The sequence below is a fragment of the Lipophrys pholis genome (genome assembly GCF_963383615.2).
Source record: "Lipophrys pholis genome assembly, chromosome: 13".
Classification (NCBI taxonomy): Eukaryota; Metazoa; Chordata; class Actinopteri; order Blenniiformes; family Blenniidae; genus Lipophrys; species Lipophrys pholis.
The window spans coordinates 21,164,753-21,453,110 of NC_137632.1; the positions used below are offsets into that span (position 1 = coordinate 21,164,753).

The window sequence follows — 288,358 nt, forward strand, 5'->3', positions numbered from 1 at the left end:
ACTGACCCACAGGGCAGCCATCTTCATTGGTGTGTGTGTGTGTGTGTGTGTGTGTGTGTGTGTGTGTGTGTGTGTGTGTGTGTGTGTGTGTGTGTGTGTGTGTGTGTGTGCGTGTGTGCGTGTGTGCGTGTGTGCGTGTGTGCGTGTCTGTGTGTGTGTGAGAGAACGTGAGTAACAAATGCTTTTGGGGCTGTTAAATCAGTGGAAAGGTGTCATATAAGTAAAATCCATTTACCATTAAATGAACAATAACACAAAATAGTTGTGGTTTTAATTGTGGTTCAATGTCAGAAAATGGTTGGTGTGCAACAAATAGAAGGAAAAAAGCTGAATATGACGTGGATCACTACTGCTGGTGGGAATAGCTCAAACTAAATAAATCTAACACCTTTACCAGCATCACTTTGGTAATTACAGGCTGGCAAATGATCACCAATGGTGTTTAACTATATTATATAACACAATTGATTAACAATTAAGTCTATATTATAACAACATAAATATTTAATACTATATAATTGCTAATGTGAGTAAGTAGTTTGAGGTAAGGTGTAGGATGAAATAGTTTTGAGGGCTTGTTTCCTTTGTCCATTCCTTTTGTGGAGCTGCTTCTTGTTTTGAAAAGAGATTGTTTTGGCTCATGTAACAGACAGGCTCTTGGTGAACTTTAGCTTTCCTTTTTAAAACTGCATGTTTGCACTTTACCCTAAATCTTTCTCGCAACTTCTCCCCATTGTTATTGCTTCATTAATTAGGTTCTCTCGTGGCCTCTAACGTCAAGCCTCAATTTAACTGATCAGTACGACGCCAATAAAGGAGAATGTCAAAGCAACATTGGACATACTTTTCACTTTTTCCAGTAGGTGAATAGATTTTCCGCGAAATAACTTTTTCAAGAAGTACAGTGATCAAGCAATAATTTTCAGTCATTTGAGCAAAAGTGATGGACATGTTGTTATTTAAATAAATGTTTAATATTGCGTCATTGTTTTCATAGCAAGAAACAAATAATGATCAACAAATTAACTTTTGAAGGATTGAAGCAGATAGCACAGAAAGAGTGCACAAAACCTCTCCTTACATCTTTTGCGACGGATTATCTTGTTCACACACAGTTTTTACTGCTTCCTCCCTGCTGCAAATAGTCTCACTCCACTCGGAGACGGCGTGACTGTGCACCGGGTAAAATAGGGGGGATTGGGGGCGGGGGCCCAATTTGCAAGGTCACCTTCCTATGCTTGGGGGGAAGGGGAAGTGATGATCTCTCTTAATGAGGCTTCTTTAGTTTCCCCCACATTCTTTTCGGCACTTTGTTTCCCGAAAACATCTCATCTGCCGCGCCTGCCAAAAACATGCTGAAGATCCCCCTCTTTCCGCCATGCAACCGGCAGCGGCACCCTCCAGCAGCATGTTGGGGATACGGTTGGGAAAAGGCTGCACGTGGGGCACACAATAGAGAGGGGAGGAGGGGTACCACATCGCCATGGAAACAGACAGCCCTACCCCCGCAGCAGATGGTGGAGGTGGAGGGAACCGGGGGCTGGGTGCTCAGTGATGGCGGGACGGAGAGATGATTATCTGTCCGAGGTTTCCGCCCTGAAACAACAGCTTCTGTGTGCCTTCTTCACTAAAACAGGTGGCATTGCTGCGTTAAGTGTCTGTGAATGTAGGTCCCAGGCTTTAAACCCAGGAGGTAAAACAACCCCAAACCATTGCACTCTAAGCCTCGTTGGAGATTGAACCATTCCAATAATTACATTTTTGATGATTTGCTTGATGCAAACCTCGTTGTTTGGATGTTGTCTTTCATTAGTGGCCTCTAAACAAAGAGCAGTTGGAACTTTAAGGGAGCTGATTACGGTTTAAGTTAATACCTTCCTTGCATATCCATGAATCTGATGGAGATAATAGTTGCTGTGATTGTTTTCTCACCCATCCCAAACATGAATAAACTTGTGCTTTGCATAACTACAGTGCAAATGCAAGAATGTGATTAAGGCTCCACTAAACCGGCAACATTTCAAATGAAAATGCATGATATTTCCTTTTTTGTTTCAGAAAAGTTTTGCACTTACGTGGCAATGTTTTGAAAATAATGTGCTGAAAACAATGTGGTTTTCATGTTGGGCCACTATTGTGTGCTGTGGGCTGCTTTTGTAATGTAAAACCTATTTACTTGTAAATAAGAAAGCAAAATACCTATACTCAGACTTTTTAAAAAAAGCAGAAGTCATTGTTTTGGTTTCCATGGATTTGATTTGAGCTTTTTATTCGGGAAAACATAAAAATGTTCATTCAGTCTTCAACTGTTAAGTGGGTAAAAAGAGGCAAATTTTCACACAATTCTGACTTTTCTAATACATTTCAGTGAACAATATGTGTTTCTGTTATTTCAACACCTAAGAAAGTAGTCACGCAATCATCAGTGGCGCAAGGAAGCGAACATGTTTAAGCCTGCATCAGAAATACACAGTTTATCCTCTGACAGTCTTGTGTAATTTAATGTGATCCAGTATGACAGTTTCCCATAGATTCTACAGAGGTCACGCTGTTCCCTCTTGCTTGAGATTGCTAATGATATTTTATTGTATCTGGCATCATATCATTTATGAGGTTAGTTGTTTACAGCAGTGTGAAGCTGGAACCGCATTCTTCTGACAGGCATTTCTAATGTTTTGGATCCTGCATTAGAACACATCAGTGTCTGATACCTCAGTCTCAATTTATAGCAGAGTTGTTGTGCTGGAGCACTTTAGATTAATCACGTGTTCTTACTGAAGTGGCAAGTAAGGTAAATATATGCATGCATACGTTCCACAGTCATCAGCATAAAAAGGATCAGTCCTTCATAAGGCAAGTGCATTTATTTAATAACTCCTGCAATTGTTCCTGTTTCTTGCAAACAAATTAAAGTAAATTGACAACAGTCATAAAGTGCAAGAGTGTTTAGTCACACTGAAGAATGTCTTTATATTTTTCCGCTTTTGCGATACCAAAGCTTATTTTTTCTGAAGTGAGACTTTTTGATTGATGCCCTTACCTTCAATGTATGAACAAAAACCGTAAATATTCTGAGAAATTGTGCCTGTGCACATATAAGCATGACGGTGAAGGTGTGTAGCCAATCTTTTAAAGTAAACCGTTGACAAATTAGGTCAATTTTGAGACTTTTTAAAGGTAGAATTTTTTTGTTTGGTAAAAACGTTCGTTATCAAGTCATGAAGTCTTGATAAAACCTTTAATCACACACAGAGTTAAACTTGAAGGGATTTTAATGAACTCCCTAACAAGGATTATGCACTCCATACGTGAAAACATGGATACAGTAAATAATGCTGCTGTTCAAAATTTAGACTTATGAATTCAAACAAACGTCTTAAGCTGAGTCAGCATTTTATCGAATTGTGTTGAGAGGCGCTCATAAAAAATAAAAAAAAACACACGGGACGTTTGAATATTGAGAAAGACAAGACTTAAAATCTGTCTGATTAGGTTCTGTAAAATATGTCAACAAGAAAATCGAAGTTGCACTAAGTTAATTTGTAATTGCAAAACTGTCCAATGTTCCCACCTCCTAAATTTTATCATTATGAATTAAAAGTCTCCTTTAACTGAGCATCCTGTTGCGCCAATTTTTTATTTTGATGTTTTTCAGGGCTGCCAGGTTACCTTTTAAGGCCCAGCTCATCTTATTATTTGGACACAGTTAAACTTCATTGACGGAACACCAAGCCTTTTAGTTGAACTGACGAAGGAAAATGAGCTGAGGAGGCTAATCCTTCTTTACAGAGCAGGAGTCTGTACTTCTGGAAGATATCCACTTCATTTGGGTAAAAGCTAAAGCCTCATATCAGTTTCTCCCAACTTGCGGAATGTGTTTTTCAGACTGTTTCCAGACCAAATTTAACCTTTGGCAGCAGAGACGAGAAAGCAACAGAGAGAGTCTGAAAAAGCGAGGTCTTTAAGAAAAAAAAATGTTATAAAGTCAGATTAAAGATCCTATTGCAGCAACAACTGCTTTATTTACCCTCTTTACTTTGTGATTACAGACATTTGTGCAGCGATTTGGCATCGGATAAGCCATACCCTCGTAAGTTTGTTGCTCAAACTGGACTTTTTGTATTGGTTCTTTTGTTTCCTGGCCAGCACCCGCAGCAGTGTACCCACCCACACATACACACACAAAAAAGTCATCTTTGATGCCCCAAGAACAAACATGCAGTTCTTGAACAGGATGAAAAAGAAGCACTTGAAGGCACAGGAAATGTGCTTATTGAGGATGACCTCTGTGCTCTGTTGCCCCTGCCCCTCACAGCACTTCTCTGGTGAGTGGACTTCCTTCCACTGGCAGCCAAAGTTCCCATAAATAACCTTTCTGCAAAAAAAGACTTGAACCTCAGAATGAGAAATTGAATGACTGCCAGTAACAAAACCTGGAAAAGATTTAGGTGTTTTACAACTTTGATCAGTAGTGTATTTTCATTGTCACTTAAAAAAAAAAGAAGTATATTTTGAAAACCACTAACATCCAAATTATTGATATAACAAACTTTGATGTACCAGTGTGCAAAATTCACCATCAAACATAACAAGCTGTTTATTTTCAAGGAATCCTTAAGCAGTCTCATTAGTATTTCCAAAAGCTGTTATCGGCGCCTAACTAATGGCTCTGCTAATGATAGCGATGAAAAAAGCCTATAGGGTGATTAATAGTTATGTGTAAATATTGTTTTACTTTCTGGGGATGTATTTTATCTCTCCTTGACATACTTTACTGGAAAAGGGAACCAAAAAATATACTTTTTGTGTATCGATCGTGACATTCACTTGATTAACTCTAACCTCAAACTCTGCCTCATTTAAAATTGTAATCTTTGGTCAAATGCTGGCTTCCCTGTATTTTCACAGTGATACATATTGTTAACAGCTGTTGAAATCTGTAGAAAAAAAAAAAACATGAAGCTTTTTTCATGTCTCATGTTTAGTCTTGAAACTATTGGACCTGCTGGATACTTAACGTTTTGTACAAGAGCTTCTTTTATAATCATTATGATTAATACATTTGGGAGGTAAATTAGAGCGTATGAGAGGATCACTTATTGTCCTGTACTGTGTGTGCTTGTGCTTAATCCCTCTTAAAAGATGAAAGTTGTTACCCAACTTTCCAGCTGCCCACATCTGGTTTAGAGGTTTCTTTGCGTACACTGCCTCCCTATTTAATCCGGTTCCACTCTGTCCCACTGGGAACTCGATGGTGGACTAAGAATATAACAAAAAAACACAGTGTACCAACACGCGTCGTCGGCTAAGCCTCTAAAACCTCTCTCCCTTTCTGTCTCAGGCACACTGCGCTGATGACGTGAGCGTGACTGTGCCAAAGAGTCATAAATGCGTAAAAGACTTGGCAGCCATATTGCTAAAAAGTCCTCGAGTAAGTTCGGACAGCAAGGAATTATGGGCTGAGTAAAACTGCTGGGATCACCATTGATTCAGCATGTACAGCACCACTCCTCGGGATGACAGGAAAATGAGCCAATCTATCAGAGCAGCAGTAAGAGACTGCAGAGGAGAAGATGATTTGTGTCTTAAAAGCCCCAAGAATGCAAAGCCAAGACCGAGCTTCAGTATCATCCGTGGAGCCCAGTAACCACAACTAAAATCTAAACGTGACTCTTTTGGGAATTGTGTGTTTTGTTTTGTGTGTCAGTGTTTGGTTGCGGTTATATTTTTAGATGTGTCGACCCACACACAGATCATGGAGTTGAGTAAGAGTCTGGGTGAGGAGTCGTGTGTATTCACACTTGTGCGGGTAGCTCGGACACGCTTCTTCCATTGCACATGTGTTTATCCCATCTGGCCCTGCCCTCTCATGTCTGAGTGGTGATGTCATTTAGAGGAGGTTTTCGGGTCTCACAGCCCGTTCTTACACCATCCCACAAAGTTACACTTTTTGGGAGACAAAGTTTATTTTTTGGCTGGATTGGCCATATTGCACCCACTGTCACCATGGTCGAATATATTCCCCTAGAAAAACTACAGAGTTTCTATGTTGAGATACTTTTCCATATACAGTTAATGTTCTGCTGTAGCACACGTAATACCGTCTGACTCTAAATGTGCACGTTAAAACCCGAGGATCAACTTCAAAGGACTGAAGCAATGACACAAAGGAACAGCAAATGGTCTTTTACTTTCTATTGTGATTGAGTACAGCTGTTGAAGTGCTATCTCACCATTATTCTTCCTTTGTTGCTTCGTAAAGGAAACTTTAGGACCAAGGTGTCAGGAAACCTCATTTGCGACCCCGAGGGTGGAGCCAGGCCGACAATGGAGCCACCCTTTAAACAATGCAAAACCAAAATGTGTCAATTGTTTGATTTCAACTCCATCACTTTCATGTGACATGACCTCAAGTGTCCTCCGTCTGACACTGAGTGGGAATCAACGTTACAGACACTTCTAGGTGAGAATGTGGTCGTTTGGTAACTTTCCTCAGCATAAATCCAGATTGGGGTGATTCCATTGGGAGCCAAAAAAAAAAAAAAAAAAAGAAATGCAGCTGAAGGCCAGGCCTGACTTTGTTCTATTGAACTTTCCCAACACTCACATTTTATGCACTCAGTGTAATAAACAGCCTTCTGACAGACGGACAGTGCTGTGAAGGCTAAAAACATCACACAGGATATAAACCACGCTTTTTTACTAGATTGAAAGTTAGGAATAGTTACTCAAAATGGTGAATTGCCCACTTTTGTCTCGCACAATAAGTTTCTCTGAGAGCCAGGCAGCACTGAAAGTGAAATTGTCCTCTATCTATCATGTCAAAATGTAGCAACCTAATAAATACAATTAATCATTAAACTTTTATCATTCAGGGGACCACATTTGATAACCTGCACACTTCTTCCAAACTAATGATAATAATTTGAGTGCTAAAGCTCATATGTGCTGAACATACACTAGGTGTGTCAGATAGATGTATTATTTATAATAAAAAAAAAATTGCCGCACAGCAGGATACAGTTTGGAAAGAATGTAGAAATAGGCTGTTTCAAACTTTTGCAAATATATGACCTATGAAATATGACAAGCATTTTGAAGATCGAAAAGCTGTAAACTGTTCATTTCGGTCAATTTTGCACATTTCAACTCATTAGATCAGAGAAATTATGAAAGCACTCTGACTCTGCATAAAGAGAGAAGAATGCAACTTTTGAAAAATGCTGCTACTGCGCATGCACACCGCGGTCATAGTAAATAGTTTTTCTGCACATGCACAAGTTGCTCGTCGATAACAACAACGTTTGCCTCCAGAGCGTCCTGAATTCCAGCCCTTGTAGTTGTCGACTTGGTAGTTTTATAGTTGAGAGTCACTGTAACAGTAATCCAACTTTGTTGTCTGTCCATAAATATGTCAGCCTACTCACCATCGCTGATGTTCATAGCGTATTGTTATTAGCCCGCGTGTGTGTGGTTTTATTGCAAAAGCAACCAAAAGTAACAAGGCCTGGCATGTCAACGACATTGTTTTCAGCGTTTGTGTCGTTTACGTGTAAACAGACATACTTTTCACAAACCTAGGTATGTAAATGAAAAATGAAAATGCAAAAACTATGTGTTTTCACTTGAAAAGTTGTGTAAATGGAGCCGCAGTGTATGTGCGTATGTGTGTGAGTGCTACTACTATTTTTAACATCTTCTGTAACAAGATGCGGCTGCTGACATGGTTGGAAGGCATCAAGAGTGACCCTTTCTTAACCTCATTACGATAGATAATGAATCTAATTGTTGCAAACAGTTCTAATAATTTTCACCGTCCCTGTGTTTTTACTTGTGTGCTCGAGGAGGGGAGATCTCCGACATGTTGCTGTCAATCAGATGATAGATCCCAGTATCCTAGTGAGTGTTCAGAGTGTGAGCTTTCTTTAACAATCAAACGGTCCACTTGGCTTGATCAGATTGGTGAACAGAAATTTCAATTAAAATAGCTAAGAATTCCCATCCTGCCGGAGATCTAATTAACACTTGGGTCGTCAAATAACCAATAAAACATGCACAAGGTTATACACCTGGCGTATAAGATTATATCACCTCCAAAATTCACACACATAATGGTGCTGGCCATTACAAAGTACATCATTCTCGCAAAATGAAGGATGGCCCTGTAAATGGGCTTCATTTACATAGTGTCCTTTCACCGCTTCAGCGCTCAAAGCTATTTACAGACTCAATCACATTCATCCATTCACACACAAGTGGTGGAGGCCACTATGCAAGGTTGACTGTCCTGACCAAGGAAACTTTGACATGTGCACGACTGGTGGTGGGTGTTGAACAGATATGGTGGACAAAAACAACCTGAACCAAAGTCACAAGTGGAAACTCCAGTCAGAGCAAAAGGTTTTTCACATTGTTTTATTTTTTATTTTTTTAAATACCCTCAAATATATTCAAAAACATGATTTCTTATATTGTCCTTTGTAAGTCTGCTACTTGAATGATGTGCCCTGAGGAAACTAACCACAGATACAACTGTGCATAGAAGAACCTATTCAAACCTCTGGCTTGTAATCTCACATGACACGCTAGAGACAACCAGAGACGTCTGCTATGCATTCTTGCCTCAAAGCAGAATAAAAGCCAGGGTCACGAATGTCATGTGTAGTTTGCATGCCCTCCCTGGGCAAGCATCTATTATCCCTAAGCACGGTAACTTCCTCCTACATTCTTCTGATGTGGTCAAGAAGTGAGAAACTTCTAGAAGTTAAGGAAGGCCCCGTTTACATAACAATGTCATTGTCGATCTGCTCAAGCATGTACTATTTACTACGGTTGTGCAGGACTATCATTTCAAAAAAGTTGCATTTTTCCCATTTTCCTTGGAGATGTAGCAAGTTACAGCCCACAGGCTGTCTGGGCCTCGCCTTCACCTCCGTGTGTATGTGTGTGTGTTTGTTACCCTGTGCTGTGTGACAGGAGGTATCCTCACCGACTCCCTCCTCCTCCTCCTGTCCTGATGTGGAGCACTTTGATTGGAGGATGACTGCTGATTGGCTCAGCTCCGCCCACCAGCTCAGGCCATTTAAACAGCTTCAGCAGACTCCTCATGGCGGCTGATGCAGGAAGTGTCTGCTCAGTCTGCCTCGAAGAACCTTGGTGTTTGTTTGCGACTAGTGTGTGATCTTTTGAACTCGGCTCCACGCCAATCTTTGAATAGTTGCATCTTAGTTCAACTTTGGTCAACAGGACCCATCGTCCAGCAGTTTGGTGAAGGTACCAGCTGCTTTGGTTTGAGTTAATTAGGTGTTTTTGTTTATTTCCATTTTGTCACTTGGGTATAGCCAATTTGTGTTATTTGAACCTTTAGTTAACAGCCTTCTAGTGAAGAAGCTGCCTTATTGTTATATTAAATCAATCATTGTACAGTTAGTATTGGGCAGTAACACTCCTTTGTTGTATTGTTATTGTGTCTTTGGTCTCTGTTTGATTATTGTAAACCTGAGAACTACTAATAAAACCCTCCCTTCACCCAAACTCACCCAGTGCTTGTTACTTCCTACACGTACATCCTTCTTCTAGCAGAGCCGGGTCATAACATAGCATTTTTCAACAAGTTCCACCTTAAAATCCGTTTTCAGGAAACTCTTGTTTTCAATAGCTCAGAGCACCTTTGTCCTGTAATCGGACACCAAAAATGCAACAGAATTTTTCCGTTTTTTTTCCGGAAAAACATTGTCATGTGAACAGGGCCTAAATGTTTGGAAAGTCACATGAAATAATCCACAAAAACAATGAATAATATGAACAAATCTGCTACAATAGGAAACACGTTGAGAATTGAATTGCTTGGACTCCAAAGTGAAGAGTTCGGTACAAGTTGTTCTGACTCATTTCCCTCAGTTCACTGGGTACAAGAAGTTTTTCAACGGAACTTGAAATAGAATCTCGCTCTGGATATCTCTTGAACACAAAAAAAAAAAAAAACCTTCACAACTGTACTGATGGTACAAGGTTTCTTTCATACGTGGGAACTGAACTTCAAGATGAATTTGAGAGAAAACAGTACCAACTCTGAAACTTTTCCCTCCTTACGTCAGATGTGGTCACCAACCAAAAGGGAGGGTCCGGTGGTTTAACACACAGACTGGAACATTGCAGACGGGCAGACTTTCCAGTTAAAACTGACTGAGAATCATGGGCAGACATGGTCTCACAAGCTGACTAAGACTTGGATGGATCAAGTTATTCAAACACTTTATCCCCCTACGTATTCGTGTACAGAGGTTTCATGTATGACAAAGAATTTCAAATGGTTGTTTATAAAGACATGATTTATACCATGATTTCTAATAACAGCTGTTTCCGCTTCGAGGAGAATTTCTAAACTTTTCTTTGCTTTCAAGCCAAACAACAAAACAGCTGTTGGGTTTTAAAGAGTGAAACTGAGGCCAGCTTGGGGGAAAAAAAGTTATAAAACAGCATTCACAGCTTGTTTTCTTCATATTTGTTTTTCAGCAAATGGACTGATCTCCTTTTTGTATGATCTTCACATTCACCTAAACAAATATCCATCACTCGGGCTAGTGTTTTTCTCTCTGCAACATAAACAACTTCACTGTAAAACATCATTCACACAGTGGAGAGGATGTACTGTATAGTATAATCATGTGTTGGACTGGTTGGAAGCCCCTCGTCTTGGGTTTCATATCTGTGATTGTTTGTATGACAATCCATGGAAAGACACAATAACAACATAACTGTTGCTAGCACATTGAGCTGTGACTGTACAAAAAAAAAAGAAGTTCTAATTAAAGCTGCAAGCAGCGTTGAACGGGTCCCCGCAACTTGCAGGAGAATGTCACCTGAATAGTGGACAGATGTGGCAACGTTTTAAATGAAGCCTCCAGTTGAAAACATGGTGAACCTGTGGTGGTTCAACGTTGAAGGAGTTGAGGTTAACTTGAAGGGTTTTCCCATCCACTTAAATAGATGGGGAAATCAAAATAATTAAAGAAAAACTTTTAAATATTTCAAAAGTTGTGAAGTAGTTTAAAGAGGTTTTCGAGGTTTTGCAGTTCGACCTGGAGCATGGAGGCCGCGACTGTTGTGGTTATTAGGTGACATCACGGACTGCTCTGGGTCCCGTGTTGCGGGCTCCTAAAACGCCGCCTCGTGTGAATGATCGTCCAAAAACAGTGTATTTATGTGGAACGGCGTTCTGGTGTGGACGGTCCATCAGAATCACCATTCAGTACAGTTCAATTCAGTTCAGTTTTATTGTGTCCCCATATTTGTGTTGCAGCAAGTGAAGACAGCTGAGAAGACAGGTCTCAACATTTTAAGTAACACTAAAGTCACTTGTTGCTTTTAATTAGCAGTAACTATTAAAGCAATTCCACCTCTTTATTCTTTTTAATAAACATGTTTGAACTGGTGATCAAACTCAATCCTCAAAATGTATCTTCCTGTGATTAAAATGTATTCAGGATTGTTTGGTTTCTTTAATGTTGCTTTAAATTTTGTGGAGCCGCAGGGGTTTATTAGCATCAGTAACGCTGGATTTATTTTGTGAGGCTTGTAAGTACTCACTTATCTGCAAAAGTGTAGAAATGTCAAAGTGTGAAGATTTTAATTTCTTATAGTGCTCCTCAAATCTCTGTCATGGTGATAAAAAAAACAAAAAAAAACAACAGAGAGGCTCATTGTAAGCTTCATGTGTGTTATCTGTCTTTCAGTCTTTTACAGCTGCTGCTAGGAACTGGAAACTTTTCTCGGGGCGAGATTTAAAACTATAGCCCAGAGCTTAAAAATGAAACAACGAAGACACTGTTTGTTGTCCTGTTTGCTTACAAGCACTTTCTGGTGCGGATGTGCTTCAGGATGATGAAAAGATCTGGTGGTACTCTGTACGGCACATCAACTATATAAATCTATTTAATGAGCTACCTATTTGATGGCTAAGAAAACATTGTGGTTTGGATAAAGAGTTGTTTGGTTTAGCAGTGGGCAAAAGCTTTATATGTGTATTAAAGAATCATAAACATACAATAACAGTCTAAACATTTATGGTTGAAAAAGGAAATGTATGGGACAGATGGCCTTTAGGAATTCCAGTGAAACAACTTGTTATATTGGCCTTTTACTATGATATCATGATTGTGTACAAATATCTTTCAATAATGTTTTCACCTGTCGAATGGCTTCAGCAGGAACACAAAAGCAATAAAAGCAAAAAAAAAACAGTCTGGGGACATAAGATCTCCACCAGATGAGAAAGCCTGGTGTGCACCGCCTTGCAGTCGAGCCTTCAATGCAGGAATTTTCAAAAATTTGCATGAGAAAAGGCTGGAAGCTGCAACAAAACCAGCTGTTTTTTTTGTTCCTTTGATTGAAGAATTTGTGTGTGTGTGTGTGTGTGTGTGTGTGTGTGTGTGTGTGTGTGTGTGTGTGTGTGTGTGTGTGTGTGTGTGTGTGTGTGTGTGTGTGTGTGTGTGTGTGTGTGTGTGTGTGTGTGTGTGTGTGTGTGTGTGTGTGTGTGTGTGTGTGTGTGTGTGTGTGTGACCAGGAGTTAAAGACAGGCCTCGTTGTGTCTTGTTTTGCAAGGGTGTGCGCAAGAAACATGGAGGGACAAAGGCATCAGCGTGGGACAGGATTCTGACGGCAGCACACGAACAATGACAGTAACCTGATAAATGTCCAATCACCGGCCGCTTGTTGAGCAGGTATTCAGGGAAAAGTCGTGAAGATCATGGGATCTATAGAGAAACTGTTGACTCACCGGCTGATGACGTGCGTGGTGAAGGAGCGTTTGTGTATTGAAGGCAGTCATTCTGACCTCATGACTTAGCAGTAATCTTTTCACTTGTACTTTTTCTGTCATTATAGAACATTATTTAGTCACTGTATATAGCAGGGATGGGCAACTTTGATCTTTTTTTTTTTCCTCTGTTTTCTTAAACCAGACCAAACTGTGACCAAACACATTTACCATATGGATGACTATATGAGTGTTAGCTCAACAACTGATGCTTGAAAAAATGTACTATAGGTCTCTGTTAGCTCACACACGTGTAGAAGAATTATTTACTCCAGCCTGTGCATGCACAAAAGGAACATTTTCAAAAGGTTGCATTCCCCCCTGTTCCCATGGAGACACAGTCGGAACATTGTCAAAAAGTTCCCCATTGGAAGCTGTTTTCAAAAAGTTGCATTTTCAGTGGCTTGGAGCACTATTGTGTAAACAAACACCCAAAACCCAACAGAAATGTCTGTTTTCACTTGGAAATGTTGTCATGTAACTGGGGCCTTAATGATTACAAAAATTGGGGATAATATGTTATTAGGTAGGGCTGCACGTTATTAGGTGAACATATAACATTTTATTATGTGGAGTATCATGATAATGATAGGATTTCTGATATAGACAAATACTTAAGTAGATGTTTTGACAGTTCTTTTAAAGAACTCTCTGCAAGCACACTTTTTTTTTGCGGTTTACTTGGAAACAGCTTCACGGTTTTCAGTCAGTCTTTTGCAGTGTGTTTGTTGCACTTGCTGATATTGTGATGATGATACATTTGCAATGTATTATCAACCCTATCATAAAGCTATGTGTTGCTGCAATGCTGCATTTATCAGTTTTGATTTGTAACTTGTCTCTTTATAAAATTAGGATCAGAGTTTAATCATCTATGTGAAGTTGATGTTGCAGAGCTGCTGCCTCTCCATGTGATGCCTCCACCTGTTACCTTAACAATTACCTTAAGTTTTGTTCTCCTAAATGCAAAATGGTTTTTTTGGCCCTGAATAAATGTTAATTAAATAAATAAAATAAATAATCTAATAAAATCGCAATCTTCTGCTGTCTGCAAGCATCAGTTTCTAAATCTGCTGCTTTCAAGAATAGATGCTATGCTGATTTATGCATGACTGCTGATAATTGTGCATTAAATAGAGCTTTTGCAGTTGAAAATTAGTGGACTTTATCACAGACTGACTAGCACTAACAACAAAACAACGTATGAGAACCTCTGTTTGACCTCCAACCAAATTATATAACTTCAGCTGAACTACAGAGATCGTTATTTTACAAAAGGTAATTCCATACCCATTGCTATAATTAACCCAGTATGCCTAATTATATCAAAGCACAAGCGCCTACACACAGACGTAACAATACACACTAATGCAAATGTATATAAACAGTGTATTGAAACATATTCTCAATCTTTATACCTTTTTTAAACTGGACATCTCTTCAGTTTCATCGAAACTGCTCTCTTAGCGCTGTTTGTTTTGCACTTGCATACTGAAGTGCAGAATTAATAGGTCAGCATAGTTCTGTAAATAAGGGAGGTTCCGCTGCTTTCAGAAGACAAATGTTTCCAGATCACTGAATAAATCTTGCTCTTTTGTCAGATGGATTTCATCTTTCTCAGCTGCCTCCCACACAACGAACTCGGACCTCATGAGCTATACTGAACTCATTATACATTCAGAATATTTGGAGTATATTATAAGCGGAATATTTTCACTTCTTTGGGAAGACAACAGTGACACGTCACATTTCATGCAGCTTTTGAGCATTGTTTATTGGTTTCCAATCACGGCTCCACCTTTCATGACGACAGTTCGCCGTGGTCCTTTGGGTGAATTACTCATGTCAGTTTGAAGCGTCTCACCAGGGTGTAAACAGTGACACTCCTCCAGACAGACAAAGGACACTCTGCTTATGTTATTGAACTGAGGCACGTGGGAAGTACAGCTGTTTCTCAGACACCTGACACTTCAGGTGTGCCCTTTATGTAAAGCCTGGAAGTGAGAGGAAAAAGAAAACATTACATGTTGTCATTGTTGGGAGAACCTGATATCAGTTACTTCAAAAGGGGGGAAAAAAAAAAAAAAGTACCACAACATTCCAACGGTGAACAGGTTTGTTCTGGACAAAACAGAAAATAATTCAGCAGTAGGTATTTTACCTGCACAATCACTGACAGTAACCCCCCTGCCCCAAAAAATAAAATAAAAGATGAGTCACATATTATAAATGCTGTTACAGTTAAGATACTTAACCACACATTGCTGGTTATTGACAGCCTCTGAGCATGAACCTACCACGTACAACTTTAAATGTGTGTTAAAGTTGCACTAATCAAAAATAATTACAAGCATAATGAGAAAGGGCTTAAGTCATGTAAAGCCTCTGAGCTCCCCAGAGCCTATTTGCCTCTTAAGGTGCAATCCGCTGTGGGTTTTGTGGTCTGCACACTCGACTTTCATCACCCTTGTTTGCAGCTGCTGCGGGCTATTGCTTTTAGTCAGAAAATTTCCATAAACCCACTGTACCCCACAACCTCGAAGGGGGGGAAAAAAAAAAAAAGAGAAGGTGATTAAATGGTCTTTGGACACGTGGATGCATTTAGCAGCTGAAGAAAATGTGAGGATGCCAAAACAATGCAAGAGGACTTCAAACATCTGACAATTTCAAATGTCGATATCAAAGTGTGAGTAATTCACGTCATCTGTCTGAAGTTTTAAATGAAGATTCTGCACAAAGTAAAAAAAATAAAAAATGTTTTAAACACAATGACTACTTGGTCAACACAAACGAAATATGGAAACTTCAGATGTGACAAAAACATTTTTTTTTGTTTTTTTATTATTTTTTGATATCAAAAAGCAGTTTTTTTACAACGTATGGTTGTAAAAGGTCCAGCTGATTTTGTCCATTTTGTCTTTCCAGGATTTTCTTGAGAGAACAAATTATATTAGTCATTGGCAATGAACAAAAAAATAAACAAAAAAACAAATAAGGAAAATTAAAAAATACCAGACATGGCAGCAGACTTATTTGCAGTTTAATTATCCAGTGCAATAATATATAATTTATCATAAACCCAAAGCAATAACTAACACAAATCCAGCACAATAATTTCTCAGTGCAACTCCAGTTTTGTGATGCATCGTTAATACTTCATCCCTGCTTTAAATGTGTGTTTTTATACTTTTAACTGTGTGGTTTTATACTTTTATTGTTTTTGTTTTTTTTAGACACCTTTTAAAAGCCTAAGTTCAGCCTTTGCTGTAAAATTTCGTTCTTGTATACGTCTATGGGGAGAATGTATGAACTGCAACAGAGCTGTCTATCTGTCTGTCTGTCTGTCTGTCTGTCTGTCTGTCGATGGATGGACGGAGTATTTATGCTTCTCAGGAATAGAGGTCCACCAGACAGTGACCTTTCTAGCTATCTAGCTTCATCAGGAGTTGTTATCTTCACAAGACTCGTGTGCGAGGGCTGGGTCACACGAACCTGCTGGAGTTCCAAGTTGTTCAACATTCACTGTTGTCGTGGCGAGTATAAGCTGAGAAAGTCTGTGTGTTGTTGTGAACGCTATGTCTGTATGTCTGGGTTAGGTGTTTGTGTGTGCAAGCAAAAGCTCTCTTAGGTGTCCTTGAAATTTCAGTGTGAACAAACAAAGCTGTTTTAGTAACGGAGCCGTCCTCTGTGGCTTCCTCCCGTCCTGCTTCTCCTTCATCATCACTGCAAAGCTTGCTTCATGTGCACCGCTGATTGATTGACACACTCAACGCTGCATTTGAGGCAGTGAGCCCTAAGTGCATTAGCTCCATTTAGCCAGATGAAACATGCTTCAGGAAAGTTATTGAAACGATATATTGAATGGAATGGTGTTCCAATATGGATCTGAGGATTATCATTTTCATGAAGAAGACACTGTTGTGACAGCGGAGTGAGTAGTACATTAATTGAAAAACTCATGTGTTAAATACAGTGACCCTTCTGTGGACATATGCTGGGGTTTTTTTGTGGGGGGGGGGGGGGGGGGGGATAAGCAAACTGTCAGCCAAAATCTCAGGAGCATTTGACATATTGGCAAAAAATAAGTCCTTAAAGTTGGAGACAACCAGGCACCACTGGCCTTTCTGTGCCACTTATACACACAGATCTTCTACTGTTTCAGGGAAGAAGAAAAAAAAAAAGAAGCAACACACACACACACACACACGCACACACACACACACACACACACACACACACACACACACACACACACACACACACACACACACACACACACACACACACACACACACACACACACAGGGCTAGTGTGTGGGTTGGCGTATCATTTCTCTTCCTTCCTCCTGCTCTGCGAGCGAACAGTCTTTCTATTTTAGACACTTGAAAATGCGCAGTGGTTGACCCTGAATAAGACGTGGCTTTTGGGACGTCTATGGTGCGGTTCAGGTTTTTTTTTTTTGGGGGGGGTGAATTGTGCTCAGTGTAACATTATCCTGCGAAACCAACCCAAAGTCTCTACTGGCTCCTCGTGTGAAGGCCAGCTAACACAGCATCGACTGAGCGAAAAATAAAACTTCAGTTTATTCCTGTTAACTTGGCATGAGAGCAGTACAGATGTGAAGGCTTTTGGTGCAGATAGCAGTTCTGTTTTTCTCTTGTTTTTTTGAGCTGTATTCTTCCCAAGCTTCAACATTCTTCTATCTATGCTCTATTTTCATGGCCTTCCTGAGAACATTCTTGATCCACAACACTGAGTGAACAACATAACAATAACTCCTGGCTTTCCACAAACAGTACAACAAAGTTCACATGTAAATACCACAAACTGCCGAAACACTGTAGAAGCACCCTCACCGTAGCATGTCAAACCCTGCAATATAAGAAGCTTTTTAAGTCAGCCCATACAACTGGTCTCCCTCTCTCACTTCACTGTCTGTACTCAGACTAACCCGCTTACACAAGCAGGAAGCTGGTTATTTTACAGTATTAGGTTGAAAAGACAAACAACAGCTGCACCGGATTCATTCCTGATGCTCCGTGTTTGTGGCTCCCCTTCAGCAAAGAGGACAAGGATGAAGGCTGTGACTTCTTTTTTTACTTTTTTATTTTTTGCAGAGCAGAGGCATTCATAAAAGTGCCGAGTCAGAGTTTCAAAGCGTCCAAGTTGCCTCCGATGATCCGAAAATGAACTGTGCCCATATTACAAAATGTCAAGAGTGCTTTATGAACCATTACACAGAATTGTAAGGACGGCCCCTCAGAGCCACACTGCCAAGTTGGATAAAATATACACAGATCCCACAGTTGTTAGCGCTCTCGCCTCTCAGAAAGAAAATTCCTGGATCCGAATCCGGGCTCTGTGTGTTTCTCTCCCTTCTGCCTGTGAAGGATTGGTGACCTGCTCAGGCTGTCAGCCCACGTCAAGCCCCCCGCAGCAACTCTAAGTTGTATGAAGCTGTAAAGAAGATGGATGGACGGTCGGGGCACACTCTCAACCGGGCCGCACACGCTTCGCTGTGACAAAAAGGAGGAGTATACACTTGCTTCTGTTCCCAAATCTGATTTAACCCCCATTTAAACAGACGGCACCTCTCTGCAGTGTGTGCACAGGCTAAGCTTCAGCCATCTAACAGACAAAAACAAAAGCAAACAGAGCAGAATGGCAGTGATCAAGAGGGCGGTCCCCCATTCACGGTGACCGCTCTTCATGCAAATAGACTCTTATGTGTGCTGGATTTACTCTTGCAACATATGAAAACCAGCACAGCCCAGAATAAAGCCATGCATGGAGACTGGAAGGGAGGCTGAGGGCTCTCCTCTCGGGAGGTAACCTCACAGTGCATAGATCAAATATTTGATGGGTGGAACAACATGATCATGTTTTTCTTATGAATGATCTGCAGATTAGCACAAATTGATGTATTAGTATGAACAAGCTCTTGAATAGTGCTGAATAGTCATTGTTTGTAAAAAAAAAAAAAAAAGCGTCTCGATTTATTAAAGACAGCTGTCAGAAGCAGGCAAAAATTTTATCCTGCTTCCCTTAAAAGCAGACAATATGAGCCCGGCATAAAATGCAATGAGACTGGGATATATTTGAAGAGCACACTGTAAGTTCAGGCTGAAATCTACTGATAAACAGAGCTAAAGTACACAACAGCACATAAAACATTGTAACAGCAATGCTGCTTATCTCTCTTATTAAATAGAACAGACTCTTCACAGGAAAGTTAATGCAAGGTGTGTATTGTCTCAAAATTATAATATAAGGGACTAAACATGTTTAAGTTAGGGGTTTAGTTGGCAACATGGCATAGACAACTGGCATCGGTCTGAGTCAGAAAAAGAGGTGTAGAAGATGGATTGACCAATAAATGAATGGACAATATTACATGTGTGAAAACACTCTGATTTTTTGTTCATAAAAACACATATTGCTATGTCTGCTATGCTGGTACCAGAGCGTCACTTACTGCAGAGTCACGTTATGCTTCACTGCATACTCTCGGTATCATAACATAGGTGGACATAAAATGGAAGCAAAATGTCTGACATACAATTTCTACAAAGCGTGGTCTCTCTCTAAGCATTTCTTTTTTTCCTTCTGAACCAGTACAGGATTGAAATTGGAATTCACGCTAGGAGTTAAGTTCTCATTTGAGGTTCATTCAGAAAACTGGCGAATAAACTTGGGCAGGAGATTGTGGGAATAATGATGCATTGAACTCCCAGTCAACAAGTGAGCCTAACAAATATTTGCAAATAAAGAAAAACATGTAAAAAAAAATTCTGGCTATTAAACTATGCATGCCATTCTAATGAAGAATGTCTTTTTTTACTTCTATAAGTTCATTTCTTGGAGAGAGAGTGAGGTCATCACCAAGGTTAATATTTGTCATATTGATGCACAAATGCCATTGTGCTTTAGTTTCTCGGTTATGTACACCTCCCGATTACAAATAAATGCTCGGTAAGACCCAAACGGGAGTCAGGGCAAAAGATAAAAACAGAGGAAAAGCATCTGGTACATTTGACACAAAACAAACCGGCAAAGACAAACAGGCAGTAAACACAGTACGCTGAGGGATCAGCTGGAAAACACACAGGAAAATGATATGATGCGCTGAAAGGACTCTTAAATATGAAGGAGAGTAAACAAAGGTGGAATGTTAAACAGGCAATGAGTAGTGTTTCTGAAATTTGGTGGTAAGATAAATGAAATGAAATGAAGTTAGTTTCTGGTATCAAAACACAGAGAGAAACAGCTCTTCCAAACTGAATAAAGGGAAAAGTAAATGCAGATAACCAGAAGCAATTTGGATGACTGCTAAAAATGGTGGTATGTGTCAATAAATGTTCACGTTTGACACAGGGGGTGTATTTTTAGTTGCACATACTGTACCTGTCAATCATATTGCAATGAGGTGCAGTTATGTGAACAGGTAATCTGCAACCACAATGAAACTGTGGCTGTCAGCATTTATTTATTTAGTGGAACAACGTGCCTCAGATCGACATAAACAAACCTTCCAAGTACTAAAACTCAAAATATATGGTGTGTATATGACTCAGGAAAAGACTGGCTCCACCTGGGAGCTTGTCGGGCATGTACGTATATCAATTTTCCATCTGTGCAGCCAACAGGACAAACACAGCTCAGCACGCCCCCTAGTGGACATCAACACGTGAGCTTTGTAACTTCTTTCTTCCTGCAGGTGTTTTCTTTACACACAGCAACTTGAATCCGTAACTAACTCGATTACAAAAGTGTTACATAAGAGATCCACCCTTCTATAACACCAAATAATTATCAATGAAGAATAATAGTTAGATAATAAGAAAAATAGTTCCCAGCACTGACATCAACCTTAGGTCAACATACTTTCCATTTTTTTTCCAAGAAATCCTAATTTAAACAGATTATAAAATGAAGATTCCTTACTCGTGTGCGGGGCCTTCTACCTGTGCATGCACCCAAATCAGTTTGTATGATTACAGTGCTTCTTCAAAGACCGTTTTTCAAGCTCCCAACTTTAATTTTGATGGCATCCTGCAACCCTGAAACACCCCATACTGGATGCCTATGGTACCCAGTGTGGAAGATTTCAGTGGTTTAATCTCACAAGTTCTGTATATGTTGGATGTTACTTACATTACACAAGCGCCATTGAAATGAAGTAGTTGGTTTGAGTACAGCAAGTCAAAAGTTTTGTCACGATTCACATTCAGACTCAGGTGCGGACAGAAACACGGTACCAGGAGTTCTCTCAGTGTTCTTTAATAAAAAAAGGTGGCAAGGGACTCAAACCAATAAACAAGATATCGGAACTGTTACAAAGAGGATATTTAAGAGGACCGAGAAGGAAATGAGGGGGAGATGTGACTGAACTACTAGCCCACGCCAACAGACAAAGAAACTGCTGAACTAAGCAAACACTCCAAGACGGGGCACAATCTGAACTGATTCCTAGGATGAGTACAAACACAGAATCTCTACCACTTCTAAGGTAAAGAGCAAAAGTAACTATTAGCACCCAGCGAGAGACTGAAGTGAGCAAATCTAGGAGGGCGTGGTCAGCGGTGAGGAAGCTGGACGGTGGACCTTCCGTTGAGCAGTGCCAATGAATGGAGTCACAAGCAGGGGCTTGGTGCGGCAGGGTTGGTCCAGAACTGCAGCAGGGGCAAGACAGGATTAATGCAGAGCAGAGCTGAGCAAGGTTCAACTATCTAATCGATAGTTTACGGTCCGGGACAGAGTCTTGAGCCTCGTTTGCACAGTGCCCCTTGGTGCCGGTGCCGGTCGGCTATCCGTAACCAGACCCATATCAGTGCCGCGTTTCCATTACACAGGGTACGGTTTGAAATGTAGGCGGGGTTATGAACGGTTAATCACGCAGGATGTGAGGCCATTACGCGTGGACATTTTCAAAAAAGTTACCCGATTGCTGCCAAAGAACTGATTCGAAATGGCGGGCTTGCTGGGGGAATAGCGATTGTCACGGACCAATGAGCAGACGGCAGTGTTGAAGCGCCTCCCCCTCATATCCGGCACGTTGCGCCTGGTACCCCAAGCGGAGGGGTAGCGAGAAATGATTACCAATGGTACCGGCTGGTTACGCGTCTGAGTCAGTGGAAACGCACAGCAACCGGTTCCGACCTGACCCGTCACCGGCACCAAGGGGCACTGTGGAAACAAGGCTTATATCTGAAGCCAGCTTTATGGGGAGAGAGGTGAATTGATTGGTGTTGCCACGCCCTGCCTCAGGTCAGTGCACTCAGGTAATCGGATGACTCGTTCCACACCTCACACAGCATGCAGCACACTCCCACCTAGGAAAAAGGAAAGGAGGGAGGGGGAAGGGAAAAATGCCGCCACTTGGCAGAGCCAGAGGTGGAGGTCATGACAAGTTTTGACTGCTTTCTGTAAACACTATATCCTAAGTAAACGTAAGTAAAAAGACTCATAACTATAACTTCTAAACCCTCCCATCAATCCTCATCAAATTACAGACAGGATCCACAGTAACATTGTAGAGCCTAAACGTTCACTTACTCTATGTTTCTCACGTCAAATCGAAAATAAACTCAATCAATTTGACAGGAAAATGGTTGAACTGTGTCTCCATACTTCTGGTACTTCCCAGCCCTGTATTTCAGAAATCATCAGGTTTTTATAGGTTCTACCAGTTCTTTTTTCTTCAATATTTTAACCTGTTCATACAGTGTGACCACAGACACACACGAGCAATCTAACTGATGTTTTCATTTCTTTCTTTTTTTTGCTACATTGTCACATGTCAAGGTCTTGCAGGACAAATAAATCTCTTTATCTTTTAACCCACAAGCAAGACAATGTACTAATCAGACGAGTAATACCTCTGTTTAATCCGCCATTTTATCACCAATCACTTGTTCTCTCAACAATAAAAAGTTGATTACGTCAGCAGGGGTGACTTAATAAAATGAGTCAATGGCTTCAAATGCTGTGCGTATTAGTGAGTCTGGTCTGGCAGCAGAAAGAAAAAGCCTTTTGCTTTTCTGGCCAGTCTTTCAGTCCAGAGCAGCATGTAGCCCAACGGATGGAAAAGGAGCCCAGTCTTTAAATGGCGGGGTTATATTAGGAAACGTTTTTTCCATTGAGGGGGTGGTTGGAGCAGTTACAGGAAAGGTGTGATGGTCAAAGGCCACCAGGTGTCACATGTGAGTGACATTTATGTTGGGAGACGCTGACAGTGACAATGTTGTACTAATTCTATGTATTGATCCCCAGTAGTTAAAATCTGGATGTTGTTTTGAATGTTTGGAAATACAAATAAATGATTTCCCCAGTGTGGAATCAATAAATGTGATGCTGTCTGTTGATAACTGCTTAGTTGAAATAAATATTAAGCATCGCGTGTATGTGTGCACACACACACACACACACACACACACACACACACACACACACACACACACACACACACACACACACACACACACACACACACACACACCCCTCATCTCTGAGTGAAGAAAACACCATTGGCTTCCTGTTTGCCCTGTGCGCATTGAGAGAGGAGTAATGGGGGACCAGCTTTTCATAGTTAGTGCTCTCTTGTATTTGGTGCCTGTGAATCAAGCCGAAGGTGAAGAGCAGGTAAACTCCCCAAATGATCACGTTTTTATTTGTGTGCAAGGTAAATTCTGATATACAACTTTTTGTGTTTTTGTTTTTTAATCGCACGCCATGAGGTTTGTCAAACTTATTGGAATTTTTTTTTTCTAACTTTAGATGCAAAACTATTTGAAGCGTTTCAATAGTTACATTGATTGCTCTGGATATGACATGTTTGCTTGCTTACACTACAACAACAAATCGATGTCTTTATGTGCTGCAGCCAATAGATCACACGTTAAACTAAAATCAAAAGTGCGTTTCTCATCTAGGGCTATATGTTAAAAGTCAAAATCGACAGTTCAATAAATATAATATTTTCTAAAAAGCTAGCCATTTTAAGTCCTTTCTGTCAACCTGAAGTGCTTATTTTTTTGTTTGTTGCTCAATACTAAGAATAAGGATGATACAGTTAACCCCCCCCCAAAAAAAAAAAAATCTAAATAAAAAAAAAAAGCATAAAAATGAAAAATGATAACAGGAGCAAATAAGGAAATTCATTCATGTATAAATTGACACCAGTGTCTGGCTCCCCGGAGCATCATAATGTGACTGTCCACCGCATCCTAGAGATAGGGTCATTGTGGAAAAATTATATTCCCCATCTGGATTAGTGTTTGAGTTACTGCCTTCCTACAGTCCAAAACTACACATGAAAAGTTAATTGCTGCCTGTATATTATTCTGTACATTGAATTTTGATAGTTGTGCTTTATTTATCATAGCACAGCACAAGTGTAACTTGAGAATTGGAGAATATGCAGGAGTGAGGAAGGAGGATCAAGGAAAATCGAAAAAGCAAGAAGATGGTCTGCTGTGGCCAGCTCCTCATCGGAAAATGTTTACAGAATAAGAAGTGAAATTATCATTGCTGAAAGTTCAGGAAAATTGTAATTGCACAAACTTGAGTAGCTTGCATTGCGTATATGTTCTATGTAATAGGTATCATTTACCCATAGAAATCTATATCACCATCCAAATGCATGGCAATATATCAACAGTCAATAAAGAACAACAACATATGACAAAGTACAACTTTTTAAAGTTTTTTTTTTCCTTTTAATGTCTTTTTCAAATTTCAAATTTTCAAATTTAAATTTTATTTAGTTTTATGGAACAAATCAATTTTGACAAAAGTGTGAATTTGGAAGTTTGTTTGAAATATGTTACCATCTTTGTCTTAGAGACGCGTGAACCCCCCCCAGTTCTGTGTTTCCGGTGCCTACCCCCCAGCCCTGTGGTCAAATAACTACATCCAGTCTCTAGTTTGCCGTGTCCCCTCCCCGAATCTCTAGTTTGCCGTGTCCCCCCTCCCCGAATCTCTAGTTTGCCGTGCCCCCCCCCCCCCCGAGTCTCTAGTTTGCTGTGTCCCCCCCCGAGTCTCTAGTTTGCCGTGTCCCCTCCCCCCGAATCTCTAGTTTGTCATGTTCCCTGACCTATCAGTCCCTGTCCCGAGTTTCCCTTTGGGCACCCGTGCCTTCCGAGTCCCCCCCTCCCCATCTTTGGGCCGTCAGGTGCCGGCCCTTGGAGGGGAGGTACTGTCAGGTCTCTGTCGGCCTCTGTGTGTCTCGCCTCGAGTTTCCAATTAACCAATGGCCTTATCCCTCTGTGTGCACCCATAGTTGTTTTCCACTTGTGTCCACCCCTTTCTTGTGTATTTAAATGATAAATGGACTAACTTATAAAGCGCCTTTTTGCTGACAGCAGCACCAAAGCACTTTACATAGTTCGTCACATTCACCCATTCACACACACATTCACGCACACATTCACACACCATTGGAGGCTGCAGCCGTGCAAGGCGCTGTCACTCCAATGGGGGCAGTTTGGGGTTCAGTGTCTTGCCCAAGGACACTTCGGCATGGAAGCAGGCAGAGATGGGAATCGAACCTGCAACATTCCGATTGGGAAATGACCACTCTACCAACCAAGCTATGCCGCCCATAAAACTCTTCTCCCGCTGTTGTCCTTCGTCTTGTCTACTCGTCAACATGTCTTACCGCTTGTCATCTTGTCGCTCCTGTGTCCCTGCGTTTCCTTCGTGTTCCATGGACTTTGCTTTAACAAACCTGGTTTTACCGGATTTTCCCGTGCGCGCGTGCTTGTGTGTGTGGGCGTGCGTGCGTGCGTGTGTGTGTGTGTGTGTGTCAATTACGCTCATCTGGCCCGCAGAGTCTTTCGCTTCACCTCCTTACAGTATTTGTCAGCGAGTCCTGTCAACCTGTGAATGGAAACAGATGTGTGACACCTGATACATTAATTCACACACAGACAAAAGCCCCAGGAACCTGCCCGTACTTACGCGAGCTCTTTCAGCTTCTTTTCTTTGAGCTCATCAATGCGCAGCTGCTTCAGCCGCGCCTCCTCCTTCTGCTGGTTGGCCTCCAGGAGGACCTCTCTGCGCTTCGCTGTGGTCATGATTTTGCGATCCTGGATCTGCTTCTGGATGGCCTGCATGTTACGATTGACTTTCTGATGCTGCCTCTCCTGCTGCTCCTTGTCTTTGATGATCACTCCCTGCGTTGCTCTGTGTGGATGACACCGAACCAATTAACTTTGCAATTTAACTTTTGGAATCTGAATGGAAAATTTAGCTGGCAACGTTGAAACAGTTCTTACTTCTGCAACCTCTGAAACGTGACTATTTCCCGCCCGATTTCGGTGGCCCGGCAGTGTTCTTTGTCGCGAACCTGCTCCAAGCGTGCCGCCTTCAACATCTTATCCTCCTGTAATTTCTTGGTGGCCTTCTTTATCTCAGTTCTTCTCCATTCTCTTTCTATAACTTCTTGGTCCCTCTGAGCTTGACGCTTATCCTTCATAACCATGCATATATCAAAAAATTATTACATTAACGGGCCAGATTTTTACATCGGTGACATTCTGAAGCCTTCTTTTGGAATTGTTCCTGACCTGCTCTGCTTTGCTTTTTTTCTCTCTGTTTTGCTTGGCCCAGAGTTGAGCAGTTTCCACGTGTTTCTGCTTCTTAATTCGCTGTTTCTCTGCTTCATACTTTGCCTCCCGTTCCTTTAAAGATCAAACGTAAGCACAAAGAAAACGTGAGAAAACATGTGCCGCTTCTGCGTCATAAGGTCAACTTTCTGATTTGCTTTTCATCTGACCATTTTCTTTTGAATATATTTCATATCTCTCAGATCAGCCAGCTTCTCCTGCTCTCTCTTTAGCTTCTTGGCTTCCATGGCCTTAGCATTGATGCGCTGGATCTCCTCCTGCAGACGCTTCTGCTCCTCTCTTTTCTTCTCCCGGGCCTGAGAGTAGACAAAGTCATTGAAGAAGACTTAATCCAAGGCCATTGTACAGTAATTGGCACATTTATCAATTGGCATATTGGTACCGTCTCAGTTTATTTCAACATACCCTTAAATCTTCCAGCTTCTTTTGCTCCTGTTTTTCTCTGAACTGCTGTCTCTCTTGCTTTTTCATTTCTTCTTGCTTTTTCCTCTCCAACTGATGCTGCTCAATCTGGTCTTTAATTTGCTGCTTTCCCCTGTAACAAAACACATGCTCAGAAATCACCTCTGCTCATCGGTTGTCTATCAAATATGACAAAAGGTCATCAGGGGTTTTCCTGAGTTTGTGTCTTGTACCTGATCCTTTGCTGTTTGCGCTGCTCATCAATCTTATCTCTCGCTTCCTCAACCTTGCGGCGCTCCTGCTCCTTCCTTTCATTGAGACGCCTGTCCTCCGCAACCATCTCCTTGCGGGTAATTTTCTTTTCTTGGATCTGGAGGTCACGGCCGGCTTGACATTGAACTCCGAGAATCAACTGAGAGAAAAACAGACGTGCTCAAGAGGCTCACTCTCTTCTCAAAGGTTATAAACTACATTTCAGCAGCTGTTTCTTACCTGGTTCATTTGTTTGATCTCATCCTCTTGCTCCATCCTTACAGCATTGGCCTGGTCCACCAAACGCTTTGCTTTGTCGCGAGCCATACACTCCAGCTCAGTCAGCTCCGGGTTCTGCCTATGGGATTTCTCCATCAACTTCCGCCTATCCTCTGCGTCGTTCTGGATAAAGATGAAGAGAGGGATCAGAAACAATGAAATGCTTCAATTTGAGACTTAATTATCACTATTTTCTTTTAGAGGGACGTGTTTCTTACAAGATCTTTTTCTTTCTTTAACTGGAAGGCCTTCCTTTTGGCTTCTCTCTCTTTGAGGGTGAGGATGTCGGGTGCAGAGGTCATCTTATCAAGCTGAGCTTTTGTTAAAATAATGGACCGTTCTGAAGGCTCCTTCGGCGGGACCCTGGAATAATCAACTCAATTTTACTTACAAAAATAGAAACAATAAAAGACAAAACAAGAAGAAAAAAGAACTCAGATAAAAGCCAACAAGGGGGAAAAATACAATGGATAAAAAAACAGGAAGTGAGTTGGCCTGACTGGCCCTACTTTCACAGTAATTTCGTCTGTGGACCGGTGCTCTTTAAAACACTCAGACGGATTGGTCCTACCTGATATTACGGATCAGATCTTTGGTGATGATCTGAATTTTCTCTCCTCTCTGAGATTCCACATTTGCCTGAGCGCCGGAGTTTCTCCTTGACGTGACCTGGACAAAGTCACCCAGTTAATACTGTTAATACAGTGTCTCTTCCAACACAGTAAACACATATACATACATACGTGCATATATATTATATACATATAAAACTAACCTAAATAACAATGCAAAAGATGCATTTCATGTTTTAGTTGCTTTTGCATTAGTTTCTCTCTTCAATTTGTTAATTTAAATGCAGTGCATTTATAAACGACATTACAACAAGCGCTGGAAGTGTTGTTACCTTGTCCGGCTTCCCGAACAGGGTTTCATCCACTCGAGAGTTTGGCGCAATTGCCCGGTACCGGACCGTATAAGCCTGGGTCTTGGAGGGCTTCTTGGTGGATCTGCGAATCTGTTGGGATCATTAAGAATGAAGTATTTCGACAGCAAGTGGTCCAATGTGAGCAAACCGTTAAAACTCACCATATTTCAGCTCAGCAGTTAACAAGTATGCAAAATTCTTTTCAATAAATTCACAGTTATTCACAGTTATTAGAAACAATGGCGGTCAGTATTTGAGGTTGCTATGACTGGTATCTTGTTGATGCTAGAAACTTTCTGAAGAACTTTGGTATGCCTGCTTCTCTGCTGCCTACTTATCAAAGACAAGTTATGGCATAACATGATGTCATCAACCTTTCATCTCCTTACATCTATTTTCATCCCCTCCATGAGGTGCCTCAAGGTTGATGACATCACATGATGTCATCAACCATACATCTCATAACATCTTCTTTCATCCCCCTCTCCCATCCACTTTGTATAGCAAATTTTTGGCATTCGTTTGCGATTTTTTTCAGAAACTGTTTGTTAGCAAAAAATTGCTCTAAACACTTTGTCTCTGCTCTGCTGCTCTCTGCGCACACTATTCCCAAATTTTCTTTCTTTTTTTGATGTGCTCTTCGTGTATGTGCTTTTAACTATGCCTGGACTCGTGGCACATCAAAGAAAAACAGAAAGAATGTGTTTGGAGCAATTTTTTTTGACAGAATAAAACAAAGTATTGTCACTGAGGCTTTAAGGGTGTTTTTGTTCTTCTTCTTAACTTGTTCCCAAATCTGTTTAGCTTCATGAGGGTTGATCTGAAATAATGAGGTTCATAATAATGGTCACCCCTGATATAACTGCAGAAACATGAATTTATAGAGCGCACATCTACTCATGCCATCAAATCAAGGAATTAATATTCCAACATAAAACACACTCACACAAGGGAAACTCAGCCACAAAACAACTTAATGGAAAATACAAACTAGGAGAGGCGGTGAGGGAGCTCAGCCTGAAACAATTTGGCCGTAATAAAGTGAAACTGAGTGATCACAGTGCCGTGCCTGTCCGTTAATATTATCCAATGAATCAATATCGCTCACAAAGTCAGGAATGAACAAGTCAGGAATTTTCTGGCTTTGTCTGTTTCAACAGTGTTGCTTTCAGCCTGGTTAGCTTTTATACCGGTACACGTGACATTACACACCGTGCTGCTCGGCTCCTCTCGGTGCAGCCTGCATGCAACAGGATTTCTGGTCGCAATTAATATTTTTGTTTATTATGTACGATCTCTCCTTCTAAGACCTTCCGAGTGGATCAGACTGGACAAAGTCACTCTTAGCACACCCCACATCACAGGAAAATCAAACTTGATGTTTTTGTTTGCAAACTTCAGCTAATCAGGCCTTTGCTGACTTTGATCATAAGGGAGAGATGGGGAACAAATATTGACCCGATTATCCTGTAGTGTGTACCAGCTTTTAGGCAGGCACAAAAATTCATATTTTGGTCCTGAGACGTACAGGGAGCCAATGCAGAGACGATAAGTCTTTGCAGTATTCGATGTCTTCTTTTCGATCGTTGAATGTCTTTTTAAATTTGTCTTGAAGTTGAACGTCCAACAGCTAATGTCTTTGAGGCATGACCTCCTGCGTCACTAGCTCGAGGCAAGCGGTATCAACAAGTGTCCATATTATCATTTAAATTCTTCCTGTTCTGTTTTTATTTTAGATGCTGCACACGGAGGAGTATGAGCAACCATGGAATTATACATACCTGTGGAACGAGGAAGACTCATCTTCTCCCTGCGAATTGATCGTGCCTGGATTCAATATGCTGGGCCTGTTGATCGTCTACATCATTGTGTTTGTTGTCAGCCTGGTGGGCAACAGCGTAGTCGTGTATGTGGTGTGTAACACAAAGAAGACTAGCACAGATGTCTACTTGTTACACCTGGCATTGGCAGACCTCCTCTTCAGTCTGACCCTGCCGTTCTGGGCTGTTGATGTTCATTATGGTTGGATCTTTGGCGGCTTCTTGTGCAAGCTTCTCTCAGGCTTTCAGGAGGCCTCGGTGTACAGCAGCGTCTTCCTGCTGGCGTGCATCAGCGTGGACCGTTACTTCGCCATCGTGAGAGCCACTCAGGTCACGTCCTCCCACCAGCTGCTGGTGAAGGTGACATGTGGTGTTGTGTGGCTGATGGCTGCCGGGCTGTCCTTACCGGTGATCATTAAGAGGGAGAGCATGTATGATGAAGACCTGCGTCAGTCCATTTGCTATGCGAGCCTAACAGGCGAGAGCAGCGACCACTGGAGAGTGGCCATGCGTGTCTTGCAGCACTCCATGGGCTTCTTCCTGCCACTGCTGGTGATGGCCGTGTGCTACACCTGGACCGTTGCAACGCTCTTTCAGACGCGTAATCACCAAAAGCACAAGGCCATGTGTGTCATCCTGGCTGTGGTGTTGGCTTTTATCCTGTGCTGGCTGCCCTATAACGTCACCATCCTGATCGACACGCTCATGAGAGGAGAGTGGCTGAAAGTGGAGTCATGTGAGGCTCGCTACACGGTGGAGATGGTTCTGAACGTGACCCAGGTGCTGGCCTTCATGCACTGTGCAGTCAATCCAGTGCTGTATGCCTTCATCGGCCAGAAGTTTCGAAAGCAGCTGGTCTTGGTTCTTTCCAAACATGGCCTCTGCCAGAGGTTCCAGACAGCAAACAGGAAGTGCAGTGTGGGGAGCGTCAGATCCAGAAACACCTCGGCTCAGATGACCTAACAGAGGAGAGCGTCATCGGCTCCAGTGGTGGTTGGTTTTATTAGAAAGAGTATTTTGGTAAAAGAGATGAGATTTACTTTGCTTTTTAATTTCATTTCACTTTAGCAGTTTTTTTTCTGCATGGATTTGTTATGTAAAAAATATTGATACTTGTCAATGTTTCTTTTTGCTAGTGGGGTTTGTTTGGTGGGTTTATATTAGGATATCCTGAGATAAGTGGTAGTAACTTCATTTTTGTGATAAGAACTTTTTATGTATAAATGTCTTTGAACTTTTTTTGTTGTTATCAATTTTGTTTTCAGTTTACCAGAAACGATCCAGGAATGTTTGTAGTTTTGTGATCACTGATGCGCATCTGGATTTTTTCTTCTTTGTTTGTCACATTAAAAAAAAAAAATGAAAAAGACAAAACTTGACAGTAAACATACTTTTAAAAGCTGGACAATAGTAGGTTGGTATTATCAATCTTATGAGGTTGATAATGCAGCCGTGACCATGTTATAGTCTATATCTTGTGCCATTAGGAAGTGCATTTGAATTATTTCAATCTGAATTTGTACAGAACTGAAAAGTAATTTGTCATAAATGTGTAAAGACAAACATCATACCTGTGACTAAACTAGCCTATGATCTATGTACATATTTAGAGCCTGGTAACACTAACAGATATTTTTCTCATTTCACGACTCATCTGGGAAACGTGGAAGTTGCAGGATGCAGGTGGAAAAAACTTTACATGTTTTAAATTCAGTAATAAAGAACTGATGAGCTCTTTGACATTGGACAAGTTTCTCATCAAGCAAATTTTGGAAGAATATAATTGTGCATCTGATGCATGGGTTCTAACTTTGCTGATGAATGAAATACAAACTTTAGAAATACTAAATTCCTTCACGGTTCAGGACCTTAAGGCAGAGTGCAAAAAGTAAACATTTAAGAGCAAGGTCACCGAACCAATAGAATACAAATTATTGCTTAAACCTTGCCAGGTTATTACTATTGTATTGTGCATTGTGTTGTAGTAATTAGGATTTTATTCTTTTACAAATCTTGTCTCTATATTTGCAAAAAAGCTGTTTTTAAAGCTTATTAGTATTGCCTCGTTGTTTTCTGCTAGAAATGGAGAAAATGACTTGCAATTAGATTTCAACAGGTAGAAGTGATGAAACTACTAATGCAATCTTGTTGATAAGTGACTTTCATTTGTTAAACAATTCTGTAGGAGGATGTGGTGCAACGCACATAACACAGTAGTTCATAATCAGCACTATGATCTGTGAACAGTGTGTTTTAAACTGTCCTCGAACTTCTTCATCAAGGCCCGAATAACTGGTACAGAGGAGACGAAGGAAGAATGCGTCTTCAAAAAGAAATTGTGCTACAACAATGTTATGCAAACATAAATTACAAGTGTTGTCTACTGCTTTGTCAAACTGCTGGTGGGCACTGAAGCTGATCCCAGCTCACTGTGGGCGAAGGCAGGGGACATCCTGGGCGGGTCACCGCTTCATCTGCAGTGCAAAATCCACACAGAAAGACTCTACAACCCCCTTGTCATGAACGCTCACCAATATTCCATCGATCCACTAAACTGATCCATTTTAGTCCATTTATTTTTGTCATATTATTTACAGCTGTACATGAAAATGGAAAAATGTTCCCAAACTACAATATTTTCTTGACGTTTTTAGCAATCAACTAGTGTTGTCTTACTAAAAAAAATTGACTCATTTATTCATTCATTCATTGGATATTCATTCTATCTATCTATCTATATTAATATCGTATAATCTCACTAAGTCAGCAGTAACAAGTCAGGAATGTTCTGGCTTTGGCTGCAGCAGCAGTGTTACTTTTAGCTGCTGGATGTGTTTTAATTCTTCATATTCTCAGAGAATAACTGATCCTCCAGTAATCTGTAAACTGCTCTGCAGGATTTCTCCGTGTGTGTGTGATTGGTCAGACGCTGCAAACTCCGCCCCTTTCACGTGAACGCGCACACGTAGGTCTGGGTTGAACCAGCGAGTTGATAACCTGCTTCGTAGTAACGGTGATCAGGATCGAGCACATCTCGATAAGTCAACCCAGGAAACAGAGAGAGAGCCTGGATATGTTGATCACGGTTCGTAGTACAGGCCTTCAGAACTGATTCAACACATAATACAAACTGAAGTGTAAATAGAAGAAGTAATCAAATAATTGCATTGCAGTTAATGTGGTTTGACAGCCCTGATCTAAACAAACTCGCAGAAAAAAATCCCAATGTTTTCACCAGGATTTACTGCTGCTTGATGCTCAGAGCTCTATCCATGTATCTGCCTCTGCATGTCATATCAACATCTCCCTCACACCAATGATCCTGCTCAAAATGTATATATTTTCATGAGGAGTTTATTTTGTGAAATTAAAGTGACTATGCCTGCAAGAAGATTCTTGAGGTATTCCCCAAACTTTTTTTATTTTATTTTTACACTGGACATTGATCATCACAAATGCGTTCTGGGAATCTGTCCAGGTTCATATATATATATATCATCAGTGCACTGTGCCCAATGACTCATTACAAACACCAATGGGAGCGGATGACCAGAACATAACCTCAACAAATTATCCATATATCTGCTTTTAAGCCAAAACAAAAAAAGAGGAAGTAGGGTATTGTGTAATTTATATTTGCTTAGATTAATATTCACTCTCACATAGTTGAGGAAGCAGCAGCAACATGTTGCAATATATAAAATGTTACGGTGGGTATTTACTTTATATTTTTCTATACTATTATTATAGTTATTTTTTATATATTCAAAGCTTTAACATCCTTGTCAGGGAAAAATCTATTTCTTAAATCAGAAAGAGACTTTGTAAAGTAGACATTCATACTTTAAGCCACATCTGGACACTTACCATATGACCTGTACTCTTCAAAACATACTCGGCACTGCAATCATTTCTTCAAACATTGTCTCTCAAGACCGAGACTCTTCTACTGGACTTTAACAATTTGGATTCTTAAGGCCTCGGGACTTTTTAAAACGCGACTCGGTTCTTCAAAAAGTATAATAAATAAATAAAATAATAATAATAAAATATTTAAACAACTTGTTGTAACCTCAACTTACACATGGTTGCACTCTTTGTTTTGTCATCCTTGTTTTTTTTTTCCTCGTGAAATATGTATTTAAGGTACAATTCTGAATTGGTATTTATGCTTATGTTATGAAAAACAGTAAAATTATAATTAATGTGGCCTTTATTCATGGGATCAAATCTAAATTTTCCCACGTTTAAAGCCATTTTCTATGAGGGGCCCTGCAACTCCTTTTGGCCCCTCAGGTCGCGCACTTGGTATTTCCCGCCCTGCACTCACAGAAGTAGGCGGGGACACGGCTGCGCGCAGGCACGAGCTCCTGTTACCATGGTAACAGCGTAGTCACAGCTCGTCTGTCGGCTCGCAGCACAAGCTAACCTAGCTGCGGATAAACTGCATGAAAGTGTCCAGCTGATCGCTTGTGAGCCGCGGAGAAGAACGGATTATCACCGCAGCATTCAGGTAATCCCCGCGAGTCGCGATGGATGACATTCTTACAGCTCAGTACGGTAACGTTAGCGGTTCGAGCTAGTGAGAAAATGATCAATTTCTGATGATGGCTAAGCTATGTCGGCAGATTTCCGGTTACGCTTTCCAAAGTAAAATCCAAGGCTTCAAGAGGCCTTGATTATCCGTGGACTTGGAAGTAGATAGTGTATTCTTGTTGTCATTTTATCAACAATTGTATTTGTAATGCCCCAAAAATCTGAAGAGTGTAGTGTCCCCACTCACTATAAAAACATTAATCAAAATCCAGAGATATAAATTGCATTAATTCAGCCAAAGAACATATTTTTTCATGAAAACTATTTGTTATAATACTCAGTTATCTTAAACACTTCTATTTATTCACAGAAATAACAGTTTTAAATATAATAGATAAAATTATCCTGAGATCATTTTGCCACATGAAGGATAATTGTTGAACAATTGCTGACATTTTTTTATCTATGAAAGGCTACCTCCCTCACCGGAAGTTACAATCTGAAAAAAACACAACTTTTCATGTTATCTTTAGCCACGTTTGTATCAGAAGTTGATTGTTTCACGCGACACTCGTGGGGTTTCCTCGTGGATTTACTGAAACATGCATGTTGAATTACCGTGAGTCTGCGTTTGTTTATCACCTGCTAACTGTTAGCTTAGCCCGTTAGCCTCAGGACGTCCGTACTGCGCCACGAAAGACTCCTGCTTGTTTGTTTACCCTCTTGTTTACGCACTTGTTTGCCTAAGCTCCTGTTTGCGTTTTTATTTACACTCCTGTTTGTTTGATTGTTTATGCCCCTGTTTGTTTGTTTGTTTACGCACTTGTTTTGTTTGTTTCACGCCCTTGTTTGTTTGTTTGTTTACACTCCTGTCTGTTTAGGCTCCTGTTTGATCATGCCCATATTTGTTAATGCTCCTCTTTATTTCCGCTCCTCTTTGCCTGTTTGTTTATGCCCCTGTTTGTTCACGCCCCTGTTTGTTTGTTCACGCTCTGTGTCCAACAGGCTCGGACGGGGTCAGGATGTCCAACGACCTGGCCGGTGTGTGGGAGGTGGCTCTGAGCGACGGCGTCCACCGGATCGAGTTTGAACACGGCACGACCACAGGGAAGAGGGTCATCTATGTGGATGGCAAGGTACGTCATCATGGTGCCCCCCCTCCCCTGCGTTTGCATGCAGGAGTGTGTTTTCATCTGTAATGTCGTGCGTGCAGGAGGTCCTCAGACGAGACTGGATGTTCAAACTGGTGGGGAAGGAGGCGTTCACGGTGGGCGGAGCGGAGACCAAGGCCACCATCAACATCGATGCGGTCAGCGGCTTCGCCTATGAGTACACCCTGGAGATCAACGGCAAGAGCCTGAAGAAGTACATGGAGAACAGGTCAAAGGTCACCAGCACCTGGGTGCTTAACCTGGACGGTACTGACTGCAGAGTGGTCCTGGGTGAGCCGCCCCCCCCCGCCGCCGCCCCCATCCTCATTCACTGATCATGTAGTTACCATGCTCCATGATCATCCATGTTTACTCCTCATTCTAATCAGTCAGGATTTATATTCAATGGTTTGATTCATGCCTCTTCCCAAGGACTCTGATATTACACCAGAGCTGAGGCTAAGCTCTTTAACTGCTTTAAGCACTGCGACAAGGTTAGTTAATCCTTCTTATAGTTGGTCAGGTGGCATGCCGACTCACCAAGGAACATCTGAAGGATCTGTAGAGGCTCATTGGACAGCCACAAATGTAGAGGATGGTCCCAAAGTTTTTGGTGTGTTTTCATCTCCACCATAAAACTAAACTCAACAAAGAAATCCCCATGAAATTATTTTTGCACTTCAGAATCAAGCTCGGGAACTTTTCAGCTCAGAAAACACTTTTAGGTCTTTTCCTCCTCCAAAAAGCTCTGATGTACGTCAAAATGCATGATGTCTCGCTTAGGAATCTTTAGTATTTGGAGTGCTTAACAAAAGTAGAAACAGATCGGTGACGGGGCGTGTGCACTAAAAAGAAGATCTTTAAAGTCATATCTGCCTATTTCCATCATAAAACAAAACACACTGCTCATGACATGCTTACTCAGCAGCGTTGTTTGTCATGTTTTATTGTAGTTCTTAAGTCGAGGTAAAAACGCCAATCTTCTGTTTGCCGGAAGCTATTTTGTCCTTCAGCCAAAAGTCGAAGGACAAGATCCATAAGTAGTGGACAATTGAAAGTGGGCCAAGCGGAATAAGGATGATAGCTGCTGTGTTTCCTTTAAGTTCATTTCAGATCTGTAAGAATTTGGTTTGTATTGAAATGACCTCTATTGGCAAACAATCATACATTTACAGGTTTTGAGAGAACGCTTTGATTTGTGTGCAAGCCAATAAAAATAATCTAAGGCTGTTGTTCGCTGTGAGGAACTCAACTCCAGTGACAAATTGACTCATTCGACCTTTGAGAGCTTCTCATCTCCTGCTGCCTCCATCAGTCACTCCGTTATTGTGTTGGGTGACGTGACACTAAAGTTAGATAACAACACATAACGGCCGAATCATTAAAGTGGCAGTGTATAAATGTTTTTATTAGTGGGGTACGATGGCATTGAGGTATCACAATATTCAACTTGAGAAATGTGCAGCAACTGAGCAGCAGAAGTGAAGCGCAGCACATCTTTCGTAAGGATTTTTTTATGTTTAGGAGCCTGAAGCTCCTCAAAGTAATGCAAGACACTAAATCACATCAGTATCACTTGAATCAAGTCCTGTATTTGTCACAACATCTTACAGTCTGAGAGCCTGGATTAACTGCGTCATGACTGTGTTTCAGAGAAAGACACGATGGACGTGTGGTGTAATGGACAGAAGATTGAGACTGCAGTAAGTTTGTTTGGCATGAAAGGAATGCGTCACCGCTTCCAGGAAGTTGTGCGCGAAGAAAGCCTCCCAAACATTCTGAATGCCACGACTGAAAGGGTCTTTGCCTTCAGGGGGAGTTTGTGGACGACGGCACGGAGACACATTTCACGCTCGGGGATCACAACTGCTGCGTGAAAGCTGTGAGCAGCGGGAAGAGGCGAGACGGGATCATTCACACGCTGCTGGTGGACGGCACCGAGATCGCAGAGTGCACAGAGTGACTGCAGCCCAGCCGGGGGTTTGTATCCGACAGACCAGGTGCCCGCGGCCACACTGTGCAGGGTATATTAGCCATATTAACAGGGTAACGCTGACTGTCTATCCGGGCAACTGTAGAAGAGATGTGGGCAGATAAGGGTTTTCTTAAATTGTCCACACTGGAGAAAAGTAAAACATTTTAATATTTGATCGGTGAGCTGGTACTTTATACTGATCTGAATAGGACCAATCTCCATCATCAACATTTCCGTCACGCATTTAACCTAATTTCCACACTATAAGCCGCTACTATTTTCACACGCTTTGAACCCTGCGGCTTATACAATAATGCGGCTAATTTATGAATTTTTTACGGGTTCACGGGCTTCATGCTGCCAGATTCTACTTCTGCATGTAGGTACATGCTGTTTTGAGCCTCTGCTTCTCCAAAACTTGCCCTACAAGTGATATTTCTGCTCTTTGTGACCTCGTCTTGTGCTGCTTTCCATGGTCCGGAACTGCAGCAGCTGACGGCCGTGAGTGATGCGTTCAGGTGAATCACGTAAAGCCGCCCTGCTGGAGTCTGTGGCTGAGAAATCTTCCTCCTCAGAATCACAATCCGCAAATAACCGAGAGAATACTTTATCAACAGAGATAAAACCCTAGTTGACACACACACACACACACACACACACACACACACACACACACACACACACACACACACACACACACACACACACACACACACACACACACACACACACACACACACACACACACACACACACACACACAGTGCTGTGTGCAACTAATTTCCAGCAGTATGAAAGACAGATTTGCGGGAATTGATGAAAAGATAAGCTATCCCCGTATTCCCGCAGTGAAATTCCGGTCCTGTTACAACGTGGACACCTGCGGCTTATTGTCAAGTGCGGCCTATATATGTACTCTTTTTTTTTTTTTTGAGGGTGCGCTCAATAGTCCGGAAGATACGGTACATGAACGAGTATTGAATCCAATGTGTTCTTGACAAAAAAAAATCACCCTCCTTACAAATAACAGATCACAAATTCACTGTAAAGAGATTGTGCTGGGATACCGCCTCTGACCGATAAAGTTGTTTTCATACCAGATTATCACTTTAACGTCGAGAAAATGCGTCACAACGTGGCATAAAATGTAATATAGTTTCACATTTTACCATGAAACTGCGTCACTTCTTCTAATACTGAGAATGTACTGTCATTACACATGTAGATTTGGTATTTTAATATAGCGTGGTCATATATTTTTTCCCTATAAAACCAGTTTTACATAAAGATATAAAATATATCAAGAAACCTTATCACAATACAACTTGAAACTTGTGTTTTCACATTATAATTTGAAACCTCATGTTTTCCTATGATACGAGTAATCTCTTGGGAGAGAAAATCATGGTATAGAAAATGACCTTTTTGCCAAGAAAACCTTCACATTGTAACTTGACATAAAATGTCATAATTTGATAAGTTTCACATTATGTCAAACTGTCACAACATGGCATTAAATTTTAATATATTATCACATGTTACCCAAAAATATGATCAGTTTTTACTTTGGTATGAAATCGTGTTACAAATATGTGAAGAAAAATATCGGGGTATAATGTGTTTACGTTCAACTTATGTTGAGAAACGGATTGTTGAAGTTTTCCGTACATCAAGGAAGGTTTCCTCACCATATGCCAAGAAATTATATATTTCTTGAGTGAAGTTGTCTCTTCAAAAAATGTATGTAAAATGTCACAATGTGAAAATATTGAGCTACATAACCTGAAATTAGGTAAAATATCTCTTTTTATTTTCTCTCAAAACCTCAGAAACTAATTGTTAGGATACTTTACCGGTATAAAAAAATGTTTTTTGTATCATAATTTAACGCCAACATATATCATTTTACAATAATGTAACAGTTATTATGCCATAATGTGAAATGTGTGACATTAAATCGATGAACTTGATCAGAATATAACGTCACATTTGACCATTAATCCTCATGATATTACAGCGTCACTATTAGAAAAAGTGATAGAAATGAATAATTTCACTTACCGAGAAACTTTATAACAATATAAAATAGACTCTGGTCATATATCATCATATTTCATGATGAATCTTCACCAGTGTACATTTTTCACGTGACTTCTCTCTCAAAATGTTTCCAAAATATGCTTTATTCTGAAATGTAATGTAAAGCTTATCCTCATGCATTCATGCTACCTGTATTGTACTTTTTGACAGGATGTGATGGACTCGGAATACTTCAACTTTATCAGCCTTAATGCTCCAACAGGTACAACCTCAATGAAAGTGAAACAATAGCAAGATTTGGTAAAGAATGACCTCAATACATTTTACGCTAAAATAATCATGCTGAGACGGGAGTAGTTTCATGTAACACATCAAGTTAAACCTCGATTTTGACTATTGTCAACGGACAGGATGTAAAATGTTGCGTCAAAAGAATTTGATCAACTTTATCGAGACAGAACGCGTGGCGTTTTATTATCACACTTCAATGATGAAGTTGCGAAAAAAATCTAACTTTCTCTTATATAACATGGACTATGGTGATATATTATTATGGTTTTTAGAAGTTTTACATTTTAAGTCAGATGTTCTCAACTCGATGTCATATCACATTAAATAATAAAGCATTTTAGGTAATGTTTGAACGTCATGTAAAGCGTTATGCTATAATGCCAGTTGTGCTTTTATCAGAAGAACATGAAATCTGCTCATGAATCGTCACGTAATGTAAAATGTTATCACATGTCACACTACTCTGAACGATCTCTTCGCGTCTTTTCCTAAAATATTAAAATGAGTCACTGTCCCATCAAGGCATCGCTTCACACACGCTTACATAATTTCATTTTAAACACAAGCCTGAATTATTAATTGGGGGGAATAAAAATGTGTAACGTTATAAAACCACTCACGGCATTTTGTAATATGGATGTTTTAGATTTTAAATTTCAATTGCAATAATTTTAGCCTCCAGTTTGGGGGAAAAAAAGCTGTTTTATGAGCGACTGTATTTTTGATTTTTGTAACTTATAAACTAAGAAAAACTGTCATCTCATGTTTAATAAATCCTATTTATACTTTTTCTTGATAGTTTTTTTTTTCTTCTTTCTCGATAACTTTAAATATGTAGATGACACAGCACTGAACAAGACGTGCGCTCAACTCTTCATTTTCATGGACGTTCACATGTAGTCTTTGCCAGCTGTACATTAAACATCCTGTTTTAATGCTGGTTGTTGTCTTCAGAGACCCACTGTGCCGAGTCTCTTGGTCTCAAGGCTGGTGTTACAGAGTTCAGCTTATTTTTGTTACAAAAAAAACCCCCCAAAAAACCAACAAAGTGTTTCAAATGTGTCTCAAATATTTGTTTATATAAAGGCGTTTATGTATGGAGCTCTGGTGATATCTGGTGAAAATGTTTTCCAAAGGCAGCTCAGAGCTTTTTCTCTTCTGTGTCAAAATGTCAATAATCAGTCGTCTAAACCTGCGATTTCCAGCAGTCGAGAAAATGACCTCCTTGTATGTCTTTTGAAACGTCCCGTTCAAGTTGAAAAGCTTCATGGTGTCTTTGAAAAAATTAAATAAAAGGAAATGTCTTTTTAAAGATGTCTTTTAAAAATTCACTGAGTTGTATTAAAGCAGTGCAACTGAACTGGGTTTGTTGCCTTGTTTGTTTGATCTGAGGAAATCACCTGCTTGCTTCTACTTTAATACATCACTGTTTTATAGTAATTTCACCCAAAAGCCTAAATATATATATATATGGCCTCACCTCCCGGTTCATGGACCGTCTGGGAACTACAGCTCAGCAGGGTAATTAAATCTGCATCCAGGATCGTAGGTGCCCCTCGTACCTATTTTTAACCCTTTCGTGCCATTTATATTTAATGCCTTCAAGGCCTGAACCGAAAATATCCTCACAGTAATAACTATTCACGCCGTTTAGTTCTTAGTCTCCATGTCCTCTAAGAGTTTTATTGTTGGATGATGATTAATCCCCAAGTCATCTTACCACTTACTGCGTACCGCTGCTCCACCGTGTCGCCTGGATGTTGAATACTTGTCATCAAATTTAATGGTAGAATTCTTATATTTAGTGGTTTTTACAGCTGTTAAATGTCAAAATACCAAACCAAATAATATGCAAGTCAAAGATTGTTCTTCTTAAAAGGGACAACATGCAAACTGCACACAGAAAGCCCTCGAAGCACCCAGATGGGTTATTAAAATAAATAAGAAATACATGTACTTCTTAATTTTTACATTTATTTCAAAAGCTTGGTTATAGTCACCATCTCAACCATCATTTCTAACAATCCATCCCGGAATCATTGGTTTGAACTCACTGCAAAAGAGAACAGAAATCAAACAAACTTCATGGCGTTGAAATGGTTATTCTTTTCTTCTTGACAAAACCAATCAACTTTTTTCTTTTTCTTTTGAGATCCATGCCCGCGATGTTCCATCATGTGATTGTCCCTTACTGTGACTCAGCACACTTAGTAGTTTCCACATCTCAGTTAACCATTAACACTGGATTTCCATTTGGTTATATCGGCTTTCACAGGCCTGCTAAATACCCACACACAAGGAAAAGTCAAAGATTATTGTTGCAAAGACTTCAGTGACGAGCAAAAGTAATCAGTATCTCGTTTGATTATTCTGAACTACTGCGTCGCTCCAAGCAGCGATTTCTGTCTTGACGGCCGACGTCTGTTCTGGCGTGAAACTATTTCCCACAGGTGATGATGTACCTGGGCAGAGCCTGGTAACCACTGAATATGACAGAGATTTCAGGCCCTCCATGCACACTGTGGTAGAAGCAGGGATCATTGTCCTTCACAGGTGGAAGGATGAGACCTGGTGTACCATGGGTGGAGCGTCCTTCTAGCACCTCAGCCGCAACAAAGTAGAGATGCTCGTCTCTATTCCCCTTCCACACTTCCCTGGCTTTCTCCACTGTGGCAGTGAAGTAGATGCCCTCTCCGAAGTTTGGATCTGTACACAGAGGAACCGATGAGCATCCTTTCTCATCTCACACATCAATAGGCTGTGCTTCTATAGCTCAGGCACAGTCCTTCATATTAACATTAGCGGAAGCATTATATTACTTTCGGGTGGCGCAACCTCTGCGTGGAATCCAACAAGGAAGGCCAAGTCGCAGAACTGAGCCGGGATGCATTGGTACATTGTCCGAGTAGAGGAGCCTTTCAGCTGTTTCTTCTTGAAGCCAAACAGCGTTTCCAGCGCCGCGTTTTCCACTTTCTCCACCTACAAATAAAGAGCATTTCACAGAATGAGGCGCCGACGCACAACAGTGCGAACACAGCTAATTCGACAAGCAGTGCCGTACCTTAATTGGGGACAGAGGCACATTTTTGAAAGGCTGAACGACTTTGAGGAACTCCTGGCTTGAGCGGTCAACTATCTTTCTTTCAAAGGACACGGCGCTTCCCGTCATCCCTTCCATTCCCGCCACTTCGTCTCTGACAAACGTCTCCTGGACTTCCCGGAGCATCGCCTCCACCTGCAAGGCAGCTACCACGGAATCTTCTCGGGAGTTACCGCTCACATTTATGCACGCGTGACCGCTCGACAAAAACTCTTCCACCGAGACCCTATGTCCGGCGAGACGAGCCAGCTGCCGATATTGCCGGTCACTTAAGTGCTGGATGAAGTTGTTGTAGATGTAAACGCCAGAGGACATGAGGAGAAGCCCAGTGAGCCATTTTTTGGCCTCTTTTATCGATTCGATGGACGAGCCCATCAGGGTGATATGTGGAGGACCGGCTTTCTTGCGCGGTGAGATGACGTTGTACTCCAACGCTGGCGGGGAAAAAAAAGAAAACAGTGACAGATATATCACCATTATTACTACCGCCGAATGAACTTTTAACAGTTGGATTTAATATATAGCACTGGATTTACTATGTGATGAAGCGGTGATTAAAGTTACAATGATTGGTTATGAAATTGGGCGTGCGATATTTCAAGGATCCAGGAACCTTTGGGGTTTTATGAAATAATCGGACGACAGTTTCTTAGTGACTGTACCAGAATTGAAGCCAAGTAAAGTATTGCTGTGGACAAGGAGACTATATATATTGGAAAACACATTTATGTTACGTGTATGGTTGGTAGCTTTGAAGAAGTCAGCGAAGTGTCCGGTCAGAATAATTTGCTTTGGAAGCAAAATTTGAAAAATTTCCTTCCTCGGGTCTATTTGATGGATGTTTAATGGAGGAAATTCACTTTTTAGGAAAAAGATTTTTGTTCTAAAAAGTGTCCAGGCTTAACTGCACGCCGTACACGTATACAAGGCGTTAAAACTTTACACTCCGTGCTGGCTGTAGTGACTCCTTGGTGCAGAAACATACGTTTAGGTCACATTGTGTAATGCAGAGAAAAAAAAGACAAAAAAACAACTAAAGTTCAATTTACCGAGAGGAACGTTGACAGGTGGTTCTTTTGACTTGAGGTTACTCAGTTCGTCCTGAAAAGCCTGATGAGAGAAGTTTGGTCGAATTCTTTATTAGAGACACGTAACATAAATCGTTTTTTTCAAATTGTGAAATCATCCTTGGAATTGTACCTCGAATGTGTTACTGTCCGCCGGGAAGATAACAAAATGAACTTCGAATCTGGCTTCACAATTTGGCGCAAATTTAGCCACGGCCTCGCACATGATGGAAGCCACTTCCGCTGCAGAGAATTTCAGAGCGCCAGTCCCGATCGCTGGGAAAGCCACGGATTTGTGATGACGCGTCACTGCCATCCACAAGCATTCGTACACAGAATCAGACAGGATCTATCAAGAACAAGAAAACATGGTAAAATCCTCTTATAACTGAAAAATCTGGTCAAGTTTATAGGCTTGACGTAGTTTTTCATTTGTCTCTACTATCTTTATATATATATATATATCGATTTATTTATTTTTTAAAGAGTCTTAATTGATTACATGATCTGACTATAAACTATGTTTATATCGCTTCTCTTGATCGTGAATGCTGTGAGTCAAGGTTAGCATTTTTACAGAAAGAGTTGTGAGAATCGGTCATAAACGGTACCTTCTTGCCATCCTTTTGATACTTCTCAACACAAAAGGTGTGGAACACCTCCTTACACTTCAGCCGATAGGGCTTCGTGACAACGATGGGGCCCTTTAGAGGTGCATTACGTATTTCTCGCTGCATCCCATACCCGGCCTTTTTAAGCAAAGCCACTGAGATCATACCACTGTTCAGATCTCTATGCGCTGATGTTGTGTTTACGATGACGTCGGTCTGGGAGGGGACAAAAACAGCAAACAAAGATTACAAATCCAAAATGGATACGGCATTGTTGCATACTGGCAAGTTCCAGAAAGGCAATTAGACGATACTGCAGAAAAGAAAAAACTGCGACTCGCAGTAACACTGGAGAAAACAATGAATTTACAGTAACTGTTCTTACTTGCTGCTCCTCAATATTTTCCCGCTTCAGCATCACGAGGACATTTCCAATCTGGACAGTGCCGGGTGAGGTGTTGGCAGCACCTCTGGTATTACTTGATACAGCCTGGCTGTACGATGCGGATGACTGAGTTCCTATTATCCGATCGCAAGCCCTCATCATCTCAGTGACTGTGGGTTCATCGTGGTTCACCAGGAGGATCTCCACTGGGGTGTAGTAGGAAGACCGAAAGTGGAGCTTCACGGTGTTCACTATGGTTTCTGCGCAGTCTGCCAGGGGGTAGTTGAACAATCCAGAGCTTATGGCAGGAATGGCAACACTGGTCAGCTGATGTTTTTCAACGATGTGAAGAATGCTCCTAATGGTCTTCTCCAGCAGACGCTGAGCTTGTCTAACCTGAGAGCTGTTTGGCTTGTATGCCACCTGTGGCCCTACCGCATGAATCAACTTCTTGCAGGGCAGATTCCCTGCACTGCAGATAATTGCTTCTCCTGTGGGCAAGGCACCATGTTTGCGAATGTAAGTGTCGCTCTCACGTTGGATCTGTGAACCACCGGCTTTAGAAATTGCAGCGGCAAGGCCGCCGCCATGGTTCAGTTGACTGTTGGCAGCATTCACGACGGCGTCAACTTTCATGTCTGTGAGGTCGCCCTTCCACACAGACACCCGGGCGCCGGTGGGCAGGGCGACCTCAAGCCTCTTCGTTGGGGGGTCAGGTGCCTTTTTCTTCTTAAAGACGTTGGAATCGCCCTGAAAATCCACACCCTCAACGGTGGCCTCACACTGAAATTTGTGACGAATGGTTTCACACAGTTCAGTTTGACATCTGCTCACTATGTTGACTGAGGATCCATCAAGAATAAAGTTCTGTTGGTTGTCCATGCTTGCTGCAGAGGTCTGCGGAAAGGAGAGATTGTGTCAGTGGCGGCAGCACCAAAACCCGAAGACACCCCGCAGCCAAACAGACGGTACTCTGAGCGAGAATCACTGGTAATCGGGTGAGAAACACTTGTCACTTGAATATCCAACGAGCAAGGGTTTGGGTGGAAGGGAAATTAAGACGAGATCATTCAAGATTTTACCACCCAAGTCTGGATTATTGCTTAAAAGTTCCCCACAACAAAGAGATTTTAATGCCGTGTTTGACACTATACATAAAATTGTGGTCGTGAAAGCCTGGAGCTTACAATTGATCAACAGGTCTTTCAAAAAAACAATGCAAAGACTTCAACTGATATAAAAATATTCTTTCAATGTTTTTCATGTTTGCTTTGATTTGATCTTTTATGGATGATTTGTGATCATTACTCAAGAGCACGCGTGAGCTTGTGACGATTTTAAGTTGCACTGTCGAAAAAATTTAACAAACTAGATTTATGCAGACCGATATCAAAATGAACTGGCCATCTGTCCAGGGTATAATCTGCACTCGCTCATAGTTAGCCGAGATTAGCCCCAGCGCTTTCTGACGCTGTACAGGATAAAAGCAGGATCGAAGATCGATGGATGGATTCAGAAACAATATGCGAGTAAGATCATTTCATACTTTGGTTGCAGTTCTCGTGCTGCTCTGCCAGCAAGGACACTGTAAATAGAGGGTTTTTGTCTGTCCTTCTTTGTACTGGCAGATGATACAACGTCCTCAAACAATTCCAAGGCATGCTCACTGGGTTAATGTGTAACTAAATTTCCAGGTATTGTAGGATTTTTAAAACATTTTCTTCAGGAAAACTGCGTCAAATGTGAACCGTTTCACGATACACCAACACAAAAACTCCTCTTTCACGAGTTCAGCCTGAGCAATCACTACTTGGTTCAGCAGTATTTGAATGCAAAGAATAATTATGGGAGGAACATACACTTGAAGGTCATATTCATACAAAACACAATATTAACAATACTAATGCTTGGTCAGGCCAGGTGTGGATCTCTCGCAGAAAAATAGCCTGATGAATTCTAATAACTGGAGGGTAAAATAATGAATTATTTAATTGAAACATATTTAACAAGCAACTTTTTTGTAGGTGTAATGCAAATCATTTAAAATCAAAAACATGTAGAAATTAGTGAATCCAGCATTGAACTATAGTCAAGGTGAAGTTGGGTGGATTTGTTTTGTCTTTTTTTGTGTGGGTTGTTGTTAAAGTTCTGGGAGGTGGGGAGAACCTCTGTATTGGGTTAGGGTGGCCGAACTTAAAGAAAAAAAAGGGGAAAAAAGGTTTGTGCGTTTTGAATATGCAGAGGTGGAGACGCTGAGATGTGCAGTTCCTCTAATGGCCAACAGGGCGAGCTACTGCACGTTCGGCACCGCTCCTTATGCCTCACTTCAGTGTTATTCTCTTCTGTCCAGTAGAGGGCGCCAGAGACCAACAAATAACTAACTGAATCCCCACACAATCATTAATCTGCCTTAGTAAGACGGAACTGTAAATGATGAATGCAAAAATGCAAACTAAAACATAATATAACTGTCCGAGTGATCTTACATTGCATAGATGTGTAGATTAGGAGAAACGTACACATTAAAACAAGGAATTTTGTCAGTTACCATACAAAACAGTTTACGTTATTTTGGGTTTGTTTCCAAGCATTTGCATGAAGTTAGTTCAGTGTACACGAAACCTAAACCACAGGTTTGAAAACTTTCTGCAACAACAAAGACAAGGTTTGAAGCGTGTGGGATTGTTGTGTAACAAATATATATATAAATATATATATATATATATATAAATAAATAAATACGTATAAACTATTTTCGCGACTTACCGAACGACTGGAGCCGATCATTTCAAACAACGAATTCACAAACGAAGCCATTTACGTTGAGTTGACAGCGAGTCCACAACGTTAACGAGGCGGTAACATGGAGGAAGAATGCGCACAAACAACTCACCTCCTACAACGGCCTGGAAAGTACCGAGGGGGGGTGGGTGGGAAAGAGAAAGTGAAAGCACTTCGAAAAAGAGGGCGCGACCTCTGTAAAGTACGTGTCTGTGTGCTCGTAGGTTGAAATATCGAATATTAAACTCGGTAAACCGGGCCCGGTGCTTCTCGTCAGCTCCTCATTTCACAAGAAACAAAAGTGAAAGCATCGCCGCGCGAAGAGAGGGTCAGTGTTTGGGAGCTGCCGCCATGGCCGACGCGTACTCGTACCCTCTGCTCGTCGAGCTGGAAGAAAACCAGGTGCCGAAGTTAAAAAACAAGCTGGTGAAATACTTCCAGAGTAAGAAGTCTAACGGCGGAGACTGCGAGGTGGTCCATGCGCAGGGCGAGCGGACCGCGGTGCTGCGCTTCCGCCGAGAGGAGGGTGAGTATCCCCCCAGTCAACGAATTCGGCCCGTGCGTAAAAGTCGTTTTATTCACTCTCATGCAAACAGATCTAAGTCACTTGTTAAAACATCTGTCCGTCTCTCAACTCGTCCCCAGACCAGCGCAGTGTGTTGCAGAAAGAGACGCACCAGATCGTCCTGGATCAAATCGTTCTGAAGCTGACGGTTCGTTTAACCACGCAGGAGCCACCCGTGCAGGTAAATTCTCAATAAAGTCTTCAAATAAACAAGTTGTGGTTTGTGCCTTGAAGTCTTTAAATCAACATTTGTAGCGAGTTTGCGTTAATAGATGGCAAGTGAAAGTGAAATTAAACTAATTTCTGAGAAAAAGAAAAATCACAAATTGAGGGTTGATTTTAAGTTTGACTCAAAGGTCTGTCTGTATCTTCACGGAAGTCATGAGACATAAACGGAAGGTGGTGCTGCTTAACTGTGAGATCTGTACATAATGCAGTAGTGTAATCCATTACAGAATTGAAATTTCCTCTGGCTTTCCCTCCGACAGTGTATACTTATATCACACACAATGAAAAAGAGAGAATACAGACGCAATGTGTCACTCAAAATAAAATAAAACTAAGTAAATAGAGACTATAGACAAGAAAGGAGTGCGGCAAGATTTTAAAATAGAAGATAAAAAACTGAAATGTGCGAATACAATACACTATATCCCAAAATGCAATATCAAATACAGTGGAGCTTCAGAACAAGCTGTAATTGTCCATAGATAAGAAAGATCTCGTTGAGGTCAAATATTCAGAGGGAATTGAACATGTCTTACTGCGTTTTGATCTGCATTTTCGTACCCCATAAGTTTATTTATTCAACAGAGAAAAATCCTGATTTACATTTTTATATGTGTACTTTCTTTTAATATTTGTAAACTTGCCCCCAATCTGCATCGATTCCGGATATTTCATAGAGGTAAACTCCACGTCTGTTATCATCAGTGCAATAAAATATGGTGTAAAGGTCACTAATTCTTTGAGTTGTTGTGAGATGGATACTTTTATCTGAATATACTGCAGCGACTGTGCTAATTTCCTTCAATCCCTCTACAATGCTCCTGCTTTCAGCTTCAACCGTATATTTTGTCATCATTTCTATTATTAATTCCTTGAATTAGGACAGCAAACAAGTTGAACTATAAAACTTCAGGAATGTTACATTACTTATCACTGTATATTGTAAATAATCCACTTGTACAACGTTAGTGACCGCTTTGTCCCGAGTCGGCTTGTAGACCTGGAGCGTGCGGCTTCATCCCACCTCTTCATCACAGGGCTCACAGACAGAGAGTCATGAACACACACACATTGAAACTTATGGAATATGTACACAAGGTTATTTATACAGCAAGCATGCCTTCAATGCGTATTTTACTGGATTTCCTTCTGAGATAACTTGATGTTTGTCGCCCTGCAAGGTGTGTCAAACCAAAGAGAAATTATTTCAGTAATGTCTATTTGTGCTCTACAGGAAACTCCAACTAAGAAGAAGAAATGTAAGTAGTAGACAGACACACTGTAATGTAACAAAATGAAAAAAAATGATGGAAAGCTACACACACGCACGCACACACACGCACACACACACACACACACACACACACACACACACACACACACACACACACACACATTCCAAGTAGTAAGTTTTGGTTTAAAGCCACTTTTTTATAAGGTTTTTCCCATTATGTGATGATATACAGTATGTACCGGAACTGCCGGTTAAGTCTGACATATTGTCAGTGTTTATTGTAACTGTTACACTTGTGATTTGGCAAATGTACTTCTGTAGCACCATTCAGACGCAAGGCAATTCACAGTGCTTTACAAGGAAATAAAGGAAGTATATTAAAACAAAGTGATTAAGAATGGCATAAAAAGGAGAATAAACATGTTATGTCTGTCTGTTAAGACAGACATAATAAAATAATTCAATCTACTGTGTGTTTGAAAGCCTGAGCAAGTATTAGTGTTTTAAGGTAATTAAAGGTCATCATTTCTATTAGTTTCTATTTCATTTACAATAAATGAATCAGAAAATAAGTTGTTTCATCCACATTTTCTTTCAGCAGAATTTATTTTTTTGTGTATTAAGGCATCAGTTTTGTCTATGTAATTTACAATTGGTCTTTTCTTTTATGAATAATTTATTTCCTTTTAGTGTTTTGGAAAGCTCATTTCACTCATTTGTATTACCTCAATGTGCTCCCAAATAGAAATATGGCATTAGCAAACAATTATTTTGTTTTCCACCCCCCCTTAAATCCGTAATGTTGTTGTAGAATCTAAGTAGTTTTGATGTTATTTAAAGGGTTATATCTCGAAGCGGTGGTCTTGGGTCTTGATTGCTGAGCTGTATTACATTGCCTTCTGGCCGGTGTGTGAAACGCAGTCTGGATCAACACCACTCACACTGAAAGTAAAAATAGACCGGCCAGTATGGCTTATTTTCAAAAGCAGAATTCGCGACAGAGGACAATATTCGATGTGGATGAATGTATGCGGCCAAGCATTGTGCTTTAGTATTGTGGATCACAATTCAAAGCATGTCAAGTTAAAACGGGAAGCCCATTTTAGGGGCCATATTTTGTGTACAGGTATCACTGTGAGACCTTGCTTGTGATAGGAGTTGCTCACATGCTGATTGAGAAGTAGGTTAGTTCAGTTGCTCTCTGTCGAACAGGAAAAACACCATTACTCACACTGCCCCAATGACTTCTGGCGTCTCTCAGCATATGAAAACAATGTTTTATAATCTCCCTTTCACATGGTTCTGGATTTATTGCTTTTCTACTTAGGTTATTGTCTGTGTTTTAAGATTAGAAAACCAGATTGATTCTCCTACACAATCATAGTCATTTGACAAACATTATTATCACACATTCCTTCACATGTACTTAGTTTCACTTTTGATTTTCCATCTTGTTTTTTTTCCATCTCTCTCTGTCTCTCTTGCGCTCTCTGTCTTTGGAAAAAAAATAGATGGCCACACCTAAAAAAAAAAAAAAAAAGAACATCCATATTTCTGTGAATGTGGAGATGACACACAGACACTTTTAGTTGTCGATAGTAAATCTGCAGTCTTTCAAAGGTTTGAAATAACATTTAATTCAAAATAGCAATGCATTATATAGATACTGATATCAATATTGGGGGGGGGGGGGGGCAAACTTTGAATACAAAGTTTTTAGAATAACGAGACCCACGTGAAACTGTTGAAAAGCTGTTTAGTATGACCCCTTTAATTTGGTGCTTTGAGGGCTCAGCACTCCAAATCCATTCACTCAAGAGTAAATTCAAGCTAACAAACAGATTCTTCTCAGGTAAACCGGACCTAAATCACTCAAAACTCCCTGAAAAGTCATGTTAGTGCATGATTGTATTGAAAATGGAGTGTATTTGTACGAGTGTGAGGTTTTTAGTAAGTCAGGCTAGATTTTCCTCTAACAATAGCGACACCTTGATATTTCACAGCCCTTCCGCCCATATATTATGAAACATTGATGTAAGGTGGAGGAGACATGTAATTATGAATCGAGTTTACTGTTAGATAATGTGAAATATCAAATAACCTGCTTACTTACTTAATGTCCGCATGTCATTGACAGCAGATGCTGCTGTTGCCAACCAACAGCCGACTACTGACGAAGTCGAACCCGCTGCTGAAGGCCAGGCAGAGGCAGCAGGCGACCGCGATGATGTGGAAGATGACGCGTCATGCTGTACGTCCGCTGTCATCGGGAATATTCCAAAAGATGTCAATCTGGAGTTTCTGGAGATGCTGGTGGAAAACATTATCAGGAGTCCGGACTCTCCGTTGAACCCGCAAAGCTTCAATTTGGAACTTATTCCTGATATTTCCTCGGCCGTGGTGACTTTTCAGAGTGAAAAAGGTACGCCATTGACAATATGACGTGTCGCTGATCAGACAAACAATTTGTATACCATTAAAGTAAACTACTGCAGTATGTTTTTCTAGACCGCTACTATCAAACCAGAAGACATTCTCCATGTAATGGTCTCCCAATAGCAAATGATCAGTCGCTAGTGCCTGCGTAATAACCTGTAACCTTTTACCCATTTGCCTCACAGAAAACACAAACTTCCAGACAAGATGCCACCATATCAAAACGTTCCGGAACAGAGGATTTTCAGTCCGACCACTTGAAGCCACAGAGCAAGTTGTTGTGGAGGATATTAAAAATTTAAATAAAGACATGCTCCACCTCTACTTTGAGAGTCTCGGACTGGACGTGGAAACGATTGTGGTTGATGAAGATGGAGAGTCTGCTGTGATCACATTTAAAGACCATAAAGGTACTTGACCTACACGACAAAAGAAATATTCAGCCACTGGCACGCATTTTAAATGTCGCAATCGATTGTTTCATTTTCCATTAGGTGTCAACAAGATCACAGGGAAAAAGCATAGAATCAAGCAAAAAGAAATCCGAGTTTATCCTTTTTATGAATCTTTGGGAGTAGTCATTTATGGCAAAGACAAGCCTTCCCTGGAACTTCCTGCTGACATCTCTGAAACCATCGACAGTACTGTCTGGAAATACCTGACTGACAATCCGTCGGCTGCAGAAACCATTCACAGCGACTTGGCAAAACACTTCTGCCTCGTCAACCTCAGCCAATCCGCCGTGTGCCTGAGTCCCGTATCTTCCCTGCTGCAATGTAAGGACGCCAAAGCTGTGATCAAAAAGTGGACACATACTGTGAAGTCTGCCTTTGCACAAGCTATGTCCCAGTTCAAATCGCTGCAGTTTAACCCAGGATCACATATATTTGAAGAGTGTGAGATGAAGATCGCACAGATGAACGAAAATGTGGTAGTGGTACCTGATAGGGCCAAAGGTGTCTTATCTGTTGTTGGATTTGTAAGAGATGTTGATGGGCTGCAGAAACCTCTTTCTGACCTCATTGCCAAAATTGAAAAGAGGGTGCAGAGGGAGAAATCGAGCGAAACCGAAGTGATCAAAATGTCACCATCGACGTACCACATCCTGTCTCAAGATGGTTTTCAGGAAAGGCTTCTGAAGCTCTTCCCAGAGCTCCTCATGTCTTATGAGAAAGAGAATGCCACATTGAATATAACGGGTGTCAGCGAAGAGATCCTTGTAGGATACAAATCCATAATTGGCATAATGATGTCAATGAAACGACAGCATTTAGAACTCGAGGACCTTTTGCTTGACTTGTTGAAGGGTGAACAAGAAGAGAAGCTCACGGAAGCTCTCCTCACATCTAATGGGTTGAATGTAGCATTCGAGATCGGTGCTCACCGGGTGCAGCTCCTTGGTGTTTCTGAAAAGGACCTGAAAGATGCTCACGATCATGTGGCGCAGGTCCTAAAATGCCATTATATCGATATTGAGGACCCTAAAGTCGTGAAGAAGTCTGAGTGGCAGCTACTGGTCAGTCAGTTAGAGAAGGACAACTGTAAGCCATGCAGAACTGAAATCCGCACCACAGGCACACAGGTAGTGGTGTCTGGCCATAAGGATAGTGTCACTAACGTTAGCAGAAAACTCAATGATTTCATATTACACAACACTCAGGTTGAAGAACCCATTGTCGTTAAGCCCCAGGTCATCCTCGAATACATTAAAAGTCTCGACAGTACTTGGCTAATGCAATTTAAAGACAAAGTGGTGGTGTCCTACAGACCGGAGGCCATCTGCCTGACTGGTTCTCGAGCCGACGTGACAGAATGCAAGGATTTGTTTGATGACATAATCACCTCTGTGTGCTTTGACACCTTGAAAATCTCCAAGCCTGGAGTGAAAAAGTTCTTCCAGGAGAATAAAGATGTGTACATTCCCTTGGCAAAGAGCCAGACTGGTTGTCTGGTCCATCTCGTGGACGACACTCGTGGCAGTCAGGGCAGCACGTCACTTTTCCCACAACCCGCATACCATCTTCAGACAGCTGATGGAGTGGACATAGCCGTTTGCAAGGCAGACATGTGCAGCTTCCCGGTGGATGCAGTGGTCAATTCTTCGAATCAGGACTTGAAACACAGCAGTGGTCTCGGAGAAGCACTTTTAAAAGCTGCTGGCCCTCAGCTGCAAGATGAGTGTGACAGAATCATCAACTCCACAGGACAACTCAAGCCAGGAGACTGTGAGATAACTGCTGCCGGAGGGTCACTGACTTGCAAAAAAATCATCCACACAGTTGCACCAAGGTTTGAGCCAAAGAAACAAGGCAAGTCCTTAGCGCAGCTGAAACGGGCTGTCAAGAGAAGCCTAGAGCTTGCCGAAGCCAATAGCTGCAACTCCGTGGCTCTCCCAGTCATCAGCAGCACTCTCGGCTTTCCTCTCCACCTGTGCGCCGTCACCATTGTGAAAGCAGTGAAGGAACACTGCGATGAAAACTGCGACGACGACACCTTGAGGAAGATCCATTTCGTGGACAATGACGACACCGCTGTGCAGGCCATGGAGGCTGCTGTCAGGCAGGAGTTTGGTAGCCAGAGTGTTGATAGCGCTCCAAAAAAAAGTAGCAAGCATCCGATTGGCAAGAACGTCGCTCCTTATCCATGCCTGTGTTACGCACAAACCAAGGAGGGCCTGGACATCATTCTGAAGAAAGGCTTAATCGAGGCTGCCACAGTAAGTTAGATCTCGGAGCATACCTATTCCTTCCTTTACAAAAGATGCAAATGAAAAACTTGACACATAAAACCCGTCATAACTCCGTTTTTTCAGACGGAAGCGATTGTGAATGTTGTGTTCGAAGATCTGGCCCTGAACAAAGGGGCCGTTTCAAATGCGATCCTGCTTGAGGCTGGTTCCAAACTTCAGCAGAAGATACTGGCTAAAGCGCCCAGTGGAAAGTTTGGCGACGTCATTGTGACAGACGGCTGCAAGCTGAAGAGCAGTCACGTCTTTCACGTGGTTACACCTCAGTGGGACAACGGCCAAGGTGCAGCTGAAAAGGTAAGGAATTACATCGGGGGCGGGCTCAGCTGTAAAGTAAAACCTTTAAATTTTAGTTTTAAAGCTTGTCTTTGTTGTGATGCAGAGTATACGTGTTGAAGATGTTGTTTGGTTCTGTGAAAGCGAGAACAAAATACTAACGAAAATGATTATTATTTTTATTTTTTTTATTGTATTTATGTTTTACCTTGCAGACCTTGAAAGGAATATTCATGGGTTGTTTGAACACGGCGGAACATTTTGGTCTGACCTCCATATCCTTCCCGGCCGTGGGCACGGGGAACCTTGGTTTCCCAAAAGATCAAGTGTTGTCCTGGATGTTAGATGAAGTTGTTGCATTTAGCGGCAATAACCCCAAGCACCTGAAGAAAGTGATGATTGTTCTTTTCCCAGGGGACGTCAAAACCATCCAGGTTAGGGAAAAAATAATCAAAACACATTTCGGTTCATGAAAAATATTTCAAATATAATTTGTCCGAATCTAATTTTTTTTTTACGCCGACAGGTTTTCAGCGATGAATTTGTCAAGAAGTTCCCCAGCGCCTCCAGTACGTCTGTGTCTGCCGGCTCGTCTAAAAGTTCAGGTTGGTTGGTCGCTTTTTCATTTACAAACACAGAAGCTCTTTGGTTAAACTGAATGTGCAACCAATGAATTTGGAATCTGTAACTTTACATACATCCGATGATATCGTCTTGATATCTATTTTTCAGCTGTGTGTCAGTTGATAGATGAATGCACTAATCCTAGTGAGCGTTAAGACTATTTAGTTTTTTTTCTTTCTTCTTTTTTTTTTTTTTACAACAACAGTTTTGTGCTAACAGTTGTTTGATTGTGTACACTGCCAGGAGGGGTCTTTTCCAAAGTTGTGTCACAGTCCGGACTGCATGAGACCACAATGGGAAGTGTGACTATACAGATAGTCGCCGGAGACATTACGAAGGAAACCAGCGACCTCATTGTCAACTCCTCCAATGAAACCTTCACTCTGAAGTCAGGTAAATATTTAAAATATTTAAGGTTTAGCCTGTTTCTTCTAAGATAAATAACCGGGAAGACAAAAATGAAAGGTAAGGCGACACATTTGCCTCAATGGCGCAACCATTGGGACAAACAAGTGTAAAAAAAAAAAAAAAGTAATAAAAAAATATATATATTTACTTTATTGTGATTTTATGTTTCTCTCTTCTAGGAGTATCTAAAGCTATAATGGATGCAGCTGGTCCAGCTGTTGAAACTGAATGCAAAAACCTTGGTAAGGAAGCACACTTTAAGACACGTCTAATACTAACCAGTTTAGTTTTCCTCTTGTTTGCTCCAAACATGGATATTGAACTCTTGTGTCAAGAAATTCAAATTCTCCTCCTACATCTTCAGGCGCCTTGCCCAACCCAGGCATAATCGTCACCCAGCCAGGCAACCTTAAGTGTAACAAAATCCTCCACCTGGTGGGAAACACGGACCCTGCAGTAATCAAACGCCGTATGAAAGATGCTCTGAAGATGTGCATGTCCAAGTCCTATTCCTCTGTGTCGTTTCCTGCTATTGGCACGGGTAAGACGTATAAATGTCTCGTGATGTTTCCTTTTTCAATTGTCATTTGAAAATCAATCGGATTAATGAATGAGATCACAGCAAGAGCAGCTTCTATGAGAGTTCATATTCACTTTAGCCTGCAATGATCATCACACGAGTGTTTAATCATTTCCGTGCATTTATAGGTCAAGGTGGAGTACAAGCAAAGGCCGTGGCAGATGCCATGTTGGACGCGGTGATTGATGAGCTGAGCAAGAATACTTCCAGTCCACTGACGACAGTCCGAATCGTTATTTTCCAGCCACCAATGGTCACTGACTTCCTCAGCAGTATGCAGGAAAGAGTGGCTGGTGACCATGACTCTAAGCATAAAGGATTCTGGGAACATATCGGCCTCAAACTCAAAGGTAAATACAGAGAGGGGGGAAAAAATATTAGTTTTAACTTCTTTCTTCCTATGATGAATTCTAAATGTTGTAACTCTTGCAATGTCTCCTGTTAGCATTATTTACAAGCGATAACACTTCAACGCCACAAAAAGATGAAGATTTCATCATTGAGCCTCTTGAAGTGGACCCCGCTTGTTTCCACATCTGCGGTGATTCGCAAACGAGGATCGATTCGGCCAAGCAGTGGATCACCGACCTGGTTCTAAAGGAGCAATACAGCATCGTCATCACAGACAACATCATTCTGAGCTTCTCAAATGCGGAACACCAGTGCATTCACGATATCCAGGTCAGACTGGGTGTGAGCATAAAGACTGTAGGCAAGAACGCACAAGCCTCCATCACTGTTGAAGGTGTCAGCAGGGATGTGGTTCAAGCAAACGTTGAGATCTACAAGATTCTGAACACCTTGAAACAGAAGGAGGAGCTGGAAAGGAAAATGAGCCTGGCATACACAGTGGCCGACTGGCAGTACAAACATGGCCATGGCTTTAAGCATTTTGATCAAATGAGCAACTACAAGCTGGAGGAAGCGTTTGAAAAGAAGCAAGGTAGTGTAACAATTAAATTCAACGGTCAAGACTACACTGTCGCCATGCCAAGTGGACCTGCCAAAGACAACCAGGGAGGTACCATGGAGATCAGGCGAATTGACAAGCTAAAAGGTATTGTATAGATAACCTGGGATTTGTAATCATTTTACTTGAGTTTCTACACAATAGAGACGTGATTGATAGCTTCACTGTGCCTCTCGTTTTATTGCTATTGCTTCGAGTGTGCGCAGTCAGAAAATGACAAGACAATTGTTAATGCCAAGCACAATAAACTGAATTTGATGGTTGTGCTGCCAGATGAAGAGTTGCCTGACTGCTGGGTTGCGATGCCACCCAACACCTCCAGTCACTCTGTCACCATCCTTGCTGGGAGCGCGGAGTACGACGAAGTCCTGAAGCTCTTCCAGGCCACGTGCCCTCAAACTGTCATCAAGGTACAATTAAACCTGCTCCATTTTTCAGGGTGTCACATGTGTATTTGCTGAGCGTCCTTTCAGATGGATGTCAGATTAGTAGAGTGAAAACATTTATGGAGGAATGACCAACTTTGCTGCATTAAAAAGTAAAAGTGTATTTAGATAAAGTGTGAAACACTTAAACCGTGTATGTCTCTGCTCTTAGATTGAGAGGATTCAGAACCCAGTACTATGGAAAAGTCTCCAGGTCAAGAAGCGTCACATGGAGGAAAGAAAGTCCCTCCAGAACAACGAGAGACGCCTGTTTCACGGCACGTGCGAAGACATCGTGGCCACCATCAACAAATACGGCTTCAACAGGAGCTACGCAGGAAAAAATGGTGAGATATTGTGGGGCTGATTCAGTCATGTGTGAGAACTGATGGCAAGGCAGAAGGTAGGAAGTGAAAAGAAATATGAATGAAATAAAGACACCGGCTCAAGAAAGATAGCCTCTCGACAAACGGCAAGTCTTTTCACGCCAGGTAGATGAAACTTTACGACGATGAATTACATTTGTTTCAGACTGAAACGGAAAATGCAAAAACAAAACATTTTCACTTGAGACGTAAGTGCAAATGAGGCCTTAGTAGTTTTTCCAGCACATTTTACACCATTTCTTATTAACACACTTAAACCTGAGCAATTCTTGCTTCACAAGATTTTTAATATACCTTTATATTTTTTTTTTAAAGACATCTGTTGCCTCTGGTTAATAAACTCACGGAGCTTCTAACAGGCAGAAGCGCTAAGAAATACATGCAGATTTGTCCTCAGCTTGTAGCGTTTTTAAACCAGATTATCTTTATTTTAATTTAATAAATGACGTTTTATTTATTGAGGTATATTTTGAATAGGTTTCTAAATAGTATAACCAACCTTCTGTCGGGATCAGAACCATGTGAAGCTATTAAGCATTGTAGAAAAGAATATCTGGTAGTATAACAAAACTAGAGCCAACAATCGTTGGTACCTCCCAGCTTGTCTGTAGGATCTAATTTATTTTCTCCTCTGTTCTTAAGCTGCATACTTCGGCAATGGCACGTACTTTGCAGTCAATGCCAAATACTCCGCCCAGGACACCTACTCCAAGCCCAATCAAGCCGGCGAGAAGCGTATGTACCTCTGCCGTGTCCTGACGGGAGAATTTACGCTCGGAAAACGAGACATGATCACGCCGCCACCCAAGAGCCCCGGCTCCATCGAGATGTTCGACAGTGTCGTGGACGCTGTCCAGAATCCCTCCATGTTTGTTATCTTCCATGACACCCAAGCTTATCCTGAATATCTCATTACATTCAAATGAACCAACAACTTAAACAAAACAAACAAAAAACAAAACTTCTGATCACTGGATATATATATTTTTTTCTTTTTAGGTTAAACTTGTAATCAGAGCAATGCTCTAATAGGTGATCATCACAAGTGTCAAATGTTGGTAATCGTGCCAATATAGTGCCTTGAAATGGATATGCTTGTTGATTAAAACTGTAAGAATCACTAACCAAGTGTTTGCCTCCATGTTATGCGCTTATGAAGCTGAACTCAACACGGTTCACAGTTATGTTTTCTTTTTTTTTTTCTGAGACTCTTAAGTCTGAAGTGTTTGCTCTTATTCAGAAAACCATGTGATAGGAGAAGCTTGTTTCTCAGTATGTACATGCACGAATCAGGTTAATGATCACTGATCTGTTATAATGTGAAGAACTAAGTTTTTCCCTTTATGGTGGGAGCACGCCTCCAGTAAAAACTCACTCATATCTCAGTAAATTTAACAGGCCTGACTCACGTCTTTCTGTGTCTTGTTTGTGTAAAAGAGTGACACGACTAAAAAAAACTATGATTGTATCCTGCCTTCTTCCATTGTTCGCTGAGGTCGGCTTCAGGCTCTCCACAACCCTGTCCAGTATTAAGCAGGAAAGAAAACGAATGGATGAATAAAGTTGCCTATTTGAGAAGGTGAAGCGTTTCCATGTTTGTTTTTTTACCCCCAGTGCTTATCATGGAAGGTATCTTTATTTTTAAACCAAGGGTGTATAAATCATTGCACCCTTTACACCCGATGCCTCGTCACAGTATTACAGTAGACGTATACAGGGAGTTCTTTGGACTTTGTGCTCAGAATTTGTCTTTACAAGGTGTGTAAAGTTGACTTTTGCACACAAGTAGGTTCTTTTTCCGTGTCATTTTATACAGATTTACAGCAGATGACCAAAGTCAGGTTGTAGGGAAAGTACAGGAGGGGTTATGCAAAACAAAATTAAACGGGCTGACATTTAACAGCCTTTTTAACACAGAAACCTCATTTTTAATTCCCTCTCTTGAATCCCTCAAAACACATTAGTAATGCAAAAACTGTACAAAAGTAGAGATGTCAATAGTTTTTGATGGTACAATTAGGAATCAAATGTGCTGAAAAAAAGATGTCAGACTTTTTGAGTGTCTCTTTGAGCCTTTAAACATAGTACAGTTTTACACTTTCTTATGTTGGTGTGAAGCAGTATTACAGAGAGAAAAAGTACAAGATAAACTGAGTAGGAGATTTATATTAATGTTGCAGTCAGTAAACCATGGACTAATCGTACTGGATAAATAGAAAAAAAATGAAGTGAATTTAATTTCAAGATAAAACACTTTAATGAACATTTTGAGATACTAGAATAAGCTTCAATTGAAAAATATAAGTGTAACAGCTGAACCGTTTCACACATGTAATGTTAAAATCATTATAAATCTCTGGAGTCACTTTCTAGTTGCGCCCTGATGATTTCCCACTATGACATGTAAATAAACATTTGCAGCATATATTTATTTTATTTGGACACTTATCTCCCAGTTCAAGAAAGAAATTAAATTAAAGAACGGTTCAAGAGTCTGTCACATCCAATCTAATGCACCAGACCATGACTAAATCCAAATGAGTCTGGAAACATATTTCATGATGAATGAAAAAAACCAAACTTGAAGTCAGACAAGTGTGCTTTTACCGCTAATTATGGTGACTTATTTGTGTGGGTTATATGGAGAGAAACAACAAAACCACCTTATGCAGAGTAAGACTGTAGTGGAATGGACATTCGTGTTTTAATCTCCATCAAATGCAGTCCTGTTTCATTTTACCTTATGTGCACAAATTTGTATTTATTTGTGTACTTTTTCACACTTTATACTGATCGATGCACAAAATTTGCAACACCTGTAATTCTATTATATGTGATATAATAATAAAGAGTTATTATCTTCAATTCAGGAGAGGTAAGACTAATAAAATGGCTAAAATGAGGAGTAAAAGGGGGAAAACAAATGTGTGTGCGTAGAGAGAGAGCATAGAATAGATTAAATATCAAATAAGACAGTAGAAGAATTAAATATCAATATGCACAAGGCTTAACAGTGACTAATAAAAGCACGTAGAATGGAATTGACACAATAAAACACTATTTACCCCCAAAAATGAGCCACATTAATATGACCAGCATAATCTTCATTTGAAAAGCAAACTGTTTTGGTGTTTCATATGAATTTTGTCGGAAAGTGGGGGGAAAGGCTCTTTTAATAAAATTTAAGTTTAAAATCATATCACATAAGGCATGTTTTTATGAGTAATCCATTTATAAAAAACGACTTTTCAGCTGTTAATGAACTCTTGGTAAATTTGCTGCGCACACACTCACACGCACAGAGGAAACGTTGAAATTCGTCATGACATCTGTTTCCGGACTCATCCAGCAGAGGGAAATCTCATCTCACACGTCTCACCAATATGTGGGCTTTTTCCCGCGCTCCTCGGCGCCCCCTGCAGGACAAAAGGCGCAAACGCACTTTCCAGTTTATTACTATTTAATCTCAATCCTTGAGTTTCACTCTCTCCTCCAAATGAGAACAACTAAAGCTGGGGAACAGAGAAAGCTGTGTTTTATTTTCTCTCCAGTCTTTTTCATGACGGGATCGTGTTTTATTTTTTTTATTTTTTTCCAGCCCTGAACTCGCACTCCACCCACAAGCGCAGGTGTGCCTACCTGTCCGCTCCAAAAAAAAAAAAAAAAAAAAAAAAAAAAGGTTCAAACACGGAAGGAGTTTTGGGACTGGCAGTAGCACTGCGTCCTCAGTGCGTGTAAGCTCTCTCTGTCCGTCTGGGGGAAGCCAGATACGAGTGGCGGGGGTTTTGAGTCAGTGTTTTAGGGGATCGACTAGTCGGACCCCGATGGCGTCCGTCGAGCCGACGCGCGGCGCTCAGCCCGGGGAGACGCGCTCGCTCTCGGCCAGCTCCGAGAAGTTGAACTCCTCCGCCGTCAACCGCCTGCTGATGGAGTTCCTCATGTACTTCGGCCGCGCCGTGCTCCTCTTCTACCCCGTGTACCTGACGGGGTACCTGGGCCTGAGCGTCAGCTGGGTGCTGCTGTGCATGATGATGGTCACCTGGTACCAGAAGAACCGACAGTGGAAAGACGCGCGCATCGGCTCCGCCATCGAGTTCGTGGACAACGAAACCGACACGATCCACTCGGAGCTGAAAGGAGCCTTGCAGATGGCATCGTGGGTATGTATCCGAGCATCTATCTTCGAGATGATCGTGTGATCTTTCCTAAGGATTGAACTCCAGAGGAGCATCCGGCAACTTTCAAGCTGATCGACTCCAGATTAAAAGAAAAGGAAAGGAAAAGAAGCTCCAAGTCATTATGCACACTGTATTTGCATCTGGATCACCTGTGTCCTCTATGGAAGGTGGAACCACCCAAACTTTATTTTGGCCTTCTACACATGTGATTACACCACACCCACTCAGACAGTGAGTCACAGGACTGAAACAGTGCAACTCCTCTTAATGACTGGGAATTGAAATGCATCACGTAGATCAGGGGTGTCAAATCTGGAGTGGACCGGCTAAATAGCCCCCCCCCCCCCCCCCCCCCCCCCATCAAATTTAAACTTTAAAGTTTTTCTTTGTTGTGTTGCAGAGTATATGTGATGTAAATGTCTAAATATTCAGTTACTCAGAAAGTTGCAATACAATCTCAACACAAAGCCTCCAAATTCCAGGTAAAAGTTTTCTCTTTGTTTGTGCTCCTGATAGTTCAAAAACAAAAGCCTTTGACAGGAGACCCCTGTAAGGTAAAGAGGTTTGATTTCTCTTCAAGATTAAGAATCCTGTTCAGCTTCTTTTGCTGGAGGCGAGTCTCTCAGTGTGAAGCGAGCCGCAGCCTCCCCGTTCCCTGTTCTACATCTTGATACAAAATCTAAACGTTGCTCAAGTTTGGCAGTGATGGGGGAGGAACAACATCAAACACACACAATCGCATCCACGCATGTTCTTTTTCCTCATGTTGTCGGATGCAGCGACACAATTTTACCGCACTTCTGAGTTAGGGATTTTTATTTTTTATTTTTTAAACGTTCGTATTGTTCCACAAGACATTGATCACAAACCTGTTATCCCAGATACTTGAGATTTCATGAAACATCTACTAAACAAACTTGTCCCACAGTTGCACAATTGCCGTTAAGTTATTGAAGAATAGAATCCTCGCATCCTGCACACCTGGGCTGATGAATGAAGATACGATAATAAAAAAAAAAAATAAAAAAAAAGGCCAATTAGAAAAGGTGTATTTTTGTACTGGACTGTCCTTTTTTTTGTATTTGTGGGAAAGTTGTGTCTATTGTGGAGGTATTTTTTATTATTCCACTACCTCAGTGTTCACACCCTGGAGTGATGGGACGTTCACTCCAACACCTTCCAGCTTCCCGCCGAGCAGCGAGGACTGTATCCTGTAGAAGTCTCCTTTTTAATTATCGGTTTCTTTTATAATAAGGAAAAGAGTTTTCATGGGGAATGACCAACTCACCATGGGTTTATTAGTGCCTCAATGTATGTTAATGTTAAGACAATGTAGTGCAGATGGTTACAAAGTAGTGGCTTTTATACAACTTTATTATTATTATTATTATGACATCATACATTTTTTTATTATTACTGAGCATACCAGATGAAATCAGTGTTCTTCTAATGTATGAAGCTACTTGAAGATGAGATACTCCTCTCCAGCATCGTGTCCATCTTACCGATGATGCTTGTTTGTATGGAGTGTGTGTGTCAGACTGATGTGTGTATTAGAGGGTGATGGAAGACTTCTGTTACAGTTCACAGTTTTGGTGCCGCGAAGAAGAATTTGGTAAGGCCTAAAACAACATGTCCGTGCTTGTGCTTGCCTTTGTCCATTTTTTTTTAATCCCAGGAACGCTGGCAATTTTAGACGCTGGGTAATTTTAAAGAGTTGCATCCACCAGTCTGGGTCATATCATTTATTTGTATATCAATGATTTCATGCTCACTGCTTTAATTCATGTGATTTTAATTATTTATGTTAAGATTTGCATGAAAGGATAATTTAGATTGAATGACAAACATATCTGTAATCCACGATGCATGCCGTCGGAGTCGTTTGGTCAGTTCTGGTGAGGACTGTAAATATTCGCCCACCTTGTAACGCCACCTTTCGTGTTTCCCTGAAGGTGCATTTCACTGAGGTGGAGAAAGCGAACTGGCTCAACAAGGTAAAGTATTAAAACGTGGTTATATGAGTCAAGGTGGAGGCCGCTCACGCTATTGTCTTTTTCACCAAAACTTTGTGCACCTTACTTGACAAAAACCCAAAACGATAAAAGAACACGAAACTGAAGAAAGATCTAAAGAACTGTAACACTTAATTAGTTTGTATTTTACAGCTTTTTTGACAGTGAGATAATACCGGTACATTTAAGTTGAGAGCGTTCCACAGATTAACCTTACAAAGATAAAACAGTCCCCTATATTTGCCTTTTCTCAACTGGAATACAGAAGAAAGGCTTTTTTTTTTCTTTTTCTGAACCTGACATAATATTTCCAATGTTTTAAAATACACAATATCTGAAAGTTTTAAAGTGCAGGACCGTATAAATGAATGAATTTGTAGACTCAAAATAACTGGAATTATTGATTAATCCAGTAGCTCTTTTCTGTAGTTTGATAATTGAATATATATGTTTCATATACATTAGTAGGACATGTGATTCGGTAAGTGAAAAATAGAGAATATTCAAGCTTTTTCTACTTAACAAATCCAGTTTTCTATAAAACAGCAACAGATTTTTGCTTCGTCACTCTTAAAAAGGCTGTTTCATTTTCTTCCAAATCCTTTAGCTATAGCAAGTAGTCAGAAACTTTGATTGTGTGGAGTTAATACAGTATCGGTATGTCACATTGTCACCTTGTGGTATTCAGACGCTGTATTGATACTTTTACCAACGCTATTTATCAATAATGAGGATTATGAGCGGTACATGGGGGTTTTGCTCGCCCTCATCCACTTCATGTTCTCTGACAACACGTAAATGTCACAAAACATTCCTCATATTAAAATTATATAGGTAGAATTTTTATTTATTTATTCATTTCAGATTTATCCCAATCAATTGATTCAGCACGAGTGAAATAACCCTCCATGGGCTTGTTTGCGCTGCGTTCAGGTGCTGGAGCAGGCGTGGCCTTTCTTCGGGATGTACATGGAGAAAATGCTGAAGGAAAACATCCAGCCGGTCGTCAGGCAGTCCAACGCCGCTCTCAAGATGTTCAGCTTCACTAAAGTCCACTTTGGACACATAGTGAGTTGTCTTTACCCCCCTCCGTTAATAGGTTGTTTGTCTCCCCCATTGCCTTTTCCTTAAAACACGCTTTGTTTTAGTTTGTCCATGTGGTTCGGTTGCTCTCAGGATGAGGGAGTCACGCCTCGGATGGAGTGTGGGGTTTAAAAGAAGTGTGGGGAATTCACCTTCCCCGGGAGCCACATGGGTCGTTGGTTCAAATCACTTCTACGACTTGTATATTATATACTCGTATATTTCTGTTACTGCTTCAGTTACTGCTCTGGATTGTAATGTTAATTTCAATTCTTGCTCACCAATTGAACCGGCTGGCTCACCTTTGGATTCAGTAGTTAAGCGCTGAGAACTCCATGTCGTCATAAAAGCTGAAACAAAGCAAAACTACTGTATTTCATGGATGTACATGTATTTTCATTTGATGTTTAATTTGACATCAGATTGATTCAGGTTTTTGTTTTTTTTCCCCCCCAATATCAGCCTCCGAGGATCACTGGAATCAAAGCATTCACTCACGAAGTGGATCACAAAGAGGTGATTCTGGACCTGGATATCTGGTAGGTCACATGCAGCTGCTTTCTTCAACCTCAGGGTTTTGTTCTCTTCTCCCCTCTTGTCCCCCTTGTAAACGAGATGTTGCATCTCAAGGGGCTTTCCTTACAATAAATTCAAATTCGTTCTATCAACTTGGAGGGCCAAACATGCGAGCTGCACGCCGTCATTGTTTTCAAATGAGAAGGAAGTGGTGAAAGGGAAGACTTGAATCTCTTGCTCCATGACGGTTAATCGTTTCACTGGTGTGGCTCAGATCAAACTGAGCTGAGGTTGAGTTTTGACTCTCCTGGTATCGACTGTGAAGAACTCCTCTTGTCGTGTTCGTGCTTCTCTTCGTCACTTTGCAGTTACGAAGGTGACGTGGACATCGACGCCGACGTGAAGCCACCGATCACAGCTGGTGTAAAAGGACTTAAAGTGAGTGTATTAAAAAAAAAAATCTTTACTCTTTTTTTTTTTTTTTTTTTTTTTTTTTTCTTTCTTCGACGTATCAACAAACACTCTTTTACTTTTCCAGCTCAAGGGGATGATCCGAGTGATTCTCGAGCCTCTGATTGGCCAGGCACCGCTGGTGGGAGGAGTCACCTTCTTTTTCATCCGCCGTCCGGTGAGCGCCTGCGATGTTTTCAGTGTCTGATTGAGAAATGATGCTGCTGCACATTTAAATCTCTCCGTCTTCTTCTTTTTTTTTTTTTTTTTTTTTGCTCAGACGCTGTCGATCAACTGGACGGGCATGACCAACCTTTTGGACAGTCCTGCCTTCAGGTCAGTTCCCACAGAAATCAATCAGACTTCATTGATGTGAATAGTATTTATTTATTTTGGTTTCTGCAATGTAACCTCATTCGTCCTCCTCTAGTTCGCTGTCTGAAGACGCCATTATGGATATAATCGCGTCCCTCATGGTGCTTCCCAACCGCATGTGTATCCCCCTCATTGACCAGGTCAAAGTAGACCAGATGAGGTTTCCACTTCCTCGTGTACGTAACATATCCTCTATTACCTGTACTATTTTACCAACTCAAGCCTGTTTTATTCGGTAAAATATCTCCATATTGATATCTTGCAGATCGGTTCACCCTTATGACGAGCACAAAACCTAGATACACACTATGCAACTTGTGCGTTGAGTGGTTATGCTGTTTCTGCTGATTTTTGAGACTTTGAGGCTTATCTTGTCAACCCCCTCTGCACCTCAGGGTGTTGTGAGAGTCCACCTGCTGGAGGCCAGAGATCTAGTGGCCAAGGACACATACATGCTGGGGATGGTGAAAGGCAAATCGGACCCCTACGCTAGACTCAGAGTCGGCAACCGCAGCGTGAAGAGCAAGACCATTAAGGAGAATCTGCACCCGAGATGGGGAGAAGTGTTCGAGGTAGAGTGACTCGGTCGCACTGCCGCAACGCCACGGCTTTCAGGGATTCGTTATTCTATCAGTTAGACATCGCAGGCTGTTCTGAAGAGCTGCTCGAGGCATGCAAACCCCCCCCCCCCCCCCCGAGTTTTAATAATAATTTATTTATGACGCACTTTCAATCAAAATGCCGAGCATGTGAGACAGTAAAGCAGTTTGGGGGTCGACTTAAGCTTCACAGAACGGATCATTGTGATATCTACACGACTGTTCCACAACAGTCTGTTCACTTTGAAAGTAAGGGAAGAATGAACAACCCAGTTTTAGTTGTTGATGTACGTCTCTAATATGTTGTCAGGACCTTTTCTGAAGGAAAATTCTCATCACAGTCGGACCAACACGTGTTTCCTAGGCCAGATCCCATTTGTTCTCTCGATCTCGCGAGATCTCGATTTGCACTGGAAAAACCATCTACGTTCCGTTTCACAAACATTTACGACTATTCTTGTGGCTTGAATACACGTTCTTTGATAAAGCCTTTTTTTTTTTTTTTTTTTTCTTCCCTTTGGCTGAATCGGTCATAAGTTGAGCTGCCGTGACGCCATCTTCGATATCCCAGAAACCCACACGGCAGGTTTCCGAAGATGACGTCGGTTCGCCAAACGTAAACCTAGATTGATGGCTACAAATTCGGGGTTTTTTTTTGTGAACAAATCCACTTTGACATCTGCGGGTTGGAAATTTGTGGAAATGAGTGGTGATGGTCTCGTTTTTGGTCATTCTCTGTGCAGAAGTGAGAACTTTTATGGGAAGTATATATTTAAAGATGTTTTTCTTGCAGAGTCACTTCAAAGTGACGGCCAGAAAAGACGATGTAAAATCATATAAACAACTTAAAGTCGGCCCGCACCGAGGCCGTGTGCTGATAAGTGATAAAAGCATGGAATGGGGATCTCGGAATCAGCTGCATCTTGGCTGTACTCTTTTAAGATGATAAAAGTGGAGTGGTCAGCTTGGTACGAAGATCGAATGATAAAGCCGCTTTAAAAAGACACAGAAGTTCTATATTTTATCTGTGCAATGAAATAAAGTAATTAGAGAGTACAGAGCAAGAAAAAGTGACCATAATAATCATTAGTGTCTTTGCCAGGCTAAGTAATGGGACATTTCTTGACGTCCAGCTTGAGACAGCTGCCACCCAGCTTTATTATCACCTCACCGGCGTATTGAACTGCAAACTAATGGCATATCAGTGGAAGGCAATTCTGATATGGGCAAGATTCTAAACAAAGCATTCATCTTTTAATATTGTGAATATCTATTGGAAGCCGGTCTGTTGGTGAGCTCACACTCGGGGGTGTAAGCTCTTTTACAACTATCCTCTCCCTGTGTGCAGTTCGTGGTCCACGAGGCCCCGGGGCAGGAGCTGGAGGTGGAGCTGTTCGACGAGGACACAGATAAAGACGACTTCATCGGAAAGTACGTGCCTGTGTGAACGCAGCGTAAATGAGTGGAATTAAAACCTGCCTGGATAATGCGTGGTGTGTTTAGTCCAGCTTAAACTTCTTAGAGCTCGCCTCATGACCAGTGGCAATCACTCCATTTCAACACTTCTGTCCTCCCATACACACGCGATAAGACGTTAAAAGAAAGTCCCCTATTATAATGTAGTATTTGTTTGCCATTTTGAAAGTACGTCTATGTATTTTATTCACTGTTTTTATTCTGCTGCTGGAAAATAAGTTTGCTTAAAACTTTTTTATCATGAATTTATCTGCTATCCTGATGAATGTGACGTTTTATTTGGCGATGATTCTGATGTCACACCGACTTTCTTCCTCAGATATAATCTTGATTTGGGAGAAGTGAAGAGGGAGAAGGAAATGGATCAGGTGAGTTCTTGTATTGACGGGATGTTTACCCTGAATAAATGACTTTGTTTTGGTGTTGTGAGCACTCCTCGGCTCACCGCCAGCCTTTTTCTGTGTGAAGTTTGCATGTTTTCATCTGTGTAGTGCCGCAGTACGTCATTCGACGCATTCCCGTCTGAACGAAGTCCTCTCATTGATTTTCCCATATCAATAATGACTTCTTACTCTCCACCTTGCAGTGGTTTCAACTGGAGGGCGTTCCCTATGGCGAAGTTCATCTCAAGCTGCAGTGGCTTTCCCTCCAGTCCGACTCCAGTCTGCTGAAGGAGGTACGGTAGCCCCAGACTTCCCCCGGCCAAGGCATTTTTCAAGTCGATACCAACCAGGATGATGTTCAGTTTGTGAGCCTCCGGGCTCACGGCTGTGTGATTCATGGTCTTTGCTCTCTTCCAGTCTACCGACGGGCTCGCCTGTGCAATGCTGTCGGTGTATCTGGACAATGCCTCAAACCTGCCAGTAAGTCACTTCCCGTAAGGGGCGTTGTGATCGCTGCTTCTGTGAGCAAAAGAAGAAAAAAAAAAAAAACCCACTTTGCGTTCATTGTGGTTTTTATCTGCAGAAAGATCACAGCGAGATCTCGGACCATGACAGACACAGGAGACACTCGAAGGATACACGGGTGAGATACGAATGTGTGCAGCTTCACGGTTCACGTTGTGTGTCAGCTGTTGGTCTTTTTTTTTTTTTTTTTATGGATTTACTGCTTTGTCCTCAATAGAAAATGTTCCATGGAACTCTTTCTTCCAAACATAGGATTTTAGGATTTACTTGAAATTTGAATTTTGTTATCAGCAGCACACAATGGAAGGAAGATTGCACCTTTAGTAATGTCACATTCATAAAACAATTAGTGACCACTGTTTAGTTCAGTGGCCACATACAGCCCAATTTTATCCTGAGTGGGCCAGATCGGTACAATTGTGCTGTAATGACCTTTTGAATGTTAACTTTAAGGTTTTTCTTTGAAGTGACACAGAGTATATATATATGAGGAAAATGGTTTTTATGAAATTTTTTTACAAACAATTGGTCGCAAAAATTGCTGCAATCTCAACATAAAGTCAATTTTATTGTTGTGAAATGTCAAAATAAACTCCAGCATTATGCATGTTTTTACTAACTCACCCTGACAGCATGGTGTTAAGGCCAATGCCAGTTTGATTGTTTTCACAATTTGCTTGGTGGTTTTTTTGCAGGCCAGTTTTGGCTCACGGGCCTTATGTTTGACATCCTTCATCTACACATTTTTCAAATCCAAAAGCAAACGAGAACACTTTCTGAAAACTTGTAAAGCACACCAAGTCTGCTAAAGTGGTAGGATGCACTGTAATTGATGTCCATTCACCTCATCCAAATATTGTGTAGAGTATATACAATGGCTTTTCAAAGAATGTGTCCTCCTTCACTGTCCAATAGCCCGTCTTCCCTTTGTGCCTGAGACTTCTTTCTCAAGTCGGGTCAGATGCTTTCGGTTGGTGTTGCCAGTGTGCTCATCCCCGTGTGTAGCTGGTATTTCCTGTTTGTCCGGTGCATGTTTGTCATAGTCTGTGGGAGTGCAGCGAACCAGCTGGCATTGTTGTTCCCATATTTTTTTACTTAACCTGTCTGAGGTTTCGTCTGATCAGGTTTCATCTCCCAATGTAAATGAAAGTGCAAGCGAGAGTTGTCACATCAGTAAAACTCGGGGCTGTTCTAGATCACCTTTGTGTGGAGGATGTGTGTGGATCATTCTAAAGGTTGCTCTTTTCACTGAAATAAGTGCAAAGATTTTTGGGGGGGGAGGTCTTTTCTAATTCCATTTGTGTGGTGGTATAGGCAGTAACAAGCAAACTCTTGGTACAGTTTGAAGAAAGTTTTCTTAATGCGTGTTGTGAGAAGTAACTGTCTGTGGCTCCCTCTGCTGGCCTGAGTGTGGAAGAATACACAGAGTGAGTAATGGGACAGGTGAGGAGAAGCACTCAATTTCTCCAGAGTGGCTGTCATGCTAGTGGTATGTCAAAAATTAGTGGTGTCGTCGGCAGCATTCCCATCCTGCCCCAGTGTGAACATGTCTCTTCGCTGCATGTCTCCAGCGTATTTGTGAGGAATGCAGCAAAATCTGCCTGTTGACGAACTCCTTATGTGACCTGTAATCGTGCCACTTATGTGTGTTTATGCCATCTCTGTCTAAAACGCAGGTCTGCAACCTTCACTACCAAATAAGCAATTTTTTGTGATTTTCCACCAAATCAAATTCACCTCGAGCTGCAAAACATGCTTGACCTTTAGAATGACGCCAACACAGCTTGTAAAGTTTCATATATACAGTAGTTTTGAAATGCGTTAAAAAAAAAACAGCATGTCACACTGCATTTATGAAGTTTCAATTACATTTTCAGTTGTTTTTGCACCTGATTTAAGCTTTTTTTCCAAGCATTTTTCAGACAATTTTGACATTATAGAATAACATTACTTTTTTTTGTGACCCCTGAGTTTGACATTTCCATCTCACTGTATTAATCCCAGAGGGGAATTCCTTTAATCATTGCTCCTCGCAGAATAAGAAGGAAGTTAGATATCAGACAGGAAATAAAGTAAATATGTAATTTTGAATAATGTGTACAAGGCTTAACAGTGACTGATATAAGCACATAAAGGATGTAATGAACTAAAACACAACAATCACTCTTTACAGGGAGTAGTTATTCGACACATTCCTTAGGCCTTAGGAAGGAAGGACATTTTAACAATTTTATCTCTTTTCTATGCAGTTTTTCATGTTTGTTTTTTATCATTTTAAATCCCCATAGGAAATACTAGTCATTTTAGTAATTTTCCCAATGTTAGTCATTGTGAAAATGTGACAGAAAGTGATAAAAGTCATTTTGAAAACGACTGTTTTGTAAATGATAATAAAAAAAGATGAAATGCTTAATTAGGTATGATTTAGTGAAGCCTTCAGGGAGCCACTACAAAAGAGATTAAACATGTCGACCAGAGGTCTGGAGCCACATGTGGCTATTTGGCCAACAGTGACTGAGCTTGATGGAAGTAATACGTCACAATGAAAATGGCTTCATTTGCACTGTTTTGTTTTTTTAGCTCACGAGGAAAGTTGCCAATCCCAACTCGTATGTGGAGTTTTCCATTGATGAGGAAGTCCAGAAAAGCCTGGTAACGTTCTCACTTTACTATATATATATATTTTTTTCTTATTTGCGATGGATCACACACAACACGAAGCTATTCATCCTGTCTTAGTCTAATTTTATGTGCTAACCTTTCTGCATAAAGTCAGTAGGATAAAAATATATAGCATTCACCATAATAAAACACAGCGACTGTGCTGCTTTTGTAGATGAAACCACTCTGATGTATTTTTTATTTTACTCAATGGATCGTCCTCTTTCTCTTTTTTTTTTTTCTATCTCGCTCGCTCTCTCTCACTCTCACTCTCTCACTCTCACGCTCACTCTCTCACTCTCACTCTCTACAGGTCAAATATGCATCTAAAGACCCGGTGTGGGAGGAGGGCTTCACCTTCTTTGTTCACAATGTCCGAACACAGCAGCTCAAACTTCAGGTTTGTTATTTTTACGCTGCGCACGTCATTAAAAACAGTTTGTAGGAGTGACACAAGGATGAATTGAAACGCTTTCCGTGATGTCGTCCATTGGAGAGGCACTTTCTGTGGAGCTCTGCTCCCCGTCCTAAGCTTGGATAAACGGTGAGGATCATGTCGGGAAGGACATCCTGTGTGAAAGATGTGCCAAAACAAATAGGCGGATCACAAACATGAAAGGCATACCGGCTCGAGTTAAGAACGACCGCCTCTGGTGATCGTCCACCTTGGCAAACGGTGGAAGGGAGCAGCCGAAAGACAAAAAAAGATTACGATGTTGTCCAACCCCCAAATGTTCCCTTTTGTCTTGAACGCTCTCATGTAAAATAAGGAATTGTTTCAAAACATACAACACGGCCACCCAAAAATCTTGAAAAAAAAAAAGCAACAACTGACTATGTCCTAACCCATTTCAACAGACACAAGGGAAGTTTAAAATGAATAGATAGCTTCTTTTTTTACCTCAACATTGACATTGGTGGCCTGAAGAGGGAGTGCTTTTCCCAATTATTGTATCGTCCTTGTTGAAGAGAGCATCTGTCACTCAGATAAGGCTGTGAAAACTGTTTTCTGCCTAGAATATCAGAAGCATTAAACCTGCTCCTTCAGGCTCTAATAAACCTCCCCTTCTTTAAGATTTGGTTCGTTCCACTACATTGGGGGTTCTCCTTCTCTGAAGTCTGAATTTTTCCACTTCCTTGTTACTCAGAAAGAAACAAAGACAAAAACCCTTCAAAACCTTTATTTATTTTCACACATTAATGCATTTTAACAATTGAAACAATTTAGTGAGGGCCTCGCGATGTGTTTGTACCAAACCTGGTACCAGTGACAATAAGTTGGATTAAATGTTCTTGAAGATGGATAGCTGGAGCTACTTGATTGAAATGACAGCCAACACAGGCAGGGCTGTTATTTTTTTGGTCTTTCCTGAATGAACGCCAACAACAGTCTCGGCAAAGTACCCAATGCGGCCAATTTCAAGTGAGACATGTTTCAGTCCTTAAGGTTAATTCAGAGTGATTTCACACTTGGTCCGTTCCAGAAATCACAACAAACTCTGGCAGCTTGTTCAAGCAATCGTTGTTCAAATCTAATCGGATCACAAATAAAAGAGCAGTAACAGGTTTTTTTTGTATGAAGCTAAATAAATAGTGTTCTCGGTGAGTCTGGGAAAAGTTTTGCTTTTTCAGTGAGCCTGCTTCACAATGTTAAAGTGTCGTACAATCTAGTTCATTGGCCACATACAGTATCATTTCATCTGGATAGTCCAGTAAAATGGTGCCATAATAACCTTTAAACTTTGGATTATGTATATATGTGTGTATATATAGTACAGTGTTTTACAGCTGTTTTAAATGTGTATTTTTTTTCTAGAAATTGAGCCTTTTTCTATTGATCTATCATTTTTCAAGTGAATGTGAAAGTGCTTTTATTTCCAACAGAAGTGTCCTGTTTGTACTTTGTCTGTTTCTTGGCTTAAGTCAAATTCAGTTTTAGTTTGCAATTGTATTTATTTTTCTAAAAACTTCTTAATTTTACCCCTCTTCAGTCAAACCTTCTAATCCTTACTGACGCATGACTTGTTTTACCAGGATGATTCAGCGTTGGCAGGATTGGTGCTTTTATGAAAGAGTGTTTTTGCCAGCTCTGCTTTTCAAGAAGTGTTTTTTTTTTGTTGTTGTTGTGCTTCAGGTGAAGGAGCACGAGAAGAAGACTCAGCTCGGTCTTCTCAACTTGCCGCTCAGTCGCCTCCTGGACACCTCCGACATGACTCTGGACCAGCGCTTCCCGCTGGACCGCTCCGGAGCAAACAGTCATATCAAACTGAAGGCCGCGCTCAGGGTGGGTGCGCGCGTGCACACACACACACACACACACACACACACACACACTATACTTCTGCGTGTCAAAAGCTTCACTTCAAAATTTGACTTCAAAGCTTTGAATGGCCTAAATCCTCACCTGTTTGACAAACTTCCTGCTGACTGACTCACTTCTTTTAAAACAGACCTTGAAGGACTATTTGTTCAGACATCCTATTAAACGTTACATTTTCTCATAGTATTACAATTATCTTAATCAAGCTTTTACTATTTATTCTCCCTTTCATGCGTTTCCTTACCGTTTTGTTTTAAAGGTCCCATATTATGCAAAATCCTCTTTGTTATAGACTTTCTTCACTTCTGGGGCCTCATACGCAGGCTATGGGGACACATATTACTGTTGAAAAACAGTCATCTCCCTCACTTGCTTGCTGTATTTTTATTTAAGTGAATATGTGTTCGTACAGGCGAATCGGAGATTTTCCCTTCATGATGTCATGTGGAGAAATAACCACTGCTTCTAGTAGTGGATGCTCCCGTTGACCCTCCCACGGGTAGATGAGCTCTGCCCTTCAAAATTACAAGCGGGCGACAATTTTTTTCCTCCTCGTAAACGCTACCGGAAAACAGAATGAAGTAGGCGTGGACAGACATGGCTCATTAGAATTTAAAGGGACAGACACAGAAACAACCTATTCTCAGTAGAGCTCACGAGAGGAACCTTAAGACTGGTTGAAATTCAGGACCAAGGCTGGATTTGGAGGAATACACTTTAAATACATTGATGTTGGACCTCTAACAACTATGACAAATTTTTGAAAAACTATGATATGGGACCTTGTTTTAATGTATTTCCTCGTGAAGGACCATGAATTGGCTCATGTTAACGTTGCCTTATTACTGTCATGCGAGGACGTAAAGAATCTTTAGAAGCACTTTGGACAAGCACCAGAGATTATAAGGGGGCCTAAAGCTTTATTTGCTCGGACGCTGTGAAATTTAGACTTGTCCATCGTTTATAACGTTTGGCTCCACCGTGATGGTTTGGCAAATCGAATCAAAACTTGAAGAGGGGACTCTGCAGCCTTTCTGAGAGGCAGTCTGGGAGGGATAATTCCTGTTGTGCACCTGAATGCCAAGGAATTGCTGATGTTGACCTTTTTCTGAACAGATTCTCACTGTGGAAGAGCCGCCGCCCAAAATTACCCTCACTCCTCCTCCAAAAGCCAAAGACCAAGTTCAGAACGTCCCGGGAGGAAACGCTGCGTTCTCCGCTCACTCCGTTGCCGCATCCACCAAAAGTGTCCCCGCTGCTTCCTCCCCAATGCGAGCGGCTTACTCGCAGAACGGTTTGCATGAAAGTTACCCGGCTCACCGCCGCGAGCCTTTCCTGCCTTCTGAATACTCCAAGTCGCCATCGTCCGCGTCGCACAAGGGTCGGTTCGACTCCCGCAGCCTGCTGTCGGACAACTCCATGGCGTCGTCACGTTTTGACCTCTTGGAGGGAGCTTCCTATCCAGCGTGAGTCTGCGGCTTTTATGGCTGACTCGTAACATTCCTGCGTATAGATTTCAGCAGGAGTTGAGTCATATTCACAATTATATATTGAGTTATATTCACAAACATATTTTATGATTATAGTGCTCTTAGGAACCATCAGGGTTCGCTTGGAGAGATCCAGCTGACCGTGCGCTACGCTACGCTGAGGAAGAAACTCATCGTCCTCGTTAACGCTTGCAGGTACGACACAAAAACCCACTCACACCACCGCTGGACTGGACCTCATATATCACACATTTAACATGTATATCGAGCCTGACATGTCTGAAAATGGGGTAGGAAGAAGTAAAACTCACGTAATCCTGCCCCTTCCCCAATATTTAATAATCACATGTTATAATTATCCTGCCTCCTGGGTCTTATGTAAAAAATGTTGTGTGTGTGTGCGCGTGCACCAGAAATTTACAATCATACTTCCATGTACAGTCCTCTTTACAGTGTTAAACACCCATTTAATTTCAGCACTTCATCTGTGTACTCGTTGACAATGATCAAAGTATGACATCTATTGTAAGTTACGGTATGTGTTTTTTCTTGTTTTGAATTTTTATGGTAAGAGTAAAGACAATTTTCATATAATAACTTTTGAGGCAACTAAGAAATAGGAAAACCTCACTTAATTTGCAAAATGAATTAATTTGATGAATCCAGATGTCCAAAACAAAGTCATTCCCTCTTCTGTTGCTAATCGCTCCCCACACAGCTGGTGCGCCATATACTTGATGTAGTGTTGTTCAGCTATCGGAGAGCTGGGGCATTTGTTTTGCACACTAGTGTATAGATAGTCTATTACAAACACTACATTCCCAGGCAACACATTGTGTTTGACATTCTTCTGGACAAAGGTTGTTGTGGCACTCACTCCTCTGAATGTCATTTCATGAGTCTACCAAGGGCTCACCTCAGTCATTTTCAATGCAAATCAGTTCATACGCCATTAAACCTGGGGTGACCTCGCATTTCTGCTGCATCATGAAAGCGCCTCCTGTCTATCAACTTCAGTCCCAGCGGATTTAAGATTCAGACGTGCTCCTGTGTTTTTGTCTTTAGTTTTGTGTTGTGGGATTGTGTTGTGTCTCTTAAACTCTGAAATTACTGGCATTCCCTCAAATTCAAACAACTTATATTTACTGAACTCAATATTTAGAAACATTTTATCAAGATTTCCAAACAAAGACTCTGAGAAAAAGTAATGCAGAGCAACAGTACCTTATAAAACCTAACTGCTTTTCATGAAGGCTGTCAATGGTAGTTTTGATTTTTCATAAGGTCTTTTGGGGAAATTAGTTACTCCCCCCTGATGTAGCATGTAAATGTGACTTGACATGGTAAAAGAGAGAAAAGGGAAAAAAATAAACTTCAGTTGGTCTTTTGATTCCTCAGGAATGGCCACGGTGGATCATCTGCGTCCATCTCAGCCTATAGCTTATCTCCTGTTACACCAGCCATCTCCTTCTTCACTACATACATCAATCTTCTCCTAGTCCTAGTCTCCTCGTCACCAGCACCATCTACAACGTCCTATGAGCAATAAACCCATGACTGCTCCTGAGATCTCAACTTGATCACATCCAACTTCTTGCATTTTCACCTTTTCGCTTGCCTCCCTTTCATTCCGTCTACTGACGTCCACCTATTCAGGTTCCAGCTGATACAGAAGCGGTAGAGAGATTATGTGAAATGTAATTTTCTTCAAATCTCTCGGCTAACATACGTCTGTTCTTTTCAGAAACATCTTTCCCTGCAGTGAGAATGGCACGGATTCCTACGTCCGCATATATTTTCTCCCCGATCAGTCCTGGATACACCGCAAGAGGACGCACGTCAAGAAGAAGACCGTCAACCCGGTTTTCGATGACAAGTAAGAGGAACTGGATTTATCGCACATGATGTCTCGAGTTGGACTTGGGAATAAAAAAAAAAAAAAAGATCCGCTGTGCTCAGAGTTGGAAGTTTTCTCCCTCTTTTGTTTTCTCATTCTGTGAAACTTCTTTCCTGATCAGGTTTGAGTACGACGTGACCCTTGAAGAAGCACAAACCAGGATGTTGGACGTGTCTGTGAAAAATAACAGGTTATTCCACAGGCGGGAGAGAAAGGACATTGGTATGGTAAGTAAAGCTTGCCGGTGATAAACTTGACCATGTTTACTCGACAACTTTTCAAGTGAAAGCACATCGTTTTTGCGTTTTTGTCTCAGAAAAGTTAAAGCTGAAAACTAGGTAGTTGACATGTTGGGCCACTAGTGGGTGCTGTTGTTGGTTTTTTTGTAACGAAACCACACACACGCAAACAATATGCTATTAACGTTAACAATGACGAGTACACGGACAACCGCATGAACAGACGACCGAGTGGGATTGTTGTTCCAGATGACTTTCAAAAATAAAACTGCCAAGTCTCATGAATGTCATGACTCTCAGTCCATATTAGCCTGATTGTTGTTATTGTCCATCTACTCGCGCACATGCAGACGAACTATATACTGCCACCGTGGGGCGCATGCGCAATAGCAGCATTTCAGCAAAGTTGCGTTTTCCCGAATTCCACTAAGTTCGAACATTTTGGAAAAATTCAGACCTTGGGAGCCGTTTCATTTTTAGTGTCTCCAAGCACTGCTGTCATGTAAAGAGACGCCAAAAACGCTACTAAAGTTTTCGGTTTTCACTTGAAAATATGTTGCGTAAACGGGGTCAAAGGAAGTCATTGATGAACCATCTCTAAACTGTCAGTTTTGACTTTGTTTGTTTTTTGTTAGAGGAAAAAGAAATTAACCGGATTTGTCGTTTGCACATTTTCATTGTGCAGCGCAGTCTGTATAACATTCTGTCATTTGGCTTCTGTTCACAGGTGGTAGTTGATCTCTCCCAGCTGGATCTAATCAAAGGCGTCACAGAATGGTACGTGGCCTTGTTTTCTCTTTTTCCTCGAATTTGTTTGACTCTGAGGCAGAAAAACTGTCGGGTCTTTTGTTCTGACTCAAACATCAAGTTGAGTTTGATGTGCTGGGTTGACCTTCTGTCTGTTGCGTTTCCTCTTTTTCCTCCCCACACTATCTTGGCTAAAAAGAGCAGTTTGGCATTTTGAGAACTTCACATATTGGCCTTTTCTGCCTTGAGTTAGATCAGGCTGTGTTCACAGTTGGCAGGTTTGATTTGATTAAAAAAAAAACAAAAAAAACAAGCCCATGTGAATTTTTCTGTTGGCGCCATCCAATTCCTGGTGCACACTGGATGTACTGGTGCGGTTTGATTGAAGCATGATAGGAGCATGAACCAAAAGGCATGAAAGGAAACCAAACACAGGATGAGACGTACAAAAGAGCTGCCCTGTGCTGGGATTATACTGCTGCTGGTGTGTTTGATGGAGGAAGTCCTGCTGTTGTTTTGATGCCTTAACACATTTTTCTAATTCTTGCGCTTTTGACTCGGCGAGTGAAAATACCACAGCAAGAATTCTTCTTGTTTATTTGAATAGATTGAACAAAATGTGGTCATTTTAAAGTACTCCTAGACATTGTTATAGCTGAAAGATCTAGGCCAGGGGTGTCAAACATAAAGCTCGTTGACCGCTATGAGGATGAGTTTGTAAATACCTGTGTAATGCAACAGTTACAAGAGAATTGTTTTTGGATGTTTCACTATATTTTGCACCAGAAGGTATCAATGAAATTAACTTTATGTTGAGATTGAAGTAATTTTTGGTAGTAATTTTGCTAAAATATAGACGTTTTCATCACCTTTACTCTGCTCGACTTTAAGACTTTCAAAATATTACCAGTCCGGCCGATTCAATATGAAATTGGGCTGTATGGGGCCCATGAATTGAAATGTGTTTGACATCCCTGAAGGTTTTCCTGATATTTAAATTCACCTTTTGTGATAAACAACCCTGTAGTTTATGATGACATTTCTTTAGTGTATTTTTAATTCCCCAGTGCGATTACAAGAAAACCCAATGAAAGATGACATAAATATACATAGAAACTGTGGAATTGGTTTTAAAAGATTATTTTCCTGTTTGTAAAATCAACAAATCCTGTTTGTAGTTGAGGTATGCTGTTATCTTTTCCCTTATGTATCTGTTTCCATGCATTTAAACACAAGCCTTTTAAATGTCTATTATCTTTTTTATACTGTAACTTGACCTGCAAATGATTGGACACAAATGGTATTTTCACTTTCTGGTTTAACTTCCAGCAACAAAGATAATTGCCCGAATTTGTCAAATTAACAATGAACCAAACAGTGGTTAGAAGTTGCTCTTTTGTTTCCAGTTTAACTGTATAAATACTTCACATTTCCTCTGTCTTCAGGTATGAGCTCACACTGCCTGGGCTGAAGAAATCTGTGTAGCAGATGGAGTGCTACTGCGAAGCGGAGAACTACACATCCCTTCACTTTCTTTATGAAAGCAGACCAGAGTACGGTTTCCTTCAGGAATCCATCTAAGACATTGGCCATACCTTCTGTCGTTTTACAAATTTTCTATACTGAACTGGCTCCTCTGTTACTGGTACAATAAGCATTATATATAACTTAATTTTCAATTATTTTTTTTTAACATCTCTGAAGAATCAGAAGAGATATTTTTATCTGTGCAAGGTCACATGAGCCAAAGCTTTGTATTTTTATGTAAATATATGTATGTGCAATTTATATGTAATAAATAAATTAAACAAAATGATAATGTGTTGGAGTAAAATTGTTATGAAAGCGTTATTGAATCATGAACAATACACATCTTACTACTCAATAAAACAGTTTCAAAGCAAGGTTTGGGGTGGGTTGCAAACAAAACAAATAGTTTCTTGTCTCCTGTCCCTGCTGTGAATACTTGTGGATACTCATAGAATTTCCCCTGTATTGCAAATTCACTTGACAACTGAAGCAAGTCTGATGTTTTGGCTGACTTCCCTCCTGCATCTAAAAGAGCCCAGGCCTTGAGGTGATGAGTAGATCACCGCATCAGTTTTAGTATCAGCTATGCTGCCTTGCAGCTCATCTTCAGTGTTTTGTAGTTTTACTTTACTTAATTTGTCCCTCATTAGTCATCATTTGCTTCAGTTGCATACGCCTTCAATCAGTGCCGAACCTGTTGTGATTTGTTTAGACTTCTCCTTGTTGTATTCTTTTCATCTGCTCTTCAGTTATTTTGTTCAGCCACCCTCCATGTTACTACAGTTCGTTTTTAAGCAGGCCTTCTTTTATACTGGCTTGGGGGTCATTGTATCAGCACAATATTAAGTTCAGTAAAAATGATCTGGATTGTTTATCTGTTGTACATTAATTATTGAGTTATAGTGTAGTGTATTATTGTGGCGATTTATAATCAGTTTCTATTTTTGTATTTATGCATCTTTAATATATTCTGGCTCTAAAAATAATAAAAGATTTTCTGAGTCTATTCTATTTTTACGTAGTACCATGGCGAGAGGGGACTTCACAATTATCCGAAGTTAAATAACAGATTAATGAAGTCCTTAATGATTCTGGCTCTGCTTGTGTGTTTAATTATACAACCACATTTTAGACTTGTATATGGACATACGCTATTTTGAAAATTCCGCGTTTGTAGTTTATAAAAATCGCTGATTTCACCCCCCAGTCGTAAATTTAGTGGACTCTTCCGTCACTACGGTGGCTCACTGTTGCTAGGGACGCAGAATGTGTCGGCACATAAAACTCCCAGCGGCAACTTCCATTTCACAAATTATTGAAACAGATAGGCGTTATTAGCAGTCTAACAAATATTACAAAAAAAATTACGATGTTGCGACTTACACGGACTTTTTGATTCAGGCGCGAGGGCCCGGAGTTATCAGGAAATGTCACCAAATCTGATGGTTTCCAGATTCCTGCGTAACACCTATTCCCAACAAACTATTATGTACTGCCAATTTCATCACAGCCGCGCAGCTTTAAACCAACGACAGGTGCAGGGTGACGAAGCCTCGTTTCAGTTGAGCAGCTACGGAGTAAGAAGTAAGAAGACGCATATATAACCTGCATACAAGTGTTTCTTACAGTTTGCCCCACTTATTACACGGCTATTTCCTTAGCAACGACCCCAGCAACCGTGCAAGGAGGCAATCGTTAGTACCAGTATGGATTCCAAGAGGACAAATATTACCGAAAGTGCGGCTTTATCGTCAAAAAGACCACCCAAGGTAAGTTTATAAAACATAACTTCGTAACATGTCGTACGTTACACGTTGTGATGTAATTTGATTAGTAATTGCAGATCATTTAATGGTTGGTAAGTAACGACTCCAGTTGACAATAAACCTTTACACTACTGTATAAGGTGCATTCTATTTCTGTAATTGTGAGAAAATGCTACGGTGACTCCAGTTGGAAATTGGCAGAGCTACCTGGGGGCCTGTAGAATAAGAATGTGGTGGAGGTTGCTGAAAACAATTCGATTTTTTTTTTTTTAAGGAATTTTTGGTACAGTACAATGTAATTGAACAAAAATATAAACGCAACTCTTTTGTTTTTGCTCCCATTTTTCATGAGCTGAACACAAAGATGTAAAACATTTTCTATATACACAAAAGACCTATTTCTCTCAAATATTGTTCACAAATCTGTCTAAATCTGTGTTCGTGAGCACTTCTCCTTTGCCAAGATAATCCAGCCCACCTCACAGGTGCGGCATATCAAGATGCTGATTAGACAGTATGAATATTGCACAGGTGTGCGTTAGGGTGGCCACAATAAAAGGCCACTCTGAAATGGGCAGTTTGATCACACAGTGATTCTCGTTTCAAAATTGACACAGAGGTACCTGGGGGCCCGTAGAACAAGAATATGGTGCAGTTAAATGTTTTTTCAACTCTTGTGAAAAGAAAGTTTAAAATAAAACTAATTCAATTTTTGAAACGCCGACTACAACCTCATCCTTTCCTCATCCACTGAACCACAGCCAGGCCAAACACATGCCGAGTTATGGTGACCTCTCGGTCCCTCACAAGTCCATTCCATAACCTCACTCCCAAAACTGACACGCATCTATATTTAGGGTATGAGCATAACTGCATAGGACCGTATTGAAACTATAGGGATTATCATTATTATTATATTATTATTATTATTATTATTATTATTCTTAAATGGTAAATGGACTTCACCTATTGTTAGGTATTAGGGAAGGTTTTTCCTATTTTGTTATTATTCTACTTCCGTTGAGAGGTCAATTTATTTATTTTTTTACATATAAAGTAATATTTTTTGCGGGAGGTAAATTTATCTCTATATTCCCTTATTAGTTTTCCCTTATTAGAGGGATTATTTCACTATTTTTGACATTTATTATTTTGGTAGGCTTCTTTAAAGCCCGCCTCTCCGCCTATAAATAGGCGGTGTCTGAAGCGCTGATGGCTTCCCTCTCTCGCTCACTCCACTTCGGACTCGCAGCCAGACGGCTGCCCTCCTTCATCTTGTTTGGGGTTAGGTTAAATCCTTTTTTCCCTGGTGGGACTGGTACTCCTGTTTTCGATTTTTGTTTCTCCTTCAGAAGTAGGTTGGAGTTTTCGTTTCTGAGATTGGGTGTTGGTACCGGCTCCTACGGCCCTGTACAGGGTTGGCACGGCACGGCACCTGTTTGTTTTGTTTTGCCAGCCCACCAGGTACCTGTTCTTTTGGTATTTTATTAGTTTAGGACACGGGGTGGTTATGGGGTTTTGTCGGGTTCTGGTTTTTACTTAACCCGCTTTCTTTTCAGGCTCAACACTTTTTTTTGAATTAAAAACCAACGAGCAAGTTGAAAGAAAATTAAGTAAATAAAAATGGTAAAAATCCAAACCGTTTCCCTGTGTCCTTCATGATATGTTCCTTCCCTTATCGGGGTGTAACACTTATACAGCGCCTTACAGCTGTGTGAGCAGCTCCAAAGCGCTTTACATAGTTCATCACAATCACCCATTCACACACCATTGGAGGCTGCAGCCATGCAAAACGCTGTCACTCCAATGGGAGCAGTTTGAGGGTTCAGTGTCTTGCCCAAGGACACTTCGGCATTGAGACAGGCAGACTCAGACAGTTATTCTGATCACAATAGGAACTTGCCTACTATATTTTTGAGTTCCAGCTGCATGTGGCCAATTGTTTTATGCCTTTCAAGATGTATATAGTCTAATACAAATCCACTGTGATCAATAAGTTTTAAAGCACATCTTGAACTGAGGCATACTATTGTTGAAATTGCAGTTCTTTTATTCAAATTTCAAGTTTGTCATGTGTTGTAAAAGGATAGCTCATTAAATGTTAACTTCTAGATGATTTATTTTGTTCCAACAAAACAAAGAAATGTTTTGCAGTAATACTTATTTCCATTCAACATTTTTACACTTTACAAGTCATTTCACTGGCCTCATTCAGTGAAATGACTCAGTCATTGAACCCTCACTCTGATCCATGAGTCCTATGTGCTAATTCTTGTAAAACCGACCCAAAACGAATGGTTAACTCCTCTGCACAGGTCCGCAGGAAGCTTCCATGGCTGGAAACAGATTCTTTATTTTCAGCCCCACTGAGTTTGAACCCTCAAGCAAATGAAGCAGCTTCCAGAAGTGGGTTCACTGCTCTTATAGAATCAACAAAATCAAAAGATTTCCAGTATGTCACCTCCTTACACCATGTTGCTGATTGCCCTTCCCATTTTGTAGGTGTTCAGTTGTGTGAAAGCACACAGAGTAGAGCCAGTCATCGGATGGCGGTCTCTTATCCTCGACTCTCGGGGCATAACCGCAGCAGCAGGAGCTTTGCCCTGCGTAAGAAATTCCCCAAAAATCGTCTACAATTTCCGTGGTGAGTTTTAAGCAACCTGTTTGTTTGCATCTTCTTTGTCTTATTTGGTGAATCATCTTATTCTGCTGTATCATCCTCCCGTACACCAGTCTCCTACATGTCCTACCTCGCGGCACCTCCTCACTGGCCTTCCTCTTCTCCAGTGACCTGGCAGTTTATTTCTCATCACCCTTTTTCAGTGCTCAGTTCATTGGTTCAACTGTCCTACAAACATGACCAAAACCTCTCATCACCTCTCCAATGTCAGCACTAAAAAGTCCAACACAAGCTGTGCTTTATCCATTCTATTGCTATCTAACTCATTAAATGACATATTTCAGTGCATGGACAGTCTCCCTCTCGAAATCATTGTCAGTAAGATAGACGCCAAATAAATCAACATCCCATTTGAAATGATTAATTTGGTTTCTCATACAGTCTTTCTGATGCCAATCTTCTACTCTGAACTAAAACCACGATGTTACCTTAAATTGGTTGTGATAGGTAATTTCATTTAGTTCAATTTATTGTAACTCTTTTTTTCTGTTTTTCTTTTGTAGCCAACAGGAAACTGATAATGGCCGTTCACCAGATGGCTCGACCAAATCAAGGCAGGATCGCAAAATGGTAAAATGCAATGCAAACTTAACTTTATCAGTGACACTTTTCTATTGATGCCCACGAGGAGGTAAAAGGAAGACATATAGTAATGACAACAACAACATCAATAAAAAAAAATGTGTCAGCACCTTTCAGGACACCCAAGGTCACTGTACAATACACATTTCCAAAATTCTGTTAAAAACAAGTAAAAATATATTAGTAGCTGTAAAAAAAATTTTTAAATTCGACCTTTGCAACACATCAACATTGTTTCAAATCAGTATGCTTGTTTGTGTTGTTGGTGGAAAGGTAGAGCTGGGTGTCATCTGCATAACAATGGAAACAAATATTATAGCTCCGAAAAATATGACCAAGGGGGAAGAAGTAAATGATGAAGAGGATTGGGCCCAGGGCAGAGCCCTGGAGGACACCGGAGAAACTTTGTAATAAAAGATTGGCCTCGGTGCATCAGTGAAACTTCCTGCTTTTTGTGTTTAAATCTTAGCCTTTGATATACAGTTGTAGACCCAAATATTAAAGCTGGAGCTCATGCACATTGTACAGACAATAAAGTCAGCAAATGTCTACTGACAAAAAGCACTTTTACCCCACGTATCACATGCTTTATACCAGCTGAAGTACACTATGAGGTTTTGGATGTTTCCCAACCCGCAATCACTGATATATTTGTTAGAAATATCTTCACTGTTCCTAAAAAAAACAATAAAAAACCAACAAAAAAGATTATGCTTTCCTGTCAGAGATTTAACCACGCCGTCCAAGCTGGGATCCAAATGGAGCGTGTTTCTCCTATGGCGGATTCTTGGCTGGAACACATCACAAGTTTGGTCCCCTGCCATCTGAAGAGCCTGAGCACACCTTTGAATTTGCTGGTTGACGAGACAAAGGAGGAATATTTAATCAGCGTCAAGAAAGCAGTCTGTATGTATTCTATACCACTTTGGGATTTTAATGGAAGCATGCATATAGCCAAGTTATTTATTTGTGATCTTCCTGACAGTGGTGCTTTCAAATGATGCATAGATAATTTTAATGCTTATTTAAATGCGGGGGGAATATATTCGTGTTAATGTATTTTGTTTATGTTATTCCATTTGCAGTGACATACGAACTCAAGGGTCTGAAGGAAAGTGAAAAGCCTGAAGTCAAAGATGTGCCTCCTCACAGACTTGAGTAAGTTAGCAGGACGTGAAGGAAAATGTATCATGTGACAGCTACACAATGCTTCAACTCCCATAAGCTGTAGAATGGCGGCAATGACAAGGCCACGCTGAAAGTTTCATTTTCTTTTCCATCGCGCAAGAAAAATCTGACAATGTGCAAGCAAAGTGTGAAACCGTTTAATTGTATATTTTGTATTGACTGTTCGAGCAAAACAGATCGTTCTTCATGGCTCCTCTATTGTCATTCCCTTGTTAGAGTGGAAACAGTGCCAAAACCTTGGAACAGATCCTTTGTTGAAGCAAGAGAAAAGATCAGTAAAAAGCTTCACTTGTTCAACCCCACGATGCTGCATGTGTTGACCCACTGGGACGTCACATACAAGTAAGTAAACTTTAGTAGTCAGATTTTACTTTTAAATCATTCGTTATGATCATTAAAAATGGCGTGTTTGAGAGACTTAATGTCAATTTTGAATTGCAGAAAAAACATTATAGTCTGTGGGTCGACCTCAAAATGCAAATAAATGCTTCTTAAGACAAATTTTTTTTTATCTGATTAACGTAAGTGATTTGATCCAGCATTGTCATTATCTTTAATTTATTTTTATTTAAAATTTTTCTTAGAAAACTTGACAACTAAAAATCTGATTTAATCAAATCCACACTGTGGTGTTACAGCCTTTTCTTACACATTGATGATCCACTGTGAAAGAATCTGGGTGTCCTTTACTGCACACACACATCTGCTCTCTATACTTCCATCCCTGCAATATCAAGCCTCACTCTTCAATGCACTTCCATACAGGTCGGTGCTTTCGTTTCATATCAGCTCGATTACTGTGATACAGTGCCACATTGTTTATCACACAAATCCTTCCTTGATTTGGTCCACAGCTCTGAATTGATTTCAAAGTCTTGCTTTCAGATCAATTCATTGTCTTTTTCCTTCGTGCCTCACTGAACTTCCTGAAATGCACATACCAGTACAATACATAGGTCGTGCCCTCAGATCTGTCTCTACTAGGGGTCTGAGATCCTTATGACCAAAAGAGCTGTTTTCAGGATTTTCCACCAAATAGAGCCACAGGTTGCAGACCCCTGATCTATGCAGTGATTCCCAACGTTTTTCATGAGGGAACCACATTTTTAACTCATTTGGTTCACTCTTATTTTCTTAAAATTTTTTGACCGATTCATTTTTCTCTTTAGCCTGACGCTCAGCTTATTTATATGTATATTGGAGACAGGATGTTCACGTTGAACACGCCCATATCCTTATAATACTTTAAAACGTATAAAATAGTATTTAAAAAAAATATATCTTTAGATAAATAATTCACTTAATCAAAGTAGTTTTGTGACCTCACCTGTTTTTATAAGCTAAATGTTGACCCCCTTAAAGTCGAGAGTCCCCCCATTAATCTTTGGCCTTGAGAGCCCCTGAAAGGTGCCTATAAATAAAATGCATTTTATACGTTCAGTGATGAAAAATAGCATTATCCATGTGCCATTTCTATTTTCTAAAGCTTGCAGGGACTGCGGTAATACACTGTCACATGCTGCTGACAGTACTGATGATTGTGTCTTGAGTGATGTAATGGATTCTGGTTTGGCACATGGGCTTACCCTCCTGGATGACCTGCTTGCAGAAATCTCCGTCTGATCGATGTGGAGGAGTTCCTCAACGGGGCGGAGTCCATCGAGCTGTCTGAGTTCCAAAAGATTGTCAAGCATCATCTTGATAATGCCAGAGGGATCCTGCTCCAACAGTGAGCTGACATTGTCACTTCATGCCAATTTTGTGGGAAGCAAAGTGACTTATGCAATTTAAATCAGCAGATGTAATAGCAGAAAGCCGAATGAAGCTAAAAAGCCCACCATATTATCTTCAAGCAGCTCTCACAGTTTCAAAAATGAATAAGTAGTTTTAAAGCTTTTATTGATAGTAGTGCTGGAGCCAGAGTAAAGTCAAATAGCTAATAAGTGAAATGGACTCTGATGAGTCATTTTGTATTCTGCTCCAGCTGGATTCCTGAGGTGCGTGACATTTATTTCCGAGGGTGCCGACGCAAACTGGTGCCTCCCTCCAGCAACATGGTCAAACTGCAGTCGTTCTTCAACTGTGCAGCTGTGCTGATGACGTCTCAGCTGACAAGTTTGGTAATAGACTCAATGAGGGACTACACACGCCTGATTTGCCAAGACCCGGTAAGACCAAATAGAAAATGTCAAAGGAAAGGTTTTAGAGGAGCAGGTGACATATTTAACTTTGCTCCTCACCATCTTAGGATTCAAACCAAACCAGTAAGCCCCCGGGATTCATTGTGCAGCTGATCCTGGAGGACAGACAGATCAAATTTGAGCCTGAATTCCAAATGTATGTGGAGGCCTTTGTTAACGTCTACAAATTGATGGTCACATCAGTCGACATGATCCCTCGTGTGGAAACCAAACTGTTTCCTGAGTTGGTAAGAAGACAAATCCATCTTTCTATAGTGCTTTCTCAACTTAGTGGGAACTGGAATATGTTTGAAGGCAGGGTTCAGCTTGAACAGACACTTGTCAGTAGGTTTCTGTAGTTTGTATACATTTTCTATCTATTTTTGCCTGATTGTGTCCTCTACTTTATGTCTCTTCAGCCAGGCTCAGCCAGCACCCTGAAGCCCACCATCCTTCCGGAGATAATTGAGACGCAGCTGGAGGAGGTTCGTCGGGTGCTTCGGGCTGAGAGCGTCCGACCCACAGAGTACATCCAGAAGTTCGACAGATATGCTGTGCTGATATCCAGGCAGGCAGAAGAAGATGTTGAGAAGTACCTCAGTGAGCAGCACTCCTTAGAGGAACTTACAATTGAGGTGGAACGCTACCAGGAGCTCGCCGATGAGATTGAGTACACATCATTCAAGGTACAACCAGATTATACAGGAAATCCAGGAAAGTCAAATATTTGCCCAGTCCTCCAGCCTAAAACGTGGAACTTTAAACACATTTGTTCTGCTAATGAGTGAAACTGTGCCATTAGGTTGAGCGTCTTGGGATGTTTGAGGTCCATTGCCATAAGCTCATCCAATCTCTGCTGAAGTGTGCTCAGGAGCTACAGCAACAGCTGATCACACGGATGCTGCACGACCATCAGGAAATCAACAACAAGTCAGTTGGTTGATTTATATGTTTCACTCTCTCTAAATGTCATGTCAGATACACACAGCTGAAACGTGCACGAGGAGGATTCCGAGTTCAGGCCTCTGCCAGCTGCTAAAGCCGCAAGAATGAATGTTACGCAGGTCTCAGGAAATTTACATGAAGGCTATCGCTGTTTTTTCACTGTGATAACTTGCTGTTTTCCTCGTCGCGCTTTACATCTCCAAGCTGGGCTGTAATGAGATTGTAAATCTCTGAAATCCTTTTGTACGGTAAACAGATATCCTGGAATTAATGTTTCTCTCCTTTCACAGGCTCTGTAATGAATTTGAAATGATTTCAGAGAAAGCACTGAGCACACCACCTGATACTCAGAAACTGATGGAGCTTAAGGTGACCACCCCCAACATTCTCATCCCACAGTAGTTTGATGCATTTTCTGCTATGCACATGTCTGTAAAGCCAGTATGGTTTTCCAATTCAGCACTCACTCAGCAAACAGTTTGCATGAGCAGGAATTACACGTTCATGTCTAAATATTCCTGTCACATCACTGCAGTATCGTTCCACTGTGCATCATGATCATTATCGTCCTTGTGCCCCGATCCAGGCCTACATTGATAAGGTGAAGACCACAGACATGCCTCTGCTGGAGGAACAACTGACTGAATCCAATGTCCACCTTTGTTTCCTGTTGGGCATTGTGAACATGTCACCGCTGCACACGGTGCTCAACGCACGGACTGTCCAGTGGTTTCAACGCATGCCGTCTGTCTTTAAAGATCACCAACAGATATTCGAGGAGAAGACAGAGTTGTATCAGAGGGAATTGAAGGTTTGTCTTTTATGAGGCACAATCCAATAATGTTTTCAAAGAAGGATTGATGTGTTGGGTGAAAATATACTTGAGGTTGGCTTTAAGTCCCGTTTATACGACAACGAAAACGAGCCTCCGACTGTATCTGTGGCAACTGACGGTTGCAGGGACTTCGAGCCGTTTAAACGGAACCACCAAATGCGACAGATGTTTTACGGTTACGCTCGTTTTCGTAGTCGTGTAAACGGGGCCTATGCATCTGCTTGTATTTGCTCTGAAGTTTGTTCAAGTGTCATCTTAATAAGTGCTCTCTATTCACTAGCTGGTTAAAAGTACAATAATTTTGATCACTAGTAACCTTTTTTCAGTGTAAAAAAGGTAAGATTGGTAACACCTCCAGTGCTTGTTGTAATGTGGTTTATAAACGCACTGTATTTAAGTTAACACACAATAGTAGCTGAAATTTACCACCAACCGCCACTGGTTTTGTGTTATCTACTTTCACAAGAAAGTAGCTTAACCAAACTGTAGACAGGTTAAATTCAGTTATTATGTGCTTATTCCAGTTGCGCCAGGAACACTTTTTGGAAGAACTGGAGAGCTACAGTGCGCAGGTGGATGAGTTTGTTACCTGCGGTGAGCTGCCTGATCTCAAGAAGTACTTGAAGAAAGCTCAGGGCCTCAACTCCAAACTGGAGTCAGCCATGGAAAAGGTATATCACACCAGCTTGAATCTAGAATATGTGAGACAAATACTAGACCGTTGAATTCAAACCCTGAACGGTAAGAGGAGGCCTGTATTGGTGTCAACATATGCAGAAATATAGTTACATTGATGGGCAAACTATTTGTATCAGTGCAACAACACCTGGGCGATATGTAAAATCGTCATTTAGATGCTTAGAAGTTCTCAATTTTTTTTTACAATTGTGTCAAAGCAAATATGTTGTTTGAATTGTGAGTACAGTAATTGCACTGTGGATTAATCAAAGTGTCTGTTCTTGATTATTTCAAACTCTAGAGGGCAGCATTGGATATATAAATAACTAGAGCCATTCATACAATGATCCACATCTACTGTATTTCTGTGGTTTTTTTTGTATGTTTTTATGATTATTTCAGTATTCCTCCCTTCTTACCTGTAATTCAACTGTCTTTTCATACTGAAAAGATTAACGATTTCAGTCTGGAAGAGGAGGCGTTCGGCTGGTCCGTTTCCCAATATCCGCAGCGTAAGCAGATCCAGGATAGACTGACACCATTCCTGCGCCTCTATGAGACGGCCTGTAATTTCATGCAACAATATGAGCTGTGGGTCCATGGACCCCTCTCTGGTGTGAACCCTGACAAGGTAAATCCAGTGGAAAACTACTTTACATTTCATGTGCAGGGCAGGCTGACGACATGATATCAACCGTGTTCCCCTTTGTGAAGTTGGAGTATGTGACACTGACACACAATACACGCATAAACACAATGCAAACTGGTACTGTGCAATATAATATTATATACATTTAATATCTAAATGCTGATTTCACCTCAGATACCTCTTTTTGTTTTGACCTTGTTTAGTGTCTTTTTAAAATGTAAATTGTAAGCAGTGCTGCTTGAATTAACCAATTTAAGGGAATCTTCCTAAAAGAACTGATCATTTAATCTAATCTTATACTTTATTTTAAAAGTCTGCTCTTGCAACATTCCTTTGGTGAGATGCTCTGTGCGAAAACAGTTCTCAACTCGAGTCAATTGTTTAATGGGAATTTATGCATCCATATCTAACATTGTAACTGTCAGTAGTGACAAAGATGTATGTCCAGGTAGTGTCTAACTTACAAGCTTTGCAATTATGAACGCACTCCAATTTTACGAAAACTTGACGTTATGTAGTGATGTACAGGATTCAAAATCTGCCTGCATTGTTTGTTTGTTTGTTTGTGTGTTTGTTTTATGCAGACACACTGCAGAATTAACTTTCTTTCAGCTCAGTTATCATCAATGTGTCAGCAGAAAGTCTCCTCTGAGCAAGAGAGAGCACAATTTTTACTGCATTATCCTGTTCGCCATTGTTTAATTCTGTGTGCCTGCCTTTTTAAGAAGAAAGGCGCAAAGATTGCCATCCTAGGCAGCCCTTTTTTTTGTTTTTTTAATCTTCATCTTTTTCTTCTGACAGATTTGTAAGCATGTACACAACAAGCACATCAAAATGTGTGTAAAATTCAGTAATAGTGTGGTATGACTTTTGTTAACGATTCAACAAACTGTTTCGGCCAAAACTGCAAAAAACTCTCAGAAGATTAGATTTTGTTGAAAATGGGAGAAAGTTAACAAAAGCACAAAACTTTGGGATTAGTGTGCTATGACTTTAGCAAACCGTTTCCACAAAAATTATAAATTTCTTTGGGGAAAAGTAGCCAACCAAAGCAGATGGGATTTTGGCGAAAAACACCAAATGGAGGGGATATTGGTCAGGAGACACACACAATTTCTTCTGAAATTTTCTAGTTGTCAACTAGTCTTTGACATATCAGTGTTATAGGCCTTTCAACAGCAGCTGTTTTATCTTCTCGTACCGTCACAACAGCAACGCGGGAAGTTATGTTTCGTGCCCTTCCTTTTCAGCAACCACCGAGACGTGAATATCTTTTCATTATTCAAGAAACTTAGCCAAGATACTTAAGAAGCATGAAAACAGACATCCGTATAAAGAAATTTCCAAAAGGAGTGAGATCAGATGGAAGAGTGAAATCAGTTTGAAGCGAATAGATCAGATTAAATGGGATAAGTGAAGCATACTTACTGTGGCATGTAAAGCTGTATCTTTCAGGTGAAACTAATAACTTTAATGAAAGTGGGTCTAATGAAGCTTGTGTGTTCTCTTTTTTATAATCAAGTTTCCAAGACAGATATGTGTGAAAGAAAAGCAGACATGATGGAATATCTTAAGTTACACCATCAATATAGACATTTTTCAATTGCTGCAGTCAGAATCCCTCCCGAAACCAGAGCTCCTCATAAACCAATGTTTTCTTATAAAAGTGTCTTATGTATAAATACATACCAAATTACTATTAGTGCTGTTATGGAGACCTCTGTGAGCCATACTTCCATGTGTTTATTACAAGCAGTATCAGCAGTGCTTACTTGTTACTTCATAGTAAAATATCACCGCAGGTGGTCATGCCACAGCAGTCAAATTTAAAACAATTTATCAGCTTCATAGCAACTCTTTGAAGCCAGCAAGCACACATTCTGCAGGCATTTCATCTCTTCTTATTTCTTTTAGAAATACTGTTTTAGAGAGGTTCCAGTCTTTTCTTTTTTTATCTGTATGACTGCACTTTATGTTATATGACTTTCACACATTTGTTTATGGTTTAATCGTTTGTTCCTTTGCAATGCTGTGCAGTGGTTAGCACGCTCGCCCTACAGTAAGATCATCTAAGTTTTGAGCCCTGGTTTGGGGTCCCATCTGTGAGTTCATCATTTCAGGTTAATAAGTAACTCTACTGTCCATATATGTGAATGTGAGTGTGTGTGTGTGTGTGTGTGTGTGTGTGTGTGTGTGTGTGTGTGTGTGTGTGTGTGTGTGTGTGTGTGTGTGTGTGTGTCTGTGTTTGCTCTGTGATGGACTGGCAACCTTCCCACCGGTTGCAATCCTAAATTGAATGACGCAAGATGGAAGATTGATGGATTATTGAGCAGCACTAACAAATAGCAGTTTCCTAAAATAATCTAGATAAGTTTTTGGGGGGGTTCATATTTATCCTAATCACATTCTGAATTCTCTTCATGCAGGTTGAAAGTGATGCTGGTAATTACTGGCGAACACTATATACGCTGGAGAAAAGTTTTGGTGAAGTACCCCAGGCCCTGTCCATAGCCACTACTATAAAAGATAAAGTGGAGGAATTCAAGGGGCACATCCCCATGGTGCAGGTAAAAACCTAAACAACAGAAAGATGTCCATCTTATTAAGAACTCAGACAGAGGACCCAAATACAAACCTGAATTCAAAATAACTAAAATGCCTCATCTATCCCTCAAAGGTACTCTGCAACCCCGGTCTGTGTGATCGTCACTGGGACGCCATGTCAGATGTAGCAGGCCTCTCCCTGCAGCCAGCTGATGAGCACACATGTGTGGCCGACTTCCTTTCCATGCAACTGGAACAGCACCTTAGCAGCTTTGAGAGCATCAGCGAGGCGGCCAGCAAGGAGCACTCTCTGCAGAAGGCAATGGAGAAAATGGCCAGCGAGTGGAGTCTCATGGAGTTCAACCTCCTGGCTTACAGAGAGACGGGCACATACATCCTGTCGTCCGTGGATGAAGTCCAAATGTTACTTGACGATCACATTGTAAAGACACAGACCATGAGGGGCTCGCCCTTTATTAAGCCTTTTGAAGGGGAAATACGGTAAGAGACAAGATCATTGATTTTAGAGTTGGAAAACTACTAGAACCACAAAGGGGAAAAGTCCCATCCGCTTAATGCTATGGCAGTATATTTACCGATGGGCGACGTACAACTTATGTAGCAAACACAGACATCTGTGCCACGACTCACAGTGCCAATTGCTCTTTCATTTGGCTGCTAAAATTGAACTGTTTTTGACAACAGCTGTGCATCCCTCCACCCTAGCTAATAACCTGAGATATGTATACTCATAGACGCAGGCTGGGAGTCAATGTTTTCTATGCAAAAGGACTCGACTGGGGAACAGATGTCACAGTGTATGGATGAAAGTACTCATCAGCAGAGATCTGTGAAGCTTGAATGTTTTTTTTTTTGTTTTGTTTAAGGCTAGAGGTGAATAGTGTTAATTGCACAACTTTTAATTGCATTGATTTTATTGTTACTCTCAACTCTCTGTATTCAGTCACACTCGAGATGCGAGTGAGGCAAAGTGAGAGAAACATCACACACAAACACATGCAGTCAGTATGTCTGTATGAAGTTTTTTGTTTTGTTTTAGAATAGTAGTCTAAAAATCATTACTATTCAGTTTTAATATCCTATCGAGTTCTGCAAATTAAATTGCCCCATCCTGTGTAATTTCTGAGATTATTGAAATATTGTGTTGCTGCCAGGCATAGTTAAAATAAAATGTTTTTTTTTTCTTTTGCTCCAAGAAGAATATTTTGGATCTATCTCTTTTTTGATGGGAAAATATGAAAATCAGAAAGTCAGACATTGTTCTTAGAGTATCTGGTTCAAAAAGCAACAAGCAAACAAATCCACATCATCGTTGTTGTGATTCATTCTAGGGAATGGGAGGGGAAGTTGCTGCTTCTCCAGGAAATCCTGGATGAATGGTTGAAGGTGCAGTCCACTTGGCTTTACCTGGAGCCCATATTCAGCTCGCCAGACATCTTGGTGCAGATGCCTGAAGAGGGACGTAATTTCACATCTGTCGACAAAACATGGAGAAACATCATGAAAGAAGTTGTTGAGGTAAGCTGATTGATTTCATTTGGTTTGTTCAGCACCACCTCAAAGCCATGCTGTCAGGGTGAGTTTGTCAAAACATGCATCATGCAACAGCTATAGAAGCTTTTGTTGTTGTTCTTTTTGACATTTCACTGTATTTTGCACCAGAAGGTATCTCTAAAGTTGAGATTTTAGTAATTTCTTTGTAGTAATGGTTTGGTTTTGTGAAAATATTGACACTGTCATCACATACACTCTGCACCACAACAACGAAAAAACTTTAAAGATTCAATTTAAAGGTTTTTATGGCACTATATTATCGGTCCAGCCCACTCAAGATGAAATTGGGCTGTATATGGCCCCTGAACTAAAATGTGTTTGACACCCCTGGATTAACCTATCTAATGCACTAACAACCTTTAAGTGTGACACAAACATTTATATATCACCAGAACTGCTCGTTGTTTAAATGGGCGGTGACAACAACACATGGATATACTCATAAATGAAAGATGGAGAAAGACAGGAGCATGTCGGACCTGTACAACATGAAATAGCATTTAGAAGAACTGAAAGAAGAAGCAGTGAATCAGAAGAAAAAGGAGAGGGTGAGCAAGACAAAAACAGCACTATGACGATAAAAAGTGAGTGTTGCACCAGCATCCTCAAAGAGTTTCCAAAGGGTAATTGGCGTCCTCAGTAGACCTGAAATGAGACACATCAATTTCAGGCAGTGTCCTCCAGAAAGCCCAGCCTGACTGCACCATCAAATAGAAATTATGGATTTTGTCTGGAAGGGGCAGGGGTGTATGGAGCCACAAAGAAAATGAGGTCACCAAGGGACAGGGAGCGTGCGCGTGTGCACAGTTTGTGTACACCGTGTTAGCGAGCATGTTAGCGCTAATGTGTGTTACAAGTCTTGTTATACATGAATCTGTGTTCACCCAGTTTCAGGAAAATGGGGCTCAGTTTCATGAGGATATCAGTGTTATTTTTAGAAAGGTACAGACAAATTGATCAGTGTGTTTTGATTGTGCAAACAGGAACGATGCATAATTTAACAGATCATTCAATTTTCTTGAGTAAAAAGACTTTTTGAAGTGAGACATGGTGCTTATATGGGGAGTGTTGTAATTTTTTTAATGCAACCAGTCTGCACTCAACGACAGTTCAAAATGTTTGCATCCACAATAGTGCTGTCATGTTTTCCTTGTTTGGACGAGATCTGAGCACAATTTGAAACACAGCATCCGTCATTGATAATTCTTTAACCAACTAAGTACACAGGGGGCTGGAGCTGATCCACGCTGTCTCTGTGCATGTATGAGTCAACCTCGAACGCATGTTTTTAGACAGTGGGAGACAAACTGGGGTACTCAGGGGAAACTGATGGAATATCCATAAAAATGCGTCGATTTGAAAAGAAACCAGCTGGTTGAGTTGCACATTCCCTGAGCACCGTCCAGTCCTCGGGTTCACTGTATCCAGCATGCTCCTCACCTGGCGTATCTCCACCATTGCTGTGGCTGGTGGGTGTAATCAGAGGCGGCGTGAAGAGGCAGTTCAACTGAGTGAGGCACCACCATCATCCACCAACAGGCTGCTGGGTCTTTTGTGCTGGATCCCTCGCCACACCTGCCTGGAGTCATCGCTCTTTAAGGCAGTCCTCTGTCCTCGCTTTTGCCTCTCCAATGTTCCTGTTCACGTTGTCTCTGGTTGTGCTGTACAGGTATCAACAGACGCAGACTGCACCTTGAATGTGGAAAGAGCAGTTTCTTCTGAGGAGGTTGTCCACTAGTGTTAAGAAGAGGGACTTCTAGCTCAGATGTGACATTGGCTTAACCTCCAAGCTCCCATTGTACCTCGAACTTTCAGCTTCAGGGGTCACAAGTGTTGTTCTTTGAGCAAAGTCTTTAACCCCTAGCTTCTCAGGTTCCACTAGGATGGGCATTTGGTAGAAAAACCTGTGCCAAATCAACACGTGGGTCACATCATCTGCAGTCGCAACGCTGGAGGAGAGCAGTCCACACTTTTTCTTTTGTAGTCTACAGTCAGGGTATCAGAGTGCTCTTTTTAACACCTGTTATTGTTCAAAGAAGACTGAAACAAGTTCATTTTCTGAAAATATCTCAGCTAAAGAACTAAAGAGCTGAAATACATTTTATTGATTTGCCCTGTACTCTGTATTCAATCACAGATTTCTTGCATTGTTTAAGGTTAATGACCCACCAGTGAAGACCAGTTGAATAAAATGTACCCCTCCAACATCGGCTTATACCGCATCAAAAGCTGACAACATATTCATCTACTTTGTCCGCAGCACTGATCAACAGCGAATAAAATTACAGCCATCTTAATACATGCTATGACAGAACAGTGCAGGTTACAGTGGAGCTCTCCAACTCACAAAAGGAGTTTTTCTTCCCTGGGCTGTTCACATCAAATCAACCACTGGGAGCTGCTCAAGATCCACTGATCCAGCAGTTTACCTCCTCTACATCGCCGCCTCATTTTAACGTGCTTTAATGTGGCTATTTTTCTTCTTCTTGCTACCTGTTTTGATGTCACTTACTCACTATTACAGAAAAAAAAACAGGGCCAGATCAATTTAGAAGATTTATTTCAATGAACCTGTTTACTTTTAACTTTGCAGCACAACACACCCCTGCCCCTTCTAATGAGCTGAGGAAAGCAAAAACAGGTCACCTCTGAGCTCATTGAAGAGATGACTGGCATATTGTTTACTAACATAATAATGGATATACCAATAATAGCACGATAATATTCAGTAAAGGAGAGGCTCACTTAAAATTACATTCGCACTCATGCAGATATAATTCTCTGCAGGATGTACCTTGAATAGATGAGACATTTCCGTCCCTCATGTGTTGTGTGTGTCACTGGAGAACAAAGAGGAATGTGTCCCTCATGTGATGGGTTTTTTTCTGCTCTCAGATTATAGACCTGCCATATCAGCTGTGGACAGTTCCTGTTCCTCCATTGAAGCCATCTGTTTGGTGCATAAAAACTACATTATCACACATAATGCATGCAATAAAACATTGTTATCCATTCAGCATGCTCATGAATAGCTTGCTGCTGGCACAGTGAATATAAAAATGGACCCATTATTGCATTGTCCTCTTCAAGAATGGGCCAAAATCACAAGTGTGATGAAATCTATAAAATGGTTGAATCGCAGTTCATCAGACACACAGCCAGTGTGATTGTATGCCCGGTGAAATTCATTTAAGAGTGTTGCATCAGCTTCGTCTTTCCTGTTCAGTTTGACAGTTTGGCTTGACCTTTAATTTATATTATCAGTAAAAAAAAACATTGATTAAAAAAAACCACCATTTTCTTAAGTCTAAAAGGCACAACACAAGAGCAAACATGGAGACACACCACAACAGCCACACGCACACGCACACGCATACTGTATTTATACAAACAGGCAATGTGATTGCGAGGTAACACAAGTATCGGAAGGAAAAAAAAAGCATAAAAACTCTGCACTGCAAGGCCCTTAAGCCCAGACTTGAACCAGGGACGGTCTCACTGTGCAGTGAAAGTGCATCACTACAGCACCATACATATCTTACTAATATCCAATTAATAAATTGAAAGAAGAAACAGGTTTTTATGATACTTGTGATTGGAGCAACACTACATTTCAACAGGGTCGATACAAGAAATTAAGAGCAGATATCTCAATTCTTTTTCCTCTTTACAGTTGCCACTGATGAAGGGCAGAAAGGTCGCATTATCATTACACTTAATACATGTTTTTTCAGCATTTCACGCTTATTCAGAAGTTGACAGTCTCAAAACAGATGAAAAGTAAGTGGAGGCACAGTGACGGGTGACAAAGCTCCCCCATCCAGCAATGAAAACCCAGGCATTGTAGTTATATGCTATGTGGCATAACCATAACGTCACATGTCAGCCCATGTTTTTCATGCTGACTATGCACAAGTGTTTTTTTTAATTCCATTTGAAAGATGGTGGTATGTTTTTTAATCCATTTTGTAATCGTTACCACGTTCACGTATGTTAGTTATTCATCACATGGACTTTATATTTAGTCACTTCCTGAACTGAAGGATATTGAATTAGTGTGCAGGTGAGATGCTATCAGAGCTGAAATGATTCACGGGCGCTAGACAACCCTCAGGAGAAATCTCTATTACTGCTCCACTGGATTTTTTGTGTGTCACATGGACCTCACGAAGGACCCTAGAGTGGCTGTCACCACAGGAAGAAATTAGTATATTTGGGTCACCCTGGAAGCAGCAGTGACAAAATATGAACGCACGAAGCTGTCATCTGAGTGAATGATAAAAATAAAAAAATCCCCTAGTTTCATATTTTGAATAGTCTTTATAGCTTTAGCTTTACAATTCAGGCCTAATTGGGGCAGATACCTAAGTGCAACTCATGCTCATCACACTACTGAGCAGTCTGGGAACCCAATGTAAAAAATCCGATGCTTTGTTGTAGCGATAGTTACCTAAAAACCTTCAATGGAAACCTAAAAATATGTTTCATTGTATGTCAAACCCTGGAATGGTTAAGTATGGATAAGCTATTGCTGCCAGTTTTACCAAACAAAAACACAATTGTAATGGTTTCTCATATTACTCAGTCCTGTAGATGAATTCGAGTTAATGGAATTTGTCCACAAAGAAGCTGAAAGTTTGGCTCATAAGTGTTCTTTTGTTATGGACTGTTTTTTAACGATAGGTAAATGCACTAAAACTTTTCCTGCATTTATCCATCGTTAAAAAAGAGTCCATAACATATGTATTAAGAACGACAAAATGAACACAATTCAACTAATACATGTTCTTCATTTTGGTGTAGGACAAGCACGTTCTGGCAGTGATAGCCATCGACGAGATGCTGGACCGGCTCAAAAAGTCCAACGAGCTCCTAGAAAAGATCCTCAAAGGTCTCAATAACTACCTGGAGAAGAAGCGTCTATTTTTCCCACGGTTCTTCTTCCTTTCAAACGAGGAGCTACTGGAAATCCTCTCTGAAACCAAAGACCCAACAAGGTACACTGTCATTTTATTATGTTGCGCTCATTAAAAAAAATTACCAAATCTTCAAGGTAACAACCTTCAAGCACAACTCTAAATGTAATACACAAGCTTCATTCAACCATCAGGTACAACATAACAGATAACCAGCCAAAGGGCACACAATGTTGTGAGTCAAACTGGCAACTGACAAGACCGAGGAAGGCACATAAACACACACAGGCAGTGGAGAAAGGAGTTAAAAAGGAACACCTGACACAGAGGACGACACGAGGATGGAGTCAAAGGAGAATTGAGAGGAGAGTCACTGGGGAGCACAACCAGCCACAACACGAGACATACACATGACAAGGACCTTAAACGTTAACCACAACACTAGAATCGTAAACGAATACTCAGACAGGGGCTCAGCTGAACTATGACACTTCTCGACAAAGGCGAAAAAGAATCCCAACAGGATGCAATGATGTATGACCGAGGAAAGACATCATTAAAACAACACATTCCCTAACTTTTAATGATGAGCTGCTACTATGACAATTCCATTGATACAGCCGTTTAGCTTCTTTTGTATACAACACCTGCTTTACTGCCACACTGGTTTACTGAAGTCCTCAGTGATTGGGCTAATAAGTAAGATTGTAAGCATCCTCCTCTCTGTCCTCCTTGTGCTATTTCTGTTTCTCATTATTTTACTGTTTTGTTATTTCTCCCTCGGACTGCTGCAAGTCCTCGTCACATCAGATTTATTCAGTCCTCGACTTTTCTGTACAGAAGGGATTTGTGCGACAGTGGTGTGGGCTCGGTGTTTGGGTTGTTAACTTCTTGACAAACGTATCGGTCACTGAGTGCCAACGGACTTACTGTAATTTCAGGTACAGCTCGAAAATTATTCTACACCGATAGCTCAGTGTGAAAGAAGAAATACTGAAATACTAAAGATAGAACACAGAAAGAGTTTGTGTTGTAATTATTAAAACTGCTGTAACAATCCTGATATGTAAGTTGGTTACTAGGAGTAAAACCACAGAGCATGATGTAAACATGAAAGACAAATGATGAACAAGACCTATTTGCTTGATGTCTCATGGATGTAACTGTATTGCATCACTATTTCTCAACTGTCTCTCAAATGTTTTGATAAATCTAGCCTTTAGATGTTATAGTAGGTCTTATCATCATAGTGTGAGAAGACAAATTCTGTAATATTTTTAAAATTAACTTGATGGTGAAATATTTTCAATGTCTTTCTTCTGGTAGGTTTCTTTGTGCATTATACACTTTATTTTAATTCCTGTTTATTAAGTGATAATCCTTCACATGTGCAGATTTTCCACCAAGCCTGCTAATCTGTTTTAGTTTAATTTCTAATTAACCAATGGTGCTCTGTACCACTGATTACAGAAAAGATTAACAAGGTCAGCTTGAAAATGATGAAACATTTTTGCTGCACTTATTTCTCGTGCTTCATGTCTGTTGTCTTTTTCCAGAGAAATATCAGAGCCTCAAACTATAACATAATGTTACCTAATTATTTTACCCCTAACAGATTCCGAATCAGTCAATCACACTATCATATGAAGGTTTCTGTGGTTACAAATTTATGCAAGTGTATATTTGATGCCTCAGGTTGAGTCTTGACCTCGGTGGTTGGGGGCCAGGAGTTGCTGCAGGAAGGGAATCTGGTGTAAAAACAAGCCATGACTGTGGTGCAGGTTGTGATGATTTGCTGTAGAGACTCAGTTGAAAATATAATTTTTCATATGTCAAATTATCCTGTAAAAGTTAAAAATGAGGCATACCAGGTAATATTTAGTCTACACGGGAGGAGGACTATAATTTGTCTTAACAAAATAATACCTGAAAATAGCTAAACATTTAAAATACTGGATAGAGACTCAAATTGAACAGTTTGATAATGCCACTTTTTGGCATCAAATGGCAGTTCAGAATTTTTTATCAGTTTCGGCATGTTTTTTGTTAGTAATTACAACGAGCTCCAGTCTGTGTTGTGTTTGCTAATAATCTTTTCTTATTAGACTGTGAACAGACTAGATGCTGAATTCAAGAGATAAATACAAGCTGAAGCTAGTCTTCTGTCTTAGTACATATACCTACCTTTATATTTCATAATAAAAAAAAGCACATAGCACATAATAATTAGTTGCAGTGAACCTGATCCACACTAACACTCGACTTGTGTACCTGGCTGTATTATTAAAGTTTCACTTGAAAAACTCAGTAGGAAAAAGCTATAATCCCTATGTTGTTCTTCATATTGAATTCTTTTATATACAGTTCTGCTGTGCACTCACACACATTTAACAAAGCCCACAGCCTGACACAAAATCTCTTACTTGTGTGCTTAACGTAGAGCTTGAATAATTATATGGCCTGTGTAAATACGTGGCCAGGTTAAGTGAAGTTCAGGTTACATTTCTGTGTCATTGCTCATTTTGGTGTAAGCCCATAAAAAGTGAAGGATCTGTGCTTGATTTATTTGGCTAATTATTTCACATATACCGTACCGCAGGCATTAGACAACAGCCCAGTGATTTCATTTTCTTGCATTCTGTCCGATAAGGGTCCAGCCCCATCTGAAGAAGTGCTTTGAAGGCATTGCGAGTGTGGTGTTCACTGATGTACTGGATATCACCCACATGAAGAGCAGTGAGGGTGAAATGGTGCAGCTCCTGGATGTCATTTCCACCTCCAAAGCCAGGGGCCAGGTGGAGAAATGGCTTCTCAAGCTTGAAAGTGGCATGATTGCCTCCCTGCATAAGGTGTTGTGTGAATTGTTATTGCACCACTTTTTTTTTATATAGCTTTTTGCTCCTGTATAGCCTTCAGAAAGTTTAGTAGCAATGAGCTGTCACAACTGAATTTTTTGAATATGTTTTTAGAAAAACAGTCAAGAGTCTCTTTTTCTGCTGTAGGTGATAGGGGAAGCAATCACAGCGTACCCCAATGAGCCAAGGATCGACTGGGTGCGTGCTTGGCCGGGCCAGGCTGTGCTGTGTGTCTCACAGGTGTACTGGACCAAGGAGATCCACCAAGCATTCAATTCAGGACAAAAGGTGTCAACATTTAATTGTTTGCTTTTCTCACAGAAGGAATTGTAGTTTTCATATCCGACTTCGGGATTCACTTCAGTTCTTTGCACATGCAATATTGTAGTTTGGATTCCCACAGGTAAGCATCTGTTTCTATGAACAACAAAGCCCTGCCAGTCTTATAAAAACAAAAACAATACTCAATTCTGTTTTCAAGGTAATACAAGTAACTTGAAAGATTCTTTGAAATATATGCATAAGTGATGACATTGTGTTTCTCCATTTGCTTATTTATCATAGGCCAACCCATAGAAGTACACACCTTTAAAAGTAAAAGAAAAACCAAAAAAACATTCATGCCAGCATGTTTTTCTATACACAGTTTACTTTGAAGCTCCATGGTGTCTTTATCAAAGCTGTAACCATGGCAATGGGTGGTGCATAATATACAATTTCAGACTCAGCATGAGAAACTGTCTAAACAAAAGATACAAAAGACTCCCGACATAGGAGGTCAACTGAACCCGATCACTGTTGGATAAACTTTACGACACACGTTTACCCTTTATGAAGTCTTTTGCTCTCAGTTACAACTCACATGGCAATACTCTCTTTCCCAACTCTCATCTGATTCAAACTAAGCTTTAAATAAGCACAAATCCTGCATATCATAGAAAGGTAAGGTGAAATGTTTGAAAATTGACATGACCAACAGCAAGTGAGTTGCACCTCATAATTTCTTTCATTATTCTCAGTGTTTGTAACATGCTGAGCGCCAGCATTGGAACTAATGATGAGACTCGACAAAATTCTTCTAGATGATGAAATACAATGGGTTTTGAGATCCGTTGCTTGAACTAAGTAACATTTTTCAACTCAGAGTGATATTGGTAGATGAATGAATCAAGACATTTCTTGTATTTTCTTATAATGTGAAATATTCACTGAGTTCTGCGTTGAAGTGTAAAAGTAAAGCACGATTAAATATGTAAATAGTTTAACATGTTCTTCTCTTTTGTAAATCATTCATCAAGCTTGTTTCTAGTTACTTTTCCATTACCTGAAAAGAATTGGAGAGCTGCAGAGTGTGTCCCATGCTCAGAACAAGCCGCCTGTTATCTTTAGCAGGAGCAGAATAGATTGTCACAGTTACTATTTCACTACACTCTTGTGGAGGAGCTCCTGAACTCATTTGGTTCCCCTGACAGAAACATGAACTGTCATTATCAACTGGCTGTATCTGACTTTTACTTCTGTCGATGCACATTCCCTATCCTATATCTATCTTGATAAACCACAGCATGTTTCTCCTTTATATTTAATACCTTTGTTGCTCAGGCCCTTGATGCTTACTTGGAGAAGAACAACCGACAGATTGATGACATTGTGGCCCTCGTACGTGGAAAGCTGTCCAAGCAGAACCGCATTACCCTCGGAGCCCTCGTCGTGCTGGACGTCCACGCCAGGGATGTTTTAGCCTCACTGGTGAAAAAGGGCATAAGTGACGAGAATGACTTTGAGTGGCTGAGCCAACTTCGCTACTACTGGGTGGTACGTGGACGAGAGTGTGGGCGGATTGCAGTGTTTTGGGATTCATGTCAACTCATGATACATTGTCACTCCCTGTGCAGGACAATCACCTCCAGACCAAGATGATAAATGCCGGCTTGCCATATGGCTACGAATACCTGGGTAACACTCCACGTCTGGTCATCACCCCGCTCACTGACCGCTGTTACCGGTAATGTCACACCACAAGTGCTCCCATTATATATTATTGTTATTGTTGTCTTCATGAAAGTTAATTTTAAACATACATAATATATCTTTTGTACAACAGATCCCTTTTAGTTATTGACATCAAAGAAATGATTTGTTATCAAGAAGGACGCTTATGATATGTAACAATAACAATGTTTTTTAAAGTGAACACACAATATTTCTATCAGATCCACTTTAGGTAAGGTTCCCCTGAAGGGGCAAGGCAACCTGCCAGTCCATGAGGGGGCAAACGCACAGAGACAATTATACCTCACAGACTAGTAATCATGCTTACGGGCAATTTAGAATCACCAATTCCCTCCATTGCATGTTGCTTGTACTATTGGAGAAAACATTTGCACACACAGGGAGAATACGCAATTAATAGTGTTGAGCGAGAGTGCAAACAACTACACAATGGTATAGTCTTGCTTGTTTGTCCATATGTATGTATTATGGTTAAAAGTGCATTTACAAGTAGAGGGGGAGATTCCAATGACGTTTTCAGTACTCGTTTGTGCTTTATGTGTGTTTCACACACCACTAGTTCAAACCGATAACCGTAACTGCTGTCAGTCTAGAGCAAATAAATTCATGAAGCTGCCCATGCATCGCACTGGTAGTGGAGGGGCACTGAAATGTAATCACATATTTCGACGAGATTTAGAATTAGCAGACGGCCTCAAGTGCAGGACAAGTAATGAGAGTATTGTCACAGTTGTACAGGGAGAGAAAAGGAGGGAATTTGTTGTGAAATTCTGTAATAATTATTAGTCTAACATAGTTTTTTTCAGATCAACTGTGTAACCCAGTGGTGTCAACTCTCCACCACAACAAAGATAAACTTTAAGTGTAGATTTAAAGGGTATTATGGCACTATTTTACCGGTCAACTCCAGATGTAATTGTGCTGTATGTGGCCCCTGAACTGAACTGAGTTTGACACTCCTGATTTAACCCATACACACAAGAATAAAACGTATTACGCTTTTCATGGAACCTTTGATAGAGGTATTGCTTCCTGCTGCTTCAAGATGCAATGCCCCAGCAATGGTTTAGGCCATATCTCATTTTAAGATGAGAACGCCCATGGGGGCACGGAGCCAATTATGCTGCTGTCAGTGCCAGTTGCTTGTACTCCAGCGACACCAAAATGTGAAGCAAAGAAGCTTTGCGGCTCTTTGCGTCGCCAAAGGATTCATTACTCACAGCCCTATTAAGAAGTGCTCACTTGTCACGCCCACCGGTATGAATAATTAAACCGAGACAGGGCACAACATTCACTTATAAACCAGTAATGCTTGTCACCCCACTGTGCATGAAGTTGCCCCCTGACCCTCCACCATCATAATTACTCAACTATTTTCACATCTGTTGAGGAGTGCGTCCTGGCTACCAGTTGTACCTGTTCAACAGTGACAAGACAAATAATTCCATGGGGTATTTTTAGTGAACAGCACACTAACCACTCCACCACCGTTTGGTCCCATTCATCTTTTTTGAACAGAAATCACTTGCTATTTTTAATATATATCAAATTTAATGTTTCAAATTGCAGTTTTCGTGCCAACCTGTTTGATGTCTTGAGTCAGAATACTAACAAACACAAGAGAAATCACTGGTTGACTGATCATACATCATCTAGGACAATGAGAAAAATGACAGTTGCTTCTAACTTGCAGAACCTTGACTACAGCAATACAGTTAAAGTTTCAAACACAGGTGGTCAGCGTCCACGGTCATTTCTCGTTAAGCCTTAACTATCAATTCACTTGAGATTCCACTTTGTTCTGTGTGTGTTTGTCCTTCTCCAGCACTTTGTTTGGTGCCCTCCACCTCCATCTGGGAGGGGCCCCTGAGGGCCCGGCTGGCACAGGAAAAACAGAAACTACCAAAGACTTGGCCAAAGCTGTAGCCAAGCAGTGTGTGGTCTTCAACTGCTCTGATGGACTCGACTACATCGCTCTGGGCAAATTTTTCAAAGTGAGTGAATTCTTTGACGAGGACTTAAGCTTCGCTGCGACTCGCCATAAAGCCTGAAACATAAGTGAAACCTGACTACTGGACCCAAAAGAGAAAAACACTTCAGTTAATCAGCATATTCTCACATGCTGTTACCTGCTTCTTTTGAATGGAAGTGTGCCAGAATACAGACTTATACCTGGAAATATCCTGCGAGCAGAACTATTACAACTTCAAAGAGTGAGATACGCTAGGTGATGACATGGGAATAAAATTCTCCTCATTCTTATTCCCTCCTATTCGAGAGAGGCACACAAACATTGACAAGCCTGCCTATACAGCCTGTCCCGACAGATAACGGGAACAGTAATGCTCCTCGTGTTTGCCTGTTGTTCCACAAGTGGTGAAAAGAGGAGACAATCCCACATGAACATATCATTGTGAAGAACTTCGTTTTGTTACAATTGACTGTTGAATATTGACATTTATGCTTTCAAACAGGTCTCCAATAATGCCTCACCCTATTAATCGCCTGCAGACACTACAGTAGTGTTGCTTATCAGTGTCATATGGTTATGGTTAGAACTAGATTTGTAGCCACTTTAAAGGAGACATATCATGCTTTTAAATCCTTCCTTTTTACATATAAATCATACAGTTGTGGTCTATACAACGCGAAACTGCAATGCTTGGGTCTAAATTCCTCATTATTAGAGCTCCACAGGCCCCTTTTCTACCCCTTTTCTGATGTGCTTCTGAGAGCAACTCGTTTTGGGGTGGTCTCTTCAAATGCAAATGAGACACTTCATACCCCTCCTCCTCTCCAGGTTGCAGAGGTGACACTCGGTTCAACGTCACCCTGTTCGGCCATCTTTGTAGTTTGATAGAACAGATACAATTATCTAGCGGCGCAGAAACTTTATATTCACACATTATTTACAAAATGTCAACAACGGAAGATTTGTCCATCCAGCCATACATGTTGGAGCCAGAGTCGGACCCGGCGGAGCGAGATGAAAATGACGATGATGCAGCTGCAGAACAACGTCTTCATATGGATGTAACGCAATGGTGTGTTACTATATTTACACTAACTTCTCCATCCATGCCCACTACTACAATACTGCCTGTATTACAACGACTATTTAACACAGAAGTTACATTCTAATCTAAAACGAGCACACAGCGCTAACATATGAAGACGGTGCAACTGCTAATGCTAACAAAACAATGACAGGGACGTCTTATCATCACACTTTTTAGCGTTATATACAGCTTACCGAAGTGCTCTGTTCGTCGTCTCCATAGATAGAAGGAACTGACCGCTCAATCAGACCAAGTCTTTCGGCAAATCCTTCTTTATACTGGCGGAGGTTGCTGAAGCAGTTGTCCTTAAAGTGATTCGCGCACACAAAAATGACCTTACCCACAGATGTGGGTACATTTCTGTGAAAAATAAAACTCAACCAGGCACTTCGAAAAGGTTCTGATGCTGGGAGACGGTGTAACGAAGCTTGTGGGTTCCTACATCCAACAACCGAACATTTCGACTTATCCTCTCGTAACTTCGGTTGGACTACAAAATCGCAGCGAGAAACAAAAATGGCGGATTGCTCGAAACGTCGATGTCCTAATTTGGCAGTTCCGCTGAGAATAGTGTGACGTCATTGTTCAAAAAACGTAATAGAGAATAGAAAAATCGAAACTGATCGCAAAATATGACCAAAACAGAATATAAAGATATCAACGGAGCACCTGAAGAGACTACTTTGAACTTTTCTGTACTTCTAAACACTCTAAATATACAACAACATGCATTTAAGGGCTAAAAAAGTGGATTTAGCATGATATGTCCCCTTTAAATTACCTCAAAAACCTCAATTAATTCACATGCTGAAAAAGCCCATATGAACAGTCGAGGCCTTTTTCAATGCAAAGTATACATTTGTTTAATGAGTTCTGTTTATGCTGATGAATTTGTGTGTGTGTGTGTGTGTGTGTGTGTGTGTGTGTGTGTGTGTGTGTGTGTGCGTGCGTGCGTGCGTGCGTGCGTGCGTGCGTGCGTGCGTATGTGTGGATCTGTGAGCAGGGTCTCCTCTCCTGCGGAGCCTGGGCCTGCTTTGATGAATTCAACCGCATTGACTTGGAGGTTCTGTCCGTGGTAGCTCAACAGATTCTCACCATACAACGAGGTATGTTATTATCATTATTTTATTTTTTTATTTTTTTTACTTTTTCTCTGTTGTTTCCTTTGATCTTGGAATAAGCTGGCAGTATACCAGAATCAAATTTAGACCCACCAGTCGAAAAAGCAGGTTTCAGACCATAAAGAAACACAACACTGAGTGGAGGCAATTTGTGTAGGCCGGCCAGCAAAACTTCAAGCACAGCTTTGTTCACCGCAGCACAGCAGTGAGTCCAGTATGTTACAGATGTTGTGTGCTGTGCGTGATGTAGTCCTCTGAATTTGTTCTGCTCAGAATTGGAATTTTTAAAAATGCTAATAGATTTTTCTGACGCTTATTATTTTTTAATGGGATGATCACAATTGAATTTGATTTTATTTCAATATGAGAGGTCGTTATGAAGATTTGTCGTGAAAGATTTTAACTTGGACAGCCATATTCATTAAGAATTGGAGTTGCATTTTTATGAGCATCAGCTGGCGATCAGCCACTGGGGGTGAACAAATAAAATGATGAAAAGTCACAACGCAAAGCCAAACCATGTCCAACTGCATCTGTGTTCTCAGGAATCGCTACCCATAGTGAGATGCTGTTATTTGAAGGAACGCATCTCAAACTGAACCCCTCCTGTGCTGTGTTCATCACCATGAATCCTGGTTATGCTGGACGCTCTGAGTTACCAGACAACCTCAAGGTACAACGTTTTGACTGTTTTAAATAGGACACTGTTTATAATAAGTTTGAATTTTATTTAATCTGAAAGTGGTAAGCGTACACCGAGGCTATTGTTTTCTTTTTTGTTGTTGTTTTGAATCATACTTGAGCTGTCACACATTGCCAAATAGATAAAAACTGATTTTTTTTTATTTATTGCAATGAAAAACAAATGGTCAGAAAAAAGAAAAATCGTATTTAAAAAGTCAGTATTTGCCTTCAGTCATCACACCTAAAAATCCACAAATCCTTCTAATTTGGTACAGTTGATTAGTACCTCTGAGTTATACAGAAGATTGAGCTGTTCTCTTCATGCAACAATCCAAAGAGCTGAAGAATAGAAGTTGTGGATTCCTTGCAGCCTGGCTAAAGATGAGAAAATGAAAGGAAATCAGTTATTCTATTGTGAAGGCAATACACTTTTAAAAGATAGTTACTGTATACATATTGTCCCCCAGCTAGCTCAGTTGGTAGAGCATGAGACTCACAATCTCAGGGTAGTGGGTTCGTGTCCCACGCCGGGTGCCACCTTCCCGTGGGCTTACCACCTGCAGGAAGGTTCTTAAATGGTGGATTCAACCTCAGTTACAGTTTTTGGACTGTGGGAGGAAACTGGAGTGTCCGGAGAACTGTGGCAAGTTCAGGTCATTCTTTGATGTATACAGTAACTCATTCATTCATTTTCTTCCACTTATCCATTTCCGGGTCGCGGGGGTGACAGTCTGAGCACTGTCACCCAGATCACAATGCTCTATATAAGTGTGAATGTGAGTGCGTGTTACTGTTTTATCTCTCTGTGTTTGCACTGCGATGAATTTGTGACCTGTCCCGTGTGTTCTCTGTCCTTAACCTGATTCAAGTCAGCTGGGATTGAGTTCAGCCCCAAGTGATGCTCATTTGATAAGAGAGTAATAGAAAGGTTGTGGATCTTTTATCTGCCAATCTTTTCATGCAAAGAAAAGTGTTGGAGGCCCCACATTTCATCAGATGATCAATAGTTGAAATCAGCATGCACCGGGCTCAAATCTTAAGTTTTCTTGTGTAAATAAAAACTGAGATGATGTGGTAGGATATCATGCAAACCCTGCCTGCTCTCCTATAAATGACTGGTTTGAATTTGAAAAGTCCTCCTGAACGAGACGACTGTGAGAATGAATAGTCAATAACTCCATCAGAGGTCGATTGCATTGGGGAGACGTTACTGGTCATAGAGAGAGATCTGGTGGTGGATCTGAAAGAGTGTACAAAACCATGCTCTTAAAAAACAAAGAAACTTTCAAAACAACTGCACTTTAGAGTTTTTACAGCATGCATGGTTTCATTCCCTAAACTGTCTTTATTTACACCAGGCTCTGTTCAGGACTGTCGCCATGATGGTCCCAGACTATGCGCTGATCGCAGAGATTGTCCTCTACTCATGCGGCTTTGTCACTGCGCGGCCTCTCTCTGTGAAAATAGTGGCCACTTATCGTCTGTGTTCGGAGCAGCTGTCCTCACAGCATCACTACGACTACGGGATGAGAGCTGTCAAGTCTGTGCTCACAGCAGCCGGAAACCTCAAGGTATGTCAAAACAGTTTCCCTCTGATTTGATGGGACTCTTTGTTATTTATCACATTTTCTTGTCCCGCACAAAATGACTACTGACAGTTGCGCAATAACCACAGTGCAGCTATTGCTGTGTTCCTTTTTTTCATGTTCTTACATGCGTCACACAGCAGGTTTGTGACAGCTATGAGAGATTTGAATTGTATTTTTAAACACAGTTAAATAGAGCAGAAAAATCTTTAATTATTAAACTGAAAGAGTGAATTATTAGAGGACCCTAACTTAGGCTGCATGCCTCTTTAAACATGTATCCAACAAGTCTAATATCTACTCTACAGCCTTGGCTTGAGTAGATTCAGTTGCATTTTCAATGCAAAAAACCTTGATTTTTAGATGATTTTGTCTGTTTTTGGTATTTTTCTATATTTATCTCCAGGTCATAGACAGATTGATGAATGAGGGTATTTGCCTTTGTGTGTTTTCTATTTGACGGAGTTAAATGAAGTGGAAATAGAGAGCTTTGATTTAGGCGTTCAAAGAAGGTTAGTAGCAGTCTCCTGCTTCCTTTCTATAAGCCTGAGATGAGGCTTGACTTCTCTAACCTTATACTAGATTTCTCTAGATGCCTCACACTCGCTGCTGATGCAAAGGTTTCTTTCTGCTCATTAGTACACAGGTGACATATGGAATATTATAAAATATCATATCATAAAACCAAAAACCTATTCACACATTACAAGTGTACCTCTGTTACGTTTATTTCAGTCGGTTTTGTTTTGTTTTGTTTTGTTTTTACTCATGTTGTTCTCCTTCCTCCTTTGTGAATTTGTTGCACCGCAGCTCTCGTTTCCCGAGGAGAATGAAGACACCCTGTTGCTGAGATCCATTATCGATGTCAATCTGCCCAAGTTTCTGGCCCATGATCTGAAGCTATTCGAGGTGTGTGGGCCTCGTCTTGTTTTGATTAATGGAGCATCTCACGTCAGCTGATGTCTGCCCAGATTCATTTACAATCGCACACAGCACAGAGACAATTTCACCCCATTTGAATGAAACGTTTACTGGGATGTAGGTTTTTCACAAGCGAGTGGGTGTTTGCCAGAAGTTGTTATCGTATTTCTCACCTTGTATACCTTTAAATAACTGTGTAGGTTTGTGGTACACAAGTTCACACATTGCTATTTCTGCTCCATGATTCCTTACATTGATCCTCAGCTTATTTATTTTTTTATGTCAGGGCATCACCTCTGACCTTTTTCCTGGAGTCCAACTTCCGAAACGAGACTACTTCATCCTCCTGGAGGCCATTAAGGAAAACTGCCAGCGCATGAATCTTCAAATGACCGAATTCTTTTCTGAGAAAATCCTGCAAATCTTCGAGATGATGATCGTGAGGCACGGTTTCATGCTGGTGGGGGAACCCTTTGGAGGAAAGACCAGCGCCTACCGAGTGCTCGCAGCAGCTCTCCATGACGTCTTTGAAAAGGTATAATCTTAATTCAAATTTAAACTGTAGATAAAGAGCAATGATATGGTTATAGTCCGTTCATAATTATAATTCAGTCAGAACAAAAACATGAAGTTTAATTCGATGAAGAACTGAGTAAGAGCTGTGATTTGATGGTGGCAACAGAGGAGGTGTAAAGTGGCACGCAGGCCCTGAAGGTAAATGATACAATCATGTTCATGTCAGGTATCGTGCATTTCAATTTGTTAGAGATTTTGTGCACACCAAGCCTTTTTTCAGCTGGCTGACTGAGCATTTTTAAATGTTTTTTTTTCATTACAAATTTTCAAGGGGTCTCTTTAGTCCTTGGGATGCAAACTTACTCAATCTGTTAAAAAAAAACAAAAAAACTCTCGAAGTAAAAAATGTCAAGTGAAATATATGTGTTACACTGAATATCCAAGGCTTATCTGAGCTACATGTTTGTCCTGAGTAAACACATCCATCCAATTTGTCAGAGCTGCAGTCTTTGTTTAGTAGTTATCGATCTCGCGGAGAGGACCAGAGCTGGCTGTTGTATTTACATGGCTGAGAGGGCTGAAAGGCATCCCACCAAGGAGACAGATGAAGGCCTGCTGATGGAGCGCCCAGGAATGCCACATTTATCATCGTCATCCTTGTCGCTGCACATCCACTGATCATGTCCAACCTCGCCTCTCTCTCCTCTCCCCCACCCCCCACCAGTTTGCTTTCTCATTATTTTTAACTCAAACCGACATCTTGTCTAAATCTTTTTTGTTGCAATTTTTAGTTCTTTCCCTCCGCTGGCAAACGTCGTGTCAGTCAGACAGTTATATTTTAAGCAAATGATGAGTCTTGCAGGAGACACGGTCAATTGAGTGGATCACTTTACCCGCTAAGTAACAGGGGTTTTTTGAGGGGCTTTTTTTAATTGTGTCTTGTGCCCGTCTGATTTCACAAGACAGGTCAGGTAATTTCTCTGCCTAATGTTTTTTTGTGTGTGTGATTGTTATATCAGGGCCTGATGGAGGAGAATCAGGTACAGATCACTGTTATCAACCCCAAATCCATCACCATGGGTCAGCTGTATGGCCAGTTTGATCCTGTATCCCACGAGTGGTCGGATGGCATCCTTGCTGTCAGCTACAGAGCCTTTGCCGCCTCCCAGGTAAAATTGCCAGCTTTATCTGCTGAATACTTTTCGGTTCAGGCTCAAACAGTCAAATAAGCACACAAGCAAGTATTTCCCGCAGTGGAAAGTTGAATGATAGTTCAGTCGTGTGCTCTTATCAAGCCTCATTCATTTCAACATGTTCGCACTAGGCAGCAGTTTAGTCACAAGCCGCCTGTTCTGGTAAATCTAACCCAGGGAACACACACTGTAACACATGGTTCAGACGCTTTGTCAGTTTCACTGCATTATATCATGGTTTTAACATTCATAGTTACAGGCACGTGCCTGTCATCCAAGCAGAACTATGATACATTGCATTACGTTATTGATGAATATTTTTGATCCAGGCTTTTAATTTCTTGGTTATTTTGGATTTATTGCAATAGAACAATGTTATTCTGTAAGTGTCATGGTTATTTTCATACCTTTAATGTAATTTATGTCACTTAATACTTCAAGCAGACAGTTCAGAATTGCTGAGCTGATCTGTTAAAGCGGTGATTCTCAAAATTCGGGCACAGCGGGTGAAATCTAATGCCAGGATTTTCTCACATTCTTTCCTGAGGAGAAATCCCAATAAAATAAATACCTAAAATTTGAAACTATAATTAATTACAGCAAAACACATTTCAGTACTGAAATTATTGTAGATGGGATGGAGATGAAGTGGTGGTCAAGACCAAGTCAATTCAATTAAACTGTTTACCAAATACCACACAGTAATTTCAAGGCACTTTTACAGAGAAAACCCAACGATTTGACTTGAGCAAGTATAGGAGATGGTGGAGGAAACACTGCTCTTTATATAGGAAGAAACCTTTGCAGAACCAGGCTCAAATCAGTGGTTCCCGTACTTTTTATTTGGCGGGACCCAAATTCTTACCATTGTAAACTTAGGCGATCAAAACCTGTAAATTTACAAGGAAAAGTTGAAGGAACCTCATAACACACTACAAGTGAAATACAGTGTCTTTGTTGTGTTCTGTCTATTGATATCTTATAAAGTGACCGACTCCAACATTCAACTACCAAACTCTTGGTGCAAGAGTTGGGTAGGCCCTGAAGATGTAATGTGTTTTAAGCTCTGTGATGTGAGGCTCATCCTCCCACGCCTTGAGAACTCCCTTGTTAAAGGTTTGTAATGGTCTCCTGCAGGCCAATCAGATACGAGTGTTTGTCTGTTGATGTGACACCTGCCACAGCTCCGGGTGGATAAGGACACAGCGGAGCTCGGGAAGGTGCATTATCGCTGGTTCCCTTAAACCATCACTGTCAACTCAAGGTTACAGATGGAACAAGAGTTTGATAAACAGCTCCATGTTTTTAAAGGTTGCCAGGACCACACAGAGCATCAGTATATAGCTCAAATACTAAACCTTTTACTTTTCCATCACTTATCATGTAGATTAGGAAAGTTGGGGCTGAATTGAATTAATCTTGAAATCTTTATTTCATTTTATCACTTTAAACCTATATCTTGTTAGATTTCTTGTGTGCTAAAACCTCTTGTTTTCAAGATTTTTTGACACTATAAATTGTGTAGAAATATTCCTAATTTAGTGATCTTTCACATTTCTATTAAGAAGCAAACTTTTTTTAATGGCGCGTGTCTGGGAAAGAGAAGGGAACGCACTGTCAAGATGAGGTTTCTCTGAGGGGCATGCAGTGTTCTGTTTCTATTCCTTTCTGCTCCCTGTGCAATACTAAAATTGCTGTCTGAAAGAGGTGAATGCAACCTCTTGAACTGTCTCGCTAGAACTTTGTGGGTTTGATTTTTCTGGCGAAGGTAGAAGTCTAGGGAGTTGGTTGGCTCAGCCCTGAAAGCTCTATCTTTATCTTGCTTTGTTAAGCACTTTAATTAGGTGGACTGTTGTAGCAGTCGTCTTCGTCTTGTCCTATTCAGATCTCTAGAACTCACACAGGCGGAACAAGACATTTTAACCCTTTATTGGACAGTCATTAAAATACTTGACATTGTGACCTTTTAAAGTAATGGGAAATTAAATAGCATCATACGCAGTTTATGTCATAACATTTGTTGGAAAGTGTTAAACGATCAGTAAGAGAGTACGGTTTATAGCTAGACAATGTAGGAAGGTGAATGTAGTACTTAAATAACTAATCCTGTGCAAGCTGTGTTTCACACTATGTATTCATTTTTAGTTTAATGGTGGGAGCATCCCGAATTTTCAATAAAGAAAGCACAATATCGCAAATATTGTGGTTTTTTTTTATGTATCTCCATGAATATCCTGCTACTTTGGTAACTGTTACACTTATGGATTTACACCTAAAAATATGTGTCCTAATAAAATAAATATTCATTTATATTAGGAGTGTCAAACACATTTTAGTTAATGGGCCACATACAGAGTGTACGTGATGAAATTGTCTATATTTCCATGAAACCAAACAACTGCTACCCAAAATGACGACAATCTCAACAGACAGTTCTAATGAAACCTTCTGGTGCAAAATACAGTGAAATGTCTCAAAAACTTTCTCCTATAGCTGTTGTATTATTCATGTTTTTACAAACTCACCATGATAGCATGGCTTGGAGGCTAACGCTAGTTTGCATTGTCACAATGATTTAGTTAGATTTCATGGCAGCATCACTGATATCTCAGCTCGGGTCTTAGTGTTGTGTTGTGTCTGCTACTCTTAGGAAATTTGTTTGAAAAATTATGTTTTCTTTGAAATTTTTACAATTTGTTTGGTAGTTTGGCCGGATTGGAACCTCTTGCGAGCTGGTTTTGGCGCACTGGCCTTATGTTTGCACCCCGATCTATATACTTTTTATTGAACTATTATATTTTAATTACATCTGACTTGGATTCCGAGATGCTTCCACAAAGCACAGGTGGCAAAACACATGAGTACTGAGGTTACTTAGTGAATTATAAAGTAGAATTGTTGTTCAGTCTGATTATTTACAATAAGTATACTGGGCGTACTAAAGCAACACCTTTCCAAGTGTTCAGCAAATAAATATAGTCACAAACTCCTTATTCACAATGAAGTTTCTCCTGTTGGTGAAAAAGTAAAAGACAGGAAATTCAGAAGTTGCCAAATATATAGACTTGCCCTGTTAAGCATAAAGCAACGTATAATTGAACATCGTATTTATTTCCATTTATGTTTTACAGTTATTTAAATTCATATCGTGTGTATTTCAGCTGTGCTGGGAAGATACATAATGGTTATGGTTTGTCTGGGAATGATTTGCCGAAAATAGATATTCAGGCAACCTTCCTCTCAGCCAGATGACAGAAGAAACACTTCTTCTGAGTTATTCTATTGCAATGCAGCGTATGCTACTTTCATAATGAGCAATTCAGGACCAAATGACTGCTGCTGCACCTCTTCCCACAAATTAAAACTTTATAGCATGTTGCCGTGGTGGGATACCAGATGTGCAACATACAGCCACCTATTATTCCTGCACAACTCCAAGATGAAATGGGGATGCATTATGGTGTACTCAGTCTCACTTCATGAGCTTTGAGATGGATCATCGTGAAACAGACATGACATTCCAATTAATTGAAACGTGGGGGAAGAAAGGCTGCAGTGACAGGTAAACAAAAGCAACATTTGGCTGTCTTGTTAAAATTAGATCCTTAATAACTCTCTTTCGTTCACGCCGCACACGTAGCCACACGAGAGGCACACATAGGCAGGCAATTTACAGGGTGCAGTGCAGCCATGTCCTAATGGAAAATCATTTGTTCGCCCTATTCTCAGATTGTTTCCAAATGAACTTGTTATTAAAAAAACAAAATGCCTCTGTGTATGAAGTTGTCAGTTTATAAATGGTGGGGTTTTTTTTATGGAGTAAAGATTGTAGGGAGTGACACACCAATATAACGAAGATAGAAAACAAGAATTCGCCTGCTCTTGTTTAAATTCATTTTCTAAAAAGTTGTTTTCCACCGGTGCAAAAGTTGTTCTTTGTTTTGCTCTCGTTTCCTAACTAATTCTGTGTGAGCTAATCTGGAGTGCAGGAGTGTTTTGTATTAAATTCTCAGAGGTTTTTTTTTTTCCTTTCGAGTCAGATCATTACATTACTGCATACCCACTTCAGCTCCCGGCTCCAGATGGCCTCAGCCCAGGCATCTCCATTTGTTTATATTATAACAAATCAATTTACAGCTCAGCTTTCGCCAGCCCATTTAACTGGAGAATTGACACTTGTTGTCAACCTCTATTATAAAAGTGTAGGTCTTAATGTCATTCATTTAGGGAACATGCTGCACTTACAGTGTAATGTACATAAGTTTGACCTTGAAAGTGAGCACACTGATTTATTCTAGTGGAGCAAAAAATGAATGCAGAGATACATAAAGTATTCATGCAATGAGTTCAAGAGGAGGTATACTTTCCTACACTTTAAAAGTCTTATAAACATAAAAGCTGCATGAGTGCTTAAAACTTTGGGATGTTTTAGTGCTGAGGGCGTCAACCTCCTGGTATATTTAGCTTAACTACTCCGTGAAGTATAAGGACTCTCTGGGGATTTTAGAGGATTAAGAATTGTATTAATCTGCCTTTTCATTGAGCTGCCCTACTTCGCCACCTGCATCCATCAAACTGGATCTTTACGATTTCATTCATTTAACAGCGATTAGAAAGTTAGGTGCATATTTGTGTGTTTTTTTTTTTTTTTTTCTTTATGTAAGTTAAAATGTTTATGCACTGTGTCTTTCAGAGCCCTGACAGGAAATGGCTCATCTTTGATGGCCCCGTTGACGCCGTGTGGATCGAGAATATGAACACGGTACTGGACGACAACAAGAAGCTGTGTCTGATGAGCGGCGAAATCATCCAGATGTCGCCACAGATGAGCCTCATCTTTGAGCCCATGGACTTGGAGGTGGCGTCGCCCGCCACGGTGAGGTGCACCAGTAGTAATCCACACACTGAGTATTATTCCTTTAGATTTTCTGTAAAGGAAAAAGGAAATGTCACTTCCTTGCAGATTACATGTTATTAACCTTTTTTTTTTTTTCTGTCTGTGTGTAACAGAAAATTACACTTCAATGTAACTTTAACGTGTTTTGCCAATTTTCTCGGCATCGTGTCTTTTCAACAATATAATACAGGTGTGTTGCAATGTAATTATAATAATAATCGTCACACATGAATTGCTGCACAAAGTGCTTTACAATCTGGAAATAAGAACAAAAATGAGGTCAGTTCAATATTAAAAGAGAGGGAAAAAAAACATAATAGGTAACAGATTATGAAATTGAGGTTTAAACCAAAATTGATAAAGTTAAATGAAGCAGCAGCACATTTACAAAGAAGAATCCACCAGTCACCAGTGAAATGTTCAAATAGATCTGCAAGGTCACATCAAACTGTTAAAAGTTGGAGCTGCAGTAGTTCACTGAAAAAAGGTTTCTCTGAAAACTATTTTGTTGAATCGGTTGCAATCTCTAGAAATATGGCGGCGTTTTTATCCAGAAATGTGGTATTCCACTCAGTATCAACTTTCTCTGAAGAAATTCATTGTGATTGCTTGCATGATCCATCCATATATCTTAAATACTCCTTTATTTAACTTGGAGCTGATCCCAGCTTATATAACTTGGGTGAAGGCAGGGTGCACCCTGAACGGGGTGATGAAATTGTATCGAGTGTGTGTGTTTGGACTGTGGGAGTCAGCAATATACTCTTTAAATAGACATCAAAAAGTCTGAAAACAATCGCACTATATAACATTCAGAGTAATTTATGAGAAGTGTCAATTCACACAATGGAAAACAGCTCTTTTTATTCCATGCTGATATTTGCTTCCTTCTGCCCTTCCTCTGTAGAATGTTTCTGTATAATCTCGGTAGTTTTAGTAACATTTTTCATGCCTGCATAATGTCATTAACAACAGAGCATAACACCTGGCAGTAATCATGTTATACCCTCCATTTATCCGAGATAACAACCCTCCCTCCATTTATTCTTCACATGCTTTTACATTATGAAACAAAAGAAATATGCATCACAGTAGAAATCTGATGACTGTCATTCTAAGGGATCCCACGAGAGAAACATTTGTCCCACTTCTTACAGGTTGTTTTCAGTAAACAGGAAGTCTTTTAATTGTTTCTCTCCTTTTAGTCCTTTGTGGTGAGGCAGGAACAAAGGGCTTTGCTTGCGATGCACAGATGCCTTAAGAGAATAGTTTTTGCATATCTCCCAGCTCTATTTTCTTTTACAAGAAGACTTTTATTTATGGCTCTCTGTTGCAGTGCATCTGTTCCTTTCATCATGCTGAATGCAGAAGCATTAAAACTTTTGTGATCACAATGAACCCTGCAACACTTTGTGCACGGTCCCTTTTGTGCACTCTTGATCTCTCTTTCTTTGTCTATGAAAGTTATTTTCCTCCCTTTACAGTTTATTTTCAAACCTTTTTTAACCCTCTTTATCTCTCCTACTGTACCTGCATGTATATTAGGTATCGCTTGTATGACTTCCCCTATATTTTTGCCCACGCCTTTTCTTACCATATCTACCTGTATATTTATCTATATTTGGGATTTTGGTGAAAACCACAAAATGGAGGGGATACGAGTCAGGCACACACCAAATTCCCTCTGAAATTCACTAGTTTCTTCATTTCATTTCAGCAGGTCTGTTTTATCAGTGCAAACAAGGCGACGCAAGTAATTGCATTTTTTTTTATCTAGTAAATCTGGTACTTGACAATCACAAATAATACATTTTACCGAACATAATCACATGCAGTTCCCAGCCATTATTACCTGTGTACTGACCACAGATCTTTGCTTTCAGGTCAGAAAATACACAGTTGGTATGAGTTAGCAAAAGACCTTTGTTTTAGTTTAAAGCCGGGAAGTTTAAACGTGTATTTTGAGATGTGATGTGTATTTTTGCCAGGTTTCTCGCTGTGGTATGATCTACATGGAGCCCCATATGCTGGGCTGGCAGCCTCTCATGCTGTCCTGGCTCAATACCCTGCCAAGTGCAGTCAATGCCAAGCACAAAGACCTCATCACTGCCCTCTTCGACCGCATACTGCCCGCCTGCCTACAGCTCGTTCGAAAGGCCACCAAGGTGCTGAATAAATAAAAACCTTCTTCCACTCGTACTGTACTTGCTGGCTGCAAGTACTGTACTGTAGTTGCAGACACTGTCTGTGTTCCTTTTACTCAAAATAGATTATGGTTTTCAGTTACTTATAACAGTGTTTCTTAGCCAACTTTTAGTGTGTTGTGAGTCCTTTGTTGAATTCAGATTTCACCTATTTGTTGGCTGTTTTCTGTTGCCTTCCAGGAGCTGTCCACGACGTCTGATACCAATCTAGTGAAGTCCCTGATGAATCTGATGGACTGCATGATGGATGAGTTCCACGATGAAGGACAGATGATCAACATAAAAGACACAGACATTTGTTCGTGGCTCGAGGTTTGTTGACACATTTACTGTTACTACTAATGGTACTATTCACAAAAAAAACAAGCAAATTAACAAACCCACTAATTACTTGTTGACCATGAATCATCTTTTTAAAGCATTTTAGTTGAAGAGTTAAACTGTTTTCACTGGGATGTATTTGTTAAGATTGGTTTTGTTTTGTCTTGTGTTGAAGCCGTAACCTACAGATTTGCTGTTAAGGCAAAAATGAATATTGTCCTTGTGGGAAAACTGATCATCAGTACATCAGTTCTGCTGAACAGACAAATTAACAGTTAGTTTTCAAGCCAAGCAATGAATACTGTGGTGCATCATGGATAAACAGTATACCTTCCCTAAATGGCACACTAGAGTACACTCCCGAACACAGAAAATGGGGCAACTGGGCAAATGTCTAAATAATAAAGCCAACTGAAATCATGTTGCACTTTTTATGACAAATTGTGTGATATAAAACGTCATCTTTAGTGGTGAATCGAGACCGGCAACTGCACACACATCAGGGTCTAAAACAGTGATTACCAAACTTTCTGACCTGAATGTCTCAGAAAGACTGTGGATCCCCCTTCCAAACTCTGATTTGCAAAACAATCTTAGTGAAGCTGAATGCTTATGGACACTCTCACCAACATATGAAAGCAAGAGTCTAAAATAAAAGCAATGAGGAGTTTTCCAGGACTGGTCAAGATCAGTGATTCCCAACCAGGAGGGCCCGACCCCCACGAGGGGGCACCCAAGATTAACGAAGGGTCACAAAGCCCTCTTGATTTTAAGGGATAAAATAATAGTTTAATTGTTCCATTAACATATTATTTAAAAAAAGAATGTTAAAAGTTTTAAAATATTGTGAGTACCGGTATATGGATATGAAAAATTGACAAATTTAAAACTGAAGCAGTATCAGTCCACCTAAAAGTTTATGCTAAGAGAAAATTAATTTCATGAAGAAACTGTATTTCACATATAGTGTTTTATGAAGTTGCTTCAGTTAGTTTGTAATTGTACAGGATGTGGCTGAGTTGGGTCATCAAAGGTTTACAATGGTAAAAATGTGCATCGCTCAAGAAAAAGGTTGGGAACCACTGGTCTCGACGTCACAAAATATCGTATTATAGTTTTAGTCGACAAATGCAATTCAAATGTTGACAACATTCAGACAACCAACAAGGAGGGTAGTGAACCACTGGTCTGAAATACAGAACTTCCAAAGACATTTTCTATAGTTTGTTCATCTCAGACTCAAGCTGAGAAAAGAAATAAACTTTATTCACCACACAAACTGCAATGAAAACATCAATTCTAAAACTTTTATCCTATCAAACAATACGAATACAGTGTAAACATTTTCTCTGTTTAATGTACTAATCAGGTCTGCTTCCACACAGGGCGACAGAGGAGAAAAGTTTTAGCAGATGAGCCCTTTCTTCTGCCCCCTGCATGAGTTCCAATTGATTTTTTGCCTGTGAATCATGTCTTTTGAAAGCACTGCTATTATCCCCCTGTGACACACTGCACTGATGAATGCCTTTCAACCACGTCTCCCATGTTTCCCAGCCAGTCATTATCAAAGTGTTGAATTAATCAGCTTTTTAACAGCATGAGCTATCATGAGGCTGCTAAGCCTCATTTCCAATTCCTACAGTAACCCTGCTGTTTTTTTTCCCAACAAAGACATCTCGGTGGAATCTGTTTTTGTCTCTTAAAATAATCTGCCCCCTGCTTGAGGCATTTACATGGTTGCTATATGTTTGAATCTACTGAGTAAGCGCAAATCGTTGTTTTGGGTTTTTTTGTAGCTAGATTTGAGATTAAATTCTGTAATATAGACTGAGATTTTTCACATTCTTCGCTTTTCTTTTGTTGCTCATTAGGACTGAACTTTTTTTCTCCTTGAAACCATTACATGAAATGCAAATGGGTTCTTTTGAAGGTATATTCCTGCCCGCATGCATTATGAGATTTCCTATTCTGTGTACTCGTATAGCCACACAGGAATAGCCACTGCTATGAGCACGATTGTAAAAACTATATTTACTTTGAGATTGAGTTATGTGGAGATACAGTATTCAGGGACTACTAGTCATTGATTCGCAAATTAAGAAGTAAGGCAAGCGAAAACGGCACCATAACACATTTTAGAAGAAAACATAATTATGTAAGGCGGTGTTGTAAAAAAAATAATTTTTTTATGTTGCTTTACATCTTGTGAGCCAAACAAACCACAGTTGTACGCAGTGGTACTTTAAATTGCTGCTTACTATTAGGACTGTAAGACTTTTTCCTATTAATCAGTGGTGTCAAACATAATAAAATTGGCCCACGAGAGGCTCCAATCTGGCCCGCCAAACCACCGAGCAAATGGTAAAAAATAAAACGTGTTTTGGGCATTTTACTGTATTTTGTACGAGAAGGTTTCATTAAAATTGAGCTTTATGTTGAGATTGTCATTTTCCATAGTAATTCGTTGGTTTTGCAAAAATATTAACATTTTCATCACTTAACAAAGGTTAACTTTAAATGTTATTATTGCACTATATTACTGGTCCGGCCCACTCACGATGAAATTTTGCTGTATGTAGCCGCTGAACTAAAAAGTTTTTGACACACCTGCCATAAAGCAACATCAGTGTGACAACAAGTGTTTCTCGTACACAGGGCATATTCGTGTTCAGTCTGGTGTGGTCAGTGGGTGCCAGCTGTGATGATTCAGGCCGCGTCAAATTTGATGAGCTGGTCAGAGAGGTTCTGACCGGGCCCTTGAGTGAGGAGACAATGGGCCGCCATGGCATTCTGGCCACCGTTGATGCTCCATCTAAAGAGCTGACCGTTCCCTTGCCCACAGAGGGATCAGTGTATCAGTACTGCTTCATTAAAGAGGTACGCCTGTTTTTATGCTCATGCAAACAGCAAGGATTTACTTTTTTCCTCCCCATTCTTGACCAACCTTCACGTTTTTCACTGTAGGATTGGGAAAAAAAAAAGATTTTTCTGTCAACTGGTGCATCTTCTTCTTTTAAAGCTTTTCTCAAAATATATATATTTTTTAAGATTATTAAGCGATGGTGCATCTAAGTTGTGACCTTATTGTTTTGTGCTCTATAATAATCCTCTATTTGAAAAATAATGCAATTAAAGATGGTAATGCTAATTTAATCCTACATTTTCTTCAAGCTTCACGCAGGTCACATCTGTTTGCGTCTTTGTTTACAAATTAACTTCCTGAGAGGCGAACTGGTGTGTATTTGACCTTGAAGTCTGAAAGTTACCATGGAGTCTCCTTTAGTACAAAAAGATAACAAATGTTTGATACCACATTTATCCTTAAGGAAACTTCCTACACTTTAACCATTTTTACTGCTGTAGGCATTTAAATGAATCAATTCAGAGCACATGGAAAGGGTTTGATAAAACGAGAGACCTCAAAAGTACAGGTACCTGTAGCTGTTAGCACCTACCAATATGGACAAATCATTACGTGAGCTCCAGTTCATTAAATATTCCTCTCTGCTCAAGATGAGATATGACTGTGTGTCCGAAACACAATGGTCCTGCAAGTCTTCATTATCTTTTTTTCCCCCTCCTCTTCAGGGCCCTGGCAGGTGGGAGCTGTGGACAGATAAGCTAAATTCTGCTCCCCCCATCGGCAAAGGCATGCAGTTCAACGAGATCATTGTGCCCACTGAGAACACAGTACGCTACATGGCACTGATGCAGCTCCTCGTCACTCACCAGAAGCCCACTATTTTTATCGGTCCTACTGGCACTGGCAAGAGTGTCTACATCAATGTGAGTCCTCCCAGACTCTATTGTTCAACTCTGTAATAGTGCGAGTGTGTGAAAGTGTATTTGTCAATAGCTTTTGAGCTATTAGGATACACAGATTCAAAACTACGCTGGAAAGATATAACCACATTTACAACGGAGGTGATAAGCTGTGTGAATATCAAATTATCAGCCGTTCTGGTTTTTATTAAATTCAAAGTTCAGGATACTGGAGCTGATTATCAGTGAAGTACTCTCAGTCCATCTTTAGTCAAAAAAAAAGATAGACAGGCTCACATCTAAGGGCAAAGTAACCATAGTAACCATATAGTTAGTGGCAATCCCTGATGGGATCAACCAAAAGATAAAGAAGAAAAGACTCTTATCTTCCAGAAAAAAACATGAGTTTTGTTAAATTTAGAGAAGCTTTAGAGAATCTTAAGAAATGTATGAGCAAAGAATCAGGTTCATTACCAATACTGGGTAGATGTGATCTCTTAGACCTCAGGGAGTTTTTAATAACAGTTTTGAAAACCATTATGTGTGAGCACTGTCCATTGCAGCGTCTTCATATAATATATAAAAGACTCAACCATGCAAAGAACTCCTTTGTTAAAACATAAAATGGACATGACCCTCTCTTTTCCAGATCTGAACTCATTTAAGATAGACTGAGACCATTTGGAAAAGCTTCCAATGATTTAAAGGTATTGTCTATGCTGTGTCGTCTGAGCTTAAGAAAAGAGGGATTCTTTGCCAACACCAAACAGCTTTTATTACCTGTTGCTATGGACTCTTGTTTTGAGCCTCCAGTGTCCCCAGGTGCTGACAATCAGTGGTTTGAATGGTGTCACTCAATGCAGAGAAATATCAAGATGAGATTCTGAAACTAGAGGTGGTCCCAGATCTTCATAGTCTACGACCACAATAGCCAATGTGTGACTTTGATCATCCAAACCATCAAACAAAATCAACAACTAAGAAAGGTTGTTAATTGTTGGCAGAGAAGATTTGGCAACTTTATGGACACAACCCACAATCCCTCTGCTCATCCAAAATATAAATATTTCATACAAGCATGGCATCATTCAGAAAGGCAATGACCAGGCTTGTGGATGGTATTGCATTTACTGCCCCCAACCATTGTCACAACAAAGAAATAATCTTTCTTTGTTGTGTGTGGTTTATTTTCAATTAAATACAGGGTCGGGATCAAATGACACAATTACATTCTTTTAATTACATTTTGCACATAGTCCCTACAGTTTGTCTACTGGGTTTAAGTGTTATTTGTTACACGTTGCTGCTCGCTATGTTCTGTCCTTTTCTCTCTTTCTATCCTCAGAAAGTCTCCACCTCTGAGGCTGGTTCTGCAGGTTTTCTTCCTGTTAAAAGGGAGTTTTGCTTTTCCACTGTCGCCTATGCGTGCTCATGTAGAATAATTGGGTTTTTCTCTGTAGGACTACGTTGAGATGGCTGTGTTGTAATTGGCGATATATGAAGAAAAATTGGATTTGATTGAGTTTAAGGTGGGAGACAAATTGGAACTTATTCATCACTGTTTTACTACAATATACAATGTTTGGAAAACTAGATAAGGTTAGCTTGTTTCTCCTACTATTAAAGTATGATTTTGTGCAGAAAACACTGCTGATGCTAAAAATAACCAACCTTGTACTGTAAGTGAGCATTTGTTTGTAAGAAGTTTGGTTTTCGCTCTGAGAATGTGCTCTGAACTAAACAGATCTATAGATACCAGGTGTGAAACGACCACCTTGGAGGAATACAGATTCTCTCCCTGCAGAGACTTTGGCTATTTATATCAAGGACTAATCCTCTCTCCTTCCCTTTGCTTCATTAGCTCATCCATTAGTGTGCTCAAACTTGACACTCTGGGGTGAACAGAGATCATCTCATTGGGGTGCCTACCTTGTGTGCCACTTCTTACTTATTTGTGTGATACCCCATGCCACAACTGGCCGACTGTGGCTGAATCCCGAACAGTTCAGACAAGATAAATGACGACCAACACTCAGACCATGTGAATCTGAATGTCATTGTGCCCTCACTGGTACCCTCGTTCAAGTCTAAACACCAGGCTCCTTTGTCTCGCTCACGCAATTCTGGAGTGACACAAAGCCGAGCTGCGCTACTGGTTCATAAATTATACAACAGGATGATGATGCACTTTGGTCTCATCCAGGGATCATTCATGTTGCGAGTCTCCTTTAATTATGCTGCTCATTATTCACATGGGTGTGTGTGTGAGCACTGTGTGCGGCATGTGCATAGGGCAAGTGAGGGCGATGTGCCCCGAACCCAGAGAGTCCGTCCCTGAGATCTCATGTTGCATTACTTAAAAAGCATCCCTTCTCCACTCTGTGTCCTCTCCTCACATAACGCCAAAGAGAATTTTTAAATACAATACTTGTTTAGATATCAGTACATTGTTCGTCTCTTTTCATAATCAAAGTTTTCACATTTCATCATTTTTTCCCGGCGCATAACATCGCTTTAGATCCTGTCCTTTGAGAGCAGATAAGTTCTTGCTTAATTAAAAGTCATTTTAAGGGATTAACTGAGATCCAAGTTTCATCTAATGGAATACACACTGAGTGCCACGTTTAATTAGATCATGAAGCTTATCGTGGCCATTTTGTCAGATTTAAAGTGAATATGAAGATTATTTGTCTGCTCGACTTGTATCCTTTGCAGACTCAACCACCTGAGCACTGCAGTGACTGATGTCCTGCTTTTACTTCAGATATTTCTTTGCTTTATAACTATTTGTAAGTTTTTCAAAAAGAAAATAGGAAATCGGCTGTTAATTCATGACAAATTGATATTTTGATATTTCTTTCCAAATTTCACTTTGTATGATTTAATCATCTGTGATGCCATTAATACATCAAACTTTCAATAATCTTCTTCTCAGGACTTTTTGTTGAAACAGCTGCAGAAGGACGACTACAGCCCATTATTTATCAACTTTTCGGCACAGACTACAGCTGCCCAGACCCAAAACATTATCATGTCCAAGCTCGATAAGAGACGCAAGGGAGTGTTTGGACCTCCACCTGGCAAGAAAATGGTACTTTTTGGTCTTTTTAAAAAAAAATATGCTGTCTTTAAGCTGTGGACAAGCAGTTTGTTTATCATTGGGGACTGACAACCTAAAAATGTGTGTAAAATACAGCAAAGCATTGTTTTTATTCTTATTTCTTTTATCAATGCTCCATATTTCCAGGTGGTGTTTGTGGACGACGTAAATATGCCCGCCAGGGAAGTTTATGGTGCTCAGCCCCCCGTGGAGCTGCTGCGCCAGTGGCTGGACCACTGGAACTGGTATGACCTGAAGGACTGCACCATGATCAAACTAGTGGATATCCAGGTTATGTGTGCTATGGGACCACCCGGTGAGTAGCAGTTTTGCTACCCTAAGGTTTCTCGAATGGAGAATTGTCACATCAGTGACACCATTTTCCGAGCTCTTGTTGTTTAGTTGATAAAGGGTTTTCTGTTTATAGAGGGAGCCCTTCTTCCCCTCTTGTTTTTAAGTCGGTGTCACAAACCACTCCCTGCTGTTTTGTGGGACTCTTTTCTGCCTTGAGGGTTTTTTTTTGTGTGTGTTCTTTTCTTTTTAACAAATAGAAAGTGTTTACCACTTCCGCCTCCACTACAACTACTAACGTAAATACTGATCCCTGTCCACTGAGGCAGCTGGCAGTGACAGCTGAAAAAGAAAAGGAGTTCGTGTCACTCTCAGGTGGCCACTCAGAAACAATATTTGCTGTTGATGCTGACACTTGAGTAGCTCCTCTAAAATCTTCCTACTGCAAGCTCTGAATCAATTTTACAGCTGTCCTAACTGGTATTATGCTGCTTACGTGATGATTGTGATATTACACTAGGATAGACATTGCTCTTCAGTGTTTATAATAACTGTGGGTACAATAACCTATGCATGTGTGTGCCAGTTTCTATTTGCATCTCAGTACAATTTCATAGGTATACATTTTACAAACAAAAGACAAATAAAACAATAATGCTAATGCTAATAATAATAATGAGAAATATATTAATTCTAACAACAACAATAAAACTAACAATGATAATAACAATAATCAATCATCAATAATTATAATGTACCTTTGCTGTCCAAAAAATATATTTTACAAGTAAATTAGGTTTAAAAATATAGATTATAATTCAGGTAGAAATTCATCTCATACAGAGTAGTGCACGTTGATATCCCAGTTATACAATAATAAACTGATGACAGTTCATCAACTTCATCCAAGTGGTGTCACTTTCTTTTTTCTTTAAGGTGGGGGACGGAACCCGATCACACCTCGCTACCTGCGCCACTTCAACATGATCACCATTAATGAGTTTGATGAGAAGACCATGTATACAATCTTCTCCAGGATCATAGATTGGCATTTCACAATACGGTAACTACAGTAGGAGCAGAACTTATCAAATCTGTACTGTAGGATTTGATCCACAAACCTATGAGAACTTGTGCACACAATGATCTTGAGAAGTAACAAAAAGGCACAGGAGTATTTTCACTCCTTTATTAGTAAATTATTACAAATCAGTCATATGAGACAGTAAGGACTGATATAGTGAGGGAAGGATAAAAGGCAATTCCCATAGATTATTCTGTTCATCATGTTTTCATTGAATAGTTGGAGGATTGAAGGTGGTGTTTCTTTTTTCCTCCTCTGTTGATGCACTGCTAGATTACATACCTCAGACTCCACAAGTCCCTTAAGCAATCATGTGTTTTGCACAGGTTTTAAAATGACCAAAGATAATATCAACAATACAAACGAACAGACATGTTATCTAAATTCTTGGAGATCAGACCTTTATGTTTTTTTGCTTTCTGCATTTTTCATTGATATGATTTACAACAACCATAGATTAATTTCATAATGAATAGTATTCATTCAGAATCTCCATTTCATCCACAGGTTTTCCTTCCCCAAGTCATTTGCTACTCTGACCTCTCAGATTGTCAATAGCACAATATCAGTGTACCAAGAGGCCACCAAGAACCTGCTACCAACCCCCACAAAGTCCCATTACTTGTTCAATCTGCGCGACGTCTCGCGGGTCATCCAGGGCGTCTGCCTGTCACGGCCAGAGACTGGAGATGAATCATCTGTCATCAAACGTCTCTGGGCCCATGAGGTGATGTTGTACATTACAAACAGCATAAGGTTCCTGCAAACTGCACAACTGCTGTTGAAAAGAAAAAAAATAGAAACTAACAAACTACCAACGCAGCCTTAGATCCTCAGGTGGATCCCTTCTGATTGTTCTAAAATCGAAGCTTAAATCTAAGGGTCACTGTGTGTTCTCCACCATGGCCCCTCGACTTTGGAGTGACCTGCCTGAGGAGATAAGGCTTGCAAAATCAGTGACTTCTATTAAATCACTACTAAAAACTCATTTTGATAGACTTGCTAATATTTGAAGTTTCCCTTCAGTTTTAACTTCCATTAATGTATTTTTACTCAATGTTATGCCCCGTTTATTTTATACATGTTCTCTATTTTTAGCTGCCTTGGTCTTTTGGTGTGTTGTCACCTGTCATTTTTGTCTATTTACTTTTTTAATGTTTGTGTGTTTTTAAGTATATAAATAAAGAAAGATATTATAGCTTGTTGCTCTAACTAATAAATCTATTGCTTTGATTGCAGTAAAGCCAATCTATATCTATAGATATCGACCTTTGTCTCCCACACTGTTGATTTTTCTTCTCCTGATAATCTTTAGGTCCTGAGGGTATACTACGATCGACTGGTCCACCATACAGATCGCTCCTGGCTTGTAAGCCATTTACAGGTTGTGTTTGAGAATCACATGAAGGAAAACTTCCATCACCTCTTCCAGCATCTCGACCAGGACCAAGATGGAAAGGTGACAGAGGATGACTTGCGCAGCCTTATGTTTTGTGACTTCCATGACCCCAAGGGCGAGGACCGCAACTACTGCGAAGTGCACAACCTGGACCAGCTCCGTCGGGTGGTGGAGTCGCACCTTGAGGAGTTCAACAACATCAGTAAAGCGCCTATGAATCTGGTGCTCTTCCGCTTTGCCATCGAGCACGTGTGTCGCATTTCCCGCATCCTCAAGCAACCAAGTGGCCACGCCTTGCTGGTGGGAGTCGGTGGGAGCGGCCGTCAGTCACTCACCCGATTGGCTGCTTACATGGCCGAGGCAGAGCTGTTCCAGGTGGAAATATCGAAGACCTACGGAACCACTGAGTGGCGTGACGACCTGAAGCGAATCATGAGGAAGTCCACACAGGGTGAAGCTCACGGTGTGTTCCTCTTTACGGACACACAGATCAAGATGGAATCCTTCTTGGAGGACATTGGAAACCTGCTCAACACTGGTGAGGTAAGGTGGGAGCGGATATAGGACAAACATTTGTTGAAAAAAGATGCACTCATACTCATTGATTGATGGATCTGTTGAGGTTTGAGTGACTTGTGCCAAAGAATCATAAAAATCTAGAAACTTTGGGTGGTATAAAAAAGTTTTAGCAAATCTTGGAGGTGTGAACGATTAATGTGCAAACATATTATTGTTTACTTATTTCCAGGTACCAAATTTGTTCGCAGTTGATGAGAACCAAGAAATCTGCGAGCAAATGCGTGTGCTGGACCGGCAACGAGACCGTGAAAAACAGACGGACGGCAGCCCTCTGTCCCTTTTCAACATGTTTATAGAGCGCTGTCGCACACAACTGCATGTGGTATTAGCTATGAGTCCCATTGGAGATGCCTTCAGGGACCGCTTGAGACGTTTCCCCGCACTCATTAACTGCTGCACCATTGATTGGTTCCAGGTATACTTCTTTGTATTACATGTGCTTTGGTGAGCGTTGTGTTCCCTCAAAGGTTTAAGTAGTTTGTTAGTTAATACAGAGAACGTGTATATTGAGCTTCGTTCCTTAGGAGCTATTGATATCACCAGCAAACCCTGGAAATAGTAAGATACTGTGTATGTGGCAGGACAGGCGTAAGCCTGTACATTTTCTTCCTTGTTAGACCTGGCCTGAGGATGCCCTGCAGGCTGTGGCCTGCCGCTTCCTGGAGGATGTTGAGATGACTGATGAGGTCCGAGAAGGCTGCATCAACATGTGCAAGAGCTTCCACACCTCCACCATTGAGCTATCACACCGCTTCTTGAATGAGCTGCAGCGACACAACTACGTTACCCCGACCTCGTACCTGGAGCTCATCTCCACTTTCAAAGCCCTGTTGAACACAAAAAGAACGTAAGATCAAGATACATTGCATTTGTCTATCATAATTTATTGTATAATTGTTAAATTCATATTTAAAATTCAAGAAGCTATGCATTTTAAGAACTGAAATCATTTTTCTATTAACTTTTCTGAAGCGTCACCCCCTAGAGTATGCTATAATAACAAATTTGTAATGTGAAACAAAAACAGACAAGTAAGACTCATCTATAAAGTGAAAGCAATTCAAATGGGCCTGACATATATGAAATAATGTAAAATAGCTTACCTACTGGATGAAAAAAAAAAATGCAAACAAGACACTTGTTTAAGTAGACAACAACTAGTTAACTGACTTTAAACGGTGGCTCTGGAGGAAACTCCAGTCTTAGTGTTTGCTTTCACAAAGTCCATCGCAGCGACTGGGTTGTTGAAGGTGTGTGTGGCTCCACCGGGAAGAGTAATCATGAGAGTGGCAGGGAACCTTAAGCCGAACTTCACCCTCGGACACGAGTGCAGATGACGCTTGTCATCCGTGAGAGCAGCGCATTTCTTGGCGACGGCTGAAGTGTAGTCAGGAAAGAGCAACAGTTGCTTACTCTGCTACAGGAGAGCAGCGGTCCGAGAAGCTTCCATGGCCAGATGTAAAATGTCATTCTTCACATGGAAAAAGTGCACTCTGATAACGAAAGCTTGGGACTGTTTACCCTCCTTCGGTTTGGGCCGGAGAACACGGTGGGCGCGGTCCAGCAGGGAAACTTCATCCAGGTGGAGGGAGTCCTTCAGCAGCTGGACGCCCTCAACCCCCTCTGGCACCCCGACCAGCCTTAAGTTGTTCCTCCTCGCTCTCCCCTCCAAGTCCTCTCATTTCTCCACCAGCTGTTTTACTTGGACTTTAAATGTAGTGACTGCAGAGTCCAATGTGGTTAATTGGTCACTGTGGTCCGTGCACGCGCGCTCCAAATCACCGATAGCTTGTTCATGAGAGCCAAGTTTTTGTTGGATAGGCTCAAGAGCATCCTTAAATTCCTCCTGTACTGAGGAGATCTCTGCCCGCAACTCGGAGGACAGCGAGTCTTGCCGCATATATCCCTTTGTAGTGAGTTCAGCATAGCTTTTAACTCTTCTGTGTTTGGAGCACTCAGAGAGCCGTCGACAGCATCTCGCAGTGGGGTGCCAACCTCACATGAGTGCGAGGATTTCGTGCGGCCTTCTCGTGATGAGTCCACTTTTGTCCGTGAAGCTGCCGTCAGTGGCCAAAAATTACCACAAAATCTAACTGGTGAATCCGAATATGTAGTGTTATCGAGCCCCAGTCAAAATAAAAAAAAATAAAAAACGGTCAAAGTTATATTCATCACAAACTCCCGGAGCGAGAGGGAGACACATCTTGCATGCTCGATGCTTATTCTTCTTCTTCTTCTTTCCGGCTGTACGCCGTATGGCATAATGCTTCCCTCCACCGTTCAAACAAGATATTACTGCACCAGCTCAAATCCTCTCGTATAACCCAGAATAAAATGCCAATCTCTTTGCTCCTGATCCCTTACCCTTTGCCACATTTTCTTGAGCTTCTCATTACAGATGCTAATCCATTTCCCTTTGCCCATTAGTACTTACATTCTATTGTTTCTTTATTCAAGGATTCTTTAGCTAATCTATCAGCAGTTACATTTCCCTCAATTCCCAAGTGACCTGGCACCCACATAAAACAAACATGATAACCTGACCTTTCAATTCTTGAATGGCAGTGCAGGATCTCCATTATTAAATCGGGGCGAGCTCTAGAAGCACATTCAGCTAATGCCACCAAAGCAGCAGCAGAATCTTGCTTGATGCTCAACAGCGCCCCCAAACTTTTCTAAATATCTCCCGAAATCTTTTATTGTCCAGTGAGGTGATGAAGCTGAAACACCGCTATGAGGTGGGTCTTGAAAAGCTGGACTCAGCAGCAGAACAGGTGTCCACAATGCAAGTGGAGCTCGAGGCTCTGCAGCCGCAGCTGCTTGTCGCTAGCAAAGAGGTAGACGAGACGATGGTGGTAATTGAACATGAATCCGTGGAGGCCGCAGAGACCGAGAAGGTGGTGAAGGCGAATGAGGCTGTAGCCAACGAACAAGCCATGGCTGCCAAGGCCATCAAGGATGAATGTGATGCTGATCTGGCTGAAGCCATGCCAATCCTCGAGTCAGCCATGGCTGCACTGAACACTCTCACCACTCAGGTAAAAGCAACTATATGTTTTTTTTTCTTTTTTTTAATCTTTTATGTCTGCTTGAAATACCAAGTGAGCTGAAACAACAAGAAACTACACTTCTACCTGCAGGATATCACAGTGGTGAAATCAATGAAAAGCCCACCTGCAGCAGTCAAGCTGGTGATGGAGGCAATCTGCATTCTTAAAGGCATCAAACCAGATCGTGTGCCGGATCCTTCGGGCAGCGGTAAAAAAGTAGAGGACTTCTGGGGCCCGGCCAAAAAACTTCTGGGAGACATCAAATTCCTTCAGAGCCTCCATGACTTCGATAAAGACAACATCCCACCGAATCTCATCGCCATCATCCGCAATAAGTACATCAGCAATCCAGACTTTGTACCCGAGAAAATTCGAACCGCTTCTACTGCAGCTGAAGGCATGTGTAAATGGGTTTGTGCCATGGACAAGTATGAAAAGTAAGTCATGTTCTTCTTCTTCTCTTCTTGCGTTTGCAGTTATGGAAATTAATGCACATTGGCAAAGCTGGAGCAAGCATTCCATCTGTCTTAGTGATCAACGTGAAGCTTAGTAAGCTTCAAAGAAATCATTATTTTTCTGGTGTGCACCAGGCATATGCCAATTCCCGAGTGATTCATGTAACAAGCACAATCCAAGATGGGACTGGGAATCATTCAGAAGGGAAATGTTTGCATCATTATTGTTCTGACAATTTAAATGCTTCGCTTATTTATAGAAGCTAAGATTTTGGCTGAAACGTACAATATTTATTTAGGAAATTGTGGACTTTAGCCCTCGGGACCACAATTATTAAATTTTATGGTTTTAATGTTGATCCCATGTTTCTCAGTACCCAGTTTTAATATCATACCGATATTATATCATTTATGTTTCAAAATCCGGGAGTTACAATGTTTATCCAGGAAAATGTGGACTGTAGCCCCCAGGACCGCGATTATCCACCTCTGATTAACAGGCACATAAGAGAAAATACAACTCAAGTGAAGCCTTGCATTATTAGTTGAGCCTTCACTTCTATCAGTAATTATTTTTTTCATAAATTCTTGTAATGGAATTCTGTTCAATAGTCTTGTTTTAATTTAGTGGGTTTCATATTATTATTTTAACAATGTGTTATCGTCGGGACACTTTAATCCAAATTTGACAAGAATCCGAGGTGTTACATGGCTTGAAAACATAAAGCAGTCAGATGAAATGCTTCTTGTGCCCTTCAGAGGGGCCAGGGAAGTGGCACCGAAGAAGGAGAAGCTTGCGCAGGCAGAGGGGGAGCTGAAGATTGCCATGGAGAGCCTGCAGAAAAAACAAGCTGCGCTGAAGGAAGTCCAAGATAAGCTTGCAAAGCTCCAGGATACTTTGGAGGCTAATAAAAACAAGAAAGCTCACTATGAGAAACAGGTTTGTATTTTTTTTGTTTTTAACTCTCAATGATAAATGCCTGGCCAAAAGGTTTGTAAACCACATTTTTAAAAGACACAAACAGCCATTTAAAACAGCAGATGTGTGCTGGAGCCAGACAGATGTTAAAAATGGGCATGAAGTGATCATGAGTTATATGTATGTATTTATTTTGACAAATCGTCATTCCGAAAAGATGTAAACCAAACAGCCGACTCACGTAAGTGGCTGAATTGTACTGTTTTCATCTAATGCTGCCTCAGTACGTCGAACTGCAACTTTTCCACTTTCTGTTTCCTTCAGGTGGATCTGTGCAGTAAGAAGCTGGAGCGAGCTGAGCAGCTGATCGGAGGTTTGGGGGGAGAGAAAACACGCTGGAGTGAAATGGCCTTGGATCTTGGAAAGCTCTACGATAACCTGACAGGGGACATGCTCATCTCAGCAGGAATAGTGGCCTACCTGGGAGCCTTCACTTCCAGTTACAGACAGGTACAGAGAGCTGAGGAAACACATATAACCCACACAAGGTGAAGACTCCTAGAAATTATCATAAGAGCTGTTGGAATTTTTGGAGTTAACATTTTTTTATTTGCTGTGAGCCTGTGTGAATGATATACAGAGATAACTTACAAAAATTGACTGGTTGAATAGAAAAAGTAAGTGAACAGTCCAGTACCTGCACAGTGTCCACAAAGACTTCAGTACTAATCGTTCTTTGAGATTTACTTCAGCTTGCCCATTTTATTAGGATTTCTGGTACGAATGGGTTTCATGAGCTAATTGTTTAGGATCTACATTATATTCAAGCCTGGATTCTGAAATCTTCTTCCTGTGCATGTGTACATTATTTCAGTACTCCGCTTTCAGACATCCTATTCCATTCCAGGTTTTTGCAAACCTTGAATACTTAATGCAATGTCTTTGGGGATATCATATCATATTATGAGGCATGGTTCTCAGGAATATCTTAGTAAACTCTGAAATTGGAACCACACTCCTCAATCTTGTCATCGAATACTCTCACTCTTAACGCATTTGAAGCCACGAGCCTGAAGCTTCTTCGTTTTTCTCTTAATGTGTTCCTCTTCAGGATCAGACTGAGGAGTGGATGGATCTTTGTAAGAGCAGAGAGATCCCGTGCTCTCCGGACATGTCTCTCATGAACTCACTGGGTGATCCAGTGAAGATCCGTGCATGGACCATTGCTGGCCTGCCGTCAGACAGCTTCTCTATAGACAACGGCATCATAATCTCGTGAGTAATCAAGTGAGGAGACAACTTCACAGTGGAAGTGAAGGCACTGTCTTCTTAAGACTGATGAACAAATTATGCATAGCTAACATGTAGAAAACATAGATTATCTGTAAAAAAAAAAAGTGTAAACAGGATTGTATGGTAGCTTTAAAGGAAACACAAACCTGAGCTTTCAAGAAATCTTTCTCAAAAGCAAGGTTTAAAATTTTGTACACCTTGAAAAATGTTTGATGTCTTGGAGACAGAACCTATGAATACTGTATCTAACTCACTGCGGGTCATTTCGTTAATGCCACACTACAGGCATATGGAATTGGTTACAGTGTTCAAATGCAGTCTCGTGGCATGTTTTTCCAAGATCACAGCAATTTAGTGAAAGACTGGGACTTTATTGGTCATTATCCATCCGTTCATCCCAGTGAACAACCAGGCCATCACAAGAGTCGTCTGCTTGAACGTGCCTTGAAAAAGTAACATGACAAGACATCTGCTTGTTTGTGTAAATGAAGGAACAACATTGTTTTTTAATCACAATATTGTGGCCCCCGGTGGGCTATCCCACTGTGAGCTGTCCAACTGTGCTCAGAGTGAATGTTCACCCTCAAACCGCTAACTCAATCTCACTTCTTGCATCCCAAAATCCCCCCTGCCGTTACAATGTCTCGCACTTTACAGTTACAAGATCTTTCACTGTTACAAGGCGGCTCCAATTGATCTGTGTGTTTGTACTTGCAGCAATGCCAGACGGTGGCCTCTGATGATCGATCCCCAAGGTCAGGCCAACAAGTGGGTGAAAAACATGGAAAAGTCCAACGGCCTGCATATTATTAAACTGAGCGATGCTGACTTCATACGCACTCTGGAGAACTGCATCCAGTTTGGCACACCAGGTCAGTCCAAGTGTCTCTTTGTTTGAAGCTGCTCCTTTTAGTCATTGTATGCCTCGCCCACATTGCTGCAGTTCCTCTGTCTGCCTGCTGAGGTCTCCCTCCACCACAGAGACTTATTGTTGCTGTACAAAGACTGCTGCTCTCCTTTGTTCTGCTCTGCAGTGGAAGAATTCACATAAGCAATATTTCTGAGTGAGCGGTCCCAGTGAGCTTTCATACAGGCCTACTGCACCATTAACATGTCAAACTGCTGTAAATTATACAAAACCTCTGGAGAAAATCAGTCATTATTCCTGCATTTTGTCTCTACAATGTTGGGTATGAATCGACATATGTAGGCAGATGTGACTATTTTTTAGTCTTTGTTCCTTCTGTTATTCACTTTGTAGCCTTGAAGTCGAGCAGCATTCATTCCCCAGTGTGACTGTGTGGATATGACCTTTCAGTCCACAAGCTGGTTTCAGAATACAACCCACCATCTTTTCACAAAAGCTCAAAACATAAATAGCAGATCTGGCAAAATACTTGTACTTTTTGTTTTCCTCGTAGGATTTTGAAGGGGCATCAGAGGCAAAGCCGAGAGAGGAATTAAGAGTCAGAGACAGAGAGCTATACAGCCATTAAAAAGACATCTAAATAATGACCTGGCTCAGCCAGCCATTGGGTCCTTGCTTACTGGCAGACTGCAAGGCTAACAGTTCAGAGAGTAGTTTGTCCTTGCAGGGTGCAAAATAATCCCCCCGTGAGCACACTTTCACCCTTCATAGCCTGTTTACTTATTTCACAGTTTCTTGTTTTTTTTTTTTACATTGCAGCTTATTACCCTCGAGATGCACTTGTGACTTCTTTCTTTCTGCATAATTTAACTGTTTCTCTGCCAAACCTCTTCAGCTACATTTACATTTATTAGGAAATACAAAGACCTGTTGCAATCTGTGGAAGTATTGATGCTTTGTTGGTGACAAATCAAATATCCAAAGCATGTTGTAGAGGGTTGACCTGATTTGTGTCTTTTTCTTGTGAGAGAAACTTCATTGGGATTCACTGTATATCAAAGTTGAATGAAAACTTATTTTTCTTGCTGAAGGCTTCGTGTCAATTATAGATGAGCTAATGTTCTTAAACAAGAGAACAGCATTATCATACCTAATGTGAAGCCACATTAATAATGATGTCATGGGAGTAAGGCATGTGTATCCGGCAATGTTTTACATGCTTCGCTGATTTTCCCGCTGCTATTAAACTTCAAATCCAACGACATTGCGGTACGGTACAAGTCGTATTTAAAGGGCCCTTTTTTAGGAAGATGTACACCACTTTTTTCAGAGGCAGGACAATAGCTACGACAATGCAATTGAGTACAAAATAAAGCAAATTAAGAATGCCATGTGATGCAGGAGTGAAGGGAGGGTCCAGGTTTCAATGCCAGTGCTCCCTGAGCCTTCGGCCACTAAAACGCTCCCATAGAGCCGCACATCGGCTGCACACCACTCACTAGACAAAGGCTAAATGCAGAGGATAAATCTCACAATATCTTCACTGTATATGTGGCAACTGAATGATTGTTCTTCATCATGTGTCAAAGTGTCCTTGGGAAAGACGCTGAACCTCAAATCTTTCCCAGCAAGCACATTTGATGGCACCCGTCGATACGACTGATCGATCAAAGCTTGTCACTACTACTGAAACCATAAAATGCACTATATAACAGAATCTCATTTACCATGTAACTAAACAGTTCCTTAAAGTGTTAGCTAACACTCATAGTCAGAGCAATAGTCTATTCAAGTATAATCATAGTGTCATAGATTAACCATAGAACATAGATTTTTTTTTTTATCTCATTTCTCAAGCTCGCCTCAGAGCCATGTTATCAAGCTGAGTTTTTTAAAACATGCATAAAGCAACAGCTATTGGAGAAGTTTGTTTTACATTTATTTGTATTTTGCACCAATGTGTAAATGTGACTTTGAACATTTTCTCAAAGTGCTTCTGGAGAACGTCGGTGAGGAGCTGGACCCCATCCTGGAGCCTCTGCTGCTCAGACAGACCTTCAAGCAGGGCGGTGCCATGTGTATCCGACTCGGAGACTCCACCATCGAATACGCTCCTGACTTTCGCTTCTACATCACTACCAAGCTGCGCAACCCCCACTACCTGCCTGAGACCTCTGTCAAGGTACTTTAGAGGGAAATTGCCTCAGGTGGTGTTTTAATTTTCAGGTTAGAGTGCATCGTGGAAACATATTCTAATATTTCCCAGCAATAGAGATGGCAATACACAAACAAAACAGAATTGCTTCATTCATAAAGACACTCTTTTATGGTGAGTAACATGTTCAGGAAAGAATAATAACTCATTTTACTGTGCAGCTATATGTGTTTGCTGCTCTTTCATGAGTGTGTCGTGGTGTAATAACCTAAGTGGGACACCAACAGCACCGCTCCAATGCATATCAACTCCAGAGTCCCTGTGAATTACCTTTGCTGTGTTCATTTGGCAGTGTTTAGACGTACAAATATACCTGTGTGTAGGGGATTACTGCAACAGCTCCTTTCCGCTCCACTCACAAACATATCCAACCTGACAGGCTTCAGCACACACACACACACACACACACACACACACACAAACGCACTCACACACACACACACAAACGCACGCACACAAAACCTTCGAACAGAAAAGCGCAGCGGAGCATTTCCTGACAGTAGCCACACACCAGTGCTGTTTGCAGCAGGTGTCACTGTTGTCATAATGAGCCTCGTGCAATCCTCCCTGCCTTCCCCACCAAGCCCTTCCAGACAGATGGAGCCGGCACTCTTCAATCCCACCACAGCCGAGGATAGACGTATCCTCCACAGCAGAATTTCTGCCAAAACAACGAGGACTCATAAAATGCGAGCACTCGCAGGCAAAAACAGTGACATCTGCAATATTCTGTCTTTAAGATATCACTTTTATTGCATCCAATGGTAAAAAGGTAATTTGTCGTCTTTCCTTAAGAAGTCAAACATGCAATCCGACCACTAAATCATGAATGTCACATGAGCTTGTTGATCCTATATTTTCTTTTATTGCATTTGCAACCTGTACATCGCTATGTGCTATTTTGGTAATAGTCTCTATATGGATTTAATTGCTTGTCATCTTCTCATCATCTTTTTTCCTGCTTGACTTCTTTGGTTGTCATGCCCTGTATAATACGTCAAGAGCCCAATATACCTCTGTTCTCTAATATCGCCTTCTCAGTATAACACAGTATCATACACCAGCACCCATCCCCACCAAAATAAATGAATGAATTTATAAATAAATAAAAAAGATTCCAAGAAAAGCAGCATTAAAGAAAATTGCATTATAGAAGAGGCAAGAGCTCGGAAAGCATTACCAAAGATCACATTTCAAGCATCTATTTGCAAGGGCTTGGCTGTTTATGGGCAGCTATCAGATTGATTCAACTCATTTTTCACAATTGGTTAAATCTTTTTTCTTTTCTTTTTTTTTTGCCTGAATCTTTTTTTTGTGTGCATAGATTTCACTATAGAGTCTCTATCATTCTCTATTAAATCTATTTGAAATACAATAGTTCCAAATACAAGAGGGCGGGCCTCTAGAACAGCAGCTCTCACAGAGCTTAAAGGACGAAGAGACATAAAGAAGTGAAGGAGGAGGATGTATGTGTGAAAAGGACAAACTCGAGATTTATATGGGCTCTGAGTCTTTACCACCAGCTGAGTGGGTCTCGCAGCATCAATAGAAATGGAATTAGGCCCCGGAGAAGTGCACTCGTTTATTAGGGCGGAGAGTAGATAGCAGATAGGCTTTTAACCTCAGGGTAAGTGCAAAGCAGGATGACTGCAGCTGCGGTAAAAGACACTCCTTCACTCTAAGCAGCAACACCTTTTCACTGAAAAGGAAAAAAGTAAATGCATCCTACCTGTACTTTGCCAAGGCTGGAGTGGTGATTGGAATTGATTGGTTAGAAGGTTTTGTAGGAAGAGCTGCACCGAGCACAGCACTACACTTAAACAGTGGAGATCAAGGGTGGGCCAGGGCAATTCACCACAACATACTATAATTGTGCATATAAATGTCTGTAAATTCCACTTCTACATATACTCCTGACAAATTTACTACAGCTGGACATTTATGTTCTTTCTAATGTTTTTTGTTTACATCTGCAGGGAGGAAATTGTTTTCATTGCTGTTGGTTGTTTGTTGGATGGTTTAGAGAATAACTCATAAACTTGTGGACATATTTCTTAAAAATTGGCAGGCGAACAGATAAATGAACAAGGGAGAAGTGATTTAATTTTCAGCGAGATTAAGATCATATCTGTTTTCTAAATACGTTCTTCTTGTTTACTTGCTTGTGTACTGCTTATCACTCTTCCCTTATAGTAACATATCTGGTTTGAATTCAGCCTTTGGCGCCAAAGCTCTTTCATGATACTTTCTTCATCGTACTCCACCGTGGAGTTGAAAATCTCAAAAGTGGTTTGAAATATATTTTTTCTGCCATTTTAACAGCCTTTAGCTATTTTTCAAGTGCATGCGATTACTCTGTTTATGCTATGTGGACATGTAGTGGTGTAATGGTTAAAGCTTTATTGATCCCAGTGAGGAAATTACTTCTCTGCATTTAACCCGTCCCGGGGGAGCTCTAGGCCACCTCTCCCCAGAGGCGGGACCATCACAGAGAGATTGTCGTGTTGAGTCCGGGTCAGGCAGCAAAGCTTTTCTGTGTGGAGTTTGAAAATGCTCATTGTGCATACGTTGGTTTGTCTCAGAAAACTGACTGACTCTAAATTGCATGTGTTTGTGTTTGTCTGAATGTGTTTGCTCTGTGATGGACTCTTCACACATAGTCGGCTGAGATCAGCCCCAGCCCCTGCGACCATAAGTTGGATTGAACGGTGTAGAGCAGGGGTGTCAAACTACATCATGGGTCGCATACAACACACTTTCATGTTAAGTAGGGAGACTGGTAAAATAGTGCTATAATAACATTTAGATTAAAATGTTATAGTTTTTCTTTGTCGTGACGCACAAAACCAAAATTACTACAATCTCAACATGAAGCCAGTTTTAATGAAAACTTCAGAAAACAGGCAAAATGTGAAAACCCTTCATACTGTTGTGTGACAAAACATTCAGTGCTTCAACAGTGCAAGTTGCTGAGGTCACAGATATCATTGTTACAGAATAATATCTATTGTCTATTGATTTTCTTTGCATCTTTAATCCAAACAATTGTTTCACAGAGAATTCAAATATGCCAGAAAAGCTCAACTTGTATCAATCAGTACTTTTTCACTGTTTGTTCTGGGTGGTGTAGGTGACCCTGCTCAACTTCATGATCACTCCAGAGGGCATCCAAGACCAGCTCTTAGGCATCGTTGTGACCAGGGAAAGACCTGATCTGGAAGAGGAGAAACAGGCTCTCATCTTACAGGGAGCAGAGAACAAACGGTACAGCGGCTAAAGTTGAACATCAATAAATCAAATAAAGCATGTCCTGCAGCTGTATTAAATTTGTCCTGTGTTTTTATCAGGCATCTGAAGGAAATCGAGGACAAAATCTTGGAGGTGCTCTCCTCGTCCGAGGGCAACATCCTGGAGGACGAGACTGCTGTGAAGATCCTCTCCTGCTCCAAGGTGCTGGCCAATGAGATCACTGAGAAGCAGGCCGTGGCCGAGGTGACCGAGCAGAAGATTGATGAGGCCCGCATGGGCTACACACCCATCGCCGTGCATTCGGCCATCTTGTTCTTCGCCATCGCTGACCTGGCTAACATTGAACCCATGTACCAGTACTCCCTCACCTGGTTTTTCAACCTCTTCATTAGCTCCATCGACAGTTCAGACAAGAGTGAAGACTTGGAGCAGAGGTAAGAAGGCCTGACTAATGTACCCGAAAATACTCGCTCTACATTACTTAAACAGGCTATTAAAACACTAGAAAAATCATGTTTCTATGTCATTCAAAAAACAAAAAAACCGAAACCTAAACATTTATGGCCTGTTAAAAAAAGTGTGTGTAGGAGTTTCTTAAGCTCTGTTTGGTTTTAGATTTCCTCTCCACTAAACAAGGTTATATGTGTCTTTCCTCAGACTGCGGATCCTGAGAGACCACTTCACCTACACACTATATGTCAATGTGTGCCGCTCACTGTTTGAGAAGGATAAGCTGCTGTTTTCCTTCTGCCTCAGTATCAGCCTGCTCATACACAACAAGCTGGTAGGAATACACACACTCCCACATGCATATACACAAACCAAAGATGCCTGAAAAGCACATCTTGTTGCTTTGTTAGTAAGTGATTAGCTCCGCAAACAAGCCAGTAAGTGTTGATATTTGAATCAGGCTTTTCAGTGATTGCTTTAGATTATCAGTATCTTGTATTGTCAACAGCCAATACCACTCAACCACCATTTCTGGTCATTCTGCCGCTGTGTTCACACTGTGTTTGACGTGGGAACGCCAATTAATGTTTTAGGTGGATGAGGGGGAGTGGCACTTCCTTCTAACAGGTGGCGTGGGCCTAGATAACCGTCACCCCAATCCCTGCATCTGGCTCCCAAAAAAGTCTTGGGACGAGCTCTGCCGCTTGGACGAGTTAAAAAGTTTCCGAGGGCTGCGCCAAGGCATGACTCAACTCAGAAATGAGTGGAAGCAGGTCTACGACAGCCCGGTGAGTTTCATCACGCTGACAGCTCGGTGTACGAGGGGCCTCCGCTTTGGGTATTGCCTTGTTTTGTTTGCTTTGAAAGAAACAAAGTTGGGCGGGGGGGAAAAAGCTTTATTCTCTGGAAACTGATATGTTGAAACACCTGGTGACGCAGACTGACACCCATGTCTTTGATAACAACAGTTTGCTTGATTTAAACAATCACCATTCGAAACTCCTGTCAATAACCACAAAATATTTCAACATAAAGATGTATCTGAAGGTCTTTTGGGGAAGAGCTGTATGGCTTTGAACAATTGTCTGACACCTCATTGCTCATTGTTTAGAGGTTTTTGAAGACTTAGACGTTAGATCGTTGAAAATACAACTTTATGACTGGCATGGAGAAAACATCTCTGTGTATCTAACAATACGTCTAAACTTGACATGTAAACTAATAAAAGCCACAGTAAATGTATGCTGATCAGACCACCATCACTACCAAATTTGCTTTTATTCTGTGCTCATACAGGCATGAAAAACCTGGAAAATATTCATAACAGAGGGTTGGATGTGGATTTCATCAATGTCACTGCACTTTTTATTTGATTTTATACTCATCTTTGACCTTTCCCTGATCCAGTAATTCCAAATGTAGGTTTTAACTTATTTGATTTTATGTGAAATAGCTGAGAATTCTCCATTTAAATGTGGTACAGACAAAGGAGATGCGGCGGCGAGACAGAAGAAAATAATTTGCATGTCAAGTACAGTTGATGCACATGGGCACTCTCTGCTTTTATGAATTCCAAAGAATCTGAAATTGAAGTTTTATCTAATTAAATCCATTCAGTTCCTGTTGTGCTAGTCACATTTACGCAATTTAGATGCAAGAACAGCTGTTTAATCAATGTGTGCGGCCCGCATGCCCGTCTCTGTGCTGTCGCACAAGTGCCTGAAGGCGCGCGTGCACCATCTTTGATTTATAATCAACGAAATCATCCACAACACTCCTAATTAAATCTCGTTTGTTCCAGTTGTAGAATTCGCATTTATTCAATCTGGATGGAAGAACAGCTGTTCAATCAAGCACACAAGCACTCAGACTCTCACGCGTTAACACGCCCGTGTTCACACAGAGAATCCCCGGGAGATCCTAAATAGGTGTATCCGTCTCAGAGCACCTGCCAACACACATAGCCAGAAGTCCCTCCACAAACAGCCCGGGGCAGATACTTGCAAAAGTTCCTGCTTCCATCGCTCACTTCTTGTCTTGTTCCAAAGATTAATCACACATTTTGTTCTGACCTAAGACTCTGGTGATTTTTTTTTTCCTGTTTCACCACTCATAACTTCTACCACTCTCCTTTTTCGTCTTTTGTTAAGCACAACCTGTTTTCATATTTGGACAGTTCAATCTCCTAACCTCAGGGGGGGGGGTTGTCAATAACATTTTAGTTCAGGGGCCACAAACGGCTCAATTTGTCCTGAGTGAGCCAGAAAATGGTGACATAATAACCTTCACATTCAAACTTTGTGCTGCAGAGTGTTTGTATGTGATTAAAATGTCTATATTATTACAAAACCAAACAATTACTACAATCTCAACATAAAGCACCAATTTGAATCATACCTTCTGGTGTAAAATACAATGAAATGTCCAAAACTGTAAACTTGAGAAGAGATTGTTCAGGAAAAGAGATGATGTGAGCTCCTTCTGTCGTAAGAAAAAGAGGCATGTTGTGAAAAGCTGTGTTGAAATAGCAGGATTCAAAACTAGTGGCTTTGGTGAATAAGTTTGATGAAACCTTATATGGGTTTCCTGCAGTGTTCTGTGGCTTGGCAGATATTGCTCAATTTGTTATGAATGGTTTTATCTCCTCGCTTGGTAGCACCCGGAGGGTTCCTGTAAAAAATGCTGATCTGTGGATGTCTTTCTGTGACGATTTGTATTTGTTCCTGACTCCTGACCAGTTGAGATCGAGTCCTATTTGCCCCCGGCTACCAGAGATGCATCCTTCCTCTTCTCAACCGGACCCCAAAGCCATACCTCTCGTACTATCCATCCCAATACCATCCATGGTCTCAACAGGCTCACCATTGAAAGGCTCATCCACAAAACCTGCTTTATAAGTCAGAATATAGTCTGAACTTTTTAGTTCACCAGAAGCTTATGTAGCGAACATGTACCGGATGTGCTAAAATCCTCTGTGGCTCACACAGTCAGAGCTGAATGTTACTTGATTTATTTGCAGAACCCACATCAGACTCGGTTCCCTGATGTGTGGCAGGAGAAACTGAGCCAGTTCCAGAAGATGCTCGTGATTCGCTGCCTCCGACCAGACAAGGTCAGTCCACTTGGGCACTCACATCTATTCATGAATATATTTTCACACTACTGAATACACTCCAAAATGTTGTCCCCTCAGATTATTCCCATGGTGCAGGAGTTTGTTTCAGGCAGTTTGGGTCAGCCTTTCATCGAAGCGCCGCCCTTCAACCTCAGTAAGGCCTTTGTTGACAGCCACTGCAGCGCGCCGCTCATCTTCATCCTCTCGCCTGGCTCTGACCCCATGGCAGCTCTGCTCAAGTTTGGAGATGAAAAGGTACACAGACATCTGGAAAATTTGGCGGATTGGAATCCTGCTGTGTGGACAAAGTCGAAATGAGAGAAAAAATTGAATCCTCTAAATTTCCCAGGCTCACACTGACGCCTGAAGAGGACAAAAAAAAAAATGCTGCCTCTATCCAGAGCAGAAAGAGGGGCGCATAATTGAGTGTGTGTTTGTGTGTGTGTATGCGTGTGTTGGTGCCTTTCATCCCTCAGGGTTTCTCCGGTAACAAGCTGACATCCCTTTCTCTGGGTCAAGGCCAGGGTCCTATCGCAATGCGTTTGATTGAGACAGGCATTAAAGAGGGCACCTGGGTGGTGTTGCAGAATTGTCACTTGGCCACTTCATGGATGTCAACGCTGGAAAGAGTTTGTGAGGTCAGAACACACACACGACACACATTATATACCGTGTCCTAACTTCGAAATGCATGTGTATTGGCCATGCATTTATGACCTCACAAGTTTAAGTCCACACATGAAGTGAACTCCCATTCTTCAGGTCTCACAAACAAGGCCACAGACACTCTTTCTTCACCCAGATTCTGTACATTTCTTCCTCCTTGTTGTGACCGTGAGCAGGGGCTGAACCCAGATACCACACACCCAGACTTCAGACTGTGGCTGACCAGCTACCCGTCCCCCACCTTCCCCGTGGCGGTGCTCCAGAATGGCGTAAAGATGACCAACGAGGCTCCCAAGGGCCTCCGCTCCAACATCGCACGCTCCTTCCAGATGGACCCAATCTCCGACCCAGAGTTTTTTGGCAGCTGCAGTAAGCCGGTCAGTGCCTCTTTGTGTATGCATGCCTCGCCGGTTCATGGCACATACTGTTCATTCCTGCACCTGCAGGAGCGTCGCAGTATTTGTTTTAACAATACTACACCACCGCTGTTTTTCTCCCATGCCTTTCATCTGTACTTACTCCTCTCCCAGGCTGTATTCAAGAAACTCCTGTATGGCCTGTGCTTCTTCCACGCCCTGACCCAGGAGAGGAGAAAGTTTGGACCGTTAGGTTGGAACATTCCTTACGAGTTCAATGAGACTGACCTCCGCATCTCCGTTCAGCAGCTGCACATGTTCCTTGAACAATACCAGGTAGTTCATGCTCTCAATGAGTGAATTTATTTGATGACCAATCTTACTGAGAGGAATTCTGGAATGCAACCTATCAGTAAGACTGAAATGTTTAACAAAGTGGAGTTTTGGGTTCCAGGCTAACACACCAACACAGCCCTATTCTGTCACACATGCTCTTCATGAACTTACTTTATCTCATAAAACCCTTACATGCATATTCACAGCCACAATTCACCTCTATGTATCTAAGCATCTAAGCCCGTAATAGAAATTCTGGCTGCTACAAGAGGCTTCTGCTTGGCGCATACTTCTCTTTCATATGTCATATTCAAAACCCACTTGACATTTTTCAATAAACAGATAGCACTCGAGCAAGCCACCATTCCCAGTTTCTTTGCTGCAGCCGAGAGAAAGTGGCAGAAATAAACCACTGAGATCTTTGTGGAACGCAGTGACATTTTCAGCTTGTAACCAAGTGTTGCTGAGTGAATGTGGATGTGAAATCCTCCTGAAGCAAATGCCACAGTGGTCATAACCTCACTCTGCTACAGTCCAAATTTTCAACTCAATCACAGCAAAAGTTTCTGTTTTCAACAAAGTTTTGCTCTGCAGAAAAAATATACTTTATATATGAATTAATATCCCACATTGTTCCTTACTCGGTAAATCTTGTTTTTGTTGTCTCCTGCAGGAAGTGCCGTTTGACGCCCTGCGTTATATGACAGGGGAGTGCAACTACGGAGGGCGAGTGACTGACGACTGGGATAGACGAACTCTGCGCACCGTCCTGTCCATCTTTTACACCTCCAAGATCATTAAGGACCCCGGCTATACGTTTGACCCCAGTGGGCTGTACTACGCACCACCAGATGGCGACGTAAGAAAAGAGTTAGGCCCAGTTTACACAACAACATTTCAAGTTTTTCGTTTCAGAAATGTTTCGCGTTTACATGCCAACGTTTTGAAAATGATATCAGTTTACACAGAAATCACAAACACTGAAAACAATGTAGTTAGCATGTTGGGCCACTAGTGGGTTTTGGTTTTGAAACCACACACACACACATGCATGTGGAGAACAATATACTATAAACATTAACAATGGGAGTACTCGTATGGACAGACGATGAAGTTGGATTGTTTTTACGGTGACTGTCAACGATAAAACTACTGAGTCCTGGGAGAACATAGACTGGGAGTCATGACTCTCTGGATGCAAACATTGTTGTTATTGTCCATCTACTGAGCATGTGCAGAAGAACCCTCTAAAAGTCACTACCAACATAAACCCTAATGCATTTATAGGATTTTGGCCTGGCTGCATTTAGCATCGATTCATTCAGATTTACAAAATAGATTACAAAAAACAAACAATGCTGCATTGAATTCAATAAAGTTATCACAAGGGAAGGCTTAAAACTGTACGTCATCCATGAAATGCTGGTATTACTACATGTTTCTTTCTAGTTTCTTAATATAGATTAATATTTTTGTAATTGCGGCCATTTCAAAAACTATCTTTTGCTCATATAACTGTTGTATAATTTACGTAATTTCAGTCAAGTTCATGGAGGATTCTTTGCTTTTTCTACATTGAAACTGTGAATTAACAATAGTGGGGTTATTCAGTGAACAACACACGTTGAACGAGCCACGTTATTAGATTTAGATTCCTAAAATGAGTTATTATCAATGTCTTTAACAAGGCTGTCACATTTTCTGGCGAAATTTGAAACGACCACATCAGGTTGTAAGAGCTGTGCGATATATGTAATTCTCATACAAATAGAGCAAGTAAATGTTCTATGGAGCAGAAACAGTTCCCTGACCATCAGTCCATCGTCCACACAGAGCTGCTTGCAGCAAAAGTCAACCGAAGTTAAACTCAACGATCTAAACTAAGCACATAACAACGCGTTGTTCTTGAGCTACCTTTAGGAAGTCATTAGGCCTTAAAATGTGTGTAACAAGGCACAGCAGGCACCCACCGTCAGCGAGGCTTGATGCATTTGTTAACACGGGCGCAATCTATGGCGCACGCCACCCTATTTGGCATTTTGTTCTGCGACGCGGCGCCCCCCCCCTCCAACCACATCTTTTATTCATGAAGTCACATTTACATAGTCATTAAAATAAATGTCAGCAATCTAAGAAGCCGACTTGTTTTTCAATGAGTGTTATTACACAAGATGTTTCCCGATGTTGCTTCAAAAATAGTTCTCCTTCTTCACCCTGTTCCTCTCCCTCTGTTTCCTGCCTTCCCTGTCACAGTACAACAGCTACATTGAATACACCAAGTCCCTGCCTCTCAACCCGTCGCCGGAGGTTTTCGGCATGAACGCCAACGCAGATATCACCAAGGATCAGGCTGAAACACAGCTGCTGTTCGACAGCATCTTGCTCACACAGGTAAATACACTTTAAAGGTGCAGTATGTAATATCTGACAATTCAGGGCTTTTAAATATAAGATAATGAAACTTCTACAGTCATTATGTCACTACATTAATGTCCACGTGTTATTCTGTAGCTTTGCCTAAACAGCAAGCACCAACTGGAGGAGATTCAATAATAAACAAATTACTAAATAAACAAGCTGCCAAAACGTTATGTTTTGGAAGGATAGAAGATACACTGGCTGCTATAACAACTCACTACTGCCACCTAATGCACATCAGCGGTATTTTTTAAACCCCTAGGCTACACCATTACCACAGTTAGGCCCCATTTAAACAACAGCGTTTCTAAAAACGCACAGTATAGTGGATGAGACAGTCTTCATGTTCATTTACTGAGGATACTACCATGCAACACGCTCAGTCATGGTTGCAAAATATCGTTTACTATTTTATTGGCTTTATTACAGTTTTGGCCATTATTGTGTTATTGTTTGTTACAGTAACAAGACAAACACACACATTTGAAAACATAAACTGATTTGTTATCAACTTTTGTTGCCATAAAACTGTCACAGTAAAGCTTGCACCCCCTCTTGGCCAACATCATGAGTCTGAACGCTCCTCCTTCGGTTCGTAGGGTTTCAAGCTGCAGCAACACGCATCGCGCCCAGCTAACGCACAACACATAAATACACTCAAAATAAATAGACCGGATCAAATGCATGAAAACACATCTACCCCGACACTGAAATAATTTCTCCCAGAGCCACGGAGATGCACGAGCCTTATCCCTTCCAGCTCTCAATATTTCATCGCGCTTCATTAAAATAGATGATGCAACAATAATTAAAAAGAAAAGTTTCAATGAATATTTCAGTTGTTTGCAGAGAGACTTCTCAAAGATTTAAAAAAAAAGAAAAAAAGAAACCCTCTTATTAGGTTGTCTTCCTCTGGCGCTGCAGAGGCACCCTGTGAGTCACAGTGACTTTGAGCTGTATGATCCCTCATCATTTTATCTCAGCTCTAAGTTGGGCTGGTTTACTTTATTGAGGATTATATGCCACCACTTCCCAGCTCCAAATCGAATCTGTGGGATTCCACAACAAGACTCACGTTGATGATGCGCCGCACTGCAAGAGGGGAACCTGGTGTTTATTTATCCGCGTCTGCGTTTATTTATTTTCAGAAGCAGTCGAGTGGCGTTTCTTCCTTCATCAAATACGTTTTGTTCTGTTTAAAGATCAGAATTGACTGAATTCCTTTGGAAACTTAGTTGGGTGATAAACAAGTGCACGGCGGCTCTGTGTGTGTGTGTGTACCTGTTACAAACCAAATGCATTGTCACTCAAGTTGGAATTAGCGCTCCATGGAGTCTGGCATTTATTCATCTAACTTCCATTCAGCAAGATTAATAATGGCTTCAGTCATGTGTGGACTCCATTAGCATCTAATACACTCTCATCAGTCTCAATGACCAATAAACAGGGAGACACTTTAAATGGAACTGAGCAGCTATTTATCATTCTCCTACTGTAACCCCACCGCCATTAGTCGATGATTATCCATTACGGCTCGCTAGCGACCGAGCATCATATAGGTAAACGGTGCAGGTTGGCGTGTGAGGAAAGCAAAGAATTGGCAGATTAGAGTGAATAATTATCAGCATGAACGATCATTAGAATGGTTGATAAGAGCGTGTCAAATTACAGAGTGGGAGAAACGAGGGGAAATGACGTGCAGCCTTTCATCTCACGGCTCGTGATGAAACCCTCAGATTGTACTTGCCAGTATTCCTCTGTGGCCAGAGATACGAGGAGCTATAGGCTATCAAGAGAGGACGCCCGCAAAGCAAGAAAGGAAAGGTGCAATTATGCAGCGTCCTTTGGACAAAGATGATCAAAAATAAGCAAAGACGAGGCAGATTTGAAAGCCACTTAACATCAGGGTCTTTTCAAGATCAAAATAGCAGCAGCGTGAGACTCCTTTTAAAGGGAATGTATAATTTGACAAGTCAAAGATAGCAAATGATAATTTTCCGATGAAGTGTCAATCTGATGCGAGCCACACATCCTGCCTCGCCTTCTCATCAGTCCTCTGCCGCTCTGTGTCTCTGATCAGTCCCGCTCTTCAGGCGGAGATGCCAAATCCTCAGATGACATGGTCTTTGATGTGGCAGCTGACATCCTGAGCAAACTGCCTGGAGACTTCGACTTGGAGGCGGCGATGAGGCGCTTCCCCACCAGCTACAATCAGAGCATGAACACGGTGCTGGTGCAGGAGATGGGCCGCTTCAACAACCTGCTGCGCACCATCCGAGACTCCTGCGTCAACATTCAGAAGGCCATAAAGGTACACGCCCAGGTAGAAGTGGCAGGCGGGACGGAGACGCATCAGGCCTTTAAACTCAGCCTCAGCTCACTCCACAGAGATCCATGTAGTTTGCGGCTGAATTCACTGTAATCACACTAAATGTGTTTGTTTCAGATAAACACTAAGGCGAAATAATGAATCACCATTGATTTTACATTTCTGTGCAGTGAAAGCAATAATTCCTTTGTAGAGGTGTGTCTCCTGTGAACGTTTGCAGGGGCACAATGCTGGTAATACATCCTCACAAATCAGATAGTGCCAGAGCTCAGCACAATGCTGCACATGCACTAATATAACACACCTTGTCTATTAGTTCAAGTAATTGAACGCAGGGATTGTGAATGCACGGCAAAGTGCAAACCGGGGGGTGGGGGGGTGTCAAACATACGTCCAATGGACTGTCTTGAGTTTCAAACGCAGCCGGAGGGACGACATAGAAGATATTAACTGCTGCACCTTATTCCTAACAAAGAACAGATGCTTTGTTGTTGTACTTCCCTTAATTATGGAAAGTATAGAAGGTGGCAAATTCAAAGAGTAAATGGATTTCACTTATATTGCACATTTTCAAAACGCGCCAGCAGTCTGAGGGCATTCACCCGTTCACAAGCACGTTCACATACCAGGAAGGCACTCAGCATCTATACAGAGCAATTCAGTGTTTTAATCAAGGATACTTCAACATGGCGAGACGGGGATCAAGGCGGAATGCCATGACTTCCTGTTTTCTATTCATTTCAAAAATAACATTTACCAAATCAAAGTTAGTGATTTATATTAAGTATAAAACTAACTGTTTGGTCTCCACTAGATGAATTAGAGATTTGTTATTGTCATAGTTTTCATACACTGAAATTTAAGGGAGTTTCTTCTATTTCTTTTTTTTTCTTTCTTTCTCTTTGTTTTTCTTTTTTTTTAAAACCTTTTTCTTTGTTTGTTTAAAAAAAACATGTTAAAGTGTTTTGAAGTCGGTGCAATGTTCACACAGTAAATATCTAAACTTATTAGATCACTAAAACTTCATCAATGTTTACTGGTCACTCCACATACACTCAAAAACAGAAATACAAAAGCTGCACTAGAGTTGTTTTTGATGCATTTTATTTAAAAGGCAACTTTTACTATTTATTAATAAGTGAAGAAGGTGATTTATATATTTTTTCACCAAAGTCTTTTAGTTGAAGCTTTTTGCTGGCGGAGTAGCGTGAGAATCAAAGCCACACTGTGAGTACAGATCAGTTCGCTCTGTGGCCCCTGAACTCAAATGACTGTGAGTCTTCTGTGCTGGAGGACGAAATGACTTTCACCTACGATTCAGGATGTGTTTATCTTATTCACAGCTCACAGAGCTGCTGCTTTGTTTTGCACAGGAGGCATGTATCTATAAAGAAATGAAGAAGGGGCATATTTATTTGTTAAATATAAAAGACTTAGCAGCATTTTTTTTTGTTTTTTCATGTCCTTAAATTCCCAACACTTTTTTACATTTCAGAGTCGTTTCTGTCATCAAATAGACTTTGATTAGACATCGTGAGACTAATAATACTGCGGTCATTTATTACACTGAACAGAAAGCCGGACACATTTAAAGCAACATTCAAACACTCACATCTCTTGACATGGATTAATAAACCAGAGTTTATTTACCCTCTCCAATTTCCCAGCCTGGTGAGAGTGAATTCGAGCGTGCATGAAAGAGTCAGGAAGGGAAAAGAGTACATCCCTGTTCACTCTGGTATCAAAGACCCCCCACAGAGCAATACACGTTTCCATTATGTGGTTGTCTGTCACGGTATTTCTTCAGAGAGTTTCTTTATCAGAACGTGACTGGAGCAACACTGGAAGTTGTGAAAATGCTGATGTGTGCTTAATGTGGTGCTGATGTTCCTCCACAGGGTCTGGTGGTGATGTCCGCTGAGCTGGAGGAGGTGGTCAGCAGCATCCTGACAGGCCGCATCCCGGCCATGTGGATGAAGAAGTCCTACCCCAGCCTCAAACCGCTGGGAGGCTACGTCAACGACTTCCTGGAGAGACTCGGCTTCTTACAGGTGCCGCCTTTTCTTTGTCCAGACGAACGTCACAGAAACACTGAGTCACGGGCAGGTGATCAGGTCACAAGTGCATCACATTGATTAGTGGCACAGGAAGAACGTGCAGGCGTCACCCACCCAGCGGGTTCAAACCAGGGACCTTCCTGTTGTTTCTGAATGCACAGAATCCTCTATTTAAAAATATTAAATCAGAAAGAGTAAAGCCTCAAGAGGAGACAAAGAATCACACAAGAAAGAGAGAAATTTCTGTTAATAATTTTTTTTTGGGTATTTGTAGAACAATCCCTCGTGTCTTAATCTCTACTTAGGTGAGATCAGTGTAAATATTACACATCGGAAATCGAAACGTCCACTTGAACAGTAAAAAGCTGTTTGTGTCTATTTTTTACTACGTGATCAATATTTTTTCACTTCACTGCTTATAATGTGAGTTGTAGTTAAAAGAGGAACACCCAGCAGCAGTACGAACTAAAGCTGCGTCACACCTTAGTTACACAAGCATCCTTGGCTGGACGGTGGCAGTGAGAGCGGGAGGTCGGCTCCATTGTGCTTTGTACAGGAAGTCCAGGCAGCCACATGACCGGCTGACATGTGAGTCTGCAGGCTGAACTGCTTCATCCCAAAGTTCACCAGACGCCTTCCCTCCTCTTCATCAGGACGCAGTGGAGTGAAAAAGAATGCTGTGTGTGTGTGTGTGCGTGCGTGTGTGTGTGTGTGTGTGTGTGTGTGTGTGTGTGTGTGTGTGTGTGTGTGTGTGTGTGTGTGTGTGTGTGTGTGTGTGTGTGTGTGTGTGTGTGTGTGTCCACCCATGACTTCCCACAGGGGGAGCCGGGGGAGTCACGAGTTCCTCACAGAGACAGCACACTTTCTTTTATAACGATTCTTCTGGAATGTTTGGACAGTGTAGAAAACAACATGTGTCCCGTTGAAAGACGGTTGAAGAAAAGGTTTCTTCTCCTCCGTCGGAGGTGCAGAGGTGAAACGTTTGTTTGTGCAATATTAAAGAGAACGGTGCAAGGACAGGTGAAAACTTTAATCAGGAAAAGTTTGTTTTGCTTGCTGGGGTGTTTGTGCTCAGCAAGGCTGCTTTTGTGTTTGTGGCGTTTTCTTCGGAACGCGCAGAAAGAATCACGGATTGACGTATTGATGTCTTGAAGTTGGTACACTCTTTGTTTCTTTTTGACAAAGTCAACATTTCTTTAGCCTCTTGCTCCATTGTTTTCTTCCACTGCTTATACTCTAATATAAACGCTTCAACTTCACAGTTTTGTGAGGTATATGAATTAGACATTATAACAAAATTATAAAATTCCAGATGATATTATGTGCGTGGCTGCCACTCGCTGCCGACGAGTATCTTCCTCCATATAAGTGATAGTGAAAAAGTATGAGTAAAGTGCCACTAATAGTGAAAAACAATCAATTAAGTACCATTAATAGTGAAAAAATATCAATAAAACAGCAACTAGAACTACACTCGGTAGAGCGCAGACCTTCGCCAACGCCACATTTGTTTCCCTAACCGAGTTAGCATTGCAAGCATGATAGCCGTTAGCTCATATCGATGCTAATCGCAGCTACATCACTGTGTGAAACACTGAGTGGGGAGCGTCTCCATGGCAACAGACCCTGATCTCCTTTGATTGCCTCCATGAGGTGCCTCTACCTTCCGCTTTGTATGGGAATTTGTTTTCGCAGTTTTGAGGATTTATTTGCCGTTGGTTCGCCGTTAACGCCCCAAAATCTAATCTATGGAGCGGAAAAGTATCACTGATCTAAAGCACCAGACCTGAAGTGAGCCTGGAGCTGGTGGGTTTCCTCGTGCTGCAGTCAGTCCCAACCTGCTGGGGGGGGAGAGATGGACTCACTATCAATCCCTGTTGTCCTGCTGTCTGCTGACTGCTCAGCTGTTTCCTCCTACTGGCCTTTTCACCATGAAGACGGTCATTTTCTCACTCGGATGCTTCATAATGAGCCTTAGGCACCGAGTCAGTCAGAACAAAAACCTCCAGAGGGGAATTACACTCTGACACCCTGATTCAATATTTAGTTGAGGAATAATTATTGTTATGATTTTCAGCTTTTTTATTTTGACCTCATTAATGCAATTGAAGACAGTTAATGCCACTATTGTAAGTGGAGGACTTGCTTTTCGTTTTTCGTCATCCTGACATACACACAGGACAATAAACCTGTCGTCTTCTGAGAGCTTCTTGCGTTTCCTTTCTAAATGTCACACTCTCGTCTCCTCAGGACTGGTACGATGAGGGCGCGCCGGCCGTCTTCTGGATCTCGGGCTTCTTCTTCACGCAGGCCTTCCTCACAGGCAGCCAGCAGAACTACGCCAGGAAACACAGGGTCCCCATCGACCTGCTCGGCTTCGACTTCGAGGTGATGGACGACAGGAAGTACAGCCGACCCCCGGCAGACGGTACGTAGAGGGGGTGTGAAAGATAAAGTAATTTGTTTGAAGAAGGGTGTAAGCTGTGGGCGCGCGAGAAGGAACAAACAGATGAAAACTGACATGAAACGGAGTCAGAAGTGAAGAAACCTCGCTGCCTCTCATCTACATGCGGGCCTGCATCAGCCCCTCGCTGCGCCTGCAGCTCGGCCTCGCCCTCAATCAGTCCCCCAGCCGTCACACCAACGCCGCCACAGATCCCACAGTGTGTTTGTGCGTCTGTGTATGTGATGCGGACGGGGTGGCAGCGGCCCAGTTGCCTCTAAATTGCCCCTTTTTTTCCTCCCAAACAGTCATTGCTCAGTGAAATGAATGTGAGGGCACAGAGGACAGTTGAGCCCCATTCACAAAATGCTCCAGTCAGATTTACTCATATCTTCCAGATCTGGATGACTCATGAAGTTCGACTGCAATAATACGGTGTGAGAAAACCTTCCTGCAACAATCATTGTTTTAGAGACAATCTTCCATCAGTGAACTGGAAACCACCGAACAGTAAAACACTCACATTATACAACCATCTGACCAACAAGTTTCAAGTTTAGCTCAAAATATCTGGTTAATTTTACAATGTTTCATTAATTCAATGACACTTTAATTACAGACTGGGAGCTTCATTTGAATATCACCGGTCTGATGAAGTTAAAGTGCAGGAAAATCAAGTTTATAAACATGTTTGATTGCAGATTTGTAGGCGATAATAGTAGTTTATCAAAAAGTAAAGAAGAGAGCTGGAAGTGTGTAATGCAGGATGTGTAGAAGTTTCATCTGTGTGTGTGTGTGTGTGTGTGTGTGTGTGTGTGTGTGTGTGTGTGTGTGTGTGTGTGTGTGTGTGTGTGTGTGTGTGTGTGTGTGTGTGTGTGTGTGTGTCTCAGGTGTGTACATCAGAGGACTGTTTCTTGACGGGGCCCGCTGGGACAGAAAGGCCAAACTGCTCGCTGAGTCCCACCCCAAAGTGCTGCACGACCCCATGCCTGTGGTGAGGACACACACACACCCACACACACGCACACGCACACGCACACGCACACACACACACACACACACACACACACACCTTGCTTGTTTCGTTTCCGAGTCGCTCTGAAGCAGCCGTTTCCCAGTCGCCTCTCCTACATCCAGACAGAAGATGCTTGAAGTTCACTCGCTGCCCATCGTGCGGAAAAAGACGAGTGTGCACCCCCCACACACACACACACACATTCAGCCCCTCGGTGTGGGCAACTATTAAGCCTGAGTAGCTTCGTGGAGCGTGAAGCAACACTGGAGGCAACCAGGAGAAAGAAAACCACCCAAAAAAACACACAACAAAACTACTCCTTTGTTGCATAAGCGATTCTTACATAAAGTTTGAGGGGAAAGAGATGTATTGATTCTGCTGCTGCGGATCCCTCCGGGCCTCAGAAAAGATCGGATCTGTGCTCACAGCACATTCAAGAAAATAGGGCAGATTCCATTGTGACTTGGTGTGTAAAGGTTTTCTTCCTTCAGCACGGCGAGCAGTGCGCAGCGTCGCCCAGGACGTTCAGCTCCTCGTTCTCCGGACTGTTTTGCATTCCGCCTGCAGGACGCCCGTCTCCTTCTACTTGCCACCCTTTTATTAATTAACTGAGCTTGATACGGAGCATAAAAGCAGACTGACGGGAGCAATGGAAACAAGCGCCAGTGGCGAAGACTGACGGCCGATCCAAGTCTTTCTCCCTCCTCTGCTCTCTCCGTTCCACAATACATCCAAGTGACCATGAATAATGCAACAGACGGACTTTTTAAATATTCAGACATATTCCAGGGCAGCTTATTAACAGAATCAGTTTCTGAGAAGAGTGGAACTTAATTAAAATGTGTTTATTATTTGCGGTGGGTAATAAATTTCTTTTTTAAATCAACACCGAGCCGCCTGAGCTTTGAAATGCTAATGTTCACCGAGGCCCCTTGTGGAGCCATACGACTTCTTCTCAGCTGCAACTTGACAAACTGTTTTTGGTTTTTTGGTGAGAGGGGTTAAAATGTTTTTAGAGTGACCCAGTTTATTTATTTCTGCATAAGTAATACTACTTAATAGCCTGGGGAGGGGGGGTCTTGTCCTTTTTGATGCTCTTGTTTTATAAGTTTTGGCCCCAAAAGTTCCAATTTGTAAGTTAATGTTTGTGTGAGAAGAGATGGAGGATGACGAACGCACCAGGAAGCCAGGACCTCCTCTGGCCTGGGAGACCTGCAGTGGCGTTATGCCAAATACACGGTGTTGAAAAGAATCTCTGAATGACGGTAGACTCCCACCGTCTCTCCGCGTTTTCTTCCTTGACAGATGTGGCTGAAGCCCATGAAGCGGGAGGAAATCCCAGACACGATGTGCTACGTGGCGCCGGTCTACAAGACGAGTGAGCGCCGCGGGACGCTGTCCACCACGGGCCACTCCACCAACTACGTCATCGCCATGACCCTGAACTCCGACATTCCCCCGGAGCACTGGATCAGACGGGGCGTCGCTCTGCTCTGCCAGCTCAGCTCATGAGGTTCATGCACGTTCAGCCAATAAAAAAAGAGAGAATCGGGATCTTTTCAAAGTTTATTTGCCTTTCAGAATGGGGAGAACGCACAGACAGGCAAACAACAACGATGTCACATTTTGCATTTTATATCCAGATTATAAACAAATTGACACATAAGAAAGAAAAACAAGGCTTCTTTTCTGGTTTTTTTAGGGGGGGGGGGGGGGGGAAGCCCCAAAACAGCAGGAAAACTTCAGGGCGTAGTGTTTCAAGCGTCACAAAGTCTCACCCAACACTCCACAGGGCAGCTTAGATTTAAATTATTACCAAAGGAGGAAAAAAAGAAAATAGAAAGACTTAAATTTTTCAATGTACAAAAATAATATTGTGGAAAACAGCTGGGATACAAATACATTCATGTTCAGCTGCGATAACATTAAATATATAAGACACGACGTACAAATGATGAGTTCTCGCGTCGACAGCAGCAGACACCTGGAACGCAGGTCACACTACGCCCTGGACACTTGGGCTGGATCGTCACTCTGCTCTTTTAAAAACGCAACAATACTTGAACCTCGATGAGTTTACAGTCGACACGACGTCCGTACCGCTTTGGGTCATGCTTCATGCACGCTTCGATGGTTTACAGCCAGTTAAGACACAGACCATGGATGTCACACAGTGACAGGATAAATGAAGTCGCACACAAACGCACACACACACACACACACACACACACACACACACACACACACACACACACACTGTGTGTGGCCAGCAGCGGAAGCAGCCAATGGAATGTGATGGGAGGGGCAGGTGGAGGGGGAGGGGCATCAAGCACCAGCCACTGATCGGTTCACACGCAGGAATGCTCTTCAGAATAAATACTCCGATGATTTGATCTGCTGTGACACGAGTGTGTCGCGTCTACTTCATCTCAGATTGTCACAAATTGAAAGTCTACGAAAACAAAACAAAAACACTAAACCCAAAAGTTCGTCCTTCAGATGAACTATTGACACTAAGGTATTTCCACCACGTTAAAAAGACGGTCTCCCATTGGATCAGGCGAGGGGGCGTCGCCCCGCACAAGTAAACGACGACACGAGAGGAATGAGGTGATCTGAATTCACGTTTTTCCAGCTGTTGATTCTCACCAGGAAAGAAAACAAGAGGAGGAGTCTCATTTGGCTAACGATTGTCAAAACCCTCACGAACAACTAAAAGAAGAAAGTTGGTCAGATATTTGTGAGTTTCTGAACAAAATTAACACTGATCACGGTAAATCTTTCAACTGTCGAGGTCCTGGCAGCAGCAATTGTCATTATAACCAGTGAAAGTGTGAGAAGTGAGCACAAACAAACACTAGAAGATCAATAAAGGGTCAAACTGTCGTCAATAATTATTTACAGGGAAACTAAAAGGAGGAGGAGAGATTGTGACCACTTGGTGGTTCATTCACATTATTCTGGTCTGTGAAGCCTTGATGATCGGAATTATTACTCAGGATTACTGCCGGTTTGAAAACCAGTGCTGATGTGCTTCAGATCAACCAATCATCAGAGCAAAACCACAGCCAGCCAATCAGAGGCAGAGGGGGGGCGGGACCAGTAGCTCATGTAACATAAAGCCAAGAAAATGATGATTAACTTTGGAGTTATTATCGTTTATAGTCATGACAAAGTGCGCCGCAAAACAAAGACTTTTCTGTTTGACATTCAAGTTTCCCGCTCGCTCCTTTTCACGGCGCCGCCGTGGAGCCGCTCCAGTGGCCGGGGCTCGGCGAAGAGGGTGGATGAGGGACACGATGGCGGCGCGACGACAACATAGTGACAACAGGCGGCGATGGATGTGCAGCGAGCTGCTGGGCAGTGACAGCTGCCTCTCTGCGGGACGCCACCTCGCCGTCTGGCGGCGGCCGGGAGAGGCGATGGAGGAGCAGAGTGGTGCCGTCACTGCGGCACGCGTGGGATGAGACGCACACTGCATGCGGGACTGGGCGCCTTCACATGGCAAACGGTGAAGAACAAACAACTGACACATCCGGCTCTCCCCCTCGCACTCCTCGCTCGCCCTTCGTCCTCCGCTAGAAGCCAAAGTCGATAACGATCTGGTCCTCGAAGATGGCGATGAGCAGCATGATGCCGAACCCGGTCAGCATGCCCAGGTTCTGCAGGATAAAGTGTCCCAGCTGGCAGCGCTTGTGGTCCTCACTGTCCCCGTGCAGCATCTCTGGAAGCTGGAGGGAGGGAGGGAGGGAGGGAGGGAGGGAGGGAGGGAGGGAGGGAGGGAGGGAGAGAGAGAGAGAGAGAGAGAGAGAGAGAGGTCAGTGGCGGACTTTGTGTAAATTTGCATTAGAGACAGAGGAGGCCGTCAAAAGTTAAGCTGATGTTGTGGAGGTGAGAGGGGGGGGGGAATTATCACTCCGGGGGCTGCCGCCAACTCACCATATCCACCAGAGCCACATAAAGGAACATGCCAGCTGTGATGGCGAAGATCCAGTTGGTGACATTGTGCGTGTACTGGCCCACAGCTGTGCCGATGATCATGCCAACGTAGGCCATGAGGGCGGACAGCAGATTGTAGACGATGGCCTGCTTCACCGACATGCCGGCTTTCAGCAGCACCGCAAAGTCACCTGTCAGCCGGGGGACAGAGAGGGAGACGCACGTTAACGCGGCGGCGCCGGAATCCTGCAGCCGTGGAAAGACTCGCACAACGTTCAGCCGTCCTCTGCTCAGAGCGACCCCAAACACGTCACACTCACTTCATCACTTTCAGCCTCTCCGGTAGATTCAGGGACTGTCGTCATACAGAATCACGTCTCGGGTGAAACGGGCTGCATTTTATATTCAAATCTCAAATAAACACCGAATTCTTCTTAATCATCATTTTATATATTAATTCATGAAAAACTGATGCACATTCATGTTACACCCTACACGGTAAAATGACTTTCATGGCTTTAAAAGTTACTACAGAGTTCATAAAGCCTCATTTTCTTTCATGCAGGATCTTGATTATTTAAGCTTTACAAGACGCAACATAAATAAATATTTGTTTTTGGCATCCCACACTGATTTTTAAAAATGGCTTAATAAGGAAAAACCAGCTGAAAGAGCCAGAACAGCTTTGAAGAACAGGAGAAACAAAAGGAAAGAAATTTAAGGAGGAAAAGGAAATGAAAGGAAAAAAGGGAGAATAAAGAAAAAGGAGAGACAGGAAATGTTTTTCTAAGAAACACTGAAAGAAACAAGAAAAGAGAAGCTTTATAAACCTTTTAAAATTGCGACAACATTTAAAAGCATAAAAAGAAAATACAAATTGTACCTATGACACTTAATTAATGTTTTTATAGCAAATTTTTCATGATTTCAGATCATTTGCAGGTTTTGCGACACCAGACTGATTTTATTGGGCGGAAAATCATGAAAGCGACTGATTTGGCCATAAAGGATGCGGCGCCCTGAACTCGATCTTTAAAATACAGCAGTTTGCTACAAATAAGAAGCGGTGGAGAGTTTTTGATGAAGTTTCTCGTGCAGAGAAACAATTTGCGAATGTAAACGTCATCAGTCGGTGTTTGAGCGGATTCCCCATGTGGGAATAATAACGTCTGATCCAATCGGTTATTGTAGTGCTGCACTGCAGCGTCAACGTCGGGCAGGTGGAAGTGACAAAGCGGTGCATTCACATTATTCATTTCAGATACAGTTTTGGGGGGGGGGGAGCAGCTCTGCAACGGTTTTCCTCAAACTTCCTTTGAGCTCAGGGTGAGAAAAGCAGAGTTTTCTAAGGAAAGTGTCTTGAACTGGCTCTGATATGATGCACATGCCGAGGCCTCTGCGCTCCTCCATCACTGAGTCTCAGTGGAAACGCCCTGGATTTGGAGAAAGATGAATACGGAGGGAGGGGCTGGCCTACATTTCCTCTTTTCCAAGCTAATTACCACAATGAATATATTACCAGTCTGCACTCATCCATCAATCAAGAGGGGAGAAGTTAAAGAGAGACTCCGACACACCTCGCTTCAATGCCACTTTTTTTCCTTCTTCAACCTCTCCGGTTCCAAACCGTCAGACACTCATGTGCCCGCCGCCGCCGCCTCATCTACCGCAATTAACACACCCATCACTGCCAATTAGCTTCACTGCGGGCGGTTAAAGAACCCTCATAATCATCATCTTCCCATCCAGCTGCCGGTCGCAGGACGGCTTTTTGTGTTCGGGAGGAGCCGACAGGAGCGGTGCGGCGGGGGAGGGGAGGCGTGACGGCGGGCGCAGAATCAACAGGAAGCGTTGAGATCACAAAGAGAGCGGTCTCACATCTTCACATACAGCAAGTGCTGCTGTTAGCCATCTGGAAGCTCCGACACAGCAGAGAAGCACCGATTGCTCACAAAGCGCCTCGCTCGTGACCCAAAACTCTCAAAACGAAGCAACATAAAGCCGCATCTGTTGAACCAAAGTGCGTTTCGTCCTCTTTTTTTTTCCTCCCCCCCTTCTTCTTCCCAAGCATCACAATAACAGATGAACGGGATCCCTGCAGATCCACACAGGAGGGAGCAGCCAGACAAAACGAGCTATTATTCAGCGCTTCACACACTGCAGTAATTGACACGACTCTATTCATCAAGCACAGAGGCGAGGCGGTGAGAGAGCGCAGCAACCAGACACATCATCAGCACTGATCCGCTGTGGATGGGCCCATTGTCTGGGTTTCCCAGGCCGCTCTGCTCTCACTGTAAACAAACATCGAGGAGGAAAAGCGCTGAACTGAAGCTGAATGTGAAAGAGGCTCCGGGGAGAGGACGGACTGCAGGTACAAAACACACTCAACTGGACTTTTCTTTTTTTCTGAAGCGATGATCAGAACTTTCATTTTGCAGCGAGTGGGCCGACTGCAGTTCGGCGGCGTGGCACTTCTCTACTCTCGTCTCCGGGCGCACTTACCGAGTTCGTGAGGTAATTCGTGGCAGAAGACCGCCACTGACGTGCTGATGCCACCTGTCAGGTTCGCGCTGAACGCCGCGCCTGCAGAGATGAGATCACAGAGTTAGGGAGACGACGGGGCGGGGGAGTCAGATGACAAGACAGATACCACTTTCCTCCCTGCGAGCCGTGACAACCCACTCAGCTCGCTCAGGAGCAGGGCAGGGAAGAAGCTGCAGAATGTTCACTGTGAAAACTTCAGTTCACGTGATGTTGAATCAGCCAACAGGTTTCAGTGTGGAGAGCTTACAGGATGTGGGGTGTGAGCGCAGCATGTTCACTACATATGAAGATAATTCCCGTGAATTTAACTTCCAAGAACTAAATGTGTGGAGAAAAAAGAAACTCCACAAACGACTGAGAATTCGTCTGTCCTGTCTGTACCGAAGCGCCTCAGAACGTCTTCTGCGCAGCTGTTCTTCTTTCTAATTTCATCTCAGTGTGTGTAGAAAGGCATCATGACAAGAAGTGGCGTTCATTTTACTCTAGCTGGTGTGGTTACCGATGGCGAGGCCGTCACTGAAGTTGTGCATTCCGTCTCCCATGATGACCATCCAGGCGATGCTGGCGATGCCGGCGTCCTTCATCTCCTGGTCGGAGTGGCAGTTCCCCCCGTGCGAGTGGCCGTGGCCATGCGAGTGTTTGTGCGCCTTGTCCTTGCGCTCGTTCTCCTTGACGGGGGACCGGTCCGACCGGAGGTCGGCGGCTGCCAGCACCATGTTGTTGGTGGGGGAGCTGGGCGTCTGGACCTCGGTGAGCTGCGTGTCGTTGTGGCCGTTGTCACAAGAGACGGCGGAGACGTCGAGGTCTGGGTGAGAGAGGAGCCGTTAGAGCGACGGAGGAGGGCAGACACGGAGCTGCCGTCCGGACGGGCCGAACCGGATTCTTACCGTCTCCCAGAGGCTTCAGGTGCAGCCACTCTGCGTCCGAGCGCCGGTTCAACTTGTGATCCGACAACTTCCTGCCGATCGTCCCCTCCTCGTTTGCCTTCTTGGCGCCCTGAAAGCGAGCAGTCATACACGTTATGGTCTGCTCGATGCTGGAGAGTTCCTGTAACGTGGGGCCGGTTCATTATCTCACCTTTTGGTCCTTGTAGTGCTTAAACATGCCGATACAGTGCTCGATGATGAAGAGGAGGTAGATGCCGGCCAGCGCTGTCAGACCCTTCCACACGCCATCAAATTCTGTCATCAGGTCGGTGTGGGCGCTCGTGGTGTGTACGCTGTGGTCGTGTTGCCCTTGAGACTGAGAGGAGAGTGAGCCAGTTCAGCACAAATGGATTGAAGGAAACGATTTACATGGCACTCAGACAACATGGAGGCTTTTCATGGTCCTTTTACAAAACCAGTGCAGTTTAACGACAAGTTCATCGAAAAAAATTTAATAAAAAGCAATTTATAAATCCAACATATATCACTCACCTGGAGCAATACACAACCACATTCTGACATTTGGATGTTAACCTTCATGAAACAACGGAGAGATTCTGCAGCTCATCATTACAAGGATGGAGCGAGGGATGCTTACACAAATCTTTGTTTCATTGAAAGAGAAGTAAAGTCTCCAGGAACATCCACATGTTCAATAGCAAAACATTTACAAAAGACAAACATCAGACTCTTTATATTGGTTGCAGGTTTTTTTCTAAGGCGAATAACTTGTTTGTGATCGCATTGGAAGTCGAATCTGATGCTCTCAGCCAGAGATATTACACTGCTGATCTGCAAACTCTCCTTTTATCACCTGAACTCAGAACACCGACACATCATATCAATCAATCCCTGATCCATAACTTGGAATAAATCTGAAATATAGTGTGTGCAGGATAGACTCTTATACACGAAGTGCAGTATTAATGTACCTTCAGACTTCCCAGAGGAACCCTTTGTTCCGTAATAAAAAGTGTTTTACCTAAAAGAGAAGGTTCTGCTTCTCTCTGGCCAATTTACAGATTTAGATTAAGCTCGTTACACTGAACAGCTCCCTGTTCCCTCCGAGCTGAGAAAATGACGATACCAAGCTGATGGAGCCTCCCTCTGTACCTGCAGGACCGTTAAATCTGTTGTCTGCTTCAGGACAGAGATCATCCCACTGCTCCACTCACCAGGTCACTGGTTCAGAACCGGCCAGTTTGTCAATAACTTTACCAAGAGCTGTTGAAAGAACTCACGTGAGGCAGCAGGTGAAGAAGAGCGTCCCCGCTGAGCGTGCCGACCGCCAGCGCCACCAAGAAGGTGAGCAGGAACTTGAAGCAGGACTGCTTGAGGATGGGCACGAGCACGACGCCCAGCAGAGAGAGCAGGCTGATGATGGTGATGGACACGAAGCCCCACAGCCACACCCACACTGCGGAGAGGGAGAACCGGGTCACACCGCTGTGGTTTATTTCACACTAACATTCAGGACATGAGCGCCTGTTTAGCTGCATCACAACTTGGATTGATAAGCAGGACTCTGAAATTTAGACAACCTTTATCAAAAAAAGAAAAAGAGATGTGTGTGGTCATCACGTCTAGGGATTACAGAAGTCCGCTACCACCGGGAGCTTCATCCCCACACAGCCGTGGGCTGCAGGTATTTTTCTCTCCGGTTGGCATGAGAAGGAAAAAGCATTCCCCGGGGGTTTTCAATCCAGGCGTCCTTGGGACGCCACCGCCTGACGTCTAAAGCCAAAGACGTGATGTGACATCTCGGCAGAGCGCCGCCCGCCTCGTCCCTCATTCAAGGCCGCGACGCGCGGGAGGAAAAAGTGAGGAAAGGTACACGATCATTTAGAGTGTCAGTCCAGCTGTCAGCGCGGGACGCTTCTCAAAAACAGCACAGGAGCAAGTGGGAGAAAAAGTTTGTGATTGTCTCGACAAAGACGACAAAATGTTTAATGTGGTATGAAATTCAATGCCAATGCCGCGTTTGCTAAAGCGGCGCCGGGTCCTTCGCCGCTGTCATTCAGCTAAAGGACATTTACTCACTGAAATACTGTGAGCTCAGAAAACCGACGGCAGAAGAGCAGCACAACTAAAGCACACCAACTTTTGTGCCCTCCAGTCTTCCAGGCTGAACTTTTCTTTTTTTTTAGGGCAATTAATGCTGGAAACAGAGGAACACACTTGTGCTGTGCAGTGGGGTGAGAAGGTTGATCCTGTGAAGCATTTTATTGGAAGCAAAGTTTCCCCCAGGCTGAGAAATCTTTGTGGTGGTGACCTGGCATGTGACTGGAGCACACACAGACGGTAACAAGGGTTAGCTGTTGGAGCCACCGGTAACAGGCATCTTTCAAATGTCTCGCTTTTCAAATGGTATCTTCAAGTACGACTGCAGAATGTGTTGAACTTGGTTCAATAAGTGGAATTTCAAGATAAAAATATGTTCAAACAGCTCCATGAAAATCAATGAAATACAGAAATCATGTGAACGTAGTTCAACATGTTCAGAACATTAAATCGGTGAAAGCTATGATATCGCAGGTCCTTCCTCCCTGCTGCTTTATAATCTGCACTGCACTCAGAAACTCCACCGCTCCCATTCTGCCAACCGGGACAATCTGAGACGCTGCACTTTTCAATGTTCAATACTGTTCTTTGTGCAACTTTATTTATTCTCAGCAATAAGACATTTCAGTCCTATCACTATCAACATTATTGCAAAACACTGTCAACATTATAATCCTGTTTCTGTATTATTGTGACTGTTTTGTATATTTATCATTATGGTTTGCATTCTTTATTACTGTCCACTTGCAATAATGAAAATGTCCCCATTGCGGGTGTTGTGGACTTTTTCTTGTCGATGCTGCTTTAGAATAAAGTCGTTGAACAAAGTCCGTCTGTCAGGATTACTCATGACACACCAAAAACAGAGTCACAGAAGAGTCTGCCTTAGACTGTGTGTCCAAAGTTGCGCCCCGCGACTCTTATCTACTTTTGCGAAGTAAGCATGCAGACAAAGGCAGTTCACCTTGACATTCACACAAACGGCGCTCCGTTCCCACCAGATAAGGCTTTGCGGGGAAAGGGGGTGTTTGCCAGTTTGTAGCCAGGGAATAGAATATAATACAGCTTTCATAAGGCTGTTTGTTTCAGTGATTCTCAGAGAAAATCAAATACATTATTACAGAGTATAAGCACCTCAATAAGGTAACAAAATATGATTTCACCATGACACGGGACAAATCAGGGATCATCTAATCCAATCTCATCTAAAATTTATTGACCCCCACATGAATGCCTCACATTCATGTGCTGCTTCGAGAAGCCTGCAGTTTATACTCTCGCACTCTCAGGATCTATTTGCGCAATGTTTCAAGTGCATGCATCGTTTTTGCGTTTTTGTTCCAGAAGGGTTTTGTGTTCACATGGCAACGTTTTGCAAATGATGTTCCTTCACAAGGATACGGCAGAAATGCTGAAGTTAGTATGCAAGGCCTCTAGAGGGTGCTGTTGTTTGTTTTTGTAATGAAATCACACACACCTGCTCAGAGAACAATACACTAAAAGCAGTAACGACTGCTAGTACGTGGACAATCATATTGAGAGACGACCAAGATGGGTTGCTGGTCCTGGCGACTGTCAACTATAAATCCACCAAGTCCCAGGAGAATATGAACTGGGAGTCATGACACTCTGGACGCCGCCATTGTTGTTATTGTCCATCTACTAGCGTGTGAGCAGAGGAACTGTTTACTACGGCCGTGGTCCGCATGCACAGTTGCAGCGTTTTCTCCTGTCGACAGGGACACAGAACCGAAGAGGTTTCAAAAACTTGTGTTATCAGTGGCTCAGAGCACCGTAGTCGTGTAAACAGACAGCCAGAACGCAACGAAGGTTTTCCATTTTCAGTCAATAAACTGCAATACTGACCTCAGGTTAAACTAAATGCTTTAATTTCTTGAGTGGGATGTCTTTTAATCTACTGTTGAGTCACTGAAGTTGCGTCCTTTGCCAGACGACATCTGACGGATCACGGAGCTTTCTCAAGAGCTCAAGTCGTCTAAACAAAACATGACGCCCAGTGAGAAAGAGGGGGAAAACGGCTAATACCAGTGAAATCAGGCTCTTGGTGTAATCGGCCCCAGGTGGGGCGGCTTTTGAGGGGATGATCTGAAACACGTCTTCTGCCTGACGGAGCGCTCTTTAGATAGTGGGAGTCAAGCTGTTCCTGTACCATTACCCAGCTGCAGGATTAAAAAGCTCTCCATAAAGAAAAGAGAAGTCCGTCCCCGGGCTGCAGTCTCACCACTCAGAACAGGAGGCTGGAGATCCTCTCGGGGGAAACGTTCCCACTAAAGAGGCAGGCCCTCATGCTTAAATGCTGAACACACAGTCACTTGTCATTAGCTTTTGGGACACTGGCTGCCAGTTTAGACGAGTCGAAGCACTTACTTATTTTGATATGGATGTTGTTCTGCCCACTTTCCTAAACTTGTCAGTTGTGCTCTACATATGAGGAAAACACTCACTGACACTCGCTTTAATTCCCTCTGAATAATTCAAACAAACTGAGGTTTGAAGTTTTTGCCTGAACTCTGACATCACTGTTCTGTCAAACTGTAAATATACAACTTATTCACCGCTGTTGACAGCCTTTTTGTTGTGATTCACTTTGTGAGACCAGAGGTGCAAAACCTGTCATTTGTGTGCACATCAAACATTGTTGTGTTTAATTACCCCCGTTTGAGCCACGAATCAATAGGCCAGCTGGACGCGGGGAGAGCGGTTTGCTCAGTCGTGAAGAGGAACATTCTCAGCCTCCTCTGTTCATGCCAGTCTTGTCCTCGTAACCAGGGGCAACTATTATATGCATCATCTCATTTTTAACAAGTCGGGGCAGATTACTGCCCGCGGCTCTACATTTTACACTCATGGTGTTTCCATGATGGACCAACACCAGGTCACAGATTCATCGATACCATGCCGTTACTAAACGGAGGAAGAAAATTTCAATGCAGAGTAATGTGCATTGACAATAAAGATCTACTCTTCAGGGTATACAATGTTTGGTGTACTGAGATTAGGTCACAATGACCCAAATCATCTAACTTATGGACAACAAGAACAGAATAAAGTGTCTCTGAGTGAAAGCGAGTCTGTGAGCCCGATGTAAAGAAAGGAGATGGATGAAAAGCTTGACGACATTAAAACTCTGACATACGGCTGACGTCAGGCGATGGCATAAAGACTGATCATCCGTCCCTGGCTGAATAATTCTCCTCGAGTTTTCATATTTAAAGCTTTATGGTCTGACAGCATGAAGTCTCCTCTGGTGAAAAAAAAGTTAAAATGTGACTGACATTGGCTCCTGATTGTTTCTTTTAAAGTCTTTTTTGTTATTTGTTCTAGGGTTGCAATTACAATCCACAACAAATCAATAAACATTGATTATTAAATGTGTCAATAACTTATTTAATTGCTGATGAATGCATCATCACACACACAAATGCACGACCTGCAAGCTTTGCAAAATCAATGTGACAGGACACAGGAGCAGCTCGCCACAGGAGGTAAGTCAATACAACACCAGTGAGAAATGGAGCTGCTGTTACAGTAGTCATTTTGAATATTTTTCTATGTTAAAACTTCTCCTTCCTCTCTTTCCTTGGGCTTCATACTGTACCTGCCTGTGTGAAAAGTATTTCTCTTAATTCAGTGTTGTTATAACAAAACATTCATGCAGAAATATTTGAATCCATATCCATATCCATCCATGATATATAAATCCATTGGCCCTTTCTTTCACCCATCAGTAGCTGATTGCCACAAAATGATACGAATACAAACTCTATTATTAATATTAGGACCCTGGGATATATTTTGAAATGCCATAGTATTGAACCTCTTTATCGTATTGTATTTGTATTTTGTATGTGATTTATAGTAACTGTAGAGGAGACATGAGACAGTTTCCAGGCAAGACACCAAATCAAATGTTTTGCGATTGGTGAGTAAACAGAAAGTATTATTCAAAAAGTGCTTGAAAAAGCATAAACATGTAGAAAAGATGGTTTAACTTATTTTCCTTTTTCCTCTATTTGAAAAAGAAAATATAGCGGCGGTGGATCAATCTTAACACACTTGATTGCTTGGTTCTCTGATGACATTATCTTCTTTCTGTATGTTCACCATCAGCCTGTCCGGCTCTGCTTTGTTTAACATACATATTAATATATTATAGGGACGGCCTCATGATCCAGACGGGCTCAATTCATTTCCTCACCGTAGCTGAAAATGTATTTAATAATGTTCTTCTATGGTTTCCTCCGGTGTTCACGTGCCTGATGGGAGTGCAGGTTTGACGCTTCACTGCTTTCTTATTTGTCGCCATCAGACAGAACACCGGGTAACCCTGAGAGGCTACTGTATATATCAGCCAGACAGTCCATCACGGCAGGTCCTTCATCTACCTCTATCTCATTACCTTCATGCAGTCCTGTGGTGTGTGTGCGTGTGTGTGTGTGTGTGTGTGTGTGTGTGTGTGTGTGTGTGTGTGTGTGTGTGTGTGTGTGTGTGCAGAGGGTTTCTGCAGGGTGATTGAAGGAGGTGATGGGGGAGCAGGGGAGAGGAAAAAGAAAACCAGTTGCCCTGTTTCTTCTCTCCAATTACGTATCTCCAGTGAGCCACAGCTCAAAAACAACTGGCCCAGGGTGTCGCTTAGGCTCTCCTAATTGGCACGCTGCAAAAAGAGAGGGAGTGGGGACCGGAGAGGAAGTTTTCTTAAGTCCCCCACGGACGCCAGCGGGAGGTAAATGAGAGGCGGCTCTACGGCGTGCGGCGATGTCTTCGGTGGAGTCCCGGTACGGCATTTTGGAGGATGGAGCGCCTTCGGTTCTCCCCCTAATGAGGATCCACTACTGGCCTTTTGACTTGTTTGTGCTGTCATTACCATTTTTATGAGTGTTTTCCGTGGCGGTGTGCCGCCTGCCTGAGGCACATGTGACACCGGCTGCTCGGAGAGGAGTGTGCGTTTAATAATTAACAGATTTGAGGGGCCGTACGATTAGGGAATTCCTCCAACCTCACTGCCGAACTCCAGCATTCCTCTTATCCCCAGTGCAAACACTGATTTTTTTCTTTTTCTTTTGTCATCCACAGCACATTCTACCTCTAATTAAAAACAAAGTAAGAAAATGTTATGATCTTTTCTTTCTTTTAACAGTGACTGCTCCAAAACTTCTTGCCTAATTTTTAAATCAAAACTAAAACAAAGACACAGAACATGAGAACAAATCATTGCAACGCCGATTCATTCAGAATGTTTTCTATTCCAGATGGCTCACTGAGATTTACACACCCGGACTACTAATATACACACAGTAGTGGAGCACACAATATAAATCCCAAAGATTTGCAGCCTAACCTTGTTTCTGCACACAGAATCCGATATTACTGCTTTGATTTGTTTGAAGCTTTTATGGCTTTATGAGCCTTATTTCACGACCTGTAACTCATTAACTTTAAAAACGCTGTGATTTTTATAATTTGCATTCTCATAAAACTAAAAACAGCGAGGAGTCTGGGAATGAGGCTTCTTCACGCCGACCTTCATTCCTTTATGGCTCGTCTTTTAGAAGCTTTCGTATTGTATACTATTGATTTGGAGATGTGATCAGAATATGCACCGGGGGGTTTCCAGGAAGAAATGTATCTTTGAACAGTCAGGACAAAAACAGGCTATTTAAAGGTTTTAAAAATGTTTAAAGTAGATGTTGTCTCACTGCAGACAATATAATCTGATCACCAAACAAATAAAAAGGACTAAAAGGATGAATGCTGCAGCATGTATCAGATGTTGCCTAGTTTGAATTATCAGGTGTGTTTCGCCACGCTACTAGTTTAACAGTGAAAGGTGAGAGTACAAAGTACAGTAATAATCTGAGGTGTGTTTTGGGACGTTACATTTAATTGCATGGAAGGGGCGGATAGGACAATACGTTTACTCAGCAGACAAGTCGTGAACAAAATCTGCTGGTGTTTGAAGCAAAACCAACCAATACACTTGTGTGACAACACAGTCAAGAAAATAAATATGTGCACAATGTCATCTGAGCCAGGAGATGGACGATTGTGGTGAAATCAGTGACTAATTTAAAATCTGCAGTCGTGCACAGAGGACTTGTCGGCTCACCTAATCGAGTTTGTTGTGCTTCTTTAAAAAAACGCTGTGGGTGAAGCTTCACATTGTTATGTACCAGATGTATTTAAAATGGTGGAAAACAATCCGATGTGCTGTTCACATGGGCTCTGATAAGATCATAAATAGGTTTACGCCACTTCCTCTTGTGTCAATCAGATAGGACCAATTTAATCAGACAAAAATGTTTACATGATCCGATGTAATCTGATCGGCTTTTAATTGGATTAGCTATGGTCCATGTAACTGGAGTTCCTGTCAGAGATGGCATGGCCACCGCCTCACTGGGCCACCTGTTTTCCTTTTCTGGGTCTTTCCCCTGTCGATGCCTCCTACTACAATTGCTCAACTGATCGCTCCGACAACTTGTTTCCTGCAGGTACTGGTGGTGTACGTAGATGACTTATGAGATGGCATCGTTTATTGTTGAGCTTGGAAGTTTCTCATAGCGGCTGTCTTGTCAGCAACTTGCAGTCGTACCCCACATCAGTGCAGGTAATAAACTTATAAGACCGCTGAAATCACAGAGAGTCTGTGGAAGCCTTTAAACATCCTGAAGAAACACAAACACAACCTTTGTTTTAGTAGAACTTCTCGTGCCTGACAAGGCAAGCGTTCTTTACTTGTATGGCACAAGTGGAAGACCGTGGACAAAGTGACAGGCAGAAATAAAGAGATAAAACCCCAAACTTGTCCTCAAAAATCCCCAACACATGAGCTCCAGCAGTGCGCCTGATCACACGATCGGTCACATTTCATAAGCACAAAAAAGGCCCATGTCTTGTATTAAATTGAACACTTATTCATTCAAACTGTAGTTTATTTAATACACTTCATGAACGTCCCTCTACAGCACATGAGTCTGGCAGAGTCAGGTCCACTTTTCCACACTAATCAACTCTCTTAATCCATCTGCTGTCCATCAACCCCTGTTGATGAACATTAGTTATGCACTTGCTCGCTGGGACCGGTGACTGACTGACAAAGTGAATGAACCAATAATTATGCTAATTGCTTGATGTGTCCAGGACACCATCTGGATGCATTGACATATTTTAACTAATGCTGGAGGAGCCAGGGGAGCGATGCTGGATTTTATGTGTGTCCTCGACAGCCACAGCAGAAGTTTACCTGCACCTACTGAGAGAAAACACAGGCTGCTCCAAACCGATCCACCAACAGTGCAGGAACATGCTAAATGAACTCGCGTCTCCGTTTTCTAAAGTCATTGGGTTTTAGGTTAAGGACCCTGAAATGAGCTCAAAGTCCATCCGCTGTATACAATTCTTAACAACGACGGCGCATCAGTGTCATTTGTTCATTATCTTAACTTGAACAGATAACTGAAAATTTACAAATAAACATTTATGAAATTTCCTCAAAAAAAAAAAAAATAATACTACTACTAATAATAATAATAATAAATCAGTGACCAATATAACCCCCCTTTTTTTCAATAGCCATCACAAGTCTTCCATCTATGGACTCACTTTGTTTATCTGTTCAAGATCAACTTTTTGTGTACCAACAACCAGAACTTGCAGACATTATTCAGGGAGCTGCACTGTTTTCCTTCATCGTAAATCTCCCATTCAAGAAGACGGCTCAAGTTCAGGTGAGGAAGGGAGCCATGTCATGTTCCTGTAATTTTTAAGGTCTTTACCGGCAGGCCCTGCAGTAGAGGACTCTGATGATGGGATGGAGCATTGTCCTGGATAAAACCATGGTCTTCTTAACAGATGCAGGCCTTTCCTTCTTCCAACGCTTTAAGAAAAACTGGCAGTAGTTCTGGGAGTTGATTTTAAGTTTCTCTTCACCCCGAAAAGGTCCAACAAGCTCATCTTTAATGATACCTGCCCGTAATAGAACCCCACCTCCAACTTCCTTTGTGTCCATTACTGATCCAGCCACGGGTCCCATCATCTGGTCCAATTCAAGCCTCCTGTATCCCTGAGATAGGTTTTTGTGTGTGTGTTTTCTAACTATTACTCGCTTTTTAGAGTCAGTCGAAACTCTTTTTCGGACCATTTTGGAAAAGAATCTGCCTCGTAATTGTGCACACACTGATATAAGGAGTTGATCTCCTGAGGACACATCCTCCCTCATTACACAAACACGCATCACCTGATAGGCTCAAATCATGTTTATACAGCTTGGAGTTGGAAAATATGCATACAAATGATGCTATGGCCAAAATACTTCTCCGTCTAATAATTCTGCACACAGTGTATAAATATCATCTGAAGGTTTCCATTAAGATCGACTCATCAAACACTCTCGGGGTTAAAAATCTGTGAGATATTGGAATAATTGCTCCATAAAGAGACGGAGCTTTCAGAGAGAAAGTGGTAGCCACAGACTGAACACTCCACCACGGTGAGTAGAGAACATTTACAGCCTCATCGTCATTCACAGTCCTCACTGAAATTCCACATTCATGAGGTCACTGGTGATTTTGGGTCATTGGCAGTAGATGTCAGTTCACTAAATCACATGACAGCATGAGAGCTGTGGCGTGGTGAGGAAGGGTTTATGCACAATTTCACCAAATGTAAAACTGCCATAATAAACTCTTCAAATCAAATTAAAATAGGAGGCAGATTAACCCCGAGACAGTGGAATCTACTAAGGATAAATGACAAGATGACCAGCAAATATGTATGTAGAGGGGAAAAATTTCTCCTTTTATGCTCAATTAGCTGCATTTTAATTAATTAGAATTTAAATTTGTCACTCCAGTGACTTCAACCTACTTTAACAGTGTTTTCATGCATATGCAAAATAAGTGACCGAGCCACCAGTTGAGAATCACTGCTTTAGAGAAACTTTTATGAGTATCACAGCTGCTCACAGTTCGGTCTAGAATAGACCGCAAATATCTCCATCAAAATGTCTTGAAATGTACAGCTCTGCATTCACAGACATGAAGTTCTTCTTCATCTGAGTTCAAATTAACACAAGAAGCTTCAGGTTACTTTACGATGTGAAACGCATCAACTCTCATTTGTATTGTCAGTGAGCACGTTGGCCTGATGTGAGCACACTTTACACTAATCCTCAGCCGCAGAGGAGCTTCTCTATCAGCACGCTGACACAATGAGAGGAAGATGGAGCCAACACTACTGGACCTACCCCATGAGACCACGGTTAAAGCTCCTGACCGCCTTTAATTATTCTTGCCTATAAAATACGGCTTCATTATTTTAAATAAGCATCCCATTAGGCAGCTCTCCCCGGGAGAGGTGCTCCAGGTTACACATCCTGATAGCATCACAGCGAGTCTCCTAGGTTCAACGCTTGTTAAAATAACTGCTTCCTTTGGCCACTGGCAATGTCTTCATACATCCTTATCACCTCTTTTTTTTTTCCCCCTCCATTGAAAATCTTGATTTTACAAGACATTTTGAAAGAAGTTGCCAAGTCATTTATTCCATACTCACAGGATTCAAGGATTAAATAATTAGTAGGGATGTCCCGATCCGAAGATATTGGATCGGGGCCGATATTAGTGATTTGTGAGTGATCGGGGATCGGCAAATCCAGCCGATCACCCCGCCTATCTAAAAAAAAAAAAAAAAAAACCCGGTCCGCAATGTCACCTAATAACCACAACAATCACGGACTACAAGCTCCGGTCGAGCTGCAGAAGCTAGAAGCAGGCGGAGCGGGGCCATAGACCTATAAAACTAGAGTTATACATAGTGGTTTATGTGTTTATGTGCAGAAGTCTACTTCTAAATTTCTATGTGGTCTGTCTTCTTCTGCTTTTTTATTGTGTTTGGTGAGTCACAGCGCCCCTAAAGGCCTGGCATGTGTACTACATGCCCTGAAGCCTCGTGTTGAGCCGTGTTCATAGTGACGTGTGGACGTTTTTTTTGGGAGAAGGCCAGGGAGAAAAAAGATCGTTTTTTCGTCGTGTGGATGAACCGTCAGTTTACAACAACTAAAGAGAAAGAAAGAATTTTGATTCAATAAGTGAGTTTTACAATCATTTCTAGTTAAACAAAGCTTCTGCCAATAGTGCTTTTAGCTTCAGACGTTTTAGTTACTCCAAAAATAGACTATTGAGTATATTTGCAATAGCAATGTGAGTATCGGATCGGGAAAGTATCGGTATCGGCCGATACTCAATTCTGAAAAATTGGATCGTATCGGGGGGCAAAAAAGTGTGATCGGGACATCCCTAATAATTAGTTTTGTTTTCATTAGAAAATAATGCATCATGTAATCGTTTAATATTTCAATAATATCAAATACACATTTCCTATATTTTAAATAGCTTTAAGACAGGGGCTTCAGTAATGTTGATATAATCCTGATGATTGTAACTCTGAAATTAACCGAAACTGCTAAAACAGCATGTAAGCTAAAACTAAGAAAAACACACCTCTGGTGTTGGTTATGTGCTATTGACACAATATTCTCAAGACAATTGTTATCATCGTTCTGTAATTACAGTTTTCATTTGAAGAAGAATTCTACCGTGGAGTTCTAAAGGATGATTTTGTTTTTCCCTTTCTTTTCCTTAAATCTCGGATTACAGCTTTGGAAAAAACAAAGGTGTGTTTACCTGAGCTGACGGGCTCCAGGGCTTCCTGCTCCACCATCTGATGGTAGTGGCGGATGCAGACGCGGCTGTCTATCTGATAGAGCAGGGCGGGACACAGGTAGGTGAACTGTCTGGGGGAAATGAGCGACTCTGGACTCAGGCCGTAGTAGTTGAGGAGCTCGGTGAGGTTTAAACACTGAAAGGAAGAAGCATGTCGGAGAACAGTGAATACAACAGGAAGGAAGCGGTGAACACTTCACAGCATCAGAGCGTCAGTCGGGAGTGCCTGCTTCGTATTGGACAAGTAAATGAGCAAAGAAATTTCAGAGGGGATTTCTGTGAAAACGCCTCCAGGACAAAGTTTCTGTAAAAATACACGTTTGTTGTTAAGAAGGGAAACACAGATCAAATGTACGGTCATGTCTTTACCTTGGGGAGCCCTACCTCTTCATGCTGATGTGACACTCCACCTGGGTGTCCAGAGAGAACGCCCCTCAGAGGAGGCGGGGTGACACCACCCCCCGGTGCTTCTCTCTTCTCTTTGTGAGAATTGCCGTGGCTGTGACCGTGTCCGTGTCCGTGTCCGTGACCGTGACCGTGACCGTGGTCGTGGTCGTGGTCATGATCATGACCATGGTCATGGTCATGGTCATGATCATGATCATCAATGTCAGGTGAAGGTGTGAGAGAAGATGGGGTTTTGTTTCGGCCTCTGTTTCCTCTCTCTCTCGCTGGCTTTCTGGGTCTCTTTGTCCGGCTTTCCGTCGGAGCTGGGGAAGATGGGGGAACTGGAGGGGGCTGTGAGGACTTCGGCCGGACAGACGGCTCCTGAATAACGGGAGTAATGTCTGTGCCTGTTTGCACTTGGTGAATGTCATTTTGGTCTTGTTCACTGGGATCATCATGATCGCTGACAGGTTTGGAAGACAGATCATTCTGGTTACTCTGAACATGGTCATGGTCATGGTCATGGTCATGGTCATGGTCATGGTCATGTGTGTCCTGCACATGTCCATCAGAATGTTTGTGGTCACTGCCCTCCACCTTCGTGTGACCGTGGTCATGACTATGATCTTGATGGTCATGAATAATGTGCACATGTCCATCAGAATCATTATGGCGACTGTCCTCATTACTGTGTCCATGCTCATGTTCCCTTGGCACAGCAGTAGTCTTGTTGCACGGCGTGGATCCTCGTTCTGCCTGTGAAGGGTGGGATCCTGGCTTGTGGTGCGGGTGACCGTGCCCATGGCCCTGGCTGTGGTCGTCGCTGTTTGGCGAATGTGAATGGAGCCCTTCCTGCACGTCCAGCACATCGAGGTGAGCTACGTGGTCGTGGCCAAGATCTTCATGATCTACACTGACCACTTTGACTTCCCCCAGACCCAAGCTGAACAGCAGGCTCTGAAATCCCTGGAAGTCCAAGCGGTCCTTCTGGCCATAGCGCCTGAACAGCTCCTGGATGTAGTAGCGCTGCTCCTGCTCGAGAGTGTCCCCGCCCGAACTCCTGGACATCGGGGACGCGGTGGACGCTCTTGCGTACGGAGCCTCGGAGATCTGCAGGTCGCTGTGGGCGCGACTGTTGTCGCCGTGGTGATGCCCATGCTCTTCTTCATGGCAGTGGTTACACTGATGGAATAGGAAGGTGAGCACACACAGGAAGCAGAACTTGGTGTGCACTTGGACTCTCATTGTCCCCTCACTTCTGGTCCCCTGCAACAACAGTGAGGGGACAGGATCACAATCTCATTCACGTACTTCATGTTTGAGCACGGACAAAGCAAAAATATGTCAGTTTTGATTCAAAATAAGTTCATCTGTTCTTGATCGCAAAGAAAAAAAAAACAAATAGAGACTTTAACTTTCATCTCATTTTTTAAATGGTTATTAATGTAAATTTTGTTCCGGTCACAAGGTATGGTGCAATACAGCTTAAGAACGTATTAAAACCTGATGCACTATATGTATCTACCACTCATGACTCAACGAGTGTCCCAGTTTTCACCGAAGGGGTGCACTATGGATGCATTTCTACGAGCGTTGTAAACAATGATATCATTAAAAACAATAAGGCACTGCTACACATCCTGCGTCAAACATCGCTCTGGCTCTACATGGGTTAATGCAGAATATAAAAATCTGAATTAATTGTGGGAGATAAAAAACTAATTTTATGTTTTTAATCACTGTTTACTTCGAGTCGTTTCTTTGTATTTGCAGATTTTTTGCAACATAATAAACGAAAATATTGGATTCTGCAGCAGCAAACATTACGCTCATTCATTACATATTTATTGTCTGGGTTTGGCTGAACATAGAAATGAGAGAGTTGATGAATTTTATTAGATTTTTTTTTTTAACTTATTCATTAGCAACATGATTTGTGTTCAGGGTCAGAAAGCAAGAAATAACTGGCACTGGTTTCTCCTTCACCTGTTCTATGAATATAATCTGTGATAATAATCATTAACAGAAATCATTGATTTATTAAATAATCCCTCTTCTAATCTATAAAGGCAGTTCTGTGAAGTTATACGTCGACATACAACAAGCTTGAAAGGATAAAACTTAAAGAGAAATGATCATAACAAGGAGACACATCACAGACGAACATCAACTTGTTCCCCTCTGCCACTTTCAGCTTGAAATATACAGATCTAATAAGTGAATCACAGAACCTTCTGCAACACAACAAACTCTGCAGAGGGTTGTGCAACAAATTGCTTCCCCCCTCCCACTTTAAAAAGCCGTAAGCAGCAATATTATTTCAGTCAAATGATCCTCATAAGGTCTCTTGTCAAGCCTGTGGGGGGGTGGAGAAGTAAAGAGAGGCTAAATGAGCACTGCCGGATAATACCAACACACACACGAGCGCAAACGCTTGTTAGCGAAGTTTACACTGGATTTACAGCTTGTCCATCGTGGGGGAATAGATCCGTGTTGTACCGGCCACAAACACTGTTAAAAACAAGGATGGTGATAGATCCTCCTCACAGCTGTCAAGCCAGCTAACAACACTGCACACTGCAAACCACTAACAGCAAAACACCACAACTTAACAACAGCTACTTCTTTCTGGATACCCACAATGCAGCAAGAAGCCAAAGAAGTATTTCACCTCATGAGCTCATATGTACTTCATTTACACAGGTATACAAGTCTTTCCAGCCAATAAATTCAAAGGCTGCAGTGCAAAGCATGACGTTTGATTAGATAACACTGAAGATAAAGCCTTTGCCCATTCATCAAACTCCTAATCACCGTCCAGATGACATCAACAGTTTAGCAGCAAGTCACGATTCAGTCAAAGTTTACAAAGTTTCATGATGCAACGTGACAAAATGGCTCGTTTTGGTTAAACAGCGAACAATTATGCAGAAGTGTACTTTTTTCCACATTTAAACTGTGACAACTCAGCATCAAATGGCCTAAAATAAAGCAAAAAAACTAAATTAAATCAGCTTCTTAAAACACTGACTCAACACAAAGTTTTGTCACACTAACATTACTCACGGGTGTTTGGTAAAGTTTCCTGAGAGCTGATTGATGGCGCGCTGACTCAATCCTGCAGACGTTGAGTGTGGTAACAAACAAGCTTCGCAGCCACCAACAAGTCAGTGTTTATAAACATGAGACAGCAGTGACCTATGAACCTTGCAGGAGATACGTCGGGACAAAAGCACATCCTATTCTTCAGAGCACACCCTCTCTGCAGCAGCCTGCAGGGTTTCCTCATTACTCTCTTTGTGGGAAGAGGAGGATCTCTATTGAGCTTCAGTTTGTGTTTTACTCAATGTTAAAGTAAGCAAAACAAAACAAAAATCATTTTTGAGGGACCACCTTTCTCCTTTATTAGACCTTTTTATGACTTAATGCTTTAATAATTGATTAAATGAGACGATTGTTGGCGATTTAGCTACACTTCTTAACACCAGACAAGTAAATAATCTAATCATTAGGGTGTGAAATGCACTGCCATGATAACTCACCGGATAGTTTTCCTCCTGCTCGGCCCTCCGTCTTGATGCAACACTGTGAAGGGCTTTACAACTCTTTTCAACCTTGCACTGTAAAATAAAAAAATAAAGTGAAATTCAGATCACAGGAATTACAACCAAGCTCCTGAAGCTCAAAGTTGAATCACCAAGAACATCTGCTACAACAGTGTTGTACTCCAAAAAGTATTTTTAATGGCTAATGACAAACTGACTTTATTGATCACCATATATTTTTGGCTGATCACCAACAATAAAACTAATAGAGCCCGACTGATTAATCGGCTGTTAATAGCCATTAGAGAATAATCAGTTTACACTTATTTTTAATAATAAAATGCAGGGGATATTGTGTTTTTGTGATATCCCTGTGTTACGCGTCCAGGAGAGGGTGCTTCGACTACTTTCATGTCATGCTCTAGTCACCTCACAGCAGCATATTTACTGAAGCAAGTTGTTTACCTCAGTGGTAAGTTAACTAGTTTGAAAAATAAACAACTCCCATGACGTGCCTCGTTGTGTCATTCGCACTTGACTAACATGTTAGGTCGTTCTACGTCAATGCTGTTATTGCTGCGGCCACATTGACCAGATGTCGCCATCTTTGAAGTGACGCATCGACGCACGTCAATACATATTTACATCTTTATGTCGCTGCGTCACTTAAGCACCAAAATAGTAAATGGGCCAAAATATGGGTTATCAGGATTTTCTATTCCCTAATATCGGAATCGGCTCCAAAATCAATCTACATTGGTCATACTATGGTGCAAACGCGTACTGTTAGTTTTCACAGATACCATGATTAAGCTGAGAAAGTAAATATAAGTTCAAATTAATAAATGGTTGTACAAATCTTTATATAAACGAAGGAAACAGCAGGCACTACTTTAAGGTCAACTATCAATCTTGAATTACCAACTGAGCATTGAAGTAATTCACATACAACATTTATAAGGCAAACACTTACAGAACCTTAAGTTTTTTCCCCCCAAAACTTTTTTTTTTTTACACTATTCTTAAAAAAATATTCCTTCATATTGTTTTCTTTTCAGAGGAATGCTGTTTTGTCTTTTTGACCACTAAACTGCTTCATATGATTCTCACACGACCGTACACATCCTCCTCATATAAGTATCAAGCAGGGAAACTGAGAAAAACAATCGTCTCTAGTTTTCCAGACATGTAACTAAAGGACTCAAACACGCTGCTACAAAACAAGGATGCTGCTCTTTCTAGAAAGAGTGAAACAGAAAATAAGAAATTACATTTATCAACCTGTAAACTATGTATTATATCATGTCTTCAATTAAACTCTGAAGAAAGACGACTCAACTCAAAATATACAAAATATGCAGAGTTAATCAAAAAACCAAAGCCGATTTCCAGACCTGTTATATGAGACGATTAATATTCCACTTTTTGATCAACACTGCTGCGTCGAGAAGTTAAACACCCAACAACCCGAGTCAATATACAACTTGTTCCTGAAGCAAGAAAAAAGAAAAAAAAAAGAACACGTGAGCGGAGGTTTTCTTAGTGAGGCCCGAAGCACACAGAAAAAATACAGATGTCAGTTACCACACGGACTAAACGCTGCTGGAAACCATGATGGTCTATTGTTGCATGATGGGATTCAGGAGGCTAAGCGACTCATGGTGACGCACCTGAGTAACACTTTGTGGCCACAAACATCAACAACTGAAAATATAATAGCTGTTTTTCAGCACAGCAGGACATTACAACATGAAGGAAAAAGCAAGCGTGGTATCCACCTGCCGGCACAGACACTGACGTTTTAACCCTACCTGCATCAAGGTGGTCAAACCAACAATCCTGACTCACATGCCTACAGTACTCACAATTACGTTGAAAGCTTCTTCTTTTCCAGCCAGATACCACCGCTCAGCAAAGCAGAATCGGCACACATGGTATCTGAAGCCACATGTTTCAGTACGAGATCCCAAAGTGCTTGTCATCCGCTCAAGAATTCACAGATAAAGTAAAGAAAAAGTTCCAGCTTGTGCAAAAAGCCCTAAATGACAACGCGGCTGTCTAAAGCAGACTGTGCAAGTCAGACAAACCTACTGGGAAAACACTGCTGTCGTGCCATATGGCTAAGCAAATACCCAGCATCCTTCTGGGAAAAACAGGCTATCGTGACGCACACAAGTTCAAATTAAAGGAAAGCAAATAGGCTTCTCTCAACTTCTTACATTTGAATAGCCTCTTTGCGTGACAACTAATACAACAACTGATTCTGGTTTTGAGTAATTTACAGCAGGCGGCATGAGGTTTCTGCCAGCAGAACAGAGGAACTGCAAAGAGCCTGCAGTGGAGGGACGCAGGTGCCTTTCTGATGCTCTGTGGCCTGGAAGCAGTTCATCTGTGTGAGAGTGCGCAAGACCGCAAGGCAAGACTGGACCCCAACATGTCAAACAAGATTGAGTAGAACAACACGAGGCTACACGGATGTCAAAACACAGGGAAGCTTACCTCCGAGGAACAGGCCAAAGAGGACGGGAACACAAAACATTCACGCCAAAACCAACGTCAGTAACAGCTGGAATGTTTGGAGTCCAGCGACTTAACTGATTTGTACAAGGAGGCGGGGAGGCATTGTGTGTGTGCGTGCGTGTATGTGTGTGTCCAGCCGGGTCCAGGGACAACCACCTGACCGGCTACTTGTGGAGTACTTATAGGTGTGTGTGTGTGAAAGCAGGACCGTGTGCGTGTACGGGGGGGAGGTTCCGTTTGGGTCAGGGATGAGGGACACAGATGGAAAAATATACTATACTATACTATACTATACTTAGTAGTGAATTTTGGACACTCACTAAACCAGGGGTGTCAAACATGAGGCTCGTGGCCCCTGAACTAAAACGTGTTCGACATTCTTGCCCTAAGCTGATTTGTGGTGTTCTTGTTTGTTTTAGTAACCAGCAACAACAATGTTCTTTAAAGTTCCCCGACTTTGTTTCTAGAAATTACCTTGTTCAACACAGGACCGAAACTCATAAGTACCGTACAGTTAAGGGACTCCATGATCATTTCAGAATCACAACTGGACCCCGGGCTGGACTGGGTCCTTGGGTCATAGTTTGGTTTAGGCCTACACTTCAGCTCCAGACACAAACAGCGAGTATAGGTGAAGTATTCAGATCAGTACATGTAGCGCAAATGTTGAGAGCACAAAAACAAATGTTAAGATGTTTGTGTTGACAAAATTCTCATTACAAGTCCACAAGAAAATGGATGGGCTACTTTGGAATCTTTAAATTGTGCATCGTGAAGATACTGACATAGAACGACAATGGGGTAGTTCACAACTATAAAGGCTTTAAAGTTTGCAAACTGTTTGAGCGGTTTGTGTGGAATACTTGGACTGCTTTAATACCGCAGGGAATTTATATTATTACACTCACAAGTCATATTTGCACCTAAATTACAGCAAACTTCAAGTTAAGTTGAACCAGTTATAAATATTTTTTGTGTGCATTTAACACCAAAAAACATCATTTTACATTTGAAGTTTACATTCTGGAGGACAAAACAAGAATGACAGCTAACAGACTAACTAAATAGTAATGAAGTGGAGAAGATCAGGATTGAAGGTAGGACGCACTGTAAGCAACGGGTTAAAACAAGTAGATTTATGGACAAAGTAGAAAAAATAATATCAAAAGGTATTTCTCAAATCTTGGGACTTTTATCAGCATTAGAGTAGCTTAGCATAATAACCTCATAGTGTACATTTGTTCTCACTCGATTCTGAAACAAGAAGTCGATTAAAACTTGGACTGCATACAAGCCACTTTTAATCGAAAAGCAAAAAAAACAAAAAAAAACAAGCTCTACCACTGCTACTTGCGTTTGCTTTCTTAATAATCCATAGTAATCCATAAATAAGCAGTTACTCTGTATTTCAGACGCTGCAAACTCTGCCCCTTTTATGTCAGCACGCACTGATCACAATGGGAAAAGCCTTTGTTGAATTACCAAGTTGATAACCTGTTTCGTAGTAACGCTCATCAAGGACACACATTTCTGGATTTGTCAGTCCAGATAACGGAGAGATCCGGAGAGGCATGTTAATCCTATTCATAGTACAGGCCTCCCGTCTGTTCAAGTTACGTTCTGGGAGTCACAGCTTTTGTTAAATCCTCCCACATTACTTCATAATTAGCGAAATGTTTGCATTCAGTCTGTGCTACTTTTGCATGCTGTGTTAAAGGAGTGGAAAAAATGACCAGGAAGGAATAAAACACACACTATTTATATTGCAGGTACTAACTGCAGAGATTTTCCTGCATTATCATGAAATTCATTACTGAGACTGTCCTCTCTCATGATTGCTGAGGTTTCCTAAACTCAGGATGCGACACATGAGAGAAGTGTACATAATGTGACAAACTCCATTTGATCAGATTCATCGCGGACATTAAGTAATCTCACTGTCAGAAGGGCCTGTAAATAAAACTCTACAGTCCTCAGCCCATTTCTGAGGCTCAATATTGTTAAACTCATAATTCAAAAATTATTAATGCCTTCGTTGACTGAGATTTGTGAGAGAAATATCAAAGCTTTTACAGCCCAAAGGATCGTCAAATAAAAAACACAAAGAAAAGAAAAGCACGCGTCTATATATTTGTTATATCAACTATGCCGTAAGCAGTTATGTGAATTTACAACAAGTATTCAATTAAAAAGTTTGCATAACTTTGTGCCAGCTCTTCCCTCCATAAACCTTGAGATTTGGATTGATTCAAAGACGATTTTAATCTCCTTCTACTTCCATTTTACAAACTAAATAAAGAGAAGGCCGGTACCACTGTCTCGCTAACACATCATGTGTTGGTGTGTGGGGGGCCTCTGGGATTTACACCATTCATATTTTAATCTCTACACCTTCTTGGTGAGTTATAGCCAATATAATTCCACATTCACAACGCACATTTTACTGCTGAAATTTTTTTTTTTTGTGGTTGTTTCCACAATAATGGAAATGCAACCACCATTAAGTCAGTGTGAACCATCAGGGGCCATATATGTGATGAATCTAATTTTGCCTGGAATCCCCCCCCCCCCCCCCCCCCCAACATCTTTTGTCCAATTTTTCAACAATTCTCTCGTCAACCTGTCTGAACCATCTCCACCTGGCCAGTGTGCCGAGCAAGTATGTTGGCATGTAGAGGAAACAAGCAATCAGCACACAGAAAAGCCTTAACCATCGGTTGTCTGGCACAAGGCAGTAACAATAATCACTATTACACTGTGCCACTCTCACGTCCTGCCCAGATAAGAATGTCTTGGGGTTTCAAGGAACTATTAAGCATGATTTAAACTGATTGGCACTTTATTGCATTAGTCAAAAGTTGAGGGAACCTTGAACATCATTTTAAGTACAACAAGGTCAGAGTAAGTGTCTTCTTGGAAATTATGGACCCACTAAACAATGTGCTTCTTAACATGATGGATAGTGTGTGTCACCTTAACAGATATCACAGTTTAGGGGTCTAAAAACATGAAGATGAAAGGGACTTCAGATTTCTCACAGAAATATCAGATAAGAGAGTCACTTGCCAGTTTAACTGTTTGAAGCTTTATTGTGTTGCCCCAACAATAGTAACAGCTGTCACTTCGCATGCTCTCACATTAGCTCACTATACTTTGTCATTTATAGCTCTGAACAGACTCTAAATCTGAGGTGTCAAACTTAAGGCTCACAGGCCAAAACCAACCTGCAAGAGGTTCCAACCATTCTGGTCTTATGTTACTATTACTTCCAGTCAGTAGGATGACAGTTGATTTTATTTATGATTATTAAAAATGCAATAAAAACTTTATTTAAAAAGAGGAGTGAACACTTCACTGAGACCAGAGCTGAGATATCGGTGATGCTGCCATGAGAGATAGCTACCTTAGTGATATCAAACCAGGCACAAAGCCATGCCTTCAGGGAGAGTTTGTGGAAAACATGCATACAGCTACAGATGTTTTGGGACATTTGACTGTATTTTGCATCAGAATTGTTCATTCAAATTGGCTCCATTTTGAGATATATGGCACTACTTTACCAATCCAGCCCACTCAAGATCAATTTTGGTTGTATGTGGCTCCTAAATTCAAAATGCGTTTGCCATTCCTGATCTAAACGATGTGCTTAAAAAATACGACGGATCTGAGGATGACAGGAAGTGTCCAGATTTCTGTCTAGAGTATCTCATATAAACGCCGCTGGCTTCTTTCAGTGTGTGACTAATAAAGCTTGATTATGTGGCTCAAACAAATGTGTGTAACAGCTGTTAGTCTTTTACAGCTCAGAGCAGAAATTAACTGAGGCGGACTCGAAAGAGGGAAGTGGCCGCACAGATCAACGCATTCCCTGGCGTTGGTATTACACAATGACGGGGAGCACGAGAAAAGGTTGAAAATAAGACGTGAAAACTTGAGAAATGAGTAAAGGAGGGAACGGAGGGAGTTTGGACGCAGCAGCGGCGGGAGGGAGGGAGTGATGGAAGCCGCACGTGGTGGGCATGAACCCCCCCCCGGGAAGAGCCGCTCGGCGCCACTGAAACGTGACCGTAATACGACGGCGACAAAACGCACAAAACCAACGCATCCCAGACTCAAAAACAACATCACCGAGTCCTCAGCCCTCTCCTGAAAACCACAGGAAATATAACTTTAGAGCTAAACGCCCCCTTCGTGTTCAGAGCCTCCTCGTGTCCAAGCTAATGCTAAAGCTAGCCCGTAAAGGAAGGCAACAATCCGAGCCGCCGCTGTTAGCTAGCAGACGACTCGTAGGAAATTAGCCCTACAAAGAGTGACAGTACGACACGGAGTGTGGATATTCCGTCCCGAACGTCCGCGGCAGCGGCGTGAAACAGCCACACGCCACAGCAGACGCTGCCCGGGTCCATGTTGTGGGAGTGAATGATAACAAATGGGTTTTTTTATATAGTTACCTCACTCGAGTGCCGTGTGCATCTCCTCTCCGCTCGGTACCAAAATCCGCCGCCTGCTTTACGTCAAAGCGCCAGGGGTCAGCGTATCCACCAACGCTTCTTACGGAATTGACGTAAGGGTCTCGCGACGGCGGCGGGCTGTCAGTCTGCGCAAAGTGCGCAACACACAGAAGAACGCTTCTGAGCGTGGGTTGCGTCACATGACTGTCTGAGGAAGCACCTGCACACCTTCTTGTACTTTATAAAGGATTAAAAGACATCGTGATGACGTTTTACTTTTTAAAAATCATCCTTACGAACAGTATCCACGGTGCTTACTTCAAATTCAAACTTTTTAACACCAGTCTATCTTAAAAGTAAATCCTCACTTTTTCACAAGCCCATTGCATTCATTCATTCATTTATTTTAACCAATTTTAGATATTTATTTGTATGTATATAAGTATGTATGGCTACATAGGTGTGTGTACAAGAATTTATATTTATTTGTGTGTATGTATGTTGTTAAAAAAGAACATTTGCAGTGGATGGATGTGTGTGTGTGTGTGTGTGTGTGTGTGTGTGTGTGTGTGTGTGCGCGTGTGTGTGTGTGTGTGTGTGTGTGTGTGTGTGTGTGTGTGTGTGTGTGTGCGCGTGCGTGCGTGCGTGCGTGTGTGTGTGTTGTATTTTCGAATTAAAACTTCAATAAAACTATTATAAGGTTACCTATCAGTGGGCACTAAGCTGAATATGCACTAAAACCAGCAGAATCAGAGGTTTTTCAACTCTGTAAAGTCCTCATTAAAAGGTTGGAACTTCGGAGCTTTCCAATGAACAGCACATTTAGGAACTAAGCCTACAATAATGACATTCATTAAAAAAAATTATAGTATTATAAATCAAACCATTTTACAAGCTTTTTTTTCCCCATGAATAGACTTTTCCATGAAATGAGCCTCTCTATGGCAGGATTACCACTGAAGCAATTCGTTCACATGACCGGTAGTGGGTCATGCTGACGGCACAGAGGTCAACCCCTCTGCATTTTGTCTGGGAATGTGGAGGTATTAATCACCTTTGGAAAGATTTAAATTCTACATTTAGACTCAAATTACTTGTGATGACTTATAATTAATTGGGGTTTTTTTATATGCAATGTGGCCTGGTTGGACCTTTCCAATAGATGGATTTAGCAATAACTTAACACAGTTATACTGTGGCAAGAAAAAACCCAACAATTGACACATATTTATGAATGGATTGGTTTTAAATACAATATTAATTTACTGTAAATGTGAGCTGATGAACAGTACTGTCTAATGGATTATTAAGTATGTTGCGAAGTGAAATCAATAAGTTTAAAGAAAATACTTCAAAATCACAAAAAGGACAGTAGCATATTGTGTTTGTGCCCCTGGGCCTGGACCACATGCCTCCATTGAAGGAGAAAATTAATTCCCAGGTTTACCTCAGTATCTTGAAGGATAATATCACGGTGGCTGTCTGCCTGCTCCAGAAGCTGATGCACTAAGACAGTGACCCTAAAACAAGAAGTAAACCTATTACGGGTTGACTACCGACTAAGGAAACACACTTTCTGGAGTGACCCAGTCGGAGCCTGTATAGTCCCACATAATGAATAAATCTCAAATTGACTTTGCTATGACTGGCAGAAGGCTGATGGACCTGTTGAAAGTTGTGATTGTACCAATGTTTAAGTGAGTGAAACATGTTGTATCGATAAGGTGATTTTGTTGTGATTCATTCTGTGAAAAAAATTCTTAGAGTTACTAATGATGGAGTTAAGCCCAGTTTACACAGCGTTAAACTGTGTTTAACACTATTATAATGTTGGGCCACTATTGGGTGCTGTTGTTTGGTTTCGTAATGAAGCCACACACATATGCATGTAGAGAACAATACACTACAAACATTAATAATGGAGAGAACACGGACATTGCTATGGACAGATGGTGTAGTTGGATTGTTACTACAGGTGACTGTCAACTATAAAACTATCAAGTCCCAGGAGAATATTGACTGGGAGTCCCGACACTCTGGAGACTGATAATGTTATTATTGTCTCTCTACTCACGCATGTACAGAAGAACACTATACTATAGCCATGGTGAACATGTGCAGTAGCAGCGTTTGAGAAAAGTTGCATTATCTTCCATGTACATGGAGTCAGAGCGTATTCAAATAGTTCCACCTTGGGGGCCGGTAAAATTAATAATTAGTTTTGGTATCAAAACTGAACTGTCAATAGGACCTATATTTTGAAACTATATCTGAAGAGAGATGAATATTACTTACACCCTATCTGCACCCTCTTTGAATATAATTTTTATTTTTTTTTATTTGGGTTGAGACTTTCCATTAAGTCTTGGACAATAGGTCCTGAAACTAAACCATTTGAGAAACACTGATGTGTTGCCATGAAAGGCAAACAACATGATAACTTTTATTAGTAGATTTATACAATAAACAGTGAATGCCTCAGGGCTATTTAGGACTACAAATGCCAAAATAAAATTAATATATACATGATTTAATAATTACTTAAATGTGTCATTAATTAATCAAAATTAATTAAAGTTAGAATTGAATATATAAATGTGTCATGAATCCATTAAAACACCACTTCATTTGATGTAAAAGCATGTATAATTATTTCACTATTTAATTAATAATTCCATGGTCCGGTGTTGCAGCGCTTCATGAATTGATTTTATCTATCAAACTCGCCCGTCAAAGCAAGTGGGCGGATCGTTGCTCCTGATTGCTCTTGTTTCCTCCCAACAGGTGTCGGACTTTTATTCCCTAACTTCTGCATGGGAAGTTACATTCAGCTTGGTGGGTTATCTCACATAACTAACAATCGTTCCTATTGTTACACCTCTACGATGGCTTGGATAGCAAAACTTTATTTGCAACCAACAAAAACCAAGGGGAGGACTCGGTCCTGCTCGGTAAACGCCTCAGTGGCAAGAGAGATTTTAGACTCTAAAATATCATTCATCAACTCCCCAGAAAGTTCAAGCAGATCCACCGGTAACATGGCCGCCATGTTTTGAAACTCTTCAGACCAAAGCAATAGATTTGACAAGCTCATCGTTAGCTCCTCCCACTGACTTTGACTGGCGAGTGTGACGGATAAATTAAATTCATGAAGCAGTGCAACACATCTATTTTAGTCCTCCATGCAGAGCTTCTGTTTGTCTGTGTTGCCTCACCTTTGACATTTCAGGTTAGTCTCCGACTTATTTACACTGGACTTTGTTTTCTAGACAGTATTTGTATAGGTTTTTTTAAAGCAATCTGCAGTTTCCTTTACCGTGCTCCAAGGGATCCATCCATCAAGGTGACATGCTCTTAAATTCCATCTCTCACCATATTATGTGGTCTTGTACTCAATAGGCTAAGCTCAGCTGACCTTGCTAGTTCGTGTGTGAGTGTGTGTGTGTGTGTGTGTGTGTGTGTGTGTGTGTGTGTGTGTGTGTGTGTGTGTGTGTGTGTGTGTGTGTGTGTGTGTGTGTGTGTGTTTGCAGCGTGCAGGAGATGCAAGGTGTTCAGACACTCACATTTCTGGCTGGCTGGCACCAGCTGGACCCCTGTCTCGGCTCCTCTCCCACCCTTGGTTCCTCTCACTCTTATGTCGGACGTCTCTCGTGATCATGGGGTGATTAATATCAAGTGATTGGCAGCCATGTGCTCACTTAGCACTCCAGTCATGGCGCCCGGGGGTCTCTGCTAGTCATAAACCAATGGCAGAAGTGCCATTGTGGCTTCCACTGTCATTTAGCCAGTACACAGCCCCAGCAGACGGAGGATGAAAACTGCCAACGACTGCATTGAATTATGAGCTCGACTCAGCCCCAGCCATATATACAGCCCAGCACGGGGAGCCATTTCCTGCTGAAATGCCTCTTGCTGCAGATTACCGAGGTAATATTTCCTACACTGCAACCAGAGTGGTTATGGTCCGCAGGCAATCCACCTGACGCAGCTTTTGCCCATGGATTGGCATGAAAGACGAGGCACTGACTCGTGGTGGAATTGCCCTTTTTTATCACACAGTGGTTAAAAGGTGAGGTGATTTTTAATGAGGACAATCAGGAGTAAGTTTTCCGACTGAACCATTAGAGGTTGCATGTCTGCGTCGTTTCAGACAAGAATAAGATAGTTTATCCGAGTTGGATAGCCTATTATAAACCTATGTTAGCAGAGTTAAATTAAGGTCATTCATCTTGAGTGTGTCCTTTCATTTGATGAAAATAGGCATTAGGGATATGCCGTTTGTGTGTGTGTGTGTGTGTGTGTGTGTGTGTGTGTGTGTGTGTGTGTGTGTGTGTGTGTGTGTGTGTGTGTGTGTGTGTGTGTGTGTGTTCCTGGCTGACATTTTGCTGATACAGAGCAATACTGGCACCCCTGCAGACCCTCTGAATCTCTGTCCTGGAGGGCAGCCAAAGATAGACAGAAAAAAGAGAGAAAGGGAGGAAGAGAGAGCGAGAGGTACGACAAGTGACAAGTTTTAAATATCAGCTCATTAGCCACCTGTAAACCCATCTAATGAGCCCTCATGGATTTTTCATTCCCTTTTAATCTGGTGGAGGTTGGAGAAAGGCGAGTGCACTCGCTTGTTTTTCCCTCAGGTTCGTTGTACTTGCCAAAGCTGAAACGTGCACATGTGCCACTCCGATGGCCAACCGACACCCACTCGCTTCCCGACTCGCACATCCTGGATCGAGGCAGGCAGGGGAGTAACACCCATTGAGCTCCATCAGGCGGTGGTGCTTTAAATATCCAGCCATGAAGAAGACTGACCACTTCACGGTATTCATAGTGAAGGTTCACAGATGTGTTTTGTGTCCCGTGGCTGTCTCAGTCTCTTCCAAAGTCGAAAAACACTCTTCCAAAACACAATCTGTCAGCTAAACCATGGAGTATTTTTTAATGTCGAATGTTTTTTTTGCCATCTACATGTTTGGGAGTGCCATATTTCAACTATACATCTGGGAGCTATTCTTCATGGCAAACCTGATTTACAAACTGCTTCAATCCAACTTGATGATTGAAGAGCCAGATCAGATTTTTGGCATATGACATCTCAAGTTGGGTGGGGGGCATTTGTATACCACTTTAGGGAGTTTCTTTGATGTCATTTTGAGAGGTAGGATTAGCACGTGCCAGTGCTGTTAATTATTTCTCTTCCCAGAGCAGAGAATTTCAAACAGCACCCTGGGCCAATCATTGGTGGAGGTTTTGGCATTTTGAAAAGGCATCAATTTGCTCTGAACTGAATCTATTTGACAGCAGTTTTTTTATTCGTCTGCTTGTTTGTCATCTCCTGCTTGATACAACAACATTAGCGTTTTTTTCCCTCCAATGAAGTAAATCAGCTGATGTAGGTAAGAACTTGGAAAGGCTTCTAGATATTTTTCATCTACTGCTGTTTAATTAAGATGTGTTTAGTTAGCAGATAAGGTACTTGATAAAAATGATGTTTGCATCAGCTAATAGGTAAGTAATTAATGTAGATGTTTGCATTTCACATGTTGTTTTCTTACAGATTTGGTAGCGTGTCTCCCTTTGAAGCAGTTCTAATGATATCCTCTACATCCTCGGTTCATTCCAGATTTCCTTTTGGCCCTCTCGCTATTTACATAAAATATGCATGATATTATGACCACCCACTCCCCGTTTGCACTGAGGTGACCCTGGAGCCACACTGCCAGCCAATCGGAATATGAATAATGCACATATCCTGACGCGATATCTTTAGTACGAGTCATGGTTGCAGCTCCAGATACTTGGGCACAAGCTCTGCTTGGCATACTGTTTATACTAATTTAGCAATGTACATCGAGCACAGTTTTACAGCTTTGAACACAAATATGTAAAGAGTTGTAACGAAGAGATCGACCAATAATTACCATGATCACAGCTCTAATCAAAGCCAGGCACTGTGGTTGTGATGTTACTTCCAACTTATTGTCGGGCCGTTTCCTTTGAGTTTGTTAATCAGACAGCAGTAGCAGGATTCATGTGAACATCTCCAAAGAAAGAGAGTTGCATTAATTCTTTGCAACTGGCAGTAAGCCGATGGCTAATTAAGTTGACTTATTGTCCCCAAACATGGAAGATGAGTTGAGATCTTAGAGAAGATGCAATTTTCTACAAGATCTATGCTGTCATGCAGTCTCGGTTTATAAAATGCATTTCACTGATATGTCATACTGTAGCTGTCTTGTTTAAGTTTTGATCTGCATCACATCAATATTTTTCAAACAAAGGTTTGATCTGTTCCACGTAGTCCAAATTGGATCTGTATCTGGTGGTGAATTAGAGTTATTTTCTTTTGAAGCCACATATTTGATAGATTCACACTAATTCAATGTGTTCCCTTTGCAGGCTTATATAGGGGGTTTTGCTTCTAATCATTGATAACACCAAATGGTACGAACAACAAAAACACTTTTTTTTTGTACTGTTTGACTAATCTGGATATCAAATATACGCGTTTTTTTGTCTTATTATCTCAATTAATACCTCTTGTACTCTATTAGATATGAGACAATTTTTGAGAACAAAATTATTAACACTTCAATGATCATTATCCTGTCCCACTTTAGAATGATGCCAGGCACCTAGAATTGTCTCTCTGTTCTTACCTTTACATAAAAAAGTTATAATTCCCACACACCATTCACATTATACATACAGTATATCCTGTCATATAGTAAAGATCCTCTGTTAACAATGTCACCTTAAAACCACAATATCTTTCTTTTCCTGAACCAGTTAGTTGGCACATTTGCAATTTATTTAAACTCCAAAAGTAGTTTCAGTATCATTTATTTGCATCCAACTTACCAAACAATGGAAATTAAAATGCTATTTGGGGGGAGCTTTAACCTTATGAGCTAACTATTGATGATCTTTGGTGTTTAATAGGTTTTAAACTATCTAAATGTAAATTATTTGATCGTCCTTATTAGCAGCACCAGTGGTACACTCCCCAATATCCTCAAAAACACTTGTTCACGGGTGCACACAATTTTCATCACTTCTATAACTTAGAAAGACTGGCAATACAGAGTCTTAAAATATTGGAGGTCCCACAAATTGATTTGCACAGCAAACATTCAGGACGTATCAAACTTTATAAATGTTAGGGTTAAGGTTAGAAAAACGTGCGTCATTGTGGTTAATGATTCATGATTTTGTTCTCTGGGTGCCTCGTGGTGATTTTCTTAAACAACCACTTGTCTCCAACAATCAAGATTAACTGGTAACTTTGACTGGAGTGATTGTTTGTCTATGATGGCTGATGGTTTACCCTGTCCTCTGTCAGGTGGGTTTGGCTCCAGCTACCTAGAATTTGGATAAAGCACAGCAAACTGCCTGTTTACTGCCACATTAACATAATAACAACAAATTGTACCAAGTGGAGGACTGTAAGTAAATCAGGCTCTTGGTCTTGAGTGGTGAGAGGAGCGATTGTGAGATCAGCCAGAGACTTGAACAAATGCGGCAGTATTACTGTAGCCATAATGGACCATTGTAATGAAGAGGCAGCTGATCATTAAAGCAAAGTTCTCTATTTAGCGGTCCCTCTAAAATCCCTCATTCACCTATGGTCATGAACTTTGGGTCATGAAAGGAAGAGAAAGGTCACAGATTCAATTCTTCACTTTGATTTTAATGATATACATTGCAACATGTCATGACGGGGGGGGGGGTCCCTCATAAAGAAACATACACCGAAGATCCACCAGATCCAGTCCATATAAGCATTACTTATTTAAGCATTAGTGGATGGCTGTAATCCTCAAATGAAGACTACGATTATCCAGGAGAAGCTCAAGATGCAGTTGAGGTGGTTCAGCATTAGTATGACACTTGGTCTGGTGTGAGGGCCTGAGCTTGACCCCTCATGCACTGGAGAGATTATATGCCTTGTGCTTCTTTGCTCCCCATATATACTGTGACCCCATGTAAAATACATAGAAAAAAGATGAATGTATCATTGCACGTGTTATTCATAGTCGTCCCTTCCTTGTGGCTTTATTTTGTTCTCCACCAAAATCGAAGGAAAACCCTGCTTTGTGGCTGTCACATGTTCTTTTCTTCCATGTAGTGCACAGGTAGAGTACGTTGACTTCATCGGAGCTGCTTAGAACAAGGCTGATAAGCGTCATGCACAATAGAAATGGAGAGCTGGGTATAATTGGGGTTAAAAAGCCCCACAGAGCTGCAGAGATGTATTATGAATCTCTGGGGGATCATTACTCTGTTTAACCCCATTTCCACATGAAACTCAGTCATTTGTTTCTTTTTTTTTCTTCTTACATACTATCAATCAGACTTTATCATGCATTACCAGAATCTAAATTAAATAAAGTGTCCATTATCTTGTCTGATTTCACGGTGGAGGTATTATAATGATGAGATATTTATGAAAGTGTCAGAAGGCCACATTTTAATAGATATTATCTTATTGTGGTTGCTGGATAAATCACTTTCAACATGATGAACTCGTTTAATTTTGGTTGAGTGTGTATTTGGGCACTTCTTTTTCAATCATTTATAAATTAATCTACCACACCTAATTATATACTCATCGGCTATATCTTGACAAATCCCTTCATGACAATTTGAGGTTTAAATTGAGGGTGGAGGCTAAACTTAGGTTTTTATTTACTATTCCATTATGCTGCTTGCCTCATCAATGAGTATATGTATATTTGAATCCACTTGAAGGATTGTTTTGTCTTGGATTACCATGTGATTGGCTACAGTAGGTATAAGTGTTATTCAAAACTCTTTCAGTGGAGATGAGATGGGCTTTCTGCAACAGATGAAGTGTTCACAGTAAAAAAAAAAAAACCTTGGTCTTTCAAGCCAAATCTCATCTTTTTCCACGTATCGAGGGGTGCATTTGATTCCTGACAGCATTGACATTTTCTTAAATCCTGCCTCAGCTTGTCCTGTCAATAACACCCATGGAGCTGTTTCTCCTACTCCGAGATCTTAGAGGCAGAAGAACCGGGCGCATTCCAAAGCTCCCCATCGAGAAACATTATTTCAAACGTGCTTAAAAACTCATGTCTACATCCTTGGGCCAATCAAAGTACAATATATTTCATTTTGTTTTAACAGCATGACGGAGATGAAGGGAAGCGTTTGACAGCACTATGCTGTCTTTTATGTTATGCAGAAAGAGAGTGTGCTGCGCGAGCCATTTATATACTTGTTGTCGAATCCGCACATTATACGGTTGTTAAACATGATAAAATAAGTCAGTGGAACTGTTTGATGATCCGCTGCATTGCCGTCGTTCATTAACTGCACTGCACCTAATGTTAAATCACCAGCTAGCCTATACCCCAATACGTCGGAACTTCAATTAGGTAGCCAAGAGGTAAATATGATTAATGGCTGATGATGACATTACTGACCTTGATAAATGAGGGATGACTGTTGAGGTCATCAGTTTGGGTACTTAATTTAAACACGTCAACCAATTGGAATGTAGTTCCATTTATAAACAGTATTAACATAAAAGAAACAATGATGCTCTTTATCACTATGATCAAACTCGTATCTTTCAATTTCCTAGTCAGTAGATATCACTTAATATTGCTTCTCCATTGCTTTAACAGCCCTAAAATGATTTTACATTGTTAATCACGTTCATTCATTCACAGCAATGGTGACAGTTGCCATAAAAGACACTTCATTACAACAACAAACAACAGCACCCACTAGTGGCCCTACAAGAAGACTACATCGTTTTCAGTATTTATCCCATATTCGTGTAAACAGACATCAATTTCAAAATGTATACAAGCAAAACTTTCCTGGAATGAAAATGTAAAAACAAAGCATTTTCACTTGAAACGTTGCCGTGTATACGGGGCCTGAATACTACCTGGTGTACTGCGCCTAGCGTTCTTGTGTCATTCGCATCATGGTTCCAGTTTTGTTGTGCAGGCTTATCTAGTCATGTTTCTTTAAATGTCTGTTCGATTGGTTGCAGCGCTTTTCTGGTCAGTCTTGGTCTGATCACCTATTGTGACCTTGTCTCATTATTCTTTATGTTCAAGGGGTGTGTGTATGTGGTCTTGTACTCCTCCCCTGTGTTCAATAACCTCACCCCTGATATTTCCAGCTGCGTCTACTCTCCCTCTTTAGTGTATACAAATCTGTGCTTGACCTTGTGTCTTTGTCAGTCCATCTGTTTCCTTTCCAGTGAACCTGCCTGTTGTTTGTTCACATTCACTTCTTTATTGCCTGGTCTCACCGCCTCATTCATGTCTGGTTTTCAGTTCCTTCCTCATGAACACACCAAATCGGCTTCAACTGCAACAAACTCCATGGAATAATCTCAGTACACAACAAACATCTGGCACAGATGTTATTGTTGCATCACCAGCTTTAGCAACCATCAGCCATCAGCTCACAAAACCTCTGGTACATTTCGAGCATGATTTCACCCCACTTTCCATATCTGACACTTATTTTTTCTGACACCTGCCCAGACTTGGTTTCTTGGGAAATCACAAAGAAAAATTTATGAGACCTTTCACTCAGATGAAGCATTCGCTCTGGACGTCATTCTTTATCCTCTACTCATTTGCCATCTTTCCTTTATTCCTTGTTTTTTTTTTCTTTTCTTTTTTTTTTAATTTCCTCTTCCTCCTTTCTTGTCAGTCTGCTTCATCTTTACAGGGACTATAGATAAAAAGACACATATTCCTAACAAACCATACGCAATGTGCAGATGTGTTCTTTCATGTGACCGAATCTGTATTGTAGATTTCTGTTAGTGATGTCATCATAAGCCAGTCCTAAAATGTTTATATCACTGTTATAGAAGATGGCTTTTTGTTTATGTTTATTTATGCACATTTTCTCATGGAGGAACAGAATGTGGCTTAGACAGAAGACAAAAATGACCTTTTCAATAAATTGGCATGTGAATTCTGCGTTATTTTCTTTGTGTTCTCTACCAAGAAAAAAAGCAAACAAGCTAAAGAACAGTGCTGCGACGTTTCAGTTCCTCCTATAACGCAGTCTTCCATAGTTACAGATAGCCTGCAGCACAGCGTGGCAATTCAAAAGGTGATTAGATATATACAGATTTTATTACACTAGCCAATCATCACCATCATTTTATGAGTTTTCCCATCACATTTGTTGCAAGAAGTGTTTGTGTGATGGCCGTGGTGTTCCTCTACCCCGACGCCCCAAATCCGTTTTTCCACGTGCTGTCGAGATCCATCAGTTTAATTTGAAAGATCACAAGCGTGCTTAGCCACAAGCGTCGGCGCTGTTATTCAATAAGACGGCCGCGTTTCATTCTTCATCTGTCACGGCAGACGGTAAGAAAAAGTGCGGCAGGAATGCGTCTTTCACCTTCACTCCGGAATCGAGCGAGTTACTCAGGAGACCCGGGAGACGACGAGGGAGTGGAAATGAGCTTCTTAGCATCAAAGGTCAACCGCAGAGAGTTTTGCTTCATTAAACATATAAAGACAATGTGTTATACGCTGGACTCCATGAAAAATGTGCTGTCGTTAGAAAATGAACAGCATCGATTTAAATACATCTGCAAGATACACAAGACACAAAAGAGCTCATCAAGTCGAATGGAGGCACCGACTACAATATTACCCTATTTCTGTGAAAAGGTCGTGTCAGCATGGAGTTCAAGTTGCCCTGTTTTCTTTCTCCTTCCCTCTCTCTTGGTGTGGACAGTGAGAGTGAAGTGACCTTCTCTCAATTTCCCTTGTACATCTTGAAAATGTATTTAATTAAATCCATTGAGCAGTTTTGCTTTTGTCAGTAAGCACCTGTCTGAACATCGATGCTCAGCGGACCTTGTCGAGCAAATAATCCATTTGTCTCCGACAGACAGGGCTAATCTGAACCTCGCAACCTTCTAATTCTGCTGCAATTTAAGCCTTCATTTTGTCCGAGAGTTACTTTAAAGGGGACATATCATGCTAAATCCACTTTTTTAGCCCTTAAATGCATTTTGTTGTATATTTAGAGTGTTTAGAAGTACAGAAAAGTTCAAAATAGTCTCTTCAGGTGCTCCGTTGATATCTTAATATTCTGTTTTGGTCATATTTTGCGATCGGTTTCGATTTTTCTATTCTCTATTACGTTTTTTGAACAATGACGTCACAGTATTCGCAGCGGAACTGCCAAATTAGGACATCGACACTTCGAGCAATCCGCCATTTTTGTTTCTCGCTGCGATTTTATAGTCCAACCGAAGTTACGAGAGGATAAGTCGAAATGTTCGGTTGTTGGATGTAGTAACCCACAAGCTTCGTTACACCGTCTCCCAGCATCAGAACCTTTTTGAAGTGCCTGGTTGAGTTTTATTTTTCACAGAAATGTACCCACATCTGTGGGTAAGGTCATTTTTGTGTGCGCGAAGCACTTTAAGGACGACTGCTTCAACAACCTCCGCCAGTATAAAGAAGGATTTGCCGAAAGACTTCGTCTGATTGAGCGGTCAGTTCCTTCTATTTATGGAGACGACGAACAGAGCACTTCGGTAAGCTGTATATAACGCTAAAAAGTGTGATGATAAGACGTCCCTGTCATTGTTTTGTTAGCATTAGCAGTTGCACCGTCTTCATATGTTAGTGCTGTGTGCTCGTTTTAGATTATAATGTAACTTCTGTGTTAAATAGTCGTTGTAATACAGGCAGTATTGTAGTAGTGGGCATGGATGGAGAAGTTAGTGTAAATATAGTAACACACCATTGCGTTACATCCATATGAAGACGTTGTTCTGCAGGTGCATCATCGTCATTTTCATCTCGCTCCGCCGGGTCCGACTCTGGCTCCAACATGTATGGCTGGATGGACAAATCTTCCGTTGTTGACATTTTGTAAATAATGTGTGAATATAAAGTTTCTGCGCCGCTAGATAATTGTATCTGTTCTATCAAACTACAAAGATGGCCGAACAGGGTGGAACCGAGTGTCACCTTTGCAACCTGGAGAGGAGGCGGGGTATGAAGTGTCTCATTTGCATTTGAAGAGACCGCCCCAAAACGAGTTGCTCTCAGAAGCACATCAGAAAAGGGGTTGAAAGGGGGCCTGTGGAGCTATAATAATGAGGAATTCAGACCCAAGCATTGCAGTTCTGCTTTATATAGACCACAACTGTATGATTTATATGTAAAAAGGAAGGATTTAAAAGCATGATATGTCTCCTTTAAGTGCAGTTCATTTAAACACTAGGCTAAACTCACGAGCAATTTAAACCATTCATTGGGAACAAAATTTCTGTTTATCAAGTTACAAGTAACACTTTATTTTTTTTCTCCTTCAAAGAACAAGGCCTGAATGGTAGCCTTGGAAATCTGCCTCCCCAAATAATTTACAGAGCACCCAAAGAGAGTTCACACTGTAAATTTCATTCTGGCCTTTAGTAGAAGCTTAGTTGGCGTATGCCTCGGGCACACTGTGACACGATATCCTCCAAAGAAAAGTGTGCTTTATCGGAGTTGGGAAAGAATAGAAAAAAGAAAAATGAAAACAAAAACTTGCTCTGCAAGTCCTCGAGCGTGGAATGGAGTTTCCCTCAAGTGTTTCATGATGTCCGATGACATTTCGATAGGAGGCAAAGGGCTCTCCGAGTTCATTAATAAAAGTCTAAAACACAAATGGAAGGCAGATAACTTGCAGTTATTCCCTCTAAAGGTCAAGAGAATCTCATGCAATTACTGAGTGGCAGGCCGGATCTAGAAAGTGCCAGAATTAATTGAAAGGAGAAAGAGAAAGAAGAGAAGTGCACACGGCCTGTTTATCTGTATGGTGTGAAAGGGTTGTTTAAAACCAAGCTAGAGAGCAGAATGGGGCTAAGTGAGGACACGACAATGACCGGAAGGCCACACTTTGAGTCTATGGCTGAGAAAATCTGTAAGAACAATCATGGTTAAATCCATCTTATGCTGATGATGGTCTGATTTTCCTTGAGTATTAACGTCATGTTAAGACATTATCTATCAAAGAAACTTCAATTTGTTACGCACATTCATGATAACCAGAAGATGACAGCAAATTACTTCAAAAATTGCAATTTTAAGATTATTTCGAAATATTCTAGTGTATTTTACAACAGATGTTAAACAAATAAAAGCTTTTGTTCAGTATGTTCCTTTTTACAGAGCTACATTAAATGCAAATGATAACTGAATGAAAAAGTGCTTTCAGCAGGAAACTTCTATCTGTGTTATGTAAAGAGAAACCGACCACAGACTATATTTTTGTAGTGCACTTGACTTTGGTTTCCTACATTACTGTGGTTTTGGACTGTGAGTCACACTTTTTTGTTGTTGTTTGGTTGGTCATGTGACTTGACGGGGCTTTTATGATAACAGAATGCTACTACTGTACCACAAAAAAAAACCCAACCAACATTACTACCGTGAGATACACAGCAGAATTACAACTTTATACTCAAGAAACCAAAAAAAACTGTGTCTCAGAAAGTTCTGAGTAAATTGAGCGAAGCAGAAAAACTGTTACTTTGATGAAGATGACAAAGGATATTTCCTTTTGTGAAGCATTTTTTTGACAGATTTTTTTTTCATACTTAGTAATACAAGTAAGGTACAGTTGCATTGTCAGATACTCACTGACGGACACTCATACTATTTCTCGATTGTTCATATGGCATCAACACGATTTGCCTTTTAACTGTTCAAAGTAAAGCAAACTCTTTATTTGTGTCCCACTGTAAGCTCTGTGACTTATTTGACTATTCTGTCTTGCTCAGACAATGTAAAAAAAAAAACAAGGGAAATAATTTATTATTAAACTGTCCCCCGGTTGGATGTGCCCCCTTCACCAGCAGGACAGCAGTTTATGATCTGTGTCTATCTTCCAGCTACATTTTTGTGCTTTCACCTTTGAGAATAATCCAAGTGTGTGAACCTTTCGCGTTGAAGTCTGACTCTGTCTGGATGATTCTTTCCTTCTCACCCTCATTATCTACCATCCACAGGCAACTTTCTGGTATCACAGTGTAGAAAAGTTTTACCATTCGTCCAGCACCTTGGGACTTCGTTATATCGTGGAGTTTGACATGTTCAGCACAGATGTGGCAATGAAACAGCAAGTTGGTGTTCCTGCCGTGAAGACACAGTCGTTACTGGATTAACGTGTTATTGTTTAATAGGGAATTGTTTCATGTGACCTTCTCGGAAGTAGCTCACATCCCCAATACCCAAAGAGTAGAGTCCATACAGCATGAAGCGTAGCTTTCATTCAGGTGATAGAAACCAGCTCACGCTTTTTTGAATTCCTAATAAAAGTCTTTCAACACTCTTTTCTAACCTGCTCTATCTCAAGTATATCCTGCCACACATGACACCTATTTTTTTTTTTAAACATTTGATGGGACAAAAGGCAACTCTTGGCTGTATATAGAACGTCCTAATACATAAAGGACACATCACCAGGCTCCGTCAGCAAGGTGGTAATGAACTGTTACTGGCACGTTGTCACGTTCCATCAAATTCTCCTTGTAGCAGCCTCTTGGGACCTCGAGCATGTGTTCTTGCAGGTATATGCAGGTTGTCCTGTCAGTTGCAATGACTGAATACTCCAGGAATGAAAAGACTACAATTTGTAGAAGGTGTGCACTGATCAAAACCTGGACCATTTGTGGTTCAGTGCAACATTGAAACAATCAGCTTTCAGGCAGTGCAATAGCAGCGTTTTCAACAATATTTTTTTGTTGTTGAAAAGGATTGTCTGTCAAGAACACTTCGACATCAGAGAGTGGCAATTCAGAATGACACTCCTATGTGAAAAGCTTATATTTGGGAAGGTGCAACCAAATGTCATTATAAGTAAATATCAAAACTAAACCTGCAGGGTTTATAGCACATTGCATAGATTAAAAAAAGAGGTGTTTCGACGAAAGGTGCCTGTGAAATAGCCACATTTCCAAACAGCGGACTTGTTGTAATGGTAACAATTGCAATCCCAGTTGTTTGAAAATGCTTGGTGTTACAGCCCACCAGCTGTATGGCCTCGCCTCCGCCTCTGCGTGTGTGTCTGCTACATGACACTGACTTCCTCTTCACCCTGTCCTGATGTGGAGCACAAGGATTGGAGGATGACTCCTGATTGGCTTAGCTCTGCCCACCAACTGAAGCCATTTAACAGCTCTAGCAGACTCCTCACGGCGGCTGATGTGGGAGGTGTCCGCTCAGGCTAGTTCGAAGAACCTTGGGGTGTATTTGATCTAGTTTGTCATCTTTTGAACTCGGCTCCACTCCAATCTTTGAACGTTTGCATCTTAGTTTAACTTTGGTCAACAGGACCCATCGTCCAGCAGTTTGGTGAAGTTACCTGCTGTTTGTTTTGAGTTAATTAGACATTTCGGTTTTGGTTTGTGTTTAGTAAATTTGTGTTAGTTGAAACTTTAGTTAATGGAACTTCGAGAGGAGAAGCTGCCTTTTTGTGAAAGTAACCCTACCATTGTATGGTTGGCCAACGGGTAATGCCCCCTGTTTTCCCTTTTTGTTAGGCAGTACCTGTTTAGCCCACCCTGTTGTTATATTGTTTGTTGTACTGTTGCTGTATGCGTCTTGGGTCTCTGTTCACATATTGTAAACCTAAGAACAGCCAATAAAACCCTCACTTCATCCAAATGCACCAGGTGATTTTTACTTCCTACACATACACCTTCTGTTAGCAGAGCTGGGTCATAACACTTGTTATCCAAAAAGACCAGTATTTTTTAAAAAAAACTGCAAAAAACCCCATAGCCTCAATATGTTCCATAATCTAACTTTGTTGATATCATTTTGTGTGCAGTTTCATCCAACCCACTGGGATAAGATTGTCCTGAGGTCTTTCGATCCTTCACGGAAAAGCTTTGCAGCAACGAATAGTCGCAATGTTTTCTTTTGCGAAGATTGACCTCATTTGGATGTTCAAATAGAGTCCCTGAAAAGCCTACAATGTTGGCTTAAGAGTAAGAGAGTAGATTTGAATGTTCTCTTTCTAATAGGTCCTTGACGACCAAACTTTCTTAAAAACACGTCAGAACCAACAGAACAGCTTGCTCTCAGAGTGCAGGTTTGCTTGAGGTTAAGAAATGCTTTCAGAAATAGAATTATGACGGCAAACTTTTATATTTCTCAGGCTTAAGGTAGCTTGCAGTTTGGGAGGCAAACAGATTCCCTGCTATAAACGTCTGTATTGAAAGTTTCTTTGAAATTATGGCTTACTTTGGTGACCCTGAACCATATGCTGCGGTAGTTGAGGGCTGCTTGGAGACCTTCCACGCTGCACTGGGCACCTTTCCTCCACTCTCTCTCTTTATCACTCCACATGCCTTCATCCACCATCGCTGCATTCCATTAACTCCTCTCTCCTATAGTTTGTGCTTCTTTGTCCTCTTGTCTTTTACTTTCCGCAACTTCCTGCACCTTCGGCATCGGACCTGCGAGTTTCAAAAGTCAGGCAACTGAACAGCCAACCTCCCCAGTGTCCATTATTCATTGCATCGCTATGTTGTTGTTTTCTCTATATATTTTGTTCAAAGAGTATTCTTCTCTCTCTCTGTTGCACAAGAATTATTGGGTTTCTTTCAATTTCATTAGTGATTGACTTCAGTTGAACTGAACCAACAACAGTTTCCATATGTATCGGTAAGTGTGATTAACATCTTGAAGAATGCTACTAAAATAGTTCAACTAAAACCTTTCACATGTTTCAAAGTGCTATCATTACTGTGATTACAATTTCAAAATTGCACGTGTGCACCATTCAGAACAAGAAATGGTACAAGCCTAATCAACTGTCCTGTAATATATACAGTTTGTAGGATAAAAGGCATAATCCATGAGAGACTATGCATATGAATAGAATAAATATACTGAAATCTAGATGAATCCTACCAAAGTCGGAGAATAGTTTTGTGAGTGTTGTCTGGTGACATTATTGTGAACTTGTCCGCTCCTTTCATAAATTGAAAGGCCATTTGAGAAGCTGTCTGTCATTAAGGGTGTGCAGAATTATCTCCAAGTGGTACTTATTATTCACAAATATTGTATTAAATTTGAAGGCTTAGATTTTCACAATGATAATTATCTTATTTATCCATTTGTTGGGAAAGGACATTCATCATTACTGGTGATACTGTTAAACCTTGAAAAAATTAAAATAAAAAAATGGTTTCAACCAAGACTAGATCTGTTTGATAATGATGATGAAAGATCCAGGCCTTCTTCTATTGGTCGCATTGTGTGAAGATTTTAAATATCTGCGTTTGCATTCAGAATGTTTTTTTGGTTTTTTTTACACCGAATGACCTTTCAGACACAACCTAAGGGTCTTGCTCAAACAGCCACAGTGGTGAGCTGTTGACCGTGAAACTGCAAACTTTATGTTGTTTCACTGGCCTTAAGGCTCTTTTTCTGTTGCTTGAGGTTTTTGCGGTCCCAACATGCTTCTGCTTGCTCTGTCTTAGGTTCTTATAGAGACTCATTATTTCAATTATGAAATCCCTTTTCAGTCAGTAATAAGTAAGAATTAATTGCTTGTATGTTTTAAGTACGGCATTCAGCACCGAATATAGTTGTTTCCTAATCTCCTCATTTGCCTTTTTTTTTTTCCTACATTACAGCATGAAAGAGGAGGATACCATTTGATGAATGGAAATTTCTGATAGAGGTGTTCTATATTTATTATGTATAAATGAAGTCTGGCAAAGAACTGCTCCAGTGGGCCTCGAGTGAATTGAGCAGGGCGGAGAGAAATAGATAGATACTGTAGATGGGGGAGAGAGAGAGAGAGAGAGAGAGAGAGAGAGAGAGAGAGAGAGAGAGAGAGAGAGCGAGAGAGAGAGAGAGAGAGAGAGGGAGAGAGGAAGACAGAAAGAGAGAGAGTCACAATATGTTTTGGCCCCGTTGGGAGGAAACTCTCCTCGGTGCATGCTGTAAGTCGTGGAAGCATTTTGGGCCAGAATGAATAAGTAATAGGACACGGAGTAAGGCAAGAACGAGCCGGCTGAATATTTCATCCCTCTAGCCCCGTTCTGTGACCTAAAATTTGGACTCCAAAAACAGACTGGTGGCAGTGCTAAAACATCATGAAAATAAATGAAATTGTTCTTACCAGAGTGGAAATGGTTCCCACGTGAACAGTTTGAGGCTGAGAGGAATTTTTTTTTTTTTTAAATGCAGCAGGTCAGTCTTATTCTTGACTATGAAATGAATCAACCTTTTTTCTTTTTTTAAGGATTTTTTGGGGGAAGCGATCCACTCTTGGTCATTGCTCCAGTTTAGCAGGTGTTGAGTTTCTCATTACAAAGGCTGCTTTCTGTGCATATTTCAGTCTATTGGAGTCTTTTGGACTTTAATGAGCATGCTGGTTCTTTTATTCTCCCCGTGGCAATGCCATTGTCAGGATATCTCAGACACAGTGTAATTTTATACCTCCCCCAAATAATTTCAGTTCTTTGTCATAAAAATCAATAGTCTGCTTCCATTTTTAAGCTTTATGTTGTTGTAAAACAGAAAAATGAGCAAAATTTTAAAAAGGCTCAGTGGCTTTTCCGCATCATTGGAGGAAACTAATGCTTTTTCTCAATGGTCTTTTGTACCAACTCGCAGTTTTCCACCGTCACAGTGTGCTTTTGTTCTCTATTTGATGCTTGAAAAAGCATTTTAGCCAAGCACAGACATCAATAACCTTCTCTGGTACTCTCTCACAGGGTCTCTCAAATCACTGTAATCATTGCAGTGTGAGCTGTCGGACAGCCATGGTTTAGTTGGCTTTCTGTGGTCCTTACACCATAAGAAGAGGAGCATTTGTGAACGTCTTTGTTATTTTTCGTTTGCACTATGATTTTATGTTATTTAATTGGCATATTCTGCTAGTTTGAAGTAGCTAAGGCAACCTTGGCAGAGCTGTCGGTAGTGATGTGCTGAGTCTCTTCCCAATCCAGCATCAGGTAAAACCAGAGCTGGTATCAGGAATAATGATACTTTAAACAATAGCTTGTATGTGTTAAAGGTTCATGGACGCATCAGACCCAGTCAAAATCATGTCACCAATTTTCTATTAATGGAAAGATGCACACATGAAAACAATGTAGGACAATCCATGGGGTAAGGTATCAGTGACATTTAGGTCTGTTTTTGACATGTTTACTAAATCACTTAGACACAGGTGAAACGTGTTAAAGGTGTTGTCCATAGTAGATGTTACGAAAGTGACAACAATGTATGGGGCACTATCAATCCATTTTGCCAGACACATGCGTAATTACCATAAGATATAAAATATCTTCTGACGTGTGTGAAAAAATTTCATGACGGTCTGAGCAAGTTTCTTTAGACGGTCAAAAATGGAGCACTGAGTGCAGTGCAGTGCAAGAAGTATAATAATAATAATAATTATTATTATTATTATTCATTGCATTCCAATAGGGTCTTGCCCAGCCCTGCTTGCACCCTAATAATAAACCTTAGGTATTCAATAGCATCTTCACACTTTCAGTGCTTGAACCCTAATAATCTGAGCAGTTTCAATAGGGTGCAAGCACTGAAAGTGTATGATTGTGACATTTACAAGCATGTTAATGCCAAAAGTCTCATTATTCCCCAACATAAAATTGGTCGTTGTAAGTCATGGCCTTAAGGTTTTTGTACGAGGATGATTATCTGAAAGAAATCGATGGCAAGAAATAACATACAGGAGAGACGATTCAGGGGAGACGGCGACGTAAAGCTGAATCTGTGCTGCAGAAGAATCGTGTTGCTATGCAACTACCTCTCATCTGTCAAAAACACAACGCTGACTTCAGAAGGAGATGAAATACAGGGAAAGAGTGTCTGCATGGTATTCATCTCATCCTGGTGCAGGAGGTGACACAGGTTTGGTGCGCAGAGCCGAGGACAAAACTCCAGACACGGGGTCGAGTGGATTTTCAACATTTTAGCGATGTCACAAACAGTATTGTGCAAGTTTGTGCAATTCAATTTACAAAATACTTCTTCAAAAAGGACTGTTGCAACTAATGAGCCCTTTAGACTCATTCACTCATGAAGTTTAGTTAAGTTACCAGGTGGAATTAAACATAATGGATTTAATGACAACAAAACAGCTGAGATCAGTTACTAACACATAAGCATTTCCACGGCACAGTTTGTGTAGGTACGGTACAGGATTTTGTGTGTCTCTAATGAAAAAAGTTGTGGATAGTACCGAAAGTACCGTACCCAACCATTACCCTTTTTGGTAACCGCTTTGTTGAGATCCCTGGCACATCCTACAGCCGTCTGCTGATTGGTCGTGACGATCGTCACTCTCCACAAGCCCGCAATATTTAAATCCCTCATCAGCAGTATTAACCTTTCTGTTTTTGTTCATATTCGCCACCACTTTTTGCACACTGGTTGTTTTGTTAACATTGTTTTTAAATAAATAGCACAGCACTCTCAGCGGTGGGCACCACACAACAGATTTGGGTCTAGGTACACTTTGCCTGTACTGCGCTGTGGAAACAAGCATTTATTTCTCACAACAAAAATATTCCCAACAATCCTAAGTCAAGGCACCTAAGTTAAAGGATTTCAGCCTTGTAGTTGGCGGACATCTGTTTTCTGCCACATTTTTCTTTTTTTTCCAAAGGAAAACAGGAAAAATGATGATGCCGAGGATGAATAATACATTGTACACGGTTATCATCATTACTTACTCAGAACAACCATGAGAGACCGGTGGGAGAAGGTGGGAAGTAAATTGAGGCCCATATTACTCAGGCGTTCCCCGATGTTCTCCATTATTGCCAGACCCTTTACTACCAGACGTATTAATCTTGGCGTTTTCCCTGCAGGAACTGTAACATTGGTAGCTGTGTCTGAAATAACAGAAACAGCCCCTTCTAAAGTTATTTTCTATGTTCAGTCAGCTGTGACTCATCTATTCATCCATCTCAATACCCACTTTATCCATGTTAGGGTAATTGAAATGTGTTCGAAACCCCTGATCCACACGCATCAACAGGCAATTTCCACCATATTTATTTACATGTATGTCTATGAAAGTACTTAAAAACGGCATATGCAGGCACAGGGACAACATGCAAACCCACATAGAAAGAACCCAAGCGTGGATTCGAACCGTGGTCTCATTGAAAGGTGAGTGCTATCCACTGCACCATTGTCCCATCTTATTGAAGCCTGAGGTGCTTGTTCATATCTCAGACTTTTCTTCTTCGACAAACAAATCCAGTAAAACCACCTGACACGTTGTTAAGCACACAGAAACACACAGGGCACCACTCATCCTTCATTTGAATCTGTTAGGCTGAGTCCCAGTATTAAAAGTGAAGAGCGACTGAAGAGAAAAAGCCACAAAAAAAAAAAAAAAAGCGCTTGAGCTCTTTCACCACAGTGAAATGCAAAGTCAAATAGCAAAGTGAAGTGCACTTTCTTGATAGATTCATTTGTCACTTTCTACTTTCTGCTGTTGCAACTTTGCTGCCCTGTGAACAGCTTCGTACTCGTAAAATAGATCGCCGTATAATGTACTAGCGTTTTTTTCACAGCCTTCATACTCAAGCATCTCTTTCACCTTTGTATGCCCACGTCATCAAATCAAGGTAACCTTTATGGTTTTTCAAAAGCAGAAATGTTTACAGTCTTACCCATTTTCGAATGAATGAAAAATCCATTATACCACTTAATTAAAATGTCTTTTTGAAATATACCGGATATATTTTCTCTGTGCTGCATCCAATTTTCTCAACACCCTTTACCTTTTAGCTTATTAAGACTCACAGTGGCAGTCCAGAAGTCGTGAACTTATTTAAATCTTTATGAGATGAAAAGGATCATTTACCATCTGTGAAGAGAGACGGAAAAGAAAACATACTGAAGTTAAAGAACTGAGTCAACTGAGAAAGATTTAAGGGGATCAATTAGAAGAACGTTGTATTTAGGCGAATTTAAAATAATAGCACATCGCGATTGTGTTTTTGTCTCAGAAAAGTTTTGCATTTACATCTTAATGTGTTGAACACATTGTCTGTTTACATGAAAATGTCAGAAAGGCTGAAAACGATGTAGTTAGCATGTAGGGCCACTAGTGGGTGCTGCTGTTTGTTTTTGTAATTAAACCACACACAAACATGCCAGAGAACAATATGCTACAAATATTATCAATGGCGAGTACACAGACATTCGTAAGGACAGATGACCAAGTTGAAATGCTATTCCAAGTGATTCTCAACTGTAAAACTGGCAAGTCCCAGGAGAATGTGGAGTCATGTCACTCTGGAGGCCGCCATTGTTGTTACTGTCCATCTATCCGCACAGTCACAGATGAACTATTAACCACAATCATGGTGGGCAGCAGCAGCGTTTTCAAAAAGTTGCATTTTCCCCCTTTTCCACAGACACGGAGTCTGAGCAGTTTTGAGAAATTCCACCGTGGGAGCTGTTTTGGGTTTCTCGTGGCCTTGAGCAACGTGTAAACAGACGCCCAAAATGCGAGGAAAGTTTTTTTCACTGCTTTCATTTGAAAATGTCGTCATGTAAACGGGGCCTCATTCATGTAAAAATCACTGGCTAAATGTGTATTTGTTAGTTTTGCAATGGGTTTTCCTCCTCCATTGGTTCTGCATAGGAACCTGCTGAACCTGAACAATGCTTTCAGGAAGCAACTGTTCATTAGTTGTGACCCCAGCATGGTCAACTCTGTTTAATTAACTATTGTTTCAAGAAGAAACTGTGCTGTTTAACCCCACCACTAACTATCATTTTCCATGGAATATATTATATGTATTTAGAGCCAATTGAAGCCTTTAATCATAAAGCAGTTCTGTTTGGTTTGAAATATCATCACTGTGAACTCTAACATCAACCAACACCTTTTGGATTCTGCCCATGTTTTGATCAGTTAATATAACATATAATCAAATTTAACTGTCACGATTGTTGTTATATTAATTCCTCCATCATTAACAGAAAGGTTATTTAGTAAACATAAAGCAGCCTAATGACCTGTAATTGCTTTGACCGCACGCCAGGGACAAACGCCCGTGATAATGTGCAAAAAGTGATTTAGGAGCTTTTGTTTTCAGCCACGTCGACCACCGCCATCTTTATTCATGGATGTTGTGTGCAGGTCTGCGACCACGAGGAGCCGGGAATGTGGGCAGCGCGAGGGGAAGGGCTTGATTCACAACCCTCATTAATAGTCGAATGCAGTGGCACCGTCTAATTATGAAGCTCATCCATCAACTGCAACAAGGGCCGTCGTCGATATTTAGCTGGGCATAAAGAGCCGGCGCGTTCTGCTTTATATGCTAAGCGAGATGCCACAAAGAATCTGCAAGTTTCCAATCTTGACACTAATGGCTTTCCATATTTTAATGAATGATGTATCAAACTCAGTCGAGAACCTTCGGAGAACCGCGAGGAACGCGTTGGGAGACACAAACACAAGTCAGCCTGTGATTTAGCTGGGAAACTCTTGACCTGCATAAGGGACGGAGGGAAAGGGAAGAAGGTTATGGAATTAAATTTGTGCCACAATCTGGAGGGATGCAGCATGAAATTTTGAGCCAAGACAAAAATAAATAAATAAACTTAATATGACCAAACAAAAATCTATTCTTTGCTCAGTTGGGAAGCTATTCTGGCCGCCTCTCAGAATTGCTGTTAAAAACAATACCTAAATCAAATGTTTGGCAGCTTATACTGGATTACAACATATTTTTGTGGAGCATTTTTATTATTGAATTACATAAATTAAAGGAATTAATGAAAATGTGTCATATTCCAGCATAAACTCCCTTTTCACAGCGCTTCTGAGAGACAGAAACAGCCAATCAGAGCGACACCTGTGCCCGTTTGTGATTAATAATTTTTTGTGGGCCAATTTCAAGCAAGCGTGAAGTACAAGAGTGCATCCGAATAGTCCCTCCTATCTCCTTTCCTAACTACTTTTCCTTAACCCCCGGAAGTGTTTACGTGGCGGCCACGATAAGGAACGTTTGAATTCTCAACAAGCTAAGAAAACGAGGCTCAATGCTTCCTTTAAAACCTCCTTTAGCCTAGGAAACACTGATGCAGCCTTTACCAAAGGAGACGAGCTCACACTGCCCCACATTTCCTTGCGGCGACATCATTTAAAGGAACCCGCTCATCCGAGCGTTCAGGGAAGCTCACGATGACTCAATGCAGATCATGTAAGTTGCCAATGCAAAAATATGCCTTGAGCACCTTTAAATAATCTAAAACCCAGATTCCAACTATGAATGTTATGCGGATGTTGTAAAATGAAAAGGGTAAAGTAAACTTTTTGTGCAGCCTATTCTCAGTTTGATAGGCTCTTTTCCTTTGATTTCAATTCAACCCTTGTGATATTAGAGATTACATCAGCGATTAGAAGCACGGGGGAAAGTCTTACAAATGCGCATTTTGTAGTCCATTTTCGGAAATATATTTTTTGAGCACAGCATTTTGGTTTCCTTTCTTTGCTTTCAAGTGCTTTGCTCAAAATGTTTTTTTTTTGTTTTTTTTCCTGTGCTCAGGATTTCACTCTGCGTGCTCGGGACTGTGGCACAAATATAATCCCATACCACGGTCGGCCGCTGTGACCTCCGGTGGAGCCAAGCGGCGGGACGCAGGTGTTAATGTGTTTTGGTTGGGGGGGTTTTTGGGGATTAGAATGCAAAGGCTACCTCTGTCTGCTAATGCTAATTAACACCTCTTAATTATAATGAAGTGACTGATGGGCCATGCATATTACAAGGCATGAGAAGGAGGCGACAGATAAGGGATCACGTTATCAGCCGTTGCTCTTTGAACCAAAGCACACAGCAGCCATACAGCTGTGTCTGTGATGAGCATTGTGAGCAAACACCCTGATGCAATTTTCTCGGCAGATAAACTCGATATCACCCAATAATAATGATTACGACGTTTCTGCGCAGCTCAGGGATGAATCACCGCGATTGAATCACTGAGCATACTATAGATCATCATTGGAAACAGCTGTTTCCAGCGCTGCGTCTATTCATGTTTTGCATTAGCCGAAACTAAGATTTGTGTTTGCTGCTGTGGGCTTTTGTTCTTGTGGGTGGCGAGACAATTTGCAGCACCGACACTTGCACGTTGAAATTCTTCCTCACAGGGCTGCGATTTTTTCCTCTAATGAAGCCATTATTTTGCCTGTATCAAGTTTGGTAGTGTGAGGTTAATGGCTTCATTAGGCAACAAATGGCCACCCAGGGCCTGTGGAACGCATTCTGCCTGTCCCCCTCTTAGCGATATTTCATCGTTTGCCATCTATGGAGGTATTAAATTATGTGGAAAAAAGATTAGCTAAGGCTAACAACATGGCACGCTTTTATTGCAAAATGGGATTCAGAGCAACAATTCATAATCAGCGTGTCTAATCTTGAAGATTTAGAGCTCCATGGGAAAAGAGCCGTATGGATACCAGCGATGGAAGAAGACACAAACATGAAATGAAGAGAAAAACATGAGGGGGAAAAAAAAGACGAGATTTTGTCTTTTGGTTTGGTCTGTGATCAAGAATTGTTCAACACAGAAACCGTTTTGTGTTTTCTTATCATCATTAAAACAGTCAGAGAAGTCTTCGAACTTCTTAAAAAAAAAAAAAACATGTCTTATCGAGCAATATGTTTATAACAATTATTGAACAGTCGTCTACTTCAAGCATCTACAACAGACAATATACCAGCAATATTGATTTGTTTATCAAATGTAACATTTTGACGGGGGCCTCGGAGCTTCAAAAGATGCACGATTTTTTTGCTTTAGGACCCCCGTTTACAGGTTTTAAATGTAATCGATCGTCTTTACATTTTTCACTACAGAATAGTATACATTTACACGGCAACGTTTTGAAAACAATATCCATTGACATGGAAACTGCAGAAACGCTGAAAACGATGTTTCTTTTTCAAAGGCCACTCGTTGGGGCTGTTGATTGTTGTGATGAAACCACACACACATACGACATTATAGAGCGAAACTAAACTTTGTCGACTTTAAGAACCACATCCACACACTTAGCTACTTCAAGTGCATACATGTCGAATCGGGACTTCGTACAATCTTCACCAAGTCTGAGGAGTCAGGTGAGTGCAGTGTGAGATCATTTCACAGTCTTTTACAAACAATTATAATGTGCTCTTTGAGAGGCGTCCATTCAGCTGCACACTCTAAATACCTGGTTTAGCAGGCGACGTCTCGCGGCTACCTCTGCGTGCGGTCCCGATGTTTAATTCATGTGTATGTTTGACTCGTTCCATTCCAGGTAAGACCGTGACAGTGGCTGTCACTGTAATGGAGTTTGAGGGGGTTCTGTGGCAATAAAAATGATAATCAGCTGACAGACAGATGGAGGCTGCAGTGAGTAAATAACTAGAAAACTGGTGGGGTGAATCAAATGGCAAACAGCCGCCCCAAGAGGAGAGCTTTCTTGATGTTGGGATCTTATCTTAAATGGAGGGATCTTGTAAAATTGGTCTGGAATACGACTGACGTTTGTATTAACGGTCACATCTGTTGTACAACAGTCTTCTTGTTAATTACTGCGGAGTCATATAAAGTCAAATTGAGCTTTATTGTCACACCTGTTGTGTATGCATGACACACAAATTGAACTTCGTCTCAGTTGCCACCCTGCCGTGCGGACATACAGTATATCACGAATAATGAAAAATAGAGAATATCAACAAATTATATCACTCAAAATAGAATAGAAATAGAGTAAACAGTGAAGAAAGAGTGCAAACCAACCAAAAAATACATCCCTGAAGTGTAGCCTCAGAAAAGCTGTATTTTTCCATTTAAGAGTTTTTGTTCAAAAATACATATTTTTACTAATCATATCATTTTAAAGTGAAAAACTGAAAACTTCAGTTACATTTTGGGTGCCCATTTTCTCGACAATGCACCAAAAATGCCACTTTTTGAAAATGCTACAACTCTGCCTACATATAGAAGATAACACAACAGTTTTGAAATGCTGCTCCCGCACATGTACACCACGTAAATGGGTCTTCTGCATATACACCAGCAGATAAAAAAAAGAAAATGGCGGCCTTCAGAGTGTTATGACTCCATGTGCTCCTGGAACTTGGTAGTTTTATTAGTTGAGAGTCACTGTAATAATAATCCAACTTCGTCGCCTGTCCATACGAATGTCTGTGTACTCCCCATCGTTGATGTTTATACAGTATTGTTCTGTGCCTGTGTGTGATTTCATTACAAAATCAAGCAACATCACTGACTCGTGGCCCTCCATGAAAACTACATTGGTTTTGGCGTTTCTGTCGTTTACATCAAGTGAAACCTTGTCATGTAAATGGGGCCTAATTCGTGCCTACAATCACTTCCTGTAGTTTCTTGTATGTATCTCTCCTTATTTCACTTCCTCGCTCTCATCTGTGGCCTTTCATCCTCTTCTCACAGATTGCAAGTCGCACGTTGGGTGTTAACTGGTGTCAGGATTGTGTTTTTAGTTTTGTTTTTCCAGTTATTGCCTTATGCGCTGTCACTTCTGCTGATTTCATCACGTCATGTCCCGAACCTGACCTGTATGGCACTGTTTTGTGAATTCATCAAGTTCAGATTTGACGTCTGTACTACATTTGATGTTTTTTTCATTGACCAATGATCTATGTCTTTGTCTACATTTCAGTCTCCTTGGAAGCATAAATTGGATACCAGAAAAGATGAATCGATGGGAATGGATTACAGAAAAATCATGCATATACACGACACAAATAATTATCTCATCACTATTGCTGAAATAAAGACTCACTTGTTCTTCTAAATGTTGTGTTTTCAGTGGCTCCGAGAACCGCGGTCATCATGTGTCATGTAAACAGATTCCCAAAATGCAATGAAAGAGCTCCATTTACACTTGGATTAGTTTTGCTTGATGGACTGTTTGTATGTTAAAATTCATTGATTCTAATAACTTTCAGAGGACCATTTGTTGGTTCCAGGGTTGGATGATAAACGTTTCACTTCTTTGTAGGGCTGCTAACTGATGAAGCGCGCACGCACGCACGCACGCACGCACGCACGCACGCAGTGTTTTCTAAACTGGCTTCCAGCACACATTTTCATGCCATTCATGACGCACCTCATAAATTTTAATGGACAAAATGGATCAAACAGCTATAAAAATGGCTTTCACAGAGGTTTATTAATGTTTCTAAACTACCCAAATTAACAGCAGAACAATAATTAAACAAGATCAATGGGATGGCAGACGAGCAGTAAAGAGTCACTTTATTATGATGATTAAACAATTTGCAGATGGGCAGATTTTTAACAGTCATAGAAAAAAACTGATCAAGCAGTCTGAAAAAGAAAGTGACCCTTTAATTTTAAAATGTGTAGTTTTAAAAATTGTATTAAATCACATAATATGAAAAACAGACATAGAATTACTTTTCTTGTTTTTCTCACAAGAGACCATAATTGTACCTTAACATTGTGCAGAAGAAGTATTTACGGCAGCCATAGTTTCCACCCAAAACCTCCGTTTCCACCCAAAAAGCAAGAAAAGGACCTGAACTGTTAGTTCCATTTAACCTGAGCCGCAGTGGAACCACTTTTCAGTTTGTTCTTCTTTATTAAGTTGCACTCTCACTAACACATCCATCCATCCATTCATTCATCCGTCTTCTATAACTGCTATTTCCAATTCAGGGTCGCATGTCTAAAGCTGATCCCCATTGACCATGAGCGAGCGCAGTTCATCACAGGGCCAACACAGGGAGACACACCGTCACTTTCACATCTACAGGCTATAGAGTGCGACCACTTTACTTCAAACGTATGTCTTTGTACCGTGGGAGAAAACCAGACTGATCAGAGAAAGAAATGGAGGTACGCACGGTGAAGCTTAATTCAGAAAGTACCCCAATTTGTTCTGGGATATTATGGAAATACATAAGTTAAATCATACTGAGCTCATTTTATTAAGTAAGCAAAACGACATTGTCCAGTCTTAAAAGAAACAGAAATGGTCTTGAAAACTCCCGAACGCACGGGCCTCTACGATTTCTAACTTTGCACAAGTGTTCAAGTCCGAAATGAAATCTTTCTGTTTCTGAGCTGGTACTGTAACAGATCGACAACGTTTTTCCTCGCCCGTGGTTGATCCATATTCTGAACCACAACAAAAAGAAGTTCATAAACCATTTTATTCCATAGGGCGCTTTTACATCGAGGCGGTCCTCAGATAACCGATGAGAGCTTCATCATTGTCACATTCAGCACTATACACTACATCCTTACAGGTCTTGTCCCTGGCTCACAACAATGATCTCCTTCGAGGCCACAATTGGACTAGAGATGAAAGATTATGGACAAAAAGCTCAAAGCAATGGATAATGAATACTAATCAATCACTGCTGAGGAAGCTGGGCATATGTGGCAACAAAGAGAGCTCTCCCAGTCTCTGGCATCTCTTTGATTAATGCCTTGTCTCGCCGCGCATGGTGACCGGGGCTCCCATAATGCATTAGAGACCACTGTCTAGAGACTTAATTTTCTTCAGCCTCAATCCCCAAAACCCTTTCCATCCTCTCGTAGCTTTGCGAGATGATGCCTCCCAGCTGACCACGGCAGTAATACAACCATTAATAGTGTTGCCATTGTGATTAATCACAAACCCCGACTGAGTTGGCTGTCTGAAAGAATAGATTTTTTTTTTTTTTTTTGAGAGGTGACTTTTTGTTGCCCTTGGTTTGACTCACACTTAGTTAAAACCACCTGTGCCAAAGTGCCTCATTAAAAGCAATAATCAGAAATCATGAAAAGCCACTTCATTGTAGAGCAAATACACTCATGGGGACTGCTGTTTATGAAAACCTGATAGTGCAGCTGTACCCCGCTCACATGTTGCATATCACAGCATCACTCCAGTAGAGGTGACACGTGGATTTAACAAATGAGATGGAGTGCGAAACGACAGATAAGACGAAAGTTAATTTGAGCCCTGGGGGGATTTAGATCGCTGCTGCGGCTGCCACGGTAATGGGATTCGGCAGAGGAAGGACAAAGATAATGAAAATGCAAAACTGAATGTAAATAAACATCAGAAATAATGAAACAATAAATAAATGAAATGTATGCAACTGTCTGGTTTTAACAACATACACCAGAACCTCATTATAAAATGCATGAAGATACGGGGGGGAGGGGGTGACGAGAATAAAAATGAAAGAGCAGCAGCTGATAAAACTGATTTACAATCCAAACATGCAGGTAAACGCTATTAAATGTGTAATGGATCGTCAAATCGAGGTTCAGCATTGATAAATACAGTAGGTCAACAAACATCCAATATATTTAGCACATTTAATTACCTCGCTAGATATTATTTTAAGTTTTCAAGCAGTGGACTGAGATAGATTGAGGCTGTTTGCATTGCAAGATACCTACCTCAAATCATCCATCCATCCATCCATCCATCCATCCATCCATCCATCCATCCATCCGTCCATCCATCCATCCATCCATCCATCCATCCATCCATCCAAATAATACAGGATTATGTGTCACTGCCATGATATCTGTTACAAGGACACATAATAAATTCACCAATATGCGCTCACATTCATTCTCAGTTCGGGTAACACGTGGCGACATCACGTAACAGGTGCACAAAACTCCAACAGAAGGAAACATGGGCTCTGCTCGTAGCGTAAACCGGGTTACTGCACTTTCTCTGTGATTTGAATCTGATCTGGATTTAATTGGATTACTTATGCTCCATGTTCTAACAGCTACTGTCATCATCTAAGTCAACACGCGACAAAGTTATCCTTACAGAGTCAATATTATCCATAAACATCACAGCTGCACAAATGGAAAAGCTAAAGATTTTTGCAGCGTGCAATTTATCTATGCTGGACGACTGATGAATAATGAATTTTGATTAGGTTTCTGTATTGCAGAATGCATCTTCAAGAAATGTAATTTCTTGTGTGGAAGTTACCAAAGTCAATTGTTCACTCTCCTAAGGCTTTTTGAGCTCCAGCGAATTAAACTGAGGACGTTTAATTTCATACAAATTCAAATTTGTATGGCTGGATGTTACAGGAAAAGCAGTGACCAGCTATTCCTCTAAAAGCTGCCCGCAACACGGGACGAGAACAATGTTCTGCATTTAGTTCTGACAGCGCATTGGTTTAAATGACAGAGAACGAAGCTGTGACCTCAGCAAACCTAATCAGAGAGCTGCAGGCGCCAGGCTGCACTCCTACAACTTTCAAACAAGGTGACCAGCTTCACCGTGTCCCGCCGTCGTGTGCAAAAGTGCTCAAACTGTGAGAAGCATGGAGGTAAAACACTTAATTTCCATTCCACTTGCAAATAATATTGACACAGTTGTTGATGAAGACATCAAGAGGTTTCTGGACTCCAGGTAATATGTTGTATTTCCTCACTGGGGATCTGTGTCACTGTTAAATGTCAATAAAGACTTGAATCTAAAACAGGGGTTCCAAACTTGGGGTATGGGACATTATGAGGGGCATATGAGGGGGGAAACAGAACTTTTCTTCATCATATAATGCTTGTAAATGAATACTGTGTCACCAAATAAAATCAGTCCAGAGCCGCAAAACATGTTCATCCTTCAAAATGAGAATAACACTGCTGACAGAGTCTCTATTAAAACTAGGACTGTATCCTAAGTTGTAAAGTGTCATAAGGTTCGTCAGTAGCAGCATTTTTTTAAAAGTTGTGTCCCACCCGTTTACACAAACACGGGATCGGAGTGTTTTTAAAGAGATCCATCTCGGGAGCCGTTTTTAAACAAGTGTGTTTTCAGTGGCTCGGAGCATCTCCCAATTTGCAACAACATTTTTTCCAATTTCAACTGAAAATGGAAACAAGAACCTAAAAGAGCCACATGTGGCTCCAGAGCCAGGAGTTTTCAGACCCCAGAGACACTTTTCTAGAATATAAACCTTTTGATTTGAACCCTCCTCATAAGTTTGTTAGTGATATCGGGTGTGTCCAACAGCTTTTGCTGGAACATTTAGGACATCAAAAATCTGAATTATTTGAAAAATACTTTGGCAACCACTCATCTGAAGGACTCACTTTGCAATTGATACTTTTTACAGGTTCTTGAATGAAACTTACTTACTTTAGATTGATAACTATCCTTTCATGGTGTGATATTTTGTACCCTGTGGGCAACGCGCTCATGCGTCAGTGTTCGAGTCCACACAACCAATATTGTTGACGTACCACGCAGATATTTAACAAACACCAGCTTTTATGCATCATCCCAGACAAGTGTAATCAATAAAGGCAGCACTTAGCGTCAGAATAAACTCCCAGACTAATTTAGGAGCTCAAAGGGAATTTATTCCAAGCGTCTTTTCAGCGAGAGTCGAGTTTTAGGCCCGGGGCACTTAAAACAGATAAATCCAAAATTATTGAAATTGTGAGCATAAGTCTTTTGTGAGTCTTTATTGCCTCGCCTCCGTTCTTCAGAGGCCACAACGAGGCGCACACAGGCAGGGCCTCGGATTAGCGGGTAATGGCTGGCATCAATATGAGCGTAATGTCATTTCGTGATGCATCCTGATCGTTACCCGCCTGGCAAAGAGTGGTCCCCAGCCCGCCGTAATGACTGGGATGTCAGGGAAACAAATGTTATTACGCAGCAGTATTAAATATAGCCATTATGTCCGCGATAGAAAGTGGGAGCAGTGAGCCGAATGGGGGTAGTAGGGGGCTTTGTGACAGACGTTTCCTCGATTAACACACAAAGGATTTCACATTTTTAAAGTAGAATCGATTATTTTTTATTTATTTATTTTTTAGGCGGTGTGTGGGTAAATCATGTACATATTTAGGATTCCCATTCATATATATGGAAAAGCGATTTCCCTTCCTTACATTCAATAGCGTGAGTACACAGGGTGGGTCATTATTAGCTGAAAGCGGCGGGGTTAGAGCCTCCGAGAGGAGAAAGAAGTGCAGTTTGCAGTAAATAGGATCTCACAGCAAGAAGCCGCTGCTCCGAAACTACAACGCAGAAATGACTGGAGTGGTTTTAATTACAGCAACAGAAGAGAATCAGCTGGCATTTGCAGTTAATCGCCATTAAGAGTGCAATGTTTGATAATGGGCCACGAACTGAGAATTAGTCTCTGTCAGCCCCTGCTTCGCTCTTCTCTCTGTTTTCACAATTTTAGTAGCAAATAATTGGATTTGTTGCATTAATGTGACAATGTTATTTATTTTTTTTTTTTTGTTAGATCCAGAAAAAACAAGTTTTTCTCCCAGTATCCGAAATAGACTGTAAGTGTTGGGGAACAATGATAATTAGAGGAATTCATCATTAGTCACAGACACGGATGCGGTGTTTGGAAAGGGTACACTCCGTACCTGCAACAATATCCACTTGTTTTTGTTTTGGAGGGAAATAGATTCTCATTACTACCATCATTATTTCAGGGTGCTCATTAAAATACTTAAAAACCACAAAAAGTTACACCGTGAGTTATTATTCAAGGTGAATGGTGGTATAATGTTCAGCAACTGACAGTGAGGAAATCCCTGACTGTATACTGGGTATGCAAGTTCTCCCTGTGTATTCATAAAAGCAATAATGTTATGATGGATAATAACTTAATCTCTGCCAGTTATGTCATAATTTTGGCCTTTTTCAATGTAATGAAGCCCAAAACAAATTATCTTGCAAATAGTGCAATAACATATTTAAGCCTAATAATCTAATGTTATTACATGAATGAAATAACATTAAATCCATTTAACATGTAATAACTGCAGCCACTATTGTAATAATACATATATAGAGCTGTATGTCCCTAAAATAAAAGCTTTTTTTGCAGGGTTTTGCTAGTTTATCAAACATTGGTATAGTTGATGTTATAGTTGTCATATTTGTTAATTTTCATTATATAATTTACAATTTTATTACACCATCAGCAAGTAATTCCGTTATTGGCTATATTACATTCAGAATAGCCAAAATGATTCTGTTACTGGCCAGTATTATAATATTGGTTGGTCCAAACATTTTTCCCAGAGTGCCACATACAGAAAAAATAAAGAGAAGTCGCTGTTTTGTAGGTAAGCTGACTTGCTCAAACTCCCACAGTGTTAGAACACAGAATACAGTTGCGAGCATCATGTGTGCCATATTCTATCATAGTTGACCCCCCAGGCCATAGTTTGGACACCTCTGGTTAGGAGAAATGCTTATCAGGTGACTTAATGTCCATATGGCCAGGACCGACTCCCTGGAATAAGTCAGAATAGGCTGTACAGAACAAAACAAATACCATTCCGGTCTATATTTTTACAGTCTACATAGTTTGCATTAAGGCCGCATAACATATTGCAAATTTCTCATGGTTGCAGTATCAACATGCACATTCAGCATAATATGAAAGACGGAGTCAACTGTGATAACTTCTGTTTCCACCCATACAGTATTTAGTGGAGCAAATGCACTTCATGTCGTTATGTATACCATAAAACCTCTTTACAAATCAATATACAGAGAAAATGTAAGTACTGGAACAGGAGCACTCATTTATTTGTTTATTTATTTTTAATTCTGGGACATTTCTGAATGCTACTTCTTGGAATCCTACACAAGCAGCACCTATCCCAAAGTTTTACTTCACTATTCAACCTTGTATTCTGTGACAGTTATTCACTGACCATTGTTAGCTGGCAAGAAATAAATGGAAAAGCATCAAAGAGTGGAGGCAGAAGCACAAGAGTCCAGGGTTGTAGACTAAAGGACAACACTATTTCGGTCATTTACCTGAAGGTGCATTTGTATTGACCTGGATTCACAGGAGATAATGTTGCTCCCACAGAGCTGCAGTGAAACAGACCAACACCTGATGAGAATCAAGGAGCTAAGCTGCAACCAAAGGCGATAATGAGACAGCGAGGGATTGTTGAGTGAAGTCTAGGACTACTGCGATCTGTATTTTCCCACCATTTCATCATGTAGAGAAAAGGCTCAGGCGTATTCCTGTTATTGCACAATTCTCCTGTGAAAGTGACGATAAATGCGGGATGCATTCATGCCGAACCCTCCTCAGTCTGACAGGGTAGTAAACAGATAACGCTTAGAAATAATGGGTTAAGGACGAGGTTCTATTCAAAAAACAAAAACCAACAAACTGTGTTTCCTGCTCGCTCGTGGTACTGAAAATCCTTCGGAAGGTCAGACCGCGCAGCTGCCCACCAAAGTCGTTCATTATGCGCAGGGCTTTTAAAGCCTTGGGAAAATTGTCTCACAACTTGTTATTAAAATGGACATCATCTCCTTGAGAGCCCTGGAGGATTTTGGAGTAATGAGGGAAATTGGCCGGTACTGTCCTCCAGTGCAACACATGCTCCATCTGAAGTCTGGCTGTCTGTGTAATGAGAGGTTTAGCAGCGGAGCCGGGACGGCGCCTCCATCTGCCCCGTCTCCGCACTGGACACGCTATCAGCGGCACTGTTAACACAGGTGCTTTTTATCTCCTCCAAACGTATGAACGTCGCAGTCCCAACGGACAAACTGTACTGAAGATACTAGCACTGCTGTGTGTTGCCCGTTCTTCTCACGTCATGGAAGGATGGGCAGCGCCGTATAACTGCAACTATTGTTGCTTCGCATGTTAAACTCTAAGCACGCCAGAACTTTCCCGGTGATAATGCATCGTTTATTTCCTTTGTCAAATCATAATTTCGGGACGCAATATGGTGCGTTTAGACTCTTGGTTTGTACCGACAGATGGTAGAAAGGATTCAGACAACCTGGTGGCCCAAACAATGTGCTGCAAATAAAGCAAAGCACAAGCAGCCACGTTTTCCATTTGTAACAAAAGAGCTTTATTTTGGTGAGGATTTAGGCATAGTTGATCAAAGTGTGGACATTTACCACAATGCATCATGAGACTTTAATTAATCCATCAGGTTTATCTTATATACATCGGCTTCGCTCAGTCAATACCAGTCCTGAAAATGTGGTGAGATTTGTGTTTATCGTGACATATTTGATCAGATCTAATCTTGGATTTGAGCCACACTAGTTGTTTTCCCAGCCTTTAAGTCTTTATGAAGCCACCAGGCTTCATTTTTTAACAAACTCGCTACAAGAGTCGTGATAATCTCCTCATCAAACTCCCAGCAAGAAAGTAAATAAGTATCTGACGTGTTGTTTTATTCGGCAGCATCTGAGGGGATTCTCCTCATTTATAACAAAGTAATGGTCTCTGCTAAGTATGTGGTAAATGGGATTTGTCATTCAAAGGTGATTTAAGAAATTCTGCTATAAAGTTAAATGAATTTCAGTACGACAAAGTACTTAATATAAAATGTTTGTGCCAAACACAAGCTGGTTGAGAAACCTTGTGTCAGAGCAGCCTTGAAAACAGGGTTTCTGTCTTTTTTTTAATTCTCTTCTTAACACGGGGACTTGCCTCTTTGGCTCCCTCATTATCAAACCCTCTCTGCTGGCAGTGCCGTCAAGGACCGAGCCGAAACTGGGTTAACTTAAATCAGAAAGATGAAAACCTTTGGCTTCCTCTCAGCAAACCGGGCCCCTGATTACCGTACCTCCCAATCTACAGAGGGATCACCGCTCATTCATCATAATGAACCACAAATATTCCCAACAGTTTCCCACAAATCTCCGAAGCAATCCATCCTCATTTGTTTTCCAAAGCTTAATAAAGAAGAAAGTTTTTTTTTTTTAACGCACTCACAAGATCTGTAAAGATCATTCTCTAACCTTTAACTCAAAAGTCAGGGGTTCTGCACGGCCACGAGGAGAGGCTCGGGGAGGGGGTTAGAAAAAGAGACAGACCAAAGAGAGATGCATCATTAAGGTTCCCCTCTGCAGTCCTTGCTGCTAATTACATACAGTAAGAAACCTCCGAGGAGGAAGAGGTGTTGCATCACGTCAAAAACCTCGGTGGTCGTTTTTTCTCTCTTCCTCTTTGTTGATGATGTGGATAATGAGCCACCTGTCTTACCAGAGTCCTGCAATATTTCACTGGGTGTTTCGTCTGCCCCGATCGCAGAGGAAAAGAAGCAAAATCCTCAGCCTGGAGTGGAGGAATCAAAGCAGGCAGCACATCTTTGGCCCTCTCGTTCAACTTGTTTAAAATCTCCCAGCATTCCTGGAAAGCACGGGCGCTAAAGACTGTAAAGTTCTTAATGATATGTCATTATTCTATCCAGCTGGATGGGGGAGTTGGATCATTTCTCGCGTGGCTCCGCTATTTAAATGAGTTGATTATGATTATTTAACAAAGGTTTCTGGAACACTTTTGTTGTGGTTGTCATAGGGACCATTTAAAGCGCAATTTGTTCTACAGTGAGCCAGACTGGTAAAATAAAAGGTTAATAATCTTTAAATAATCTATAATCTACCACAACTCCAAAAGATTTCTTTGTTTTAGAGTGAAGAAAATTTACAACTTAATTAAAAAAAAATATTTACAAAGGAAAATACGATACAATATTGGACCATTTTTAATGATGCCTCCTGGTGTAAAATACAGGGAAATGTCAAAATACAATGTCTTTAAATTTTGTTGCAACAAATAATTCAACACATTTCTTCTTTCCTAAGGTTTATAGCTATATTGTTTTTAATTTTCCCACATTGCAAAGTGAATCTGTGAGCTGGATTTGGCCTGCAGTGCTGTAATAAAGTTAATTAAATCTGATTAAGAACATTGTGCACCGACAATAAAAGTATTTTACCTTTTAATTCTATTCAATATTTAGTCTTTACTTGTTTTTGTAAATGTAATCTCTAAGAATTTGAACAGACAGGTTCTATCTGCTTTAGTTTTGATGCACTAAACAGATTTAGATGTTTTGACCAATTAATATTCACCAGGTACCATCTGATATTCGTTCAAATATATATATTTTTTCTATTCTTATTTTGTAATATTTCAACGTTTGATTTGCTTCAGTCTGCTTTTAATTAACATCTGAACATTGCAGGAAAAAATTGTTTCCTTGTTTTAACACTTTTTTTATTGGCAAAACATCTTTCATACGGTGCCATGTTTTTGAGGTAAATGCATTTGTGGGATGAGCAGTGGACGTGCCAAGTGTTCCCTTTGATTTTTGTGGGAGAGTTTTGATGCCCTTTTCATCGGGAAGGACTGATGTAGGTACCTGTTTTTGATAAGCACATGATTCAATTATTGCAAGTATTACATTATTGGTTGTTAGATATCAGTTTCATACTTTGTGTGACATAAAAAACTTGTGCGTTTGACGTGTTTTTCATACATAAAACAAACTGCTGTTGTGGTTTTTTTCGCGCACACATCAGTCTCTGTCTTTCTTCCACCTTCAGCCGAGCAGCGGGGACCGGGGAGGAGAAGCGACGGCCCCTGCTATGCAAAATGCAAATGTGAACTTTGCAGAAGAGACCAACTTTGATGCCCGGGTCTCTCTGGTTAGCTGAGAAAGAACAAAAGGAGCAGTGGATGTGCCTCCGAGTCTGACGAGGCTCCTGTTTGTGGTTTCGGTGGGTGGCTAACAAGAGTGCTGTGAAGTCTCCCTCCGCAGATAACACAAAGGTGGCCGTGCTAAGTCCGCGGGTCAGTGCATCACTTCGAATGGGGGGGGGGGGGGGGTGCGCGCATGTACAAGTGATACACTCCTTTTGCTGTCCTTTCCAGGAGTCTGGATGCTTTTCAGCAATATTCCTGAGTCAGACCCGTCAGCTGCACAGTACAAGAGCCTGCCAGCGGACGCTGAAGGGCATTTATTTCTCTTTCTCAGTTGTGCTCAAAGTACCATAAGAGCCCCTCAGAATATACTTCTGTGTATCTCTTATTGCCTCCTCAAAGCAGCTATGATAACAAAGTATCAAATAATGTGAAGGTAATGTGAAAAGAGGCGCTTGTTGTGCTGAATCTACAGAGAGTTGTAATAATCCACAGCTCCCCTGGTTTCAGCTCGCCGCTGCTGTTGTTGTTGTTGTTGTTGTTGTCTGACTCACTACCTAAGTGTTTTGGTTCAATCTCGCTGCTCTCACGGCACCATTTTCTGCAACAAATGTTTTCCAGGGAAGCCAAACAAAACTCCACTCTCCCAAGCCAAAACTGCTAAGAGAAAGAGCACATTGCATTCACCGGGCGGTCAGAAAAATAAGCCACAAATATTCATTTCATGAAATTGTATGTGTACCAGTAGACAGTAGGAGAGAATACAGGCATAACAAAATAATAAGTGTGAAAGGTACTTTCAGTAAAGGCGATATTTATCCATACTTAAAAGCAGGACAAGTGCACCATTGAGACAATCCGCAATTTTTTCTCTCTCTCTTTCATCCTTCAATAAATCGGCAATTCAATTCAATAACAAAAATATACCTTAAGCTGAAGCTGCTTAACACCTTGCTGGGGTAAATCACTGCGGCAACTTAGGCTGAATGGCAAATCTGCTCCGGAGCAGGTTTTGTTCTGGATAACAGGTCAACCAGGATAAAATCTCTGCCTCCTAAAACTGCCTTGAAACGACTGTGTTGTATTTTGAGCTATGTAGAAATAACTTTGAGTTGACATGAAATGCTTTTGTTCTTGATAAAAAAAAACAAAAAAAAAACGGTTTTGTTTACACACAAACATGTGAAAGTGTATCTACTAACAGGACACGCTGGCAATCATGTCTGGAGCTCCCTTCAACCGGACATTTGAAACGTTCAATCTCTGCATGCTCTTTAACTTTTTGGTCTTTTCAAACCCCTGAATGTCTTTTAACATCTTTATTATATACATTGACTTTAGATGACATGTAAGGTGGCTATAACTAAAGTGTATCATTATTGTATTGCATGTTTCTCTCTTTTTTGTGTGGCCAGATTCTGGTTGATTTCCTCTAATGCTTCATGCGTTTGTGGAGAATCAGGGATCCATTCGAATACTGGTGTCCATGCAAAGTCCAAAACCATGTGTTTCAGTTTAAATTTGGACTCCAAACTGCTTGGATGGTTGTATATGAAGTCATTTCCCAATAAACTCTCCAGGAGCTTATCAGTCAACTAATTTTTCAATTAAGAAATGTGACCGATGCAGTGAAAAATGAGTAGATTTGAAACCGAAAAAACAAAGAGCACACGTTTGAAAACCTGCCCATCCCTGACAGCCTCCGGTGAGATGGCCCCTCAAGCAAAGCCCTAACCTCAAACAGCTCACGTGGCGCTGCTCAGTGGTCAGAAGAACAAACCGTGGTTTCACCAAACAGCTTCCAGATGTGAACGAGTGTGACACAAAAACATTGCTTCCCTCTCGCTCCGGTCCGATCCGGTTGGGGAAGAAATGAAAAACAACCTCCTCTGCTCACCTGAATGAAAAAGATACTTTTTGAAATTGATTCAGTTGCAAAGCAGATTCATTACGCGGAGTCTTTTGTCAGCGATTGTCACAGCTGTGTGGTGAACGATGGGTCAATAACCGGCATCTCATGCTGCCATGTTTATTGCCTTGTTTAACAATCCATCTTTATCTTGTGAGAACAGGCTGTACCGTGCACTTACAAGGTGGAACAATGGGGCATATTTCGGGTGTCACCTGTATCTCCTCATTTGATCATGAGTGTGATGAAATGAATATTATTATGTGTGACGCTGCACGCTCCACACATGGTACGAGCGTTGGAAAGCCAGTAGAGAACATGGATGGTGTCACATATACACTTTGGAGTCATTTTTGCAGCTTGATTTCATTCCTATTATTCTTCTCTGTCTATTTGCCACATGTAGAAACCATTTAGGTCTTCCTCAAGCGGCAATAAATTGTAATTTCAATATGTCACGCGACAGATTTTTGTGCTTTTAGCCACTCGGGTAGGGTATGAATCATTAATAAAAAATTCAAAATCCGTGGAAGTGTATAGAATAGGACAAGTGCAATAGCTGAAAAATATGAGATATGAGTACAGCAACTAAATTAGTGATAGTGATTGACAGCGTTGGCGAGAGTACCAAAGTTTACAGGAAAGAAGGATGACGGGAACTATTTCAGCCTCATTCAGCAGGAACAGGTAATACCACTCAATATAAAGTTCTTACTGCAGAGAGCGGAGCAGCTAATCCTGAGCTCCTCACTGAATCAATCCACTTCATTTAATCATGTGGAGAAAATCTAAATACGGATGCAGAGTCGCTCTGCGTACACTGACATCCAGACGAGATACATTCGCGAGCGAGCTGGTTAATGGTTAGCTACAGATGGCTTTTTTTTTTTGTTCCTTTCCCCCCTACCTCAAAGTTGAACTTTCACAGAGACGAATGATGATTCGGTAGTTATTGAGAAAATGTTTCGCGTAGACCGTAGTGCACTCGGCTCGGCCTCAAGATACTTCAACAGATACTTGAAGTTTACACAAAGATGACGGATAATGTTTTATATATTCAAGTGTTCCTCTTGTGTAGGGTAGAACATTCAGCTATGTAAACAATTAATATCTCTCTATTACCAAAAGCTTTTAAGACATTACTCAACACGTTTTATTATGCCTACACGAGTCTCTCCGACAATCAAGGGTATTGAATAACTTCAAAATCTATAGAATCAAATAATCAGTATCGAAAATCAACAACAACATCGTTTTCAGAACGTTGACGTGTGGATGTGAAATGAAAACGCAGAAATTATACGTTTTCGCGTGAATCGTTGCCATGTGGATGGGGCCTTTTTTGAAAATGTCCTGAAACAACCTCACACTCCTACTATACAATTTGTCGGTTCATACACGGTACTACAGTACAGTAAGTCATGTGACTGAGAACGTACTGAAACATAGGTGACCGAAGGGAACAGTCCTTCACAAGATAAATTTAATTCATATCCCACAATCAGGCATTAGAATTGGTAAAACAAAGGAGAATAAGTAAAAATAACTATTTAGCCTTAAAATCAATTGTGATTATCGGAGTTAAAGTTTAAAAAACATCAGCATTCCCTTGATTTTCTGACTTGCTCTTCAGTAATGTGCATTACGCAATGTAAAGCTTAGAAAGTGGCGACATGTCTCACTGGTAAAATAAAATAATAGCTTAAAAACAAATAACAGCTTTGAGAAAGTGTACAGAAAGTCCCACAGCAGCTTGAGGATTATTTTCTGCTTTGTTTACGTCGGGGTATTTTCACGCCGTATGGAAATGGGACACAACTTTTGTTTCCATCTCTGGAAATGTCTGACAGAGTGACTCACTGTAAAGACTTGGCCGGCCGAGCTCGTTGGATATCTACACCTTTGTGATCGATCAAACAACCTCTAAATCCTCTTATTCCCCCCGCCGCCTCAGTACCTTTTCCACTGGAGCCACTCTTTTTTGTTCTTGGACTTTTTGCTCGCTGCCACTTCTGGCTCCCCAAGGTTGCAGCCTTTTCAGTCTCGATGTATACCCGCTGGTATGCTGTGCGAAAAACACAAACAATGCCGAGCAGCGGCATTCAGATTGACTTTGTTGTGAGTATAAAGCAGCTTTTTCATTCCATCCGAGCCTAAATGCCGCTGGAAAAATGCCCTACACCCGATACAAAGAGATCATTTAGGCAGGAGATTAAAAAAAATCAATTAAAAAAAGAGATGCACTTCATAAAAACTGGAAGAGAATCTCAAGTGTGGGTTTTTCTGAGTGATTGCTTAATGTGGTTTAGGGGTCAGTATGTGAAGAAAATGTGAAGATATGTGAGTAAATACCTTGTGTGATGGCATCTCAATACTTGTCAAGGTTTACAATGGTAAAACTTTGGGTCCGTCAAGAAAAAAGGTTTGGAACCACTGTCCTAAAGGATACAGACCTTTTTTTTTACCTGGAAATTCTGTAATATGTAGAGTATTCAGCCTAATCCTTACAGTCTCTGTAGGGGTCAGTGTGATTGTAAGCTTAAAGCCTGAACTAACATTACTTGTGATTGGGTATGAAGAGAGTCACTGCCTCAAAGGGAAAGCAAGAGACCTCTGCCAATAAAGAGAAGCTGCCTCATACAGGGTTGAGGATGAAGTGCTGACCTCAAAAAAAGGTTCAGACATTATGAGGTCGTGGTGGGAGGTCGAGATTCATAAGGCGGATCGTGTAGCAAAGAGGAACAGAGCTGGAAGGGAGAGCTTTCGAAAATTGGATAAGGAGCTCGGAGATCTGGAGGGAGTTTGGAACAGTGCGGGGCTTTCCTTCCAGTCGAGGTTGTTCTGGCATCTCATCAGGATGCTCCATGAGCAAGTTTCTTTAAAGGTATTCTGGGCACCTCCTCAAGGGAGGAGCTCCTCGAGTAAACCCGGAATATGTTCAGGAGAATACACCGAACGTCTTGTTTTGCTCACGAACGTCTCGGGACATGGAGAACACGAGCATTTGGCTGCATCATCCGGCTCTGGATGAGCAGCAGAAAGAAGTTGGAACATCATCTTAACACCGCCGATGGTGTTGGTTTTTGCATCGGTGCGGAGGTGCTTGGATTGTTACAAGTCTCGCTTCGATGTGTGGGGATTCAGCTCTAGTATAACTACTGTACAAGATAAAGAGGGGACCTCCTAAAGTAACCATGCAGAAATACAGCAGCGAGTAGCTTCGCAGTTTATCTGCCGACAGAACCGTGCCCGTGTTGTTTGCTCATATCCCAACTCAATCTGCTCTTTAACTCTTACTGATCATGTCTCACAAGAATATATTCACTGGGTGTTTGCCTTCCCTGCAAACAATATTTCAAATCCGTCAGGGTGCAGGAACAGATTCGAACAGATTTGGAAGCACACCCAAAAAAATAAATAATACATTTTTCATTTTCCAAATCAAGTGCATTGTTTTCTGTCTTGGCTTTTTAATTTGAGATACTCAATTCTGCTGTTTTTAGCTGATGGTAGCTTGAATATGTGAAGTAGCTGTGCAAGGATCTGAGTGCTTTTAAGCACCCCCCCCCCCCCCCCCCCCCCTTAATTTCCTGCCATTTCAAGAGCTTGAGTCTTGTCCTTGAGTTGTACGCTGTCGTAGCGATATCATTGTGGTTTGCGGCAAACAGAAGTGAGCAGTGTCCTATGCGAAGGGATTCATGAAACAACAGTCTTTTATCATTTTTCCATTGCTGTTGTTCTTATTTCTCCTGCCCCTGAATTTATTTTAAGAGTTGCACAGTATGAAGTCCCTCACTTAACCAAAACAATACAAGAGAGTGAGAGTGATATTACCAGTTTCCAACGAGATGCAATGACTGAAACTTTACCAAACAGCTGCAACTTAGTGAGTCTAACAATCTTCCCTCTGGGGAAGCCAAGCACTTTATCCTCTGTCACGTCTTTAAAACAAGAACAGTCGGTCCATCTTTTACATTCAATTTTGTTCCAAAGATCTGTTAAACTCGGCAGCATTGCAATCTTTTGACATTCCTACAGTGTTTCAGCATCTAAGACTGTGATGTTAAAAGGAGTACCACCTGTAAATCCACTTTTCCTGTAATTTTCATGCCCATAAGATAACATAACATTGTGACGACTTTTACACATTTTGTTGTATCTTGCTTGAAAGCACAGCTTTACGAAACCAGCCTTAGCCTTCTTCCTGTCCTGTGTTTGATGCTCTATAACATTGTTGGAGGATGAAGAAAAAAAATCTCCTGTCTTCTCATCATCATGTTTCATAAATCCCCTAGAAAACTGAAAGGTCTTCATAAACAGTTTGCATATGATGTTATGGTTTATGGTTGTGCACACGCATGCATGTACAAGTTTACATTTAATGATTGCTATGGCACTATTTTCACCGGTCCTACCCGCTCAAGATGAAATTGTGCTGTATGTGGCTTCTAGACTAAAATGTGTTTGACATCCCTGGTACAGAGCATTAGTTTTCAACCTATTTTCCCTCGAGGCTTCCTCTCCAGTCTGTGATTCACAGAGCCATTACAGTGAAGCCAAACGTTGGTGGACACACCCACTCTCACCGGCATCCATAACAGGAGAATTTGAAATAAAATTAGTTTCCCAGACCTGCTCTACATTCTGCAAATTGACTTAGAATTGTACACACGACCCTCCTCCCCACCCCCTCCACATCCCCCCACCTCCATACACTACTTTTCTACAAAGTGCATTTGTTCTCCCACTCATCAGTTCAAACAATACATTTTTGTATTTTTTTTATTGAAGGAAAATAGAACACAAAAGCCTCAGCTGGGTTAGAAACGAATGATGTGCATGTGTGTGGGGGAGAAACACGAGTGGGCCAGGAGACAGAGAGGTAAAGAAATGTGATTGATTGCATGAGTATTACGGCGTATGTGTGCAATGCCACCCTCTGTGGTTTTGATCTGCTCCGAGTTGGAAGTGGATCCTGTGTGCCTCCTAAACAGGCGTATTTGCCTTTTGTTGCACCAATGAGAGTGACGGGATGATGAGCGAGAGACAGTCAGAGAAGCAGAGAGCGGCTGAATGACACAGACAAAGGCACGACGCAGACGGCGACAATCTCCGGAGAGAGACGCTTTCATGTCAACGGCGTGCTTGCCGATCGATGGACGGGTCTTCGACATGGACACAGAAACCGAGACGTCACCGTGTATTCCCTGCGACACATGTCAAGTGTACTTCTGTGTCTGTCAGTAAACATTTTCACCATTAAGTCATTATGTGCAGCATATATATACTACTGTTGTCTTTTCCCACACACACACAGCGCACCGCCATTGTAATATTGACTCTGGATCTCCAGCTAACTTGACATTTCAGAGGCTGCAGAAATCAAGACATCTATTGTGTGATTGCAGAAAGAGCAATCGCTGTAAACTGAGATTTGTGACAATTGATAATCTCCATCCAGTTTCTGTTTATTGCTGCAGACAGACCATCGTCTCCTGATTGGGTCTTTTGTCTATTGGTGGACAGGGGCACAATGAAAAGAAAGACACCTTTGATAAAAGGAATTGGCATGTAGAGGCAGACTAAAAACAACAGATACCTGTGGTTTCAAGCTGATTTTATAATCAAAGTTATGACTGCATGGCTTGAAAAGAAGTTTTCTTGCAGACATTACAAAGCCGGGGGTGGGATTGGCTCGCTCTCCTCATGCCCTGCAGAGGGCGCCATGGCTCTGCTCATCATTGCTTTAGTCAGTTGCTCTGACACAATGCTCGGGCTCAGTGAAACCCCATGCATTGCTGTGTCTCAAATGATGCAATACATGCTCGTTACATAAAAGCATCTTCATGCTTTGGAGAGACAATATTCACAGGACCTTTAGAAAATCACACAGCATGGATAAACTGCTTGTTTCTGCTACCTCTGCTTACCCGAATCCTAATAAATCCCATGAAATTGATGTATTAATGAAAAAAATTAAGTGTTTGCAATGCTTTGATCCATTTAAAGTGTATTTATAATCAGCATACATGTACTCCAATGAAGACAATTTAGCTGATAGGGGAACTTTGTGTATTTAAAAAGTACAAAACAATTAAAATGTGCACAACAACAAACCCAAAAGACACAATTATCTGCTTACTCTATATGTCGTCTTACTAAATTGCACTTTTATTCCACCTTAATGAAAGCTGTGGAATTGTTCTCACCACCTATCACTGCAACTGTCATGAAAAAGCCACCGTGAGTATAATCTAGTGAAGAGATGTCACAATAATGTTGGTAAATACATGTCAAATGAAGCTTCTTATGTGGGCATGCTGAAAGAAATCCACTGAAACAGATTAGTTCCCCCTTGTAGGCTAAGTTTGTCATTCTATGCATTACGGGCTTCACTCAAATGTTAACCAGTTTGTAGCACTATCATCCAGAACAGCTCCTGCAATCCTTATCGTGCATGATACTGAGCTAGCTTCCAGTATTTCTGTGTCAGAGGCTCCTGATTTCACCGCACTATATACACCACTGTAATACCACTATAGAGTTTCTGCCCTGAGACGCAATGTTTGGGATAATTGCAATTACACTATCTCTCCACATAGCCAAGCAGGAGGCAAATTGAATGATATGATAACCAGCAGCAAGTGAGGCCCGATTTTTTTTTATTTTTTTGTGCCCAGATTCACATTTAAGGAAATCAATAGCTGCTGTAGCCCCGGCAGCTCAAATGAGGGATAGATGAGGATAGGTGCAGGCGGGCAGATTTACTACAGCTCCTATTGTGGATGCCCTATTCACAGATACAATGGAACCCAGCAGGGCGATACCCTGTGTGCAGATAGTCCACTCGGTCTATGTCTCATAAATGACAAGTGATAGTGTATTCTAATGCTATTGATGATTTCGCGAAAGCAACAAAAAACGGCATCCACGATGGGCTGTGTTTTATAGCGCCACACAGGACTGATATGATGCAAGTCGAGGTCACTATAAAGCAGTTGCCATCATCTCACTGTCAGAAATGCTCCATCAAGGATTTAACAAGCTGAGAGCTTGCAGCAAGGGATGAAAAAAAAGGACTGTGTTGTACAGTATCTGGCACCATGGTGAATCTAGTCAATTGTACATCACCGCACTCGAGTCTTGAAATATACTTGGAAACATATAGTTCAGACAGTCTGCATCTAAAGAACCCCGCTGTGACTGAAAAGGGAACTTCTATAGGCTGAATAAATGCAAAGTACACAAGAGAAAGAACTTAACAGACAAATCACTTTGTGAGGTTTTCTACTCTGGAAAGATCAGTTGGAGGTAAATTATTAAACTGGAGTAAACGTCATGGACTCATATTCTGTTCACAATTGAAGTTGGACAACATTTTGGATGTAAAAGTAAGATTCAACTATTTTATAGGCTCACTTCAAACGGATGGTGATGGCAAAAAAATTGGGATGGGGCAAAAAACGGCAAGGAAGGAGCAATTGGCAACAAATTCCATTAATTGCCCAGATGACTGGGTATGAGAACAAAAATGAGAGGAAAACTCTCTAAAATGATCCTAATATTCATAAATTTACAAAAACTTTTCTGGAAATTGCACAGTTACCATAATTCCTCAACTATTAGTGACACTGTTTTAGTTGTTTGGCTGGTCATATGTCTTATATTTAAAAAAAAACATTACTTATATTAAGAAGCGACATACTGTATATCAAACTATACCAGTGTGTACCATCTGGAACCACTAGATGTCACTGTTTGACAACAGAATGCCGCTATATCACCAAAACTCTCCATGACTGCTGTATTTGAGTGCACGAGCAAAATGTCACCAAAAAGACAATTTAAACCCCCAAAACTAAAATATATACATTCAAAAAAGAAAAGAAAAAAAGAATAGTGGACAGAGTTAAAACTATCTGAAAAACCCGTGAGGGACCAAAGAAAAGCAGAGAAACTGTTACAGTCATAACAACAAAGAAGGCTAATTGTGAAAGCACAATGGCCAAAGCATCGGTATTTAAAAGTGTGACCATTAATCATTTTTTCCTCTTCATGACTTTTTTTCTGACACACAGACTTAAAGTGAGTTGTGACTTATAGTCTGAGAAATACAGCATATAAAGAACAGGACATAATACCATTAAGTTTTTAAGCAGATGTAATCTCCAAGGAAATCACAAGATGACCAAAGAACACTGCATCATTAACAACTGGTATGACTCTTTGGTTTGGAGGAAAGCACTCAGTGAACACAGTTCTCCGTACGATCCACAAATGCAATTCTAAGAGGAAGCCATGTGTGCCCAAAACATAATCCTCAAAGCTTATTTGAAACACATTGTACAGAGATAAAATTGCTTTTTATCAGCATGCCTGCATCTCTAAAGTTAGGTGGTAGCCTTAGTACCCATGGTGAAGGCAGCTTACACATCTGGGAAGGCAATTTTAACCATCAATCAACATCTGCTCACACCCAGCCAATAGTCTATTTAAAGAGATTTAAATCGCTTTATTTCAGCCAGATAATGCTGCACCACATACTGCTCCCATTATAACAGCACAACGTCAGAGACCAAGCTGAGGTGATCTACCGACAGTCCAGACATTTACCAAAACTGAAGCGATGAAGGTTCTGTACAACTAAGCAACTAGTATCCTACATCGGGCCAAAATAAGACACTTTTCCCTCCAAAATCTCAGCAGATTGGTCTCGTCACTTCTTGTTATAGTGGAGAGCCTCGTACCCAACTTTTCTGACATGTTGCTGCAAAGTTTTTAAAGCATCACTTGTGGCATCCATCCATTGCTTCGATAGCTTCCTTACTTCTATATTCCACCGTGTGTGCCTGAGCCTAAAACATTCATAACCCCAACATTTTAACCCCCATTGGGCAAGTGACCATATGGTGTCACATCCATCTTTAATTTGTTATAATGTTTAAAGGACACATCACTTTTCTTTTATTTATTTATTTATTTTTTGCAGGACACTGAAATCATGTGGTAATAAGAAGGAGACAAGTACTTTGTGAAACAAATTTTTGGGAAGACGTCCAGTGTGAATTTTATACATAGAGATTTAGCTTTTAACCATGAGTTGTGAAGTACTATGTCATTTTGGCAGTTTTCGACTTCCCAACAGATATCTATCACGTTACGTTGTGAACATTTATGAGATTAATGTCACTTAGGATCCACATTAAAAAGTTACCGTTCATGCAAAAATGAATTTTTAATGGTTTTCTAACTAATATGTGTCCCCATTGATTGCGTAGGAGGCCACAGGGTTGAAGACAGTCCCTTTTTAACGAATTTGTGCTCATACAGGCCAAACAGAGGTTTTCCCTTCATGACATCATGCAGGGAAATAACCACTCCCTTTTTGACTTTGACTCCCCCACAAGCAGATGAGCTCTGCCCTCTAAAATTACAAGCTGGTGCAATTTTTCCTCCTTGCAAACGTTATCGGAAAACAGATATGGAATAGGCCTGTTCTCAATAGAGCTAACGAGAGGGACTTTTAGACTGGCTGGAATTCAGAACCAAGGCTGGATTTGGGGCAATGCACTTATATACAGTGTTGATGGACCTCTGACCCCAATGTGAAATTGGTGAAAAACTGTATAATTCTCAAGGCCAAGCCAATACTTTAAAGGCCGCATATTAAAGTAAAATATAGTTTTCTCCTTCTGGGTGGAACACCTTGCCCAGCTAAGAAAGTTCCCCCCATATATGGTCCACCTGCTAATCACCCTGTGACACTCAAATCACTTAGATAGACAAATGTACATTCTGCTCCTACAGTTATAGATATAAGAATGTACGTCTTGAAATATTCTGAAGCAAAACCTGAGTGTTGAAATTCTGATTTAAAGTCGAAAGTCGAATGAAACATTTGAGCATTTCTCAGATTTTGGACTCAGCAAAGGAAGCAAAATAAGAACACACAAGTACACACACACCTGCACGCACCCACATGGACACACACCTATTCACTAATGCATATCCATTTGTCTGTGTAAATGCAAGGTGAGCAGTGCAACTGCAGCCCAAAGTGCTTTGTTGTGCAGAGGGACTCTGTGTGTCTACCCTGCAGGACATCCATATTTCCCCTTAAGGGCCCCAACTGAATTACTCTTTCTTTCTATTTCCATGCCTTTTTCCCGCATGCACCTTCCTTTTCATCCGAGGGGAGTTCGAAACCAAACAAAGTACTCTGTGGCCTGCTGCGACTCTGCCGGTCCCATTGAAAGGCCAGCGTGTAATATTTCAATAAAAACCCTGAAAAAGGTCCAAGAGGCATGTTCAGTCTTATTGATTTTCAGCCCATCCAGTGATTGTTTGTATCGAAAGGTATTGCATGTACTCGTTTTTCACTTTAATTTTCGTTATCTATTTTGCTTTCTTATCAAATGTAATCGCTGCATCAACCTATTACCAGATAAGACTAAACACTGGGTGACATGTCACATTTATTACCATCATTAAATGTTCTCTGCAGGTTGATCGTAGTTAGAACTATAAAGACAAAGAGAATTTGTATGTTATAATGTGTGCAACATTGATGTAATGGCTCTTTTTACTTAAGTACATATTTTACTGGCAACAACCTCTTGCAGTTTTATTAATCAGGTAGTTTGAACATCTGCATGATCGATAATAAAGCCAGGGATGCCTGTCCTGCACAGCTGTAACGTTTATGAAGGCAGTAACATTGATCTCATTGGTGTAGAGCTGCGTGGCTTCCTTGTAAGCGCACCCAACCGCAACTGGCGCACACAGAGCTTCTTCAATGTCAAACAGAGAGGGCCGTCAGTGAGAGACAGCTTGTCTCATAGATCGACTGGCAAGAACTCTCCACATGGAAATAAAAAAAAATAAAAAAAAAGTAAACCTCTTTGGTGTTAAAGGAGAAGCAGTGAAAGAAAACAATCCTTTTGTGAAGTATCCAAGAGAATATTCCTGTGCAGTGAAGACTGTAAAATCCAGTTGAAAAAGAGTGTCATGTTGACCTCAGATCTCTGCTGTTATATATCCATCTAATACTATATCAGCCCCCCCAGCCCCCTACTGAGCTCAGACAAAATCATTATAGTGGGTGACTTTAACAGTAATGTAGATGTTATCAATTATAGCCTCAACATTGCGTTTAATAAATTACTCGACACAATTGGATTTTCACAGAAGGTGAATAAATCCACTCATTACTTTAATCACATCCTTGATCTTGTACTCACTTATGGTATTGACATTGATCAATTAAGAGTTTTCCCTCCCATGACCCTCTGTTATCAGATCACTTCCTGAGATCATTTGAATTCTCATTAACTGGCTTTACATCACCTCTGAAGAAATTTAAATATATAAAATATCCAAAAGACAACGCTGTGACCAAATTCAAGGACATAATCCCATCAATATTTACTTCAGTTCCATCCGGGGATCCAGTGGCAAACAGTCATAGTTTTAGCACTGACTCAGAGGTCAGCTCCATGGTATAATGAAATTGCGAACATTAAAGGTATCACCACAAAAAGTGGAGAGGAAATGACATCTAACTTAATAAGAAATATTTCAAACAGCCTGGATAGTTTGTTAATCTATATATACAAAAAGCCCTCCTCAAAATTTGAACTGCCCACATTTCCTCAATGAGAGAAAACAAAGACAAGCCTCAGTTTCTCTTTCGCACTGTAGCCAGGCTGACGAAAAGTCACAGTTCTATTGAACCTTATATCTGTAACTTTGAGCAGTAATGACTTTGTAAGCTTCATCAATGACAAAATTGTCACTATTGGGGATGAAATTAAAGACACACTGTCCAAAGCCGCCACAGTCCTATCAACCACATCTTCAAATTTGTCAGTGGAACCTGAATTACTGCTATCCAGCCTCCATCCTAGGGCTCTCTGAGCTATACTCAATTGTGGCTTCTTACATGCTGTGAAGGTGATGTGCAAGGAAGCAAAGCAACGCACCAACAACAGTGGAAAAGAAAAAGACTGACAGCTGGTAAACACGCAGAGAAAACTGAGTAAATATTTGGGGAAATGTCTTTGCATACAACAGGTGTGTCATACCTCAAGCATACACAGTGTGTCTACTGACTGTAAATGTACTTCTTTGTGAAAAATACGCACAAAACCAAAAAATGTTGGTAAAGATCAGCTACCGCTGTCCAGGCACAACAAATTGGTCCATGTTTCAAACCCTCTGTTGCTGAATGCACGTCAGAGGTGGGGTACAAACTTATTACTTAAGGGACATAAGTAATAAGTCTGTATCCCACCACTTAATGAACATAGTCATGTCTATATTGAAAAATAAGTGTTGAGTGGTATCAGTAGAAATAAATCATCCAGACTTATCAAATGTGGAAATTACCCTCAGGCAGGAGTGGGCAGCCCTGTGGGAGCTCCGGGACATTTCCTGCTTGCTCGAGGGGCTGTTTGGGTTTGTCACGAGGAGTCAAATTGACCAGCAATAATATAGCAAGCGTAATTTTGTTGAGCAGCAAAGTGTGAGCTGCTCATTTAGCAGAGTGGCATGCAGCTGCAAAAAGCAGCGAGATGTACGTGACTGCGCAGCAAATGTTCAAGATCACAGGTGTGAATTCTCAATTTCAGGGAGTCGTCATGACTTCAAATGTGCCCATTAAAATGAGAATGTCATAATACAGGGTGGAATAGGCCGAGATGTTCTGAATTATTAGAAGAAAAAGAAAAAAATAAATAACTTGACGATGGACTTGTTGGCACTGATTCATGCCATATTAAGGAAGAAGGTCTACTTGTTAAACCACAGAGGATTGTCTTTGATATGAACACATTTTGAATCTAAATCATCATTTTTGACTTTTTCTTTGTTCGCAGCTGAGCCGTGTTAGATTGATGCAACAAGTGTGCATGTTGAAACTGCAGCTTGGTTCATTTGTTCTGGACAAAGAGAGCGAGTGTCAAAGTTGAGTATTGTAGTTCTACCATCCATCCATCCATCCATCCATCCATCCATCCATCCATCCATCCATCCATCCATCCATCCATCCATCCATCCATCCATCGACTTTGTGAACAGGCAGTGCCTCATTGGCTGTGTCTGGTAAACTGTCTGGGCTCGTCCTAATTTCATGATAGAACTAACTTTTCATTTCTTTTCTGGTTTCTAACTGCAATTGTGAGTCTTCACTATAATATCAAGTCATAGAAACCCCTTCAGGGATCAGTTTTCATGACCATGCTCATCAGCACATCAACCAGCAGGTCAGTCTGTGATGCTTTCTGAAAGTAGGAATGTTTTGTGGCGTTCACAAAGAATTATATATCTGTTTTTATTGATTTATAGATATGATGTTATGTAACAATTTCCGCCCACCTCGTCCTTGCACAACATGTGGATTTTGGATGATTTGAAATTAAAGTATTAAAAAAAAAAGATAAATTACACAGCCTTGACAACCCAAAAGTTAAAATTCAGTCACCATGGATACACTCCATTTACCATCATTCCGATCACAACTCCTCAAGAAAGTGCATGAGCACACTGTTTTCATGTTTCCACAAAATAAACAGACAGTATTTTCTTTCAGGAAATTATTTTCTTCAGAATGACAAGTACACCTTGAAAGAAACACGCCAACACTGTGTATCTCTTCTCTCCCTTCATTGCGTGGCTTCACAACGGCTGCAGCTTTTTACAACTGGCCCATCTTTTCATACATCCTTGCTCTTTCCTTGGGCATATGAAGGTCAGGTGAAGGTAATGCTAGGGATTATGGGAGCTCAGCGACTGGTCCCTCTACCTGCCATGAAAGGGTGAAGTTAATGGCTCGGAGAGGAGTGGGAGGTCTCCAATCTCTCTGCTGCAGGCTGTGAAAAACGGATGCCTTTTATTGCAGATTGACCCTCGCAAGCTGTAGCCGAGTTCTCTCACCGGATGTTCTGAGAATGTGTGTGTGTGTGTGTGCGCATGTGTGTAGTGGTGGTGATGGTGGGGGTTTGGGGTGGGGGCTGGGGGGGGGGGTGACCTGGGGTTCTGGATGAGATGGCAAGTGAGGGGGTGTCTTTTCCTGGATTTACAGTTAATGTACCGGTGTTAATGAAGCTGATATGGTCCGCTGGCCCACTTTGAGCGCCACAGCGGAGTGTCCGGCCCCTTGTTGATCACTGCAGGAGCACTGGGGGTCGAAAGGGCCGATAAAACTGTGGCATCTCCACCCCCACATGACTTTCGATCTGATGACCAATGGTGGATGAAGGAGTACAATGGAAAGAGTGTTCTGCAATCCTGCACAGTATTTATTTTCTAAATATAGAATTTCTAGGTTAATACTGACTAATGATACAAGCAGGATGTGGTTTAAATACAAGGATTAGGACTGTTGTATTGGACCACACTCAAGTAAATGTATTTCAATGTATTCTGATCATCTCATTACGTCTTCCCTCTCGCATGCATCTGGAGTGATCCTCACATAATCAACTCTGTAAGATATTATCACCTGTTGACTAGTTCTCATAAGTTTGTAGTGCTGAACAACACAAAATACATTTCTTAAGTTTGAGGACAAAATGGTGAAGGAGAACTCTATGTCACTGATGAGCATTGTTCCTCCCTGGTGCGAACAGTAGGACTATAAGCAGCTTCCATACACACAAGAACTCTAATTATGATAGTTGAGGCAGAGCTTGATTAGCTGTTAGATGAAGCACTATGAGCAACAATCAACACAAGTCTGATAAAGCAGTTTCCAGAGTGCAACTCTGCAAAATATCTTCATCTCCACAATCACATATTTTGCTCCCGCCCCACTATCCGAGTCAATTGGAGTGAGGTGATCAGAACACTGTCAAAGGTCCGAGGTCTTAATATTAGCATGACATTTATAACTTTATAATTTGAGATGATTAGATCTTACCATTCACACCATCAAAGAAAAACCCATCACAAAGCATTGGCTCCAGAAAAATTGCCCTACCACAGCCCCTCTTTGTCGACATTGTTAAGGGTACGTTTACACTATGTTCACGGCAGCCCCGTTTGCCCGAAACGTAGTGCATCGTGGGATTTGGGGGAATTCTGAGGAAGGCGTGGCACGTTTTTCACGTTCTGTCAAGGCTATCTACGGATGAAATTATGGACGCCATTTTGAAGCACGTTTATACCCCAAAGGGCCACCAAAAATGAAGGCAATCATTGTCTCCTGAGACTTTTGCTGGGTGCATACATACCTCTGGATTTCTTTTTCAATGGCAGAGCTTGTAGAAGGTGTTCTGTCGTTGATTGCTCAGACTCGAACAAAACTGCTCGGCTTCCTCCCAGACCGTGCGCACCGCGATGAAACGGCGCAGTGAGAACCGTGACGAAGCGCGGCGCGACGTGATAAAACGCGAAACAACCGCGATGGAACGCCCACTATGTCACTTTCTGTAAGCCTCCCGTCCCACTACGGACCGCCTCCAAGTTCTATTACGGCCAGTTACGTGCTGCCATTGACGTTCATCCCGTTTTGCTACGGGCTACTAAGTTTCTCATCCGCGCCGTGGCCGCTGTGGCAAATTTTTTGACAGTTTAAAAATCTGGCAGGGCAATCACGACCTGTTACGTTTGCCCATCCCGTCCCCCTGCGTTGTCTCACGTCCATCCCGTTTTGTCCACGGTGACCTGAAACGGGGTTGCCGTGGCAGCCGGGAACGTAGTGTAAACGTGCCATAATCAGCTGCATACTGTAGAGCAAATGACCTCCTCCTAAAATACTAGGGAGAAAAACGATGGAGAAAAAGGTGTATGTATTTAGCCACTAAAATAGATACACATTAACTACCAATGACACTGCGATACCCTGTTATCGTCCCAAGGCCCCCATCATTAGTCTTTTCCCATTTATTCTCCTATTATTCATTTTCTGAATGTCCTTTTTTCCTATTATTCCTTTAATTCTCCTTTTTGTTATTATTAACCTTGATGATGTTCGGAATATGGCTCCCCTATTCTTTGTTCTGCAAATGCTTCATTTTTTTTTTCTTTTTATAAAGCTATAAAAATCTTAATCTCTAAAAAAGGGAAAATGCAACTTTTATTTGATCTTTTTTTAAAGTGTACTACTAACGTGTGCAGACAATATTTGTACTCAATAGCTTTTCTGCACATACAGTACCTGAGCAGAATTTTACTATCCGATATATTAAGACTTTTTTAGAAGCGTATACATTTACTCACTAAACACATCTGGATTAATGGAGACACATATCTTTCATGCGCCAGATTATAAAAGGGACCTTGCAATAGTCTCTGACCCGCACCATTAGAGCTTAATACTTGCTGAAAGATGGCGATATTGTAGGATTAGACACAGTCACGTCAGTTGGGCACAAAGGTAAAAGAAGATACTAGTAGCACTATTAGCAAGTGCAACAGCTATACCAGCAGTGGTTGGCTGGTCACACACACATACACGCAGTTCGTTAAGGTTGTTTTCACGCTAACAGCAGCATTTAGTAGCACCATTGGTGGTTGTAGTTTGAGTCGTACTTAGAGCAGCAGCAGTGATGTCTGGAATCAAGGTGGAAAATGTAGTTGCAGTAGCAGCAGTAGTCAAACTCACAGCAGTCCGGAACCATACTGACTCTCATTGTATCACCCTCACCTCCCCTGTAGCTCCTCCACTGCTGCTGCGCTCAATGTCATCCAAAGTATAGAGACTGACAGAGGTGTGAAGGGTTTGGCAGACCCCCTTATTGGCTTTAATGGAGATAAATGTGTGTGTGTGTGTGTGTGTGTGTGTGTGTGTGTGTGTGTGTGTGTGTGTGTGTGTGTGTGTGTGTGTGTGTGTGTGTGTGTGTGTGTGTGTGTGTGTGTGTGTGTGAAGAGAGGCCACGAGAGAAACTGACTGCAGGGTCACAGACAGATGAATAACACAATGTGGTAGTTACAAGTGCACACAATGACATTAGTAGCTTCATAAACTGGTCTCCAATCTGGCATGCATGAAGGCTGCAAGGTGTCCAAATTGGAGGACTTTGTTTTGTGCTGGGGAGCATCTTTAAAAATGGCCTGAGTTGGCCCTTTAATTTTTTTTAGGCAGAAAATAATCCATAATAAACATCAACAATGACAGTACACGGGCATTCATATGAACAAACAACAAAGTTGGATTGCTATACTATACTATACTATTACAGGTGACATCTCAGCTGCCATTGTTGTTATTGTCCATGTATTCATACACGTGCAGAAGAACTATCAACTCCGGGTTTGGTGCAAATATTCTGCAGTAGCATTTTCAAAAAGTTGCTTTTTCTTCCGCTTACAGACTGAGCCAGAGCGTTTTCGAAAAGTTCCACCTTGGGGGACATTTTCAAAAAGTTGCATTTCCAGTTGCTCTGAGTAGCACTTTTGTGTAAACGGACACCCAAAACACTATGAAAGTTTTCCGTTTTTTACTTGATAACATCATGTAAATAGGACCTGGATGTTTTTATGCTGTTACCACGGTGATCCAGCCACCTTAGGGATAAAATTTGGCACGATGTGGCCAAACTTAGACTTTTAATATAGACTTTTAAAAGTTTATGTCTATGAAATAAATTATAAACTTTGTTGCAACAGAGTCATTCACAAAGCCGAGGAGCAGGACACGGTGGATTCAGTCACTTCTGTCTAAACACACATTAGGACAGTGGTCACTACAAGTTCTACCAACAATCACCTTGTCCCAGCAGGCTTGTCCCACCCCACCCGCCACTTACCTCAGTTATTATGAAGATCTGTAAATGATTAGTCCCGGGCCACATCAAAGCTGAGCTTTCTTCACCTTGTTTGACCTCGTCTGTGTCCGCATCCCGGAGATCAGACCGGCTGGATGACGAACTGCTTGAGAAATAGTAGTGAGTTGGAGTGTGAGCTGGATGTCTGCCCTCCATCAATCAATCACTCCCACATCTGCTGCTGATGCACTGACGAGACACTTCAGTGTTTTTGTCCCGATATTTCTTTGGGCATTTGACAGCTTTGTTTACATTTGGTTTTTCCTGTCAGCTGTGCATTGCTGCACAACACACATCAATTTCATTTAATTTAATTTTATTTTTTTTAGAATGTGGAAACGATCGCCACGCAAAATACAACAAAAGTTTAGCTTTTTCTCTTGAAATCGTTCCGTAAACAGGGCCTAAGTGCACAACTCTAAATCCAAATCACAGCTAAAATGGGCCACACTTGTTAAAAGATAAACTATCAAAACAGATAATTCCTACATTTCTCAGTTATAATGATTTTTAAATTTTTTTTATGAATGCACATTTTTGTTTAAAAATGCCACAAACATATAATTTCTGCAGCATTTAGCATGCAATCTTTGCAAACTCAACCTCGTGGTGTGGCTTTACTGCTCACCATGAAGTGAGCTAACTGCTAGATTGCTGATCTCTTGCAAGCAAGAGTTACATCGCATTGCATTCTCTACATTAATCAATTAGCATCCACTCGTCTCAGCATTCTGAACCATCTGGAACACACGCCCGATATTCCATATGGATGAAGGCAAACATGCTAAATGGATAGTGTGAGTAATTTCCTGCATTTGTCAGGCGTGATCCTCAGTGCGTTGTGTTAGTGGATCAGATCCTACATGTGTGCGCACGCAATATCACATTTGCACACATTTTCACACGTGCAAAGCTTTAGTAGATCAGGCCCTTTGTCTGATGTGCCATTAGGGTGGGCTGACACACCTTCAGACACTCCTCCGACAAACAGCACAAGTATGTATTTGTTGTTTTGTTTTAACAAATCTCGACACAAAGCAAATCGGTACAGTGGTTTGAACAAGACCTTGATTCACTTGCATGTTGTTCCTGAACGTCTGTGGGTTTTATCATCCAGCATCCCCATATAACTCAAACATATGCTTGCTGAGTTAATTGCGGACTCTAAATTGGATGTTTGGGTATGATTGCATGTAATTTACCTTTTTCCCGATGTGCTCTTGATTCTCATTCAGCTTCCATTACTACAAGCCGGATGCATTTGGCATTGAAAGGGGATTGAAATGTCAGAAGAGAATAATACTATGATGCAATGTCATCAAATAAAGGAAAACCCTGTCACAGATGAAATTATGCCGAGCATATGTTTATTCTGTGCTTCTGTCATATCCATTCCCTAATTCGCTTTGTGTGCTGCAGCCAGGATGCTTTGTTTTGAATATTGTTGGTCCTGATCTGAAAACACAGTAAAACAAACAATGTGTGAATGTGTAAATCGCATTTTTGCTTTGAACAAAGTATTAAACTCCAGGCGATACTTTATATGGGATAAATCAGGCTTACAATATTTCACACGCTAAAGCATTATGTAAAGGTACAAAAACACACTGCGGGCTGCTGCTGTACACTGACGACCTTTCTCAAGTGCAGTGCTGACCTTTGCTGAAGTGTTTGCTGCAGGGAGTTTGTTGTTCGTGCTGTGGTCCGACCGTCAGCTGCTGACCACAGGCGCAGAGCAATTTACATGGGCAGCTAAATCACAGTGATATTTCCAACCCGGAGTGGCTGCACATTTCATATTCTTAAAAAAAATAAATAAATCAACCTGATTGTCATTCATCAACGTTTTTTTGTTGTTGTTTTTTTTAAAGATGGCGTTGTACTAAATCAGAAGTGTTACTGTATTTGATTAGCAACATTAAGTAAATTCAGAATGTTACTCTTGCTTTATATGTAACTGTTGTTCCCAAGTAAAGTGTCTTAATACACTTGCACATGTTGCTGAAACACATCAGCTGAGTTGTAAACACTGGGTGGGTTATTCTGTCTGATTTTACTGTGACTGATCAAATTGTGATCAGTTCGATGGAGACAGATGCTTTAAACAGAGGTGTCAAACATCTTGTAGTTCAGGGGTCACATCAATCAGGGGCCCAATGTGAGCTTGAGAATATAAAGATTTGTAGAAAGCAACTTAACAACAAGAGTATTGGAAACATTTACAATAGGTGTTGATTTAAGACTGTATGGATTGACAATGGCCATATGAGCCACAGGAGGTCAAGAAGAATGTATGTGCATTGTGTGATTGTAGAGAGTAGAAACAATGACGTCCTGTCCGTCAGTTCATTCATGATTTAGTTTTTCTGTCCATTCCTCATATTCAAAGTTCCCTTTCACTGCAGGAATAAGAGGTCAGGATGGAGCCCTGGCAGCAGTCAGCAGAGTTTTGGCTTTCCTCGAGCATAAAATCCATGTTTGTGTGAAATATTCTTAATTGTGCTTTGGAGACTTTACTTCCTCACCAAGACAAATCTCGTGAGAACACAATAGTGCGTGTTGAGTGCTGCCTTTACACCCGGAGCTGATGGATACTGTTTGAAATGACGGCAAACTTATTTTCTGGAGAGTGAATATCTTGCTGATTTAAATGCATTGCCAGATGTGAATGGAGAGATCTTTCTTTTCGTACACTCAACGGAGCCTTCAGTCATTCAATATGGTGGACAAAAACAGTGACCGAATGATTGATTAAAACATCGATATCGCCCGACTCCACCAGTTTCTGTCACAGCCGGGTAAACACAGTGAGACCGGCGTGATGATGAGGCCACATTATTGGTTGCTTTGAGAAAGTGATTGCACTTTAATGCGGTGGGAGGTTAGGGGAGAAAGGTGGTGCCAGGTATCCCGGCACCATTATTTAGCACTACATTACCTCCCATCCCATCCCTATTAGCAGGTACAGATGGTGCTCCTTGTGCCGCTTAAAGGTGTTCACAGCTGGCAAACCATGAGCCATGTCTGGACTTTGGCCATTCACGTGACCGACCAGATGGGGAGAGATGAGTCTTCCAGTGGATGAGCGTGTCACGGCGTGAGCGGGCAACCGATGCTATGGCTGCATACACGGCTCATCAGCAGTTAAAAGAAAGTAGATCAGGATTGATAGAAAAAAAATCTTTTCTATTTCCTATTTCTTATATTGCCTAAAACCTGTCACACGTGACATTAAAACTACTGACGTAGTGAAGTAAACAACAATTGTAATAGTTAATATTTTTGCCCTCAACGTTGACATGTTACAGGGATTTAAAGATTTGACTCTTGGAGTAGAGTGTTCCCTATCTTCTGTGGTCAGTATCTATCTAAAGTGGTGCATGGATGGAAACGCGGTGAACCAGGGACAAGGTTAAAGGTGGTCAGGACTCATTGATGCTCGATCCAACAGTGTCACTCAGACTGCAGCAGAAGTTCATAATTCAGATAGAAAGGTGGGAGAATACACAGTACGCCACAGTTTGTTGCATATGGGGCAGCAAAGACGGGAGCTTATCTAGGGATATCAGTATACTCTCAAAAAAAATCTACTCAAATCAGTTGTTCAATTTGCATATCAGAAATATGTTGGATTATAATATGATCGTATTGAGTTTCTCTTTGTTAAACTGTTCATTCTAACACATGTTGTTCAGATGACATAATTAAAAGGGACTCAATGTACTTAATCTGAATGGATGGAAATCATTTTTTGGGGTGTATCTTGGGATATTAATCCGTGACAATTGGCGACCATACTGACAACACAACAGTTACGGGAGAAGTACTTTAATATACTGTTCCCAGACTTTCATCATAATTCTTTAAATTGAACCACAACTGAAATAAAGGCTGTACATACATCCTCATAAGACATTAAAGGACAATAAACCCATACAAACAATGGCAAGGATTTATGCTGGAATAATGACCTTCCACATTTTCAAGTACAAATGGAAAACACGTGTTGCGTATTGGTAGTCCATTTACATGACCACGGTAGTCGGAGCCACTGCAAACACAACTTTTTGAAAATGACTTGGAACTATTTTTCTGAAATGCAGCTACTGCACATGAGCACCACGGCTGTAGTAAATAGTTCTACACATTTTAAATCGAGCCACAACAACGACGATGTTTGCCTCCAGAGTGTCATGACTCCCAGTCCATATTCTCCCGGGACTTGGTATAGCAATCCAACTTTATGGCGAGTCCATACAAAATGTCTGTGTACTCCCATTGTCAATGTTTATAGAGAATTGTTCAAACAAAACAGGACCAAACAACAGGACCCACTAGTGGGTTTTCAGTGTTTCTGCTGTTCTGTGTTAAACAGAGATTGTTTTCAAAACGTTGCTATGTAAACGCAAAACTTATCTGAAAAGAAAATGCAAAAACGCTGCATTTTCCATATGAAACATTATTGTGCAAAGCCAGAGACAAACATACAGTAGAAGTATGGAGCTCCTTGGAGGATATATTTGAACTCTGAGTATTGAGCCAGTCTAACATCCAACAATGGTAACTACTGCATGGACATTAGCTTCATTTCCCAGTTTGTAGAGAACAAATTGAAAGGCAGGCAGAATGTCACGATCGATACAAAAACTCCGGTGTCTTTGGAAGACAGTAACGGTGGTAATTTCAACTGCAATAAACTGTGTGCATTTCAGCATGTTTTTGGCGAAAACCCTTTGTTACAAAGACTCAAACTAAATGATGGAGCAAGCCTGAATATTGTTCTATGATTTATTAAAACATATATGAAAGAGACTGAGCACAAGTGTGATAAATATTTAGATTTTCAATTTTTTTAATTTTTTATTTAGCCTTTATTTAGTCAGGAGAAACACATTGAGATTAATAATCTCTTTTACAAGTGTGTCCTGAGGAGCTGGGGGGGCCGAGGGTCTTGCTCAGGGACCCCCGGTGCATGTTTTTTTGGATATGAGACTCACTCTAATTAAAATCAATAAGATTCACTGTCGAATTTTGCAACAAACCACAGATATGCAAGCTGTGTTTGCATTATGCTTCATTAAAGCTTTTGTGTCACGACTTCGCCTGAAATGGCTTTCTCCCTGCATGATATTGTTTTAGTTTGAGGGAATGACAATAAAACCAATACTGAATACTGAGAGGGCTGTATGTGCCTCATTGTGAAGTCCCGTCGTCTACTCTGAGGCACAAATAGGGAAAACAATCTAAAAAACAATAAAACGGTACAGAGGAATCTAGTGTACTCTCCGTGGTTTAATGGTCCTTTTTCTGTTTTGAACCCAATAAAAATCTTGTGGATTTTCTGAGGTATCGGCTTCTTTTTAGCCACACAGAGTAACTCATACCACTGGATGAGCTGGCTTTGACTTGCGAGATCTTTATTCAGCCTCCGCCGCTTCAATCTCTCCGTTTGGCTGGAAGTTTTATTGTCTGGCCGCCCACAAATAAACGCTCACACGGGATAAATGCGGAGAACCCCGGGAATCCCTTTTCCTCATAAAGCAATAATTTCACGATACGCTGCTAGCGCTGACCTCTCATCGGTCACAGCTCCCGGGCACAGCCAGGTTTGGCCCGTCCCTTGTCTGTCTGAGGTGCAGCTGGCCCCGCTTGTCAAGCCTGCCAAGCCACTGTCTCCAGGCAACAAGCTCAGAGGCCACCTGTCATTTTGGATCAATGGGCACACCTGCACACCCACCTGTCCACGGTCTTGTCTCAAGGGGGAAAGACGAGAGAGAGAGAGAGAGAGAGAGAGAGACAGTGTGTGGGGGAGAGAGAGGGGCAGTCATTCTGGGTGGTTGATGACCTGATTCTGAATGAATAGATGGCTCTGAATAGCCTGATTTAGAGAGACACGATTGAGGTTGACAGACCTGAGAGAGGCTCGTGTGCGGCTGTGAATGTCTCGGTAATAATGACAGATCCTGCTTCTGCCACTGAGACGACACATTTACCTCACATTCAGACGGCTGTTTGCAAACTTCTCGATATACGAATACATCACTTTTCACCACGTAAAAATCTTGCTGCTTACATCTCAGCCACCTGTTTTCATTTCTGCTGTAGTGATTGACTTGATGAGGATTGGATACAGTCGGGCGCTCCCGCTGCCATAACCGTTAGTTCTTTTTGGCTTCCTCTGGTGAATGACAGACTGACACCTCGGGCTCGTCTTAACATACTGGAAACACTTAATTTCGCTTAACACTGGCGGTTAATGCGCATATCAGGTCTGGGAAATCTTCATATTCATGAATGCACCACTGACCTCTGAGTAGACTCATTATGCTCTCACGTAGCAGAAACACACTGCGGGCTATGGGAGCGAGCACGCACGTAGAAGTGATGGTGACTTGGCGTGAAATGACTGAAGTTATTCTCTACAACGCTGCGAGGATGAGATACGAAACATGTTGAGAAAGTTACATATTCAGACATACAGTCCACATGGAGGGCAGAAAATGAAGAGCATTTTTTTTTGTTTTTTTTTGTGATTATCGGCCCGAAGGCTCGGCACGTAAGCCCAGTTCCAGCTCGCCGTGCATGGCATGCACCGGGACCGGTTTTCATCAGATAGATAGCTGGAATTTGAGTATTTTTATCCAGCTTACGAACCGCCTCCTGTACCCACGGCTGGATGGACAAGACTTTCTTTTTTCTTTTTCCCAAAAGATGGATGCACACTAATTTGGAAAAAAGCGGTTTCCGATTTCATTATTGATGCAGCTTCTCTATAATCATTACATCACGGTGTAGCTTTAAGATGTTTTTCATGATTGCATGCCAAGGTCTTAAAATCAAGTATTTGTGTGGGTGTTAGTTGTCGAAAAATGTGGAATTTGAGTTCTCTAAATGTCCCAAAGCCTCATTATTGTTAATGATCTAGTGGACACCGCGTAGGAAATACCAAACACACTCATTGCACTTTTACCACCTGCTGCGTTGCAGCTGATTGATCTGCCTTCTCAACCACCCTGCAAGATAATTATTGTGCCTTTAATCATTCATTTACACACGTCACATCATCACAGAGTGAATCTTTGTCTAAGCTTTGTGTTTTTGCCACACATGTATATGTGCAACATGTCACATAAATCATCATCGGGTCCGAATCATCAGCTCGTAAGGGCCTCTTCCATCACAACTAAGCTTCAATTGATGCCAAAGGTCATGCTCACACGCATTTGTGTTTTCATTACTTTAGAGCAGTGATATCCAACCTGGTCCTGAAGCTTTGCCTGCTCTGAGTTTGCCTAATCAAGTTGGAAAACATAAAAACCAAACAAAAAAACAGTGGAAGTGATTCTCAACTGGTGGGTGGCTCCTCAAAAGTGAGTCGCCTGTTTCCAGTGGGTCAAGGGCCTTTAATGAACAATGTCAAGATAACAGAAAATGTGGTGTCATTCATAGAGGACAATAATGCATTATTATGTCAGTTGACCACAGCATCTTTCACTGTAGAAGAATCCTGTGAATTAGTTCATGTTTGCGAGTTGATCAGGCCGACAAAAAAATTTGGGATATGAATTTTACCACAGCGAAAATAACAGAGGATAAAGCTGTCTTTGTGCAGCGAGGCTTTGGCACAGATGAAGGTACTAAAAGTTTCCATAGAGATTAGTTTTACTTCAAATTTTAGCATGAAAACTCTTGAGTCTGAAGGCTGAAGTTACTGAAGTGAAGAGTTTGGATTTTTTATTAAAATCCAAACTAATTGAGCATGAAAGTAATTATTTTTATTTGATATCCCGGTTTGCTGGTCAATTTGCTGTTCATCGTTAAACTTGTTGTTTTGTGTATTACTGGTGTTATACTATCTCAGGTTTACACTGCATCCCATGTAAATGAATGAATTTAAAATGTGTTTATGTTGTGGCTTGTTATTAAGCTATTTTGAAAAACTGCTGCTGCTCCTGCACAGACACACCACCGCTTTAGTAAATAGCTCTTCTGCACATGTGTGAGTACATGGACAATAACAACAGTGGCGGCCTCCAGAGTGTCATGACTCCCAGTCCATATTCGTCTGTCACATTTGCCGTCTGTCCATGCGAATGTCTGTGCTCTCGCCATTGATAGTGTTTCTAACGTATTGTTCTCTGCCCTCCTGTGTGTGTGATTTCAATACAAAAACAAACAACAGCACCAACTAGTGGCCCAATTGTAAAACCACATAATTTTTAGCATGATACCAAGTTTTAATTTTCCTACAACCTGACAATGTCTCCATATAAGGTGGCTGAATTATTTCTGTCTTTAACAATACTTTTTTTTTTTCGCCCTGTTACCACGGTCGGGATTCAATTATTTTCTGTGCAGTCTCTGCTGCAAACCATGTCAGTGGGCTGACTTGAACTGCACAGCCCAGCTCTTCAGAGATACCTCGAGCACCGTTTTGAGAACAAAGAGAAATAATCTGATTTCTGTTACAGTGAGGCCTCCCATGACACTATAGAATTATCACCGCTCTCCTTTTTCTGCTGTTTGGTATTAAATGGAGGTCTATGTTTGCTTTTCCTGAGAACAGTATGTGACACACTGAGATCTACAGGCATCTCAAAATACTTATCACTCTTTGTATAAGCCTCCTTAACTCTGGAATGGGTGCTATTTGTCACAATAACGCCGAGTGTCAGGACGGGCAGTAAAGTAGTCTAGAAAAACAACAGTGTGACACAGGCTCCTCTACAAATGACAACATATTTACTTTACTTGGCACTAATTCTGTCCAGCTCTGATGCAAAACGGTCATTTAACAAGCAGCCTTTATACATTTTTATTTCCCAGCTAATTCACCTTGGTCTGCATATAAATCCAGGTAGTAAATGTTGCTTTCTCTCTGTGTAATTTGCTTCACACCAACAAAGTCACCCTGTAATCTATTCGAAAGCTCAGGAATCAGTGGATGTTTTATTATTATGTAATAAAACTCCTGTCCAAGGAAGTCCCATTGTGGGTTTTTACACTGAAATAATATATAGCAAGGCGGCAATTAGCGATGCATAATGTGGTTGCCCTTTGGGAATGGGCTGCTTCGAGTTTATTCAGCCCAATTAGCGGGGTTAGCAGTTTTGCCCAAGGAATGTATTGAGGAGCTGTCTTGTGTGCCATAATTGTATCTACAAGTTGCTGCGGGGGACACATTGATGTAGCTCTGTGCAATTTGCTGAGTATTCATTTCAGTTATACAAACGTCCTCAGGAAATTCCTTCTTTTTTTTTTGAATTCGGTGGATTCCTGGAAGAACTACCAAACTGACCTCAGAGACTCACACACAGTGATAAGAAGTGAAGGTGAGAGGAAATGCATAAAAAAGTTGATGGTGGCGTATTAACGGGTCACATATCAGCACCTGCCTCCTTCCTTTAAATCCAACACAGTCCAATTGCAACGAGACACAAATCTGCTTCCACTGCAACTTGTCAGCCTCTTTCGACTCAAAAAAAAAAAAAAAAATCTGTACAAAATCAACCGATGAGGAAAGCACTTAATTACCTTACTTTGTCAGTGTCGAAGCTGCCCTTATTTGGAATTCAGTACAATGTGAGTGGGCAGCAGAGTACATATTGATTTTGTGGATCACAAAGTGTGTGTATGTGTGACCACTTTGTGAATTGCTGTTGCAATTTCCAACCCCCACCCCGCATACCCACACTCCTATCATAATTTAGGTCTGATTATGCCTCCATGCTTCCGCAATTTAAATATTTGCCGGGCACCCCGTCAACATCCACAGTCCCCCGTCCTTCATTTGCATACAGATGCAGGGGCCAATAGGGCACCGAGGTTTGGAATAAATACAGTGTGTCATCAGCATTTGCTCACTCAGAGCTGAAATTAGCATGGACCTCTTGGCTACTGTTCTAGCAGCAGAGGAGCCTCTTTTAAATTGGCCATGAGGGGTCACGATACCCCTCAGACACCAAAACAGACGCGTGTTCAGAATGTACAAATGTCTGAAATCCTTCCAGGATCTAGCCTAGGTGGGAGAGTCAGATTTTGACTTGTTCTTACCAGGTGGCCTGAAACTTAACTCCAAGTGAATAATGCTAATGTTGCCCCTAGTCTGCAGGAAGTGTAAATAAGATTTGGATATGGATATCTGCTACCACACGACCCTTGGGGGAACAAAAAAAAAAAAAAGCTCTCTGCCAGTGATTCCCAACCTGGTATCTGGGCCCCTCAGAAAACAGTATGGGAAAGTTTTACCTGCTTCCAGGTTGTCAAAATCACAATTGTACCATGTCAAGAAAAAAACATAATAAGACACACCGCTGAAACTGGAGCAGACCTTAGAGACAAACGTGCTTATTTCTGAATGCTCCTGCTTTTGTGTCTTTGTATTTTCCTGCCGCTGTTTAGCTTCTCTGTCAAGTTTTGGCAAAACTGAGACCAAAGAGAGCGTGCACAACTTTCGAGAGTGCAAGCTAATGAAGCATCTAAGGAAAAACAATGCGAACCTGTAGTCTGAACTACAAACGATGCAGTGGATGTGAATATTCTCAGTACATGAAAGGGTCTTGTCAGTTTCTGTCCCGTAGATGCGTAGTTTTTAGGTGCCAACTATACTGGAGTTATTAGACACAATTGAAGCGCACACGAGAGAAGATTAAAAGGGGCTAGATACTTTACTAAACCCTATTCCAAAACCGGACCGGTTCAGTAAATCGTTTAGGACGTCATCGACCAAACTTATTAGCTTTAATGCCTAAACCTAACTAAACAGCAACTAGAAGAAAATCTGTGTTTAATGAGAGAATGTGTTTTGGCTGCTCACACAGTGAATCATGGGAGTGTTTGATTTGGGACAAGTTCTATACCGGATCCTTTCCAGATACAACATGACCAGTTGGGGTTAAGGACCTTTCACAGGGCTCCACAGTGGTGACGCTGGGATTTGAACTAGTAAATTTCTATTCACAATAGGAAAACCAAAGTCATTTAAGGCATACGTACAGCTCGATTTGGTCCTGAGTGGGCCCATAAAATGGTAGCTTATTACACTTTATTGTATTCCCCCGGTATGGTGCAAAGAGGTTAGAAAAGCATTGTGAAAAAAACCCCTACTTTTAATTCAATATTTTGTACCCAAAAAAACCAACAAATAAAAAGGTGCACGTTCAACTTTATGCCACATATGTGCAAAATATAGTAAAATGCAAAAAAAATTAAATCCTTGTTCTTATGCATCATTTTGGAGCCTCCTGCAGGCATATTTACACACTCAATTTATGGCTTTGATGCTAATCAATAAGAGACCACTGAGCCGAGGGCTTTGTTTTCAGCTTTTTTCCTCTAATCTTACAAAAACACTGGAATATCCAATAAATAACATAGAATCAGAGTTTATTTTACATACATTTGTTTTGTAATTTTTACACTATTCACCAGACTGGACCCTCCCGTGGGCAGATTTAGTGCCTCAAACTAATTAGATAAAAATCCTGTCATGATGTGTTCATTGTGACTGTGACAATAGGAATGCACCATGTATTGTTAACACGGTGACTCAGGTTGTTGAGATTATGTCTCCAGTATTCATAAACGCTGTTTATTGTGGCCTGCAGGATAAGCCTGAGGGGAAGATGGACTCTGCTTCTTAAAAATCGATGGGACCAATGAGAGTCAACAATGGCTATTGAGTTTGTCCGGTAGCTCTTAAAGGGACTGAATAATGACTATATTCCACTGTTATCAAATAATGTTTGTGTCCCTCCAAATCTATTACATATTCATCTCTGCACGGTAGGAAATTCTATCAGCACACTCTTGGAGATTGCTCCAGTTATGCAATCTTTTACAATAAACATCAAGGCTGCATTAATTTTAGTTTTTTTTGTCAGTGACATCCTTATACATTATCAATGAAAACCTCCAGCGGAGCAGACTTTATTACCATGCAACAACAGTGAGGCCTAGTGAAAAAATTATAAGTCGACTAACCAGTGATTCAATAATAGAAAAGGAGTGGCAGTCTACAATGGTACGGAAAACATACACGGCAGAGCAGTTTGCAGAGTGCTTAACTGTTGTAATTTATATTTGATTTGCTTTAAACCGCAGAGCTGCAGCACCGACTCTAAATGGGGAAATGATGTTGTGGCAGACTGCTGTGTCTAATGTCAGCCATCAATTATTGTGTTATTTTCACCAGTATTTCGACCTCGCTCATAGCTTGCATTTGATAAGATTCGTGTCGAGATTAAAATCAAACAATCCACACGAAAAACATCATGTTTAAGTTTTCTAAATCCACTGCCTGTTCTTGAGCCTTCGCCTTCAACAACCCAACAGCACACTTTGACTCCCACAAACCCTGCCAGCTATTAAATGTGTTCAAGCTGCTTCTTGCGGCTTTTCATCCATTAATTATTCAACGGCGATGTTAGAATTCAATTTGAACTTTTCCAACTTTAATGTCATCAGTTTTGAAGCTGTGAATTTTAATATCAATACTAATGCTAACAGCTTCATAGAGATCATCACTTTTGAACCTACTGAACCTGGGGGCACGTTGAATCTTGGCACCTTGAGAAATACTCCAGTGGCAGTGGTTTTCCAGCTGTTTCCATGCCGCCTACAAATATTTGGCTTGGTGATATCAAAGATATAATCGGAGACGATAAATCTTTGAGCGCGTGGGTCAGCAGGGGCTGATTTATTGAGAGGATGATAAGAACATAACGAAAGGACAGATAAGAACGGGTCAAGTTATTGTCACTGGCACACATACGTATATATACAACATGATCGAGTGTGTGGCCAAGAGGGTTTTCAGTGCTGTATATGGCAGCGAGCAAGCCAGCTGAGCTGCATGGATTACTTTCAGGCTCTGACATAAACATTCTGCTGCTCTTCCCGGGGTGCCTCCAGTCCCCTTTGAGCTTGATGCAAAGCGACAGTGACTCTCCGAGGATGCCAGTGGGAACCCTGACAGAGCTTTGAATAAACGAACACTCTTGCTTGGCGCTACACATGGAGTGCCAATTCATCCAACATGTGGATGTTTTGAACCGAGGTAAATATATATAGGAGTAATGATGTCTGATGGGGCCTAGTTAAAACCCTTTTCATCCTTTTTTTTTTTTTTTTTAAACATTGATGTCATACAGCGAGAAACTCATCAGAGTGATTTAGATACTCATGATGTTATGTATCTTTGCAAAAATGGCCCCAATGGAGATGAACGCCGAACATTATATATGTAGAGACCTTCTCTCTTAACCAAGTAAAATTTGATTTGCAACTGTAAGGCCAGTCAGGACCAAAGAGAGGAATAAAATTGTCTGAGTGAGTACGTAGGCTTGTAGGTGGATGATTGAGGAATTTATTGTTGGTTATCACCATAGTGAGTTTCTCCAGGTATTATTGTGACGAACACATGGACGTTACAATGTGTTTGGCAGATCCTCTTCATGTCTGGTTGATATTTATGAGCTTTATTGAGAAATTCCTTGAGTAAGTACAAGAATTGAATTTATTTGATCATTGAGTCTCTTTTTAAAACAGAAGCTGGTGTAATTGTGGTGAGAGACATTCCCTCAACTGGCTTGCCACAAGTGCTGGTTATGAATCTTATTGTAAGTTATTTTTTGTACTTTACATGTTCTTGGTTCTTTCCTTTCTGAATTTCAAATGTTGCTCATTTTTTCTGCAGACTTTTTCACAGACCATCCACACTGAGGCCTTGATTACAGGTTGATGTTTCATGTTTTTGCATTTTCATTTCAGAAAGGTTTCTCATTTAGACAGTAATGTTGTCCGTTTACACAGAAACACTGGAAAAAATAAATAAAATGGGCACAGACACAGACATATGAGCAAATTGGTGCCTGCAGGAGACTTTTTAGGTGCGATACTGTGCACCTTAAAAGTCTAATTTTACTTAACTTTATCAGTATAAGTTCATTGATTTGGTTTGAATTAGATCAAAATGGCTTAAATGAGTTTTCTCCACAGAGTGGTTGGCCTCACTTTTCTGGATGGAGTGAGGAGCTCAACAATCAACCAATCGAACAGGCCAGAGTCATTGCTCGCCACATTCAAAGGAATCAGTAGAAACGGATCAAGCGCTTGATCAGGATTTGCCCCTGGTCGTCTTCTAATAGAGATATACCACATGTCTGGACATCTTTGCTCTCTTTTTCCACCATAACCTTGTGTGGACTAACCAGGAAAAAAGATGGATGGAAAGATCAAATAGCTGGGGGAAACTAGATAAGAAAAATAACAAAAAAAAACGCATTAATTCCCTTTACTTTGGCAGAAACATGGTATATAAGCAGAACCATCTGCTGGGGTTAAGATAAATGCGAGCATCAATCCGTTATGCTATGTCTCCAGATGACGATGTTGTGCTGGGTAAGTCGTGAAGTTAAGCACTGGTCCAGAGCTTTTCTGCATCTTCAATGACAATCCAACATTTCAATATGACAGCTGTGTGTTTTTCAATACAATTCTGGTTCAGGCTTTCATCTTCTGTGGTTTAGTGAGTGTTTCTTGCCTTCAGACAGAATCTGTGCTCCTCGGATTTGGATCAGAAAAATATGCCCGCAATCATCTGCAATTATTAGGATTGAATTTCTAAAGCGGAGGAGAAATCAAGCTTAAAAAAAAAAAAAGAAAAAGGGGGGCACATGAGAGGGATTCAATTGCAGATATATAACATTTACAAAAACATTTTTAAATCTGAATTAGTTGTAGCCCCAGATCTAAAGATCATAACAAATTGTCGACGAAATGTAATGCCAACTTATAAGTGATGAAAATAAGTCTGATAAAAAAAAACTAACAAACAAACCAAAAAAAAGAACATGTGCTATCCAATATAAATAATTAAAGACATGTTCTATTTTTGTGCCAGTGGAAAGAAAGCGTTTTTTTCTCCCCTCTGTTTGTATATGGGCACGTGAGTGTGCATGCCTGGGGAACAGAAGCTTCAAGGGCTTTGACATTGTCAGTAAATAACTCATGAACACACTAAATGGGTCGGGGATAGAAGAGTTACAATGGCAGAATCCTTTATGAAATATCCAGTCGCTACAAGTGTGTGATTTTGACGCTGGAGGGATCGACCTGAGAGTTGGCAGCCGAACCCCTCGTGCTGCACTCCACTGGCTGAGAACAGCTTTTAGCCGGGGAAATCTCGTCTGAGTTGAGTCGCATGGCTCAGCAACAGACGAGCATGAACAGAGTCAGAGAGTGGCATCAGTGCATTGAGTTGTGGGAAGAGGAAATTTCATGGCAGTACGCTCGTCGACTCGACTTGAGATGTTGAAAGTGTGGAATAGATTAAAAGGACACTAGTTAAATAGTTTTCTGATTAAAACAATGTCTCTGCTGTTTTATTTTATGTTTCTTTTTTTTTCTTCTTTTTTTTTTAATGGATCCAAAGGGAAATTCAAAGTGCAGAACCTTTCTCTACAAGTAAATCATCACAGGAACATTGTCTATTTTTGGTTCTGGGGTAATTTCGAGTGCAAAAAAAAGTTCCTGATTGTAAAGCCGTCATTTGGAAAGGTTTAGAAACTTCGGGGGTGTGGTCTGCAGAGCTAAATGAACTTGATTGGATGACAGGCACTGTAAACATAAACAATGGTGAGTACTCAGACATTCGTATGGACAGACAACAAAATTGGGATTACTATTCCGGTTAACACTATAAAACTACCAAGTCCCAGGAGAATATGGAGTGGGAGTCATGACACTCCGGAAACTGCCATTGTTGTTATAGTTAATCTACTCAAATATGTGCAGAGCTATTTACTATATTCTTTGTGTGCATATACAGTAGCATTGTTTCAGAAAAGTTGCATTTTCCCTTGTTTTACATAGAGACGAGGTTGGATAGTTATTGAAAAGTTCCATTCTGGTCCATAAAAAAACAACAACTGGTGAACACAGTCACATGATGCATGTTGTGATTTTAGTAATACCATACATCAATCAATGACAGCTTGCGCTGTTTTTGATGGATTGCAAAAACGTGGGTCTGATTTAAAGTTTGCAATGAGCAGATTCCACAATGTTAACTTACACTGAATCATGCACACTGCCAGTGTTGTCAAAAGACAAGTGAATAAAGCCAACCATGTTGTTGTGGCCTTCATGTGTATGTATTGTTGTGTTTGAATTATTTCTGACAGATTATCTTGGGTTATATCTGGTCACAAGGCTATAGCAATGGCAGTTTGTCTATCCCTCTCATCAAGTACATTGTATAGGCCATGACTTTCCACAAGTAAGACAGTTCAAACTACTCCAGACACAGAAAGGCTGAATATGTTGACTGAAATTGAGACATGAGGCTTTTTTAATATCGAAAATTATATATTTGAGTTGTGGTTCTGTTGTGTTTTCCTGTCTTTTTTTTTTTTTTTTTTTTATATATATAAATGATGTATTCTCTGTATTCTTATATCCACGACAACAGTGGTGGATTCCGTGTTAGGCAGGAGCAGTGTTTTAGGAAGTCCACAAATGATGGAAAAGGTGGAACCACACTTCAGTGTATCCCACCTGTGATTTTCACATCAAAGTTAATTCCCCTAACAATCATTCACATAGTGTCAACACAAGATCTGTAGGATATATAAAGTTCATAAATTAAAAGAAAACCTTAATTAAATGAGTGGATATACACCAAAAGCACAGATGCTACCAGGTATGCTACACGAGAGTCTACAATTCAGTAATTAATGTCCAATCATGCTTCGTGGCATGTATAAAAAAAAACCTGAGCAGACCCAGTTAATTGGCAAAACAAGCAGATTCGTGTGACTTTTGTTGAGGAACAGATGGCGGGAGCTTTGTTTACAGTCTGCTCCAAGTGATTTTTTTTAATTTATTTTTTTTAATAGGAACAAAAGAAAGTGGCTATCTTTTAGATTAATGGAAGAAAAACTGGTAAGCAGGGAAATGATGGTCAACAGCTCACACTGGATAACCATCACGCTCTTTCGTGGCACCTGGAAAAACAGGCTCTTTCTCAGGTGAGTGAGAATGTGACAGTGGGGTGTGATCGGGCTGTTGGCGTGGACATTCCGTCAACACTTTGTCAGAGCGATATTATGGCCAAGCTATGGTGCACGAAGAGCTCAGCACAGAGATGAATGCAAACTTTTGAGTTCAGTGCAAACACCTCGAACACAAAGCCATAGAAATATCCCGAGTCGTCCTTCGCCATGCTTGCTCAACCCCGACCATATTGAATCCTGTGAATTAATATTAGGTTTATCTAATTTATACAATTATCAGACTCTGCATATAAAATATAAACCAGAGTTGACCATTTAAAGTCTCAAGTGAAATAACACAAAGACAACGGACAGGGTCATTTTTAATAAACGACAATCTTTTGAAACCTTGTGTGAAAACTAAACCAAGGTCATCCAGCCAGGGGAGTATTGTCACCTTGTTCAAACTCTCAAAATGTCTTCCCAAGTCACAGAATGGCGGTACCGCAGAGTACTCTTACAACAACAGCCACAGCACCTCGGGACATCAAGCGGGTTGAGCTGTTTTCTCAAACCTCCTCATGGTTATGACAGGATACCCCTGTTTAGGTTTGCTGGGCTGCGATTGGTTGATGGGCTGAGTTGCTTTAAAAAAAATGACATGACATAGTAGAGCAGACCAGTCACAGCCCACGTGATCTGCGTATTTCCTCTACGAAAGCGTAGATAGAGGCTGTTGGAGGTACGCTTGGCGTCGGTGCAGAGACTGTGGAGATGGTTCATGGCAATGCATAGACCTTGCGTATCGTTTGTGTATGGAGTAGACGTTTGGCTTTAACTGGACCGGTATAGAGTATGTTAGCATTTTGACATTAGCAGTCAAGCTTTAAACAGCCTTCAGAAGTCGGCTTGGTCTTATCATATAAATAATATATTTTCACTAAGCACAAGGGATCGCTTCTTTGCATACTGATGCAAACACATGAGGCTCGAAGTAACAGAGCCTCACAACGCAGAAGATGTGACAACAGCTAACGATATCAAAGAGGCCTCCAGGAACCAAAACTCTTCCTCTCAGGTTACGTCTGAAGACGGGGCCTATTTAAAATGTGCAACAACTAAGAAAGTTACCGCACAATCTGCTGCATGTGGTGATTTGAGACAATGATGAGGGTGTCAAAAAATGGAAAACGGCAAACCGCTTCGGAGATCCTGTCACGATGCAATTATCAGTACACTCGTCAAAGTACTTTCTCCGCGGGTACAGTCGACTCGCCCTGATTACCACCACCGGCTGTGATGTATTGTGTGGTTGAGCTAGCATGCCTGCAAATCTCCCACAGAAAAAAAAAAAAATAAATCAAAGTACTTTCACATGTTTTTCTCCAAGTACACAAACTGCATCGAATTAAAATAAAATCAGGTCAGATGTGTGCACTGACAGCTGCCAAAGGAAAGAAAAAAAGACCACTTTGCACACTTTGCACACTCGCAGCATGCTCTCCAGTCCCATCCCCGAAGACCCTCCGCCATATCTGTGCTGTCAGGCTGCCGCGCCGTGTTTTGTATTTGCCTGCTGACATCTTTATTTATTTATTGATGTTTAGCATACAATCATGGTTGGCACAAAATTCCGTGATGTAAATTATCAAGTCAATATTCGTATTCCTCCAGCAGCTTTGCTGTTACAGAGCCTTGGCTCGGTGCCAGGCATGTTACCCACACCTCATATCGAATGGCGAGGCAACAAAACACTGCGCCCATCGAATACTAATGAGAAAATACAGTAGAAAAAAAAAGAAAAAAAAAAGAGGAGCCGCTTATCTGTTGTGAAGTTACATCAATACGCTGTCTTCCTCCACATCAACCGAGGGTGAAAAGTTGGACTTGAAGGTTACTTCTGATACAGCGGTGCCTTCATGACCTACAGTCAGATGATCATCGCAGATCCCTGAACAAATTGACTTAAATCTGTGCATATTTTCTAAAAGAAATTGAAAAAAATAAAATAAATGTATGGAAGAATGTTATTCAAAGATGTCTTGACTTTAGGCTGCAAATCAGTACTTTTATGAGCAAATAGGTCCGACCCGAACTTAGATGTCATTAAAGTGGATTAAGATTCTATTGTCCAATAAAATGAAAAAAAATAACTTTTAGTGCTGAGATCAGTAAGCTTAAGGGTGCAGTGTGGAATAATGCTCAGAAGTGCAGTTTCTTTAAGGTTCAACTCCTTCAAGACAAATCTTGTTGGCTTAAAGAACAATTCTGTAAAACTGGACATAAAATCCTTCCATTACTCCCTGGTCTGTATTGAACTGCATGTACATTGTGTTCAAGGGTATTGTAAGTTTATGTTAAAGAACCTTTTAAAGATTATTTGGCAATTAGATGAACAATCCTAAAAGACCCCCAGGCCTGGCATGATTTCGATTTTCTCCGACTCCACCTCTCCCTTGGGTGAGACACTGAACATCGCGTGTGAGCACCTTGCATAGGAACCATTGTCATTGGAGTGTGTGAATTATAGTTCGTGCCAATGGGTGGATGCGAGTGATCATGTAAAGCGACTGCATATTTAATTTAGACCGTGTTAACACGACGTGTGCAAGTGAAAACTGAAACGTTTCATGAAACTGAGTGTCTGTTTACACAACGGTGTTTGGAACCACTGAACACACAACTCTATGAAAAGGACTCCCAAAGTGGAACTTTTTTGAAATGTTCCAACTCCATCTACATGGAAATTGGGGGAAAACTCAAATTTCCTGAAACGCTGCTGCTGCGCATGTAACCCACGGCCATACTAAATAGTTCTTCCGAACACGTGTGAGTAGATGGACAAAACAAAATGTCTGCGTACTCGCCATTGTCAATGTTTATAGTGTTTTGTTCTCTGCGCGCATGTGTGTGGTTTCATCACAAAAAAAACTATAGTAGCAACTCTGGAAATACAAAACTTTTCTGAACAAAAAGCAGAAATTATCCAGAATGGATTTAATCGAATCTACAGTTTTTCACTGACTTATATTCAGAAAGTACTATCAGATGTCAAAGCCGCATTTAGTACTGTCAATGAGAGGACTTGTCACCACGTCTGTGCTATTTTTAAACTGTCAATTACACTATAAAAGAAAACAAACATTTCTGTAAGGATCATATATCAGTCTGTTATCATTCGAACACTTTGAATGCTTAAAATGTATTGGTTGTTTTTTCTGTCTTTTAAGTCGTTTGTTAAATAAACTTGTAATATCCAAGAAGCTATGACGTCAATAAACCAAAACAATTCTAAATTCTACAGCATCTTCGTTCATCTTCTACCACTTTCTGGTACATTTTCTCCTTCGGTTTATTTTTTTTTTTAGCATCGCCTGCTCAGCCATCCACTGTCTCGAAGCACCTGCTAAGAGCTGAAGTCTAATAAACCACCTGGTGTGTCACTCCAGCCAGAAAACCTTGTTGCTGTGACTCGGCAGGGAAGTAGACAGGAAAATGCATCCTTCACAGACCTGCTGGGGGCAGGGGTAGGAGGGGGGGGGGGGGGGGGGGGGGGGACTTGAACCTCACCAAAGTTGTCTTCCATTTTGGCTGGAACTGCTCATCCACTTCATTACAAGGGGGATAGAAAGCAACCTGCCTCCTTCCCAGGGTGCTTAAACTAAATTTAACAAACTTTCAAGCTGAGATGAACAAGCCGAGCGGGGTCCTTATTGTTCCTGTGCCCTTTTCCCTTTCAGAGCGGCGCGGGCTGCCTTTATCACACAAATTGCAGTGTTGCGGTGGGACTGTGATGTCAAGCCGCATTGTAAAAATGACACTCATGTTGTACGCTTGGCAGAAACCCAACTACCCAGGGCTTTGCTTGTGTCAGAGTCTGCTGATGAGAGAGAGACTTGTTGGCATGTTGCAAAATTGTTGAGTCTACAATGACTGGCAGGGGTAGTTTCTCTTTCCTTTTCAGTTATGCAAGGCCTAACGGTGGGTTAACAGTGATGGAAAACAAAATAAGCTCCTAACCTGCCAGAGAGAAGTGACACTTCCTCTTAAAGAATTCTTAATATCATCGATATAAGTGTTTTTACACCAGTCAGTAATTAGCCTCAATAAGACAGTTACGATGGCACACGTGTCTGTAACCTTGAAATCCCGTCTATATGAGTTCTCTTTCATGCTATTCATTTCTTAAACACTCATAAATAGACGTTTGTCCTTGATAAAGCACTACATCGAAGTCAAACATTTCATTTTACCCATGTCCACAATCGTTCCCATTAAACCCATTCCCATGTTACTTCTGACTGCCACAGCGACTTATGATCTAATCAATCACTTTTAATAATAAATTATACACTCTGCTATAACCGTGAGCAGTTCTGTGCTTTTAAAAGAGCTTTTCTGTCACCTCACAGTGGATTCACAGTGTGTCATGTATGTCCTGCAGCTGTGAAAAACAGTGACTAACCAAGCCACGCTGGTCTGGGTGCAAGTGTTTTGTCCACATCCCAGCAGGGCAAGGTTAAAGGCACTGATGACATGTTGGAGGGGGAGCTGGTTTGTGCGAACCACAGTGGGGAACGCCATCTGCAGCCCTTCATCTAACAGCCCATTGTGTCTGCGGACGCTCCCTCATCTCTGTGCTTATGACCGTGTCCTCCAGCCATCCACTGAAAACAATGAAAATAAGAGTTATAGCTGAAATATCCAGAAGAAATTGCAACCCTAATGCTCAAGTAGGAGAGTTCATGAAGCAAAAATGCAGAAACGATGGATGCATTTTCACTTGAAACACTGTCATGCATATGGGGCTTTAAAGTTAAATATCGCTATATCATCTTGTACAGATTATCTCAATATGTTAAATCTTAACCTTTGTTACTATTTTCTTCTATGTGTCCACAATGTAAGGCAAGGGGCGACGTATGTCCACTGCTCGTTCTGGTTAAGTGCAGTGGTAAAGTGGCTCAACCAGAACAAAAAAAGTCAGATTAGGAGCCAGGAGAAGCTCAACATCAAGGCCCTGCAGCAGCAGCAGGTTAAAACCGGTTAATTAAAGTTGAGGCTTCTTGAATTCTCATTAGGATCCATCCACTGTGTCGCTCTGTGGAGATTTTTCTCCAAATGGAAGTTAATGTCTTCAATCCCACATTACAAGGTGAGAGCTTTCCTGGATTCAACACTGAGTACAACCCCCACCCCCCCCCAAAAAAAAAAAAAAAAACCTGAAGCATGATGGATCCACAGAGGAAGTTGTTGTATTGATTGTCCATTGGGACAAAAAAATCTATTGGTGTAGCATTATTAAAAATTCTAATGAAATCCTTATCCCTTCTGTTGTGCATAAAAGATTGTAGGTGAGATATGACCTTTTGGAATAATGTTGACACAACATTAAGTACGACTGAACAAACATCATCTGCTCACAGGGGGGTGGGGGGTGGGGTGGGGGCGACACACCAACACCTGCCGCTTCCCGGGCAAACGTAGCGAGAAATTCAGTATCGGTTGCGTCGCAACTCGACGTCTCGAGAGGTGCAAACGTTCCTGCTGGAATCCGAGGGTGACGGGGGGGGGGGGGGGGGGGGGCTGTGTGTGTGCGTGGAGACTAGTGGTGTGGAAATGCCACATCTTATATGCACTGACGTTTATACCGCCGAGTACGTATGCCTCCATACCAATCTGTCTGTTTTCCTCGTACCTGCTGTATCGCTTTAGCAGCTGCCAGACAACTCCATTGTACTCCGCCACATCCTCAACACAGCCATCTCCAGAGATAATAATGAATGCTAATTGAACTTGTGAAAACAGTAAATAATTATAACAACCTATCATTCACTGTTAGAAAACACATTTTTTGGGGGTGCTGACTGCCAAACATCTGCCTGGAAGGCTTTTAAAATAGAGTCATTGCTTTGTTCCTGTTGACTGAGGATGCCTATTTCTGATGTATGATTTTGTTGTGGTGGCGCTTTTGTTTAAAGGTACTAAAAGTGATGCCTATAAGATGATCGGAAAGCTTGATAAAGAAAAGTTTAACCGATTACAAACCCATTCTGAATTTCAGTGTAGCAGAAATTACAGTTGGAGTAAATGTTTAAGTGCTTTGTCTTTTTTTTTTTTTTTTTTTTTTAAAGTGTGTGCAAATACACGATGCACCCCCTCTACCCTGAGCAGGAATGCACAATACTTTAATTAGAAATGCAAATTATCACTTCATACATATTTCAGGTACCGAGCACTATAGCTAAACTTAGAGAAGCCCTAAAGAGTCTCGGCACTACTTTGTTTGTCACAAGCAATAAACATGGGGAAGAAGTAAATTTAAATGGCTACAGTGAAACTTAATCTTTATCTGATTTAGGGTGAAAAAAACAACAACAACAACAAATTTGTTAATCAAGCCTAAGTCTACAGATTTATATATTTTGTATGGTGTTTATTGCAAATATATGATTCAAACATCAGTTGCATTGCATGTCGCCAATGACTCTTTGCAGAAAGTGCGCAAGGGGAAGGGAACTTACCAAGACGTTTCCTTTGTATATTATGATTTACAAAATGACATGAACTAATTGACCTGGATTTCTTCTTCCCTGTGAAGCTGTAGGAAACACTGAAAACTGTCAGAATCTCTCCTTTATGCGGTGAGGCCGAGCAGTGACATGGGGAAACGTCGAAGCCCCAGGTGTCTGTAGTGAAACTAATGTTGGCCACTTCTTTTCCAATGATCCTTGTTGTCGTCACATGCTTTGTTGTACGGCTCTGTCATGGTGGGCTCTGAAATGTGATGTGCAGACAGCAACACACGCCAGAACAAGGTTGTGATGCTCCTACCTTTTGAAATGCGGCTATTGCCGATATTACAAGCTGGCCAGTTTTTTGCTTTGCAGTTTGAATTGTTTCCACCCTACTAACATATCAGTTGCTCTGCCGCTGTGCTTGTTATATGGCAGTTTACAGGAGCTGAGCTGAGTGGCTCAATTTGCAGATCGGCAATCAATTAAAAAATTATCAGCCCCAATCTGATACTGCCTCCGGTTAGGACATCCTTGTTTCAAATACTCTGCAGCCTCAAATGATATGTTTCCCTTTTATAAACACACACCGAGTGGGTGGAGTCAGCAGTCATATTATAGATATAATATATAAAATATTCCAATTATCAAGAAATCACAGAAATCCAGTAAAAAATTAAAAATTAAACATTCAGAATGAACATGTACTTGTATTACAATAGCAATCATTTGAGTTTTATGCTATTCAATTGTTTATATATTGTATGTGACTTATATTTGTGTGTGTGTTTTACTCAAAAGAGCCACACTTATCTTTGATAGCACATCAGGGTCGGTTGTTGAAGTGTTTCGATAAGTTCATTATAGAGGGTTAGATGGGTGCATGACAAATGTTTGTTTCATCTATCACTTCCATAAATTTCATAATCACAATTTCACATTTCATGAATAAACAATGACCATCATTTTCATCTGCACCTTCATGAAAGTCCAGCATCATCCGGCATTTTAAGTAATTAAAAAAAGTACCAATACTGATGCCAACATTGGATCCAATAATCAAACCCATAACAGTGCTCCAATAGTATTACATCCTGTACCCAACTTTACATTAATTAACAAACTTCTTAGCAAAGCAGCTAATCAACTAAAGAGCAGTAATGTAATGTGGAATTGTTTTAAAACAATGGCAAGAGAACGAGAGCAAATGGTGATGCAATCATATAATGGCAATTAAAAGCACTAGCAACTATATATATATATATATATATATATATATATATATATATATATATATATATATATATATATATATATATATATATATATATATATATATATATATATATATATATATATATATATATTTATTTACCCTTAGCAATGCTCAATCAAAAGTTATCCTATGTGACATTAAGTGGTGCTTTTATGGTGTTAAACATGCCGTGAACCTTTGATTTACAGCAGATTCGACTGCAGCGCTGCTGCCAGACTGGGAAATGTACACGCAAAAGACAAACTGGCAAATCCATCCATCATGTCAAACAATTAGAATTTTTTTTTTTAATTCATACAACATTGTATTACTCTTTCAGGCCAGAAATCAGAGACAAAAAGCTTAGTTTGAGAGATTATATTCTAGTGGAGTATGCTTGAGAAAATGTACTGAGTGGATTTTCTATGTAAAAGTGCCTTGAGATGACTGTGTTGATATTGGGGCTATAAAAAATTGATTGAATGGAATTGAGTGTTTATCGGTAATGAAAATGTGTTTTTAAGAATTGCGATTTCATTAATAAATACTCATTTTAGTACCACCGCCCAAGAAAAGTTGAGCATCTCCAGAACAAAACAAGAAGACAACATAAAGAAAAGATGGTGAAAGAGACTTTAACTACTGTAAACACAAAAAGGCCTCTCTTATTTTCAACAAACCTCTGATAGCTCGCACAGAAATGCTGAAGAACAAGGTTCACTTATTGAGAACGAGTTGCAAACTTTCTTTGTCAACTTCAGTCAAGTCGTTTTTTCTCAATGTAATTTCTGGCTCGTGCCACAAAGAGACAGACATTCCTCGCTTACAGTGGCCCTATAAATAGCCATCACGTCCATCACGTGCAGTTGTGGTTGAGATTTTGCAGGACTCACTGTAGATTCGGAGCACTTGGAAGTAACCTGTGGTCACCTTTGGCCAAAGACCACACTTCAAACAGCTGGTAAAAGCCACACAGAGCCCTGCTGGCCCTCCTCGTGAAGGCTTAAAGCACCTCGCTGCTCCTTGAGGTAGTTCAAAGCATGAATAGAAAAAAAGAAGTGTCCAGACAGGTCAAAGTGGCACTCTAAGCTCTGAACAACCTTCCCCCACACCTGTTTTGATGTGGTCCTGCGTTTTAGGTGAGACCGAGAGATAAAGGAGAATAGCTAAGGCCAATTATCTTATCAGTCAGAATGACAGAGGAAGGAAACGAGAGAAGACACTTTGACACAGTCCGTCTCACACCTCATGATATCAGCATGTTGCTATATTTAGTAGAGATTTTCGTGTTTCTCTGCTCTGAGACGAGGAGGATTACTTCCTTTTAAATGATATCGAGGCTCTGATTTCACTTTTATTCACTGAATGGAGAATGTAAATGTCATCTTTTCCTTCGAGAAGCTGCCCAAGTAAACGAACATCTGACTACTGAAGTGTTGTCCAGTAATCATATCTCCAGTGTTGATTCACACAATTAATTTCATGAAGTTAACCTATTTGTGTACACGACTAAATGTCAAATGTAGAGTAACATGTGCTGGAAACGTTAACAATGCCGAAAACGCCGACGTTCGTGCGGTGACTGTACTATGAAACTCTCAAGTCCCAGGAGAACATGGACTGGGAGTCATGTCACTCTGGAGGACCGCCATCGTTGTTATTGTATTATGTATTTAGGCATGTGCAGAAGAACTTTCTATGACAACCGTTGTGCACAATGCGCACGAGCAGTGTTTTAGAAACGTTGTGTTTTCAGTGTCTCCGAACACCGTAAATGGACTCCCAAAATGCAATGCATGGGCCGCGGTGCGTTTCACATAGACAATGAATTAATCTGTAGACAGATTAATTGCGTTAACATTTTTTACTTAGATTAATCACGATGTTGGATTAATGACATTAACGTGTCATTTTCGACAGCCCTCGTGTTCTCTTATGATTCAACCTTAACTAATAAACGCATCAAATTTTCAGTAACTTCCAGTAAACAGCTTCCTCTGAACCAAAGTCAGACTTGACTGCAGTTCACTCTTGATAGCTCCCACCAGCAAACACGTTGCTCACATTATTCATTCCAGACTTATTGGACAGTTTTACCCACTTCTATTCACACCCACAGTTTGTCCCAACCAAAACCACCCACATGCCAATCAGAGGTTTGCTGCGAGAGTGCAGGAGCAGACGAGAAATAAGAGATGGTATAGCGAGCACGTGCTGGAAGACGGAGAGGAGGCGACGTCTTGATTAAACGGTTATGGCCACGCAGCCTCACTCCAGACAATTTGCTCAGACCAACACGTTTTTTTTTCCTCCAGTGTACTTTGGCTGGCCGCCAATCAGTGGCTGTGCATAGTAATGCGGCCAGAAGGTTTTGGATTTTGCAGTAATGTGGGAGGTCAGTGGAGAGAAGTGCCGCTGGCATCCTACACCCACTCTCATTGAAATGTGCTGGGGAAAGTGTCATCCGCAGGTGCTACATTGCCGCTTGTCGTAGATTCACAACGACAGAGCGTGCACGCAGAGGACAGGTGCAGAGACAATAGATTTAATGCGGCATTCTGTCTTGTCAGAGATTGTAAATTTGCTGCATGCGGGCATGTAAGTCATTGATATTCACTCCAGATTTTACCCAAATTTTAAATTTTAAAGTGATTGAACGTTTGTTGGCACAAAGGAGTTTGCCAACGGGAGTGCGAGGGAGGAGATACACATGCAGGAATGCTTGCAGACTTGCAAACGCTTGCGCACACACACACACACACACACACACACACACACACACACACACACACACACACACACACACACACACACACACACACACACACACACACACACACACACACACACACACACACACACACACACACACACACACACCTTATATCAGTCTCACAGCAACTGTAACCCATCATACCCACACTGGTGGAAGTGCCAGCCGCTGGCTCGCTCAAGGATGACAGGCAGGTGACAGCACAAGGCAGCGAGGCAGCTGCAAAAGATCATCTGTAAAAGCTGCACAGGCTTCAAATACCCCGCCTTTTACAGTGACGAGTCTTGACTTCACTTTGAGCAGACTTTGTTTCAGTAACTTCTACGTTCGGCTTGGAGATTCCACACAATTTCTTTAGGAAATTTCGGAAGCATGTTATTTGGGTTTGATTTTAAAAAATATTCTGGGACCTTTTTCGATAAGTCCAAATACAGTAATGAGCACCTGTCTGGCGTTGCATATTTCAATGTGCTTGTCCATACAGGGAACAGTAACATAAAGGTCTCTTATTCATTCCATCCATCCATTAAAGTCGACAATGATGTCTCTGGTCGGGTGTGATTGATGGTAATTCAGGACTCAAGTAGACGTTTTTCGCAAATATTGAACAAGCTGGGAAGTTTTACAAACTATGGGATATCAACTGCATGCTAAATTGCATGGTCATGCAAACATATTTATCCATCTGTGTGCATTTTGTGAGTGACAATCATTGTAAGATAATTCCATGAGCTACCTGCACTTTTCAGGAGTTATTTATTTGGCCCAGCTCACCCGAGAACGCTCTGTGATTTTCTTTGTAGGGTTCACCGACAGAGCGCTGCGAATGGAATGAGAGGCCATGTAGTAATGTGTGAAATATGTCAGAGTTAGAGCCAATTAAACTGAAATTGGGAAAACACAAAATGGCACACACAAAATTTAAAGCTGTGCAAAAAAAGAAAAAAAGAAAACGAAACAGGAGAGATCCAAAGAAAGAATGTAAGACTTCTTATTCAGCACAGCACAGAAATAAACACGTTGAAAACAGACGCAATCAAAAAAACACACACGATTCCAGATGTTGTAAATAACATTACATCCTCCTGGTATTTTGTGTGATCGCCACAACAAAGTTGGTTTGTTGTTATTAGTGACTCAACTATAAAACCACCGGGTCCCAGGAGAATATGGACTTTTTGTTTAATTGTCCATCTATTAGCGCACATGCAGAAGAACAATTTACTGCGGCTGTGGTGCGCCGGCGCAGTAGCGGTGTTTCAGAACAGTTGCTTTTTTCTCCATTTCCATGGAGATGGAGTCCGAGCGTTTTTGAAAAAGTTCCATCGTTTACAAAAAGTTGTCTTTTCAGTGGCTCCAAGAACCGTTGTTAGATCACATGCAGCTCTGCTTTTGCAGTGTATTTAGGTTTAATTAGAGTAAGCTACAGTAATTTGACTATGTGTTCACAAGTAAAATACATCTAAAAGTACCGTAAAATATGTGTCTGTTGGTTCCATTAGATTCGTAGTTCTAGCAGCTCTCGCTCATTTATTCTTGGTGAATAACATTTTGTCTTGCCTATACAATGAAATACTATACTATAATATTTTATGTATTTTTTTTTTCAGATAACTATCAAAGCTTCTTGATCAAATGATGAAAAGAGTTGTAAAACTTTATTCATTATTAATTATGGATATATTGTTTACATATTGATAACATTGGCATAAGCACTTTCAGTTTTTGTTATTATATAGTTTTTTGGGGGAATTACATAGTTTTCCCAAATGACATTTTGGGGAGAATTGTCTGCTTTTCTAAGGAAGAACATCATCACCTTCATGATTCCTGCCTCTGCTTATGTTAAAACACACGCCGACATATGACAATCAAGGTATTTTACAAATAAAGAGGGAGAGGATGACTACAAAGAGGCAATGTGGAACTTTTTATAGAGTTCAGTGACCCCAGGCTGAGACAATAGTTCGTCCTTCAGCGCCACAGCATACAGCCAAGACGGTGCTGGAGGGGCTTCAGGATAAGTCCGACTGTCCTCTGAGTGGCTCAGCCAGAGCTCGGGCTTAAACCCCCGCAAAAAATCTGCAGAGATGCCTGAAGGTGGCAGTTCACAGATGCTTCCCATCTAATCTGACAGAGCTTGAAAGGATCTGCCAGGAAGAAAGGGATGAACTGCCAGAGTTATCTCACAGCTAAAGCTATTTCTTTTTTTGGGGGGGGAGTGAATCAATAACATTTCACTATATCCTCCACAGAAGTGAGACGCTGGTCTGCTGAAATATTTTCTGGTTTATCTGTCACACAAATGCAAAAAAACAAAACACAAAAGTGATCACTGGGACCAAACTTTAGAAAAGTTAAATAGTTTAGCTTCTGCTCAGGTTTGATTATTAAAAATCTGGAAAAGTTTTGATTGGTTGAATTTGTTTGAGAAAAAAAAACTTATTGAAACAAGCATTGAAAACTCGTACAAAGTTACTTTTTCTTGTTTTAACTGGTCCTTTTCGACGTGTGAAAGTCTCGACATGTTAATTATTGCAAAAGTGGCAGTATTTGGTAGCTTCCTCAATTCTTCCTAACTAACAGTGGTAATGAACAATGTTCATCGAAAACGTGAAAAACAAAGCCTCGTTTACCAAACAACATTTTTAAGTGAATACGGAAAATCATTGTTGCGTTTTAGGGGGTCGGTTTATACAGTAACGTTTCTCTGAGCCACTGAAAGCTCCACTTTTTCAAAATGCAGTTTCTATGTAAACAGGGGGAAACACTACTTGAAAACGCTGCTACTGCACATGCGCACCACAGCTATAGTAAATAGTTCTACTACTAAGGAGAGACCTTTTTTCTGCTGTTGAAAGTAACTTTTACTTTGAGTACATTATATATGAGCGACTTGTGCAAATTTTTAGACCGGTAATTTTACTTTTACTTGAGTAAAATTGTATAAAAGTAATTGTACTTTTACTTGAGTAGGATACTTTAGTACTCTTTCCACCTCTGGTAAACGGACATCGTTTTCAAAACGATGCCATGTGGTCGCTAAACTTTCCGGAAAACGAAAAAGCAAAAACGATTCGATGCATTTCATGTGAAACATTGGTCATGCGAAACATTACAATCAATGCTGCTTGCATTGGATTTATACAATTTGGGCAAAGGATCACAAAACGTTTCACTATAAACTTTACATGTATTCACCTGAACATTAGTGGGTTTTTTCTCCTCGTCTTTGAAAGTCACCTGATAATTTGAGTTATTCCATCTGAATGATAATTCTTTTTTTATATATGATACTGTGACACCATAGCAACCAAATTAACAAAAGACACATTGATGACATATTTGTTTACCAACTTTTTTTTTTTTCTTTTAACTCGTCACATTTTTGAAGAGCATGACTGAATTTACCATTCCGACACATGTTTAAGCATTGAACATGTATATTTGTGGTCAGTTTTTTGGCACTAAATGATCCAGGTAAATTTTGTGACTTTAAAAATTGGCACTAAGATTTTCACCTTTGAAATACTCAAATTTTATAAAGGTTAAAGGAGTTACGTTAACTTAAAAAAAAAAGATAACTTTTCTTTGCCCTATACTTCTGTAAATAACTCTTTATTTCCAGTTGCAGGATCAATATAGGACTTGCCTAGTTACTGTTGATTTATAGACTTCACAAGTCAATATTATAATTTCCCAGTAACTATAGTATATTATTACAGTGACACATTTGGTATAAAGCATGTGGTGGTTGTCTGTCTTTTACTACATCTGTCAATTTTTGTCACAAATACAGCAGAAATAGTGCAAATATTGCAAAAACCGAGAAAAAACTGACTGATCTCAGCTTTTTCACATATTCTGTGATAGTGTTTAATTCCTTGGTTGTGAAAAAAAAAATAGTTTCTCATCATGTAATAATAATAATGGCTTGAATTGAGACGGACTCAAAGCACGTACAGAGACTGATTATTCATTCACACCAGTCCCACCAGTGATGGTAAGCTACGTTGTAGCCACAGCTGCCCTGGGGCATGCTGACAGAGGCGTGGCTGCTATTCTGTGCCAACGGTCCCTCCGACCACCGCCAACACTCATGCACCATTCATACCAGGCAATGTGGGTAAAGTGCCTTGCCCAACGACACAACGACAATTACTTTTTGATAGACTGGGATTCGAACCGCCGGTTATCGGATGATGGACTCTGCCATGATCACCCCGTTTGTTCAATTAGTTAAAATATTGTACTTTTTCAGAATAATTGTCAGGTCCAAACACAAGTAACACAATCTGGTCTTTATCAAAATGTGTGAGGTGTAAACAACTCTTTATATAATAGCCATATTAAGGATTCATTGGAATACCTATGTACTGCCCTAAGCCTTTTTTATGAGCACTGTGAATACCACGCTCTAGCAGATGTTAAGAAGAGTCTCAAGCAGACCCCCGGGAACCCAACAAGACATCTTCACACACGCAGGCTTGCAAAAACTCTGGCGAAGCTCAGTTTTTATCTTCAGATGTCATGAGGTCAAGATTTTTCATGAGCAGAATAAAATGACAGACAGCATTAATGCAGCTCTCAGGTCCAAATGAATCGAGTCTGAATTTTTTTATATATTTATAAGTAGCAGCTTTACATAAGATTGTGGTTTTGGAGGTCAGCACTGTAATATTAAAAATGATGAAAATCTCGGGTTGAGGCAGAAAAAGACATCTCAGTCCTTTTCAGAGTAAGTAATTCATGCTTACTTCTTGAATTTGAATGACCTAATCTGTTAAGAGGGAGGGGGAAATGATATCTGGGACTATGTGTGAATAAATTCGGGCCCTGCAGCTGACAGATGCTGAACATGAAGGTGGACTACCTTCAGATTTCTCCATGAATGACCTCTGTGCATGTACAGGTCGGCTGTAATTTCCACCACCGTCACGCCTTGTAATTTATTCATCAAGGATGAGACCAAAGTCAAGACCACTTTTATGCTCTGCTTTCATTTGGCATCCAACCACATCTACGACCCCGTGAAGACAGCGCGGTCTCTGGAGGTTTACCTCTGACCAGGGCCGACACAAGTCAAAGGCTGATGTTGACAGAGCCCGCGAAACACACAGAATGTTTAGCTTCTTATGAGATGGGCAACCGTGACAGACACGAAAAGAAGTAAAATAATACCACCCTCAGACGGTTGAAATGTTAGGCATCATATTCAAACAAACAAAAAAAACAAAAAGCAGTTTTCTCCCTTACAGAGCTTAGGCCCAGTTTACGCAACAACGTTTTCAGTGAAAAAGGACAACTTTGATTTGTTCTGCACAAGCAACAATGGCAGCCTCCAGAGCGCCATGACTCCTCATCCATGTTCTCCTGGGATTTGAAAGTTTTGCACTCACTCGCGTTTCTGCCGTTTCCCTTTAAACGGACATCGTTTTCAGAACCCTGCCATGTAATTATTAAGTTTTTTTCAAAACGAAAATGCAAAAAATGATGCGTTTCCACTTGAAACCTTGTCGTGTAGATGGGGCCTTCAGCTGTCTTCCCCCTTCCCCAGCTTTCTCTCCACACATGATATGTCTCATAACAGGAAGCAATTTTTGGTTCCATGCCAGATAATCTAATGTTGGTCACATTATAAGATGTTGGGATGATGTGACACGCTGGAGCAGTGGTTAGCGCTCTTGTGCCACATTGGGAAGGTCATGGGTTCAAATACTGGCTGGGCCTTGTAGTGTAGAGTTTGCATGTTCTCCTCTTTGCACACAAGCGTTTTCATGCCTCAATGAAGAATTTTTTTTTGCATGTCTAATGTATAAAAATTGTATGCAACAGCAATTATTGAGCCCTAATGTTGGAAAGGAAGCTCAGCTGTGTGGCTAACTGCCTTTTGAATGTGGTCAGGGGTCAAGAATAAATTGCAAGCCTGACTGACATAAAGTGTATGTTGGGAAGCAGATTTTATTTTTCTAAGTTTTAAGTTTGTTTCTGTGTTTTAACTCATTATTTTTTTGTTTGTTATGTAGCCAGAGGACTCCTAGACGCCTACGAGGAATCAATTTCTATCTTCGGCATCTGTCAGATGACATTGTGTACTCGTCGTCTTCACACATGAAGCTGTCAAGCACAAAGATCTTTACGTTACCATGGCGGTTCTCAAGTCCAGCTGTCATTTTCATCACACTTAACAAATGCATCCTGCATTTGTTCTTTATTCATATTGCGTCAGTTACCACTTATCTCTCAATTTCATGATGATAACTAAGTTGCGTCAACACCTACAATAAAATGCAAAGCTCCAGTTATTCGCCCAGATGGAAACACATTGATTGGTTTCTTTTGATATTCTTGCTGAAACATACTTATAAAGGCAGTCAAAAGAAAGTTTTCAACCGTGTGGTTTAAGTGTTTGTAGGTGATCCGAGAGAGAACATTTTGACATTCTGGGAGGTATTTTTTACATTTTATTAAATTCTTTGCCAGTCCTGATGAGCGTGCCAAATTTAGGTGAGGTTTTGAGCAACTTTGGGTTCATTTACGTGGCAGAATATAAAAGAAAGAAAGAACAAAAGGAAGAAAGAAAGAGTGCAAATGCAAAAGGGTCCTTGCCTCCTCCTGGGTCGAACTACAGCACCCACTAGGGGCCCTACATGCTAACTACATCACTTTCACCATGTCTGTTTCTGTGTAAAAGGACATCGTTTTTCAAACGTTCCTTTGTAAACATGCAATAACGATGCGTTTTCACTTGTAACGTCATGTGAGGAGCATCAGTGGAGTCAGTTCAGGTTTAGTAGCTCACTTTTAATGAAAGAGAATCTATAAGTTAACGCAGCATTACACCATCGGGAGATGTTTACAGTGTTTAAACCACCTGATCGGAGCGCCTCTTTTGCTACTGCCATACACACTTTCACCACCAGAGGTCATGTCCGAGTCATTATAACAAAAGCGAGAGCAGAATTAATTATGAAGTCCCACTTGTGTAAAGGCAGTCATATTAGATAAAGCTGAGATCAAGTTATTCAAACTCTAATTTGATTATATTCAGCATTGAAATCTTTCAAGGCTCAAGCATTTGGTGATACTTTCAGAATTTACTGTGACTGTCTCTTCTGGCAAAATATATATATTTTTTTATAACCTTACTTTAGGATAAAAAGAAAATATTTTGTCATAGACCAAACAGTTAAACATTTACAGCTCTAAGCTGTAATTGTAGATAAGGCTAGGATTGTAATCATTAATAGCAACTAAGTTTCTCAAATGTTTTCAAAAAGAGGTTATAAATGAATAAAACAGAATCAGGAATGAGAAAAAAACACTCCTTTACAGTGACTGGAATATAGAAGAAAACCATCTCTGCATCACTTTTCTCCTCCTCCTTGTTGGTCAGATTCTCCCTGTGATATTTTCCACTTATCTGGGTGAGCCGACTGCTTTCAGGCCGCTCCCAGTCTGAGGCTGAGGTAACCACTGCTTTCAACGCTTTTATCTGTCACACAAACAGTTTGCTCCCCAGCACACAGACCCAAGCAGCTCAAAACTGAGAAGTCTGCCAGGAGATTTCGGCAACATCTCTCACTGAGATCACAAACCTTCCTTCCAGTGCGAGCTGAAACAACTCGAAGGATATCAGTGATGTTGAAATCAAACCGAGGCTGATTTTGATTCAAGTTGAGAGGATGTGAAGTGTTTGTGACTCTGAAACAAGTGACTGCTTTCCAAGTTAGCTCCTAAATCTACAATACAAAGGCTTGGTGGACTTAGTGAAGAGTATAGTTGCTTAAACACACACACACACACACACACACACACACACACACACACACAATGTAAAAACAAGAATCAATCTCACAAAGATGATCAGAATTGATGAGAATAGTTGTTAATACGACACACTTTATCACTGCAGTAATCCTTATTTGTACAATACAACAAGACATGGCATTAAAAACCTCCCTCAGGTCTAATATGTTGCTCCAAAGGAACTAGTTCTGTCAACTGACTATTTAGAATCAAAGGCAATCTGAAAGTAGAAATGAAGAGTTGTGTTTTGGGTAACAGTGTAGTTTCCACATATAGCCACTAGTGGGTGCTGTTGCTTGTTTTTGCAATGAAACCATATAAACGTGGGGATTGTAACTCAAGTACCAGGAGGATATGGACTTGAGTAATGAGTCATGAGACATTGTTGTGATTGTCAGCTACTCATGTGCAGAAGAACTATTGACTACAGCTGTGGTGCGCATGCGCAGTAGCAGCATTTCAGAAAATGTGCGTTTTCCCCCGTTTACACAGAGACGGAGGATTTTCATTAAGCTCTAACTTGGGGAGCCGTTTTCAAAAAGTCGTATTTTCGGTGGACGCGAGCACCATTGTGGTGTAAACAGTCACCAAAAACGAAATAAAAGTTTTCACTTGAAAATATTATTTAAATGGGGCCTGGGTACATGTGCCAAGTCTGGACATGAGTGGGCAAAAGAAAGACCTGGACAACGTCCACATCAAACAAGCTGATTTGGACAAGAATCCGCTTCTGTGCTCAATCCCATCTTCTTTATGTATATATAATCCCAACCGGGGACATTTATGTTGTATATTTATAATTAGAGTATAGTGAATATAAACTCACCAAGACATCCATCCAGGCAAACAGTGAAATTGTCTGAAAAGGTAGAAGCAAAGCTTATTTGATCCTATTATTCTTTAGAAAGACTGCTGAAAGAACAAAACAAGTTTTGACCCTCCCAGCGATGACGCAATGTTGGTTCCACTTTATGTATTTATAATATGTGAAATTAAATGTCAAGCACAATTACCACAAATTACACAATCTGTGTTCTTGATACAACATTGTGAAGCTGTTGGAGGGAAAAAAAGAGATCTCAACACAACTGAGGTTAATATAAACAAAATTATCTTAAAGCTGGTTTCAGGAAAGGAAAGATATAGCAGCAGCAAGCACTATGCACTTTTACAGTACATTCAAAAGGTAAGACAAGTGGAACACTGCATTTATGTACATTAAGTATATCACCAATTACCAACAGTGCTCTGATAAAGAGGAGAATTTGAACCAGAGACTCTCGCTGTCCTACATATGTTGCTCTTCTGACCTGTGCGCTGATCATCCCTGGAGGTTATTGCAGAAGGTATAATGTGAAAGGACATGCTAAGTGAGTTTTCTTGTTCTCAAGGCGAGCGTTCAGTTTTTTTTCAACGTCACTAAAAATCTACAGAAAAGAGAGGAGGTCTATAACAATGTGACTCAGCAGGAGATGTTTTAGCCTTTATTATGCAGGAAATTTGAGTTTTAGTGGTTAAGAGTAATTCCAGGTTCGTGTTGATTTTGATCTATTGCTGGATTGTAAATGGCTGGAAATAAGGATAATATGGTCCATGACTCTCCCTTTAAATAAGTCTGAAAGAAAGAGGACGGTGCTGATCCTCAGCTCAAGGTTCAGCTATGAACTGAGGCAATTTAGGAAGTGAATTCCCATGAAATTGAAATATTAAGGCACATTTCTATTACGGACGCTGTCACATCCAATTTTTTAAAACATAATTAAGAATAAATAATTAATCTTTGCTAAATTAATTGCTTTTTCTATTTACAGTGTGGACCTGAGGCCGGCTTCATCAAATAGAACTACTTCAGTTGTGGAATGTGGCCTTTCCATGAGAGACAGTCGCACAGGATGAGCAAGCACAACTTGATAACTCAACACTTTT

The 288,358-nt window shown here is 41.1% G+C and overlaps 8 protein-coding genes across 12 annotated transcripts; 5 read left to right on the plus strand and 3 right to left on the minus strand.

Moving 5' to 3' along the window:
- The first annotated feature begins 23,365 nt into the window (after positions 1-23,365).
- cxcr2 (chemokine (C-X-C motif) receptor 2) lies at positions 23,366-31,897 on the plus strand. 2 transcript variants are annotated; one of them, XM_080478364.1, is made up of 3 exons: positions 23,394-23,459; positions 27,225-27,307; positions 30,041-31,857. In XM_080478364.1, the coding sequence occupies exon 3, from the start codon at positions 30,041-30,043 to the stop codon at positions 31,085-31,087; it is 1,047 nt and encodes a 348-aa protein (XP_080334490.1). In that variant the 5' UTR covers positions 23,394-23,459; positions 27,225-27,307; the 3' UTR covers positions 31,088-31,857. The 2 variants fall into 2 exon arrangements, with proteins under 2 accessions (XP_080334489.1, XP_080334490.1); XM_080478363.1 differs by lacking the exon at positions 27,225-27,307 and having other exon boundaries at positions 23,366-23,459; positions 30,041-31,897.
- Positions 25,634-28,714, minus strand: LOC308119175 (cilia- and flagella-associated protein 45-like; the record flags this gene model as incomplete). The annotated part of the gene is made up of 12 exons (XM_080479025.1): positions 25,634-25,697; positions 25,779-26,003; positions 26,096-26,289; positions 26,387-26,500; positions 26,596-26,742; positions 26,852-26,981; positions 27,082-27,260; positions 27,341-27,502; positions 27,598-27,742; positions 27,951-28,048; positions 28,284-28,394; positions 28,694-28,714. The coding sequence occupies 12 exons, from the start codon at positions 28,712-28,714 to the stop codon at positions 25,634-25,636; spliced, it is 1,590 nt and encodes a 529-aa protein (XP_080335151.1).
- Positions 31,898-34,503: 2,606 nt separating the features above from the next.
- faima (Fas apoptotic inhibitory molecule a) lies at positions 34,504-37,895 on the plus strand. Its single transcript, XM_080478723.1, has 5 exons — positions 34,504-34,637; positions 35,666-35,796; positions 35,874-36,102; positions 37,465-37,514; positions 37,625-37,895. Exons 2-5 carry the CDS (start codon positions 35,683-35,685, stop codon positions 37,772-37,774), a joined length of 543 nt encoding a protein of 180 aa, XP_080334849.1. The 5' UTR covers positions 34,504-34,637; positions 35,666-35,682; the 3' UTR covers positions 37,775-37,895.
- A 3,874-nt stretch (positions 37,896-41,769) lies between these two features.
- On the minus strand, positions 41,770-48,564 carry parp9 (poly(ADP-ribose) polymerase family member 9). Of its 2 annotated transcripts, none has more exons than XM_080478721.1 (8): positions 48,047-48,245; positions 45,281-46,177; positions 44,896-45,111; positions 44,418-44,633; positions 44,267-44,327; positions 43,179-43,651; positions 42,937-43,096; positions 41,770-42,823 (listed from the first exon to the last, which is right to left on the minus strand). In XM_080478721.1, the coding sequence occupies exons 1-8, from the start codon at positions 48,095-48,097 to the stop codon at positions 42,555-42,557; spliced, it is 2,343 nt and encodes a 780-aa protein (XP_080334847.1). In that variant the 5' UTR covers positions 48,098-48,245; the 3' UTR covers positions 41,770-42,554. The 2 variants fall into 2 exon arrangements, with proteins under 2 accessions (XP_080334847.1, XP_080334848.1); XM_080478722.1 differs by having other exon boundaries at positions 41,771-42,823; positions 48,174-48,564.
- Positions 48,215-60,528, plus strand: parp14rs1 (poly(ADP-ribose) polymerase family member 14-related sequence 1). 2 transcript variants are annotated; one of them, XM_080478719.1, is made up of 17 exons: positions 48,215-48,587; positions 48,707-48,807; positions 50,089-50,113; positions 52,226-52,510; positions 52,710-52,934; positions 53,019-55,240; positions 55,337-55,567; positions 55,762-55,980; positions 56,073-56,151; positions 56,414-56,563; positions 56,758-56,820; positions 56,943-57,119; positions 57,287-57,508; positions 57,604-58,215; positions 58,402-58,538; positions 58,726-58,900; positions 59,582-60,528. In XM_080478719.1, the coding sequence occupies exons 1-17, from the start codon at positions 48,413-48,415 to the stop codon at positions 59,863-59,865; spliced, it is 5,382 nt and encodes a 1,793-aa protein (XP_080334845.1). In that variant the 5' UTR covers positions 48,215-48,412; the 3' UTR covers positions 59,866-60,528. The 2 variants fall into 2 exon arrangements, with proteins under 2 accessions (XP_080334845.1, XP_080334846.1); XM_080478720.1 differs by having other exon boundaries at positions 52,229-52,510.
- A 2,100-nt stretch (positions 60,529-62,628) lies between these two features.
- Positions 62,629-82,295, plus strand: esyt3 (extended synaptotagmin-like protein 3). The gene is made up of 23 exons (XM_080477805.1): positions 62,629-63,099; positions 65,073-65,114; positions 66,066-66,200; positions 66,678-66,754; positions 67,100-67,169; positions 67,270-67,359; positions 67,462-67,517; positions 67,612-67,732; positions 67,952-68,128; positions 69,504-69,586; positions 69,951-69,999; positions 70,218-70,307; positions 70,432-70,494; positions 70,598-70,657; positions 73,120-73,191; positions 73,514-73,600; positions 75,335-75,484; positions 76,637-76,986; positions 77,107-77,205; positions 78,755-78,886; positions 79,029-79,134; positions 79,874-79,923; positions 81,339-82,295. Exons 1-23 carry the CDS (start codon positions 62,764-62,766, stop codon positions 81,376-81,378), a joined length of 2,535 nt encoding a protein of 844 aa, XP_080333931.1. The 5' UTR covers positions 62,629-62,763; the 3' UTR covers positions 81,379-82,295.
- A 4,914-nt stretch (positions 82,296-87,209) lies between these two features.
- Positions 87,210-162,292, plus strand: dnah7 (dynein, axonemal, heavy chain 7; the record flags this gene model as incomplete). Its single annotated transcript, XM_080478221.1, has 62 exons — positions 87,210-87,357; positions 87,537-87,609; positions 87,856-87,981; positions 89,249-89,368; positions 89,624-89,807; positions 89,888-90,067; positions 90,239-90,505; positions 90,622-90,749; positions 91,055-91,133; positions 91,351-91,575; positions 92,124-92,270; positions 92,729-92,908; positions 95,353-95,493; positions 95,604-95,971; positions 96,823-97,009; positions 101,849-102,042; positions 104,612-104,810; positions 104,964-105,104; positions 106,419-106,631; positions 106,712-106,821; positions 108,655-108,823; positions 110,892-110,994; positions 111,555-111,682; positions 113,052-113,264; positions 114,090-114,188; positions 114,487-114,735; positions 115,736-115,885; positions 120,603-120,785; positions 122,795-122,971; positions 123,191-123,322; positions 125,987-126,208; positions 126,920-127,117; positions 130,029-130,184; positions 130,341-130,509; positions 131,421-131,547; positions 132,076-132,295; positions 132,884-133,510; positions 133,716-133,961; positions 134,164-134,393; positions 136,254-136,584; positions 136,687-137,033; positions 137,811-137,991; positions 138,295-138,480; positions 139,082-139,245; positions 139,981-140,135; positions 142,123-142,313; positions 145,477-145,610; positions 145,694-146,029; positions 146,253-146,379; positions 146,639-146,833; positions 149,065-149,157; positions 149,239-149,415; positions 149,637-149,798; positions 150,003-150,203; positions 150,357-150,518; positions 151,192-151,377; positions 152,772-152,909; positions 155,017-155,247; positions 157,164-157,316; positions 159,573-159,750; positions 160,656-160,759; positions 162,086-162,292. 62 exons carry the CDS (start codon positions 87,210-87,212, stop codon positions 162,290-162,292), a joined length of 11,547 nt encoding a protein of 3,848 aa, XP_080334347.1.
- A 37-nt stretch (positions 162,293-162,329) lies between these two features.
- On the minus strand, positions 162,330-191,978 carry slc39a10 (solute carrier family 39 member 10). 2 transcript variants are annotated; one of them, XM_080477980.1, is made up of 11 exons: positions 191,899-191,978; positions 184,925-185,002; positions 181,380-182,648; positions 180,957-181,131; positions 169,434-169,609; positions 168,344-168,508; positions 168,154-168,262; positions 167,766-168,071; positions 167,225-167,305; positions 164,720-164,910; positions 162,330-164,511 (listed from the first exon to the last, which is right to left on the minus strand). In XM_080477980.1, exons 3-11 carry the CDS (start codon positions 182,625-182,627, stop codon positions 164,359-164,361), a joined length of 2,604 nt encoding a protein of 867 aa, XP_080334106.1. In that variant the 5' UTR covers positions 182,628-182,648; positions 184,925-185,002; positions 191,899-191,978; the 3' UTR covers positions 162,330-164,358. The 2 variants fall into 2 exon arrangements, with proteins under 2 accessions (XP_080334106.1, XP_080334107.1); XM_080477981.1 differs by having other exon boundaries at positions 181,380-182,637; positions 191,899-191,910.
- Positions 191,979-288,358: the final 96,380 nt, after the last annotated feature.

Bases quoted from the DNA above. Each gene is read 5' to 3' on its own strand.
- cxcr2 (XM_080478363.1), top strand. From the start codon at position 23,385: ATGGGGGACCAGCTTTTCATAGTTAGTGCTCTCTTGTATTTGGTGCCT. The intron at 23,460-30,040 runs GTAAACTCCCCA...TTTTTATTTTAG, and splicing joins AAGCCGAAGGTGAAGAGCAG to ATGCTGCACACGGAGGAGTA.
- faima (XM_080478723.1), top strand. From the start codon at position 35,683: ATGTCCAACGACCTGGCCGGTGTGTGGGAGGTGGCTCTGAGCGACGGC. The intron at 36,103-37,464 runs GTGAGCCGCCCC...ACTGTGTTTCAG, and splicing joins TGACTGCAGAGTGGTCCTGG to AGAAAGACACGATGGACGTG. The intron at 37,515-37,624 runs GTAAGTTTGTTT...CTTTGCCTTCAG, and splicing joins GACAGAAGATTGAGACTGCA to GGGGAGTTTGTGGACGACGG.
- parp9 (XM_080478721.1), bottom strand. From the start codon at position 48,097: ATGGCTTCGTTTGTGAATTCGTTGTTTGAAATGATCGGCTCCAGTCGT. The intron at 44,328-44,417 runs GTACAATTCCAA...TTCTCTCATCAG, and splicing joins CGGACAGTAACACATTCGAG to GCTTTTCAGGACGAACTGAG. The intron at 43,097-43,178 runs GTACGGCACTGC...CTTTATTTGTAG, and splicing joins TGCCTCTGTCCCCAATTAAG to GTGGAGAAAGTGGAAAACGC.
- parp14rs1 (XM_080478719.1), top strand. From the start codon at position 48,413: ATGGCCGACGCGTACTCGTACCCTCTGCTCGTCGAGCTGGAAGAAAAC. The intron at 55,241-55,336 runs GTAAGTTAGATC...CCGTTTTTTCAG, and splicing joins GCTTAATCGAGGCTGCCACA to ACGGAAGCGATTGTGAATGT. The intron at 56,821-56,942 runs GTAAGGAAGCAC...CTACATCTTCAG, and splicing joins AACTGAATGCAAAAACCTTG to GCGCCTTGCCCAACCCAGGC.
- esyt3 (XM_080477805.1), top strand. From the start codon at position 62,764: ATGGCGTCCGTCGAGCCGACGCGCGGCGCTCAGCCCGGGGAGACGCGC. The intron at 66,755-67,099 runs GTAGGTCACATG...GTCACTTTGCAG, and splicing joins ATTCTGGACCTGGATATCTG to TTACGAAGGTGACGTGGACA. The intron at 70,000-70,217 runs GTGAGTTCTTGT...TCCACCTTGCAG, and splicing joins GGGAGAAGGAAATGGATCAG to TGGTTTCAACTGGAGGGCGT.
- slc39a10 (XM_080477980.1), bottom strand. From the start codon at position 182,627: ATGAGAGTCCAAGTGCACACCAAGTTCTGCTTCCTGTGTGTGCTCACC. The intron at 181,132-181,379 runs GTAGGGCTCCCC...TCTTCCTTTCAG, and splicing joins TGTCACATCAGCATGAAGAG to TGTTTAAACCTCACCGAGCT. The intron at 169,610-180,956 runs GTAAACACACCT...CCCTCTCCGCAG, and splicing joins CCTGGAGCCCGTCAGCTCAG to TGTGGGTGTGGCTGTGGGGC.